The 288358-nt window shown below is 47.7% G+C and overlaps 2 protein-coding genes and 1 long non-coding RNA gene across 5 annotated transcripts in view; all 3 read left to right on the forward strand.

Annotated features, from left to right (window-relative positions):
- Positions 1 to 1094: 1094 nt before the first annotated feature.
- Positions 1095 to 125682, forward strand: TMEM132E (transmembrane protein 132E). 3 transcript variants are annotated; one of them, XM_083479192.1, is made up of 9 exons: positions 1095 to 1989; positions 91487 to 92387; positions 96261 to 96401; positions 110064 to 110256; positions 111146 to 111289; positions 115516 to 115721; positions 116332 to 116611; positions 119623 to 119814; positions 124018 to 125682. In XM_083479192.1, the coding sequence occupies exons 1-9, from the start codon at positions 1914 to 1916 to the stop codon at positions 125050 to 125052; spliced, it is 3168 nt and encodes a 1055-aa protein (XP_083335318.1). In that variant the 5' UTR covers positions 1095 to 1913; the 3' UTR covers positions 125053 to 125682. The 3 variants fall into 3 exon arrangements, with proteins under 3 accessions (XP_083335318.1, XP_083335317.1, XP_083335319.1); XM_083479191.1 differs by lacking the exon at positions 1095 to 1989 and adding an exon at positions 84355 to 85148; XM_083479193.1 differs by lacking the exon at positions 1095 to 1989 and adding an exon at positions 86885 to 87053.
- Positions 125683 to 130742: 5060 nt separating this feature from the next.
- On the forward strand, positions 130743 to 158707 carry LOC310695348. The gene is made up of 3 exons (XR_014520025.1): positions 130743 to 130836; positions 155990 to 156077; positions 158641 to 158707. It is a non-coding gene; the product is annotated as an uncharacterized lncRNA (long non-coding RNA).
- Positions 158708 to 286057: 127350 nt separating this feature from the next.
- LOC310695613 (uncharacterized protein) overlaps positions 286058 to 288358 on the forward strand; it is a 2607-nt gene continuing 306 nt past the window's right edge. Inside the window, exons 1-2 of the mRNA XM_083480283.1 lie at positions 286058 to 286170; positions 288016 to 288358. The exon at positions 288016 to 288358 is cut by the window's right edge and continues 306 nt beyond it. Of these exons, the coding sequence (XP_083336409.1) occupies positions 286165 to 286170; positions 288016 to 288358 (349 nt within the window). The 5' untranslated portion in view covers positions 286058 to 286164. The remainder of the gene's footprint in view (positions 286171 to 288015) is intronic.

The following is a 288358-nucleotide window of genomic DNA, read 5'->3' on the forward strand; positions in this document are numbered from 1 at the left end:
GAGCGCCGCAACCCCAGAGTCGTCTGTGACTGGACCTAATGGTCAAGGGTCCCTTTACCTTTACCCTCTCACACTGACTAGACACTGAGCTTTAGCTTGGTTGGTAGAGCGTGAGACTTACTCTCTGGGTCATGGGTTCGAGTCTCACGTTGAGCAAAAGATTCCTGCATTGCAGGGGGTTGGACTAGATGACCCTTAGGGTCCCTTCCAACTCTACAGTTCTATGATTCTATGGTTGCAGCTCTCCGGGGTTCCAGCTGCTTCCCCCTGGTCTCCCTCCTCCAACACTCTAGCCACTATGCCAGGGTTCAGCAAACTTTTTTCAGCAGGGGGCCGGTCCACTGTCCTTCAGACCTTGTGGGGGGCCGGACTATATTTTGAAAAAAATAAATGAATGACTTCCTATGCTCCACAAATAACCCAGAGATGCATTTTAAATAAAAGCACACATTCTACTCCTGTAAATACACCTGGTTCCGATTTAGAAGGCGATTGGGCCGGATCCGGCACCCGGGCCTTAGTTTGCCTACCCATGCACTACGCCATGCTGGTGCGGTCTACTCTGACTGGCAGAGGTTCGCCAGGGCACCTTACCCAGAGATGCTGCCAGGGGCTTTCTGCGCGCCAAGCAGGTGTTCCTTACCTCTGAGTTACCGCCCTTTTCCATTAAGACCCAGAGCATTAAGGCCTCCAGCCCCGAACACGGGCCGGCAGCTGCTCCCCCGGCTTTCCGAGACAGGGGTGTTTTCTGGATCCCTGCCTGGAGACGCCGGGGATTGCAAGCGGGTCCTTCTGCATTCAAAGCACGCGCGCTCTGCCACCGAGCGCAAACCCTCCCCCGGAGACCGTATACACAGCCTTATACCTCCCCCCCCCCCGCTCCGAAATGTGTACGCGAGTGTGCAAACGCATCCTGACCCTGGAATGGGGGGGGGGCGTGCACACGGCGGCAGAAACTCTGGGGAAAACACGTGATGGGAGGGAAAGCGGGGGCCCGGAGGAGGAGGAGGAGGAGGGGGTGGGCGGCTGGCGGGGGGCGGAGGGAGTTTCTCCGGCGCTCGCCGTTCCCGGCAGAGAGCTCAGATCGGCGCAGCCTCGCCGCGGAGGAGGACCCGGGAGGCGAGGCAGGAGCCAGCCGGAGCGGCGCTTCTCCCCGGGCTCGGCTCGGCGCTCGCCCGGGCCGGCTCCTGCCTCGGACGCCCCTTCGCAGGCCGGGCCTTCGGATCGCCTCCTCGGACGCCCCGGCGGAGAAGCAGGAGCGCTTTGGATTATAGCAGCGCCACCCCCCAAATCGCCCCCTAACACTTTTTGGTGTGGCGGGGCTCTCTTGTTTTCTGTCCTCTCTACTTTTTTCTCTGCCCCCCCATTTTTAATTGGGGGGATTTGATTTTTTCCTATTGGGGGCTTTGCCATTTTTATTTGGGGGGGCTCTAAGATTTTTTTTAAAAGGGGCTTTGCATCAAGACTTCCGCCGGCTGCCCTGTTCTCTCCCCACATCCATCCGTTTGTATTCCCCCCCCGCCCAGATTCCCCTCCTGCCATTATTACTGCCTAACACCCCCCAATCGCCTCCCCCCTGATTCTTTCGAACCAGTTTCGCCAGGGTTTGCACGTGGGATTCGCTCCCCCTCCCTCTCGCCCCAAGCTTCTTGATATATATTTTTTTGGTGAGGGTAGACAAAAAGGGGGGACCCTCCCCCCCTTGGGTGGAAATCTGGGGTGGCTCGAGGAAGGAGCAGGTGGGACCCCCCTCCTTGGCCCATCTCCCTCTGGACCCCCCACCTTTGTCTCCGGGGTGGCCCCGCCCCTTACCTCGCCCCCCCTTCCCCACGTCTCGGCTTGGGCTCGTCTTTCCGTTCGCACGTGCTTGGATTTCGCTTCTGCCCGCTCCACGCCTCGACCCGGATTCCGCCATGGCCGCCTCGGCGGGGAGGGCTCGCTCCGGACCCGCCGCCCTTTTCTGCTGCATCGGGGCTCTGATCAGCCATGGTGAGTTTCCCCCCTATGCCGGATGCGGAGGGAGGACGGGGCGGGTTTCGTCCCTTGGCTCCGGAGCATGCTTTTTGGAAACCAGAAACAATTTGGAAAGACAAGAGTGTCTCTGGGCCTGTGCAGAGAGCACCCCGGCCCAACTTGGATTGCATTTTGGGGGGCTAGGCGCTAGCAGACAAGCGAGCTTTTCTTTCGTGGTCCGGAAATGTAGGAGAAAGGTGTGTGTGTGGGTGTGTGTGTATATACCTCGGGGTGTGTGCAGAGTGCGTTTTGGAGCCAGCCCAACAAGCATCCGTGGAACACCCCCCCCCCCTTGAGCAGACCAAGTGTCGTGTTGGTTGTTGTCTGGGGAAACAGAGAAATATTTCGATTTCCCTTGGGCATCTGAGCATTTGCAGAGTGTATTTCGATTACCGCTGTCTGCAGAAATGTGAAGCTGATGAATGGACTTCTTGGGTCAGTGTAGCTGCTAGACTTGACGTGAGTCTCTCTGAGAGGAGTGGGGTGGCGTCCATGAACCCCAAATTCAGGCGTTTGTCTCCCTCTCTCCTCCCTCCCTTTCATTGACGCTGGAACTCCAGACTTGTTCTGAAGGAGTTCTGAAGGAGTGGGGCTCAGATCTGGGACACAACTTCAAAAAGGCGGCTCTGAAAACATGTGGAGTGGTTTGAGGCTAACAAGGAAAGGAGCACGGAGCATGTACAGAGTGCCTTCCTCTCTTTGCACCAAGGTTGAGAGCAAGCCGAGGCCTATATCAACCCCTTGATTTTAATGTTGGGTCTCAGCCTCGGTTCCATGAGCATAAGCAGAGGGCTTTCCCTCACTCCAACCATCCTGCTGTCGAAATTAACTCTTGACTGGCTGGCTTCTTAGCAGATGTGGAAAAACCCCAAAGGTTTTTCTGGTTTGTGCCCCTTTTGAAGCACTTTGGCCACCAAAAAGCAACACAGCTCTCCCCTTGCTGCTGGTCCCTGGAGCAGCTTATCTTTACAGGTAGACTACTTCTGGACCTGAAGGTTCTACATACCTTCTTTATCAACCCCCTCCCTTCCTTCTTTGCAGCAGGGGCTATTTCATTCTTGGGAGTGGGATGCTCCCTGTTCATAAGGAGAAAGAGGGGCTTGCCTCTTAGTCTTCCCTGACACAACTTTTGCTATCACGTCCTGTCTCAATGGAAGAGGTTTGTGAATATGTGCATTTATTTATTTTTTAAAAATAAGCTTAATATAATGGCAGGTTATTTGCCCCTCTGATTGGAAGAGGGAAGGGAAGAATGTCAGTGCTGGGGGGGGGAGGGGAGAGACCATGTAGACGTGGTTGAATCTGAGATCACACCCTCCCGCTCAAAGATTAATGGCTGTGAAACAAGCTTCCTCCGCTGGCTTCTCTGTGATAATTGCTGGAGTGTTTCTGAACCTCCTCCTGACTTTCTGCAGCGCCAAAAAGGACCCCTCTCCCCATTTAAACAGCCCCTTCATGGTGCGGCAGGGTCCTCAACGTGGTTCATTGGCAGGGAAGTTCCAAGCAGATAGGTCCAGGGGTTCAGCTATCTGGAATCCTTGCCCAGGATGTTTGTGTGTGGAGGCTCGCTGAGGACAAGGCACTCTGCACATGCCTAGAGGCCCTGTTGTGTTGTGGGGTTTTAAGCCCTTTCAGGGGAAGGAATCGGTACATGGCGGTGTGTCATTCGGAGTGTACACTTGCACTTGGCTTCTTGAGCTTAGACTGGCACCTTCTCTTACCCACTTCCTTTGTGTATCCCCTCTTTCCACCCCTAAAGTGCTCAAGTTGCCCCTGCCCTCACGCCAACCCTGTGAGGTACAGCAACCGTGCGCTCCTGGTAGGGATTTCAACCAGGATCTGCCCAGGCCTTCTCTGACACTCTTAAACACTACCCCACCCTGGGCTTGAAGGCGTTTACACTGAGACCCCAGCTTCATTTGTGTGGGTTTTTTTTTGGGGGGGGAGGGGACAACGACCACAGAGAGTTTGTGGGTGTCTCTTGCAACCTTGCACCTGAATCACCCCTTCCCTCTAGAACTGCAAAACTGCTAGTAGCCGCTAGGGATTTTGGCACCATCATTCTGCCCAGGGAGTGGATTCCCTGATCTGTCTGCAGTGGACCACGGACAATGCTATGTATTCAGCACCCCCCCCCTCACTTTTCCACTTTGCAAACTGGCCTTTTTGGGGTTCACTGTGCTAGGTGTGTGTGTGTCAGTCAGAGGCAGGTTGGATTGCATGAGAAACACTTCTTTCTCTGTGGTGCTTATAATACCAGGTGCAATTCAGGGCCTATGTATGGAGCAAAGGAAAACAGAAATATCACTGTGTGTTTAATATTGCTGTGTGTTTCTGGCAGATCTGGGGCAGGTGCATGGCACCCCATTTCCTCCCCCCCCATTGGTTTTTGTGTGTGCAAAGGGCTCTCTGGAAGGCACAACGTCGGGGTGGTGTTGGTGGTGTTCGTGGCGGGTGGTGCGTGTGGGACTTCTTGGAAGCAATGATTCCCCCCCCCAACACAAACACATGAAGACATTTCCTGTCGTGTAACAGTGGCTCCCTATACAAATCTTTGCACCTCTCCGTTGGGAAAGTCTGGTCTTGTACACAGCAATCGAAAAAGACGAGACTGCCTGCCTTCTTTTTTACTCATCCTTTTTGCAGGAGGAAAGGGGAGAGATCTGAGGTGGGGAGAGGGCTTTACTCGTGGGGGGGGGGACGCCGCCGTGCTGGTGAAGTTGTCAGTGGGGCTGAGCTTCCATCCCCCCTCCTCCCCGACCTGTGCATTTCAAGGGAATCTGGATTTATCACAGGTCTGGGGGGAAACCGCTCATCAGTCAAACACGTCGCTTTGCCAAAAGAGGCTGGCGATGGGTTACATCCAGGCAGAGGAATGACGGGACCTGATTTGGTCTCTCATCTGCCCATTTCTCTAACGTTGGAGAGGACCCGGTGTTTTGTCCCTGTGGACCCGAACTGAACCTGCGCCCCAGTCTTGGTGGGGGTGGCAACTTTCCCCTTTTTGCTCTGCTGCCTTCCAGTTTTCCTGCTGCTCCCGCATCACCCCTCCTGTGCACAGCCCTGTAGTGTGTCTGCTATGTTCATACAGCTAGCTATTCCAGCAGCTGCTTCTTCTCTTTGCACTGTGGAAGGGTGTGTGTTTGTGTGTGTGAGTGGGGGGGAAATCAGCTTGCTGCCCCCCTTTCCTTCCTCGCCCCCCCACACCCAGCCAAACCCCAGGAATGGGAACGGAGCCCCGAGCGACAGCAATCTATGGCATCGCATTATAAAAACGATTAATAATATATCACGGCGCAGCGTTCAAAAGCTCTGGGTCGGAGCGCGGGGCTTTACTGCCTGCGTCGCTTTCTACGCGCTTAAGTTTACAAGTAGGCTGGGAGCTCATTGGTGGGGGCCTCCTTCCCCCCTCCCTGGGCGAGCAGATGGCAGATGAGTCTGGGGATGATGGTGGGGACAGGAGCTGGCTGCAAATTGCAGCGGACTCTCCTTCTTGGCCGCGGTGATGTGTGTTCATTGGAGAGGGTTGCTATATTTAATGTTTCCGAGCTGTGATTGCTTGAGGTCGAAATCGGTGTGTATGTGTGCTTGGGGACCCACCCCACAAATAAATGCTCCCGCTCGTCTTCTCTCGCCTTGTGTATGCTTTCATATGAATCATCCCTATCTCCCACCCCCCACTCTGAATCTCAGCCCTTGAAAATTGAGAGCAATGAAAAGGAAGGCTGTTTTCTGAGCTGCAACTGGTCCTTGGTGGTGGTCACTGATAAACACGGAAGAGTGTGCTGGATCAGGCCAAGGGACAGCAGTTCTGGCAGCAGTGAACCACATGTCTCTTCTAGTGAAACCAGCAAGCAGGATTCAAGCACCAGAGCCCTCTTGCCTCCTGTGGTTTCCAGCAAGTGGTATTCAGAAGCACTGCTGCCTCCAGCTGTGGAGGTGCAGCGTAGCCTTTTGCTCTTCCATGAATTTGTCCGATCCTCTTTTAAAGCCATCCAGGTTGGTGGCTGTCACTGCCTCCTGTGGGAGGGAGTTCCATAGTTTAGCCATGTGCTGCATGAAGAAATGGTTAACTGACGGATGGAATCTGCCACCCCAAGAATGTGAGGATGGCCGAAAGAACAGACGGCTTTGGAAAAAGATGAGCTTGACAAATTCGTGGAGGACCAACCCAGCCACAGCAATTGGCCAGGATGTGACTCCTTATGCAGTGAAGGCTCAGTGGAACCCCCCTGTCCAGATGCAATATACCAGATATTTGTGGGGACAAACAAGGCTGCCAAGAAGAGTCCTTGGGCATGAAACCTGCTGGAATGCCAAAGAGGGTTTCAGTTTGGTCCACTGGAGTAGCTATATAAGGGTAGGGAACTTGCAGATGTGTTCCGGGCCCCGTGTGAACCAGCTGCCAGTAGCAGACTTTGGGCTTTAAAGTTTCAGTGGTGCCCTGTGTACTGCTAAAATTCAGCACCCCACCGCCTTTTACCTTCCATAATTCAGCGTTGTCGTGGTACCTCCTGCGATGCCCTCTCGGCTCGGCGCCCAGTGAACTGGTTGCACTCCTCTAAATCCGCCTCTGCAGCCGCACCCTCCTCATTCGCTTTCTGTTCCAGACTTTCAGTGGCTATGTGTTGCAGAAGAATCAGCAGCAGAATCCTAAGACCCAGGTGGGGAACCTGAAGCCAAGGGGCCAAATGCACCCCAGCCGCACACCCTCTTCCCAGCCACGCCTCTCACTGGCCCCAGTGTTTTTGCTTGGCTGGACTGTGTCCTTGAACTCTTGACAACACCTCTCGCTTGTCTGGCCGGGGGATCAAGAGGGGTGTGTAGAAACTCGCTTGGGTAACATGTGGATTTGTTGCTGCTCCCCTTTCCTCTCCCCGGCCGTGCTCACCGCTGGCATTTGGCCTTCCCATAAGGGGATGTAGCCCTTCTTGGACCCGCAGAAGATCCCCAGCCCTGCTGTAGAGCCTCGAACGTTGACCCTTTAATTACGGCACCAGATTTTGCAGACTCTTGTCCATTTCGTCAGATGAAAGGACCAGCATCTTCTGTCTGATGATGCAGATGGTCGTCCACATTAGCAATTATATTAGCTTTAGTGAAGCACAAATATTCTCTCTTTCTCTCTCTTTCTTGTCCCTTGATGGGAGGCCTCAGTTTAGGGACCAAAATAGCAATTTTGAGTATTATATTAATATCCAGTACAAATTTGTGGCTCGTGGCATGGCAACCATCTTGTAAATGACAGGGAACGGGATATATATAGAGTACAGCACCACTCTGTTCTCCTGCCTGGAGTGCTGTGTCCAGTTATGGGCACCTCAGTTTAAGAAGGATGTCGACAAGCTGGATGGGTGCAGAGGAGGGCGAGCGAGATGATGAAAGGGCTTGAGAACCAAGCCTTATGAGGAATGATTGATGGAGCTGGCTGTGTTTAGCCCAGATAAGAGAAGACAGAGAGGTGATGTGGTAGCCAACGACCTGAAGGGCTGTCCTGTGGAAGATGGAGCAAGCTTGTTTTCTGCTGTTCCCAATGACAAGAAAGGCGATTCAGACTAAGCATTGAGAAGCTCTTTCTGGCAGTAAGAGCTGTTTGACAGTGGCACAGATTACCTGGGAAGATGGACTCTCCTTTACTGGAGGTTTTTCAACAGAGGTTGGATGGACCACCTGCCAGGGATTCCTTAGCTGTGATTCCTGCATGGTGGTGGTGGCGGGGTTGGGCTAGATGACCCTTGTGCCCCCTTCCAACTTAATGATTCTGTGATTCTATATCTGTGAACGAAGGACCTAGAATTTAGTGGCAAGAGGCATGACCAGATTCTCTTGTGAACCAGTTCAAGCTGTTTTGGAGTAACTTTCATGGGGGGTGGGAAGCCTGTACTCCCCATCCTCTTTATTGCTGGAGGGCTTTCTTTTCCCATGGGGCATGGGGGGCTGGCGGGGTGGGGGCTTGAAGGAGAGGGAGAGGGAGAGAGAGGAGACTTGCCTCAGATTCCTGGAAACAATTTTTCCCTCTCTTATGCATCTCCAAAGAATTTGCCTTGGGGCTTAAGCTGAATCACTGCAACATCCTGTTTACACATTCCTTTAGGCTGGGTTGACAACCTGTGAACCTGCTCCCATTTGTCAGGATTCAGAAAGGGGCTGGTAGGGAGCGTGGGGTGAAGTCAGATAAAATGAAGCTATAATCCTGCCCCCCCCCCCAGTTCAAACTCTTGCAGATGTGGCCTTCCCTCGAGGCAAAAATAAAATAAAATGAGAAGCTGGTTTAACTGCAGAAGAACATAAGAAGAGCCTGCTGGATCAGGCCAGTGGCCCATACTGTCCAGCATCCTGTTCTCACCGGGGCCTCTTTCTGGACCCCCCCCCCCGCAAGCAGGATCCCAGCCCAAGAGCATTCTCCCCTCCTGTGGCTTCCAGCAACTAGTATTCAGAAGCATTGCTGCCTCCAACTGTGGAAGCCCAGCAGAGCCATCATGACTAGAAACCACCAATATCCCTCTCCTCCATGACTTGGTCTAATCCTCTTTTAGTGTGTCAACCTATGGCATGAATGATAAACATGAAGTCATCCATGGAAATGGGCATGCTGCGGGTCTAAGAGGGAACGTAATGTGATATTGGTTGATGTTTTGGTGCAGAAATGGGTTTCCATGGGGTTTAAGCAGATAAAGCAATTGACCTCCAGATCATAGCTGTCAGCGTTTCCCTTTTTTAAAGGGAAATTCCCTTATTCTGAATAGGATTCCCTGCAAGAAAAGGGAAAAGTTGACAGCTATGCTCCAGATGCCCAGACTCTCCCTGTACCCTTAACCTCTATGCTGACTTCCCTAGCCATTAAAGTTTCAACTGACACACTCTGTTTTATAGAACTCACCGCGGCTGCAATGGCTGCAAGGGTACAGAAATAAGCAAACAAACTATGGGAAGGTGTTGGTCCCTACAGCAGGGATGGGGAAACACCCGCAGCCCTCCAGATATTTTTGGCATCCAACTCCCATCATCCCTGGACCATTGGGTATGTCGGCTGGGGACTGATGGGAGTTGGAGTCCCACAATATTCGGAAGCGCACAGATCTTTCCCATGCAAGTGCTAGAGTGAAGTTGCTTCCAAAGTGAGCTAGGAGATTCCGTGTTGACGTTGTCCTTCACTCTTAAGAACCTCAGAACTTAAGAAGGGTCTTGCTGGATCAGGCCAATGGCCCATCTAGTCCAGCACCCTGTTCTCACAGTGGGAAACCTCCAAGCAGGATTTGTGCACAAGAGCTCTTGCCCCTCCTGTGGTTCCCAGCAACCTGCTTCTGAGATATTTTGGGTTTCTGACTGACAGCTTGATGGCCTGTGTGAAATTTGCCTCAGAGAGCTTTTTTGGGCTCCATCCTGTTAGCGGTGCACCTTTGCGAAAGGCGAAGGCTCAGGTCTTCAAATGCATTTGTAGCAGGTTCTTAAAATCAATTGATGGCCCTCCAGGAAAAATAAGAGTTGTAAGTGCAACCCCTGCCAGCTTCCTCGTGTTGCGTGTCATAAGCGATCAGATGCGCTTGATCTGAAGTCTGTTCCTCATCCTCCACAGAGTCGTCCGCATTTGGAAATGGCTTTCTTTCACTCCCCTAACCTGGCACCCTCTGGGTGTTGTTGGGCTGCGAGTTCGAGTCCTGCAGCATCGTCTGGAGGAAGGCCACGGACTCCTCCCTCCCTGCCTTAGTTGTTGTTGAGTAGAGCATGAGACTCTTAATCTCAGAGTCCTGGGTTCGAGCCCTACCTTGGGCAAAAGATTCCTGCATTGCAAGGGGTTGAGCTAGATGACCCTCGGGGTCCCTTCCGACTCTACAAGTCTATGATTCTATGATTCCCATCTGAGTTCCCTGTCTCCCCTCCCATCTATGGTGAAACTGATAAAGGTTGTTGTCGTTATATGTATTTATATCCTGCCATTGTCTCAATTTGGGATTCAAGGCTGCTTGCAGCATTATAAAATGCCAAGTAATAGAAACCCAAACTAGTTTAAAATGTTCTTGCATTCAGGGAGGAGAGGGTTGTTGATGGCTGCTAGCCAGAGTTAGAAACTCAGATATACAGAATAAGCTAATTTCCAAATGCTGCCTTAAACCTCCGTTACGGTCATTGCTACAGAATGTCTAGGTGCCATTTATCAAGATGATTATCGCTTTATATTTTAAAGGAAAAAATCACAAAGTGGTTGACGACACACTGAAACATTCAAGCCATCCAGAATAAAAGGAATTTAAGTTTCAAGGGAAATATTTCAGATCCTTCTCTAAGGGACATTTGGCTCCCCCCATATTTATTTACCTACTTAATTTATAGAGCTGCCACGTAGCAGAGGTACTCTAGGAAGCCAGTGTGGTGTAGTGGTGAGAGTATCAGACTAAGACCTGGGAGATCAGGGTTCAAATCCCCACTCAGCCATGAAGCTCACCTTGGAGTCACTCACAGCCTCTGAACCTCCCTCACAGGGTCATTGTCGGGATTAACTCAAGAGGGGGGTGAACCATGCACTCCTTGGAGAAAAAAGTGGGATATAGGTGCAATAAATAAGCTCTTCTGCTTACCTGGTTAAGAACGCTGACATGTTAATCTCTTTCAGTTTCACCGTAGGGCAGAGATGGGGGAAGGGGATGGAAATTATGGTGTGGGGTGTGTGTGTTTGAGGGGAGCAGGAGGAGGAAGATAATGCAGAGAGTTGAGGGGGTGCCGGAAGGAGTTTTCACACCCCCATAGTATTGCCAGCTGTGTCATGGGGGGGGGGGGAGTTGTATCTGAATTTAGCTGTGCTGGCTGGTATCTGGGCAGGTGAGGAAATATCCCATTTTGTGCCACCTGGAGAGGGAGCTTGCTGCTCTTTAAAGAAGCAAAATCAAAACCTATAAACAGTGACAATGGACGTTAACTGAATGGGTGAAGGTTCCTGAATGCTCATTAAAGCGTATTAAAATATACATGTGTCTTGGGCCCAAGGAAGGACATGAAATTCTGGTCATAAAATTCTGAACGGCTTTGCTCTTGCTTCCGCAGTCGGCTGCAGTGATGCCTCTGAATGCTGGTTGCTGGAAGCCGCAGGAGGAGAGAGAGCGCTCTTGGGCCCCGATCCTGCTTTTGGGCTCCCCAGGGGGGCATCTGATTGGTCTCTGTCAGAGCAGGGTGCTGGACTAGATGGGCCATTGGCCTGACCCAGCAGGCTCTTAAGTTCTTATGAATCATATGGAAAGTGGGACTCCCCCCCCCCTGTTCCTCATAATACTAAAACTTGAGGGGAAGCTGATGAAACGTGGGCCTTATGTTCAGAACTCACAGAAAGGGAGGGAGTACTGGGTACTCCCTCATACCATACAAGGGCAAACTTATGGAACTCACTGCCACAAGACACTAGTGGACACTAGTTAAGTTTGTGTCCTTCTGCACACGGTTTCGAATGGAGTGGTGGGATCCTGGAATGCACCGCTTCAGATGGCAGGGATTTGGGTGCATTTGTATTGCACAAACATATGAAACATAGAGGCCTTGTAGTTTGAAGACACACTGCAGGTCATCTAATGCAGCCCTCCTAGTCAATGCAAGATGCAGCTCCAGCAAATGGCCGTCAAGTCCTTGCTCCTGCGAGGAAATCCTGCAGCCTCTCAGGGCATCCCGTGTCACGGTCAAACAGTGTTTGCTGTTAGGACATTTCTCCCAACACTCTGCCGATATTCGCTTCTGTTCCCTGACCGGGAGCAAGCCTGCTGTTGCACATATGCTGCAGAATAGCCCTTCGGATAAGAGCCACATGAAAAACAAAGGAAGCTCAAAAACCAAAACACAGTTCCTTTCGCGGAGCTGCGCTCTGCCTGGTGGAGCCTCCACAGTCAAGGAGAGTGTAGCCGCGAGGAGCGGACAAGAAGGCAAAACGAGGACACCTTTCTGCCTCGATTTGCCGCTGCATCTCTATAGAGACATGGGCTGGGCATTGCTGGAGGCCAAAATGGTGGGTAAATCTAGCCTTGTAGTGGCTGGTTAAAAACACCAACCCTCCCTTCTCTGTCTTCTCCTCCTCTCTCCATCCCTCCCTCCCTACTGCGTAGGTGAGAATATGGCACTCGCTGGCTGCTGGGGAAATGGACTGACCTGCCATCTTTATCAAGCGGGAGCATCATAAAGCACAGGCGCCTTGCCAACTCCCGCTCTCCTCTGATGAGATCGCCAGGGCCATATATCACCTCCCCCTCCCCCTCCGAGAGAGCGTGACGCTAAAATATTCCAGATGCCCACTTTTATTTCCTGTCAGCCCTGCAGCTCTTTCTGCACCTGGGGGGCTGGGAAGGAGGGAGGAGAAGAGAGGAAGAGGAACAGATATAGAACATGGGGAGAGGTAATTGCAGAGATGTTATTTGTTGGAGCAATCGGTCAGGAAAAATTGTGTTGCTTCCCACCCCCTCTCCCCAGCCCGCTGCCTTTTGCTAGTTTCCACCACCCCCACCACCACCGCAGGCCGTATGCATGCTGGGAACCGGGCCTGATTTCAGCCTCAGAGAAAACCAGCATCTGTTTGAGAAGGCCAGTAGATGGGGGTGTGTATTAAATTTGGTGGCCAGATGATGGTCTCTGCATATTCTCTCCCTCTCCAGCCCATGCCTCTTCCTATGTTGTCACTAATGGTCATCCGCAGAGGATATTCTTCTGGGTTTTTTGGGGGGAGGGTCAGTCTGGATGGTGCCCTGAGCCCCCTCCAATCCTTGGGGCCCTGAGGGTTAGAATGTGATAGAGGATTCTGTCGCTGAAATCTTCAGGCAAGTTTCTTTGTAAGATGGCGGCTGGCCACTTCAGTGTCCTCCTCAGCATCCCAAAAGAATGAGTTCATCTGCAAGAGTTGCACCTAAGTGATGGTTCCCCTCAGGCTAAGGAGGGCATTTCCTTTCACCCTCCTCACCTAGCTGCTAGGTAGGAGACCAAGTGTCGGCATGGAGTGGGTGAACTGAGCTAGAAACAACCTGGAAGCTGGAGAGACATAAGACCTGCTTGCTCTGTGCTGGATCTAAAAATGTGACTAATGGAAAAGCTAGATCTGTTGGGGTGCTGATGTTGCGAGCCCCTCCATCTTATGCTGATCTTCTTCTTTTTCTTCTTTGGCAATCCCTCATAGCCGAGGAAGATGGTCTTCCATGAACACAGTTTTAACAGTGAGTCCATAAGTAACTGTGGAGGCCAATTCTGGATCCACATGTCCTTCCACAGTGGGGACATAGGTTTCTAGACAAGAGTTGATCACGGGGAGGGTTTGCCAAGCGTGCCTTCGTCTTAGCACATTTCTCCCTTTCATCCTGAGTTCAAGCATCTTCAGAGCCCATGACACCTTTGGTAAAGGCTGTTCTCCAACTGGAGCTCTTGCAGACCAGTGTTTCCCAGTCGTTGGTGTTTATACTACATTTTTTAAGATTTGCCTTGAAAGAGTCTTTAAACCTCTTTTGTTGACCACCAACATTACGCTTTCCATTTTAAAATTCGGAATAGAGTAGTTGCTTTGGAAGACGATAATCAGGCATCCGAGCAACAAGACCAGTCCAGCGAAGTTGATGTTGAAGAATCATTGCTTTGACACTGGTGAATATATATGTGTGTGTGTATATATATGTGTAAATAAAACCATATATCCTAAAGACACCACGGTCTCCACTGACCTTCATCCAAGGAAACCAGACCTGGGCAAATGCACAGAACCCCCAGAGTCTCTCCTTGCTTGGAAATTGGGGTGGCGTGTGATAATATTTAGGGGAAGGCTAGATGTGTTCCTGCTTGTTAGCACCACCAGCAACAATTTCAGACCTTGACTGCAGACGTCACTCTGCAGCCAGCCAGCCAAGGCTCACGAGTCAAGCCTTTTAATTTCAATTTCTACCATTTGCAGCCCACTCCTCATTAAAATCAACCAGAGACAGAACTACTGGCACTTCCTTAATTGCAGTTAACAATGGCGGGGGAGCATTAGAACATTGTGGACAGAATGTAGGAAGCAGAATGCAGGAAGATTCAGCAGCGATAGAAGAGAGTCCTTCTTCATGCAGTGCAGAGTTAAACTGTGGAACTCTCTCCCACTGGAGGCAGGGATGGCCACCAACTTGAACGGCTTTAAAAGAGGATTGGACAAATTAATGGAGGAGAGGGCTGTCAATGGTTCTGCTCTGCCTCCACAGCTGGAGGCAGCAGTGAGGTTGGAGGTTGCTAGAAAACACAGTAAAGGAGTGCCTTGTGCACGAATCCTGCTTATGAGTTTCCCACAGGCAACTGAACGGCCATTGTGATGCTCAACTAGATGGGCCACTGCCTGATCCAGCAGGCTTGTCTTACGATCATAGATCCAGGTAGGGTTGCTTATTTACACTTCTTGAAATACGCCATGGACCGAAAGCTTAGCTATCTTTCTGAGCATCGTGTGTGTGGAAGAAAAAAATGTTGTGCTCCAAATTGCTCCAGCGAGTGATAGCTGGGATAGCACAGTTGGTAGAGCACGAAACTCTTAATCTCAGGGTCCCGGGTTTGAGCCCCACCTTGCACAAAAGATTCTTGCATTGCGCTAGATGATCCTTGTGATCCCTTGCAACTTTACAATTCCATGATTCTATACCCCAAAATGCATCTTATTAGGTGAAACCGCATACAAGAATGTCTTCAGTTAGAAGGAATGCTTGCTAACAGCTGATGAATATCCGTGAAGCCTTTCTTTTTTTAATCAAAAACAGTGGCTAAATGATGTGGGAATGTGCCGAAGTGAGAGAGCAAAGGAGATGGGCCTATTTTTCTATTGCAGCAAAGAGTTTAGAAGCTGCATGTAGGATTCTTCCCCAGCTGATGCCTTAATCGAGATGGAGGAATATGCAGGCACAACCGCCGAGCTTTTACCAACCAACATATAAGCCAGACGTAGCCAATGTGGTACTCTCTCAAGGTGCTGTTGGACTACAACACCCATCAGCCGCTGTCAGCATGGCCAGTGTCCAGGGATGAAGGGAGTTGTAGTCCAGCAGTGCAGGGTTCTAGCTGTAGAGGCTGCTGGGGATTGAACCTGGGACCTTCTGCATTCAAAGCAGTTGCTCTGCCACTGAGCTACAGCCCTTGAGTAGCTCAATAGCTGTTCAGTGGGGGAGTTTGCCTCCTGGCATGGGAGAGTCTGCTGGAACCATCATGGGGAAGCTTTTCCACCTGCCTTGCCCTACTTGCTGCCTGGGTGGTGTTATTTATTTTGCCCGTCTTTGGATGCTTAGCATTTTGTTGCAGCGTTAGAAATCCCCCAGGGGCCAGGAGTGTTTTGCAACTGGCGTGGGTCCAATTGCAACTGTGGAGATCCCTGGATCCCAGGTTGACGAGATACATCTCCATCTGGTTGGCCCCTCCAGCTCTCTTAAGCAGGTCAGCAGAAGAGCTTATTCCTTGCATTTATATCCCACCTTTTCCTCCAAGGAGTGCGTGGTTCACCCCTCTCTTCAGTTAATCCCTACAATGACCCTGTGAGGGAGGTTAGGAGGCTGTGACTGACTCCAAGGTCACCCGGTGAGCTTCCTGACTGAGTGGGGATTTGAACCCTGAACTCCCGGATACTAGTCCGACACTCTAACCACTACACTACACTGGCTTCCTAGAGTACGTCTGCTGTGGGGAAGCTATATAAATTAAACAAGCAAATAAATTAATATGGGGGAAGAAAAATGTCACTTCGAGAAGGATCTGAAATATTTCCCTTGAAGCTTGAAATTGTTCTGTTCTGGATTGTTTTATGTTCTGATGTGCTGTAAACCACTTTGAGATTTTTTCCTTTAAAATATGAAGTTTTACAGAAATGAAATGAAAGATAATAATACTAATTTAAAAAAATTATGGGGGTGGGGAGGGGAAATGGTGCCTAGACGTTCTTGTTGTGGTGACCACACCTAGGTTTAAGGTGCCATTTGGCCATTACCTATGGCTACCAGATTTTTTTCAATGAATCCGGGGACACTTTTTTTTTTAAGCTGAGTAGCAACAGGGAGTCAGTAGTGGGGATGGTGAGGCAAAAGACCCTGGGCCCAAACACACATGCATATTGTATAAAGGTGCAAAGCCCTTCTTTCGCACCCTGTGAAACATAAATGTTTTTTAAAAACGGCAATGGCGTGCCACCCACCTGTGACTTCTGAGCCTCCCCCGATATCCTCCCCCCTCTCCCCTTTATTTTGACTGATTGGGGGAGGCTCGGGAGTCGCAGGCAGGCAGCCGTTGCCAGTTTTTGAAAAACTCCGTCCATTTATGTTTCACAGGGTGCGAAAGAAGGGCTTTGCACCTTGCCTGGCAGAGAAAGTTGCGCGCCTTGTGTCCCTCCTGGGCAACGGCCACCCACTTGCGACTCCTGAACCTCCCCTAATCTGTCAAAACAAAGGGGGAAGGGGGCAGGAGATCTGTACCGCCGGACATCCCTGGTTCCCATTTGGCAGTGGTGGCAGCAGGAAGCAGCTCCCGAAGCCAGCCAGAGCCAACTGCGCTACCAGGCTGGCTCCGGGCTGCTGAGGCTGCCGCTGCCACGTTTCCCGGGGACAGATTTGCAAATCCGGGGACTGTCCCCGGGAACTGGGGACACCTGGTAACCCAACCATTATCCTATATTTCAAGAGTTTCTAACACTGGTTTGTTGTTAGGCATCGTTTCAGTGTTTAGTAACATGAGAGGCTTGCTTGCCTTCCTGATATTACTGTGAATTCTTTTTGTGTACATGGTGCTCTGCTTTGCACCTGTTCCTGCATTATCTTGGCATGTTGTTACGCCTTATATTTTGTGTGTCGTGGGGAGCGGCTTTGAGGGTGCTTCTGGCGTGGAGAAGCGGTACCCGAATAAACTCCTGAGCAGAAGGATGGAAAAGGCTTCGGCACCTTTTGTGACCCCCACAGTGGCAGCTCTCCTTGAATTGGAAGGGGAAAGGAGGAATGCAGCTTCAGTTCCCGAAGCTTGGCACAGGGAAGGAAAGCCCCCCCCCCCGGAGCTGCTTGGCAGAGTAGCCACAGCTTCTCCATTCCAGCAGGGATTGCCACGCTGGGCAGTTATCCAGATGGCAAAGCACTGCAGCGATGCCCTTGGCTGCCTGGAAGGTTGAGCTGCCTGGCAGAATTGCAGCCTCCTCTGGGGGAGGGACGTTGGCGGCAGTGTTAGAAACTCAGGTATTTGAGCCAGGCGCCAAATGGTACTTTAAACCAAGGGTACAGTCGCCAAAATGGAACATCTGGTTGCCATTTGGGGGCAGGTATAGGTAAAGGGACCCCTGACCATTAGGTCCAGTCGTGGCCGACTCTGGGGTTGCGGCGCTCATCTCGCTTTTTTGGCCGAGGGAGCCAGCATACAGCTTCCGGGTCATGTGGCCAGCATGACTAAGCCGCTTCTGGTGAACCAGAGCAGCACACGGAAACGCCGTTTACCTTCCCGCCGGAGCGGTACCTACTTGCACTTTGACATGTTTTCAAACTGCTAGGTTGGCAGGAGCAGGGACCGAGCAATGGGAGCTCACCCCGTCGCGGGGATTCGAACCGCCGATCTTCTGATCGGCAAGTCCTAGGCTCTGTGGTTTAACCCACAGCGCCACCTGCATCCCATATTTGGGGGCAAGACGGCTCTAAAGTCTTATTTTTCACACGATGGACTGACTGCAATGGATTCTCCGTTCAACATCTGGCTATTTCAGATGACAGTCTTGAGCTAGGTTAAGAGCTTTGAGAACTTACAAGAAGAAAAGTTGCTTGATCCAGGGACAGTCGAGATATATAAAATGGTCAGTTCCTACCTCTTAATGGTGACGCCCACCATTCATAATGTAGGGATATTCTTCACAACTTTGAGCAGGGCAGTGGGGTGGGGTAACTGAAGTCAAGCGGCCATAATTAACTAGAACATTGTTCGCTGCTCCTGCACAGGCTGCAACGAAAAAGTGTCTTTGCTTCCTGGAATTCGTTCTGATGGTGCAGATAAAATATACCTGATGAAATTCTGCAGGACGTGGTCTTGGTGTACGAAAACAGTCTAGATCCAATGATACCTGCCCGCCCGCCGGCATGCATCACCAGATGGTGGAGATGTCAGGCGCCATCCTGCCCCCCGGGCATCTTCACTTGGTCGCAAAGGACTGATCATCAGTTGCAAAATGCACTTAAAGGTAAAGGGACCCCTGACCGTTAGGTCCAGTTGTGGACGACTCTGGGGTTGCCGCGCTCATCTCGCTTTATTGGCTGAGGGAGCTGGTGTGCAGCTTCCGGGTCATGTGGCCAGCATGACTAAGCTGCTTCTGGCGAACCAGAGCAGCGCACGGAAACACCGTTTACCTTCCCGCCGGAGTGGTACCTATTTATCTACAGTGGTACCTCGGGTTAAGTACTTAATTAGTTCCGGAGGTCCGATCTTAACCTGAAACTGTTCTTAAGCTGAAGTACCACTTTAGCTAATGAGGCCTCCTGCTGCCGCCGTGCCGCCGGAGCACGATTTCTGTTCTTATCCTGAAGCAAAGTTCTTAACCTGAAGCATTATTTCTGGGTTAGCGGAGTCTGTAACCTGAAACGTATGTAATGTGAAGCGTATGTAACCCGAGGTACCACTGTACTTGCACTTTGACATGCTTGATTGATTGATTTGATTTATTACGGCCATTGACATGCTTTTGAACTGCTAGGTTGGCAGGAGCAGGGACCGAGCAATGGGATTTGAACCGTCTACCTTCTGATTGACAAGCCCTAGGCTCTGTGCTTTAACCCACAACTCCATTTGTGTCCCACACAAAATGCACTTAGCGCCTGGCTAATTTTGAACACTGGTTGGCGGGCAAGGAGATGGCCTGTGCCGTTGCGCCTCCCCAGAGAACGGGACGCTGGACAAGATGAGCCATTGACCTGTCCCATCAGGGCTCCTCATATGTTTTGAAGGAGAGCTGAAATTGCGCAAGCTGTCCTTTCCTTCTGAGAGCGTGTGGCAGCTTGGATTCCTTCAGTCGCACATTCCCTCACACCTCCTTGAAGCTCTCCAAAAATGGAACTTTTGTGGGGGGTTTTGAGCTGCTATTTTTGTCCTTCTCTACAGTTTGTTGATATAGCAGGCTCCAGGGTGTGTGTGTGTGTGTGTGTAGTGCTTTTCGCAGACGGGTATTCACATTTATTTATTTATTGTTTCTGTTTAATTGAGGAACTCAGTAGTTTCTCCAACTTTCCTGTCTTTGGGGAATCCCTTCCAACCGGATTTGTCTACAGAGGGGACACTGAGCATCTGCTAGTCCTGAGGCAGAGGAATCTGGGATGTATTTTATGATATACATGTGCAGTACACATAGGGGCTCTCTTGGGGTACTATGATCTCCCCAAAATATCATAACATTGGAGCAGGACTGCCTGATAGCTGTCCCCCCTCCACCGCCCACCTTGTTGCACACCTGACTTTTCTCCAAGCAAAAGGTTGGTGGTTTGAGTCCACCCAGGGATAGCTGTGGGCAGGATTCCAGCATTACATTGGGGTTGGACTGGATGGCCCTCAGGGTCCCTTGCAACTCTATAATCCTATGATTTATATCCTGCCTTTTCCTCCAAGGAGCTGAATGGGTCTCCCCCTTCCTCATTTAATCTCCATGGCAACCCTTGAGCCTGGGAGACCCGGGTTCAAATCCCCACTCAGCCATGAATCTAGCTGGTGATCTTGGGACAGTCCCTGCCTCTCAGCCTAGCCCACCTCGCAGGGTTGTGTGGAGATGAAGTGAGGGAGGGGATAGCCATATATTGCCACCTTGCGCTCCTTGGAGGAAAAGGTGGGATACAAATACAATCAATAAACAAGAAAATAAGTAACACAGTGATGCTGCCCTGACAGAAGATATCAAATTCAATCCTAGAAATGGAGAAGAGCGTCATTCTGGGCACATTTCAGAGCAAATTAACATAGACTGCAGTCACACAGCTGTCTGTTTCTCTGACATTTCCCTTACTGTTAACTTCCACATTATTATATTATATTATATTATATTATATTATATTATATTATATTATATTATATTATATTATATTCCATTGCTAACAACCCAAAAGTGCAGTAGCAAGATATTGTATCATAAAGAAGGCTGATCGCCAAAGAATTGATGCTTTTGAATTATGGTGCTGGAGGAGACTCTTGAAAGTCCCATGGACTGCAAGAAGATCAAACCTATTCATTCTTAAGGAAATCAGCCCTGAGTGCTCACTGGAAGGACAGATCGTGAAGCTGAGGCTCCAATACTTTGGCCACCTCACGAGAAGAGAAGACTCCCTGGAAAAGACCCTGATGTTGGGAAAGATGGAGGGCACAAGGAGAAGGGGACGACAGAGGACGAGATGGTTGGACAATGCTCTCGAAGCTACCAGCATGAGTTTGACCAAACTGCGGGAGGCAGCGGAAGACAGGAGGGCCTGGCGTGCTCTGATCCATGGGGTCACGACTAGTCGGACACAGCTAAATGACTAAACAACAACAGCAACAACAACCAAGGTCCACATGTTCTTAGAACACAAATGACATGTGTGGATTTTTCCGAAGGTTTTCCATTGCTGGGCTGTTGAAATCCTAGCTGCCCCTGAAACCCAGGTCAAAGGTTCTTCAGCAGTATTTCCAGTCCACACATGCAGTAACACTGCAATCTCGGGGAGGCCTGAGCAGGCGATTGAATTATTTTAGATATTTATTTAAATTGGCGTTCCTGGAAAAGTTTAGCGCTTGTGTTGGCGTTAATTGCTTCCAGAAAAAGAAAATCTGTCTGCAGACCCATTAGCTTAGAAAATTGTGGGAGCAAAGTGATAAAATTTGGGGTGGTTTGCAAATCTTTCCTGCCATCTCCATGGAAGAAACATGGGGGGGGGGGTGAGGAGCAGAAGCAGGCATGTCCTGGCACAGAACGGGACAGGAGCACCAGCATTACAATAAGTGGGAAACTAATGGAAAATAAGGTGTGGGAAATATGTGTCTGGTACAGGAAGATTCCCAGCTGGTTCAGGTGGTTGGTTGAAACACAGCAATAATTGTTGTGTGCGTTTGAGGGAGAGGGGAGTGTGTTTGTGAGAGAGAGGGTGGGGTGTGTGCGTGAGTGAGAAAGAAAGAAAGAAAGAAAGAAAGAAAGAAAGAAAGAAAGAGCAGGGCATTTTTTTGGCAGAGCTCGCTGCCCCCTCTCAGGTGGGCGCCATTGCCATTCTAAGAGAACAAGAGAAAAGTTCATGATGAGTTCCAGCACCTCTTTTTTTTTTATAGAAACATGGCACTGGAGGGGAGTTTGTCTGTGTGTGAGAGAGAGAGAGAAAGAGAGAGAGAGAGGTCTGAATTTTAATGCAGGCTTAAATCCTTTCCTGAGCAGCTGCCTGATGTGAAGGTTCCTTTCTGCCTCCTAGCAACAAGTTGTTCTCTTTTGAAGGAGAAAAGGGACATCAAGCAAGCCGTTTGTTTTCCAGCAATTCTTTTTAAAAAGCTCTGTCAGGCCCCTTGATTTCCTCTGTGGGGAATGCGGGGTTTCTGTGTGTGTGTGTGTTTACATGTGACTTTCCCCCAAAGGATTGGTGGTGGTGGGGGGGAATCCCTCCTTTCCCCAACAGGGAGTCCCAATGCCCTCAGCCTGATGCCTCAGGAAGGGGGATCTCATCCAGGAATGGCAGGTTCCCCTGCTGGAATGTGATGCTCTTTTGTTTGGGACAGACAGTTATTGTTGGAGGTCCAAGAGGGACCCACTGAATCTCTTTTTTAAAAAAAGGTTAGGAGGATGTGTGAGGATGGGTTGCTAAGGACAGAACTGTAGAATTGGAAGGGACCCCACGGCTCTTCTCGTCCAATCCCTTGCAATGCCAGGAATCACAGCTAACAAATCTCTCACAGATGGCCGTACGACCTCTGTTTGAAAGCCTCCAAGGAAGGAGAGCTCACCACCTTCTGAGGGAGTCCGTTCCACTGTTGAACACCTCTTACCATCAGAAAGTTCTTCCTAATTTTTAGTCAGAACAGCTTCAGAAATTGGAAGTTGGCTATCATATCTCTCAGTAGTCTCTTCCCCAGATCAAACACACCCAACTCCTTCAACCGTTCCTCATCAGGCTTGGTTTCCAGACCCTTGACCATCTTGGTCGCCCTCCTCTGCCTGCATTCCAGCTTGTCAACATCCTTCTTAAATTGTGGTGCCCAGAAATGGACACAGAACACCAGTGCTGTTTTGACCAAGGCAGAATAGAGTGAGACTATTACTTCTCTTGACCTGGACACTATATTTTTAAAGTAAAGGGACCTCTTACCATTAGGTCCAGTCGTGGCCGACTCTGGGGTTGCGGCGCTCATTTCACTTTATTGGCCGAGGGAGCCGGCGTACAGCTTCCAGATCATGTGGCCAGCATGACTAAGCCGTTTCTGGCAAACCAGAGCAGTACACAGAAACGCCGTTTACCTTCCCGCCGGAGCAGTACCTATTTATCTACTTGCACTTTGACGTGCTTTCGAACTGCTAGGTTGGCAGGAGCAGGGACCGAGCAACGGGAGCTCGAACCACCGACCTTCTGATCGGCAAGTCCTAGGCTCTGTGGTTTAACCCACAGCGCCACCCGCGTCCCTACTATATTTTTAGAATGCCTAGAGTAGCATTAGCTTCCCATCCACCCAGTGACTGGATCCAGATGCAAGGTGTAGGACCAGGGAAGTTGGTGCAAGACAGAGGTTGTTGTTGTTTTTTGTTTGTTTGTTTTAGGGGGCTATGCAAACCAAGCTTGGGCCTTGAACCGCTTTGCCTTCAACTTGTCACAATAGCCCTGTTAGCATCTCCTCTCTTGAAAGGCCAGTTCTGCCTCCCAGGATTATAGTTCTGACACCTGAAATAGGATTAGATGAGCACACAGTCAGGGGGGCACCACCCCTCCCCGTGCGGCTGCGTCAGAAGATGAATGGTTGGGGGGGGATGCTTTGGCTCTTGGAATGTTTACATGGCATAACTCGATTTCGGCGTTGGTAATCGCATCACCAAAAAAAGCATGAAATTGGAAAGATGGGGGGGGGGGAGCTATTACAAAGCGCCTTCTTCTCCCCCTGCCTCGGTTGCCACGCGAGCGGATATGTGGCGGAAATATCAAATCCTTTAGCAGTGACGGGTGTCGGAGAAAATCATTTGCTTCTATGATCTGGGCTTGTAGTTGGAGCCGAGTCCGCTGCGATCTGTCAAGGGTGGAAATGCAGCTAGTTCTGGGGAGGAGCATAGCAGGGCGGGGGGAAGTCCATATGAAATACACACAAGGCGCGGTTTTAGAGTTGGAAGGTGACCCTAGAGATCATCCATCAGTTCTCCCCACTTGCTACTGAGCTGGGTTCAAGATTCTTGCATTGATTTACAAAGCCCTGAACAACTTAGGCCCAGGGATCGCCTGAACCCTTCTTTCCTTGCTTGATCCCTGAGATCTGCTGGCTGTTACTCGAGTTGGTGAGGCTCGTTTGACAGCAGCAAGGAATTGAGCCTTCAATGTCATGGGCCTGGTCCTGTGGAACATTCTCCCACTGGAGATTCAGCGGGCACTTTCTAGGCCAACCTTTGAATGCCTGCTGAAAACTTTCCTGTTCCTCCAGGCCCACTGCAGCCTTTGCCAGTGCTTCTATTATGGGATAACTTTAGCATCCTTGGGAATCAAAGGTTTTGTGTCTCCTTGGTAGGAAATGTATACAGCCGTACCTTGGTTTTCGAACAGCTTAGTTCCCGAACGTTTTGGCTCCCGAATGCCACAAACCCGGAAGTGACTGTTTTGGTTTGTGAACTATTTTTGGAAGCCCAACGTCCAACGGGGCTTCTGAGGCTTCCGATTGGCTACAGGAGCTTCCTGCAGCCAATCAGAAGCTTTGCTTTGGTTTCTGGACGTTTTGGAAGTCGAACAGAGTTCCGGAATGGATTCCATTTGACTTCCGAGTTATGACTGCACTTTTTTTGTGCATTTCAGCAGTTTTTATTAAGAACACATGGTTCCACAGTGGTTAATGGGAGTCACTCTGTCCCCTTGATCATTTCGCTTGCCCATTTCTGAACCTTTTCCCAGCTCTGCAATATCCTTTTTGAGACCAGGCCACCAAAGAGGCAGAAATGAGAGGGCCAGCCTTGTGGGCTGTGCTGAGCCGCCCCGAACTTGACTTTGTAAAGAAACTGAAACGCTGCGAGGTGTGTTTGCCGACGCTTTGAGTTAACTGTTCCCAAGGCAGTCCTCACGGCATTCCCCTCCTGGAGAGAGAGAGCCTCTTTCTGGCTTTCTCTTCTGCACTGCAAATGAGAGGATCTGAAGACGGTTTGCTGAGACGACGCTCCATTTCTCTGGAGGAGACGGCGTTTGGGCCTCACCTGCTTCTTTTTCAAGTCCCCAGTGCCAGCGCTGCCTCTTTGTCGGCGGGGCATTTGATCTGGGGCCTCGTTAGCGGAGCTTCCTGGGTCGACTTCCGCAAGGGTGTTACCACTTCCAGCAGGAGTCATGTCTCTCTCAGGAGATCTGAGGACAGGGAGGAGGAGAAGGGTGTTTTTGGCGCTGGATGTAGGATGGATGGGAAGCTGGCTCCAAGAAACTCTTTGCCGCTTTGGATGGAATATCCTTCTGGCATCCCCTCTCGTTAATGAGAGCTGGCCAATAAGAGCATAGGAAGCTGCCTTATATTGAGTCAGATCACTGGCCCATTGAACCCACTATCACCTACACTGATTGGCAGTGGTTTGCCAGGATTTCAGGCAGGAGTCTGTCTCAGTGTTAGAAACTCAGATATATAAGCTAATCGCCAAATGGCACCTTAAACTAGGTTATGGTCACCACCTCAGAATATCTAGGCGCCATTTTTTTTACAGTAAAATTTATAGTAGTAGTAGTTGTTATTATTATTATTATTATTATTATTATTTATTTCTTCTGTACTGCTTTGTATTTTAAAGAAAAATTATCAAAGTGGTTCGCAGCACATTAAATAAAACGATCCAGAATAAAACAAATTCAAGCTTCAAGGAAAATATTTCAGATCCTTCTCTAATTGACATTTTGCTTCCCCCCATATTTATTTGCCTACTTAATTTATAGAGCTGTTCCATAGCAGAAGTACCGGTACTCCTGGATTGCTTATTCTGGGTGTCCCTTAATGCCTTGTTTTGTGAGAGAGATGCGCTGCAGCAACAAAAAACAAACTAACTGGGAAGCAACCCCTGCAGTTGAGGAACCACAGTGAGAGAATCCCTGGCAGATGGGCACCCAACCTCTGCCCGGAAGCCTCCCACCAAGGAGAGTATACCCTGTCTCTTCCTCTGCGTTGCTTAGCTGGTGGGCTTCCTCTGTGACCAAAGCGTATTTCTCTGCCAGCTCAGGGGGTTGGCAAAGCGCATCTGGGGAGGTAATATTGCTGTTCTTGCTGCTGTGAAACTGCTATCGCCCCCCAGGCCCCGCTGTGCCAGCGCTGTTCTGGGTTGGCATTCCGGCAGTCAGCAATCCTGGGGAACCGCAGAGGATCCAGCCTGATTCATCCTTCTTCGTAGCTGAGAGTGCGCAGGGGTCTCCGAGGCCTGCTATAACTTCGGGCGAAGGGAGGCTCATCTCTCTAAGTCTCTATTGTTTGTTTTTCTGTTTTGAAAGGAAAGGGCATCAACCTGTTTGTCTCTTTCTGCCTCCTCATGGGGCTTTTCTATTCCCCGATTTCCCAGCTAGCACATCATCTCATTTACCATCCAATTCTGTTTAAAGAGAGCCCAGACTCTCTTTTGATTTCTATAAAAAAGTGCCTCTCTCTCTTGCACTCTCTCCCCTGCCCTTGGAATGATTTGTGTAAATTGCCCTGAGTAGCCGGGAAATAAAAGCCTTGCTGGTGAATGGTATTTATATTTATATATACGTATGTATTTTTGCAGGAGTTTATTTTTTAAATGCACCATCTCTTTTTTCTCCCCACCCACTTTGACGTTCTTAGTAATTTGTAATAAAAGAGGCTTTCCTGAGAATGGGCAGGGCCCTGAAGCGTGATATGTAATATGTGTGTGAATTTCAGCAAAACTGCCGTGGTGATTTTCTATTTATATTTTTATTAATATCCTGCCTTTCCTCCAGACTGGGACTCAAGGTGACTCACAAATTAAAACAACAGAGATAATATACAAAAGGCTGAAAAACATATTAAAGATAATTGCTATAAAGTAATTAAGCTCTAACAGAATTACAACAACAAAACCCCCCAAATCTGTTAAAATACAGATGGTGAGAGTAGCACAGCGCTACTTAAAAGCCCTTTCCATAAAAACAAAACAAAACAGTTCCCAAAAGGCTGTTGGAAGAAGCGGAAGGACAGCAAGGAGGGAGCCAGTCTGGCTACCCTAGGGAGGGAGTTGCAAAGCCTGGGAGCAGCCGCCGAGAAGGCCCTGCCCTGCGTCCCCGCCAAGCAGGCCTGTGAGGGGGGCAGGACTGAGGAGAAGCTCCTCCCCTGAGAGCCCAGACAGGTTTGTGTGGCAGAAGACAGTCTTTCAGATAGCCTGGTCCAAAGCTGTACAGTGGTACCTCGGGTTAAGTACTTAATTCGTTCCAGAGGTCTGTTCTTAAGCTGAAACTGTTCTTAACCTGAAGCACCACTTTAGCTAATGGGGCCTCCCGCTGCTGCCGTGCCGCCAGAGCACGATTTCTGTTTTCATCCTGAAGCAAATTTCTTAACCCGAGGTAATATTTCTGGGTTAGCGGAGTCTGTAACCTGAAGCGTCTGTAACCCGAGGTACTACAGTGGTACCTTGGGTTACAGACGCTTCAGGTTACAGACTCCGCTAACCCAGAAATAGTACTCCGGGTTAAGAACTTTGCTTCAGGATGAGAACAGAGGTTGCGTGATGGCGGCATGGCGGCAGCGGGAGGCTCCATTAGCTAAAGTGGTGCTTCAGGTTAAGAACAGTTTCAGCTTAAGAACGGACCTCTGGAACGAATTAAGTTCTTAACCCGAGGTACCACTATATAGGGCTTTGCAGGTCATAACCAGCACTTGGAATTGTTCCTGGAAAGAGACTTGTAGCTGGTGGAGCTGTTGTCGCAAGGGAGCGGAGGCTCCAGCTTCCAAGGGCGATTGTGGGGACCAATGTCGTGTGTGTGACATCATGTCATTGGGAGGAGCCAGAGGCGGAGTCACATGTTGTGGCTGTGCAGCTTCAATAGCTGTCGGCTCCTCCTGGCACCACCACTGGCAGGAGGCTGCTTTAACCCCCCCACCCCATAAATATTCAGGGGCCCCCAAAAGTCTCCGTCCCCAGGAACTGGTGTCTCTGCAAGTGAGTCATGTGCTTCCTATAACCAGCGGGTGTTGACCTATAAAGCCTTACACGGCTCAGGACTTCAGTACCTCAAGGACTGCCTTTCCCCAGGCGAACTGCCTCCCCTGGACCCTGCACTTGTCACCTGAAGCCCTTCTCTGTGTTTCCCCTCCTCGAGAGGTTCGGAGGGTGGCAACATGAGAGCAGGAATTTCCTGTGGTGACTCCTCTGCTGTGGAATGCTCTCCCCAGAGAGGCTTGCCTGGCACCATCGTTACAAGTCTTTAGGTGCCTGGCAAAAATATTCCTCTTTACCCTTTGGCCATTAAATAATCTATGACCTGTTAAAGCTGGGGGGGCAGGGGACTGTCATTATGATTATTTTATTATTATGCTGTCTTTTATTATGTATTATTGGGACGCGGTTGGCGCTGTAGGTTAAAGCACAGAGCCTAGGACTTGCCGATCAGAAGGTCGCTGGTTCGAATCCCCACGACGGGGTGAGCTCCTGTTGTTTGGTCCCTGCTCCTGCCAACCTAGCAGTTCGAAAGCACCTCAAAGGACAAGTAGATAAATAGATACCGCTCCAGCGGGAGGGTAAACGGCGTTTCCGTGCGCTGCTCTGGTTTGCCAGAAGCAGCTTAGTCATGCTGGGCACATGACCTGGAAGTTGTACGCCGGCTCCCTGGGCCAATAAAGCGAGATGAGCGCCGCAACCCCAGAGTCGGTCACGACTGGATCTAACGGTCAGGGGTCCTTTTACGTTTTTATTATGTATTATTAATGTCTATTAGCCACAGTGGTTATGCTCTGCTTCCACAGTTGGAGGCAGCAATGCTTATGAATACCAGTTGTTGGAAACCACAAGAGGGAAGATGCTCTTGTGCTCAGGTCTTGCTTGTGGGTTTCCCACAGGCATCTGGGTGGCCACTGTGAGAGCAGGATGCTGGCTCAACGAGGCCGTTGGCCTGATCCATTTGGCTCTTATGTTCTTAAGCTCACAGGTTCAATCCCCAGTCAGAGAGAGAACAACTTGCCTCCCCTTCCAACATAGGATGTGGTCTACAGGAAATTTGGAAAAGGGGAGTCTCTTTGCATGCAGAAGGTTCCAGGTTCAATCCCTGTAGCTTCTGCAGGTAGATCTGGGAATCTCCCCTTTCAGAAACCCCCAATAGTTGCTGCCGGTCAGCGTAGACAATATGGAGCTGGGTGAATCAAAGGTCCGATTCAGTATAAAGCAGATCCCTGCACTCCAGTTTCAAAAGTGCCATATTTTAAACACCAAATGAGATTTCTTTTCCCTCTTGGCTATTGCTCACCTGCTCAGAAGCTGTGAAGACGAGGTAATTGGTGAACCCGCTCCAGGAAGTCACCTCTTCCCTTTCCCTGCCAGAGTTCACCAGTGGGGGTGGGAAGTGTCACGGGACACAATACACCCCCCCAGCCCTCCCCCAGCTCTGAGTCATCTGGAATTCAGAGGCACCGGTTCTCCTCTATGCCAGGGTGGAAGGTAATTATTACATTTGTAACAATTATTCACTTAATTGAGTTCCAATTAAAGAGGAGTTTTTCTGCACGTCAAAGGGAGCTCTTTGCCTTGTTGTCCCTTTTATCTAATTTGTCACTGTAATTTGCTCTTTCTTGTTTAAAGGGCATCTCAGAGTGCCTTGGAAGCGTCCCAGGGCTGGTTCTTTTTATCCCTTCCCAGAGGCAGTCTGTCCTTGAAGCTGGGTGAGGTGTGCCAGGTCTATCCAATACCATTACAAAAATAGGAGCTGTCTTATGCTCAGTCAGGGCATTGGTCCATTATGCTCAGTATTGTCTGCACTGACTGGCAGAGGCTGCCTGGGATTTCTGGCAGGAGTCTCTCTCAGCCCTACCCAGAGAGGCCGGGGATTGAACCAGGGACCTTCTGCATGTAAGGCAGATGCCCTACCCACTGAGCTATGGGCCTTCCCATTAGGTTGCAACCACATTTGGAACACTATATACAGTTCTGGTTTCCTCCCCTCAAAATGGATATTGTCGAGTTGGAAAAGGTTTCAAAAAGGGAAAGCAAAATGATCAAGACGATGGAGCCACACCCTTATGAAGAAAGGTTTCAACGTCTGGGACTTGGGTCATTTAGAGAAAAGGAGAGTAAGAACCAACCGGATAGGAGTGAAATTATACATGGCATGGAGAAAGCAAATAGAGAATCCCCCCCCCCCACCTCTCTCTCAGAACACTAGAACCTAGTGAAGCTGAATGTGGGAAGATTCAGACCAGAGAAAAAGGAAGTCTTTCTTTACACAGTGCAGGGTTAAATTGTGGAACTCCTGCCCACAGGACGCAGTGATGGGCATCAATCTGGAAAGCTTTATAAGAGGGCTGTGCAAATCTATGTAAGAGAGAGATGCTGGTGACTACTGGCCATGATTGCTATGCCTTTCCTTCTTGGTTGGAGGCATTAATGCTTCTGAATGCTGGAAACTTCAGGAGGGGAGAGTGTTTTCGCACTCGCATCCTGTGTGAGGGGCATCATTTCCTGCATTGCAGGGGGTTGGACTGGGTCTCTTCCACCTCTACAATTCCACGATCTGCTTGGCCACTGTGAGATTAGGATGCTGATCCAAAAGGTTCTTCTTACGTTTTTTAAAGTTCTTTTGCCAAATGACATTTCCAACTGGATTTCCAGCTGTGGAAATCCCCAGGGCTCCCTCTATTCCCCCAAGGAGTTTCTGGAGCAGAGATTAAGACATTTCTGCAGCTTGCGGAACACGGCCTTTCTCCCCGGGTGCAGGATGCAGCCTTTCTTCCCTTTCCTTTTGCTAGGCCAGTTCAGAGCGGCCTGTTTCGCACGCAGAGGCGCCTGGCACTCCCTTGGGGGATTTCCTCTGATGTAAGGGCCTCGGCAGATCACAGCCGGAGGGTGGCTGTCAGCAGGAATCGGCCACTCTGGGGCAGGTGGAGCATTGGCCTGACTCGGCGCCAGTGTGCGGCCCACCCCTCTCCCCCTTAGACCCCTCTTGCCTCTTGAGTGCCCTGAGCTGACCCTGCAGCCTTGGGGGAGGTGAGCGGCTGCAGACTCCTCGGGGCCTTGAGAGCTGATCCCATCAGACCAGATCAGGCCGTTCGTATCGGCTGCTCGGTCGGCTGCGAGTGATGTGTCCCCTGAGGGTCCCCGGGCAGGAGCAGTGGCCTTATCACAGGGCAAGGAGGTCTCTGGTCTTGGCAGCCGAGAGAGACTTCTCTCGCTCAGACGTGCTTTCCTGCGACATGGCTGGTTCGGAAGGGATTGACCTCTTCGTAGAATTGTGGAGTTGGAAAGGACCCCCGAGGGCCATCCGTCCGGCCCTCAGCAATGCAGGAATCACAGCTGAAGACTCTCCGGCAGATGGCCACCCAACATTCAACTCCAATGAAGGGGAGCCCACCACCTTCCAAGGGAGTCCATCCCACTGTCAAACTGCTCTTACCATAATACAGTGGTACCTCAGGTTAAGTACTTAATTCGTTCTGGAGGTCCGTACTTGACCTGAAACTGTTCTTAACCTGAAACACCACTTTAGCTAATGGGGCCTCCTGCTGCCACCGTGCTGCCGGAGCACGATTTCTGTTCTCATCCTGAAGCAAAGTTCTTAACCTGAAGCACTATTTCTGGGTTAGCAGAGTCTGTAACCTGAAGCATATGTAACCTGAAGTGTATGTAACCTGAGGTACCATTGTAATAATAATAATGATAAATTTTATTTATACCCCGCCCTCCCCAGCCAAGACCAGGCCCAGCGTGGCTAACAACCAATATAAAAACAAATTGATTGAAATACAACTTAAAAAACAAGATTAAAATACAGCATTAAAACATTAAAACATTTAAATGTTAAAATGCAGCCTCATTTCAATGGAAACTCAAATCAAAAATGTTTTTTGGGGGATGAAGAGATCAAGTCTTCACCAAGGCTAACTATCCAGACTGGTCCTACATGGGCCAGAAAAAAAGCCAGGGAAATCCCAATATAGGAGTTCCATCACAGGAGGAGAAAGGGGAAAAAAGAAAGAGGGGAAGGGAATCAAATTGATTCCAAGCCAAAGGCCAGGTGGAACAACTCTGTCTTACAGGCCATGCGGAAAGAAATCAGATCCTTCAGGGACCTGATCTCATGAGACAGAGCGTTCCACCAGGCCGGAGCCAGAGTTGAAAAGGCCCTGGCTCTGGTTGAGGCTAATCCAACTTTCTTAGAGAGTTCTTCCTTGATGTTTAGTTGAAATCTCCTTTCTCATCATTTGAAGTTCCGGTCCTCCCCTCCAGAGCAGCAGAGTTGCATCTTCCATGTGACAGCCCTTCAGGTATTTGAAGATGGCTGTCATATCACTTCTTAGTCTTCTCTTCCCCAGGCTAAAGATACCCAACTCCCTAGACTGTTCCTCAGAAGGCAATGGTGTCCAGACCTTTTATCATCTCGGCCATCCTCCTCTGCATTGCCAAGGAAAAGACCAACCGTGGGCCAAAAGCAAGCAGCCTGTGTTTATTTATTTCCGAAAACGTTTACACCACTTGATTGGAAAAAACCCACACACCATTCGAAACAGTTTACAAACAATAAAATTTACCAATAGAAACCACTTTTCCAAACATTCAAAAGATAAAATCAGCAATCAAATAAAAAGTAGTTAGAACACACATCAACATTCTAAATAATAATAATAAAATTTTTATTTACCGTATATCCCGCCCTCCCTGCCTAAACTATAATGTTTTTAGTAGGTGCCTAAAAGAGTATGGCTGACATGCTTGCCTGGTGTCAATAGGCAGGGAGTTCCAGAGTTGCCACTCTAAAAGACCATTTTCTTTCAAATGCGGAACAGGTATGATGTAGCACCTGGAACAGTGCCAGTTCCTCAAGTGGTTGAGTGGGATATATGGGTAAGGTGACCTGGCAGACGTTCATTGGGCTCCCATTGGAAGAGAGGGGTGAGGGAGTTCAGGTTTGTAGCCCAAATGTAGCCCTCCAGGCCTCTCTATGTGGTCCCTGAGGCTCTACCTGAGCCACACCCCGTCCCCAGGCCACACCCCTCACCATCACTGCTTCATGCCCTCCTTGCTTGTTTTTGCCTGGCTGGGATTTGTCCTTGAACCCTCATCTTGTCTCTTTGATTTCCTGAATGATGGATAGAGAGATGCGTGTAGAAATCGGCCTACTCCTACAAAGGGAAAAGCTTCCACGTTTGCCTCTGGTTCTTCCAGTGTCCAGACCAGGGTGTCCCCAAACTTGGGTCTCTAGCTGCTGTTGGACTACAACTCCCATCATCCCTAGCTAGCAAGACTTGTGGTAAGGGATGTTGGGGATTGTAGTCTGGAAACAGCTGGAGAACCAAGTTTGGGAAACCCTGGGCTAGACCAATGCAGTGCCTTCCAGGTGTTGCTGGAATACAACTAATTTTGGTCTAGCAGCCTGCTTCTTCTGAAAAAAAGGTGACCTTTATAATGTGTTTCTGCTACATACATAAGGCTCTGAGTCTCCTTTGTGCTTTGTCTTAACAGTTTTTAATTACTGACTTGTTAAAAATGTAGGAAAGAAACATGTTTTTTTACACATCTGTAAGCTGCGCTTGGATTTTGATAGGAGAGGAAAAGTTGAATTAAGCTTGATTGAATCTTGGAAAGCTGTGTGTGTGTACTTTGTAGTGGTTCTGATTGAGAAAAAGTAATCTGAAACCTGTGGAAACAATAGCTGGATTTTGTGACTCTATGAAATGGTGTGCATTTGATGATATAGCGGTGGATTTTTTTTTGTATTTAGCTGAATTTGTTCTGCATTTACTTTTGTTATTCTAGTTTCTACGTTCTCTTCTGTCATTCTTTCTGTGTGGCTTGGCCCCCCATGGAGAGCAGCAAGTGATTTATGTAAGCCGTCCTGGGAACTTTTTTCCGCTGAAAAGCGGGGTGGAAACCTTTGAATGGATGAATGAAATAACAGAGGACCTTGACACCCTGCTGTCTAATCACAACAAATCCCATTCAGATCTTTGGCTTCTGAAATCTCAGCTGGGGATTGCCCTGTGATCCTAGCAAGCCCCTCCCATATCCTGAGCCATGCTAGCCATTGGCTAGATTTCAGCATGGTCACGGAATGTTCACAGACATCAAACGCTCGAATCCTGCTTGCTGGTTTCCCATTAGGGCATCTGGTTGACCCCTGTGAGAACAGAATGCTGGACCAGATAGGCTATTGGCCTGATCCAGCAAGCTCTTCTTATGTTCTTATATAGGGTCAGACCATTGGGGGTCTTTCTAGCTCATTATTGCCTTCCCTGACTAGCAGTAGCCTTCCTGGGGTTCAGGAAGGAGGTTTGGTTGTTTTAAATTTATGTTTTTATTATTACTTTTTTGTATTGGATCAGATTGTTATAAGGTGTATGGTCTTCATTGTATATTTTGTTGCCCCACCATAACTTTTAAGCCAATATAGAGGGACACGGGTGGTGCTGTGGGTTAAAGCACAGAGCCTAGGACTTGCCGATCAGAAGGTTGGCGGTTTGAATCCCCGCGACGGGGTGAGTTCCCGTTGCCCGGTCCCTGCTCCCGCCAACCTAGCAGTTCAAAAGCACATCAAAATGCAAGTAGATAAATAGGTACCACTCCGGTGAGCAGGTAAACGGCATTTCCGTGCGCTGCTGTGGTTCGCCAGAAGTGGCTTAGTCATGCTGGCCACTTAGTCATGCTGTACGCCGGCTCCCTCGGCCAATAAAGCGAGATGAGCGCCGCAACCCCAGTCGGTCATGACTGGAGCTAATGGTCAGGGGTCCCTTTACCTTCACTAGGAAGATAGAAAGCAGTATATGAATTAAAAGGAGGGGAAAGGGAAAACAAAATTCCCCAACCAGAGCTGCAGAGGATCGAACCTAGGACCCCCTGAGTGAAATGCAAGAGCTCTACCACTAAGCTATGGCTCTTCCTGTATTACTAACCCAGGAAACTGGTTTTTGTTGAGTCAGACCTTTAGCTCAGTATTGTCTACAATGACTGGCAGCAGATGTGCAGGGTTCTGACAGGGGACACTCCCAACCATACCATAGACACCAGGGATCGCAACCTGGACTGCTTGCAAGGTCTGACTCTGTGTAAGGCACCTTCCTAAGCTCATTTGCCCCTGCAGCACCAGCCACCACAAAAGGCTTGCCCACCCCTGGCAAAGTCCATCATTCATGCCACGTGACACCGGGCCCTGAAGACTCCTCGCCTCCTCCAATCTCCTTCCCGGTGTAACGAGGCTTTTCTGATGTTTGGGGTAGCGGCAGAGGCGTCTTTTGAACTCGCTCCAGGGGGAACGCTTGTCTTGGGGCCTTAGAAGGGAGCAGGAGATGACATGGGTTGAAAGGAATCCCCCAGACGCTCTTCTCGATAATCAGAGGTGTTTGTTCATGTCCGAACCACTCTCTTTCTTTCCTCCTCTCCTCGAGATCCTCTTAGCTGACGTCAATGCAGAGGCAGAACCTAGCACTGGCGAGGTAAGTAGGAGCAGCATTATACTGAGTCCGTAGATCTCAGTGTTTCCTACACTGGCTGGCAGGGTCTTAGGCAGGGGCCCTACCTGCAAACACAGTGGATTGGGGCCTTCTGTATGCCCAGCAGATGTTCTGCCGCTGAACTTAGGCCATGTGCTTAGGAACATAGGAAGGCAGAGTCCATCTAGATCAGTGCTGTCGACTCTGACCGGCAGTGCCCTCTAGGATTTCAGGCGTGGCTCTCTCCCAGTCCTGTCTGAAGACACCAGGGAGTGACATGGAGACCTCTGCATGCAAAGCAGAGCCTCTGCTACTGAGCGACACCCCTTTGCTCTGCTCAGTGAAGCCGCTGGTCCAGATAGCTCAGTATTGCCCACACTGACTGGCAGCATCTCTCCAGGATTTCAGGCATGGTCCTGACCTGTCTGGAGATGCCAGAGCAGGCTTTCTCAAACTTAGCCCTCCAAATGTTTTGGGCCTACAACTCCCATGATCCCTAGCTAGCAGGACCAGTGGTCAGGGATGTTGGGAATTGTAGTCTCAAAATATCTGGAGGGCTGAGTTTGAGGAAGCCTGTGCCAGAGAGTCAACCTGAGACCTTCAGCCTTCAAAGGAGGTGCTGTAGCGCAGCATATTCCTTTGCAGATGGAATATGTTTCCTGGCCTGGGGAAACTCACATAGGGAAAAAAATACCACATTTTTGCCTTGTTTCCCCTCTTGGGAATTCAGTCGTCAAAACCCACTTCCGTGTTGTCTATGTGTTCTGTATAGTGTGATTGTCGGGTATGAACAAATCTGTCCATTTCTCTCAGTTTCTCTATTTATTTATTTTTCTAATCCGAAGTTCAGTTTAGTACATTTCCACATCACTTCGTGATTAAAACAACAACAACGGATAAAAGATGCTTATGAAGTTTCGTTAGCATCTGAGGGCCTGGACCACTGCTGGGTCCAGGAGTCACAACAGTGTGTGGGGTGTAGTTTAATTTCTTCAGCCACCCAGAGAAAATATGTAGCAGCTGATCACATCTCAGCTCACAAGTGGACTCCTCTAGGAAGAGGGAGTTTGTCAGCGATGTCAGTCGGCAATGAACCTGCCCCTCCGGCCTGCGGGCCAGATGTGGCTCACAGCTGGATTTTGCCCTGTCCTCTGGGTCTCCTCCCTCTGCCAGTTTTCAGTGGGCAGCAGGTGAGAGAGGAAAGGCTCTGACACTGAGCAAAGGGTGTCACTGCAGCTCCCGTCCTCTGCAGGAAGATCTGCTGCAAGAATTTCCAAGCAGAGGGGAGAATATATTGGAAGAGAGGTAGACTCTAGCTCAGAGGTAGGCAAACTAAGGCCCGGGGGCCGGATCCGGCCCAATCGCCTTCTCAATCTGGCCCGTGGATGGTCCGGGAATCAGTGTGTTTTTACATGAGTAGAATGTGTCCTTTTATTTAAAATGCATCTCTGGGTTAATAATAATAATAATAATAATAATAATAATAATAATAATAATATAATTTTATTTATACCCCGCCCTCCCCAGCCAAGACCGGGCTCAGGGCCGCTAACAACCAATAATAAAAACAAGTTGATTACAATTTAAAAGATTAAGATACAACATTAAAGCAATTAGGGAGCAATCTCTTCATAGGAGGAGAAAGGAAAAAGAAAGAGGGGGAGGGGATCAAACTGATTCTGAGCCAAAGGCCAGGTGGAACAACTCTGTCTTACAGGCCCTGTGGAAAGAGATCAGATCCCGCAGGGCCCTGGTCTCAAGAGACAGAGTGTTCCACTAGGCTGGAGCCAGTGTTGAGAAGGCCCTGGCTCTGGTTGAGGCTAATCTAACTTCCTTAGGGCCTGGGACCTTTAGGGTGTTGCTATATATGGACCTTAAGGTCCTCTGTGGGGCATACCAGGAGAGGCGGTCCCGTAGGTACGAGGGTCCTAGGCCGTGAAGAGCTTTAAAAGTCAAAACCAGCACCTTAAATCTGACCCTGTACTCCACCGGGTATTTGTGGGGCACAGTAGTTTCTTTCATCCCCCCCCCCAAAAATAGTCTGGCCTACCACATGGTCTGAGGGACAATGGAATGGCCCACAGCTGAAAAAAGGTTGCTGACCCCTGCTCCTTACTCAAAGTGTAGTCCATGCATTTTGCAATTGCATGCCTGTGATTTTCAGAAAGGGTTTTTTTTTTAAGTTTCAAGTGGCTGCAATGTAGGTCTTGCAGTTCAGCTGCACATGACCTCATTTGCAATACCCAGCTGAGGTTTTACCTTTTGCACTGTGAGAGTATTGGAGAATCTCCTCCTTCTCCTTTATTGTGGTTGTTAATGTTATCATTATTATTGCAGTCTTTGTAAGTAAAGCCCCTGCCAGTTTCCACTGGGCTAAAACTGTGAGATTGCCTTACCCCATAAATGCCCACTCAAATGCTTCAATCTGTGGAACTAGCGCTGTTGCAGAGGCCACGTGATACGCATTCCACATCTGTAAGAAATCCATCTCATAGTGTGGCAGCACCTACACTTTGGAACTCCCTGCCACTTGACCAGGCAGGCACCTTCACTGTATTCTTTCCGGCACCTGATGAAAACGTTTTTGTTTAGAGAAGCCTACTCAAATATCTAGAATATTGATGTGTGTTTCAATCGGGTCTTAGCTTATGGTTGATTTCATTTTTTAAAAAATGTTTTCAGTAGCTGTTTTTATTGATAATTTTATTGTGTAATTCTTTTTGTAAACCACTTTGAGTTTTCTTCTTCTTTATGGTCAAGCAGTATATACAATTTTATGAAATAATAATAATAATAATAATAATAATAATAATAATAATAATAATTTATTTATACCCCACCCATCTGGCTGCCCCCCCCCCCAGCCATTCTGGGCGGCTTCCAACAAAACACCAAAATACAATAACCTATTAAACATTAAAAGCTTCCCTAAACAGGGCTGCCTTCAGATGTCTTCTAAAAGTTTGGTATTTTTCTCTTTGACATCTGGTGGGAGGGCGCTCCACAGGGCAGGTGTCACTACCGAGAAGGCCCTCTGCCTGGTTCCCTGTAACTTGGCTTCTCGCAGCGAGGGAACCGCCAGAAGCCCTCGGTGCTGGACCTCAGTGTCCGGGCAGAAATGAAAATATAAACTGCCTCCGGCCCACAAATTGTTCCCCACCCCTGCTCTAGAGAACTTTAAAGGTTGAAGCCAGCACCTTGAACTGAACTCCACAGCCAATTAGTTACCAAGAGGTGCAAATTAGCTTGAACTTGAACACAACTCCCCTTCCCTGATAGGAGATGCACAGGTGAATCAGTGTTGGAGTTCTGTTCAAGGGCAGCCCCATGCCCAGCATATTGCAGCAGCCAAGCCTAGAAGTTACAGAAGCATGGATCCGCCTCTCCTGTGCTTCCCATCCTGATGCAGATAATTCCTGCTTCCCATTCCCCTCTTTGTTAGTTTCAGAGCAGAAACTCCTTTTGCACAGCCTCATCCAAGAATCCCTGTTTCTTTCTGGAAGCAAGGGAGGGTGCTTGAAAGTTAATAAATTTGCATGGGGAAGGGGAGAGGGAAAGCCACGCACAGCAGCAAGCTTGTGAATTACTGTCTTCAAAGCAGAGCCTGTCATTGATATTCAAATTTGCTCCAGCTTGAATAGAAGGAGCAGACAAAGCGGAAAGGGAAAGTGGCTGGAAAGTGGCTGGAGAGCGAAACTCCCTTTTTGTGTTGCCTGACTCATCAGTGGGCAGATTGGCAGAAAACAAAGTTGGTGTTACGGTTCTGCCTTCTTCCTTGAGGGACCCAGTAGTCCAATCCTCAGGGAGTGGCTCTTGATCCATGGCATCCATGGTGGGAGAGGCAAAAATGTGAGCTCCATTTTAAAAAGTTTTTTATATTTTTCAAATTTATACATTTCATAAGTTTTGCAATCAATTTAACATTTCCAGCTTTTGACTTCCTTCCCCTTATTTCTGCGGTTCCTAAAATTATTTTTTAAAATCTCTTCTACATATCCAAATTAACCTAATTTGCTCATTTATTCATCTCCTTTAACTATATACTCTTACAAGACGGAAGGCTGTTACATTAATCCTGCTAATGTTTTTATCTGTTTACAATTTATCTATAAATATTCAACAAACCATTTCCATTCTTTTATAAGAAGTTTGCTATCTTGATAAGTTTTTGTATCCATTCTTCTTTTTCTGGGACTTATGCTTCTTTCCGCCTTTGGGGCAAGTAACATGTACAAGTAGTGTACATAAATAAAATTCTGGTTAGGTAAATTGTGAGCTCCAGTTTTCAGTGGGGTTGATGAGGGTGCAGTCACTCTGGCAACACTGAGGCTTTATTTGCTTATTTAATACATTTATGGCCCACCAATACACAGTGATAAATAACGAAACACAATATTTTAAAAATATTAGGAACATTTGTAATAACAATTAAAAATCAGTGAGAATATTTAATGTGCTTCTTTCACCTTTCTTCACACACACACAGCTGAACTTTATATTATTATTATCCCACCGTTTTCGCCAGTGAGCTCAAAGTGAAAGCTAAACTGGCTGGCATCAATGACTCTCTGGGCAATGACTCATCCTGGAGACACCGGGCATCAAACCTGGGGCTTCCTGCATGCAAGGCGGATGCTCTCCCCACTGAGCTGATGAGGGGAGACGGCAGCCCGGAGGGTCAGAGATCCAAAGAGGATCTGGACTGCAAGCCAAGCAAAACGGAGAGAGATCAGTTGCACCTTTTGCAAAGGCCGCTTGGATGAGGCCCAGCCTCAGAAGGCGCCACCAGCGAAATGGGAGAGGTCTGGGCAATGCTTCCTTTTTCTTCAGATTTTAAAACTGGCAAGTTTCCACCCATGGTGCATTTAGGGAGTTTGAGTCTGGACTTCAGAGCGGGTGGAGATGCGGCTCTTGAGATGGCAATGCATATGACTTCACTTACTTCAAATTATGGGGAGCTAGCTCTGCTGGATTTGACCCCTGCCACTGCTCATTCTGCTGAGTGGGGGACCTGGACGTCTGCCCTGAACTCCTACTGAGGTGACATCATTGATTGGGCTATGAATATGGTGCTCCCTGTAAACCTTTCCTCCAAGGAAGTCCACGTGGCACACACAGTTCTCCCCCTACAACAACCCTGTGAGGTAGGTTAGGCTGAGAGGCAATGACTGGCCCAAGGCCACCCAGTGAGCTCTATAGCTGAGGGGGGATTCGAACTGTGGTCTCCCAGGCCCTAGTCTAACACTCTAACCATTTGCTGAATTACAGCTTATTACTAAACTGAAAACTATGGAGAGACCTGGTCTGAATAGAGATACAGTGGTACCTTGGGTTACAGATGCTTCAGGTTACAGGTTCAGGGTTATGTTCTCTTCAGGATGAGAACATAAATCGCACGGTGGCAGCATGGCGGCAGTGAGAGGCCCATTAGCTAAAGTGGTACCTCAGGTTAAGAACAGTTTCAGGTTAAGAACGGACCTTCAGAACGAATTAAATTCTTAACCCGAGTTACCACTGTATTCGATTCTTGTCTCATTACATATGCTAAAGCTAATTTTGGTCATCTGCATACTATCCCTTGCTTTTTCCTAAAGGACTTAATTGCAGTTGTTACAGTCGTCAACAGGTTTACCACACCTATCAGCCAATCACCCATTCCCATCACCCTTCTGAGTAATACCCCTCCCCACCCTCCCACTATATATTAGGGTCTGGTGGCTTCTGTTTCAGTGAATCTGAAGAAGTGTGCATGCACACGAAAGCTCATACCCAGAACAAACTTAGTTGGTCTCTTAAGGTGCTGCAGGACAGTTTTTTAATTTGTTTACTCTAGCCACTGCACCACATAGGTGCCATGGAGGGCATTGAAGTATAAGATTTGTCCATTGAACAGCCAGAGTTACCAGCTCTCTGACTTCTGGATGATGATGATTTTATTTTGCAAGTTTCCCCCATATACTTCCAGGCCTAGATTTACTGCCATGAAGACTATTATTTTTTTATTATTACTTGTTCAATTTATATACCGCCCTTTATTGAAAGATCCCAGGGCGGTGTACCACATAAAGAATACATTTTGCAGAGCACCAGTAATTAAAACATCATAAAAGCATAGTAACAGACAGCATAATAATAAAATAATCAGGAACATTGCTCGTTTAAAAACAAAAACAGGCCCTCAGAGAGCTAAATTCTCCGATACTGTCAATTTCTCTCTGTTTTTCATTTTGCCAGCTTTAAACTCATAGAATCATATAATTATAGAGGCTCCAAGAGTCATTTAGTCCAATCCCCTACAATGCAGTTTGCTCCATATCTATATCTTTTTTTAAAGGTCCCTATGAAAATTGGTTTTAATTTTCATGTCCATTTCTCCCAATATATACACATTCTCGCACATTCTTTCCCCTAATGTGTATATTCCCCCAAGCAATTTCCCCTGATATGATACATTTTTTGGACATTATTGGCAGAAACATACATTTTTGAGTGCATCTTTTGACACATGTGCTATTTGGAGAACCAACCACACTGCAAAATTCAGAGATATATGAATTTTGAAGTACAGCTGCTTTTTCACTTCACTTATCATTTTGGAAAGGGTGAAATTGATGGGTTTGCATTCCAATGTGTTGTGGACAAACCTTTCTCCCCACCTGACCAGAACCCTTAATTCTGAGTCTGCTGGTGCGGTTCCTGCAACTTAATCATGGCAGACATCCAGCCTCCCAATTAGTCCTGAAGACCATTAAAGCAAAGACTTGTGAGGAACTATGAGATAGTCACATTGACTATTTTGCACCAAAACAAGGAGAATGCAAAAGCTGCCAAATGAGATAAGAATTATTGGCTGGTTGTTCATCTGCCTCTTAACTGATTAATCAATAATAATAATGATAATAATAATTTTATTATTTATACTCTGGCCTTCTGGGCGGCTTACAGCATATCTAAAAATATAATAAAAACATCAAGCTTTAAAAACCTCCTGATACAGGGCTGCCTTCAGATGTCTCCTAAAGGTAGTGTAATTCTTTTATCTCCTTGACATCTGAAGGGAGGGTGTTCCACAGGGAAGGCACCACTATCAAGAAGGCCCTCTGCCAAGTTCCTGGAATATGTGCTCATATTCTCCAAATCTGGAGAAATCGTGGACATCTAATGTTGGAAGATTCAGGTAAGATGATAAAAAGGGTTCTCACCACACAGTTCTTTGTTAAACTGTGGAACTCATTGCCACAGGAGGCAGCGATGGCTGACTTGGATGGCTTTGAAAGAGGATTGGACAAATTCATGGAGGAGAGGGCTATCCATGGTTACTAGTCATGGTGGCTATGCCCTGCCTTGACGGTCAGAGGCAACAATGCTTCTGAATACCAGTTGCTGGAGACCAGAGGAGGGGAGAGGGCTCTTGTGTTTGGATCCTGCTTGCTGGTTTCCCATAAAGGGCATCTGGTTGGCCAAGGTGAGAACAGCATGCTGGACTAGATGGGCCATTGACTTGATCCAGCAGGCCCTTGTTATGCTTTTACGCCTTCAAGAAACTAGAAGGAAGTGTCATAGGGAACCAATGATGGAGTGAAAGGGGACTGTGGGTGAACTATACTTACTGTACAGTGATACCTCAGGTTACAGACGCTTCAGGATACAGACGCTTCAGGTTACAGACTCTGCTAACCCAGAAATAGTACCTTGGGTTAAGAACTTTATCTCAGGATGAGAACAGAAATCATGCAGCGGCAGCGGGAGGCCCCATTAGCTAAAGTGGTACCTCAGGTTAAGAAGAGTTTCAGGTTAAGAACGGACCTCCAGAACGAATTAAGTTCTCAACCCGAGGTACCACTGTATTGCTGGATAATATGCCTGTTGAGCTGCCCTGTGATGTTTGGGTGAAGAGCAGGGAATGTGGCCTCTGGTCTGAAAAAGCTCCCCCTTGCTTGCCATGTGTCAGTTATTCCACTTTATTCTGACTTGGTCAGACTCCACCTCGAGTCCTGTGTCCCGTTCTGAGCATCACAGTCCAAGAAGGATAATGACAAGCTGGAATGAGTGCAGAGGAGGGGGACCAAGGTGACTGAGGGTCTGGAAATGAAGCCTTAGGAAGAACGGCCAAGGGATTTGGGTATGTTTAGCCTTGAAAAGTGGAGACTGAGAGCAAATCTATAAATACCTGAAAGGTTGTCACATGGAAGATGGAGCAATTTTGATCCCTGCTGCTCCAGAAGGGAAGACCCAAACCAATGGGCTCCAATGACAAGAAAGGAGATTCTTGTGGGCTGTGACAGTTCTTCCTCAGAAGGTGGAGGTCCTTCCTTCAATGGAGATTTTTAAACAAGCTGGCTGGCCATTGCAGGGATTCTTGGGCTGCAATTCCTACATTGGTGGGTGTTGCAATAGATGACCTTTGGGGGTCCCTTCCAAGGCTACGATTCCATGATTCTATGGGCTAGACGTCGTTTTGTTTGATCCGGTGTGCCGAATTCTCGTGTTATCTTTCTCCGTCGAGGCAGCGCGGTAATTGTGTCCAGCGAACGGATTGCTTCTTTCATCTATGAGCAGGGACAGATTGCGTTTTCCCTGTCACTTGGCAACCATCTCTCATCCCCCCCCTTATTTTGAAAAGGGCCTCCCCAGCCCGGCGAATATCCGGAAGGCCTTCCCTCCTGCCCCTGCTAAATGCGGAGAGATGGATTCAGCTGCCCTCCGCGTGGCACCTTGGCTGCCCTGTTCCACTTAGGTACCTCAGTGAGCAGGCTGCCTTCCAGATGTTGCCACTCCACTCTGGACTCAGCCAGGCGAACGCCGGAGTTGATCCCGCCGACTGGCGAAGGATCTCTGGGGGTTTAGGGCCGGGATGGATGAATGAGGCCGATGTGAGCAGCAGCTGAGTCACCAAAGGACTCCTGCCTGGAGTTAATCAACTGTTTGAGCTCCATTGAAGCGCTTTGCAGAGAGAGAGAGAGAGAGAGAGAGAGAGAGAGAGAGAGAGGGGAAAACCCAACAGACATGTTGCCAGGAGGATTAGAGCTGGCTGAGGCATCGGCAGGGGCTGGATGTGTCTGTGTGTGCTAAAAGGAATGTAATATTTGTAAAATGAAGCTGAATGTCGGACGATTTGGGGCAGATGAAAGGGAACCTTTCATGCACTACCTTGTTAAACTGTGGAACTTGCTCCCGCGGGAGGCAGCGTTGGCGCCTATTCTGTGGGGCTGAGGACACCTCAGCCCCTTTCCGAAATATATTGAGACAGGGCTGAGCCCCCAGCAGTCTTAAGGGGCTGGGTCTCATTGGTCCTCCTGGTGGCTGCAGTGGGCCTCGTGTCCTCCTCCCGCCGTGTGTCATCACACATGCATGTCGTGCGCATGACGTCACGCACTCGCGATGCCCCCCCCCCAAAGTTGGGCAGAACCTGGTGCCTATGGGAAGCAGTGATGAACACCAACCTGGATGACTTTAAAAGACGATTAGACACATTCCAGGAGAAGAAGGCTATCAAAGCCCACTAGCCGTGATGGTTATGTTCCGCCTTCATGGTTGGAAGCTTCAGAATTGTTGGAAACCACCGGAAGGGAGAGGGCTGTTGTGGTCGGGTCCTGGTTTCCCAGAGGCATCTGGTTGGCCACTGTGAGAAAAGGATGCTGGACTGGATCGGCCATTGGCCTGGTCCAGCAGGCTGCTCTTAGATCCGTATGCCTACCCACCAACCACATAACGTTGCAAGGAGTTCTGCCTTCCGAATCCCACCACCTGGGGGTCTTCCGAATGCTTACTTCGCCTCTGAAGAGAGACTGTGCCGTATCTTCACGCCTGCTTTGTGCGAAGTCCATTCTCCTCATGTACAGTGCATTAGCGAGCCACGCTGACATGCTAACTGCTGGCAGTTTTCTCCAAGCTTGACGGAGAGGTGTGATGTCAGCTGTCCCCTGCAGCGGGGGCTGCTACCGCTGAACTGCGCCAAGCAGCCTCGAGGGCAGATGCCGGGTCACACTGGCTAAAATAAGCTAGCGAGCGAGAAAGAGGAAGGCGGCGAAGTTGCCAAGGGTGTTCCCGCGGCTCTTTCTGCACCACCCCCAACGCAAGACGCGAGAGGGAAAGGAGAGTCCATCTAAACATTAGGAAGAACTCTGACAGTGAAAACGGTTCGACAGTGGGACAGATTACAGTGGTACCTCGGGTTACAGACGCTTCAGGTTACAGACACTTCAGGTTACAGACTCCGCTAACCCAGAAATAGTACCTCGGGTTAAGAACATTGCTTCAGGATGAGAACAGAAATTGTGCTCCGTTGGCGCAGCGGCAGCAGGAGGCCCCATTAGCTAAAGTGGTACCTCAGGTTAAGAACAGTTTCAGGTTAAGAACGGACCTCCAGAATGAATTAAGTTCTTAACCCGAGGTATCACTGTACACGGAAGGTGGTGGCTTCTGCTTCTTTGGAATTTTTAAACAGATGTTGGACAGCCATCTGTCAGGGATTCTTTACCTGTGATTGCTGTGGGTTGGGCTAGATGACCCCTGGGTACCCTCCAACTTCACAGTTCTACATCTATGATTGTTTTAGAAGGCAGCCTGAGAGGGACCTCTTCTTGCTGGCATGGCTTGCACGGTCGGGACTGGAATGAGTTATCATAGAACCGTAGAACTGTAGAGTTTTAGGGTGCCCCCCGGTCATTTACAACCCCTTGTAAATGCAGGAATCACAGCTGAAGAATCCCTGACAGATGGCTGTCCAGCCTCTGCTTTGAAACCTCCAGTGAAGGAGAGTTCACCACTTTCTGAGGGAGTCTCACTGTCAGACAGCTCTTCCTAAGTTTCAGTCAGAGCCTCTACCCTTGTCATTTGAAACCATTGGTTTGGGCCCTGCCTTCTAGAGCAGCAGAAAACAAACTGTCTCCTACTTCCATGTGAAAAGCTCTGCAGCTCTTTGAAGATGGCGATTGAGTCACCTCCCAGCCCTCTCTTCTCCAGGCTAAACATCCACAACTGTCTCAGCGATTGGGTGATTGGAAGACATCAGAAAGCATCAGTGCCAGATCAGGCCCCTCTAGTCCAGCATCCAGTTTCTCATGGTGGCCAAACGGATGCCTCTTCTGGTAGCCCCTCATGTGGGGCAAGAAGGGAACAGCACCAACTGGTATTTGGTGATACAGTGGTACCTCAGGTTACATACGCTTCAGGTTACAGACTTCGCTAACCCAGAAATAGTGCTTCAGGTTAAGAACTTTGCTTCAGGATAAGAACAGAAATCGGGCTCCCGTGGCGTGGCAGCAGCAGGAGGCCCCATTAGCTGAAGTAGTGCTTCAGGTTAAGTACGGACCTCCGGAACGAATCAAGTACTTAACCGGAGGTACCACTGTATGCTGCCCCTGAACATGAAGGTTCCCCTGAGATACCATGCCTGATAAAACCTGTTTGCTGGATCAGAGCAAAGGCCCTGTTCCTCTGCTGTGATCAGTCAGAGGCCACTGAGAAGCCCTCAAGCAGAACATGAAAGCTGCTCACTTTACCCAAGCATCTCTGATAACTGTATGTTAGGCAGGTGAGAATTCTACCACTGAATCACCAATGGACCATTTAGTCCAGGCACCCCCAAACTCGGCCCTCCAGATGTTTTGGGACTACAACTCCCATCATCCCTAGCTAACAGGACCAGTGGTCAGGGATGATGGGAACTGTAGTTCCAAAATATCTGGAGGGCTGAGTTTGGGGATGCCTGATTTAGGCCAACCCCCTGCAATGCAGGAATATGTAGCTGTCCCATATCTGAATTGAACCTGCAACCTTGGTGTTATCAGCACCACGCTCTAACCAACTGAGCTATCTATTGGCTTGTGGGCAGCTCTCCATGCTAGTGGTGGAAGATCAGGCTTGAGAGTTCCCCACAGGCAACTGGCTGGCCTTTGTGAGAAGAGGATGCTGGCCTAGATGGGCCATTGACCTGACGCAGCAAGCTCTTCTTTCGTTCCTATGGAGGGACCCAGGGCAGCAAGACAGGCAGAGATGGTCGCTTCAGCACCATGGAGAGCTCCTGGTAAGCAATGTTTTCTGACCAGAGCTGGATGGGGAGCTCTTTCGAGCCTCTGTCTTCAGCCTGCCTTTCCCAGGCTGCTGGAGAACTGGAGTCTATTTGAGGCCCAACCCTCTGGCCTGGAGGTGAGCATGTCTCCTGCACTCCATGGCCTCCTATCTCTCATGGGCCTTGCACGTAGAAGGTCACAGGTTCAGTCTCCAGATAGGGCCGAGAGAGTGCTGTGATCCCATTGACTGGCACCTGATCTGAGGATTTTGTTTTTAATACTGGTGATGATGACTATTCTAGCCTTTATATAATAATAATTTATTATTTATTCACCACCCATCTGGCTGGATTTCCCCAGCCACTCTGGGCGGCTTCCAACAAAACATTAAAATACAATAATTCATCAGATATTAAAAGCTTCCCTAAACAGGGCTGCCTTCAGATGTCTTCTAAAAATTGGATAGTTGTTAATTTCTTTGACATCTGATGGGAGGGCATTCCACAGGGCGGGTGCCACTACCGAGAAGGCCCTCTGCCTGGTTCCTTTGAAATGTGGTCAGGGCAGTTAATGGTGGTAGATCAGCGTTTAGAGCACCAGCCTTTCAATCAGAAGGTCGCAGGTGCAATCCCCAATGGCATCTCCAGGTAGGGCTTGGATTGTCCCCTGTCTCAAACCCAGTTTTAGAAATTAGTCGAGCACTAGGCATGTCTTGTGACTGGCTCGGGTCCAATTTTGACCACGTGAAGATCTCTGGATGCCAGGTTGGTGTCTGGGAAGGCAAAATGTCATACAGAGAAGGATCTGAAATATTTTCATTGAAGCTTGATTTTTTTTCTCTGGATTGTTTAATAATAATAATAATAATAATAATAATAATTATTATTATTATTATTATTATTATTATTATTATTATTATTATTATTATTTATACTCTGCCCAGCTGGCTGGGCTTCCCCAACAACTTGTGGCGTCTCCCAACAGGATATTAAAACCACAATAAAGCATCAAACATTAAAAACTTGCCTAAACAGGGCTGCCTTCAGATGTCTTCTAAAAGTCAGATAGTTGTTTATTTCCTTGATATCTGATGGGAGGGCGTTCCACACAGCATGTGCCACTACTGAGATGGCCTTCTGCCTGGTTCCCTGTAACCTCACTTTTCGCAGTGAGGGAACCGCCAGAAGGCCCTCGGAATTGGACCTCAGTGTCTGGGCTGAATGATGGGGGTGTTGTAAACTAATTTGAGATTTGTTCTTTTAGATTATATATCCGAGTTTCTAACACTGCTCAGACCCCAGAGTGCTGCTGTCGTTCAGTGTAGACAATACTGGGCTGACTCATAAGGCAGCTTCCTTTGTTCCTATGTGCACTCCTCATTGCTGTATTGCAGGGCCGTATGGGTGGCATTCAGTTCCTAAAGTCCAGGGTCAAATGTGCCGGAGCGTCCTGGCTCTCTTTCCTTGGGACCCCCATGCTGTGGGATCTGGCTTTGTGGGATCCTGCCTCAGATCCAATGGCCCCCTCTTCACCAGCCTTAGAGTCTACAATTGGGTCTGGATCTTTGACCCCGTAGCCTTTGGCTTGACCTACTGATCACCACTGGACTCTGGGGTCATGAGCCTGAGGTCAGCAGGGTGCGATGAGACCAGAAACCTGATCTTCCTCATGGATCTGGGCCTCGACTTTCCTGCTGCCCTCAGGCGATCAGTGATGAAGCTGTCTCTGGGATCCAAGAACCCGGCAAAGGAAACACTGCTATTCCCGCCCGTGAAAAATGCAAAGTTATTCCTTGATTATGAACCACAAAAAGACGGGGGAAAGGAAGCAAATTATTTCTGTATGAAAGATGTGGGCAGCCTATGAGACATGAGACGTATTTTATTTTTTGACAAGATGGAAAGCCTGCGATTGGTGTGTGGTTGGGGGGGGGGGATGAGAAAGGACGTCTTCCTCCTTTTGCCACAAGAGATTGTTAACATTTCGATGTAGCGATTCTTTGATTTCATAGAACATTGCTTCACTCAAGGGGTAGACAAGGGTGCACTTAATATCTGTTAGCGAGGCAACACCATCCCTCAATTCCACTTCAGCTGCTTCCTCCACCCGAGGAATTAAATCATTTACCGGCAGCCGAAGTGAGATGGAATCTCTCTCTCTCTGGCAACTGCAGGGCCAGCCCACAGCCTGGTGTAAAAGTGGTGTGTGTGCGTGTGTGTGTAAATCTTTGGGGGCGTTGGCCAAAGGGCAACACAACCTTTTGTAAAAAAAATATAAAAAATTGTTTTGTAATGCATCTAAAACAGAGGGAACAGTTGCAAATTAAAAGATGAAAAACAATGCCGTAAAATAGGCATGTAGCCTGAGTACAGTTGCACATGGATCAAAATAGCCAAGTAAAAGGCTATCAAAGTTATCAGATCATCAAGCCTAGTTCCAGATTTCCCAGGCTGGTGACAAGGACTGCCTTGAGAATGATGATTTCGCTGTATATGTCACCAAGGAATGCCAAATCATATAAAATGTGTCTGGAGGTTTCCGGTCCTTGTCAAAATCTCAAATGATGTGCAATTTTCTCCATCATAGCTATATTCCAGAGTGAGTGGAACCAAGCACCCAGTGTAAGATTTTGGGCTGCTTTCTACTTGAGCTGCAATTACTATTTGAGCTGCCAGTATTGTATATATCATAAAAAAAAAATAATTCAGTAATGTTAAGTCCGGACAACGAACAATAGTTTAGTGATATTTATCATGATTCATCCCCATAAGGCTCAGGGCTTATAGCAGGTAGGTGGAACCTAAGAGAAAAAGTCAGGGGTCTTGAGACCCTGCTGCTCACATACATCTTTCTTCACCCAGGGTAGCAAGAGACGTTATCACACTTCAAGAATATTTCCAGACAGTCAAAAGTACACATGGAAGATGCGGAATAGGGGTGTTCAGAGGGCGTGTGGCCTGAGGATGGACTGACTACTGAGGACCAAATTAAGAGGCTTGGAGGGCCAAAGTTTTGCCTGCAGGCCTGAGATCCCACACCCCAGGTTTATTGGGTCATCTGCTGGAACAGTGAGTTGCACGCAGCCTTAGTCTTACTCAGAACAGACCTGTTGACATTAATGAACCTTACATAAGCCCATTCTACCACTTTGGTCTGTGGAACTGGCACTGCTGCAGGTGCCACAAAATACCCATTCTACGTCTGCAAGAAAGCAGTCTTTTGGTGTGGCAGCACAAAGTGACACTTTGGAACTCCCTGCCTCTTGATATCAGCCAGCCACCTTCCCTGTCCTCTTTTCAGCACCTGCTAAAAACATGTTAGTTTAGGCAGGTCTACCCAGACATGTGGAATACCGATGTACGTTCTAATCTCTTTCTAGCTCATTGCTGATTTGAAGAAGCTGTCTTGACTGTTTTTGCAGATAAACTTATTATTTTATTCTCTTTGTAAACTGCTTTGAAGCTGTTGTTGTTTTTCTTTTTCTTTTTTACAATCAAATGGAGTACAGATTTGATGAACTAAATAAATAAATACTTGGGTTCATTAACATCAGTTGGTTTACGCCCTGTAAAACGTAGCTGGAGACAACCTTGGGTGAGTCAAGGAGCAAGATTCTTGAGTTAAAGGGGTTCAAGAGGGTACAGGAATCTCACCTTTGACAATTTCCCCCTTACCTTTTCTTTCTAGGAGAGCTAGAGAATTGCCACCCCCTAAAAAATGAAAGTCAGGGCCCATGAGGCCTGTGGGTGCTGGTCTGGGGGCCTCTGCCTGAGACCCTCCAGTGATTCCTGAAGGACAGTGGCCTTCCCTCTTCTTCCTCCCTCAGGCAACAGCTGGCCCAGCTTGGGAAAGTTGTCTGTAAAGCAATTACTGGAGCTGACACGATGATGAAAATCCCCAATAAATTCATCAGGAAGGGGCCGCTGGGAGAGAGAGCCGCGTTGTGTGCGTCGGGAGGGAGTTACTTTATTATCCATCACCTGCAAACAGCTGGCTCCCGACTGATTTAGAGCCCCAGCGCCTGGGACTCTCTTATTGCCTGCTGGAGCTCAGGATTTGCGGGGCTGGGGGGTGGCTGGACTTGCCTGGGGGAAGAGAGGGAGACGAGAGCACCCCTGCTGGTTCAGGCCAGAGGGCCATCTGGTCCAGCATCCTCTACTCTCAGTGGCCCAAACACACACCTTCAGAAATAATACTATTAACAACAGTAATAAATAATGAGAGAAGCATCGTCTCATCCTGCAGCTTACAGCAAATAGCATTCAGAAGCTTTGCTGCCTCTATACATGGAGGCGGAGCATAGCCACCCTGGCTAGTAGCCTTTGACGGCCTTCCTCCTCCTCCATCAATTTATCAAATCCTCTTTTAAAGCTATCCAAGTTGACGACCATCAGTGCCTCCTGTGGCAGGGAGTTCCACAGTTTAAATACATAGTGTGTGATTGGAAGTAGTTTGTTTTCTGTGCCCTGAATCTTTCAACGTTAGCTTTACGTCCTTGTAGGGCAAATACAGGAAAGAGAGTAATGCTGGGGTAGCTCAGTCAGTAAAGCATAGACTCCTTAATCTCAGGGTTGTGGGTTCAAGCCCCATGTCGGGTAAAAGATTCCTGCATTGCCGGGGGTTGGACTTGATGACCCTCAGGGTCCCTTCTAGCTACGATTCTAAGTGAGGTTCATCAAACAGTGAATGATGTGAAGCCAAGAGGCAGGTGGAAGGTCTCTGCGACAGTGGTTGGCATTCATCTGTCTCGAGAGATCATGGAGCGTGCCTCTTTTCCAGTGTGCAAGGCTGGGCAGTGTATATGGAGGTCCTGTGCTTCCCAGATCTCCCTTTGGGCCTCACGGATGTGGTCCAAAGGAAAGCAGAGCAATACATCCGGCACCATCCTGGCTGTGGGAGTTGCCAGAAGGAGGCGTACAAGACCCCACCCAACCGTCTTAGGGTCTCCGCTCTGGATTTGTGTATGGTTGACCCCATGGCCTTTTCCTTTCCCGCTCCAGCAGCAGAACGAACAACATGGATTGGTGATGGATGAACCAAAGGGGTCCTTCTTCCCACATGGTACAATTAGCATGAATCAAGCGCAGGTTGGCATTTGACGAGGCATCACACTCTCGCTACAGGCAGCTCTCTGGATTTAATGTGGCAGGAGCCAGGCATCAAAGAGGAAGCCTGGAGGAATTGATTGGCGCTGTCACACATGCCAGTTTCTCTGGGAAGCGGAGCCCTTCCAACCACAGTCCTGCTAGGTTGTTGTAATTATCATCTGAGGGTGGGGAGCAGAGAAAGGGGAATCCCTGTGTAATAAACGAAAATCTGCCCTTATTCCCTTATGGGGGACACAAGAGCCCTTTTAGAGTCCTTTGTAGGTTCTCCATAGGTTGGAGATAAGAACAGAGGCCAACCAGAGAATATTGAGAAGCAAAGCAGCTTGTAAGCCTGATCTTTATTGAAATGTTACAACAGGGTGCCCCCTTCACACGCAGGGGAAGGAGGAGGACCCCAAGCCAAGGTGTGTCCGCCCTTATATAGACATTTGAAATTGCCCGCCCTGGAGCTCAAGACCCCCCCCCCCCGATACATCATACCTACATCACAGAAAGGGCGGTCTGCAGCAGAAATCTGAGTGGGTTGTTTACCTCATAATCTGAGTGGGTTGTTTACCTCCTGTCTGGCAAGTTACCGTATTTTTCGCCCTATAGGACGCACTTTTCCCCCTCCAAAAATGAAGGGGAAATCTGGGTGCGTCCTATGGGGCGAATGCAGGCTTTCGCTGAAGCTTGGAGAGCGAGAGGGGTCGGTGCACACCGACCCCTCTCGCTCTCCAGGCTTCAGGAAGACATCCGCAGCCTAGACAGCCCTGCGGGAGTTCCCGCAGGGCTGTCTAGGCTGTGGATAGCAGCCTGCTTCCCGGAGCACTGGGCGCGCTGAAAGCAGAGACCCTGCTGCTCACATACATCTTTCTTCACCCAGGGTAGCAAGAGACGTTATCACACTTCAAGAATATTTCCAGACAGTCAAAAGTACACATGGAAGATGCGGAATAGGGGTGTTCAGAGGGCGTGTGGTCTGAGGATGGACTGACTACTGAGGACCAAATTAAGAGGCTTGGAGGGCCAAAGTTTTGCCTGCAGGCCTGAGATCCCACACCCCAGGTTTATTGGGTCATCTGCTGGAACAGTGAGTTGCACGCAGCCTTAGTCTTACTCAGAACAGACCTGTTGACATTAATGAACCTTACATAAGCCCATTCTACCACTTTGGTCTGTGGAACTGGCACTGCTGCAGGTGCCACAAAATACCCATTCTACGTCTGCAAGAAAGCAGTCTCTTGGTGTGGCAGCACAAAGTGACACTTTGGAACTCCCTGCCTCTTGATATCAGCCAGCCACCTTCCCTGTCCTCTTTTCAGCACCTGCTAAAAACATGTTAGTTTAGGCAGGTCTACCCAGACATGTGGAATACCGATGTACGTTCTAATCTCTTTCTAGCTCATTGCTGATTTGAAGAAGCTGTCTTGACTGTTTTTGCAGATAAACTTATTATTTTATTCTCTTTGTAAACTGCTTTGAAGCTGTTGTTGTTTTTCTTTTTCTTTTTTACAATCAAATGGAGTACAGATTTGATGAACTAAATAAATAAATACTTGGGTTCATTAACATCAGTTGGTTTACGCCCTGTAAAACGTAGCTGGAGACAACCTTGGGTGAGTCAAGGAGCAAGATTCTTGAGTTAAAGGGGTTCAAGAGGGTACAGGAATCTCACCTTTGACAATTTCCCCCTTACCTTTTCTTTCTAGGAGAGCTAGAGAATTGCCACCCCCTAAAAAATGAAAGTCAGGGCCCATGAGGCCTGTGGGTGCTGGTCTGGGGGCCTCTGCCTGAGACCCTCCAGTGATTCCTGAAGGACAGTGGCCTTCCCTCTTCTTCCTCCCTCAGGCAACAGCTGGCCCAGCTTGGGAAAGTTGTCTGTAAAGCAATTACTGGAGCTGACACGATGATGAAAATCCCCAATAAATTCATCAGGAAGGGGCCGCTGGGAGAGAGAGCCGCGTTGTGTGCGTCGGGAGGGAGTTACTTTATTATCCATCACCTGCAAACAGCTGGCTCCCGACTGATTTAGAGCCCCAGCGCCTGGGACTCTCTTATTGCCTGCTGGAGCTCAGGATTTGCGGGGCTGGGGGGTGGCTGGACTTGCCTGGGGGAAGAGAGGGAGACGAGAGCACCCCTGCTGGTTCAGGCCAGAGGGCCATCTGGTCCAGCATCCTCTACTCTCAGTGGCCCAAACACACACCTTCAGAAATAATACTATTAACAACAGTAATAAATAATGAGAGAAGCATCGTCTCATCCTGCAGCTTACAGCAAATAGCATTCAGAAGCTTTGCTGCCTCTATACATGGAGGCGGAGCATAGCCACCCTGGCTAGTAGCCTTTGACGGCCTTCCTCCTCCTCCATCAATTTATCAAATCCTCTTTTAAAGCTATCCAAGTTGACGACCATCAGTGCCTCCTGTGGCAGGGAGTTCCACAGTTTAAATACATAGTGTGTGATTGGAAGTAGTTTGTTTTCTGTGCCCTGAATCTTTCAACGTTAGCTTTACGTCCTTGTAGGGCAAATACAGGAAAGAGAGTAATGCTGGGGTAGCTCAGTCAGTAAAGCATAGACTCCTTAATCTCAGGGTTGTGGGTTCAAGCCCCATGTCGGGTAAAAGATTCCTGCATTGCCGGGGGTTGGACTTGATGACCCTCAGGGTCCCTTCTAGCTACGATTCTAAGTGAGGTTCATCAAACAGTGAATGATGTGAAGCCAAGAGGCAGGTGGAAGGTCTCTGCGACAGTGGTTGGCATTCATCTGTCTCGAGAGATCATGGAGCGTGCCTCTTTTCCAGTGTGCAAGGCTGGGCAGTGTATATGGAGGTCCTGTGCTTCCCAGATCTCCCTTTGGGCCTCACGGATGTGGTCCAAAGGAAAGCAGAGCAATACATCCGGCACCATCCTGGCTGTGGGAGTTGCCAGAAGGAGGCGTACAAGACCCCACCCAACCGTCTTAGGGTCTCCGCTCTGGATTTGTGTATGGTTGACCCCATGGCCTTTTCCTTTCCCGCTCCAGCAGCAGAACGAACAACATGGATTGGTGATGGATGAACCAAAGGGGTCCTTCTTCCCACATGGTACAATTAGCATGAATCAAGCGCAGGTTGGCATTTGACGAGGCATCACACTCTCGCTACAGGCAGCTCTCTGGATTTAATGTGGCAGGAGCCAGGCATCAAAGAGGAAGCCTGGAGGAATTGATTGGCGCTGTCACACATGCCAGTTTCTCTGGGAAGCGGAGCCCTTCCAACCACAGTCCTGCTAGGTTGTTGTAATTATCATCTGAGGGTGGGGAGCAGAGAAAGGGGAATCCCTGTGTAATAAACGAAAATCTGCCCTTATTCCCTTATGGGGGACACAAGAGCCCTTTTAGAGTCCTTTGTAGGTTCTCCATAGGTTGGAGATAAGAACAGAGGCCAACCAGAGAATATTGAGAAGCAAAGCAGCTTGTAAGCCTGATCTTTATTGAAATGTTACAACAGGGTGCCCCCTTCACACGCAGGGGAAGGAGGAGGACCCCAAGCCAAGGTGTGTCCGCCCTTATATAGACATTTGAAATTGCCCGCCCTGGAGCTCAAGACCCCCCCCCCCCCGATACATCATACCTACATCACAGAAAGGGCGGTCTGCAGCAGAAATCTGAGTGGGTTGTTTACCTCATAATCTGAGTGGGTTGTTTACCTCCTGTCTGGCAAGTTACCGTATTTTTCGCCCTATAGGACGCACTTTTCCCCCTCCAAAAATGAAGGGGAAATCTGGGTGCGTCCTATGGGGCGAATGCAGGCTTTCGCTGAAGCTTGGAGAGCGAGAGGGGTCGGTGCACACCGACCCCTCTCGCTCTCCAGGCTTCAGGAAGACATCCGCAGCCTAGACAGCCCTGCGGGAGTTCCCGCAGGGCTGTCTAGGCTGTGGATAGCAGCCTGCTTCCCGGAGCACTGGGCGCGCTGAAAGCAGAGCGCCCGGCGCTTCGGGAAAACATCTGCAGCCTAGGCAGCCCTGCGGGAGGTCCCGCAGGGATGTCTAGGCTGCGGATAGCAGCCTGCTTCCCGGAGCGCCCGGCGCTTCGGGAACACATCCGCAGCCTAGGCAGCCCTGCGGGAGGTCCCGCAGGGCTCCCTACGCTGCGGATAGCAGCCTGCTGCCCGGCGGGCAGGGCACCCTGAAGCAGAGCGCCCCTCGCGCCGGGCAGACATCTGCAGCGTGGGGAGCCCTGCAGGAGTTCCCCGCAGGGCTCCCCACGCTGCGGATAGCAGCCTGCCGCCCAGCGGGCGGGGTGCCCTGAAGCAGAGCGCCCCTCGCGCCCGGCAGACATTGGCCAGCCCCACAAGCTCGGGGGACAGCAGGGAGGCGCAGCGCCGCCATCCTGCTGTTCCTTGACCTGGCTCGGTTTCCCCGACCTGCTTTTTTTTTGGGGGGGGGGGAAATAAAGGAAATTTTTTTCTTCTTGGAAGTTGCTCTTGGAAGTTGCACATGTACTTTGTAGAATTGGTGGAGCGGGGGGCACCCAAAGGTCATCCAGTCCAACCCCACAAGATCCACTGGTGACTTTGAAAGGGAACAGACAAATTTGTTGAGCAGGAGGAGGCAAACAATGGCTACAAGCCATGAGGCTGTGTGCCACCTCCAATATTAGAGGTGGTCAGCCTTTGAATACAAGTTATTGTTGAGAGAGAGCGAGAGAGAGAGCTCTTTTGCCCTCCAGTCTTGCTTGCGTGTTTCCTTTTGGGGCACCTTTTTGGTGATTCTGATAACAGGTCCCTGGACTAGATGGGCCATAGAGCTAATCCAGCAGGACTCTAACATGGCTGGGATTTTTCCCACCATACATTTGTAAAAGAAAAGAAAAAAGTCTCTCTGAGAAGCATGTCCCTTTGGCATTTTCTTTTTCAAATTCACAAAACAAAGTGCCACTGAATTATTATTATTATTATTTTGCGCAGCTGAAAACTGACAGGCTTGTCAGAGTTTTGGGGAGGCTGGGTAGTGGCCTTTACAGTTGTCTTGCTGAGGTTGTCCACAATGCCCTTGTCAGCAAAGAAGGCTGATTCTCTCTCTCTCTCCCCCCCCCCCCCCGGCCGTTCCAATTTTCTGGTGGTAGGAGGAGTGATAGGCAGGAAATTGTGGCGTTTGAGATGAGATGTTAGAAGGCTGTTCTAATAGGGATGGGACCTGTCCCCCGGTATTTTTCAGGTAAAGGAAAAATAACAGCCTGTTTTGAGATGGCAGGGTTTTATATTTTGGGGAGGGGTGGGGAACCTTGGGAGAGGGAAGCCGAAATCGACAGGTGAGCGGCTTCGATGTTGACAAGCTGATAAAAGCATCACTTGAAGGTTGTCTGTGAGCGACCGGCATAGCAGTGCAGAGAAAACAATACTTATCACAGCAAAGTGTCTTGGCAAGACCCGGGACAGATCCATCAAGCACATTTACTTTGGAGGAAAGAAGAAATTGAAGCCATCCATCAGCTAGGGTTGCCTTGCCACTGCCAGTTCCATTTCTCCTTCACAGCCCTGGGAATTTATAGGCAGCAAAGTTTTTATCTCAGAAATCTCCCCAGACACTTAATGCTCTTAAGCCAAGGGGAGTGTGGAGAAAAAAAACGAGGCCTATCTCCCATCTGATAGCCTGCAGACTTTAGACCCACAAAGGGTTGGAATCAAAGGGTCAATTCAGACCCTTTGAGGACCTTCCAATAGGCCTCTTGAAGCCAACCTTATAAAAAAAATTTTTTTGGGGGGGGCAGAATCATCTTTAGCTTGGACATGCCAAATGTTATTTATGCATTCCAGATGTTGCAAGGCAGATGCTCTTCCACTGAGCTACAGCCCTTTCCCATATCCACCGTAGTCATTGGAGGTGCAGTGTTCGAAATTATCAGACTCATTTTGCGACCAAGTGAAGTCGCCTGGGCACTGGGATAGCACCTGCCATCTCCGTCATGTGAGAATAATTGGATCTGGACTCCTTTCACACACTAATGTCCCATCCTGTTGAATTACATCAATTATATGTTCTCTGCACAATTGGAATGAATTTCTGGAACCAAATTGCATTCTCTGTGCAGCCTGAGCAGGAGCAGGAATAGGCCAATATATACTTTATGTTGACTGTCCCTGGATTGGGTGGCTTTTCTAAGTTCTCATAGCTCTTAACCATGGGTAGGCAAGCTAAGGCCCAGGGGCCGGATCTGGCCCAATCGACTTCTAAATCTGGCCTTCATATGGTCCAGGAATCAGCGTGTTTTTACACAAGTAGAATGTGATCTTTTATTTAACGTGCATCTCTGGGTTATTTGTGGGGCCCTCCTGGTGTTTTTACATGAGTAGAATGTGTCCTTTTATTTAAAATGCATCTCTGGGTTATTTGTGGGGCATAGGAATTCGTTCATTGGTTTTTTCCAAAATATAGTCCAGCCCCCCGCAAGGTCTGAGGGACAGTGGACTGGCCCCCTGCTCAAAAAGTTTGCTGACCCCTGCTTAACTGAGCTCAAGATTGTCATCTGAACTAGCCAGATGTTTAACTGAGAATCAACCACAGTCAGTCCTTATCATTTGAAAAACAAGACCCCCAAATGGCAACTAGACATTATGTTCTGGTGACTGTAAGCTTGGTTTAAAGAACCATTTGGCGCTTAGCTTATATATCTGAATTTTTAACATTCCCAATGGAAACTGGTGTCTAACAGCCTCTGGGAGACACCAGCCTGGGGAAGGCTGGTCTGCAACCTGAGAACCTCCGGGGTGGCCTTCTCCAGTATGAGCACTCCCCCAGTAGTACATCCAGCTTTCTTGAGAAAACAGAGCTTGTTCTGTGGTGACCTTTGGAACTCATGCCCACTGGAGGTTTCAGTAGGCACAATCTCTTCTCTCTTTTTCCGGGGGGGGGGGGGATAATGAACAGAAGCCTAACCATTCCCTACCCTGTGCATTCATAAATTCAGTTTATGCCCATGGCCTGTATAGTCCAGCATCCTGTCTTCACAGCAGCCAACCAGATGCCTGTGGGAAATCTGCAAGAAGGAGCTGAGCACAAGAGCCCTCTCCCCTCCTGTGGCTTACAGCCATTGGTTTTCAGAAGCATTACTGCCTCCAACCATGGAGGCAGGACATAGCTATTTTGCCTGGTGGTCATTGATAGCCTTATACTCCATGAATTTATCTAATCATCTTTTAAAGCTGGTGGCCATCGCTGCCTCCTGTGGCAGGGAGTTCCACAGCTCTGCACTGCCTGAAGAAATCCTTTCTTTTACCTGTCTTAAATCTTCTGTCGCTCGGCTTCATTGGATGTGAAGGAGTTCTAGCATTATGAGAGAGAAGGAGGAAAGCTTTTCTCTTCCTACTTTCTCAATGCCAGGCATGCCTTTATAAACTTCTACCATATCACCACTTACTTGGCTTTTCTCTCAACTAAAAATCCCAGACGCTGCAACCCTTCCTTGTAGGAGAGGCCCTCCACCCTCTCCATCATATTGGTTTCCCTTTTCTGAACCTTCTCCAAGTGTATTATATCTTTTTGGAGGAGAGGCACCCAGAACCATAGATTTGTAGAACAGCATTATGAATATCGGCAGTTTTATTTTCAATTACTTTCCTAACAATCCCTAGCATGTGTTTTGCCTTTTCCACACTGGGTCAACATCTTTTTTCTGAGCTATCCACTAAGACTCCTGGGGTCTTGTACCCGGTCCATCTCTGCCAGTTCAGGCTCTGGGAGCACATATGTGAAAGGAAGACCTTTTTTGGCCACATTACACTTGTTTACATTTGCCATTTTGCCGCCCATTCGCGCACTTCAGAGAGGTCCCTCCCTTTACAAAACAGATGCTGTGCCAGTGAACGTTTGCCCTTTTCCTCACAGTCTGCTCAGCATCACCCCAGTCATTTGAAAAGCTTATGCTGCCTTAGTCTGCTTTTATGTCTTTTTTTATTTGAAAAAAAAAGCTTTTGCTTCCTCTCGGACATGAAGAATGCGGTTTGATTATATTGGAATCTTGTATAATTTTTTGTTTCGTTTTCATGTTCATTGTGTGTGCACTGCCCTGGAATCTATTGGAGGAAAGGCAATTTAGGCATATTGTGATGAACACAATTGAGTAGATGAGCTTTGCTGTGGATTTCAGGTAGGAGCACATCTGAGCCAAAAGTTCTTGGCCTTCGCCAGACCTGCTCTGCAAACTGCTTGCAAACTGCCTTTGCCTGGCTCGGATTTGTCATTGAACTCTGATGGACCACAAGGGTCATCCAGTCCAGCCCCCTGCACTGCAGGAATCTTTTGCCCAATGTGGGGCTCGAACCCACAACCATGAGATTAAGAGTCTCATGCTCTACTGACTGAGCCATCCATGCCTCTTGATTGTCTGGATGGAAGATAGAGAAGGGTATTCGAGAGCATTTAAGGGTGTGCAGTGCAGATGTTAAGGTTACTCTACCCACTTTTATTCATTCGTTTATTATTTCATAACATTTATACACTGCTTTATACACGCGCTTGGCGCTGTGGTCTAAACCACTGAGCTTCTTGGGCTTGCCAATCGGAAGGTTGGCGGTTCGAATCCCTGCAACGGGGTGAGCTCCCGTTGCTCGGTCCCAGCTCCTGCCAACCTAGCAGTTCGAAAGCACATCAAAGTGCAAGTAGATAAATAGGTACCGCTGCGGCGGGAAGGTAAATGGCGTTTCCGTGCGCTGCTCTGGTTTCGCCAGAAGCGGCTTAGTCATGCTGGCCACATGACCCGGAAAAACTGTCTGCGGACAAACGCCGGCTCCCTCGGCCTGTAAAACGAGATGAGCGCCGCAACCCCAGAGTCGTCTGCGACTGGACTTAACTGTCAGGGGTCCTTTACCTTTACCTTTTTATTATCTTAAAAAGGTGGTTTCCAAAAAATACAAATCAATCATAAAAATGATCAACCCAAAAATTTAAGACAGTTGAAAAGTTAAAAAAGCAGTAAGCTAAAAGTAGATTGGACAGTGCATCCAATTTCTAAATATCTGAGTAGGCTTGGTTTAAACAAGGAACGGGTATAATGTGGTTCTTGTAACAGTGCTGAAGGTCTTGGATGGGCTAAGACTATCTCGCGGGTAAAATGTTTGTATGACATCTTTCCCGATGTACACTTTTTGCAAAGCAGTGTTCTCTGAAATAACGCGTTTTGGTTTGCCACTTTCACTGATATATGCATTTCCATGCACACTGTTCCCTGCAATATCCAATTTTGTACACATTACTTGGCTGGAGAATTGCATTGCAAAATTCAGAGGAGGGTGGCTTTCAAAGGATGCCCACATTCCGTTTGGGAAAGTGGAGATTAAGTTGGTTTGTCTTATCGCAAACCGAATCTCCTCCGTGCCCAGCTGCAGCCCAGCATGGCAGTGAGATTTATCATAGAACTGAAGAGTTGGAAGGGACCCCAGTGTTCATTCAGACCAACCCCGTGCAGCGCAACTAAAGAATCCCTGACACTCCCGCTTAAAGGTAAAGGGACCCCTGACCATTAGGTCCAGTCGTGGCCAACTCTGGGGTTGTGGCGCTCATCTCGCTTTATTGGCCGAGGGAGCTGGCGTACAGCTTCCGGGTCATGTGGCCAGCATGACTAAGCCACTTCTGGCGAACCAGAGCAGCGCACAGAAATGCCGTTTACCTTCCTGCCAGAGCGGTACCTATTTATCTACTTGCACTTGGACGTGCTTTCGAACTGCTAGGTGGGCAGGAGCAGGGACCGAGCAACGGAAGCTCACCCCATCGCGGGGATTCGAACCGCTGACCTTCTGATCTGGTTTAATCCACAGTGCCACCCGTGTCCTTGTCTGCTTAACCGCTGCTTAAAAACCTCAGAGGAAGGAGAGTCTACCACCTTGTGAAGGAATCCAATTCACTGTCTAACAACTCTTACTGGCGGTCAGAAACTCTGGCTCTTAACCAGCTCATCTCTGTTCATGACTTGGGCGTCTTCCTCTGCTGCTGACCCCCCCAGGAAAGGACCTGAGAGACCCTTCTTTTTCCTTACTGGAGCCATACGCAGATAAAGTCACGCAGGCTGTAAACCTGTGTGCCGTAAAGCCGGGTGTTGGTTCGGAACGCCGGGAAGACCCTGATTTAAGCCTCTTAATAAAACTCCAGGAAATTGTCCTTGGTTACTTCTGCGCCGCTAGAACGGTGCCAGGGTATAAAAAGGCAAATAAAACTTTTTAAAGGCACATAACTTATTCCCTCCCTGCGGTGGTGGCTCAGCACAGCTAAGGTGCATCATGGAACATATTCTCGCTGTATTTCACTTCGCTCTTTCTTTCTAGCGCAGTGGCTTCCCTCAGAGAGGGGAGATTGTTCCAGCGTGAGGGCCGCAATCCATCACAGGCCGCAATTCCTGTGATGGGGGGCACGGTGCCCTTGGGCCAGTCACTGCCTCTCAGCCTAACCTACCTTGCAGGGTTGTCATGAGGATAAAATGGAGCGGGAGGAGAACTCTGTATGCCACTTTCAGCTCCTTGCGCTATAAATGTAAAAATCAACCAATCAGCCAATGCCTTGGCTGCCTGAGACTGATAATGCCCTGGCACTGGCCCTGGCCTAAGGCAACCACATCCCCCAAGAATACAATCAAACCCTTTCTGCTGCAGCGTACAACATTGATACCAGCTCTCCCTGTGTGGAAGGATTTAGGAGGCATCTTTGACTATGACAAACCCCTTGCATGCAGAAAGCTAAGCTCATTCGGAAATTGTGTTTGGCCTAGACTTCTAGGGAAAGGCTATTGAAGGCTACTGGCCCCTGGTTACTGGGAATCACAAGTGGGGAGAGTTCTGTTCCCTAGGGTGGCCTTGTGCCCTCGTGCCCAGAGTGGTTTACCAGCCAATCCCTCTTCCCTGGGGACTCTAGGATTTCCCAGGCTCTGGGGCTGATGTTTCCCACCCAGTGGGAGAGCCTGGAGGGGTGAGGATTAATGATTTGGGCTGCGTCAACAAGGGGATTATTGCTCCAATCTGATTCACGGGGATTGCCAGGGAATGATCCTGTGGATTTCCCCCCACCCGCCAGGCAATAGTCTGGGAGCTGCATTAGGGGAGCAGATGTTCTTTCCAGCTGTGGACTAAGATATATGGGGCAGGCGTCCCTCTCCATTCCTCGAGTGCAGAAAGGAGGTGAATGCCGTCCGGGAGACTCAAAGTTAACATGGGGATGCATTTGGCTGACACAGATTCCTCCCCGAACCCACCCAGTTGGAATTTCCTTGTGAAATGGTTGCTACTGTTTGTAATATAGAATGGTAGAATTCGGGAGGGTGCCCTGAGGGTCATCCAATCCAACCCCCTAGCAGGCAGGAATCTCTGCTAAAGCATTCAGGACAGGTGACCCTCCAACCTCTGCTTAAACTTGAAGCCCTTGGTTCGAGTCCTGACTCTCCGGAGCAGGAGAAAACAAGCTTGCTCCATCTTCCATGTGCCAGCCCTTGAGATATTTGAGAGTGGCCATCCTGTCTCCTCTCAGTCTCAGCTTTGTATTGCTTTCAAATGTTTCGATGCTGATTTACATCGCACTGACCTTTTGTGGGAGGGTGGTATATAAATACTTCTGTGAATAACTGAATGAACGAATGAGTAAAATGTGCAGACATTAGGCTTCCTATCCCTTCTCAGCCCCTCTGACCCCCTTGGCCGGCCTTCTCCATTTATTGCCCTGGTCCTCATCAGACCATCAACAGACCATCCTCAGACCATGCGAGAGAGCTGTGCGCTCCACAGATTCACAACACAACTACAGTGGTGCCTCGCAAGACGAAATTAATTCGTTCCGCAAGTCTCTTCGTCTTGCGAGTTTTTCGTCTTGCGATGCACGGTTTCCCATAGGAATGCATTGAAAATCAATTAATGCGTTCCTAGGGAAACCGCCTTCAGACCAGGTCCGGGGACAGTCTGTCCCCGGACCTCTTCTGAAGGCTGGGGGGGGGGGGACAAGGGCTTTTCTTCCCACCCCCAGCATTTTAAAAAACCCTGGGACAGCGGAGGACTTCTCCGCTGTCCGGGTGATCTTAAAATGCTGGCGGGCGGCATTTTAAAATCGCCCCGGGACAGCGGAGGACTTCTCTGCTGTCCGGGGCGATTTAAAAGCCCCTGGGAAGGCAGGCAGGGGGGACAAAGACTTTCGCCCCCCGCCCACCTTCAGAAGGTGTTCCCGCCCCACCGCCCGGCTTCGGAGCAGTGTTCCGAAGCCCGGCGGCGGCGGGAGGAGGCGTTCCCGCCCCACCGCCCGGCTTCGGAGGAGGTCCGAGGACAGTGGGGAAGACACACTGCGCTTCCCCGCTGTCCCGGATATTTCCCTATGGGCTGTCGTCTTGCGAAGCAAGCCCATAGGGAAATTTGTCTTGCGAAGCGTCTCCAAAATGGAAAACCCTTTCGTCTAGCGGGTTTTCCGTCTTGCGAGGCGTTCGTCTTGCGAGGTACCACTGTATGTAAGAAGAGAGTGCTGGATCAGACCAATGGCCCATCAAGCCCAGCATTCTGCTATTGACATAAGAAGAGCCCGCTTAATATTGTCCCGGATACCTGTAGGAGACTCCAAGCCAAACACTGGTATTCCTAAGGATTGCTGCCTGTGAAGGTAGAGCATAGCCATTCTGGCTAGTAGCCATAGATAACCCTCTTTTCCATGAATTTGTCCAGTCTTTTAAAGCCATCCAAGATGGTAGCCGTTACTGCCTCCTGTGGCGGGGAGTTCCATAGTTTAGCTCCGCTCTTTCCTCCATCCGCATCTTCCGCCAATCGGCTTCAAGGGATGCCCACGGGTTCTGGTGCTGTGACACAATCCATGCGTGAGGGTATGAACTTCCATCATGCCCTCTCTTATTCACTTTTTCTTTAAACCAGGAAGCCTGAAATACCTCATCCTTTCTCAATTGGGGAGTCACTCTCTCCCCTGGATAATTTTGGTTGCCATTTTCTTGAACCTTTTCCTACTCTACAGTATCCCTTTTGAGGACCACATCTTGCTTAACCAGAGCCAGCCTACGTCTTCCCTGCCCCACAAGCCCCTGTTTTCTCCCCTTAAACACTCCCTCCCAGTAGGAACTTGATTAAGGCCATGAGGACCCGGGGATTTAAGCCCCCACCCCCATTATAAGACCACCATAATCAAGAGCTAAAGTTTTATCCCTCACCCAGATGTTTGCCTCGATTCTCTATCCCCACTGAATTTGAGGAGGGGGACGTTATCCCCCCTGAGAGGGATCAGAAGGATGCCATCTTGTCTCATCTGTTTGTCTAGTGTCTGCTGGGAGTGTGTGTCTGTCTGATTTTTCCTCTCCTTAGAATTTCTCCTGTTTTCCCCCAGACCATCTAAGAAAGGATAGTCTGCAGGGTGGAAAGGCGGGGGGCGGGGGTGTCTGAGTCCCAGACCTACTCTGTTTTGGACCACAAAGTCCCCTCATTCCGCCCTCTTTGCCTGTTCCAGATTGCCACTGTTTCGGGGTGCAATTCAAGCACCTACCAGCAAGTTCAGGTATTGCAAAGACCTCAGGGAGGTCTTGTGTAAAAAAAATAATACCCCAAATATTTCTTGCAATAAGGAAAAGTCATAGGTAAATGCACTTGTAGGTTGGGGTAGACCCTTGTCTCAATGCAACATCATCTCACTTCTCTGCAACATCGTTTTGCTTCCCTGCAAACAAATCAGAATGAATGAATCTGCTAGATACTTTGGTTTCTCCATCCATTTGTTTGTTCTCTACACGTTCAGACGCCTCTTGAGATATTACCAAACTTGGCAAGAGGGTTCCCCAGGGCTCTTCATTGATGCTTGGATTCCAGGTGCCATTTTGAATCAAGATGGCTGCCCAAAATACAACTTCGATGTGACTTCACCTGTTTTTCAGCATAAGTTCAGCTGCGTCTCATGGTTGCCAAACTTGGCATGGGGTTCCTCGTGTGAAGGTGGTGGTCTTTGCTGATGTTTGAATGCCAGGCACAATTTTGAATCAAAATGGCAGACCAAAAATGTGACTTTTACATGACTTTACCCAATTTTTGGCTGTGCCAATTTGGACACTTTTGAAGGTATCAACTGCCCCCATTTGGCAGAACATCACACAATTCGGTGTGATGGGCTCAACCTGCAGCAATTTGGATGGTTCTGAAGATTTTGCCACCCTCTTTGGCATGGCAGTTCTAATTACCTGCGGCAATTTGGATGTCTCTCAAGATAACTTCCCAGTCTTGCATGTTCTTGACTGCAATTACTCCTCTTTCCTCTGCAGATTAACATTTGCCATTCTTTCAAATGATTCTCAAGGTGTTAGCTACGGCCTCTTTGGGGTGTTCTTTTTGGCTGGCAGTAGGGCCAAGGAGGGAGATCCCTTTTTATCCTCAGCTTCTGTACTTGCCCAGAAAGCATAGGGTGGGGGCATAGACGAGAAATCCAGGATAGACTTGATTAGATTAGTCCACAGAGAGCCAGTGTGGCGTAATGGTTAGGTTGTCAGACTTGGAGCTGGGTTCAAATCCTCACTTAGCTATCAAGCCACAGCCTACTGTACAAGGTTGTTGTAGGGATTAAAGGAGGAGTGGGGAGAGCCATTCTCATTCCACCTTGAAGGAAAAGGTGGGATGGACAAGAAAGAAAGAAAGAAAGAAAGAAAGAAAGAAAGAAAGAAAGAAAGAAAGAAAAACAACCTTTAAAACTCCACATATGCACAAAGGTGATTTGGGCCGCTGCAAAAACAAAACGAAAATATGAGTTAGGGTCAAATATGCTGTCACAAAACCTTATAAAATACCCCTCATTGCCTTAGCGGGCCACAGCAACCCCAAGATATGTGTTAGTTTGGCAAGCGCAGGCATGGCCAATGTCGCGACCTCCAGATGTTGCTGGACTCCCCCATCCGCCCCAGCCAGCATGCCCAGTGGTCAGGGTTGATGGGCTTTGTAGTTCAGTGATCTCTGGAGGGTGCTCTTAAACCAGCTCAGATACCCTGTGCGGTATTGTCAAATGCTGGGGTGGGTGGGGTGGGTGTTATGATAGGAAATATCTGCTGGGGGAGGCAGGGGGTACTTTCAAGGCATTAGCGCCTGTAATCGGATCATCCGATGCCGATCATATGGGGGTAAGCGAGCTAAGCGGATTTCCCGCGGGGTGTAATGGAGAGGGCTGGCTGGCTGGCTGGGGGACTGGCTGGCAGGGGCAGCAGAGAAGGGGTCAGCTCTCTGAGGTGCTGGTGCAAATTCAGTCTGTTGGAACGCTGATGTCTTTTTATCCCCTCTTCCCAAGAGTGTTGGATTGAGGAAGAGGGATGGTTGCAGCACCCAAGACTGAACATCTGGAATGGACTGCTAGTCTGGAGGCTACCTGGAGATGTTGTCAAGGACCAGACCAGGTGCTTTGCCCCTGAGCTATGGCCCTTATCTTATATGGGGCTCCCCAGCCCTCTACAGTAAAAAAAAACCCCAACCCAAAACAAATTTTCCACTTCGTTTGCAAGTGGCAAAGTTTGAGGTTTGCCTGGGTGGTGGTGGGTGGGAATCATTTCTGCAATCATAGAACTGAAGGGTTGGAAGGGATGCCAGGGGCCATCTAGTCCAACCCTCCTGCGGGGCAGGAGTCGCAGCTGATTGCCAGGGGTGCCACTGGGCTGGGCTCTCTAGCCAATCAGGCTTGGCTATGGGGTGATGATGCTGACAGCAAACGAAGTCGGTTCAGATTGAGGGCAGCGTTTCTGAACGGACGGGCGCTTTCCAAGCACCACCAAAAGATTGCCAAAAATGACTGTTGGGGGAAAAAGCAAGTGCTTTGGGGTGAATGTGGGATTGGGAGCTTTTTGGGACACCTCAGCCCCATCTATCTATCTATCTATCTATCTATCTATCTATCTATCTATCTATCTATCTACTGTATCTACTGTATCATCTATCTATCATCTATCTATCTATCTATCTATCATCTATCTATCTATCTATCTATCATCTATCTATCATCTATCTATCTATCATCTATCTATCTATCTATCTATCTATCTATCTATCTATCTATCTATCTATCTTACTTCATTTATATCCCACCTTTTTCCTCTAAGGAGCTCCACATTCCTCATGGTTTCCCCTCCCCTCATTTAATCCCCACAACAACCCTGTGAGGTAGGTTAGGCTGAGAAGTGGTGACTGCCTCAAGGTCACAACCAGTGAGCATCATGGCTGAGTGGGGATTTGAACCCTGGTCCCTTCTAGTTTCTGGTCTTTTTTATTTAAAATTTTATTGAGCTTATTATAATACTGTAAGTTAAGCTAAAGAAGAAAGAAGGAAAAAGAAAGAATAGAAAAGGGGTCAGGGAGATAGAATACATAAACTAAAAAGCAGAGGAAAGCAGCAATAACAAAATAACTATAAAATATATGTGTAGATGGATAAACTTACTGTTTCCTTCAAGTATGTCAATCCATGTGTCACCATCCTTTTCATAGAATCATAGAATCATAGAGTTGGAATAGACCACAAGGGCCATCGAGTCCAACCCCCTGCCAAGCAGGAAACACCATCAGAGCACTCCTGACATATGGTTGTCAAGCCTCTGCTTAAAGACCTCCAAAGTAGGAGACTCCACCACACTCCTTGGCAGCAAATTCCACTGTCGAACAGCTCTTACTGTCAGGAAGTTCTTCCTAATGTTTAGGTGGAATCTTCTTTCTTGTAGTTTGGATCCATTGCTCCGTGTCCGCTTCTCTGGAGCAGCAGAAAACAACCTTTCTCCCTCCTCTATGTGACATCCTTTTATATATTTGAACATGGCTATCATATCACCCCTTAACCTCCTCTTCTCCAGGCTAAACATGCCCAGCTCCCTTAGCCGTTCCTCATAAGGCATCGTTTCCAGGCCTTTGACCATTTTGGTTGCCCTCCTCTGGACACGTTCCAGTTTGTCAGTGTCCTTCTTGAATTGTGGTGCCCAGAACTGGACACAGTACTCCAGGTGAGGTCTGACCAGAGCAGAATACAGTGGCACTATTACTTCCCTTGATCTAGATGCTATACTCCTATTGATGCAGCCCAGAATTGCATTGGCTTTTTTAGCTGCCGCGTCACACTGTTGGCTCGTGTCAAGTTTGTGGTCAACCAAGACTCCTAGATCCTTTTCACATGTACTGCGCTCAAGCCAGGTGTCACCTTTTGACAAATACATTCCAAATATCATTAAATTTGTCCATGCATAATCTTCATCTGAAGGGGATCTGTTCATGGGTTGCAAGACTTGTCATCTGTCCATTGATCAATTGGGAGGGGGTATTTTTTGTTCTTCTGATGTATCAATTATCAATCTTTTTGCAGCAATACCAGTATCGGGTATATGGTTTAAACATGGGTAGGCAAACTAAGGCCCGGGGGCTTGATCTGGCCCAATCGCCTTCTAAATCCGGCCTGCAGACGGTCTGAGAATCAGCATGTTTTTACATGAGTAGAATGTGTCCTTTTATTTAAAATGCATCTCTGGGTTATTTGTGGGGCATAGGAATTCGTTCATTCTCCCCCCCCCCCAAAAAAAAAAAATAGTCCGGCCCCCCACAAGGTCTGAGGGACAGTGGACTGGCCCCCTGCTGAAAAAGTTTGCTGACCCCTGATTTAAGATGTTATCTTTTGAAATTTTCAGCTCTTTCCCCATCCCGGGTCCCGGTCCGATACTCTAACCATAGAGTGCCTCTCCCTAGCAAATGAGGGTGCCTCCTCTCATGGGGTTGGGGATAGCAATTCCACAGCCAGATGTGAATGGCAGGCAGGAAAGAGGCCAGGCCAACGAGGCTCCGTTGCTTGGAGCTGGCAGGCTTGCTGTGCCTGGGAGTGCCTTGCTGTCATTAGCATTCAGGCCGGGTCTGCTGTGTCCGCCACTCAGACAGCCAAGTGGCTTTAAAGAGCTGTTTGGAAGGCAGCTGGTACATTGCGTACATTCTGGGGCAGGCTGGCATTGTGGGACGTGGGCAGGCTGGAACAGGGAGGGGGCGAGGAGAGAGGAGGGTGGCTCAGTTCACAGCGGAGCAGCAAAAGGCTGCCCGACATGGAGGCTGTGTGCTGGGAAGGAACCAAGCCTATGGCTTGAGCCCCAAAGGAGTCAGGCCAGATAGGTTTGTCAAAAGGAGGGCAGTCATGCCTAACTGACTCGTGGCTCCGTGATAGAACATCCATCTTGCAAGCAGAAGGTCCTGGGTTCAATCCCCAGGTAGGGTTGGGAGAGACTAGCTTGCCTGAATCCCAGAGAGCGGCTGCCAGCCAGTGTAGACAGTACTGAGCCCGATGGACCAAAGGTCTGGCTCAGTATAAGGCAGCTTCCTGTGTAAGATACAACTTGGGAAGGCGATGCTCTGCTCCCTTTCAACCAAGAAGCTTTATTACAGCTTCCCACAAGCTGGTGCCCTCCATCCATTCTATACAACTCCCACTGTCTCTGACCATTGGTCCTGCTGGCTGATGGGGCTGATGGAAACTGGAGTCTGAAATAGCTGCTTTCTAGGACGCGGGTGGCGCTGTGGGGTAAACCACAGAGCCTAGGACTTGCCAATCAGAAGGTCGGCGGTTCGAATCCCTGCAACAGGGTGAGCTCCCATTGCTCGGTTCCTGCTCCTGCCAACCTAGCAGTTTGAAAGCACGTCAAAGTGCAAGTAGATAAATAGGTACTGCTCTGGCGGGAAGGTAAATGGCATTTCCATGCACTGCTCTGGTTCGCCAGAAGCAACTTAGTGATGCTGGCCACATGACCCGGAAGCTGTACGCCGGCTCCCTCGGCCAATAAAGCGAGATGAGCACCGCAACCCCAGAGTCGGCCATGACTGGACCTAATGGTCAGGGGCCCCTTTACCCTTTACCTTTACCTGCTCAGTTTGAGTTTATCACCCTTTGGGTAGATCATTTTTTAAAGTAAAAAGGCTAAGTGGCAAGCTGAAATGTTCACTGCTTAATCTTTCCCCCTTTGAGCAAGCCTTTCTCCAGCTTGGTGCATTCAAAATGCTTTGGGCAACAATTCCCATCCAGCCAGCATGGCTGATGGTCCAGTGCAGTGGTTTTCAACAAGTGTGTCGTAGCACCTTGGGGTGCCTTGAATAATGGTCAGGGTTGCCACGGGCAACACTGGCCTCTGCCCCTCTTTCCTTCCCTCCCACCTCAGGCGCCCTCTCACGTTTTTGCCTCCCAAAGACTTGCACAGCTGTTTGTTGCAGCAGCCCTGGCTACCAGCTCCGCAGGCGAATGGCGCCTCTAGGGCTGGCCAAGGGGTGTTTCCCAGTCCCCTGTGGGGCAGTGGGAGGTGGCACTTCTCTTTGGGGCAGGGGGCATCTCAGAGACCAGGGGTGGCAGCAGCAGCAGCAGCAGTTGCCCAGAGGACTCCCAAGGAGTGGGGAGAGGAGAGGAGGCTGAGGGAGCACTCCCCAAGGGAGGGTGTTTGGAAAAGGGTGAAAGGCTGCCAGCTCTGCAGGCAAGGGGCGACATAACTGGGCTCCTGTCATAGAAAGAACGTAGTTGGTCAAGGGAGCCATGGACTCAAAAAGGTTGAAAATCTCTGGTCTAGTGACTCTTGAGAGTCCCATGGACTGCAAGAAGATCAAACCTATCCATTCTGAAGGAAATCAGCCCTGAGTGCTCACTGGGAGGACAGATCGTGAAGCTGAGGCTCCAATACTTGGGCCACCTCATGAGAAGAGAAGACTCCCTGGAAAAGACCCTGATGTTGGGAAAGATGGAGGGCACCAGGAGAAGGGGATGACAGAGGACGAGATGGTTGGATAGTGTTCTCGAGGCTACCAGCATGAGTTTGACCAAGCTGTGGGAGGCAGTGGAGGACAGAAGTGCCTGGCGTGCTCTGGTCCATGGGGTCACGAATAGTCGGAGTCGACTAAACAACAACAACAACAAGTGAGTCCCTTAAGAAAATCAGAGGAGCACTGCAGCTGGATCAGGCCATGGAGGGGGTGGGCATCTAGGGCAGCATCCTGCTCTCGCCTTGTCCAACCAGATGCCTGTAGGAAACCTGCATGTTCAAGAGCAACACTCTCCCCATTGGAATTCCCAGCCTTTGGCATTCAGGAGCATTCTGACCTCTGACACATTGGCTGGTAGCTGTTGGGTAGTGTTATCCTTTGTGAATGCATCGAACCCTCTGTTGAAGCCACCCAAGTTGGTGGCCATCACGGCTTCTTGTGGTTACGAAGTCCACAATTTTGCATTGCATCACACGAAGGAGGTCTTCATTTTGCCTGCCTTGGATCTTCCCAAGCCCACATCCGCGGCATGTTTTGCACTCCTGTCTCGGCAATTTCTACGCTGGCTCGGTCGCATCCGCAGAATGGAAGAGGGAAGGTTCCCCAAGGAGGTGCTCTATGGGCAGCTGGCTTCAGGCTCTAGGCCCGTTGGCAGACCAACTCGGCATTACAAAGACGTCTGCAAATGGGACATGAAGGCTGAAAATGTCAACTCTGCTGTGTGGGAATCCCTTGCAGACGGCCGCAGTGCCTAGACCCAGGCAGTCAGGTTGTGCGTCCATAGCAGTGACCAGAGGAGGAATGACCGCTGGGTGGTGTGCAGAGAGGAGAAACGGTGTGGTGCATCTGCAGCAGCACAACCGGATGCCTTCATCTTCCCCAGCTGCAACAAAACATGTCTCTCCTGTATTGGTCTCTGCAGCCACAGCAGGCGCTGCAACCGTCCAACAATTTGACTGCACCTGCAGATCTTCCAGCATTCACCTTCCTTGGATGTCCACGAGTTGTAGTGTTAGGAGAGAGGGAGAAAAAGTCCCTGCCTGCTTTCTGTACGCTGTGCATCATCTTTTGCAACTGTTGTGTTCCCCTGTTGTTCAGCATTTTTCTTTAAAAAGCCCCAAGATTGGAGGCAGCAATGCTTTTGAGCGCCAGTTGCTGGAAACTACAGTGGTGAGGCGGGTGGCGCTGTGGGTTAAACCACTGAGCCTAGGACTTGCTGTTCAGAAGGTTGGCAGTTTGAATCCCCGCGACGTGGTGAGCTCCCGTTGTTCGGTCCCTGCTCCTGCCAACCTAGATAAATAGGTACCGCTCCGGCGGGAAGGTAAACGGCGTTTCCGTGCGCTGCTCTGGTTCTCCAGAAGTGGCTTAGTCCTGCTGGCCACATGACCCGGAAGCTGTACGCCGGCTCCCTCGGCCAATAAAGCGAGATGAGCGCCACAACCCCGGAGTTGGCCACGACTGGACCTAATGGTCAGGGGTCCCTTTACCTTTACTACAGTGGTGAGGCAGGGAGAGTCTTCTGGTGCTCAGGTCCTGCTTTTGCGCTTCCCAAAGTGGACACCTGATTGGCCACTGAGGGGGGGGGGGAGATGATGGATTAGATGGTCTATTGACCTGATCCTGCAGGCTCTTCATAGGTTCTTCCATTCGTGATTTCTCTCTCCTAAACTCAAAAGCCTGCTCCGTTTCTGGTGGAAATCGCATCGTGCAACCAAACAGGGCTAAACAAGATTCCTGCCGCACATCCCATTACATGCCGACATTCAGCCTCTGTCTGCGCACCATCTACTGCTCTGTGTGGGAAGATTAGATAGCTTTCCCCGCAGGATTAGCATTGTGTCCCCTTTGTGCTCTCCCTCCACCTTTCCCCCCCTCCCCCTGGCCAGCTGCCCTCTTTTGGGCGAGAGATTACGGGGCGCTTTAAATGCATTTTCTTCTTAAGAGGAAATCAAGCCCGTTTGGTGCCGTGATCCAGATTTTGCTCAACTAATCTTGGCCAGATCCGTAATCTAGGCCCCCCCTGCTGTGTTGGTTGCCAGGGAATCTGGGACCATCTGATGTGCAGGATGAGATCAGGAACAGCAGCCGAAGGGGGAGAGAAAGGCATCCCATTTGGGTGAGACCCTGAATCCTTGGATCTTGTGTTTTTTTTCTAGGCTATTAATCACATAGATTTGGATTAAGCCACTGCTTTCAAAACAAGGGGCGAAACACATTTCCCAAAAAGATGTTCATTGAATTTGCGAGTGGAATAAAGAGAGTTTAACTTTGTGTTAGGATTCCCCAACGCTTATTAGTCTTCCAAACCTATTTTTGTGGGCTGGATCCAGCCCTGAATGCTGGGCTGTAATGAAGAGGGTGTCAGTGAGCAGAATGATAGCATCAAAGAATTGTAGAGTTGGAATGTACCCAAGGGTCATCTAGTCCAACCCCCTGAAATGCAGGAATCTCAGCTAAAGGGTTCTTTTTTTGTGAAAAAAATCTATTTTAAAAAGAACCACAGCTAAAGAATTCATCACAGGGAACCATCCACCCTTTGTTTAAAAACCTCCACTGAAGAGAGTCCACCACCTTCTGATGGAGTCCATTGCACTGTCGAACAGCTCTTTCTGTCAAAAAGTTCTTCCTGACATTTCTGGTCATTTGAATGCATTGGTTCAAGCCCTCCTCTCTGGAGCAGCAGAAAAGAAGGTTGCTCCATCCTCCATCAGATATTTGAAGATGGCATCTTCTCTTCTCCAGGCTAAACATACTCAACTCCCTCAACCTTTCCTCCTAAGGCTTGGTTTCCAGGCCCTTGATCATCTTGGTAGCTCTCCTTTGCACACCTTTCCAGCTGTTCAATATCTTTCTCAAACTGAGGTGCCCAGAAATGGTCACAGAACTCCAGGTGGGGGCCTAACTAAGGCACAATGGAGCTGTACAGTGGTACCTCAGGTTAAGTACTTAATTCGTTCCAGAGGTCCATTCTTAACCTGAAACTGTTCTTAACCTGAAGCACCACTTTAGTTAATGAGGCCTCCTGCTGCTGCCATGCCGCCGGAGCATGATTTCTGTTCTCATCCTGAAGCAAAGTTCTTAACTTGAAGCACTATTTCTGGGTTAGCGGACTCTGTAACCTGAAGCGTATGTAACCTGAAGCGTTTGTAACCCGAGGTACCACTGTACTTCCCTTGATCTGGACACCATAGATGCCTGCTGCTGCATCAAGAGCATATTTCTTCAACAGCATCCTCAACTGGGATCCCCCCCATTTTTTATTTTTATTTAAAAATTGGCAGTTAAAAAACTCCACAATTAAAAAACCATGCCTTTCTTTAAATATTGTGGAACCAAATTGAATTGTTAGCCAGTTTTTCGGGCATGGGTACAGGACCTAACCCTCCAGTATTCCCTGGGAGGCAATCATTTTTTGAGGGTGGGGGGACATGCCTGGTAGCTGGACCAATGCTCTGATTCAACATAAGAAGAAGAGAAGAAAAAGAGTTTGGATTTGATATCCCGCCTTTCACTCCCTTTAAGGAGTCTCAAAGCGGCTAACAATCTCCTTTCCCTTCCTCCCCCACAACAAACACTCTGTGAGGTGAGTGGGGCTGAGAGACTTCAAAGAAGTGTGACTGGCCCAAGGTCACCCAGCAGCTGCATGTGGAGGAGTGGAGACGCGAACCCGGTTCCCCAGATTACGTGACTACCGCTCTTAACCACTACACCACACTGGCTCTCTTCTTGTGTCTTAAGGGCCGTAGCTTGAGTGATAGAGAATCTGATTTCCATGCAAGGAACTCTCAGGTTCAACCCCAATATCCTCAAGGAGTATTTGGGGGAAGAAACCCTGGAGAGCTGCTGCCGGTCAGTGTTGGACAGATCTATGGTGCAGGAGCCCAGCAGAATTGTAGAGTTGGAAGGGATCGGCAAGGGTCATCAAGTCCAACCCCCTGCAGTGTAGGAATCGCAGCTCAAGGACCCCTGACAGATGGACCATCCAACCTCTGCTTAAAAACCTCCAAGAGAGGAGAGTCCTCCATCTTTTGAGGTTCCTTAAACCTTGGCGTCGAATTACCTAATCTCTCTTCTGCAGCACCCCATGGTTCTCAACCTATGGGTCCCCAGATGTTGGTGGACTACAACTCCCATCATCCCTGAGCTCTGGCCTTGCTAGCTAGGGGTGATGGGAGTTGTAGTTCAACAACATCTGGGGACCCACAGGTTGAGAAAGGCTGGCTAAGAGGTAGACGAGGTAGTGGTGGTGGCTGGGTGGGGGAAGAGATTGACAGTGACAGTTGGCAAGAAATTAAGGACCCTCCCATCCACGAGTTCCCATCAGTCACGACCGCATCCCACCGGAAGGAAGAAATGCAGAGGCCTCCAATTAAGGCCCCTGATTTATGCCGTCTCCCAGGGCGGCCATTTTCCTCACACTCCCTTAAATGCTGACTTCACAGTGGTGCCAATGAGCCATGTTTATTCACAAGCCGCGTAATGGACTGGATCGTAAATAGACTGCAGGCCTGCCCGGCCTCCCTCTGCTCCTGGGAAGGTGGCCCTGTGTGAGGGGTGGGGGCCGAAGTCTGCAGTTGCCATCTTGTTTTTTCCCCCCAGGGGAGGCTACTGTGCAATTCAAAGCTAGCGTTGCCAACTGACTGGGGATACAAATGGTCTTGTGCCTTTAATGGCAACATCTGGTTCATAGGAGCTTGGAGGAAAGGCCATGGGTCTGTGGCTGAGTGGCTGATTTGCATGGAGAAGGTCCCAGGTTCAACCCCCAGTGGCATCTCCAGGTAGAGCTGCTGCCAGTCAGTGTAGACAATACTAAGCTATGTGGATCGATAGTCTGAGGCCTTTGCATGAGGCAGCTTCTTACCTTTCTATTTAAAGCATCCTGACATTTAGAATCCTGAGGACTAGAGTCTTAACTTTTATTTTTTTAGCGAAAGGAGGTAGAGCGTACATCAGTGGTAGAGCACCTGATCTAGGGTTCCCTTTGAAGAATTGCCCAGGAATCCTCTTTGAGCAGGAGGAGGGGGAGAGGCAGAGGCACTTAAGCAGAGAGGCCACGTTTTTCCATAACGGTTATGCATTTAGCCATTTTAATTGGATTTGAGTAGAAATTTAACGAGATAACGTTATCTGCGCCTCTCCATCTATCGTTCCCCACCGTTTGCTTTCAAGTCAGGGCAGGCTCCAACTTCAAATTAATGGCTAAATGAATATGCAAATGAATGAGTCTCTCTTTCTCCCCCCTTCTGCCTTCTACAGCTTCTTCTCTATCTGCTTGGTTGCTTGTAGACATATTGGCCATGGGGGTGGGGAGGGGAGCTGAATCACCCAATCAGAGCCCAGGATGGTCTCTCCTCTCCTCCTTTTGAAGGTGACCTGTGAGATTGCCTTACCCCCATATACCCCACTGCCTCAATCTGCAGAACTGGCCCTGTTACAGGTGCCACATTGTAAGTGTGGCAGCACCCACTCTGTGGAACTCCCTGCCTCTTGACCTCAGGCAGGCGCCATCACGGTACTCTTTTTGGTGCCTGTTAAAAACATTTTTGTTTAGGCAAGAATACCCAGATGCTTAAAAGTTGGTGCGAGTTTTAATTCTGTTTTTAGTCCATTGTTACTATAACTTTTTGAAAGTTTCAATTTGCTATTAATTCTTCTTATTGATAATGCTTTTTAACTTTTTTCAAAAACAGCTTTGAGGTTTTTTTTGTTTTTTTTTTTTAAGGATTCAAGCAGTATGCAAATCTTATGAAATAGATAAACAAATGAATGATGATGAAACGACTTGCTTCTGAATACCAGGTTTGTCTTGCCTGCAATGTTGGGCTGCATTTTGAATTGAGTATTATTTGCCCTAGAAGCTCATCTTTGAATCAAGTGATCTTTCGTCTCAGCCTGGTTCCTTCCATGGATCCACAAATGTTGCACCAAATGTTGGCCTCAGGTTCCGGGAACCATGGGAAATAAAAGCCAGCGGATTGTCATAAGAACTGTGATTTTAAAAATGGGTGCTTGAGCCTGTTTTTCTCCTCCTCCCTCCCCATTGCCTTCTCCTTGTGTGATGTGCCTTTTAGAATTGAAACAGGGGTGGGGGGTGGGCATGGAATGCAGGGTCTCTCTCACTACTGAGCTGTGCAAGGTGCCCTGAGCACCTTTTCAGTTAGAGTGTGGCAAAATATTTTAAAACAAAGAAGTATAGTTCCCAAGGTGCCCATGTCCTTCTGAGGATTTGGGTACAGAGGGAAAACTACATTTCCCAGTGTCCTGGAAGCAAGTCCCATTATGTTGAATGCAAAGGATTTCAACAGACATTCCCCTAAGAAACAAAATCAAAGGCTGATCTTGAGAGTCTGTCTCCAAGAGCTTTTGAAGGGTCTTAAAAGAACATTGGCGAGAGCAGATTAGCAGCATTTCTCAAGTGTGTGAAGGACTTTGTGGGTTGTACATCTCTATAATTGCCAACTATTTTCACCTAAATTGCAATATGAGCATCGTTGGAAGTGGGTCACCTGCGGGGATTTATTTGTTTACTTATCTGAGGGGTGGTGGGTGGGAGGGAAAGAAATGGTATGCAATTAATGAATTTTCAAAAGGAAATCACACTTAGAAGATGGCATTCCTGCTTTCGGCACCAGGACTCTGAAGCATTTGAAGCAATAATGCAGGGTCCATCTTCCTCTGAGGATGTGCAGAGCGCCTTTCCATTCACTAGCAACCATATGACTGTGCATTCTAGAGTTCTGCGCATGTGTGGCCTTTGATACTCCATGTGACGGTCACCACCCTAAGAATCTTGGCTTTCTTTCTCGTGAATTAAGTTTCCAGTCCTCTTGGCTGGGCGGACAGTTTTTGCAAATGCATCATAAGCCGTGCCTGACGGAAATCTCGAAAGGCAGCAGCGCAGGCAAATAAACCTCCCAGTTACCCAGCTCGGCTTCTTCCAAAGAATGAGTTCGAGTAGGAATAAATGGATGCAGAGCATGTACGCTCGAAATGTATTACGTTGCAATTTTGCTATCCAATTACGGAGAGTGCGTCTGTTGCTTACAGTTTTGCCCAGAGTGGCTTTGGATAGGAATTAGGGGTGGGTTTGACACAGAAAGGAAATGAATTATCTATAACGGCGGTGGACATTTTTCCGAGTGGCCGATTCACCTGCAGGGTCTGAAGTAAGTGGCTGGTGTGTGTGTGTGTGTGTGTGTATTCACATGCTTAGCAGCAGTTTTCCAGCTGGAATTGACTTTGGAGGTGGGGTGAAGGAAAACCGTATCGACCCCTGAGGAGTTCCACTTTACACCAGCGACAAAAATCCAGCTGAGTCCAGTATACTTCTTAAGATAATTCCTAGGCTCCCAGGCCAGTGTATGATCAGTAATAAAATTATAATGAAATGATGTAAGAAGAGACCAATAAGGTTTTTCCTTCACCATTTCAGCTTTCTACCTCTGGACCAGTCTTAAAAACTCATATACAGTGGAACCTCGGTTTTCGGACATAAGTCTGTTTGACTTCTGAAACGTTCGGAAACCGAAAATTAAAGAGCTGTTGGCAGAGTGAATGGTGAAAATGGCAGAAGCCATTCGACTTCCGAGGTGCATTTGAAAGTGGAAGCATTCACTTCCAGGTTTTTGGTGTTCGGCTTCTGAAACATTTGGCAGCCAAGATGTTCAAAAAGCGAAGTTCCACTGTATAATCTAATCACCAAATGGTGCCTTAAACCTGGGTTACGGTTGCCACAATACGATGTCTAGGCTCCATTTTTGTTTGTTTTTATAAAACGTCAGATAAAGCAATCCAGAATAAAACACCTTCAAGCTTCAATGGCAATATCTCAGATCCTTCTGTAAGTGACATTTTGCTTTACCCAGTCGCTACCCTGGCATCTGGAGATCTCCAGGTGGTCGCAATTGGACCTGCGCTGGTCGCTAAACGTGTCTGGTGCCTGGCTAATTTTGAACACTGCTCCGTCCAGCGAACACACCATAAGGAAACCAGGAGAGCCTGCTGGTTCAGACTACTGGCCCATTTAGTCCAGTCAATAGCCCTCCGTGATTTTGTCCAGTCCTCATTTAAAGCCATCCAAGTCAATGACCATTGGTGACCTCCAAGCTGCTTTCAACCCTGGGTATGTGGCAGAGCTGCTTTCTTCCATCTCAGACCTTCTTGTGGATAGTGCCTGAGGGTTGCTGACACGTTAAGGGTGTGTGTGTGTGTCTCTTCACTTAGGGGGCGGGATGAGGCCGCGTGGCAGCCTCCCTGTGATGGATGGGCCCTGGCATGCGCCGGAGTGGAGCATCTGATTATCACACCGCTTTGCCCATGTCGCAAAGGTTTCCCACACGCTGCCATTAGCCCTGCTCATAATGGGCTTATCGCTCAACCTTAAACACTCAGCCGGAGTGGCTCCATCCATCCATATAAATGCAAGCAGGGAGGGGGGAACCCTCGGCCAGTTATTGCTCCCCCCCCCCCAAATTGGCTCTTTGGCTCTGCTTGGCTGGAGATGAGCCGGTACAGAGGGGAGAGAGACAGCTACCGGCTTCGACTTCTGTTCTGCTTTCCAGCAGCTGCAAGATCAGCAGGGCGCCTCTCCCTCTCCTTTTCTTGGTTTCCCACGACCCTGCGGAGGAGGCCCCGCGCCTTTACTTACAAACCACCGAGGGGATTCCATTGATTCAGCTAATCGAACGGAAAGCTTAGCAGGGACGCGGAGGCGACGTTCTCTCTCTCTCTGTTGCGGGGAGGAGATCAGAGATAGCTGAGGGCTCTTTAATCTCACGGGCGCCGGAGGAAAACGTCCCCGAGTCTGGGCGTAATGGAGATGAATAATTCATAGACCCGGCGCAATCCGGTGGCCTCGGTGAATGGGCCGTCGCAGCTCGGCTGCAGAGCATCGTGTTGCCCGCAGAAGTTCCAAGTTCAGTCCCTGGCATCTAAGGACGCGAGGATAGTCTGCTGGATCAGGCTGATGGCCCATCGAGTCCAGCATCCTGTTCTCACAGTGGCCAGCCAGATGCCTCTTCTGGGAAACCAGCAAGCAGGATCTTAGCATAAGAACAGCCCTCTCCCCTCCTGTGGTTTCCAGCAACTGGTATCCATAAGCATACAACCTTTGACTGTGAAGGCACAGCAGAACTCTCATGGCTAGTAGCCGATGATAGTTTCTCCTCCTCCATAAATTTGCTAATCCCCTTTTAAAGTCGTTCAAGCTGGTGCCTCACTGCCTCCTGTGGCAGGGAGTTCCACAGTTTAACTATGCATGAAGAACTGTCTCGATTCTCTCAGCTTTATTGGATGTCCATGAGTTCTAGCATTAAGGAGAAAAACTTCCCTCCGTCCACCTTCTCCATGCCCTGTGTGCATCTTTCTGAGAGAGAGTCACCCCTCCCTACTGAGACTCTGGACAGCGGCAGACCAGGGATAGCCAGTTTGATGACTTCCATATAGAGCTAGTGTGGCATAATGGTTGGACTGGGACCTGGTAGGCCAGGGTTTGAATCCCCACTTGGCCAGGAAGCTCACTGATTGTGACCTTGGGCCAGCCCCTGCCTCTCAGCCTAACCTACCTCACAGGGTTGTTGTGGGAACTGAATGAGGAGGGGGAGAACTATGTATGCCACCTTGAGTTTCTCAGAGAAAAAAGTGGGATATAAATACAATAAATAGATTTTTTTGGGGGGGGGACTCCAACTCCCATCATCCACTGCAATGGCTGGGCATGATGGGAGTTGTAGTCCACCGCATTTGGAGAGCACCACAGTGGCCGCCTCCTTGGGAGCAGTCATCACTAGGTCAGATGGACAAATGGCCTTGACTCACTGCTGGCCAGTTCATCTATTTAAATCTGAGCAAAAGTTTCCTGTTGCCATTGTTGCTTTCCCATCTCTTCTCTGGAGCTGTATATCACGGCTATAAATTTCAAGTGTATTCAGATGGTTTATTGAGAATTCCCGGCTGCTTGCTGCGATATAAACAGGTAGCGTCGAGGGCTGCTTTCTTCTGAAGCTTTTAATTGAATTACTAGCAGGCTCTCGGGAATAATGAAAACACGCTATCATGCTACTGGGTATTCCATGGGATTGATGGAAGGCTGGCGCCGATTTCTGCCTCTGCCTTGGGGGTAGAGGCGCCCCTTCCAGCCCAAGGGACTCGCTCCCTTTGGGGGCAATACTTTTGGGGTCAGAGGCAAAAACAGGCGGAACAATGAACATGAATTTCACCTTTGATACCATGGTCTGGTTTCTCTGTACACCCCTCCATTCTCTTTCCACCATTCAGGGAAGTGGCAGAGTTGAAGGAGACCTTCTAGCTGGGCAAAAACACTCAAGGAAAACATGATATGTGGCTTAGGGAGAGAGGTGTGACCTAGAGAAATCCCAAGGGCCAGAAAGATAGCTCCGAAAGGCTGCATTCGGCCCCAGTGTGTGTGTGGTGAGATTTGATCCCCGAACCACAAGAGGACCGACACACACAATCACACATGTTAATGCAAGGCAAGGTTAGGCCTATTATGGACAAGGGGTATCCCATTCCTGACTCCAACCATAGATCCCTGCCGCGGAGGAGCCTGCAGTCTTAAAATTCAGCCCTGACAGAAAGTGATTGGGGCTGAGACAGCGTCTTTTGAACCAGGGGCCACACTTCGAGTTTTAGGAAGAGTGCTGTGAGTGCCAGTCGCAAGATGGCTGCCCTGGGTAGGCATGGCATCTGACAAAATTGCTGGCCATGGTTGGGCCTGGTACAGTATAAAATGACTGCCACAAGTGGGCATGGCATCACATTAAATGGCTGCCACAGGGAGTTTAATATATGGCAAAATTCTGGAGACAACTGCCCTTGACAGCAGTTTTTGGAATTCCCCAGACACCCAGGTGTGTTTTGTGACTGGTGTGGGTCTAATTGTGACCCTGTGGAGATCTCTGGATGCCAGGTTGACCTCTGCACCTGTCTGGCTCCTCCAGCTTTCTTATGCAGGCAAACAACAAAGAGCTTATTTGTTGTATTTATATCCCATAGTAGCAGTTAATGGTGGTAGTGATCAGTGGTTAGAACAGAAGATCCCAGGTAGGGCTTGGACTTCCCTTGCCTGAAACCTTGGAGAGCTGCTGCCAGTCAGTGTGGACAGTACTGAGCTAGACAAACCAATAAGGCACCTTGCTATGTTCCTATGAGAGGATGGGCTGCTTCTATTGATTATGCGTTAAACCCCTTTAAAAGTATTTCCGTCATTCTTTCATCATGCTTTATGGCGTTCCACTATAGTAGTCAAAAAGAAGGAAAGCTTCGAGTATTTGAAAAACAGGTATAAACAGGCCAGTTTGAAGAGTGGGTGTAAATAATTATCACATCTCACTATAGTGCTATATATATCTTCCAAAATAATAATATTGAAGTGCATAAATAATCTAAATATTGGAATGCCATTAACAGCTTCTTGCGTAAACACCATCAAGTCCATTGCCTGAATTATGCATGTTTGATAAGAATTCAAAAGCATGTATAGAAAGCATGCATAAATATAGAACACCCTCTACATAAAAGCAAAAAATAAGAAATGAAACACAAAGGACTTGATATGATGCTGTGTGTTTTTGTTTTGCTTGTGTTATGGGGTGCTTACAGACAGAACATTTATTATTACCATTAAAACAATATATATACCACTTAACTACAAGGGCCTCTGAGCAGTTTACAAAGATACAACACACAGGAAAAATAAGAATCTGTTATATCTGTATAATCAAAGTGAAAATAAAATACCCTCTTGAGTGAAACAGTCTTCAGTAGGTGGTGGAAGTTCAACAGGGAGGGGGCCTGCCTCACCTCAACTGCAAGGGAGTTCTGCAAAATTTGGGCCACAGTACTCAACGCAGCATGGCTTCTGGCGGAACTGAGGCAGGGGTCTGAGTTATGGGGAACCAGTAACAGGGACTCCCCTTAAGAGCTCAGTGATCAGGCAGGGATATACTGTAAGAGAACAGTTGGTCCTGGGGTTTTGCATACATACATACATACATTTGTTGTTTAGTCATTTAGTCGTGTCCGACTCTTCGTGACCCCATGGACCAGAGCACGCCAGGCCCTCCTGTCTTCCACTGCCTCCCGCAGTTTGGTCAAACTCATGTTTGTAGCTTCGAGAACACTGCCCAACCATCTCGTCCTCTGTCGTTCCCTTCTCCTTGTGCCCTCCATCTTTCCCAACATCAGGGTCTTTTCCAGGAAGTTTTCTCTTCTCATGAGGTGGCCAAAGTACTGGAGCCTCAGCTTCAGGATCTGTCCTTCCAGTGAGCACTCAGGGCTGATTTCCTTAAGAATGGAAAGGTTTGATCTTCTTGCAGTCCATGGGACTCTCAAGAGTCTCCTCCAGCACCATAATTCAAAAGCATCAATTCTTTGGCGAACAGCCTTCTTTATGGTCCAGCTCTCACTTCCATACATCACTACTGGGAAAACCATAGCTTTAACTATACGGACCTTTGTCAGCAAGGTGATGTCTCTGCTTTTGCTGTCTAGGTTTGTCATACATACATACATACATACATACATACATACATACATATATATTATGTTTTTGTATGTGCTGGAAGCCACCCAGAGTGGCTGAGGAAACCCAGCCAGATGGGCGGGGTATAAATGTTGTTGTTGTTTCATTTGTATGCTGCAGTTCCACAGTTGAAAACATGCTCAAGGTGGCTTATGAAATTAAAAATAATTACATCATAAAAAACACATAAATGCAACATAACGTAAGTACAGGCAACTCCCCACTTACGCAAATCCACTCTATAATTTGATTAGTGTATCTATGTGAATTTAATGCGCCTTCGAATCTAATGCACACCTCAATTTTTCAAAACCTTAAAAACCAAAAAAGTATTTGCTGGCGAATGTAAATGTGCCATCAAATCTAACGTGCACCCTAATTTGGCCAAAAGGAGGTGTGAATTAGTAAATACGGTACTTCCAAGAAATTCTCTTCTTCTGATTGTTGGCTACATGAACAGTGCACCCCTAGTCCACCCCAGAGCTTACTATGTGTCCACCAAGCTCCCGTTTTCATTACGACCTCTTGCCACACACACAGAAAGAGAGAGAGAGACCCTGGGCCTCTCCCACACATACTGGGCAGGGCGCCAGCCATCTCTAGCCTGCTTCATAGCTCTGTTGCTCTGCACGATGCAAAATAACTCCTGGCTTCAGTATGCTGCTTAGAGTGTGGTGGCAATGGGGAGGCCTTTTGCGGTCGCTCCGACAAGAGCCAAGAATATCTGGACATTAGCTACGACTCTCCGCTGAGATATTAGGCTGAGACAAATTGATAGGAGCTGCAGCCAGGCTCTGAAGGCAGAGCGGAGCTGGCACGGGTGAGATAAAACCGCACAGAGGAGAAGGGAAAGATTGGGGTGGGGGAGAAGAAGGGAGGTTTGGGGTGGGGGGTTGTGAGAACATGCTGGATTGATGCACACAGCCGAAGGAGATGGTAGAGTCCTGGAGAGGCAGAATGGACTGTACCACATCTTTGTTTATTGCCTTTGCATCCCACCTTTCCCTCCAAGGAGCTCGAGGTGACACACACCAGTCTCTTCCTCCCCATTTTATCCTCACAACAACCCTGTGAGGTAGGTTAGTCTGAGATGCTGTGACTGACCTGCATGGTTTTGAAACAGAGCTTGGATGGCCACCTGCCAGGGATTCTGGAGCGGCGGTCCCTGCATTGCAGGGGCTTGAACTGGATAACCCACGGGGGGGGGGGGGCTTTTAATTCCGCGATTCTAACCCAAATGGAGAGATGCAGCCATCCTGTCTCTGTGAAATTCGTAGGATCTTTTCTGTAAGGATCCATGGGAGAATTCGGTTCTGTTTCCTCTACCCAAGCCCGTAGCAGGCTTCCTTTAGGGGAGCAATCGCTGGGCTTTGAAAGCTACTGTTCTGTAGCTGGCTGGCAGGCAACTCTCTGCGGATTTAACTCTTGCACCTGCCTCCCCCCACCCCCACCCCCTCAGCAAAGCTGTCTACCTATTAACACCAGGCTAAGCTGGGAATCTCTGTGCCTTAATTTCCAGATGCTAATTGCGAGACAGATTGCAAGCAGTTTTGCAGGGCGCTTTGGATCATGTGGGGGCAATGCACAGATTGCTTGTGGAGGGGAGGGCGGCAGCAGCGAGATCACTCCATTTCTGCTTTATTTCATGTTATTTAAGGGGGTGTCTCTGGAGGATATGACCTGCAGCCTGTGGTTGGACATTGCTGCAAGGAGCTGGTGAAGTCCTGGTTTCTCACATGTTGATCGACAGAGTCCCAGCAAGCTTGTCTCCTGGATAGTCAGTGAGACATTTTGCCCCCTCTCTCTGCCATCGTTCCAGAACCCAATAGGGGTGCGCATCATAGAGTTGGAAGGGACCATAAGATCACCTGGTCCAACCCCTCAATGCAGGAATTTTTTGACCAGCGTGGGGCTCGAACCCACCACCCTGGGATTAAGAGCCTCATGCTCTATTGACTGAGTTATCGATCTGACCTTTCCAAAGGGTTGCTTCACTTTCTTTTGCCTCTGTCCCTGGCCACTACTAGCACGTGGCCCCCAGAAGGCTCTCCAAAAGCAAATGTGGCCCTCAAGCTGGAAAAGACACCCCCGCTGGGCTTTAAACCTCTGTATCTCAGCCTTTTCCCACCTGAACGTTTAAAATTTGGCCACCCGACAGCTTTTCCCACCCAGACTCTCTGTGCAGAGTTTCACAAAAGTGGGGTGCACAGTCGTAGTTTTATGTGGAGTAAAATGGGTCTTGTGTTACCTTCTGCTTAAAAAAAAAAAGTAGGGAACTCTGAATCCCACAGATAACAGCTGACAATGGACAACTAAGAAAACCTACAAAGAGATACCAGAAATCCTGGAAAAGATACGGTAGCAGGATATACTGCCCTGAGATCTGCGGATGAAGGGCATTATATTATTACTACTAATAATAATTCACCACTTTAGTGGCGGCCTTCAGACACTGTTGAACTAAAGGTCCCCTCATCCCTGACAATTGGCCATGGTCTAGGACTGACGGCAGTTGTCGTCCGACAACCTCTGGACAGAACTAGGTTGGTGAAGACGGTGATAGGCACTAAGAGCTGCCTGAACATTCTCGTATGTAGAGGGAAAAGATTGTTGAAAATCTGCATTGCAGCAGTGGCTGCCAGTGCTTTGGGGCCTGTGGGCGCCACTTCCTCCAAAATGGCTGCCATGTGAGTGGAGCGTAATGCAAAATGGCTGCCTGAGGTGGGGCGTAACACAAAATGGCTGCTGCTTCTAAAAGAGCATAAAAAGAGAGTGGCTCGCCAAGTACTGTGGGAATGCCCCAGTTTATTGGGAAAAGACACCTGCACCAGCCACTGCTGTGCTTCCTCACAGGGAGAAGCAGCTCTTTGCCTTTGTCCTCTGTTCAGAAAGTGGCTGGGTGTCCCATCCTCATCTCCAATGAAATGTAGGTGGGTGAGGCAGCCTGGTGCAGTGGTTAGAGTGTCGGACTAGGAGCTGGGAGACCAGTGTTTCAAACCTCACTTGGCCGAAGAAGCTCATTGGGTGACCTTGGGCCAGCTTAGCCTATCTCACCAAGTTGTTGTGGGAATTAAATGAGAAGAGGGGTTAGTATACTGAGAAGGAAGAGTAAATAGACCCTCATGCACCCTGGATTTTTGAAGAGATATTTATTGAGATTTTCGCAGGCACCATACAAGGTACTGATGTGCACTCTCCTGCCTGTGGGCGCTGTGTTGGCGACTGCTGATTTGAAAAGTTCACAGAGGGAGATCAAGACCAGCATTGCATTAAAAATTATTCTTTTCTTTTGCTTTCCCCCAAAGAATGTAATTCACCTGTGTCCATCAACCATGGTTTGGGTGACACCCTAATTGTTGTGGCATCTATTGCAAGCCGATAGGTGGGATATCTCGCCTGATCTCTGATTTCTGTATGATGTTGGCTTGCGTGGCGTAACAGGAGAATGAAAAGAAAAGAAAATGATTCATTCATTTGTTTGCTTGTTTTGTTTTCGGGATTTATACCCCGTCCAATAAAATCCCCAGGATGGCTTACAAAATTTCAGGGCACAATAAAACAAATTGAAAACATACAAAAGAAGCAATAAAAAAGCAATAGCAGTAGCATAAAAAATACCCCCATACAATCCCAGCCAAGATAAAACAGAGCAAATTGAATTAAAAGGCCTGAGAAAATTAAGCACGTCTTTGCTTGGTGCCAAAACTGCAGAAGAGAGCCAGCAGGGGGCACCATTTTTTTATTGGGGAGGGGCTGTCCATGCACAAATTTGGAATTTCGGGAGATTGACACAGGTTGCTTCTCCTGCCCTGCCTTCCCCCAGGTCACACTCCTCAGAGCAAGAGAGAGAGAGAGAGAGAGAAAGCAAAGATACACCCCAACAATAGTTTGCTTTTCCCATGGGGTCCACGTAAAAATGGGATCCTCCAGAATTAAAATGGGTCCTCTTGAATTTGCACCATCATCAGATTAAAAGATGAGGATAATGATTCTGCTCTTCAACGGAAAGGTTTTCCGGGGCAATGCACAAACCATTTGTTCTTTGTATTTTACTAGCGGGGTGTGCTCAGAACTGCCCAGGAGTTTTTTGAAACCAGTAGACAATACAGTTTTTAAATAGATAGTGTATCTTGTGAGCTTAGTGATCTCTCTTTGAGGGGGAAACTGCAGGTGCCAGGAGTTTTGTGGGGAAGTACTGTGCATTAAATTATGTGTGTTGAACATGCTTTAAGTGTATTGTGCAACTCTGCCCAAAGTGTGTCCATGACTATTAGCTTTGCTAGCGAAGTAGAACCTCCATGTTCAGAAGCAGCCTATCTGAATAGCCGAGGGGGAAGGGAGCCATCTTCTGAGCTGGCAGTGACTGAGCAGCAGGGCTGGATAGAGGAGGGCTTCATACTGTACACATACAACATCTGAATCATAACAATAAAACTCGTGGGCATCCAATGAAGCTGAATGTTGGAAGATTCAGGACAGACAAAAGAAAAAGTCTTTCTCCACTCAGTGCAGAGTTAGCCTACAGAACTCCCTCCCACAGGAGGCAGTGATGGCCACCCTCTTGGGTGGCTTTAAAAGAGGCTTGAAAAAATTCATGGAGTTTGAGAGGGCTGCTTATGGAAGCTGTGCCGTGCCTCCACAGTTGCTGGAAACCACAGGAGGGGAAAGCGCTCCTGCGTTCGAATCCTGCTTGTGGGCTCCCCATAAGGGGAATCTGGTCGGCCACCATGAGAACAGGATGCTGGGCTGCATGGGCCATTGGCTGGACTCAGCAGACTCTTCTTATCTTCTTTTGTGAAATTTATTAACCAAAGAAGGATGTAGATTACCACCTGTGCATTATTTGGGGCACATTTCCCCCCTTGTTCTTGCAGAGGACGATCGGAAAGGACTCTTGTCCCAAACATGATTCCAGCCGTTAACATTAACGGGGTTGTTGCCCATGTCTCTCCCAATGCCTTTTCTTTTCAATTGTATTTTATTAAGTCTCGACATTTTTGTCGACTTCCCACCCTGTTTCCCATGGAGTTGTTTCTTCACTCTATCGTCTGCCTATTAAAGCACAACCGCAATATTATAATCTAATTACTTCTGTTGCTCATAGCTCAAATCCTGCTCGCGAGGTCATTGTACTATAATATTTCTTCAAGTGGTCCGAAAAAGGCACGCGTTTTTCCAAAAAACATTCATTGATACATCCTCTTAATTTTGCTGTTAATTTTTCCAGTTCTGCATTGGGGGGGGTGTATCTCTCTCCCGATGGTTCTTTAATGTTGGGGTCCCTTGCCGCTGGGCTTGCGGTTCTCCGTTCCTGCCCAAGTACCATAGCGACTGTTATTTGTTATGTCCTGAATTGCAGCTCATGGTATTTCAGTGTGACGGGTCAGGTCTTTCTTTGGACTGGCAGCATTCTGCCATTTGACCAGCACATCGGGACCTCTGCATTGCACCTCTGAGCAGCAGCAGCCGGGAGTGGGTGGGTCCCAGCTGCCCTCTGATCTCCCGAGCTGCGAGACGGAGTCAGAGTTATTAATAAGCAATCACCTTCATTAACCCACTTAATTGCATGCAGATTGTGTCCTTCAATCAGCAGCTCTTGGCAGAGCAGAGATGCCTCCACAAAGTATTTATGGTTCACAGCCAAAATGTCTGTCAGGGAGATGGGGATGGAAAGGGGGGGGTGTTGCTTGTGTCAGAAAAGGGGGCAAGGAGAGGGTGGTGTCAGTGTGTCTTAACCCCAGGCAGAAGCATTTGGAAGGGACGCAATCCGTAGAAACGAGTCATAATATTTTGGTACCCGGTTCCAAAGGGTGCGAACCAGAGCTGGCAACAATACAAAAAGGGATGATAAAAGAAATGGCTATGCACTCTTGTTTCGTTGTTCTTTTTTCGTTGTCTTTAACTGCTTTCTTAGCATGGAGGACACCTGTCTGGTCAGCTGGGTTGACACTTTGTGGAACTCCCCGCAACCACGAAATCCCTTTCCTGATCAGTAAGAGTGCATCTCAGTTCCCATGCCAGTTTCGCATGCATTTCATATTAAGCCCTGGTTGCAAAAAAGTATGCACCTCTGCACTTGCTTTCCCCTAAAACAGAGAGGCAGTGTAGTATAGTGGTTAGCGTTCCATGTTAGGAAGTGGGACACATGGGATCAAATCCCTACTTGGGCATAAGGCTCCTTGGGTGACCAGGGACCAGTCACTGTCTCTCGGCCTAAGCTACCTCACAGGGTTGTTGAGGGGATAGAATGGGGACAGGGAGAAAACTGTGTGAACCACCTCGAGCTCCTTGGAGGAAATGTTGAATATAAAGAAAGGACTTTTGCAAAACTCTTGGCTTCCTTCGAAAGTAAGGAACTGCCAAGGGGAATCCCTGCATTCTGCCTGAGAGGATTTCACAGAGATGTCCTCTCCCCTGTTTCAAATGTTCTTTCTGTTAACTGGTAGAGAATGCAGGAGTATTTTTTTTCATGTGTGTTGGACTTGTAAGAAAGTGAAGGTATTTGGGGAAATGATAGCTTTTCTCTCAGGGGTTTTAGGGACAGAAGTTCAAAAGAAAAAAGAAAAAAGAGAGAAGATAATTAAGCTGTTTATGTATGTAGTGACAGCAGCTAGAATTCTCTATGCACAAAAATGGAAGGAAGAAGAAGTAGATCCTATCAAAGAAGAATGGATAAGTAAGGTGATGGACGATGTGGAATTGGCAGTTAGCAGCCAAAATAAGAGAAAGTCATGACAATTGTTTTGTGGAAGAATGGAAGCTTTTTCGGAATACTTAAAGAAATACTATAGTATGATGAACTCAGGATTTGAACAATGAACAACAGAAGGAATTAGAGATTATTGTATTGTTGTTGCATAGCTGTCAACTTTTCCCTTTTCTTGCGAGGAATCCTATTTGGAATAAGGGAATTTCCCTTAAAAAAAGGGAAACGTTGACAGCTATGTGTTGTGGTATAAGAAATAGAAGGGAGGAGAAATAAGAAACACAATGGAAAAAGGGGTGAGAAGTCAGCAAAACAGATGAAAAAAATTACTATGTATTGGAACGTATGAACATTTAATAAAGTATAACGGGGGGTGGGGGAGAGAACGCAGGAGTAATTTTTGAAAGCCATGAATTATTGTGGCCCCATCTTCTTATTGATACGTAATTATATTGCTTTATCATTTTTGCAAACCGCTTTGAGGTTTTTCGTTTTTGCAACCAAGTGGGATATAGCTTTCATGAAGTGGACAACTTTATTTCCGGGAAAGCTGATGTTACTGCTGTGGCACCCCCTAATGTCTGGGAGGTGCACTGCAGGGTGACCGGCCTGACCTCCTTTGACTCCCTCTTTCTCTCTCTCCTTTTCTGCAGCTCACGCCAAGGTCCTCCCCACCAGCTCGGAGCCCCCAGAGACCTCCCAGCCTCCCTCGGCTCCTGCCACTCTCCCGGTGAGCTACCGCCTGTCCAACACCCGACTGGCCTTCTTCCTGCGGGAGACCCGGCCTCCAGGCTGGAACGCCAGCCTGACGCGCTCGGAGCCCTTTGTCGTCTTCCAGACCAAGGAGTTGCCCGTCCTGAACGTCTCCCTGGGGCCTTTTGGCGCCAGCCTGGCCTTGCCCAAAGAACTCCTCCAGCCTTCCAGCACCCTGGAGATCCCCGAGCGGCTGACGGTCAACTGGAAAGTGCGCGCCTTCATCGTCCGAACGCGGGTGCCGGCCACCCAGCCCACGGCGCAGGTTCTTTTCTACGTCGCTGGCAGGGACTGGGACGACTTCGGCGCCACCGAGCGGCTGCCCTGCGTGAGGCTGCACGCTTTCCGCGAGGCCCGCGAGCTGCGCACCTCCTGCCGCCTGCGGGGGGTCCTGGCCTCCTGCCTGGCCCAGGCTGAGCTGCCCCAGGCCTGGTTCGGACCCTCGGCCGTGCCCCTGGGGCGGAGGAAAGCGCCGGAGGGGATGGACCTTTCCGGGGACACCCAGCAGGTGGAGCTCTACTACACCCTCCACGCGCCTGACGGGGCGGGGGACTGCGGGGGAGAGGGGGCCGGGCGGAGGGGGGGCGGAGGGGCACGGGCCGAGGGTCCCACGCAGCACCCGCTGCTCCGCATTGGCAGCCTGAGGCTGGTGCAGCCGCCCCCCACCCCAGTCTTCCAGGAGCAGCGGCTAGACGACAACGTCTTCATTCAGCTGCCAGAGAAACCTCTCAAGCCCGGAGAGGTTCTGAGCATCGTCCTCTACCTGATGCACAACTCGACGGTCGAGCACTTCACCCTCAGGTAAGCAGCGCCTCAGGCAGAGGGTCGGACGGGATGGTTGCTGCAACGTCCAAATCACATGTGTCGCTCTCTAGGTGGGAGTGTTGCTTGGTTAGGACTCACTGGCAATTATACATGAGGAAAGGAGAGGGAAACGTCTTTACCCGCAGGAATCTGGCTTCCAAGGAGGTCTCTGAAAGCAAGGTTCTAGTCCTCATGGTTCTGAATAAAGGACTGAATCAGGAATCATAGAATCGTAGAGTTGGAAGGCACCCCAAGGGTCATCTAGTCTAGTCCCCTGCAATGCAGGAATCTCAACCAAAGCATCCATGACAGGTGGCCATCCAACTTCTGCTTTAAAACCTCCAAAGAAGGAGAGTCCACAACCTCCAGAGGGAAACCGTTCCACTGTCAAACAGCTTTGACTGTCAGAAAGTTCTTCCTGGTGTTTAGACCGAATCTCCTTTCTTGTCATTGGAAGCCATTGGTTCGAGTCCTGTCCTCCAGAGCAGGAGAAAACAAGCTTGCTCCAACTTCCATGTGGCAGCCCTTTAGATACTAGAAGATGGCTATCATATCTCCTCTCAGTCTTCTCTTTTCCAGGCTAAACATGCCCAGTTCCTTCAAGTACTCCTCATAAGGCTTAGTTTCCAGACCCTAGATCAACTTGGTTGCCCTCCTCTGCACACATTCCAGCTTGTCAATATCCATCTTAAATTGTGGTACCCAGAACTGGACACAGTATTCCAGGTGTGGTCTGACCAAGGCAGAATAGAGTGGTCCTATTACTTCCCTTGATCAGGATAGTATACTTCTGCTGATGCAGCCTAGAGTAGCATTAGCAAGCCTCTTCATGCCAAGTCTATTGGTCCATCCAGCACAGCTTCGTCTACACTGATTGCCAGTGGCTTTCCTAGACATCACACATGAGTCTCTCTCAGCGCTGCCTTTGGAGAACCTAGGGGATTGAACCTGCAACCTTTTGCTTGCAAGTCAGATGTTCTGCCCCTGAGCTGCTGTCCTTCTCCCAGGAGTAAAGCAAGACTGCAGTCCTCATGGGTCGGGGGGGGGGGGAAGACTGATTTAAATAGGAACATATCTATACTGAATCTGGCCATTGGTCCACCTATCTCAATATTGTCAGCACTGAATGGCAGCAGGTTGCCAGGGTTTTAGGAGCAAGTCTCTGCCAGAGCCTTGCCTGGAGATGACCTACCCTGGAGCTCTGGTCTGTCTCCACGTAAGGCAGCTTTCTAACGTAGTTGCCTGGAGACTTGATTTTTTCCTTATCACCCTTGAGCTGTGAGTTTAAAATCCACCTCCGTGTCTTGTTTATATCTGGAGACCCAGCAACGATCCTTCTGGATTCTCCTTTCAATGAGACCTTCTCAATATTCATGGATTTACGCTGGGTGGTGTTAGAAAGCAGCCACGTTCTACACACCCTGGAAATCTGTGTTCGGCGCCAGGAACAGCTGATTTCGGCGCCTTATGTCAATTAGGCAAAGTGGGGGACATTTGCATAATTTATTTCATTTTGCATCATCTCCTCGGATCAACTGTTCACATCACTTCTGGGTTTTTTTCTCGTCGGCTCAGGGAGCTATCCAAGCTGGCAAACATTCATAGAATTGTAGAGTTGGAAAGGACACCTAGAGTCATCTAGACTAACCCCCCTGCAATGCAAGAATCAGAGATAAAGAATCCCTTACAGATGTTTTGAAAACCTCCCACAAATCACAGAATTGTAGAACTATGGAGCTGGAAGGTTCTTGACTTTTTGTGAAATGGCATCATTCACTCAGCGCATGACCTGCGCTAAAAAGCAACCCTGCATTGCAAATAGATGCAAATAGGTTGTATTATTTATTCATCATTGTTCCCATTGCAGAGTTGGATGTTTTCCCTGGGATCCAAAATCGAGCAGCAAGGTTTTCCAGCTCCCAGGGATCCAGAGCCCCTGTTGGGCCCTTTGCCTTTCTTTCCATCTATTCAGACCATCTGTTATTTATTTATTCCCCCCACCCACCCTGAAGATGAAAGTTCGACTTGCCTCATGAATCAAATACAAGACAACATGAGCTTCTAGAATTGGCAGAAAGCTAGCATTGCAGCAGCATTTGGAACATGGAAGGGAAACCCTTGTTAGGTCAAGTGCAACAATCCCTTGTGAGCAACTCCTTGAGAACCACATGCTGCTGGTAGGCTGGGCCTGAGGCCAAAAGCGGGTGGCAAAATATATCATAGAATCGTAGACTTGGAAGGGACCCCCTCAAGGGTCATTTAGTCCAACCCCCTGCTGAATCTCAGCTAAAGCATCCATGACAGATGGCCATCCAAGCTCTGCTTGAAAACCTCCCAAAGGAGACTGTTCATTTTCACATTTGCTGTACAGTAGGCTACATTCCAGCCAGTGGTTGCTGGTGCTCTTTGGGACTGGTGGGGAGAAGGCAGGTAGCCCAAACAGTACAGTGATACCTCGGGTTAAGAACTTAATTCGTTCCGGAGGTCCGTTCTTAACCTGAAACTGTTCTTAACCTGAGGTACCACTTTAGCTAATGGGGCCTCCTGCTGCTGCTGCACCGCCGCCACACAATTTCTTTTCTCATCCTGAAGTAAAGTTCTTAACCTGAGGTACTATTTCTGGGTTAGCGGAGTCTGTAACCTGAAGCGTCTGTAACCTGAAGCGCCTGTAACCCGAGGTACCACTGTAATGGGAGCTGGAGCCGTTAGAAAGCAGAGTCAACTCATTCTCACTTTGCCCCTATCCTTCCCACCCTGCTAAGTTCTGCAAGGGAAAAAGATGAGAGACAGGTGAAATGAAATCCATGTGAAGCAGCATAAACTATGGAACTCACTGCCACTGGATGCAGCGTTGGTCTCCCAACTCAAATGACTTCAAAAGAGGATTGGACACAATATGGCTAACCTGCCTGCTCTGACCCCGATATGAAACAAACATGCCGCACTGCAATCAACTGAATGCAGCCAACCAAGCTGTGGGCCCCCTGATCTCTCGCAATGTCAGTAGCGATAAATAAATATATATATAAGCAATGGACCTGCCCAAGTGATGCTGACACAAACCCCTGCACTAACACTATGCAACAGGGCCGAAAGAACAACACTCTTCCTCCCTTTCTTTCCGCCCAGCTGCAAGATGTCTACGACAAAAGTGTCTCTCACTTTGAAAAATGTGAAATGTGAAAAATATGATAAAGACTGTGAATTGAAAGTGGAGATGATAGACACCCTTTTCCCTGTTTGTTTGTTTATTTGTTTGTTTGGTTTGTAACACAAAAACTTTGATAAAAACTATTTAAAAAAGAAGAATTGGACAGATTCATGGAAGATAAGGCAATCCACGGCTGCTATTCCTGGTCACCATTCTCTGCCCCCATGGTTGGAGGCAGTAATGCTTCTGAATACCAGTTGCTTGCTTTCTGCTGCTCCAGAGGGTAGGACTCAAACGATGATTCAAATGGCAAGAAAGGAGATTAAAGATTAGGAAGAACTTTCTGAGGGTGAGAGCTGTTTGACCGTGGAATGGCTATTTCAGAAAGTAGTGGGCTCTCCTTCATTGGATATATTTTTTAAAAGAGAGGTTTAGTGGCCATCTGTCAGGGAGTCTTTAGCTGTGATTGCCGCACTGCCAAGGGGGTTGGGATAGAGGACCTCTGGGGATCCCTTCCGTCTTCACCATTCTGATTCTAACCCACCGTTATGGCTGCCCCCATCTGGTAAAGCCCAAGCTTGCCATTTCAGTTCATTCAAACAAATTTGGGAAGGTTTAAGCGACTTGCCCGAGGGCGCATGAGGAGGAGGGTTGGGAGCCGAACTTGAGGGTCCTTCAGAAACGGGTGTTGCTCTCCTCTGTCTCTTCCTGCTTGGCAGAGTGAAGGCCAAGAAAGGGGTGAATCTCCTCACGACCAGACCCAGGCACCCCAAGTGGCTTGTGAATTCGGAGTTCCAGACTGGCAGCAAACACTCCACCTCAACCGTCGACGTGGCCTGGATCGGCGGCGCTCAACCCAGGTAGGATGAGCTTCTGAGATTTTTGGCCAGTATTGTCCATGCGCTTTTACATTTTTTAATGCAGCGGTTACTAGACACAATGGCTGTGTTTCACGTGATGTCCTCGTGAGGCCACCGTGTGCTTGTCAGATAGACTGTCCCACTTACTGGCACCAAGCTTGGTTAACATTGGATACCAGCTGAAGACTTTCCTTTTCAGCAGATTTTTTGGGGGGGAGGTGCAGATTGATGACTGGACTGCAGGAAACTGTCTTATTGCACAGTACTATTGTGTGTGTGTGTGTGTGTTTGTTTGTTTTGCGGTCATAAATGAATTTTATTTTTCAGTTTTACATTTTTTTTACAAACATACAAATCCAATGATTTTCCAGTAAACATATATATTTTGACTCCCCACCCCCCACCCCTTTTGCAGTTTCTTATATTTTTAATTCTTAACACTGCATTTCCCACCTTATTCCAATTATTAATTACTCCCTAATTTTTCTATAACATTACATTTAGCTGCTTGTTTTAGGTCAGTGCTGCTAATGAACTTATTATACAAAACTTTTCAGATATTCCACGAATTTCCCCTGTCCTTTAATAAAGTTTCTTTCTTCTTGGTTTCTTATTGTTCCAGTAAGTTTTGCCATTTTGGCATAGTCCATTAATTTAATCTGCCACTCCTTCTTGTTTGGGACAGGGTCTTCTTTCCATCTCTGAGCATGAATTATTCTGGCTGCAGTTGTAGCATACATAAACAGGTTTTTTTTTTTTGGTCTTTAGGTAGCACAGGTTCAATCCAAGCAAGGCGAAGAGCTTAAAAGACCTTTTTGCTCAGTGTCCATTTGGGGTTTCCCAGTGCAAAAAGAACTTTTAAGCTCTCTGCCTTGTTTCTACGAGCATTGGGGAAGCTTTCTCTCCTCTTTACCTTCTAGATGTGGGGCAGTTCTAAAGATTTGGGTGTACCTGACTTTCATGTATGCACAGAACTCATGTATCTGAACCCCCATGTAAGGTGCAGTCGTACTGTATAGTTGATTGCCCTGTATTCTTACTGAATTGATTTAAACCTTTTCTTTTCCTGTTCCTAAGTGGTTTGTGCTTGTGTCCTTATTGTATTTAGCAAGATTTATATTCTGCTTAATTAAAAAGAAAAAGAAAAAACCTCTAAGCAGTTTACATAAAAGCATTCATTCAAAACTGCAGCAAAAGCACTTTCAAAACAGCAGACATAATGCAATCAAGTGACTATAGATAAAATCAGTGGTTTTAAAAACATGTATACTGAATGAAATGTTGAGAAGGGAAGTGGAGATTGATAAATTGGCAGGATTTATTTGGGACAGTTGAGGGAGTTGGGTATATTTAGCCTGGAAAAGAGGAGACTGAGAGGAGATAGGAGAGCCGTCTTCTAGTATCTAAAGGAGATTCTTGTCTAAACATCAGGAAGAACTTTCTGGCAGTCAGAGCTGTTTGACAGTGGAACAGTCTCCCTCTGGAGGTTGTGGACTCTCCTTCCTTGGAGGTTTTTAAGCAGAGGTTGGATGGGCGACTGTCATGGATGCTTTGGTTGAGATTCCTGCATTGCTGGGGGTTGGACTAGATGACCCTCAGGGTCCCTTCCAGCTCTATGCTTCTATGATTCTCTGAGCTACAGTTTCACAATGTTTTAAATAAACTTGTCGTATCCAGCAGTAATTAAAAAGTGGCTTAAGATACAGGCATAATGGTTTAGTGTGGATGAACTCCTGTGAACTGGTCTGTATGCTAGTGATTAATGTTAATGAGATTTTCTTAGAATGGATTCATTCTGTCTTTGTTCTTTTAATCTCTGATTGTTTACAGCTGCGCCTCTTTGGAATCTTGCAGACTGGTGGTAGTTGTTTTTAAAATTACATTTCTGCGGAGGCTTGCCTGAACCTGGAAAGATGTTAGCTAGCATTTATTCACAGAACTTGTATCTTGCCCTTTATCTCAGGCGGGGGGCGGGGAGCCAGTTTCCACTCCCCAAGAAATGCTTTCAGCCCCATCATTGTCAACCGCTCCATGGGTTGGCATCCGTCAGTCTCGGGAGACAGTGGAGGAATGCGCCTTAGGGGGTGAAGTCAAACCGCTGGGCGGTTGCAGCGCCTGCTGTGTTTGTAGAGACCGACATGGGAGAGACATGTTTTGTTGCAGCTGGGGCAGACCAAAGTGTCTGCTTGTGCTGCTGCAGGTGCACCACGGCGTTCCTTCTCTCTGCGCTCCTCCTCTGGTCACTGCTGTAAATGCACGACCTGACTGCCTGTCTCAACACACTGCGGTCGTCTGCAAGGGATTCCCACATGGCGTGGATTGATGTTGCCAGCCTTCATGCCATGTTTGCAGGCATCTTTGTAACGCCGACTTGGTCTGCCAGCAGTCCTGGTGCCTGAAGCCCGTTCCCCCATAGAGCACGTCCTCCGACCTGGTGGAATGCTCTGTCCCATGGGACTAGGGCCCTTCAGGATTTAACCTCCTTCCATCGGGCCTGTAAAACAGACCTATTCTGCCTGGCCTTTAATTTGAATTCACCCTGATCTTTTATTTCCCTTCTCTTCCCTTCCCCTCCCCATTTTTATGAAGATCACCCGCTCTGAGACCCCACAGCAAATTCTCCCCTGGCCTCCTCACTGGCCCAAGTAGAACCAATTCAGCCAGAGCCCTGGGGATTATCTGATTGATTTTTTATTTTTGTATTTTATTGTTATTCATGTTTTTATACCGTATTTTATGCTGCTTTTATAATTAAGTGTTTTAAAGTGTTTTAAATTTGTTGTTAGCCGCCCTGAGCCCAGTTTTTAAACCGGGAAGGGCGGGGTATAAATCAAAATTTATTATTAGTATTTCTTATTCTTTGGGGATCCTGTCCTCTTCCAATCTGTGGACATGGCCGAGCCAGCCTAGAATGGAGGTCATGGGCAACTTTGGATTTACCACAAGCCCCCGGTCGTTTCACATACTATTGACCTGTACACCACTACTTTATTCTTCCGCTGCCACCAATTTTGTGGGGAAAAACCCAGGATTCCCTGGTGAAGTATTGAGTCTCAGTCAGGTAGAGTTAACAATGAAGATTAAAGTTTATTTTAAACATGAACAAGTTTTAAAATATATTTGAAACACTGTCACTCTGTTCCCTCTCAGTCTTGTCCCTGTCTCTAGCTCACTCTGACTCCTCTATCTCTCTCCCCCCCCCAAAAAAAAGAACCAACCGAACTGTCAAAACCTCTGGGCTGAGCCTCAAAATCAGGTAGGCTCCGCCCTGGGCTTTCTTATTGGTCCACCTATTCACCCTTTCTCTCCCCCAGTACAAATTTATCCCCAACGAATGGGCAAACGCCACAACCGCCTTACACATGTAGAAAGTACAGTGGTACCTCAGGTTACATACACTTCAGGTTACATATGCTTCAGGTTACAGACTCTACTAACCCAGAAATAGTGCTTCAGGTTAAGAACTTTGCTTCAGGATGAGAACAGAAATCGTGCTCTGGCGGCGCGGCAGCAGTGGGAGGCCCCATTAGCTAAAGTGTTGCTTCAGCTTAAGAACAGTTTCAGGTTAAGAACGGACCTCCGGAATGAATTAAGTACTTAACCCGAGGTAAGACTGTACCAGGTCCTTTCCCCAGGATCTTCGGTGAGAGCTAGGAGGCACCCCTGCCTGAAACATTTGGAGAGCCATTCTCAGTCACTGTTGAGTATTCTGAGCTAGATGAACCAGTCTTCTGACTCAGTAGAAGGCATCTTCCTGTTCTCATCAAGTGCATTCATAGCTCAGTGGGAGATCACCTGCTTTTTCTTGCAGGAAGTCCTGGGTTCAATCGCTGTATCTGCAGGTAGAGCTGGGGGGGAATAATAATAATAATAATAATATATTATTTGTACCCCGCCCATCTAGCTGGGTTTCTCCAGCCACTCTGGGCAGCTTCCAACAAAGATTAAAAATACATTAAAATGTCACACATTAAAACCTTCCCTGAATAGGGCTACCTTCAGATGTCTTCTAAATGTCAGGTAGTTGTTTATCTCTTTGACATCTGATTGGAGGGCGTTCCACAGGGCGGGTGCCACTACCAAGAAGGCCCTCTGCCTGGTTCCCTGTAGCTTTGCTTCTCGCAATGAGGGAACCGCCAGAAGGCCCTCAGCGCTGGACCTCAGCGTCCGGGCAGAATGACGGGGGTGGAGACGCTCCTTCAGGTATCCTGGGAAAGAGCCCTGTTTGAAATCAGACTTAGTTAGTGGAGACAATATTGAGCTAGAGGTACCAGTTGCAGAAGGCAGCTTCTTCTCATAGAACTGTAGAGTTGGAAGGGACCAGAAGAGTCATCTAGCCCACCTCCATGGAAATGCAGGAATCTTTCCACCCAACGTGGAGCTTAAACCCACAAGCCAGAGATTAAGGGCCTCATGCTCTATCAACTGAGCTATCCCAGAGCATTTTACTCCAAAGTAATTCTTTATTCAGAACCATAAGGTCTATAATCCTAAAAAGAAAAGGAGGCTCATAGCTCAGTGGCAGAGCAAGATCTCTGTTCAGTCTCCAGATAGGACAGGGAACGTTCCTCATACAAAACCCTGGAGAACTGCTGCTGCCAGTCAGTGCAGGCGATGCTGGGCTAAATGGACCAAGGGTCTTGGACGGCTTCTCCTGTTAGGAGAGAAGGGTTGTCGGTCAGTGGTAGGATTTTGCTTTGCAAAGGTCCCAAAGTCCAGTCTCCAGGTCGGACAGGGAATATCCCTTGCCTAAAAGCCTGGAGAGATGCTGCCAGTCAGTGTTGGCAATCCTGAGCTAGAGGTAGCAAAGGTCTGCCTTGGTGTAAGGCAATTTCCTATGGGGGCCAGGAGTAACTTTTTGGGAAGAGGCCTAGGAAGAGGTAAGGAAGTTAGGAGCAGAGGGGGGCTGGAGCAAGATTGATGGACAAATGAGGAAGACCCGTCTAGTTCAGCATCCTGTTCTCAAAGGGGCTGAACAGTGGCAGAAAGCCGAATTCAAGCACAAGAGCCTTTTCCCCTCCTGTGGTTTCCGGCAACTGATATCCACCGACCTGAATGGTAACTGGCGACCTGAACTCACCCTTTGTAAGGTCTTTTTGGCTGCAGGGCTCTCGTTGATTATTCATCCGGCACCTAAAACCACTCACTACTGTACAAAGTAGGTGAGGCAGACAAAGGACTCTGCCTGCAGGCTTACAATCCAAGAGGAAACATGAAAGAAAGCTGGAGACGAGAATGTACAGAAATCAAAAGACTTTCCCGAACAGGGAGGAAAGGTGTTTACCTGCTCGGCAAACCAATCATTTCGGGAGTTAGAAGACCTCGCCTGGGTGGGTGGGGTTCTTGGTTTATAAAGGCAGGGCATAGAAAGCCCTTCTTCACGCGATTCTGCAGAATTAAACCGTGGAACTCGCTCCCACATGATTATGGTGAGAGCCGCTCATTTGGATAAGGCAAATTCATGGAGGATAAGGAGGGTACCAACAGCTTCTAGCCACAATGGTTGTGTTCTGCCTCCACTGCCAGATGCAATGTGGCAGATTAAGGACAAATGGAAGTATTTCTTCACACAGCACATAGTTAAACCATGGAACTCCCTCCCACAAAATAGCCACCAACAAGAACACACTTCCCTCCTGTGGTTTCCAGCAACTGGAATTCAGAAGCATTGCTGCCTCTGACCAGGGAGGCAAATAATAGCCATCAAGGATGGTAACCATCGATATCCCTTTCCTCCACGAATTTGCCTAATCCTCTTTAAAGACATCCAAGTTGGTGGCTTGCTTATTTGTTTACTTATTTGTTTATTTACTAAGCATCAGGCTGGCATGTACACGGTTTTTGTGCGTCAATTCTATCGGCAAAATTAATTTGAACGTAAACTCTCAAGTTGCTTAACTCTTGCCCGAAACTCAAGGAAGAAGGGGAAAGTAAGAAAAACATCCCAAAAGGGGAAAAGAGGAAAAAAGAAAGATTAATTAATCTGTTCAAACTCCCCCTTCCCTGTTCCTATTATTTGGTTGGTAGAAAAGGTGAAATCACATCAGAATTAAGGTTGGGATTTACCAGCCAGGCAAAACAGATGATTAAATGGTTTGGTAGATTTGGTCTCTTGATGTTTGTGCCCTTCTGTGAAGTTGTTTGAATGCTATTTGATTGGAAATCATTTATAAGATAGCTGCAACAGCGCTTTGGAATTGTGATTAGAATAATAATATTAATAATAATAATGATAATAATAATGTCCTTCATAATGCCTGAGTGTTGGCACTGCTGCCTGGGCCTGATAGCAGCCCAGCTTCAGTTCTTGCCTCCGACATGTGGCCTCCGACAAGCCTATTTCACTCAGCCTTAGCTCCTTACACTGTCTGCAAAATGGGGGAAATAATCATAATACCCACCTCCCTCAGATGATGGTTGTGGGGATTGCAAGAAGGCACTGTATCTAAAGCTCTAGAGGGCTGCATGAGATTCATCCCATTATTCTGTTTGATTATTTATTGATACGTAACTGAATGTTCTATGGATGGCCTCTCTGTTTTCACTGATGTATTTCTTTGTGTTTTGGGTTCCAAATGTTGTGTACACATTTTCCTTTCCCCTTTTAAAATTATCTTACTGTGTTTTATGTAAACCGCTTAGCAGTTTTGCATATTAAGTGTATAAATATTATTGATGAAGATAATGATGATATTAATACAGCGCTTTTTGCTATTATTTTGGGCTTCTCCTACTTCTCTTATTTATTTGTTACATTTCGATCCTGCATTTCTGTCCCGGTATAACTCAAGGAAGCAGGAGTCTGAATAGTTCCCAAGTGGTCTCCCATGCACAAACTGAGCAGACTCAGTTAGGGATGGATGAAATTTCAGCTTCTCATTTTTCCAGAGTTCAGTATGCTTTTTTCCTTTTTTAAGTCCTCATGAAAACTCTCCAGCATTTTAGTGCAAAGTTCTCCTGATACACTCATCCTTGCATGCAATTTCGCCTCATATGCATTTTGCAAAGCAGCTTTGCACATTTATTTTCACTAACATGGGCATTTGCATGCACACTTGATTTCAGAATGGTCTCATTCACATTCCTTGATTGGAGTATAGTGCTGCAAAATTAGGAGAGGCGTGTAATAATAATAATAATAATAATTTATTGTTTATACCCCACCCATCTGGCTGGGCCTCCCCAGCCACTCTGGGTGGCTCCCAACAGAATTAAAAGCACAATAACCATCAAACATTAAAAACTTCCCTAAACATGGCTGCCTTCAGATGTTTTCTAAATGTCAGATAGTTGTTTATTTCCTTGACATCTGATGGGAGGGCGTTCCACAGGTTGGGCGCCACTACCAAGAAGGCCCTCTGCCTGGTTCCCTGTAGCTTTGCTTCTCTCAGGGAGGGAACTGCCAGAAGGCCCTTGGAGCTGGACCTCAGTGTCCAAGCTGAACAATGGAGGTGGAGGCGCTCCTTCAGGTATACTGGATCGAGGCCTTTTAGGTCTTTAAAAGTCATCACCAACAGTTTGAGTTGTGCTTGGAAACATACTGGGAAGGGTACATCTGAAGGGCGTTTCTGTGTTTCAGTTTGCATATTGTTACAGAAACTGCAGATGAGGCTGGTTTGCCTGTACATGGGAACTGAATCCAGTTTCTCCCCTACCTGAGTCACTCTTGAGCTGCTTTCCTTCAGCAAAGTGGCTGCATCATACATCTTTGGACCATGCCCTGCACCCACATTTGCAGTCAGATGGGTTCTTCCTCATTCTTCATCTCACCCTTTGCACAGCCACCCCTTTATCTTTGTCTGATTGCTGCATTCAACTTCTGCTCAGCTTTCTGAAGCCCCTCACAAATCCACCCTTCCTCCTTTCATCCTGTTCCACCTTGATTTTGGCTCCCTTCCTCGAGATCTTCCGACGACGCCACAGCCTGGCAGAGCCTCTGATCGGCCAGATGTTCTGGCTGCGACTGATAACTCTTGTCCCCCATCCTGAGCTGATTGCTCACCCCCAGCAGGGAATATGGTTATCTCCACCAGACAGACTTCTTTTTCATCCGGAAGCCCAGAGATCTCTCTTCCTTGAGGCTTGTGGCTTCGGAGGTGGCACTGAAACACGTCCCTGCCAGAGTCTCCAGATTTGGGAATGCACCTGAGTTCAGGGAAATGATTAAGGAGGTGGGGGTGAAGCAAGGGGAAGATAAAGATCTTTCTACCCAACTCCCTCCCATCCCCATCCTCGAGTAGGACTCTTTATGCCTGCAACACCCGCGTAACAGATGCTCAAGGGGAGAGAGTTTTCCTTCATTTGCATTCCTGCTCACCATGCAGTTATTAAATGCACAGCAATCTTTCCAGGAGAACAAGTTGGCATGCCAACCTTACAGGCCACACGCTTGGCCCACTGGCTCTTTTTTCCAGCATCCATGTACAGAGTGCTGGACACGGAGTCATTGTGTGATGAGCTCCCTCCTGGCCTTGATGCCTTTACCTGTAAAATGGGTGTAATAGAAATATTTATTTATGTTTAAAATATTGGTGTGCTGTAATGTAAAAAAAATCAATCAAAGCGGGTTGCAACAAACATAAAACCATAAAAAGTTAAAAAATGATTTCAATTAATAATTGTGGAAGGATGTATTCTTAATTGTTTTCAAAGTCCTGGCAGAATAGAAGAGTTTTCAGCAGGTGTTTAAAAGTTGACACAGAAAGTACTCTTCCTCTTCTTCTTCTTCTTCTTCTTCTTCTTCTTCTTCTTCTTCTTCTTCTTCTATCACTCGTAGCCAAGTAAGATTGTCTTCCGTAAGTGACTGTGGAGGCCAATTCTGGATCCATATGTCCTTCCACAGTGGGACATAGGTTTCCGGACGGGAGTTGATCACAGTGAGGGTTTGCCAAGCGTGCCTTCCTCTTAGCACGTTTCTCCCTTTCGTCCTGAGTTCAAGCATCTTCAAAGCTCATGACACCTTTGGTAAAAGCTGTTCTCCAATTGGAGCACTCGCAGGCTGGTGTTTCCCAGGTGTTTTGCCTTGAGAGAGTCTTTAAACCTCTTGTTGACCACCACCATTACGCTTTCCATTTTAAAGTTTGGAATAGAGTAGATGATATTCAGGCATCTGAACAACATGACCAGTCCAACAAAGTTGATGTCTAAGAATCCTTGCTTCGACACTGTTGATCTTTGCTTCTTCCTGTACACTGGCATTAGTTCGCCTGTCTTCCCAGGTGATACAGGAGGTACTAAAGGATCCATGACAGATGGCCATCTAGCGTCTGCTTAAATATCTCCAATGAAGGAAAGTCCACCACCTCCCGAGGAAGCCTATTCCACTGTTGAACATTGTTGACTGTCAGAAAGCTCTTCATAGAAGATGGTGGACTCTTCTTCATTGGAGGTACTTAAGCAGAGGTTGGATGTTCCTCTGCCAAGCATTCTCTAGCTGCGATTCCTGCATTGCAGGGGTTTGGACTAGAGGACTCTTGGATTCCCTTCTAACTCTACATTTCTACGATTCTACCCTGGCAGTGTGGGCCAGGATACAGTGAGTCAGATCTGTGTAGCTCCTCTGACCTCCCGGTTCCTCTCCTCTCCTCAAGGTAAAGCCCACCTATGCCGGGGGGCAAGGAGGTCCCTGCCGTGCGGTGAGGAGGGGCTTCGAATTGAACACCCACAAGACCCAGCTCTGCCATTAAGGGAAGGTTGAAAAATGCACGGAGAGTGGAGCATTACAAAAATAATACAGCCATCTCGGAAACCAAAGGCAGGGATCAAAGGCCGGGCTCGGCTGCCCCGCGGAGGCTTCCTGCAGAGCTCCTGATAAGCCTTTGTAGTGGGCTTGTTTTAAACCGAGCTCCTCGAGGAAGGGAACGGCTCAGATGCTTGGCTGAGATTTCTTAGACTCCAAGATAAATTGGGAAGAAAGCGGAGGAGCAGGCGGGGGAGGCTGGTCGGGAGGTTCCAGCAGCGAGCAAGGCGAACATCAAAAGCGCCCAGCCCAGAATCGGAAGCTGGCGGGCATCAAACAGCAGGCTGGCTCTCAGGTTTGGGGACAGTGGTGTCACACGGGGGTCTGTTGGTCTGTGGGAGTGCTGCTTTCATGGGATGATCTTGAACTGCAGAGATGGTCGCACCTGAATCTCATTCATCCGATTTAGTGGCTTACGCAAAAGCAGAACCAAAGCAGTCGTTCTGGTCAACATTGCTGGCCCCCACCCAGGTGCGCCAATCTAGGTGGTGGAGTTGTTTTCAGCCCCCTCAATATTTGTTTGAAGGAGGCCCAGCCCCCTCCCCAACAGTATTGAGGGGGGCTGGGGCAGCCTAGCAGAAGGCTGCCCTGCACAGCATTGGGAGACGTGTGATGTCACACATGTGACATCACATGCTCACGATGTACACCAGCCCCCCCTAATCTTGGGAGCAACCCAGCACCTCTGCCCCCCGCCCTTCATAAAAGCATAAGAACAGCCTTGCTGGATCAGACCTGTGGCCCACCTAGTCCGCCATCTTGTTCTCACTGTGTCTTCAGGGAGGGTTGCGGGTTCTGATCCCGGGCACTTTTCTAAACTTATGTTCCCATTCCAGTGGCTTGTAGAAAATGGTGGCAATAGGGTTTTGTTGGTGGGCCGTTTCAGGGGAGCTTTGCCAACTACCCCATCTTAGGTTTCCTGGGGATGACTTCCAAATAACTCTCTGCTCCTGCAACATGCCGTGCCCAGGTAGGTCTGCAGTTTTGCAGAGAGGCCAATCTACCACGCTGCTCAATTTATATATTTTTAGCTGTAACAAGATGAAGGGGCTGGACAAAGCACCAGAGGGGGACTGGCGGACTGGCTCCTTCCCGGGCTGCAGATTAAACTCAGCCTTGGAAGATTGGAGGCGGGTGATGAATTCAAAGTGATTACAGTCACCTTTTAAGAAGAAAAAAACACACGCCCCTGGATCAAATACTGCAGCTGGGGAGTGAAACGCGTCTCAGTCCTCACCGCTCTCGGGGATTTGGACATCAAAGGCTTTCATTTGCCTTGGCATTTTGACTCCTTGACGTCCGCAGCCTCTGCAGAGTCCGTGGGCGAGAGTTTTCCAGGGGTAGAGGGTGCAGAAGGGTTGGGAGGGAGCTTTGGGGCTCTGGCGTGACGAGAGCGGCTGGGCTGTAGGGGGTGCTGTGGAGTCACGGGTTCTAGTCCATTTGCTCATCATGGTGCTGGTGGAGGAGACACCCATATTATTACTTGATTTTGGTTTAAAAATACAGTGGAGGCTCGGCTTGCAAACGTGATTTGTGCGGGATGCACGTTCGCAACCCGCAGCATTTGCAACCCGCGTCTGCGCACGCACATGTTGCGATTTGACGCTTCTGCGCATGCATGACCGCCGAAACCTGGAAGTAACCTGTTCCGGTACTTCCGGGTTTCGGCAGTCCGTAACCCAAAAAAATGCAACCTGAAGCGGCTGTAACCCGAGGTATGACTGTAAAAGTAATACAAATAAATGGCACTTTGATATGTATAAGAAGGCGGTGCCCAAAACAGAAACACAATCCGCAGTGAGACAATTCATATTCTAGATTCCTTACTCTTTATGGACCGGCATCAAGGATAAGAGTTTTTTAAATGGGATAGCAGGTGAACAGTGTTACTTTTGATTCCGCTAATCAGAGGCATACTGCTTCCAGTAACGGAGGCGAGACATAGGAACCATGGCTAGTAGCCACAGATATATTCCTTATTATCCTCGAGGAATTTGCCCAACCCTCTTCTAAAGCCATCCAAGTCGGTGGCCATTGCTGCCTCTTGTGGGAGGGAGTTCCAAATGTTAACTGTGCGAATAAGTCCTTTTCATCTCCCTGGAATCTGCAAAAATTCAGCTTTACGGGGTGCCTATGAGTTCTGGAGAGAAGGAGGGGGATATTTCTCTATCCATTCTCTCAGTTCCAAGATGCAGGGATTTATTTTTTAGCTGGAACGCAGTCTCAGCATCTCTCAGGTGGGTGCTGCTGCCATTAGAATAAAACAAGGGAGGTGTTTGTGTTGAGTTCTGGCACCTCTTTTTCTAGAAAAATAGCGCTGCCAAGACACTTGAATTCTGATGACCAGACATGCCATTCCCCAATAGCCTCCTAGTAAATAACTCTCCCTTCTCTCTCTCTCTCTCTCTCTCTCTCTCTCTCTCTCTCTCTCTCTCTCTCCATCCATCCTTAAAATCTATCTTCTAAAGAGCCCCTATTTCTCATTAAGCTTGTGCCTTAAACCTCTTAATGCTCATCTCCACCCACACAGAAGTCTCTAAGTGAGGCCTCGTTCCCATTGAAGAGGCAACACTTCAGACGGCAGGTGGGGCCTCACACACTAAGATGCTCCTGCATGCAATAAATGTGGTACCCAGACTGCTTTTTTGTCCATTCGTGGGAGGTGGAAATTCAAAAGCCTGTGAAGATGGCTGAGAAAATTTCAGTGAACTCTTTTGGAGAGAGAAGGGAGGGTTCAGCTTGCGTTACATAAAAGAGGCGCAGAGAGTCTGTCTTGTCTGTCTCTCTCTCTGACTCCCCCCTCCCTTTCAGATCTTCAGCACCTCATTTAAGTAAGGGAAGCCAAACTCAAGGTAATTTGTAATAAGTCAATCTATTAGTGTGGCAGCTCCTGCACTTCGGAACTCCCTGCCTATTGACATAGGGCAGACGTTTGTGGTTAGGCAAGGCTACGCTGACACGTAGAACTCGGAGGTGCCCTTTAATTTGCTGTTTAGCTTATCATTGATTTTATTTTCGTGTGAATGTTTTAAATAGCTTTCAAACTGGTGTTTACCAATAATTCTTATTCTTTTTGTAAATCGCTTGGAGACTTCTTTCTTATGATCCCGTAGTATATAAAATTTGCGAAATAAATAAATGTTTTACACCCATCAATTTAATGCAGTTTTTTTGTTTGTTTCTTTGGTAAAATGCTTAGAGGTTTTATTATGATCAAGCAGTATATAAATGTTGTCAAACAAAGAAGTAAAACTCTTTAAGGACTTAGATGCAAGGGATAAAAACGGCCACCTTGGAATCTTCCAATCTGTGTAAAGAAACCACCTCAATTTCCACCTCCATTTATTTACTTATTTTATTACTATTTTTATCCTACCCTTCCTCCAAGGAGCTCATGGTGGCCTACATAGTTCTCCTTCGTCCTCACAAGAACCCTGCAAAGTATCAAAGAATCATAGAGTTGGAAGGGAACCTGAGGATTATCTATACCAACCCCCTGCAACGCAGCTGTCTCCTAAAGGGAGCGAACCTGCAACCTGGTGCTATCAGCACTGTGCTTTAACCTACTGAGCTATAATTAGTATGTTAGGCTGAGATGGAGTGCTTGGTTCAAGGCCACCCAGTGAGCTTCTTGACTGGGCGGGGATTCGAACCCGGGTCTCCCAGGTCCCAACACTCTGTAACCACCACACTGATGACATCCACCTTCTTACATAGAGGTTTCCTAACATGCTCAGAGGTGTTATTACAGTCAAGTGGTATTTAAGCGTCGTCAAATAAGTAAGTTAAATATTTCCGGAGATCTGGATGTGGAAATGACCAGCTTGGAGTCTTCCAATCTGTGTAAAGAAACCATTTCTGTGTTCTTCCACTGCTGGCATCCACCTTTCTCTCTCTCTTCCTCTCTCTCCCTCTCTCTGCAGGGCTGAGGATTCCCCTTATGAGGTCATGCAGCTGGACTTTGAAATGGAGAACTTCACCAGCCAATCGGTGACCCGCCGCATCATGTGGCATATAGACTACCGAGGCCGAAACCCTCCGCCCGACTTAGAGAAGGCTGTGACAGAGCTGGCGGTCATTCAGAGGGACATTCGTGCCATCCTGCCACTGGCCATGGTGAGGGTCCCAGTAGTCAGGCTGGAAGTTGGTTTGTATCTGTGCTACCAGTGCTATTTTTCTAGAAAAAGAGTTCTGGAACTCACCATGAATGCCTCCCATGTTCTCTAAGAACAGCAATGGTGCCCACCTGAGAGGTGCCGGAACTGAGTCCAGTGAGTTCTGGCTGAGAAAATGCCTTGTGCGCTACCCCTTCTGTTTCCTGACCTGCCCATATCCCAAAACTGGCCCACTGGACCCATTGCATGATCTCATTCCCCTGACTCAAGTAAAGAAGCCTGTGTTTCCCACGCTTCTGGGGCCTGGAGTGTAGTTCTATCACAGACGCAGGTGGCGCTGTGGTCTAAACCACTGAGCCTCTGGGGCTTGCTGATCAGAAGGTCAGTGGTTCAAATCCCCGCAAAGGAGTGAGTTCCTGTTGCTCTGTCCCAGCTCCTGCCAACTTAGCAGTTTGAAAGCAGACCAGTGCAAATAGATAAATAGATATCACTGTGGCGGAAAGGTAAACAGCATTTCCGTGCACTCTGGTTTCCATCACAGTGTTCCGTTGCACCAGAAGCAGTTTAGTCATGCTGGCCGCATGACCCGGAAAGCTGTCTGTTGACAAACGCCGGCTCCCTTGGCCTGAAAGCGAGATGAGCGCCGCAACCCCATAGTTGCCCTTGACTGGACAAAAAGTCCAGGGGTCTTTTACCTTTTTACCTTTTTCTATCCCCTCACCAAAACTGGAGCCAGCAGCACAAGGGACTTTTGCAGGCCAGTTGGCCAGTCCAGGTGTCAAAACTGGCCCACAGGAGGCAGAGGGTGAGGAAGGTCAGAAAGGCCCCGCCCTCCCTGCAGTTTAGGATCCGGGCACTCTAACTACCACAGCCTCCTTTGTCCCCTCAAGGACACGGAGATCATCAATACGGCCATCCTAACAGGTCGGACGGTGGCCATCCCAGTCAAGGTCATTGCCATTGAGATGACGGGCGTCATCGTGGACATCTCAACTGACGCAGAATGCAAGTCCACCAATGAGGACATCATCAAGGTGGGTGGGGGAAAAAATCAAGGTGGGTGATGGGGAACCAGGCTGTGTGGGTATATAAGAGGCACAACTGCATTTGTAAGATCAGTCCCAACATGGCTAACCAGAGGTATCTGCATTTTTGTATTATTTTAATTACTTTTTAACAGTGTGTGTGTGTGTGTGTGTGTGTGTGTGTGTGTGTATTTATCTGTTTTACAGTTTAAAATATTCATTTAAACAATCTTAAAATATCAATGACTTCCCTTCTTCCCTTTTCATGGTTTATTTTGCATAACACAAATCCCTGCATATTTTATATAAACTAAACCATTCAGTATTCCATTATGACATCCATCAATACTTATTTACACAGGTGAATTTATCTTAATGCTCCCAACGTTTTCAAGTGTACACACTTTCCCCCTGTATATTCAACATTTTTCAATCTTCTTTAAACATATGTTCTTCTTGTTCTCTTATTCTATAAGTTAGGTCCGCTTCTGGCTAGCTTTTGGTATTTTATCTGTGTTGTTTTGATTTCTGTAAGCCACTTTGAGCCCCAGTCTGGGAAAATGACAGTAATTATTATTAGTATTATTAGTATTATTTTGTTCTAACCCCAAAGTCCCAATTCCTTGTATGAAAGGTGCTCTGACCTTTCTGCAGCTTCTCTACCCCATGATACACCCTCCCACCACTTTCACATAATCCCTGCTCCAGAGGCGGCAGCAGCCAGCCCACTCCCTGCCAAATTCCTCACAGTGCATATGGAACTCCCTCCCACTGGAGGCAATGATGGCCACCAACTTGGATGGCTTTAAAAGAGGATTGGAGGAGAAGGTTCTCAATGGCTACTAGCTATGAGGGCTGTTTTCTGTTTCTATTCAGAGGCAGTGATGCTTCTGAATACCAGTTGCTGGAAGCTACAGAAGGGTGGAGGGCTCTTGCGCTCGAATCCTGCTTGTGTGTTTCCCAGAGGCATCTGGCTGGCCAACATGAGAACAGGATGCTGGACTAGACAGAGCCACTGGCCTGATCCGGCAGGCTCTTCTTCTATTCTTACACCCCTCGCCCACTGCCTGGACTGAAAACAATCAAGTTTGATTTACCATTGCCAGGTTTTAATGGTTCCCTTTCAGCCTGAGCAAGCACGCTAGCAATCCTGCATTTCTGGACAGGCTCCGAGACACTCTGATGGGGCTAATGTGCTCCTTCCCCGCTCGTAAATCTCTCCGGTTGCCGGCCCTCGAATCCGGGGACGGGACCGAGCCTGCGAGCCGGGTTGAATAATTGATCAAGTCACTGCCCCTTTGCCTCCTCTTCTGACTTACCTTCCTCTATTCCTTCTCTGCCCCCCCCCCCAACCTACTGAGTTATGTTGACATTGCTCCGAACGAGGTATGCTTGGCAGGAACTCTTGCGTACCTGGAGAGACTGGAGGGAGGGCGATTGCTCTGTCAGGACTATAAACCTGCACCATCCATCAGGCAACCCGCTATCTGTTACTGTAAATAATTCAGCATTAAGGAGAGCCGTGGCGTCGTCGGTGGCTCCACTCCCCGGGTGTGTATTGCAAAGAGGGGGCATAAACAACAGGAGTAGCTCTATCGATCTCCGGGCTTGAGGAGCGCGGAGGAACAAGCCTCCGGTTATCTGTGCAGCGAGAGGCTGACGGATGCTGCGGCCCCGTCTGGCTCAGAGCGACGCGGATCCCTTGCGCTCAGGAGAACACGAGAACTCGTGGGCATCCAGTGAACAGGAGCTAGCCAACCATGAATCATGTAGTACAAGTCACAGTTAACTCCTTATTAGCGGAAATATGATCAGCAGCAGGAATGCCAGGCCTAATAAGCACAGCAACTTGTCTCTGGTAGATGTTGCCCGCATGAAGCAGTTGCCGAGACTGAAGTAATCCCCAAGCAATCAGAGACTGTGTCTACACATTGCCAGTCTCTGCCCTCTTCATGCCTCTGGGAGATCAGAGAGGAGGGGAGCTGGTTGCAGCAGGAAGGGGAGACATCCGTGCCTCTTCACCAGCCAGATCTCTCTGCCTCTTGGCCTCCCTCCTCTCTTGCTTCAGCTTCTGCCTCTGATTCTGGACTTCTCTCTGCCACGGACTCTCCCAGCTCACTAAGCCCCGTTGCTCCTTCAGCTTCTGACACCTCCTCCCCACAGTCTTCTCCCTCTGACCGCTCATCGTCATCCTACCAACATTCCCTGAGCTCCGAGACTTCTTCCCCTGGGGGTTTCCCAGCTGGTTCCTCCCACCATTCCTCTGCGTCCAACCAGTCCATGACACAGAGCCACGGAGCTCCCACAGAGTGGTGTTAGGCTGCCTTATCTTGAGACGTAACTATTTGATCCACCTAGGGATGGCTCAAATGTGGACCAGCAGCAGCCCAGCCCAGCCCAGCCGGCTTCCTCCCTGATCCTGCGATCTGGCAATATTGTTGTTGTTTAGTGATTTGGTCGTGTCCGACTCTTCGTGACCCCATGGACCAGAGCACGCCAGGCACTCCTGTCTTCCACAGCCTCCCGCAGTTTGGTCAAACTCATGCTGGTAGCATCGAGAACACTGTCCAGCCATCTCGTCCTCTGTCGTCCCCTTCTCTTTGTGCCCTCCATCTTTCCCAACAACAGGGTCTTTTCCAGGGAGTCTTCTCTTCTCATCAGGTGGCCAAAGTATTGGAGCCTCAGCTTCACGACCTGTCCTTCCAGTGAGCACTCAGGGCTGATTTCCTGAAGAATGGATAGATTTGATCTTCTTGCAGTCCATGGGACTCTCAAGAGTCTCCTCCAGCACCATAATTCAAAAGCATCAATTCTTTGGCGATCAGCCTTCTTTATGGTCCAGCTCTCACTTCCATACATCACTACTGGGAAAACCATAGCTTTAACTATATGGACCTTTGTTGGCAAAGTGATGTCCCTGCTTTTTAAGATGCTGATCTGGCAATGCCAGGGATCAAACCTGGAACCTGAGAGCCTGCTGGATCAGGCCAGTGGCCCAGCTAGTCCAGCATCCTGTACTCACAGTGGCCAACCTGATGCCTCTGCTGGGAAGCCTACAAGCAGGATTCGAGCACAAGAGCCCTCTTCCCTCTTGCGCCTTCCAGCAACTGGTTTTCAGAAGCATTTCTGCCTCCAACTACAGTCATCACAGCAGACAGTAATCAATTGCCTTCCCCTCCATGTACTTGTTCAATCCTCTTTTAAAGCCATCCAAATTGCTGGCCATAGCTTGCCTCCTGTGGGAGGGAGTTCCGCAGTTGAACTATGCGCTGCACGAAGAAAACGGATAAACTATGCCGAGATGGCGAAACTCACAGGAAGAATTAGAAACCAGGAAGAGACTGGCTTTAATAAAGAATGGAGAAAGTTTATAATTTATTTTTAAAGATTACTGTAAACAATTACACACATTGGTAGGATGGATGGAAATCTATGGAGTGATAAAGGATTTATAAAAGTAGAGCTATGGAAGAGATGCAGAGGGGGAAATCATTACGTGAAGAGCCACGGTGGGAGGGGAGGGAAGTCAAAGGGGATTATACGTTTATGTTGTTGTTGTTTTCTGTTTGTAAAAATGCAAAAATTAGATTTAAAAAGAAGACGAAGGGTTTTCTTTTCTCTCTCCCGAACCTGATTTTCTTCCCCATCCAGGGATGGATGTTACCCAAAGTGTAGCTAGCGTATAGCACGAGGCATTGGGGAGTTTTTCTCCAGCAGCATTTCAAGACAGATGCTATTATTTGTCGTCCCTGGAAGGGCTGGGAGCGAGCCTGCTCCGGACTGTGTGGCTGGGTGTGTTTATTAGTGCAGAGGAGGCGAGCGCTGTGGCGTCGTCTTTATTTTGATGAACGACACAATATCCAGAGATGCATTTCAGGGCTCATTTTTATTCCGATGCCGAGCTGAGATTGCCTTTGCAGACATGCTGAGCTGGTGTCTCTTGGATGTTGAAGGCAAGCTTAAGTAGCCCCGGGGGAATAAGAAGAAATAGACCCCAGCTAATGTCTAACACACACACACACACACACACCACGTATCCCTGATGCCAGAACAACCAGACAGCTTCATAGATGAGAGGAAAGGTTTTCCCAAACAGTGGTCCACAAACCACCAGTAGTTTGTGAGAGGCAGTTCGTGACCTCTAGCATGGGAATTCAGCTTTGTCATGGCCAAAGCATCCTGGGTCTCACCTCTTCCTCTTCCTTGGTACCCTAACCCACCAGTTTTGTCTGCAGGTTTCCAGCAGCTGCGACTATGTCTTTGTGAGTGGCAAAGAATCGAGGGGCTCCATGAATGCTGGGGTGTCCTTCAGCTACGAGCACCTCACCGCCCTCCTGGAGATGACCGTCTGGGTCCCCAAACTCCCGCTGCACATCGAGCTCTCTGACTCTCGGCTCAGCCAGGTGAAAGGGTGGCGAGTTCCAATCTTACCCGATAGGAGGTAAGCCAAGAGTTGGGGAAGGAGTGGGGTGGTTGGAAATCCGCTCGGGGATTATGTTTGAGAGCCTCTAGGCATGCACAGCGAAGACTAGTGGCCATTCTTGATCCCATTGCCCAGAAGCTTCAGCTCATGCCAGAATTCTCCCCTAGGTGCTCACCTCCTTAGAACACGCAGGGACATGCAACTCTCTTATTTGAGAAACTTATCTGCTACAAAAAGCACCATCCTTTTTCAGACATTGGTATTAACTAATTTTAATAGCATGTTTTGTTGTAGCCTACCATAGGCCCTCATGGTGAAGAGATAATAATAATAATAATAATAATAATAATAATAATAATAATAATAATAATAATGTAATGAAAATAATAAAAATGGGGTGGAAATATCCACCCATTTAGAGTGAGGGAAGGCAGCACAGCCATCGCTCTGATTTGACTTTGCGATGTCACGTCACATGAAATCCGATTGGCTACGTGATGTCATTACGCCAGATGCACAATCCCTGATTGGCTGGATTGGTTGGTTAGTGGAAACTCTCCTTTTTAGGAAAAGGGGGGGGGAGCACCAGAGCAGCTGCCAGCTGACCCAATTGCCTTGGCTCCCACAGGTCTGTCCGGGAGAGCGAGGATGACGAAGAGGAGGAAGAGCGGCGGCAGAGCCGGGGCTGCACCCTCCAGTACCAGCATGCCACCCTGCAGGTCTTCACCCAGTTCCACACCACCTCCTCGGAGGGCACGGACCAGGTGGTCACCATGCTGGGCCCAGAGTGGATGGTTGAGGTCACGGACCTGGTCAGCGACTTCATGAAGGTCGACGACCCTCGGGTGGCTCACATGGTGGACACCAACACCCTCGCTGGCCGGGAGCCTGGCACCACCCTCTTCAAGGTAAGAGCGTAACAGGTACCCAGCAAGGAAAGGACCCTATCTCTCTTCTAGATCACATGCTTTTCATGCAGAAGGTTCCAGGTTCAATCCCTAGTGGCATCTCCAGGTAAGGCATTAGAGAGACTCCTTGCCTGAAACCCCGGAGAGCTGCTGCCAGTCAGTGTAGACTGTACAGAGCTAGATGGACCCGTGGTTCCTATTTAGATAAGCCCTTGATTGGGGGCCACGAGGACTGGAATCTGAGGTTAGTGGCGGAGCCTCTGCTTTGCAGGCAGAATGTCTTAAGGTTCCATTCCTAGAATCTCCTGGAAAGCCAATTCCATTCCATGTAGACAATACCGAGATGGATGAGCCAATCGTCAGTATAATGAATCTTCCTATGTTCCTCTTAAAATTAGCCCTTTATTTGAAATAATGAGGACTAGAATCTTGGCTTGCTTTTAAGTAAAAATTCAGTGATGGAGAAAAGGTCCCAGGCTTAATCCCCAATGGCAGCTACAGGTAAGGTTGGGGGAAAGACCTGGAGAGCTTCCACCAGTTAGTTAGATAGATAGACACAATTGCCTTGTTCTATATAAAGCAACATCCTATATTAAGGAGCAGGGGTTATCTGCCTCCATTAGGGGAGGCAAAGGAGGTGCAGCCGTAAACATCAGTTTCCCCAACAATCTAAGCACCTTTGGATTTGCAGCTCCCCTCCCCTCCCCTGGCACTAGGTACTCCTCATATCGGAGGCCCCTTTCTCACACATTCATAGAATTGTAGAGTTGAAATGGACCTCCAAAAGTCATCCAGCCTCATGTAAAGGAGAGTCAACCACCTTCCACGGGAATCCATTCCATAGCCGAATGGCTCTGGCCGTCCATAAGTTCCTCCTAAAGTTTCATCAGAATCCCCTTTCTTGCCATTGAAAGTCATCATTTCGGGTCCTCCGCTCTGAAGCAGCAGAAAGCAAGCTCCCTCTGTCTTCTATGTGACAGCTCTTCAGATTTTTGAAGGTGGCTGTTATCTCACCTCTCAGTCTCCTCCAGGCTAAGTATACCCAACTCCCACAACAGAGGCCCTCTCTTCATTCTCGCTTCACGCATCCCAGGGCTAAGAAAACAGATCTGTTTTCCTTGGTGGGAAGGGGGAAGGGGGGCTCATCTGCATTTTCCTGCCTCTACATTCCCCTTCCTCCTTGGCTGCACACCCCTACACCCCTTCTTCCTTCCCTTCTCTCTCCCTCTCTCGCATTTTCTCCCTGAACCAGCTCCTCTTGAGCCTGTGCCAAGCATCTCTTAACTACAATTAGTTCCAAGCCTGGGCACTGTATTGCCTTCCTAAGCAGAAATTCCCAGGCTCCCAGATGCTGCCTTCAAAGATTCGAGCAGTTCAAGGTCGGAGTGTCTTCCCCCGGTGAAATGTACTTCGGAGAATTGTGTGTGTGTGTGTTTGCAGGGCGAGTGCATGAAGGGAAGGCCATGGAGTGGTGCTGTTCTCCGGCTTGGCTCAATAGCATCGCAGGCCTGGGCTGGAAAGAGAGATGCAATGCTTAGCTAGAGACCTCAGCAGGCAATTTCTCCATCAAAAATCACAGAATTGGAAGGGTCCACGAGGATTGTCTTTCGCCCAGCGTGGGACTTGAACCCACAACCCTAAGATTAAGAGTCTCGTGCTCTCCCAATTGAACTATCCTCTGGCTTTTTAAAAGGATCTCCCAGCTTGGGGTGTGGGTTGACACTTTTCCATTCCATGGCATTCATCCCTTTAATAGGTATCGTCGTTTTTTTACACACAGCACACAGGGTTCATCCAGACTTCCTTTTTGAGCTTAGTTTCTAGGTGCCGGGCAAGGGCAGCCGCACAGAGAGCGCACTACAGCAATCCACAAGGGTGATGCACAGTGTTAGAAACTCAGATATATAAGCTAGGTGCCAAATGGCTCATTAAACGAGGGTTACAATCACCAAAGCAGAAGGCCTGGTTGCCATTTGGGGACAAGGCAACTTTTGGGCTCCTGAAATTCGTTCTGATTGTGTAGACAAAATATACCTGATAGAATTCTGCAGGATGTGTTGCTAGTGTGCTCAGGGAAGTTTTTAATGTTTGATGTTTTATTGTGTTTTTAATATTTGTTGGAATCCGCCCAGAGTGGTGGTAATAATAATAATAATAATAATAATAAATTTTTATTTATATCCTGCCCTCCCCAGCCGAAGCCGGGCTCATGGCAGCTAACAACAATAAAATAATACAACATTCTAAAATCATTTCATTATAAAATTAATTCAAATCAAATTGATGGCAACCATTGGGCTAGAGTTCTGTGAAGATTGCCAAAGGAGGGAGTCAGGGTGTGCCCTGACCTAAGGCTTGGTGGAACAGCTCTGACTTGCAGGCCCTGCGGAAAGATGTCAAGTCCCGCAGGGCCCTAGTCTCTTGTGACAGAGTGTTCCACCAGATCAGAGCCACAGCCGAAAAAGCCCTGGCTCTGATTGAGGCCAGCCTAACCTCTCTGTGGCCTGGGACCTCCAAGATGTTTTTGTTTGAAGATCATAAGTTCCTCTGTGGGACATACCAGGAGAGGCGGTCCCGTAGGTACGAGGGTCCTAGGCTGTATAGGGCTTTAAAGGTTAAAACCAGCACCTTAAACCTGACCCTGTACTCCACCGGGAGCCAGTGCAGCTGGTATAGCACCGGGTGAATGTGATCTCGCAGCGAGGACCCCGTAAGGAGTCTCGCCATGGCATTCTGCACCCGCTGGAGTTTCTGGGTCTGTCTCAAGGGCTCAAGGAGCCCATAAGTTGTTGTTGTTGTTGGATCCCCAGGCTTGCACCTCCAGGTGGTGGAGACGTCGGGCACCATCCTGGCACCTGGGCATCTTCACTTGGCCGCATGTTGGCCAATAGCCAAGTGCAAAATGCACCTGGTGAATTTCCAGCCTTGGTGGCGATGAGGAATGTGACTGGGCGTTCCTCCTAATCCCAACCAGGGGAGATGTTCCTTACGGCCCACTTCTCTTCCCGTAGGTGGTCTCTCCGCTCATGGAGGCGGTCCTTGGGGAGACCCTGGTGACGGTGGCGGACGAGAAGGTCAGCATCACCGAACTGAAGGCCCAGGTCATCTCAAACCTCTCCCTCTCCCTCCACCCCAGCCCTGGGAACAGCCACACCATCGTGGCCAAGACGACAGCCCAGCAGACTCTGAACTTCTCCAAGCAGGTACTTCTTCTGGGGCAGCCCTCATGGATTGGGGGCGGGGGAGGGGGTAGATTTAATTAATTAATTGTCTCATTCTTTCATTTAGAACCCACTTTTTCTCCAAGGAACTCTAGGGGCTGCCCACACTTTTCCCCCTCCCCATTTTATCCTCACAACAACCCTGTGAGGTTGGTTCTGAGGAGCAGTAGTGACAGGCCCCAGGTCACCCGGTGGGTGGTCCTAGCCCAACACTCTAACCCAGGGGTCAGCAAACTTTTTCAGCAGGGGGCTGGTCCACTGCCCCTCAGACCATGTGGTGGGCCGGTCTATTTTTTGAAAAAAATAATAATGAACGAATTCCTATGCCCCACAAATAACCCAGAGATGCATTTTAAATAAAAGAACACATTCTACTCATGTAAAAACACGCTGATTCCTGGACCATCCGCGGGCCAGAATTAGAAGGCGATTGGGCCGCATCCGGTCCCATCCTTAGTTTGTCTACCCGTGCTCTAACCACTACACCACACTGCCTCTTGCTTGCCTTCTCTCACTGTAATCATTTCCTTAAGTTTACATGTTGTAGCTGCTGCCCAATATTTTTGCTAACCGTTCCAGCGCTATGGGTCTCTATTCCCCGCCCCCCAAATTTGTCACAAAATGAGTGTCTGATCAGCTGCTATCAAATTCCATATTAAGTTTTTATGTTTTTCTCAAGGGTCTAAATCCCTTCTGAGACAATTATCAGAACATCCAATGGCAACTCGTATGATATCTGTGGCGATACCATCTCTACTGTCTTGCCCCAAAAGATTATAGATAGATAGATGATAGATAGATAGATTAGTTTTTATTCACTGTATTCATTTTCATCTTCAAACTGTTTAGCATGCCTGCACAGAGCTATATCTCTGTTTACATTAGAGCATATGGCACGCAACAATTATATAAAATTAAAAATAACCCAACAATAAACACTCATAATCGTTTTCTGAATATATTAGCAAAGTTGCGTCGGAAGTGCACATACCCAAATTATTGCAATTATTACAGATATGAAAATGAGCTATAGCAATGTGTAGATTGGTGAACATACATAACCCAAAAGATTTCAGTCATTGAACCGATCTACCGAATGTGTCCAAAACTTCCCATTGCAGAGAGGATAAATTTTACTCGAGCTTTGTGGAGTCATAGACCATTGAGAGAGCAGCTTGTAATGTTTTTCTGTAACGTTAACACAAAGAGGTCCTGCCGGATGAGGAATTAGAACCCCTATTATTTCCTTTTAAAGCTTGTACACAGATGCGATTTCAAAGTATTAAGGCAAAAAAGAATAGAACAACTGCTCAAGTTTCCCTTCTTATAAATTATTACCTCAGGACTTGACATTTTACCTCCAAACTCACACCATCTTATTCATCCGTTATATTTTATTCTACATAACTTATCCATTGTCTGCACTGAAAGCATCGCGGAACTAGGTCCATTTGAGGCCTTCCCACCATCGTTTTGAAATTGCCATTATTTACAGTTCCTTGATATGTATTTACATTGTGATTTACCCAGTTAGCCGCTTAGCTTCCTGCTACCTTATTTATTTATTTTATATATTAAAAATGTTTATAGACTGCTATTTCATTTTTCAAAAATTCAAAGTGGTTTGCAACAAAAATACATAAAAACATGTTTTTAAAAGGTTTTAAACAGATGTCAATTAAGCACCGAGGAAAGGTGTGTGCTCAGTTGCCTGCATAGGCCTGACAGAACAGAAAAGCTTTCACCAGAAGGTTTCTTTGTTTAAAAGAAAAGAAAAGATGTGAGCAAGGATATATTTAGGTGTTGACATTGTATTTAAGCTATTCCAAACATCTCAGGCTGCATCTGTACAAGGATTTTGTATCTGAATAAAAATCCATTGTCACAGGATCCTAGAACCGTAGAGTTTGAAGGGACACCCAGGGGTCATTCGGTCCAACCCCCTGCAATGCAGGAATCTCAGCTGAAGCATCCATGACAGATGGTCTACCCAGCCTCTGCTTCAAAACCTCCATTGAAGAAGAGTCCTTTCCCCTCTCTGTAGTAACCATGGAATAACTGCGAGCTCTTCTTTCACTTACACCACGGAATTACCTTTGAGACATTCAGCCATTGGGCTATTACTTTTAGATGTGTAGCTTTATATTAATCTACTATATCGAGACATTTTATTCCTCCTTTGTTGTAGCTTGTCTCCGAGGTTGCCATGGGAACGCTAGCTCTTTTTCTTTTTTGCCACACAAAGTTTGTAAGTAGTTTTTGCTGGTTCAGTCATACCCTTTTGTCACTCTTGGCCATTACGTTTTCAAATAGATATAAGTAGCCTAGGAATTTCTAATGCTGCAACGTTACATAACCATGTGAGTCCTGCCTGAGTCCATTTTAAAAACTCTTTTCAACCTTCATAACTTCCATTTAATTTAAAATATATGGTTGAAGACAACCCGATTCCTAGATACGTTATCAGCATAACTGCCCAATTAATTGCTCTCCCTTTCATCAAATTTGCTTTAATTGATTGCAACACATTTATTTCAGGTTTGGATGAGCTCATTTTTGTAGCCAAACGACGTCACCAAACCTCCCTGTTATTTCAATGAATTTCTGGTGCAGATTTCAAGGGATGAGTTAAGGAAAGCATTACATCATCAATGTACAAACAGATTTTGGAACTCGTAGACTGAACCTTCATCCCCGTTGTATCTTCTGTTGATCTTATTAGGACTGCTAACAATTCAATACATATTAGAAAAAGGAAAGGGCAACAACTGCAGAGGGCAACAATTTGTGTCTGGCTCTTCTGTTTACATAAACTGTCCAGCAAAGGGCACCTAAAATGATTCAGGGGATGGAATAATAGAATTATAAAATTGTAGAGTTGGGAGGGACCCCTAAGGATCATCTAGTCTAACCCCTTGCAATGCAGGACTCTCAACTAAATCATCCATGAAAGATGGTCATCCAATCTCCATGGAAGGAGAGTCCACAACTCAAGGGAGCCCATTCCACTGTCAGACAGCTCTTACTGTCAGGAGGTTCTTCCTGATGGAGCAGCTCCCTTATGAGGAAAGATTGCCACATTTGGGGTTTACTAGTTTAGAGAAAAGGCAAGGAAGAGGGAGCATGACAGAACTTTATACAGGTAGGCATGGCACGGAGAAAGAAGATAGTGAGAAGTTTTCCTCTCTCACTAGAATTTGTGGACATCCAACAGAGCTGAATGTTGGCAGATTTGGGACAGATAAGTGAAAGATAAACATGGAACTCACTCCCACAGGAGGCGGTGAAGGCCGCCAGCCCTGATGGGCTTAAAAAAGGATTGGACAAATTCATGGAGGGCTATTGATGGCTGCCAGCCATGACAGCTGTGCTCTGCCTCCACAGTTGGAGGCAGCAATGCTTCTTTTTTATTATACATTTTTATTAATTTTTAACATATTAATTAACATTCATACAACAGAACTTCTCATCTTATACAATATTTTTTGGGGTCTTCCGTCAACACCTCTGATGATTTTCTGTATTTATCACTTATTATGCATTTCTTAATTTCATATTACCTTTAAATATCTTTAATAATTACCCTCATTTTCTTTTTTTTGCAATATTTCTAATAACGCACCTTACAAAACTTCTTGCAAACCTACTAGCGTAATCTGTTCATCACAATTACTTTTCAAATTGTCCGTAAATTTACTCCAGTCTTCTGAGCATCTCTGGTCCCGCAGGTTTCGAATCCTTCCTGTTAGTTTATCTAATTCTGCATAGTCCATCAGCTTCATCCTCCAGGAGGCAGCAATGCTTCTGAATGCCACAGGAGGGGAGAGGGCTCTTGTGACCCGGTTTTCCTTGCAGGGTTCCTGCAGACATCAGGTTGGCGACTGTGAGAACAGGATGCTGGATTGGGTAGGCCATTGCCCTGATCCAGTAGGCTCTTCTTATGTAAGAGAATGGGATCTGGGCCAGCGAAAGGGCGTGGCCTCAGAAGGGGGCGTGGCTTCCAAAGAGGGCGTGTGGCCTGACCAAGAGACATTGCCTGGGGAAAGTTTGAAGGGCCAGACAGAGAAACCCATGGGGGCCACATTCAGTCCACAGTTTCGAGGTTTCCTGCTCCTGATGTGAAAAGGGACGGGGGGGGGTTCCACACAGTTTGTTCCCCACCTTTCATTTCTCCTTCTTCCGCAGGAGGCCTTGCTCAGCCTCTGGGTGTCGTACAGCGACGGCACGACCGCCCCGCTCTCCTTGTATGACCCCAAGGACTACACGCTGGTGGTGACCAGCCAGGACCGGGCGGTGGTGTCAGTGATGCCTGAGAGAGCCTTTCCGCTGGTGATGGCCGAAGGCGAGGGGGCTGGCGAACTGGTCAGGGCCGAGCTCATGATCTGCGAGAGCTGTCAGAAGACCAAGAGGAAGAGTGTGCTGGCCACCGCCCTGGCTAGCGTCCGAGTGCATTTCAGCTCCGAGGAGGAGCCCACCTATGACTACGAGCCTGTCCAAACGCCCAGCAGGCCCGGGCGGGAGAAGGGGAGCCCTGGCACCACGCCCCGGGTGGAAGGCGACTGGCACTTGCCGCCCAGCCCGGAGAGCCGCCCGCCCAGCGCCGCCCTCCCGACCGAGGACTTCCCCACCATCCCCACAGGTTATGTGCAGGTGACGCGGGGCCTGACGGACCTCGAGATCGGCATGTACGCCCTGCTGGGTGTCTTCTGCCTCGCCATCCTCGTCTTCCTCATCAACTGCATCGTCTTCGTCCTCAAGTACCGTCACAAGCGGATCCCGCCGGAAGGCCAGACCAACATGGACCACTCTCACCACTGGGTTTTCCTGGGTAACGGGCAGCCCTTGCGGGCCCAGAACGACCTCTCGCCGCAGCCGGAGAGCTTGGGCAACCCTCTGGAGAACGTCCAGACCTGCTGCCACGCCGACCACCACAGCAGCGGCTCCTCACAGACCAGCGTGCAGAGCCAAGTGCATGGGCGGGGGGACGGCTCCTCGGGGGGCTCCACCAGGGACCAGAGCGAAGACCCGCTCAACTCGCCCACCTCCAAGCGGAAGCGGGTCAAGTTCACCACCTTCGCCACCATGCCCTCCGAGGAGCTGGCGTACAACTCCATCCCCATCGCTGACGAGGAGGACTTGGAGTGGGTCTGCCAGGACATGGGTCTCCAGGGACCCGAGGAACTGCACAACTACATCCACAGGATCAAGGAGATTGCATAGCAGGCTTGGGCCCCACGCTTACCGGAGGCGGAGGGGGCTCCCTTTGGAGAATCGGAATGGATCAGCCGCATCTCCCTCCGGCGTTCGCTGGGCTCCCCTGCGGCCCTCCTCTAAGTGGACCAGCCCGCCGCTGGCCCTGCTATGTTCAGAGAGAGAAGGGGGGCAACCCCCTCGGAGGGGGATGGATCCTTTTGCTCAGAGGGGGAGCCGGATGTGCGGAAAGCCGCTTCTGCCGCAACTGTGGAAGTGCCAGGCGACGCGCTGGGATTGGGTGGGGGAGACTGGGCCAGCTGCGGCCAGCTGGTGCTTCTGCCCATAGCCAAGTATTTAAAGGGGTGTGGGGTGGGTGACGCCGCCAAGCAGGCCGAGAGGAGTGGAGAGCTCAGGAGCCACCATATGGAATTGCCCCACAGAGGGGATAAGTCCTTGCACCTGATTTCGGTTTGGCCGGGGGAGAGGGGGAAGCTTGCTCCTGGCCTCCCCAAAACAACCACTGCTGCCTTTGCTGCCGCCCGTCTCTGAAAGGCAATCCTCCCCTTGGCTTTTCTTCTTCATTTTTTTTTTTTGCACAATAAATGTTGACTGTTTTTTTTATATATATAAAAAATAAAATAAAAAAGATAATATTCAGGGATTCTGTCTGATCGGGTGGGACCTGTGTGGAGCGGTGCTGCCTGCCCAAGCCATAATCTGATTCCTGCAGTGCCCTGCCCATGCACCTGGTCCCGATTCTTCCCAGACTGGATTTGTTTACCTGATACGCAATCTGGTTTTCCCAGTGAGGGTGTGTGTGTGTTGTGGAACAAAGTTGGAACCAGGAGCCTTGCAGGCATGTACATCCTTGCACCATATATCAGTGGAATAAGTCCCTGGAAGAGACTGTCTGGTTCCCTTTCTGGGACAGCCTCCCAGTATTTACTTGCTTGGTGGGCTGACTGGGTGGGCCTTGCAGCCCAACCAGCAGTCATAATGGTGGTTGCAGCGTTCCTTCCCTTCTGCTCAGCAGTGCTTCTAGTCCCTAGTGAGGCAATGCAACCCACCTTCCAGAGAGGGGGGTGGTGGACATGCTCTCTCTTTCCTGTAAACTCTCTTCCATTCCTCTTTGCCAGCTGAGCTTCTGGGAAGGGAGCTCCTCTGTGTGACCCAAGGAAGGAGGTCTTGCACAAGGGGGAGGCAGGTTAGGAGGCAAGGCTTAAACAGGGCATTGGGATAGCCGTGGCTGTGCTGTTTGGGGCAAGGTCATCTCTTTGCACGCAGAAAGTCCCATGTTTCAACTCCAACAGCATCTTCAGGTCAAGCTGGGAATCTCCCCTGCCTGATACCCTGGGAAGCAGCTGCCAGTTAGCGTAGACAGTACTGAGCTACATGGACCAGTGTTATAGGGCAGCTTCCTATGGCCCAGTGGGTCAATGTGTGGGAGGAGGGCTGGATTTCACATTTTGGTTAAAAAACACAAGCTCCTCTTGGATGCCGGATTCTCATTTCCCCCTTCATGGGTCTCTCTTTATTTCTCCTTGGGTTGATCTTCTTTTCCTTGGTTTGGGGTGGGGTTGGGGAGGCAGGGGTGTTGGTCCCCGCAGGTGAAAACATTCATTTGGACGAGACTCCAAAAAAGGATTTGGAACTCAAGTGTTGCTGACAGGGGTGGCGTCTTTCAATGATATCTGAGAGTCTGTGGCAGCGCACATCACAAGGCTGATTGACCCTCCAAGACTCAGAGGGGGTTTAGGCACTAGGGGGATCAAATATACTCAGAGTCGCAAAGTGATTTCATGCTCTTTATTCAGCTCATAGTTGTGAGGAGGAATGAATGAATGTCCCCTCAAAGTATCTGCTTTATATACATTATTTACACAATGGGCTGCACATGATTGGTTAATTCTGGAATTCTACTGTAAGCCAATCAGGTTGTGGATTCACTTATATCTGGAGCATGATTGGGTGGTTCCTGCCAACCAATCATGCTGCTGCATTGTTCTTGGACCAATCAGACTGCTGCATTCTGAATCCTATTGTTCTAGGACCAATCAGACTGCTGCAATTTGGATCCTATTGTTCTAGGACCAATCAGACTACTGCAGTTTGGATCCTATTCAACTCAGTACATAACAGGGGATATATTGTTCGGAGTGGGCCTTGGATAACTGCCCTTCCATGTCAGTCATTCCAAAAGGTCCCCTTTCCTTTGGATCAGAACCAGTCTACCCATGCAGGAAAATCACATGGTATGGTTCCTAGGTGGACCCAGGTTGCAAGGGGTGGGGGTGGAATCTCAGAATGAAAAAAACACATGACCCCCCCCCTCCCCATTGGGACTTCGTTGCTGTCACATGTTTGAAAGAAAAACTGGGAAATGAAGCCTAATGGTGGACTACAGCCAATGGTGGCAGCCCATGGAGTAGAACTCTATGATGTCACCTGTCCTGGACTGTACCACTGAAGGGGGAGGGAAGGGGAGTCTCATGACCTTGGATATCCCCCCCCACAGCCCCGACCCATCCTCTCAATTAAAGCAATGTAAAATAAATATATTAAAATTCAGCTAGTAAAAAGAGCACAGCATAATTAAAAGCCCTCCCTTTTTAAAAAAGAGCTCCCAAAGGCCGTTTGGAAGGACAGCAAGGAGCATAGAAGCCAAATTCTAGAGGCCAAGGTCCCTTCGGGCCCCCAATAAAATATTTGAGGGGGCTGCCCCCCCAAGTTGATAAGGATTGCCATTCAAATAGTGTAGGTGTCCCCCGTCATGTGATTGATTATGTTGGAAGGGGCTTACCTGCCCGCCCCCCCCCCAATATTCAAGTTGGAACCCCTGGCAAGGAGGGAGCCAGTCTGGCTTCTCTAGGGAGGGAGTTGCAAAGTCTGAGAGCAGCCACCGAGAAGGCCCTGCCCCACACCAAGCATGCCTGTGAGGGGGATGGGACTGAGAGAATGGCCTCCCTTGAAGATCCCAGAGCCCAGGCAGGTTTGTAGGGGAGAATATGGTCTTTCAGCTAGCCTGGGCCTAAGCCATATAGGGCCTTCTAGGTTATAACCAGCTACATTTCAGCCACTCAGAGAAGTGTTCGCACAAACATTTCTCTACCCTTCATCCAGGAGAGGTAAAATCAGCCTGAGTTCAAGGAAGGTTTCCAGCCAAGCAAAAGCATTCGGAGAGGGAGCAGGAAGTGGTCTGAAAGAGTCCTGGCAGCCAGTCTAGAGGGCCACATTTGTCCACTGGGCGTGAAGTTGCCCACCCTTGTACTGTAGCTATTTATTTATATAAATATTTATAAACCAGCTGCTCATATAACATTTCCAAAGTGGTGTATAGTGGTGTATAGCAATATATGCCAATACAATCAAATGTAAGACACTGATTTAAAAAACAAAACAAAACAGCAACAACGATTGGCTCTTCTTAAGAAAATGTAAATCACTGAATTGTCCTGTTAGCACAAAAAAGCTCCTGTTTATTTTCTTGATTTAGTCCATTTACACAATCCACCCTTCCTCCACGTAGCTCAAGGTTCTCCTCCCCATTTTATCCTTGCAACAGCCCTGTGAGGTGGGTTGGGCATAGAGGCAGGGACTGGCCCAAGGTCACCCAGTGAACGTCATTCAAACCATTGTTTCCCAGTCTGATGCTCTAACTGCTGGCTCTCTTAAGATGAAACTCCGGCCTAAGTTTTCACGTGATGAAATATCAAACTACTGCTTGGGTTTTTGCATTTATTTCCCACCCTTTTCTCCCAGGAGCTCAAGGAGCTGTGCATTGTTCTTCCACTCCATCAATTACCGCATTTTTCCCTCTATAAGACTCACTTTTCCCCTCCTGATAAGTAAGGGGAAATGTGTGTGTGTCTTATGGAGCGAATGCAGGCTGCGCAGCTATCCCAGAAGCCAGAACAGCAAGAGGGATTGCTGCTTTCACTGCGCAGCAATCCCTCATGCTATTCTGGCTTCTGAGATTCAGAATATATTTTTTCTTGTTTTCCTCCTCCAAAAATTAGGTGCGTCTTGTGGTCTGGTGCGTCTTATAGAGCGAAAAATATGGTAATCCCCACAACAACCCTGTGAGGTAGGTTAGGCCGAGAGGCAGCAACCGGCCCAGAGTCACCCAGTGAGCTTCATGGCTGAGTGGGGATTCGAACCCCGGTGTCTCGGAGGCCTTGGTCCAGCACTCTACCCGCTAGACCGAATTGGCTTTCTAGAGATGCCTGCAGGTTAGCAGCAGGGATGCCAGCCGTTAACTCTGCTCCACAGCGTGGGACCAACGGCGCAGAATGCCTGACTTCCAGCTGAAGTCGGCCAGGCAGTTTTGAAGCGCAGGGGGGGGGGGGACCAGCAGCCTTCTCTGGATGGTCTCGGTGATTGTATTAAACAGTTTGAGCTCTGTAAATCCCACTGTGTGGAATGAGATAATGGAGCTCGCCTATCACATTTCTTCCTGTTCACTGAATGTGGTCTAAGGCTGTAGTTTCCCTCCAGAAAGTGTGAGGAACAGCAAAGTGTTCTGAAATCCCCTTTGTTGGTCTGCTGCCGCTGCTGCTGCCGCTGCATATTCAGCCAACAGTTGAATTGCAGCAGTTCTCCAGGGCAAGAAAGACAGGTATCGCATTGCCCAAAGTCCAATTTCTTGAGAGCCAGATGCGAGAGTGTCAGACTAGCAGCTGGAAGTAGACCAAGGTTTGAATCCCCCCTAGTTGACCTTGGGGGACAGTCACTGCCTCTAAGCCTTGCATACCTCACAAGGTCGTTGTGGGGATTACTTTGAGGAGGGGTAGAACATGTACCCCACAGTGAGCTGCTTGGAGAAAAAGGTGGGATAAATACGGGGTTTTCGGTTGTATAGAGAACAAACAGAAATTTTAAAGTCTACATAAAACACCTCCCCCGGGTGCCAAATTGAATATAAATCTGGGGGGATAGGTAAGCCCTGCTCCACATAATCACATGACATGGATGCAAACACAGCATTTGAATGGTAATGCCCATCCACTTTGGGGGGGTGGCCCCCTCCCCATGACAAAACAGGAGAGCAGATGCATTAGCAGCATATATAAGGAAAGAATACATCAATGAGAATCAAAAGCAGGTGTAAATTCAAGAATAGGAACTGGACCCTGGCAGAAGATCAGGAGAACATCAGGCATGCCTCAATTGTCCTGGCAGTTTTTGACAGATGTTCTTATCTGTGTGATTCAGAGGTACAGAAGATAAAATTCAACCGTAGCACACCAGAAAACACTGGCTGTTCTTTTCCCTGCAGGAAATGTAGGTTGTGGGTAATTTTCTTCTAAAATTGCAAGGTTGCAAATGGTTTTTTATGCCATGCTTGCGAAGATAGATAAATGAATGAAAATGAATAGATAATTTGGATTCCCTACATAAATGTTGGTGCATCCTGGAAGCTGGGCAGTCCCCAGAACTGCAAACTTTGGATGCATGGACATCCAATTAAGCCGAGTGTTGGAAGATTCAGGGCAGATAAAAGAACGCCCTCATTCATGCAGCACGTAGTGAAACTATGGAACTCTCTTCCACAGGAGCCAGAGATGGCCACCAACTTGGATGGTTTTCAAAGAGGATTGGACAAATTCATGGAGGAGAGAGCTATCAATGATTACTAATCACGATGGTTATGCTTTGCTTCCACTGGTGCCATCTATAGGGGGATGGTGGGGCCATGCCCAATATTTCCAAGGTGGCCATGGGCCTCCTAAAAATCCACTGCAATCCTCAAAAGGACGCATCAGCAGAAAGCATGTTTGCATTGGTGCCTCCTCCACCAGGGATGCAGCAAAGGTAAGGCAGCTCGCAGTGGGGAGGTGGTGGGCCAAGTCAGCCTGGCTGGATTTTGGGCAGTGGCGCACATGTGACATCACGCACATGCATCAGGCCCCCACAATGTTGGGAGCAACTGGGCGCGCCTGTCTGCCTTCATAGTTGGAAGCAGCGATGCTTTAGAGTATCAATTGCTGGAAACCTTTGGTCCTGCTTGCAGGTTTCCCAGATGGGGCATCTGGTTTTCCTCTGTGAGAACAGAATGCTGGACTAGATGGGCCATTGATTCTGATCCAGCAGGCTCTTCTTTTGCAAGGATAGAGAAATAAATAGATTGGATTTCCCACAGGCGTGCAAGCCAAGCGGTGCACCCTGGAATTTGGGCAGTTCCCAAATCTGGAAGCCATCTGGAGACTTGGCTGCTTGCAAAAGGAATGCACCCCCCCAAAAAAAAAATTCTCTTGGACGGGTTTAATGCGGAAAAGTGACCAGATCCCGTGAGGTTTCCCCCAATCTCACAGCTTCTGCTTCCTGTAACTTCTGGAAACGACTGGCGTTTCCACAGCACCGCCTGGAGATTTCCCCCGGGTGTCTGATTTCTAATGTGTGGAATATATCTTTATTTTAGAACTCGGTTTTGAAATAGGCCTCATGTTTCGAGACGGCTGTGAGCATCACTTAAAAGTCTCCCCCGGTTTCCCTCCCGGTGCACGATTGCTGTAATTACATTCGTCTTCCCAAGGCATGGGGGCTGGGGGGGACAATGTGGCTCAGATCGACACCAGAATGGCTTCAGATTCCATGCCTGCTGCGAAAACATGCCACCTTCGCTGCCGGATAATTGAAAGAGCCGCTGGTCTGACAAAAGTATAGTGTCCAGATCAAGGGAAGTAATAGTACCACTCTACTCTGCCTTAGTCAGGCCACACTTGGAATACAGTGTCCAATTCTGGGCACCACAATTTAAGAAGGATGTTGACAAGCTGGAAAGTGTGCAGAGGAGGGCGACCAAGATGATCAAGGGTCTGGAAACGAAGCCTTATGAGGAATGGTTGAAGGAGTTTGATATGTTTAGCCTGGAAAAGAGGAGACTGGGAGGAGATATGATAGCCATCTTCAAATATCTTAAGGGCTGTCACATGGAGCATGCTTATTTTCTCCTGCTCTGAAGGGTAGGACTCGAACCAATGGCTTCAAGTTGCAAGAAAGGAGATTCCAACTAAACATTCAGAAAAGCTTTCTGACACCAAGAGCTGTTCAGAAGTGGAACAGACTCCCATGAGAGGAGGCTGACTCTCCTTCCTTGGAGGTTTTTAAACAGAAGTTGGATGGCCGTCTGTCATGGATGCTTTAGCTGAGATTCCTGCATTGCAGGGGGCTGGACTAGATGACCTGGGGGTCCCTTCCAACTCCACTTCCAACAATTCTATGATTCTATGTCCCATGCTGACAATATCGGCAGCATCACCAAGCACCCTTTCCACAGAGCAGCTGGCTGCTCCTGAATGTGGGGAGGGCAAACCTTGGGACAATATTTTCTCTGGAACTGTCAATTCTTTTTTTGGAGAGCTAAAAGCAAACCACAAACAGACACTCTGTTAAATTCCTCCCATGGGTGTACCCAGGATTTATGTTGGGGAGGGCAGGTAGCCAGGATTTATGTTAAGGGTGCAGGACACCCCCTCTGGCTCTGTCTAGCAGGTCATCTTCTGGCTCTGTCTAGCAGATTTGGAATGAAGTGTCTCAACAACAGTTGTTTTGGATTACTTCCTTTTGACTCCCAAGTGCTCAGAAAAATACACCATAATCTGCCTACAGTTTCTACTTTTAGTTAAGTATTTTTATTTATTTACCTGATAGGGGGCAGCTGCGCCCCCCCCATCTACGCCCATTATTCCTTCAATATTGTAATTCAGATGATCAGTCTGGTGAAAGGATTTAGGGATGTGGCTGCAATCCTAAACTCCCTTGCCTGGGGGTAAGACCCCCTGAACACAATGAAGCTTCCTTCTGAGTAAACATGTACAACCTGGGTGAGGTGAAACCTCAGTGGCCTATGAAGTTCTCCCCAGACCACGCCCCTTCCCAGGCCATGCCCCCTCACTCTCCTTCAGTCCCCAGCCCACCCCCTACCTGGATGGTGGAGGGAGAGGCTTGACATGTGTCCTACTAAAGGAAGGGGGAATTATTCATTGCTCCACCCCTCTTGACTCTGGCCCCACCCACCACTGACATGTGACTCTTACACAAGGGAAGGGAATAGACGTTTCTTAATAAAGTTTCCTGCTGCTCCAGAGGGTAGGACTCAAACCAATGGAGCTGAGTGACAAGGAGATTATGATTCTATTTTAAGAAGAACTTTCTGACTACAAGAGCTGTTTGGCAGTGGAAAGGATTGTTTCAGAAGGTGGTAGATTCTCTCTTTTTTAAAAAGATATTTATTAAAAGTTTTTAAGATATAACAAGAAAAAAGAAAAATAAACATACAAAATAAAAAACAGTTAAAAACACACATTAATTTTCAATAACATAACTTCCATACATTTATTTCCTCGGACCTCCTCATACCTCCCTTCTTTGTATTCCAGTTTGATTTGTTAGTTCAGCAAATCCTTACCATTAAACTTTTACCCATTTGTGAAACCTCTTTTTTTCATATCTCTTAAAGCATTACAGCTGGAAACCGCTTAGTTTCTATCCAACATCCTTCTAACATTCATTAATTTTACAATGTTTCTGTAAGTATTTGAATTTCTTCCAGTCTTCTTTCACCGACTCTTCTCCCTGGTCTCGGATTCTGCCAGTCATTTCTGCCAATTCCATGTCAGAAGGTGGTAGATTCTCTTGTTGGAAGTTTTTAAACAGAGGTTGGATTTTGGGACACTCCCACCACATGTGGAAGTATGTGCCTGTGGAGGTGCAAAAACAAATCTCACTACAGCCAACCAAAGACAGCCAACCGCACCCTAGGCCACCCCCAACCTCTCACACCACCAAGGAAACACAACGGGTGAATAGTAAGAGAACCCATATGAGTAACACTGATACAAAACACACGTACACTAAGTACACCTTGGTTTTATTTTGATGTGTTATATAATTGATGTTAGCCACTCTGAGCCCGGTTTTGGCTGGGGAGGGCGGGGTATAAATAAAATTTTTTATTATTATTATTATTATTATTATTATTATTATTATTATTATAAAGAATAGAAACATAACCACCCCACCCCCACTCACCATTCCCCCTCTCTCCCCCTCTTCCTAACCTAACATTGTATGTAACACTAACGTCTCACAACAAATGAAACTGAATTGTAGAAAACACAACTTGAAAAAAGAAACAACGCATGTGTTTTTGTACACTAAGAAATCTTTAATAAAAATACATTTAAAAAAAAAAACAGAAACAGAGGTTGGGAATTTGGATAGCCATTAGTTAGCGATTTATTTATTTTTTAGCTGTGATTCTTGCATTGGAGTGGGTGGGATTGGATGACCCTTATGGGTCAACTCTGCAATTCTATGATTCTCAGCTGGAAAAGGCCTCTTTGCACGGTCGCATATTTCTCTCTTCACAAGCACAGAAAGGGGCAAATTTGGTTTGTCATAGCAACAACAAAAATCTGTGTTTAGCCTCTCTGTGCTTTGAACAATTTTCAGCTGAGGGTCAGATCTCCCAGAATTCATTTGCATTGGAGTCAGTTCCAGATCTATTTATTTATTTTAAAAACGTGGTCCCTTTCGGTTTGAAGACATAGCAACCCCAACCTACAACATGCTCCTGACTTAATGCAGGTATGGGATGGGATGTCTGTGAGTTCTAGTGCTTGAATTTTTCTCTACCCGTTGTCTCCATGCCATGCATGATTTTATAAGCTTCTATCATGTCTCCTCTACCTTGCCTTTTCTCTAAACTAAATTGCAGGGGTAGGACTAGATGTTGCTTGGGGTCCCTTCCAACTCTATGATTCTAAAAAAACTCCCAGACTCTGCAGTCTTTTCATATAAGGCAACCTCCTCCAACTCTATGATATTCAAATGCAGGGCCAACTGAGCTGTTAGGCAGGGTGAGGCTGCCTCTTCAGGTGGTGAAAGTCCCTGATGTGGCAACCCTTAGAAGTCCTGCTGCCTTTACCTGTGGCAGAGAAGCTGGGCTGACAGCACCAATTTGGGTTGAGATCTCACCTGAAAATGGTGCCCTTGTTGGCGCCGCTTCACTGGGTTTTGTTGGGGGCCGCGGAGGCAGCAGCAGGGTAGGACGGGACTTCCCGTTTTGCCTCGAGCGGCAAAACACGATGTGCCATGCCAAATGACAGGGCCGGCCCTGCTTCGAACATAATAACAGAAAAGGACACCATTGTGATGTGCTGTTTGCGCCTCTGCAAGTTCCCCGGTTGGCAGCCGCCTGCTGCTGAGAGATTCCCCCAGTCTCCCAGGGACGCTGCCTAGGAGATGGGACAGTCTCCAGCAACAGCTGGGACAGCAAGTTCCAAACGAGAGGGGCTTAAGGGTTGTCAATCTGTTCAGCGGATCAAAAGATTAGAAAGTTGGTGGCGCTTTGGCGCCCAACAAGAGCTTTCCTGGGGTGAAAATCCGAGGCACTGAATGACTTCTAAAAACAGTGTGGGAAGGCAGCAAAGAGACCCAGCAAGCTGAGAGAGAGAGAGAGAGAGAGAGAGAGAGAGAGAGAGAGAACCCAGAAGAAAGAAACCATGTTCTCCCACTTCTGGAAAAACACCAGTTGCTGCTTTGAAACTTGCATGCTTATTATGAAAGGATGCTTGCCAGTAGCCGAGTCATTTCGGAGGGGGGGGACACGGGTGGAACTGTGGGTTAAACCACAGAGCGTAGGACTTGCCAATCAGAAGGTCAGGGGTTCGAATCCCCATGATGGTGTGAGCTCCTGTTGCTCTGTCCCAGCTCCTGCCAACCTAGCAGTTCAAAAGCACATCAAAGTGCAAGTAGATAAATAGGTACCGCTCCGGAGGGAAGGTAAACGGTGTTTCCATCATCACAACAGCCCTGTGAGGTAGGTCATGCTGAGGGGCAGTGACCGGCCCAAGGTCACCTTGCAAGCTTCATGTCTGAGTGGGGGTTTGAACCCAGGTCCTATCCTTACACTCTTAACAACTACACTGTAAATCAGGGAGCCTTCTTGGCGGCTGCTTCCAGACACTAGAACTCCCTCTCTTGAGGAACCAGACTGGCTCCCTCCTTATCCTTCAGCCAGCAGGTAGAACTGACTGGTTTTTAAGGAAAGGGCTTTTAATAGTGCCGTGCTGTTTTTATCATTTGTATATGGACAGATTTGTCTGTTGTTTTGATTTATTGCTTTAATTATATTTGAGTTTAATTACCTTTGAATCTTTCATACTGCATGTTTTTAAGTTTTCATATTTTACTTGTGTTTTAATTTTAAAAAGACTCTGCCATGGACTGGCAGGATACAGAGGAGTGGTGTGAGGCATCAGCTGGGGAACCCTCAAGGGAACCCCCAGGGGAAGAAGGCTCAGAGCCAGAGGACTGGTGGCGAGATGGCAATGAGTAGTCAGAGGGAGAAGAAGGAGCAGAATGGGAGGAAGAGGTGTCAGAAGGTGAAGAGGCAACAGGATTAAGTGAGCAAGAAGAGACTGTGACAGAGAGCAGTTCAGACCTCGAGGCAGGAGAGGAGAGAGGCCAGAAGAGGGATGAGGCAGGTTGCAGAAGAATCCAGGGAGTCTCCCCCTTCTGCTGTGACCAGCTCCCCTCCCCACTGGTCTCCTAGAAGTTGCAGAGAAAGGAAAAGAGCAGAGCAGAGATTGGTTGTACACAGACATGGCCTATGACTGCTTGGGAAAACCCTGGAGAGGAGGGGACTTAGGCAGCCATGGGAAGGTGATGACTTTCAGTCCCTGCAACTGCCTCATTGGGGCAAGGCCGACTGGTAAGAGTTGCTGTGATTACTGTTTTGGTTTGTTTAAATAAAGAGTTAACTTCACCGACACCAGGCAGAGGGCCTTCTCTGTAGTGGCGCCCACCCTGTGAAACGCCTTCCCACCAGATGTCAAGGAAATAAACAACTATCTGACTTTTAGAAGACATCTAAAAGCAGCCCTGTTTAGGGAAGTTTTTAATGTTTGATGGTTTGTCGCTTTTTATTATTAATATTAATATTCTGTTGGGAGCTGCCCAGAGTGGTTGGGGAAATCCAGCCAGGTGGGCGGGGTATTATTATTATTATTATTAATAATAATAATAATAATAATAATTGCTGCTGACCTTCACTTGACTCTGGCTCCTGACAGCCGCCTTGAGTCCCCATCTAGAAAAAAGGCGGGATATAAACAAATATGCTGCTGCTGCTGCTGCTGCTGCTGCTGCTAATAATAATAATAATAATAATAATAATAATAATAATAATAATAATAAGTCATCTGTAACTACATGTCACATCATATTCAGGATTACAGATGAAAACAGCCTCCTTGTATTGCATTACTGCCTCTCTCCCTTGCCAATAGTACCTGGTTCCATTTAGAGCCAATCCTTAGCAAAGGTCCAGATCCAAGACAGCACTCGAAAAAGGCGATTCAGGCTGTGATGTCACAAAGAACCCTGCAGGTAGGCTTTTCTAGGGGTTGGTGGGCAGGGACTGGCTGCTGGGAGACCAGCTGACCAGGTGCCAGGGAAGCATGGTACTGCAGCCTAGATGGCCCCCTGGCAGCAGGGGCTCCGTCTGCAGGTGGGGAAAAGGACAGTGGCAGCGAAGGAAATGAGTTTGAGTGCTGGGAGCCCCAGGTTGAAACTGCCATGGTTTCATGGCCAAGTGGGGATTTGAACTCTGTTCTCTCCTAGGTCCCTGTCCAACATTCTAACCAGCGCTTTTAGTCATGCTGGCCACATGACCCATAAGCTGTACGCCGGCTCCCTCGGCCAATAAAGCGAGATGAGCACCGCAACCCCAGAGTCGGCCATGACTGGACCTAATGGTCAGGGGTCCCTTTACCTTTACCTTTACTCACCATGGTTACACTTATAACATGGGGGGCGGAAGGTGCCAATATTGCTTACCTGTGAGTACCCCCAGAGAAAAAGCAGAGACTCTAACCACTGCTCTACACTGCCTCACTGATGCCACGGGCAATTCTGGTGGGCACACTGGTGCTCGCGGGCGCCAGGTTGGCGACTTCACTAGTCCTTAGGGAAGAGGACCTATTATTGCAGTTTTTTGCGCACACCAAAGGGACCATCCAGCAGAGTCCTTCCCCAAGCAGCAGCAGGAAGGCAGATTTCCACGCATCTCCACCCGCAGGTAACTGCTGCCTCTCTCCACAGAGGGATCTCTGAGTATTTGATTTGGATACAACTGACAGATAAGGCCGAACAGGCGGCAGGATGTTAGACTCGGCCTCCCCGGAGGATTGCAGACAAAATAAGCTCGCTAACTTGGAGGTGCTCCCCTCGCGTCTCTTCCCCCCAAGCCCCCTCGAGCAGCGTGTTAGATCTCCGTCTCTCCATCTCCATCTAACAGGGCAAGTGAGACAGACAAATTTATTTGGCCAGCAAATATTGTTTTCTCTCTTTATTAGATGGAGGCTTTGAATGTTTTATGAGCTCCGGTATTATAAGATCGTGGCGGGGGAGGAGAAAGCATCACCTCCAAAAAAGGAAAAAGAAAAAAATTGCAAGCCTAGTGGACTCCTAAGCAGGGGCGCCGACTTATAAAAAATATTGGGGGGGCCCATACCGGGGTCCTGCCCCGGGAAGTTTTCTAAGTTCCAATGTCAGCGGCGCCCGGCAGAGCAGCCCTCTCGGCCACGGCAGCCTGGCTCTCCCAGCCCCCGGGGGCCGCCCTCCTCCCTCGTGCACCCGCAGCGTTCCCGCCCGGGGAGGCGGCGCCCCCAAGGACTCAGGTTCGGTTGTACCTGAGAAGCCGAGCACCTTGGCTCCCAAACAAATCGGCTTCTGAACAATCGAAACCCGGAAGTGAGTGTTCTGGTTTTCAAATGATTTTTGGAGGGCGAACATCCGGTGCGGCTTCCGATTGGCTGCAGGGGGCTCCTCTGGCAGAAGCCGCACTCTGGTTTTCAAATGGTTCCAGGAGTCCAATGGACTCCCGGAACGCATTCTGTTCGAGAACCAAGGTACAGTGGACGCTCGGGTTGCGAACGTGATCCATGTGGGAGGCACGTTCGCAACCCGCAGTGTTCGCAACTCACATTGCTGCGTCTGCGCACACACAGGTTGTGATTTAGCGCTTCTGCTCATGCACAAGTGCCGAAACCTGGAAGTAACCCATTCCGGTACTTCTGGGTTTCAGTGCATCCATAACCTGAAAATGCTCAAGCTGAAGCATCTGTAACCCGAGGTATGACTGTATGTACCAGTCCTAAGGAACTGGCCAAGTAAGGCAATCAGCATCTGCAGGTCCCTTGACAGACAGGAGAGAAGCCACACTCTTGGATTTCTGTTGGTAGATGCCTCTTCCTGAGATGCTTGTATTATGCTAATCATAGAATCATAGAGACAGAAGGGACCCCAAGGTCATCTAGTCCAGCCCCCTGCAATGCAGGAATCTTAGCTCAAGCATCCCTGACAGATGGCCACCTAGCCTCTCCCAGGGAGCAGAGACCGTCTGAACAGCTCTTATTGTCAGAAAGCTCTTCCTGATGTTGAGCCGGAAAAGTCTTTCAAAGCTGCTGCACACCTTTGTTTGGGGTCCTCCCCTCCTTGCAAATGTCAGTGGGAAGGAGGGCTCTGTTTCAACAGAAAAATAAAGATTCCCCCTTTCTTCCAGCTTCCACTCATTCGTCTCCAACTGATAATGGACTTGGGAGGCTTTGAGCCCCTTGGGGAGCTGAGCTGTAAAGGACAACCTCCATGCATCAGAAGGAGCCCAGGAGCCCCATCGGGGCTTACCCTGTGCAGGCTGGTTCCCCCCCACACACAAACACACACACTGGGTTGCAATTTTGTGGGTCAGCTTTGGCTGGGAGAGGCAGCCCCCGTTAAGTCTCTGCCAGCCCAATAGCACAGCCCCCCCCCCCGCCAAGTCCATGGCAGGAGACAGGCAGCAGCACCCAGACCCCAGAGGCTGCCCTTGGGACTGGCGTTCCCACACTGCCGCCTCCGCAACAAAGGCCAGCGGCCAAGTCCCCCCCCCCCCCAGCCGCTTCCTTGGTCCCACAGGAAAGCCAGGCAGGGGCTGCACATCCTGCCCTCCGCCTCTTCCTGCTGCCCCCAACAGACAACCAGGCCTGCAAGCTTCCTCTTCTGACATCGCCCAGGCCCCCACGCAGCCCCCCACCAGCAAAACACCCAGGAGTTTGAAGGGACCCGAGTGCCACGCAGCCAAGGGGTCTAACTCTGCAGGGAAAAGCTTCCTGTCTTTCCTCTGCCCCCTCCCCACCGGAAAGGGATGGTGGCTGCAGGCTCTGCCCTCCCCCTTAACATCTGCAAAATGATTAAGGCTGATACATTGTGTTACAGGATTTTATCTAGGTAACTTCCCTGAGCTGTCAAGTTGAAAGGGTACATTCAGGCATAATATTTGCAACATTTAACAACTTTAAAGATGTCCCCCCCCCCTGTAATTTCCATAACAGTTGGAAGGACAAAAATATAACCTCCTATGACAACTCCTGCAACCCATGAGCTTTCAGACAAAGATCATGCATGGACAAATGTAAAGATCTTTGGAAAGTATTGATCGAAACCACAGTAACAAACAAATCAATGTATCTTCAAGGGAAAGAATAAGTAGATCCATTTGCATATATAGCTCTGTAGGCTTAATGAGATTCCCACAAAACATTAGGAAGGCCTTTCTGGTGGTGAGAGCAGTCAGACAGGGGAAGGGGCTTTTAGGGAGAGGTCGGGGGGGGGGGCATCTGCCAGGGATGCTTTAGCTGTGAGTCCTGAATTGCTGGGGGTTGGACTGGATGACCTTTGGGTCCCTTCCACCTCTATGATTCCATGACCTTTAAGGGAAGTCACCTCCATCTTCGTCTCAGAGCAGATGCCCACAAGCCCTGGGCGGGAAGAGCCCGAGAGAGAGAGAGAGAGAGAGAGCCCGAGAGAGAGAGAGAGAGAGAGAGAGAGAGAGAGAGAGAGAGAGAGAGACACCGAGAGAGAGAGAGAGCCCGAGAGAGAGAGAGAGAGCCCGAGAGAGAGAGAGAGAGAGAGAGAGAGAGAGAGAGAGCCCGAGAGAGAGAGAGAGAGAGAAAGAGAGAGAGAGCGAGAGAGAGAGAGAGCCCGAGAGAGAGAGAGAGAGCCCGAGAGAGAGAGAGAGAGAGAGAGAGACACCGAGAGAGAGACACCGAGAGAGAGAGCGAGAGAGAGAGAGAGAGAGAGAGAGAGACACCGAGAGAGAGAGAGAGCCCGAGAGAGAGAGAGAGAGAGCCCGAGAGAGAGAGAGAGCGAGAAAGAGAGAGAGAGCGAGAGAGAGAGAGAGCCCGAGAGAGAGAGAGAGAGAGCCCGAGAGAGAGAGAGAGAGAGAGAGAGACACCGAGAGAGAGACACCGAGAGAGAGACCGAGAGAGAGAGAGAGAGAGAGAGAGACACCGAGAGAGAGAGAGAGCCCGAGAGAGAGAGAGAGAGAGAGAGAGAGCCCGAGAGAGAGAGAGAGCGAGAAAGAGAGAGAGAGCGAGAGAGAGAGAGAGCCCGAGAGAGAGAGAGAGAGAGCCCGAGAGAGAGAGAGAGAGAGAGAGACACCGAGAGAGAGACACCGAGAGAGAGAGAGAGAGAGAGAGAGACCGAGAGAGAGAGAGAGCCCGAGAGAGAGAGAGAGAGCGCAGCCAAGCCCCCTTCACCGCCTGCCCCCCCCCCGCCAGCCCCCTCTCCCCTCCTCCCTAGGCGGCAGCTCCGCCATGACCACAAACGGCGGCGGCAGCAGCAGCAGCCGCGCGCGGCCCGGGCTCCCCTCGCCGGCCGCGGGAGCCAAGGCGCGCGATAATTTGCTTAAATTATGTCAGCGGCGCCCGGCAGAGCAGCCCTCTCGGCCACGGCAGCCCGGCTCTCCCAGCCCCCGGGGGCCGCCCTCCTCCCTCGCGCAACCGCAGCGTTCCCGCCCGGGGAGGCGGCGCCCCCAGGAGAGGCGGCAGCAGCAGCCGCGCGCGGCCCGGGCTCCCCTCGCCGGCCGCGGGAGCCAAGGCGCGCGACGAGGGAGCCAAGGCGCGCGATAATTTTTTAAATTATTGGGGGGGCTGAGCCCCCCCAATAAAATTTTTGAGGGGGCTCGGGCCCCCTCAGGCCCCATGGGGTCGGCGCCTATGCTCCTAAGATGGGGAGGGCCGGGGAAGAGCGCCCAGACGGCCCTCGTGGATGGCGGCAGGTACTTTGCGCTGCTTGCGGAGACTGCATTAAAATGCAAATTTCTCTCTGCCTGCTGGGAGCAGATAGTAAAACGCTAAAGAGGCAGGAGGCTTCTCTTTCGCAAGAGAGGCAGGCAGGCCCGCGACGGAGCATGGGGCACTTTTTAATTATTTTCCTCGGCGCCTTTTTAAATGAGATTGGAAGTGTTTTCTCTTGCTGCAGAGGCTGAAAATAAACAAAGCCAGAGGGTTTTTTTGCGGGTGTGTGTGTGTGTGGGGGGGGGGGAGAAACAGGGCTTTCAGGGGGTTTCTCGAAGGCCAATTGGGATTGAGAGACAGTGCGGAGTAGTGGTTAGAGCAGCCATGGCCAAACTTGGCCCGCCAGCTGTTTTGAAACTACAACTCCCATCATCCCTAGCTAACAGGACCAGTGGTCAGGGATGATGGGAATTGTAGTCCCAAGTTTGGGATACACTGCTTCACTTTGCAAAGGTTGCTTCTTCCTTGGCTTTGGGAACTGTAGTCCTGAAACAGCTGGAGGGCCAAGTTTGGCCAGGCCTGGGTTAGAGTGGCAGACTAGCACCTGAGAGAGACAGACCACGGTTCAAACCCCTCATTCTGCCATGAAGCTTTCCCTGGCTGTGGCCTTTGGTCAGTCACTGCCTCTCAGCCTCTCCTACCTCGCAGGAGTGTTGTGGACGCAGAGAACCATGCACACTACTGTGAGCTCCTTGGAGGAAAAGGCAGGATATAAATTCAATAAATAATTCGGAACCAGGTGGGGAGAGAAACTTAGGCTTCGGTCCTGCTTGTCCAAAGCAGCATCTGGTTGGCCACTGTGAGAACGAGACGCTGGATTAGATGGGTCAGTGGCCTGATCCAGCTATGGAGCTCAATTTAGAACCTTATGAGAGAACCAGGTATGCCACTATGAGCTCTTTGGGAGGAAAGGCAGTGGTGGTGTAGTGGTTAGAGCATGGGTAGGCAAACTAAGGCCCGGGGGCCGGATCCAGCCCAATCACCTTCTAAATCCGGCCTGCGGACAGTCCAGGAATCAGCATGTTTTTATATGAGTAGAATGTGTCCTTTTATTTAAAATGCATCTCTGGGTTATTTGTGGGGCATAGGAATTCGTTCTCCCCCCCCAAAAAAATATAGTCCAGCCCCCACAAGGTCTGAGGGACAGTGGACCGGCCCCCTGCTGAAAAAGTTTGCTGACCCCTGTTAGAGTGTCCGACTAGGACCCCGGAGAAACCAGGGTTCAAATCCCGCAATACACCAGGAAACCTACAGGGGAGCCCAATATGGCATACATGGTTCTCCCCCTCCTCAATTAATACCCACAACAGCCCTGTGAGGTAGGTTAGGCTCTCCCCGTATAAACCAACCCAGACTCTGCATTCATAATCTGAGGCCCTTTGTTGTGTCTGCAGGGTGGCAACACGAGAATGGGGTCTTCTCTGTAGTAGTTCACTGTCTCTGAAATGCTCTACGCAGTAAGGTTCACCTGGTGCTTTCATTATGCATCTTCAGGTGCCAGGTGAAACCGTTCCTCTTCAACCAGGCCTTCGACTGATGAACATTCAACAGCCTTTTAAATGTGTCTGCAGGAAATTGGGGGAGGGTATGGTTTTGCTGTTTTGTTTTAAGTATTTACTTGTGATTTTATCTTGTATTTTATTCTGTGAACTGCCCTGAGATCTTATGATGAACGACAATCCCCACCACCATCATTATTATGATTACTATTTAACATCTTTATTGAAAGTTCAAAAAGTACATAATTATATGTGCACTAAACATGATGAGACGTAAATAAAACACAGAGAAAGAAAAAGAGAAACAGCGCCTGTGTAGAAGGAAAAATAAAGGGGGGAGGGAGGGGGGAAACCCCCAAACTGTATACTTTACAAGGTTGTTATTGTACTTCACCAGATCTTAACCTCTTACAGTATTTGTAAGCATGGATTTGAAATATCATTGAATCTGTCCATGGCAATTCTGCGTTTATATGCAAGTTGTTCATATGTTGCGAGTTTGTATGTCTTCAATCCACTCCTAGAAGGGAGCTGCATTTTTATTTTATTTTATTTTTCCAATTCATCAGTATCAGTCTTTTTGCTGTGGTAAGGGCAGGGAGACTCCACTCGTGTTGTCCTTTTGTAAGGTTTCGTGTACGGGGACGCGGGTGGCGCTGTGGGTTAAACCACAGAACCTAGGACTTACGGTACTGATCAGAAGATCGGCTGTTCGAATCCCCGCTACGGGGTGAGCTCCCATTGCTCGGTCCTTGCTCCTGCCAACCTAGCAGTTCGAAAGCACGTCAAAAGTGCAAATAGATAAATAGGTACTGCTCTGGCGGGAAGGTAAACGGTGTTTCCGTGTGCTGCTCTGGTTTGCCAGAAGCAGCTTAGTCATGCTGGCCACATGACCCGGAAGCTGTACACCGGCTCCCTTGGCCAATAAAGCAAGATGAGCGCCGCAACCCCAGAGTCAGTCACGACTGGACCTAATGGGTCAGGGGTCCCTTTATATTTACCTAATGTTTCATGTGCTGGGTATATAATTCAAGAGCATATTTGCTCTGTATTATTATTATTATTATTATTATTATTATTATTATTATTATTATTAAGGTTGAGAGGCAGTGACTGACTGAAGGCCACATCCGGCGAAACCTTCATGGCAGAGTGGGAGATTCGAACCCTGGTCTCTCCCACGTCCTAGTCTGTCACTCTGACCACTAGACCGCACTGCCGGACTGAACACAGTTGTGGGCGGGGAGGAGGAGGCTGGACTTTTCTATCCCGCTCCCTTGCGCGCACACAAACCCCCCACCAACTGCTGCAGGAGACTGCCGCTGCTGCTCTTGCCAGGCGCAAGGCAGGCGTGAGAGACAGGTCTGCAGGAAATGGCAGGATGGAGAAAAGGAGCAAAGATTCTCCGGGCAGCCAGCGTGCTATTATTTCCCCCGCAAATCGCATCCGATGACGTCCCCCCGCGGAGTCCCCCTCCATTCAATCGCGAGCCATTGATTAAGTGCTTTGCGTAAATCTCTGCGCCAGTGTGACATCCCGGTCTACAGGGCCGGTTTTCGACAGCCATGCTGGTTTAAAACGCAGGGCCTCCCCCCCTCGAGAAGCCGGGACAAAGGCAGGCCCTGATGGAAGACAGTTAATCGGATGCGATGGAGGAGCTGGTGGCCGCGGAGAGAGAAGGAGGGAGGAAAAGACAAGGTCCTTCCCCAGTTCTTCCAAGCTGCGCTCAGCAGAGCGAAGAGCAAACGGCACATCAAAGGCAGCGCGGAAATGAGCCTGTGTAATCCGAGGGGAAAAAATAGCCACCAGCGCTTCAAGAAATGAGCCGCCCCATCTCATCTCGAGCAAATCCTGGCACCCCCCTGCTCACACACACCTTAAAAAAAAGGAGAGAAAGGCCTCATGTCAGCAGATTCCACTCTCGGCTTCGCCTTAGGCGATCCTGGTCGCCTCGGCGTCCCGTCAGCTTTCCGCCTCGCTAATACTTGCACATTTCTTCAACTCAGCAGGGCCCTGACGAGCTGGAGGAGAGGAGATTTATCCAGCCAAATTGGTCTGAGTAATAGGGAGTGCGGCTTTTAGCTGGGATCAATAGTGGGGGGGGGGGTGCGGTTTAATGTAGAGAAAGGGGAGCTGAGAGAAGCATTGGGTTGGTTTTCCACTGAAAACCTGGACCCAATTTGCACACCCCAAAACAAGAGGCGTACCAAGCGTCCTTCGGGATTTGTTTATTTTATTATCGATCTCATGAAATGTTTACACTTACTGATTATTAAAAACCAAACAAACCCTCAAAGAAAACAATACAATAAAATTATCTGCAAAAAACAACTCTTTAAAACATTCAAAAAATAAAATTGTGCACATTTAAAATCACTGGCAGCATTAAGATAAATTCAACAGTGTAAATAAGTTTTGATGGATGTAACAATGGAATACTGGTTTGGATTTATGTAAATTATGCAGGAATGTATGGTATGCAAAATTAAACATGGAAAGAGAAGAAGGGAAGTCACTGATTTAAGGTTGTTTAAATGAATATTTTGAAATGTAAATTAGGAATTTAATTTAAAATTTATATATTATATATATGAGAACCGCTTCTGCCACAATAAAACAGATTTCAACTTGAAACAACTTTCTGAACATCAGGGTAGGCTTGTTTTTGTTTACATCAGGGTAAACAAAAATGCTCTTAGCAGCTGCCAAAATCTGTACAGTGAAGGCACCTGCCTAATGTCAATAGGCAGGGAGTTCTAAAGTGCCACACTATTTCTTACAAAAGTGGAATGCGTGTTGTTGCATGCTCCTCCAATGTCTGAGCAGTGTGAGATTCCAGGTTCTCCGGGTACTTACCCAGGGTTTGGTTTCCTCAGGCACAGTGGAGACTGTGGTGTCTTTATGATGTTTATTTACACATATATACAACCTGAGCCTAAGATGGAGGGGCTCACAGCATTAACACCCCAAGAGGGTCTTGCTTCTCCCATAGCCAGAGTCTTGGATTCCAGCAGAAATCAGGCATGGCTCTGACTCTCCGCCTTCCCAGTCTGCTGCTTTGCTTCCAGCTTCCACACACACCACTCTGGCTTTTGTCTTTCTAACTACCAGGGAGTTGAGGGAGAGGGGCTACCCATTTGTCCTCTGGCACAGAGCCACTTCCTTTGCTTCCTTAATGGCCCATAGTTAGAGAGCCAGTACCAAGAACTTTGGCCACTCCCTGTTGTATCCAGGAATTGGAATGCACCATGGGAAAACAGTCCTCCTAGGCCTCTGGCTAATTAAATAAGCTATGACCTTTTAAACAGTGTGTGTCAGAGGGGTGTCGTTATTTCGTTTGCTGTTATGTTATGCATTTTTGTGTTTTGATGTTGCAAATTTCAAAGGATAAAGAGAGGTCAGCGTAGAGGTTAAAGATGAGTCTGAGAATCTGGAGGTCCCTTACTCTGTCTGTTTAAACCTCTTTCTGCAAGCTGAGCTGCCCCCAAACTTCCAACAAAGGCAGTATAAAAAAATGCATGCAATAGTGAAAATAACTTGCAGAAATGCACTGTTAGGGAAAATTCGTGGGAAAATGTGCATATCTGCATAGAAAAATGTGCGACTGGACACAAAATCTACAGCAAAATGCTGACTGGTTTCCATGAGGCCTTTAAATAATAAACATCGCAAACTGATGCAGAAATACGGCAAAGTGTATTTAAGGCTGGACAGATTAGGACCTGAGGGAAACGGAAATTGGCTGTCTTGTCTACTGCTATCCTTAAGCTATTACAATCTAAGCATAGGCACCTTGTTCCTGCCTTTGCTTCGTGAGACAGCTTGTAATGAGGTCCAGACAGACAGCAGAGATGGTGCCTGGCCTGGTGGAAGGATTCCTGCAGAGAGGAATGCAACTTCTAGGAGTTTGAATAGGCTTTAAAAGATTCTAAGCCCACCTCCTGCTCTCACAGCAGCCAACCAGAGGCCTCTTGAGGAGGACATTCTCTCCACCGAAGATTCATGGCAACTGACATTCATAGGCATACCATTTCTGACAGTGGCGGTGTTTCAGAGGCCTGCTGAATTTTATTTTTTATTTCTGCAATTCTAGCTGGACATAAAATTCAGCCACCTGTGTATAGAGAATCAACCCTAAAACTCATATATAGTGGTACCTCGGGCTACAGACACTTCAGGTTACAGACGCTTCAGGTTACAGACTCCGCTAACCCAGAAGTAGTACCTTGGGTTAAGAACTTTACCTCAGGATGAGAACAGAAATCACGCGGCAGTGGGAGGCTCCATTAGCTTAAGTGTTATCTCAGGTTAAGAACAGTTTCAGGTTAAGAACGGACCTCCAGAACGAATTAAGTTCTTAACCTGAGGTACCACTGTATAAGTGGTACCTGACCCCTTGGAAGCTGGCCCTGATCCAATCTGGTGCCTCACCACATTGCTAGTGGGGCTGCCCCACACCTGGTAAACATCTCCACATGTGGTGGGAATATACAAAAAAACAGCCTTGCTAGAATTCAGTATTCTGAGAAATTAATAAAGTAACAAAACAACAATTGGAAGACAAGCCAGAATTAGTTGAATTAAATATATTTCAAGACAATAATCTGGATTCACATAATAAAGAATTAGGATGTGATTTATTAAGTTAAAAAGTCCCAGACTGTACAACTTTCCCTTATAGGGTAGTCACGGATGAAGGCAGTCCTGTATAGGGAAGTTTTTAATGTTTAATGCTTTATTAAGTTTTTGTGTATCCTGGAAGCTCTCCAGAATGGCTGGGGAAACCTAGTCAGAAGGGCGGGCTACTATGATTGTTGTTGTTGTTGTTGTTGTTGTTGTTGTTGTTGTTGTTGTTACTACTACTACTTACTACTACTACTACTGCTACTACTACTACTACTACTCCATCTCCTTGATTATTTCAGCTGCCGTTTTCTGGACCTTTTTGAACTCTACAATTTCCCTTTTGAATGAAGGTGACCAGGACTTTGGAGGTGCCTTAAACATAAGGGATGGCTCTGCTGTAGCTGAGCACCTTGCCTGGCACCAGCCTGGCACCAGGGGCGATTGGTGGGCCACTCTGGCCCAGCCTCTGTCTCCACTGCAGTGAGCTCCTTGGCACCATTTCCAAGGCAGGTTGCTATTCCTCATGCCTAAACGGAGTCTTTTCATACCCTTCTGTTTGGCGAGAGCCTCCTGCTGCGCGGAGCTATTTCCAGACGCTAATTAGCAATCCATCGATTGGTTGCAGGGGCTGTTTAATGTCTGCGCTTCAGACATACAGACTCAGCGGGTGTCGTTTCAGAGTGGGAGAATGAGGACCACAGTCTCCACTTCTCCAGCATATGTTGAGCGCACTGGGCCCCCCGCTGACAGCGCTTTCGCACGCCACCCCAGTCTCCGGAGTGCTAGGGAGACGCCAGGGGTTCCAGGCACAAACTCAGAGTTTTATTTCGGTGGAATGAAGGCCAGCAGAGACTGTGGTGCCATTAGGATCTGTGGCTTTATTTATACATGCATCCTTTGCAGCTTTGTTTATGTAATTTATACACTGCCCTGTTATGTACTGAGTTGAATAGGATTCAAAATGCAGCAGTCTGATTGGTCCTAGAACAATAGGATTCAGAATGCAGCAGTCTGATTGGTCCTAGAACAATAGGATTCAGAATGCAGCAGTCTGATTGGTCCTAGAACAATAGGATTCAGAATGCAGCAGTCTGATTGGTCCTAGAACAATAGGATCCAGAATGCAGCAGTCTGATTGGTCCTAGAACAATAGGACCAGAATGCAGCAGTCTGATTGGTCCTAGAACAATAGGATTCAGAATGCAGCAGTCTGATTGGTCCTAGAACAATAGGACCCAGAATGCAGCAGTCTGATTGGTCCTAGAACAATAGGATTCAGAATGCAGCAGTCTGATTGGTCCTAGAACAATAGGACCCAGAATGCAGCAGTCTGATTGGTCCTAGAACAATAGGATTCAGAATGCAGCAGTCTGATTGGTCCACAGAAGCCACCCAATCCAGCTCCAGGTGGAAGTGAATCCGCAACCTGATTGGCCTACAGGAGAATCCCAGAATTAGCCAGCCACGTGGGGCCCATTGTGTAAATAATGTATATAAAGCAGACATTCTGGGAGAACTTCCATTCCTCCTCGCCACTATGAGCTGAATAAAGAGCATGAAATCCACTCTCGACTACGAGTATATTTCACTGGCGACGAAGGTAGGATCCCTCATGCCCCTCATCAAAAGATGGAAGGCAAGTATTCCAATATTGCCAAATGGTTGATTTTTGTCACTTTTGAATTCACTGGCACCTTCTGTATTTTGTATATTTGTATTTCCAATGCTCTGGATTTTGATGTTTTGAATGTTTAATGTAAGCCGCTGTGGACACAGCTTATTGCGACAAAGTGGCCGACAAGGATTTGCAATCCATCAATATCGAGACATAATATCAGTACACAAAACTCTACACAAGGTAAGAACCAAAACAGTTATATGCATAAAATTATAATAAGAAAAAATATATGCAACACATAATAAAATACATAATAAAAAAACAGATTGTTACAACAACGACATAAAAAGAAATTCAGTTACAGGGGAAAAACAAAAGCAGTGCACAGATACAAATCTTTCTGTCCAATGGTAGTTTTTAATCCACGGAAAATGACAGGCCCGCCCAGATCTCACCTGGGAGGTTGCATTTCCTCTCCCAATCCCTGATGCCTTAAGAGCTTATTCCGCCTGCCTCTCCCATATCACATATATACAATCGAGCATAAGATGGAGGGGCTCACAGCACTGACGCCTCCAACAGATCTGGCTTCTCGGTTTGTCTTAGAAGCTCATTGAACAACAAGAAGTAACCAAGCCTTTGGTGTTATTGACCCAGACCTGTGGAACTCTCTGACACTAGAGATTCAGCAGGGACCTTCCTCCTCAACTTTTAAATGCCTGCAGAAAACCTTTCTATTCCACCAGGCTTATGCATAGGGCTGCCATATGTTCGGGATTTCCTGGACATGTCCTCTTTTTGGGGGCCAGCGTGCCCATACGAGCTGATTTCTGCATTTTACATGAAGTGTCTGAGTTTGGGGTTTTAAAAAATAAATAAACTGGGTGTGGGGTGGGGCCTGTGCTAGGGCGATGCTTGGCCTTGTATTGTTTCCAGCACCTGCCAGGCCTTACATGGCCTTCCTGGGGCCGTTCAGCCTCTCATCATCTGCAGACGAAGCATCTCCTGAGCCAAAGACAGTCAGGGCAAGAGAGGGGAGGGGGGAGGGGGCAAGCAGGCAGATGAGGAAGGGGTCAGTGGCAGGGAGAGGGTGAGCGACAGATGCAGGATGGTGAGGTGTTTCCCAGAATGTTTCCGGGTTTTTGCTCTTTGGAATATGGCCACCCTACTTATGCAGGTCTCAGGCTTCCCTCCCACGGTGGCAGCAAAGAAGCAGAGAAAAACAAAGAAGGGTTCTTACTAATTAGTTCATTCAATAATCACAGCGAGAGACAAAGGAATGCAGTCTCTATATAATGGCGTTGCTCCAAGTAAAGTCCCACCCCCCTATGTTGTCCCTATTCTACGTCACCCCTGCGCCGGCTAATCTGAACTTTCTGCTTCTGAGCTCTCTGTTCTACTCCCCACAATGCCTGCCAGGTCCTGGGAGAGGGGGGTGGGGTCAGGAATTCTTTCCAAAGACACTGAGTCTGCACCCTTGTGCTGCTTCTTCTTCCTCCTCCTCCTGCTCCTCTTCCAATATTTCCCAGCTTCTGCCCTCTGCAGCCTCTGAACTATGCCCTTCTGCAAACCATGGTTCTAAATCTATCCTGTTCTCCTGTTCTCGGAAAGGTTCAGGAGAAGGGGGGGGGGGGCTGTCCCCACCATTCCTCCTCAGTCCAGCCCCTGAGAACAGGCAATTTAGGATACACCCTTCCACAGTAGTCAGCTGCTTTCTGATTTTAACTTTTTAAAATATGGTTTTTATGGTATGCTTTTTTGAATGTACAATTGTTGCAGACTGTTCTGATAGCCTTTTCATGAATAGCGGTGTAGAAATGTATATTTATATACAGTGGTACCTCTGGTTGCAAATGGGATCCGTTCCAGAGGCCCGTTCGCAACATGAAAAGAGCGCAACCCGCAGTAGCGGGTCTACGCACCTGCGGGTTGCGACTTGCTGCTTCTGCGCATGCGCACGATGTCATTTTGTGCTTCTGCACATGCGCAAACGGCGAAACCCAGAAGTAACCCTTTCTGGCACTTCCAGGTCACCACGGGACGTAACCTGAAAGAACGTAACATGAAGCAGACATAATATGAGGTATGTCTGTACATGGTGCTGATAATGCCACAGTTGCAGGTTCGATCCTCGTATATTCCCCTCCCGTATTGCAGGGGGTTGGACTAGATGACCCTCAGGGTACCTTCCAACTCTACAATTCTATGATATATTTTTTTAAAATCCCCATTGGGTTCTCCCTCCTGCCCCCTGACCTCCTAGAAACAACAATAACAAGCTTAGAGGACTCAAGATGACTGCCATAAATCCAATTAGAGCGGGGTTAAGCACTCTGTAGTCGGAACAGGCCAGTTTGAGCTGCTGAACAAGCAGCTGCTGGATTGCCCATTGATTCGAGGTAAATAATATTAGCTCTTATGGATCTCCTCTCTTTTCTGTTCCGAAGGAGACATCCATCTAATATGGCAGGCCTCAATGCAAAAGGCCGACCCACCTGGCCTCTGTCATGTTGAAGCCATTACACGGGAGCAAGAGTAATTGTCCCTCACACTGAAGTCGTCCCCCCCCCCCCGCAAGTCTTGAAAAGGACCCAGAGTTACTTAGCAAATGAAGAATATTACAGCCGCAGTGACTGTCGCAGATGAAAAGGCAACGTTGTGGGTCGAGGTGCAATCCAATCATCGGTTTATGGACCCAGCATCCTCCGGGGAGCATCAGGCATGCGTTGGATCTCCTGGTCCTAGCCTGGGGTGGAGCTCAGAGATGGGCAAAAGGATCTGGGTGGCTCAGGACTGACAGCAAACGGAAAGGGGTCATGATGCTGGAGGAAGAAGGGTGGAAGGGTCAGCTCCAGGGAGGGGCTGCTGGGGGCAAACTGCCTCCCTACTTCAGAGCACCCCCCCCCCCATTTATCAGCCGCAAGTATTGATTCAGCCATACTGGAGAGCTTAGATAGATTTACTGTAACGTAGCAGTTAAATGACAAAAAGTGCCTAATTCCGATCTTGCTGTACTGCTGTTTCAGAAACTCAGTTTCCATCCTTTCCTTCTACTGATATAACATCATAAAATTGTTGAGCTGGAAGGGACCTCAAGGGTCACCTCGTTCTATAATGCAGGAATCACGGCTGAAGAAGCCCTGACAGATGACCACCCGATCTCAGTTTAAAAAACAAAGGAGACTCCACCACCTTCAGAGGCTGTCCGTCCTGCTTTTGAACGGCTCTTACTGTCCGAAAGTTCTTCCTAAGGTTCAGTCAGAATTCTTTCTCATCATTTGCGCACATTGGTTCAGGTCCTGCCCCTCAGAGAAGCAGCAAACAATCTGGCTACATCTTCCATGTGACAACAGCCCTTCAGATATTTGAAGATGGGTATCTCAGTCTTCCCTTCTCCGGGCTAAATGCACCCAGTTCCCTCAACCATTCCTCATAATCATCTTGATCATCTTGGTTGCCTTTCTCTACACTTCCTCCAATTTGTCAATATCCTTTTTCAACTGTGGTGCCCAGAACTGGCCTCGATCCAGTGTATCTGAAGGAGTGTCTCCACCCCCATTGTTCTGCCCAGACACTGAGGTCCAGTGCCGAGGGCCTTCTGGCAGTTCCTTCACTGCGAGAAGCTAAGTTACAGGGAACCAGGCAGAGGGCCTTCCCGGTAATGGCACCCGCCCTGTGGAACGCCCTCCCACCAGATGTCAAAGAGAACAACAACTACCAGACTTTTAGAAGACATCTGAAGGCAGCCATATGAAGCTTTTAATGTTTGATGCATTACTGTATTTTAATATTTTGTTGGAAGCCACCCAGAGTGGCTAGGGAAGCCCAGCCAGATGGGCGGGGTATAAATAATAAATTATTATTATTAATTATTATAGGAATCACCAAGACAGAATAGAGGGGCACTATGACTTCCCTTGATCTGGGCAATATACTTCTGTGGATGTTGCCTAGAATAGCATTAGCTTTTTTTGCTGCTGCATCACCCTGTTGGCTCATGTTCAGCTTGGGGTCTGCTAGGATCCCTAGATCCGTTCCCAATGTACTGCTGTCAACTAGAGAACAGGAGGCTCACATAGGAATGCAGGAGCCATGGCTTGGTGGAACGGCTGAGGAACCCTTTTCCAGTAGAAATTTGTGACAATCGTTTTAGGAACAACAACAAACATCTTTGCAGCTCCTTCCCTCCCTGAGGGCATCGCAGGTGATGGCACAGCTGTCTGGTAAACAAACCTGCTTTCTATTAATCCACTCGCTCAGCTGTCTATTGCTACCTCTTCCACAAACAACGCCACCATTGATTTAGTGTCCCTTGGCTGGATCGATTTTTCCTTGTCAATCAAGCGCATGACCACGCAGATCCATCTCTTCCATGCTTGCATGTTTCCTCCTTATCCTGCGATTGGCTCCAGGAAGGAATTGGCTAGAGGGGCAGGAAAGCAGGGATGGAGAAAAATAGCAATTTGGGTGTCGCTCATTTTCTCTTTTCTACAGTCCGATTCTCCACATGCCCACATCAGCTTGCAATTTGTTTCTGTTCGTTTTGAAGAAATTGGTCCTCGTGAAAACCCACCCATGTTTTAGTTCGGATTTCTTCTCTTGAGGCAAGGAAGAAGGGCTACCTTTATGCTATTCATATAATCAGTTATCAGTAATCAATATATTCATATATGCTCACACATAATCGGGGCTTACAGTATTGTATAATCCATTTTGAATCAAAGGGAAGCTGTGCCTTAGCTAACTGCAAACTGCTTGAAACAGCAAAATTAGGAGCCGACCTTTCCCCTACAAACATCCGTGTACCCTGGACAAGGGGAAGACGTGAATCAGAGATTCTGGTACAAATTCCCCTCAGATACAGGCTAAATTAATCCACAGAACAGGAAGAGCTAAACCACAAAATCTCCAAAACTCCCTGTCCTGTCATAACTAGGGGAGAGGTTAGACAGAGCGTCACTGCAAGCAACGGAAAGCAGAACTAGAACTCTGTGCTTGACCAGTTCTTGACCAGTAGCTGGAAGCATGGCAAGAAGCTTGCTAATTGGCTAATTTTCGCTGGCGATATCGTGACTGCCTCATGGTTGTCTCATGATCTATGATTTGCTGTGATCTGCTCAGATATAAAGACCTCTGGATTTCTCTCAATCGGGGTCCCAGTTCCTTTTGGAAGAGATTCCAAACTGGGTCCTTATTGCCTGGCAATAAACTTCACCTTCTAATTCTCCATTGCTGCGTCTGCCTGATCCTTATTAACGCCAAGAGAGTACCTGCTTACGTTCACGTGCACCACTCTCACACACTTTTTTTCTCTTCTAGGTCATGTTGTCCAAGATACACATTTTTGCACAGCAAGTTCCCAATTGCAAAGCATTTCTGCAAACCTGATTTCACAGTTTGCAACAGCAGATGCATTTTCGCACTTGGCTGGAGAACTGCAATGCAGAATTCAGTGCGAATTTTAGAGAGTGGTGTTGTTTCAGTTTGCAGCTCGTTTCAGAAATCACGATTCGGCGTGAATGGAATCAAATTTCTCCCCAGAGAGGTTGGATACAATAAAGTTGTTGTTGCTGCTGTTGTTGCTGTTGCTGTTGCTGTTGCTGTTGTTGTTGTTGTTGTTGTTGTTGTTGTTGTTGTTGTTGTTGTTGTTGTTGTTGTTGTTGTTTTAAAGCCCTGCTAGATCAGGCACAAAGCAGACCACCAACTCTATCATCCTCTTCTCAGTGTGGCCAACTAGATGCCTCTGCAAGCAAGACCTGAGTGCAACAGGGCTCTCTCCTCCTTCGCGATCCCCAGAAACCGGTTTTCAGAGGCCGACTGGCTCTGACAGTGGAGACAAAACCAGGCCATCAAAGGCCAGTAGCCTTTTCACAACTTGCCACATGCATTGTGGAGCCTGAGTCCACAGAGCAGGGATCTGGGGGTAGCTTGGCCAGTTGTGCCAAATTGGTCACGTATGAATTGGAGCGAAGAAGAAGCGGTTGATGACTAGCAGCCGGCCTCCCTGTCCTGAAGACGGGCTTTAATAGCTTTCCTTTGTATTTCTCTACAAACATCCCCTTTCCTGACCTGCTCTCCTTTGCTCGCGATGCTTCCAGATAAATGCAGCATCTGTTAAAAAATAAGCCTGAAAAACTCATGCCGGCTCAGCCCTGCTCAGAGGGGAAGTGCTCTGCGTCTAATTGGGTAAGTAGACTTCACTGTAATGTCAAGCTGATGGCGAATTTTGCCTGAGGACGAGTGGAGGGAGAGGCAAGGAGAGGTTCTGGAGTGCCGTTGTAGATCTTAACAGCCTTGGATTTTAACTAGCTGCTCGCAAGCCGGAGGATGCTTCCCGGTTTTGTCTTCTGATGATGCTCTTAAAAGCCAGCATCCTTGGGAGGCTTGGGAAGGGGGGGGGGGATACAGTGGATGAACACACAGAATCATAGAACCGTAGTGTTGGAAGGGATCCCAAAGGTCATCTGGCCCAACCCCCCAATGCAGGATTCACTGCTAATTCTAGAACCTCCTTTTTGGAGTGCAGAGTAGATTCCTGAAAACTCCTCTTTAAAATGCAACAGAAGTCTTTGCTTACTAACTCCCACCCAGAATTAGGGTTTTTTCCAGAGCACAGCCTGACTGGGTGAATCCACTAGAGGTGGGGGAGAAATCTGATATAGTTTGCATGTATTTATTTATTTATTAATAATAATAATCGCATGCCCTTTGCCCTAATAAGGTCCCAGGGTGGATTACAACATTAAAAGACAATATTGAAAACAGTTTAGAACAACTTACGATCACAAAAATTAGGTGGTTCCTAAAATGTGCTAATGCAACTTCTTGTCTTGTCAACTGATGGAGGTGGCAGGGCATGGCATGAATTTCTGGCACAACCCTAATATATAAAAATAGTAATAGCAACAATTAGTTAATTCATAAATTACCCACTTTTCACCCAAAGGTCTCAGGACTGGTGACAACATTAAATTGCAATATTAAAAACAGTTTAAAACAACTTCCAACCGCAAAGAAATCAAGTGGATGCTTAAAATACACACCTCAAGGGTCAAAAGCCAGGGTTAAAGAGGCTGTGTGTTCACCACCCTCTGGCAGAAGCATAAGGAAGCCAGATACACTGCTGTGTTTAGGGGTTGCCTCAGAAAAGGCCCTCTCCCTCCTGGGCCGCCACCTTCCAAGCCTCTGAGGGTGGAGGAACTGCCAAGAGGAACTACTGATCTCAGCACCTGAGAGGGTCTGTCGGGAAGAAGGCAACCTCTTGTGTATTTGGGGGCTGAGTCTTTAAAGATGAATCTTCAAAATTTGCTCTGTCCAAAATGGCATGAGAACCAAAACACAGTCGTCGGAGTCTGAACTCACTCTGGATGCAGACAGAGTCCTTGGCCTTCATTGGAGGAACCTGGCTCCTTGCTCCTCATTCCCAGAACCTGCCCCAGGACCTGGTGTAAGACCAGGGCCTCCCATTCCTCCTCTGAAGAGGAATCCCTTGACTGAGGCATGACAAGATACCCCCCCCCTCTCTGTGTGTGTGTGTGTGTGTGTGTGTCTGTTTGTGTTTCTTCTAAGCATCCTGGGTCTTCCTCTGTTGGAGGGCAGAGCTGTATCTGTTACATAGCCTGCTCTGGCCTGATGTTCTCAGGTGGACCAGCGATCCCTTTCCCTTCAGAAATGTTGAAGCCACAGTCAATTGCGGGCACAGCCAGCTTCTGTATCTGGAATGAGAAAGGGAGCACCATCCTTTCCTTTGCCCGAGGCAGCAAAATGTCTTGGGCTGGCCCTGCCGAGAGGCATGTCGTTTGCAATTAATAAAGGTCAAATAGCAAATCAGAAGCAAAGGCCCTTTGGGAAGGGCTGTAGCTCAGGGATAGAGCACCTGCTTTTCACACAGCAGGTCTCATGTTCCGTTCCCACTGGCATCTCCAGGTGGGAGAGCCAGTGTGGTGTAGTGGTTAAGAGCAGTGGACTCGTAATCTGGGGAACCGGGTTCGATTCCCTGCTCCTCCACATGCAGCTGCTGGGTGACCTTGGACCAGTCACACTTCTCTGAAGTCTCTCAGCCCCACTCACCTCACAGCGTGTTTGTTGTGGGGGAGGAAGGGAAAGGAGATTGTTAGCCGCTTTGAGACTCCTTAAGGGGACTGAAAGGCGGGATATCAATTCTTCTTTTTCTTCCAGGTAGGGCTGGCTCAATTTAAGGCCAGCCCTATTTCAGCCCTTGAGTTGGGCGCATGAGGACTGGAATCTTAGTTTGGCAGCAGAGCCTCTGCTTTGCATGCAGAAGCCTGGAGCGGGGTGCTATGGCCTCGGGTGCACAATTTTTGAGCAGGCACTAACCAGCTGCCCCCACACAGGCACCTCCAGCATGGCCTGGCCTGGTGCTCCTCTCTCTACCCACCAAGGGCCACCTTGGCCAGCAGGGCTCCTGCTTGCATGGGTGGGCAGGCGGCTCAGCATGACCCTGCTTTGCTCTGGTGGGGGTGGGTCACTCTGGAGGCAAGGACTGGGCTGCCAATCCCCCCACCTGGTGTGTGTGTGTGTGTGTGTGTGCGCGCGTGCCCCGGGCTCCAGCAACCGACGCTACGCCACTGGCCTAGAAAGCCTCTGCCAGTCAACATTGATGGATCAATGGTCTGACTCAGTCTGCAGCAGCTTCTTACTGTTTTCCCCAAAAATGAAAGCAAATACAGTATTGTGCATCACTTGCCTATTGAATTAAAAACAAATACACCTCTCCTTTATATTCCAGTAACTATAGCAAAGATTTCCAGGTGGGATCAAGCCATTCTGTTTATTGCAAACTTTTCCTTCGGTTGATCTCTGGAACATGCAGTTATAGCATCTGACTCAGCCAGCATTTGATAAGAATATTGTATTTAAATTTAATATGCCTCTCTCTCTCTCTCTCTCTCTCTCTCTCTCTCTCTCTCTCTCTCCCTCCCTGCATGCTTGTGAGAGCATTGTACCATGTTTATCACAGTGAAATAAACCACATTTATTAAGGTAACATCTTTTATTAAAATGCTTATTAAGTTCAGTGTGCTTGATTTCTTCCAGCCGTCGGCCATAACAAAGCATAAAAGAGATGCCCACCTTTAAGAATATATCAGGCAATCCAATTTGAAATTCTCAGGTTGCTAAAAGACTCCCACACACATTTATTATTTTATTTTATGTTACTACTGTAAGTGTATATGAATAAGCCTGGGCAAGAGGTGAAAAAAAATGGGGGGAAATGTATCCCATAATGGACAAGATCTGTGGAGTGGAGTTACAGCTCAGGGTAGATCAGAAAAGGACAACCAAAATATAGCATGCCTGGATAGCTCAGTTGGATAGAGCATGGTGCTGATAATACCAAGGTTGCAGGTTCAATCCCCATATGGGACAGCTGCATATTCCTGCCTTGCAGAGGGTGGGACAAGATGGTCTTCAGTTCTCTTCCAGCTCTTTGATTCCATGAAATGATCACAGGGAAAGAGCAGTTCCTCTTTGAAGAGAGCGTGCAGCATTTGGAGCTTTTTAGCTTATAGAGGAAAGGTGACTAAGGAGCGACATGATAGAAGTTTATAAAATTATGCATGGCATGCATGTGGAAAATGGAAATTTTAACTCCCCTCTCTCCTAGCGCTAGAACTCTGGGACATCTCATGGAGCTGAATGTTGGAAGATTCAGGGCAGATGAAAGGAAGGGCCTTTTTCATGCAGCACGTTATTAACCTATGGAACTCCCTCCCACAAGAGGCAGTGATGGCGGCCAAACTGAATGGCACCTGCTTTCCATTCAGAGGTCCCCAGGCTTCTAATTCCCAGTGGTATCTCCAAGCAGGGCTCGAAATCCTGGAGAGCTGTTGCCGGCCAGTGTGGACGACACGGAGCAAGACAGAGCAGTGGCTTTGTAAGGCAGCTTCCAAGGTGGATCAGGCCCCGTCCAGAGATGTTCCACGCCAGCGGGCTCGTTGGTTAATTTGCATCGAAACCGTTTCGTCAGGCTTGTCCCGTCTCGTTAGCGTCCGGTCTCCGGAGATGGAAGGAGATGAGGTGGAGAGGAAATGGAGACTGACGCAGCAGGCAAGGACCAATTAGAGAGGCAGCCACACTCTCCCCTCGTCGTGGGTGAAAGGAGCCCTGAGCCGGCAGAGCAGTCGGGCGATCTCGTTGAGGGTCTTCGTTTTGAGGGCTGCACTTTCAGTGGACTTGGGAGACACAATCAGTCTTCTTTCCCAGCATCTGGTCCCAGATTGCATCAAAAGGGAACAGCTGCGGGGAGAAAGGCTTGATGAGGGACGCGACACGAGGGAAATTGTTACTCTGGCCTTGGGTCAGTGGTGGACCTTGGCACCTCACATTTCAGTGGCGCCCTGTGCGGTGCCAAATTCCGACGCACGCCCCCCACCTCATGCCTTCTGTTGGACTTTATGGTTGTGGCACTTGCTGCAGCATCCCTGAAGCTCTGCAACCAGTAGGACCACACTGGCCACGCTCCCCCCTTTGCTTGGGTTTCTGCAAGATCGTTTCTGCTTTGATGCATTCCATTTCTTGCATTTAGATTATGGTTACCAGATATTTTTCAATGAATCCGGGGACACTTTTTTTTTTTTGAAGCTGAGTAGCAACAGGGAGTTAGTAGTGGGGATGGTGAAGCAAAAGACCCTGGGCCCAAGCACACATGCACATTGTATAAAGGTGCAAAGCCCTTCTTTCACACCCTGTGAAACATAATGGCTTGCTGCCTATGACTCCTGAGCCTCCCCTGATCTCCTGCCCCCTTCCCCCTTTGCTTTGACTGATCAGGGGAGGCTTGGGAGTCGTGGGTGGGCGGCCGTTGCCCAGTTTTAAAAAAAACTCTGCTCATTTATGTTTCACAGGGCGCGAAAGAAGGGCTTTGCACCTTGCCTGGCAGAGAAACCACACGCTTTGAGCCCCTCCTGGGCAATGGCTGCCCGCCTGCGACTCCTGAGCCCCCCCCAATCTGTCAAAACAAAGGGGGAAGGGGGCAGGAGATCTGTACCACCGGATGTCCCTGGTTCCCCCTCAGCAGTGGTGGCGGCAGTGAGCAGTGAGCAGCTCCTGAAGCCAGCCAGAGCCAACTGCGCTACCAGGCTGGCTCCAGGCTGCTGAGGCTGTCGCTGCCACATTTCCCGGGGACAGATTTGGTAACCATAATTTAGATCCCATCTCTCTCTCTCTCTCTCTCTCTCTCTCTCTCTCTCTCTCTCTCATAATCAATTTTCAATAAACATTTTCAAAATAAAATACAACAAAGCCCAGCTAATCTAGAGAAGAAGAAAGAAAACAAAGCAAGAAGAAGAAAACGAAGAAGGAGGAGGAGGAGGAGGAGGAAGATAATAAAGGGCTGTCTATCACAGTTATATTGCAACCCTTCTTCTACACACAGAGGAGCCCAAGACCACCCAGAGAGCTGCTGCTTCTTTCTTTTTTTTTACAAATTTATTTATTTGGTTTTTCAAATTAAAATTTTACAGAGGTATATCAAACATAAATCATAAAAGCAAGATTCCAAGGAATCTCCTGGACTTCCGCCCTCCCCTTTGCGGGATCAAGCGGGATCCTATTATTGTGGGATCCTATTATTAATCAATTCCTCCCACGTCTTTTATGATATTCCAAATCCTTTACCTCTTCCGTTATGTCCAGAATTCAACCTTAAACTACACGTGATATTGCAATCCTACTAAGGATTTTAACTATTTACAATGGTCTTTAAGATAAGTTATCAATTTCCCCCATTCCTTATTAAAATTTTGGTCTTCCTGATTTCTGACTCTACTGGTCATTTTAGGCATTTCAGCAGTGAGCATCATGGCTGAGTGAGGGAGATTTGAACCCTGGTCTCTCCCAGGTCATAGTCCAACACTCTAACCACTACACCACACTGTTTCTGTCATGACCTCCTGTGGCCGTCACAGAGGACCACCAGAAGAGCCTGCTGGATCAGGCCAAAGGAGGACCATCTACTCCAGCTTCCTGTTCTCACAGTGGCCAACCAGATGCCTGTGGGAAACCCGCAACAGGACCCGAGTGCAAAAACAGCCCTCTCCCCTCCTGTGTTTTTCCATTCAGAAGCATGGCTGCCTCCGATTGTGGGTTCAGAGCAGAGCCATCATGACTGGTAGCCACTGATAGCCTTGATAGTTCCTTAGTCAAGGAACAAAGCTGGACTGTGTGTCACCAGGTGTGGGGCGGATCAGTGGGGCTTCTTGGAAAAAGCCTTGTGAGCCAAATGGGGAGGCCTAGTGAGTGGGTCACATTTGGCCTTTGGGATAGAGGTTCCTCACGCAGCTGGAGAGATTGCTGTGGTCAAGTAGGGAATGTGGTCAAGAGTTGGTGCCAAATGACCCTCCCTCTCCCCCAATGCAAAACTCTGTGGAGCCCAGCTTTCCTTGTTGCAGACTTGAAACTTGTTGTTTTCCTCTGGTGTGGAGATCGCTTGGCCCCAGATCTCTCTCTGGGGTGGTCATTTCCTCAGCCCAGACAGAGTCGTCTCTCATTCCTCCAAACCTGGCTCCAAGGAGACTGGGAGGTTTGGACTGAAAAGTCTGTCTGAGACTTTGCTGCCTAATAATGGCCTTGCTCTTAGGACCCAGGGATATATGGCAGAGGAAGGAGGGCTTGGCCGCCCATCGGACATCTTCACTTAATGGCATTAGCATTTCCATGGTCACAGCCTGGCAGTGAGTCTGATTGAAGATGAGCTAATCAGCAATCATAATCTCTCAGTGTAATGAACAAATTAAAAGGGAAGGAAGGAAGTTCGTATTTCTGGCTCGGGAGGTTGCCTCAGCCTGTTGGCCTGTAGAATCGATAAGACAGGGGTGCATTGATTTGCAGCGGGAATGGGGGCAAGAAGACACAAGTTGCCAGCCAACCAGAACAGAATACTGCCCTGGCTGACTTTGGGGGGCTCTGGGCCAATTGCCAGGCTCTCTCTCTCTCTCTCTCTCTCTCTCTCTCTGTGTGTGTGTGTTAAAAAGCCACAAATGTGGGTTTGTGGCTAGTATTTTGATGCTTAAAGCTAGAAGGTTGGGAGTGACAGACAGCAGGCACACATTTAATGCACACATTGAGACATTGGCAGCCATGTTCCACTGCACTGGTGCTTGGCTCCTGCTTACAGGTTTCCCACAGGCATCTGAGACAAGAATGCTGGACTAGATGGGCCATTGGCTTGATCCAGCAAATTATTTTTAAGAACATAAGAAGAGCCTGCTGGATCAGACCAATGGCCCATCTAGTCCAGCATCCTGTTCTCACAGTGACCAGCCAGATGCCTGAAGGAAACCTACAAGCAGGATTCGAGCACAAGCAGTGGCGTAGCGTGGGTTGTCAGCACCCGGGGCAAGGCAAGTAATTTGCGCTCCCTAACCCGTGGATTTTCGCACTCGATTTTCGCACTGCAAGTGCGAGCGCCCCCCCCCCAGATGTTGCGCCCGGTGCGGCCGGCCCCCCTGCCCCCCCACGCTATGCCACTGAGCACGAGAGCCCTCTCCCCTCCTGTGGACTCTAAATAAGGCAGCTTCCTGGGTGTTTATGCCAAAGCAGGGAGCAACAGATCACCTTTGTGCATGCAGCCAGTTCTTCCTGAACTTTAGTCCTGTTTTTCTTTAAAGGTAAAGGTAAAGGGACCCCTGACCGTTAATTCCAGTCACAGATGACTCTGGGGTTGCGGCGCTCATCTCGCTTTACTGGTTGAGGGAGCCGGCGTACAGCTTCCGGGTCATGTGGCCAGCATGACTAAGCCACTTCTGGCGAACCAGAGCAGCGCACGGAAACGCCGTTTACCTTCCCGCCGGAGCAGTACCTATTTATCTACTTGCACTTGATGTGCTTTCGAACTGCTAGGTTGGCAGGAGCTGGGACCGAGCAATGGGAGCTCACCTCGTTGTGGGGATTCAAACCACTGACCTTTTGATCAGCAAGCCCAAGAGGCTCGGTGGTTTAGACCACAGCACTACCCACATCTTTAGCCCTCATGTTTTAGGTTTCTTTAGCCCTGTTTATTTATTACTGACTTGCCATATTTTTATGCTACTTTTAAGGCAGACCTCCCAAAGCATTTTGCAGAAGATTATTACAAGCATCACTTAAAAAAAGAAAAGAAAAGACAAGTGTTTGTTTAGCAAAACCTATTCCTGTTTCTTCTCCCTTCCGCTCAGGGCAATATGGTGGCAGTTGAGTGGGGGGGGGGGGGAGGGGAGAAGAGTCCACTTTGGGGGCTGGGTGGTGATAGTTCCTCAAGCTTCTTCATTCTCCTTGCTGTCATCTTGCCTGGAACTTCTCAGCAACCCCATTTAAATCCATTGATTTACCTCCGAGTCTCTGATAAGCAATTTAGAGAGATTTAGGCTGTTATCCCATGCTGGATCACAGCAGGACAGGAGTGGAGAGCCAAACTGATGAATCTAAAACCCTTTGGTGGGAAAATGACTGACCTTAGTCACATTAGCTTCTGCTATTTGGAGGTTGGGACACATTGTCCTTTCTGTTCCCACACCCTCTTCAAATGTGTTTTTTTTATTTTGAACCCCTGAAAAAACCCTGCAAAGACTTTCAGCAGATGAAATATTATTCCTATTGCGCCTGATGCTGTTATTGATTACCCTTATACTTTGCTTCTCTGTCTGCAGTGGACGGAGAGTTAAAGCAAGGGTGAAAAACCTTATTAAAAATTAAGCAAGGGGATAATGAAAAGGGAGTGGTAGTTTTAACCACAGCCACTCCCTAAAACCATTTTGCACAGAACCGCATTCATCAAAATTCAGACACTGCAATGAAATAAAATCCACTTTCCCTCCTCGTTTTCTCTCTATGCTAGGAAAAAGACTTTGCTTGTTCAGTTTCTGGAGGGCAGGTTTCTGTTCATTGCCGGGGAAGAGCAAAGTAGCTCTTTATTTCTAACAGGGAAAGTTCAGCTGAGACGTCCCTACAACGGATTTGGTGAGTGAGGGAGAAAGAAGACTAGAAGTAATTTCAATCAGGAATCATTATGCCCTGCTTTGTTATGAACATTCGCAACATTGACATTTTGCTGATCAGCCTCCATTTGACTTCCCATTCCTTGGCAATAAAACGGCATGGCTCACTTGGCCTGGTGGGCATCTGTAGCAGTTTCTCAGGCACCTGCACAGAGAGCACAACCTTGCTATAGAATCACAGAATCGTTGAGTTGCAAGGGATCCCAGTTGTCATCTAGCCCAGCAATGGAGGGAGCACAACTAAAGAATCAGTTGGATCTGGTCCTGGTTCCAGTTCCTAAGAATATAACATAACAGAAGCCTACTAGATCAGGCCAGTGGCCCATCTGGTCCAGCATCCTCGTTTCACAGTAGCCAGGAAGATGCCTGTGTGGAACCTGCAAGCTGGATTCGAGCACAAGAGCCCTCTCCCCTCCTGTCGTTTCCATTGCTGCCTCCAACAATGGATCCAGTTACAGATAGGTAGCCGTGTTGGTCTGCCATAGTCAAAATAAAAAAAATCCTTCCAGTAGCACCTTAAAGACCAACTAAGTTAGTTCTTGGTATGAGCTTTCGTGTGCATGCACACTTCTTCAGATACACTGGTTGATGGACTTCCATTTCATGCAGCTCAATGTGGTGCCTTCCATAGTTCCAGTTACAGATAGGTAGCCGTGTGGGTCTGCCATAGTCAAAATAAAAAAATTCCTTCCAGTAGCACCTTAAAGACCAACTAAGTTTCATTGCAGTGTATCTGAAGAAGTGTGCATGCACACGAAAGCTCATACCAAGAACTAACTTAGTTGGTCCAACAATGGAGGCAGAGCATAGCCATCATGGTTAGTAGCCAACGATAGCCGTCTCCTCTATGAATTTCCTCATTCTTCTTTTAAAGCCACCTACGTTGGTGGCCATCATTGCCTCCTGTGGGAGTGAGTTCCATAGTTCAACTACGTGCTGCATAAAGAAGTACTTCCTTTTATCTGCCCCAAGTCTGCCAACATTCAGCTTCACTGGATGTCCACAAATTTTATTGTTGTGCGACAGGAGCTCTCCGTGGTTGTTGCTGTTGTTTAGTCATTTAGTCGTGTCCGACTCTTCGTGACCCCCTGGACCAGAGCACGCCAGGCACTTCTGTCTACCACTGCCTCCCGCAGTTTGGTCAAACTCATGCTGGTAGCTTCGAGAACACTGTCCAACCATCTCGTCCTCTGTCGTCCCCTTCTCCTTGTGCCCTCCATCTTTCCCAACATCAGGGTCTTTTCCAGGGAGTCAAAGTATTGGAGGTAGCCAAAGTATCGGAGCCTCAGCTTCAGGATCTGTCCTTCCAGTGAGCACTCAGGGCTGATTTTCTTAAGAATGGTTTGATCTTCTTGCAGTCCATGGGACTCTCAAGAATCTCCTCCAGCACCATAATTCAAAAGCATCAATTCTTCGGCGATCAGCCTTCTTTATGGTCCAGCTCTCACTTCCATACATCACTACTGGGAAAATCATAGCTTGAACTATACGGACCTTTGTTGGCAAAGTGATGTCTCTGCTTTTTAAGATGCTGTCTAGGTTTGTCATTGCTCTCTCCGTGGTACTGCAGCTCAAAACCTACAGTGCAAGGGAGGTTATGAGCTGCAGGACCACGGACAGCTCCAAGATAGTAATTTGTTGAGAGAGAGGTTAAAGGAAACTTGGCCTCTGTAAGCCTCTGCCTAGAGCAGTGTTTCCCAACCACTGTTCTGCGGCACACTAGTGTGCCGCGAGATGTTGCCTGGTGTGCCGCGGGAAAAATTAAAAAATTCAAAAGATTTTTTTTAAAGTCAAATTTTCGATTGGGGCGCCGTCACTAGATGACCCCTGGGGTTCCCTCCCTCCCACTCTGCGCCTCCCTCCTCCTCCTCCGGGGAGGCCCTTCCTGGCTCTCGGCCAAGGCTTGGCGGCTGCCACTCACTCACTCGCTTGCCCACCCGTCCCTCCATCCCTGCACCCGGCCTCTCCCCCTCCGTCCCCGGCGCGGGGGCTGCCGGGATCCGTAGTCCCCTCGCCCTTGGGCTCTGCGCCCGCGCGGGGTGCGCGAACTACGTTTCCCAGCGTGGCCTGGCGGGCCGGGCGTTTTGTTTAAAGCGCTCTTCTCCAGGCCATGGAATGAGCGCAGCAGCAGCGGCCGGGCGGGCAGGGGCTCTTCCGCGCAGACCCCGCGCAGCCTGCCTGCGCCCCCGCGGAGATCGGGCGGCAGGATGGAGCCCGGGGATCCCCGCGGAGGCGGAGCGGCGGAGACGGAGGCTGCCCCCCAGGTAGGGCTGCGTCGGAGGGTTTTTATTTTTGCAATGCTGCATCCGCGCTGGAGGGGACACATCGGACCGCGGGGAGACCCCTTGGCGGGCGTGCAAGGCAATGCATGCGTGCAGGCGTTGCATGGAGTGCAGTGCAATGCAATGGCAACGCGGCGCCCTGCATGCATGCATGCAACTTCCACCGGCGCTCCGGACTTGGCAGGTGAGGGGGGTCCCCAGTGGGCGGCAGAGAGAGCCGGGAGGGCGAAGGGGAGCCGGGGGGGAGCAGCGCTGCTCCCCGAGCCAAGCCCGGGGGGAAACTTCGGCGTCGTTGCGCCGGATGTTGGAAGCGGAGGCTGGCGGGGGCCCCTCACCTGCAAAACCTGGTCGCCTCTCATATATTTCGTGCATTGCATTCATCGCCCGCTTTCTCCTCCAAGGAGCTCCCGGGGGCGCGCGTGGTTCTCCCCGTGTTATCCTCGCAACAACAGCCCTGCGAGGTGGGTCAGGCGAGTGGCCCAAGGGAGCACCCAGGGATTGTCCTGGCCAGGTGGGGTGATTTGAACCCTGCTCTCTGCCCGGTCTTCGTCCTCATTTAGGCCCCACATGTGCATGACTGAGGTTTTCCCCCCTCGTCTTGGCTATGGTGTGAGTCTGTGCTGTTAATTAATGGGGTTCTGCCTTCGGAGAAGATGAGCCAGCCCTCAAGGAGGTGATTATGTAATTTGCTAGCAATTCATGTCCCTCCCGGCGTGACGCTGCGCGCTGACGTCACGGGGCTGTAATGGTGGTGTGCCTCGAGATTTTTTTCATGAAACAAGTGTGCCTTTGTCCAAAAAAGGTTGGGAAACACTGGCCTAGAGGATACATCCCTAGGCTCTACTTCCTTGAGGGGAGTTGTCCAACCTGGGCCAGTTGTCCAACCTGAATTCAGACCCCTTTCCTATGTTCTGTGGTTTCCTGCCTGCTGTGCCCAGTGCACTGTTGAAGGCGTTAGCCTCCTCAGAATAAGGGCCTTTGAGAGTCCTTGCTCAGAGTCTACTTACAGACCTGGTGCTATGATTCTATGAATGTTGGAATGAAGAAATTGAGGGGAAGTTCATCAAATTTGCAGATGACACCAACGTGGGAGGGGTAGCTAATTCCACAGAAGGCAGAATCGGGATTCAGTATGACTTTAACAGACTGGAGAACTGGGCCAAAACAAAATGAATTTCAATAGGGCCAAATGTAAGATTTAACACTTACTGCACAAATATAAGATGGGGGACACCTGGCTTGCCAGTAGTACATGTGAAAAAGGATCTAAGGGACCACAGGCTTAACACAAATCAACAGTGTGATGCTGTACTGCTCTATTCTGCATTGGTCAGGCCTGTTCTGGGCACCACAATTTAAGAATGATATCGACAAGCTGGAAGGCTGGTAGAGGAGGGCAACCAAGATGTTAATGGAAACCAAGCCTGATGAGGAACGTTTGAGGGAGTTGGGTATGTTTAGCCTGGAAAAGAAGAGACTGAGATATGATAGCCATTTTCAAATATCTAAAGGGCTGTTACGTGGAAGTTGGAACTAAATTGTTTTCTCCTGCTGTGGAGGGTAGGACCTGAGCCAACATCTTCAATTTACAAGAAAGGCGATTCCGACTAAACATCAGGAATAACTGTCAGGGTGTTGTCGGCTGCTGCTGGCTGATTCTCAGGCAGGCAGTGAGATAGAGAAACAGCAAGCTTTTTCAGTTCTGTTCACAGTAGTGCCTCAGGTTACAGATGCTTCAGGTTACAGACTCCGCTAACCCAGAAATAGTACCTTGGGATAAGAACTTTGCTTCAGGATGAGAACAGAAATTGCATGGTGGCGGCGCGGTGGCAGTGGGAGGCCCCATTAGCTAAAGCGGTACCTCAGGTTAAGAACAGTTTCAGGCTAAGAACGGACCTCCAGAACGAATTAAGTACTTAACCCAAGGTACCACTGTATTAAAGTCAAGATGCACCGTAATGCCTAACGTTGCCCCGAGAGAAGCTCCACCCCCTTCTCTGTTACTTCCCTATTTATCTGATTCCTCCTCCTGCCTCCGATAGTGGCTGGTACGTGACAGTTGCCTCTGAGCTCTCTGTTCTGCTATACGCAGCAGACACCTGGTTTTGGCAGGAGGGTACGGGTTCTGGGATACCCTCCAGGGAAAGCATCTCATTCAACTGCTCCACCATTCTTCCTCATCTGCCCAGTTCCTGACAATATGGTAACTTCCTGAGCGTAAGAGCCATTCGACAGTGGAATGGACTCCCTAAGAAGGTGGTGGACTCTCCTTCATTGGAGGCTTTTAAGCAGAGGTTGGGTGGCCACCTGTCATAGATGCTTTAGTTGAGATTCCTGCATCGCAGGGGGTTGGACTAGATGACTCTTAGGGTCCCTTTCAACTCGACAACTCTCTGATTCTATGTAATAGGGGGAAAACTGCAGATTTTTGCTGTGCTTGGCCTTCTGCTGATAAAGGGCAAAACCACCAGGATTTGTTTCTCTCGGTCCCTGCTGAGGGGTCCGTATTTATAGCCAATTGACTTTGCACACGGCCTGCCATCAGGTAATGCCACTTACCAGGGCACTCTTGAGCAGTCAGCAGGGGGCGCACCTTCTTACCCTACCTGGAAACAAGAGCCAGTGTGGTGTAGTGGTTAAGAGCGGTAGACTCGTAATCTGGTGAACTGGGTTCGCGTCTCCGCTCCTCCACATGCAGCTGCTGGGTGACCTTGGGCCAGTCACACTTCTGTGAAGTCTCTCAGCCCCACTCACCTCACAGAGTGTTTGTTGTGGGGGAGGAAGGGAAAGGAGAATGTTAGCCGCTTTGAGACTCCCTAGGGTAGTGATAAAGCAGGATATCAAATCCAAACTCTTCTTCCTTTTCTTCATGGGATGAAGATGGTCCCAGGCCCCATCTCCTCCTCTCTCTTTGAGCAACAAGTTTGCGAAAGCTTTGAAGCTATTTATAATCTGAAGAGACAGCAGGGACTTGATAGAACAATGGCTGGATTCAATATGAGGCAGCAATGCCCAGCCATGGCCAGCAGGAACAGCCAACAGCTGTATTCCCAGGGGACACTTTGTTCTCTGGACTCTCCTTTCAGTATGGAAATTACCAGCCAGTGACTACGGCCTGCCTGCAATTTTCCACTAAGTGGCTGGAAGAGCTGAGTTTGCATCAAAAGGAATCTGAAAGACTATATCCCACCGGGGGCAGAAGGTAATGGCGGTTGAGTTGCAATTAGATAGTGCTGGAGAAAGGAGAGCTACTTTCTCTCTCACTTCAAAACGGCACAGAGTTAAATCTGCCGTTATCTTGCTGCAAACTCTGCTTAGCACAAGGATATTCCCTGGATGGCAAAGAAGAACATCCGCCTGTAGACCTGGCCGTTGAACCTCCAAAAGCCGCAAATTGGGACACCCAGAAGTATGCCATAAAGGCAAGAAACTTCATGATGCTAGAACCTATGGACATCCCATGAAACTGAACGTCATAGAATTGTAGCATTGGAAGGGACTCTGAGGATCATCTAGTCCAACCCCCTGCAACGCAGGAATGTACAGCTGTCCCGTACGGGGATCAAACTTGCAACCTTGGTGTTATCAGCACAACAGTCTAACCAACTGAGCTATCCAGGATGGAATGCTGGAAGATTGTCTTACCCCATATATGCCCACTCCACCCCTTTGATCTGCAGAACTCACACTGTTATGGGTACCACATCACACCCATTCTGTATTTATAAGAAATTGATCTTTTAGTGTGGCAGTACCTGCACTTTGGAACTCCCTGTCTATTGACACCAGGCAGCTGCCTTTGCTGTACTTTTTCGGCACTTGTGAAAAACATTACTGTTTAGACCAGGCAGGTATTTAGAATACCGATGTATTCTTAGTTCACTGCTGCTCTTAAATTTTTGAACTCTTTTAAATTGTTTTTATTTTACAGTTGTACCTTGGTTCTTGAACAGAATGTGTTCTGGGAGTCCATTCGACTCCTGGAACTGTTCGAAATCCAAGGCACAGCTTCCGATTGGCTGCAGGAGTGTCCTGCAGCCAATCGGAAGCCGTGGAAGCTGCGCCGGATGTTCGACTTCTGAAAATCATTCGAAAACTGGAACACTCACTTCCAGGTTTCAATCAATCGGGAGCTGATTTGTTGGGGAGCCAAGGTGTTTGATATCCAAGGTTCGACTGTACTAGTAATCCTGTTGTTATATTCTTTTTAAAAATCGCTTTGAAGTTTTCTACAATAAATGCTATGAAATAATAATGATAAAAATGTAATTTTGGGAGATTCAGGACAGAGAAAATAAAGTCCTTCACGCAAGGATAAACTGTAAAACTCCCTCTCGTGGGAGACAGTAACGGCCTCTAACTTGGATGGCTTGCCTGCATCCCCGTCTGCCCACGCTGCCTGACCTGTGAAACCCTCACGGGGAGAGACACCTCATTAAATCCTCTCCAAAGTTTAAAGTGAAGTGTGAGAATCCGCGTAGGATGCATAGTTCACACCACAGGGGAGTTTTATTTTTAATTTTATTATTACATTCCTATCCCACTTTTCTCCCCCAAGGAGCTCCAGGTGGTGTGTGTGGCCCTTGCCCTCCAAATTTCATCTTTGCAACAACCCTGTGAGGTACGTTAAGCAGAAGAGGCGGGGACTGACTCCCAAGACCACCTGGTGAGCTTCAAGGCCAAGTAAGGCATTTGAACCCAGGCCTCCCAGGCCCTGGCTGGGCCCTCTAACCACTGTTCCACACTACAGATGGTGATGGGAGACAATTGGTTAAATGAAGGAAAAGTACATAACCCACCATCCAAGACAAAAATAATAGACGTATAGCAAATCCCTGCAACCCACCTATGGGATTTTCCAGCAAAATTTACTCTCCCTTTTGACATTATACCTCTTCTTCCGTTCATTGACTGGGAGCAGGCGGGAAACGCAGGAGAATTCTTTTCTAGGCTGCAGAATTGTGCTGCAGAGGTGAGCAAGGCAGCAGACCCCAGAAATTCTCTTTTCTGTGTCGCTGCACAATCTCAGGTGCAGGAGACCCCCTGTTAACGTCTCTCCACCTGACCGCCACTTGAGTGACAAGCATAGCAGTACAAGGCAGGGGATGCTCCATTGCTCCCAGGCTGTGGCAGCTTGTCTTGGCTCACTGCCCCCTTGCAACGCTGATTGCGGTAAATCCCAGCTGAATTGACGACCTTTGAGCTTCTTGACGGAGCTTTCCCTTCTGAAGGTTTCTGCTGAGTCATCCCAGGGCTGCGGTCCTTCCAGAGTCCATCTGCTCCAGACCCGCCTAAGTGCATCTGAATACCTTCCCTGCTTCTGATTGTTGTTTTTTCACACACACACACACACACACACACACACTTTTCTGTTTTACAATTTAAAATACTCATTTTACATCCTTAAGATACCAATGACTTCCCTTTTTCTCTTTCCATGGTTCAATTTACATATTATAAATCCCTGCATATTTTACAAAAACTATACCATTCAGTATTCCATTATTGCATCCACCAAAGCTTATTTACACTGTTGAATTTATCTTAATGCTGCCAAGCGTTTTCAGCTGTGCAGTTATTTCCCATATATTCAATAAACGTTTGCCAATCTTCTTTAAAAGTATGTTCTTCTTGTTCTCTTATTCTACGTATATGTTATATGGTATATGTTAAGTCTGCGAGTTGTGCATATTCTGTCAACATAAGTTGCCATTCTTCTTTGGTTGGGACATCGCTCTTTTTTATTATGATGCATAACTTTCATTAGATTTTCTGTTTTACAATTTAAAATACTCATTTTGCACCCTTAAGATATCAATGTGTGTTGTGTTTTTTATGGCCTCATGTCTCGCCTTAAGGGGGAGGCTACCAATGGCTACCAGCAATAACAGCTGTGCTCTGCCTCCGTGGTCAGAGGAAGAAATGCCCCTGAATGCTATTTGCTGGAAGTCACAGGAGGGGACAAGACTATTGGGCCTGAGTCCTCCTTCAAGGTTTGCCACAAGCATCTGGCTGGCCACTGAGAGAACAGGATGCTGTACTTGGTGGGTTCTTGGTCTGATCCCATGCCCTCCAACATTTCTCTGACGAAAACAGGGACATCCTATTCAACAACAACAACAACATTTATACTCCACCTGTCTGACTGGGTTGCCCCAGCCACTCTGGGCGACTTCCAACAGATATAAGAACATAATAAAACATTAAACATTAAAAAAAAACACTTCCCTATACAAGGCTGTTTTCAGATGTCTTCTAAAGGTTGTATAGTTACTCATCTCCTTCGCTCAGGGGGTCTCATAACTCCATATCCTCCAACATTTCCCTGATGAAAATAGGGACATTCTAAGGAAAAGTGGGACTTTCTGGGATCAAATTTTAAACTGGGAGGGCTTCTGTAAATCCAGGACTATCCCTGGAAAATAGGGACACTTGAAAGATCTATGACCCAGCAAGGTAAAGGCAGGGGTGCAGCTAGCTGCTCCGGCACCCAGAGCGGCGGGGGTGGGGTGATCCACCCACAGGGGAGGGGCAAGCTGCCCACAGATTCCATCTGGTGGACACAAGCCCCATGCTGCCGTTTTGGGCAGCACAGGGCCCTGAGGCACCGCATCACTCCCAGGAGAGAGGTGTGGCTCGGGCGCACTGCAGGCTAGGCCCTGCGGTAAGTGCTGCCCCCTGCGGTGGCCATTTTGTCACCCCCTCAGGGATGACACCCGGGGCAACTGCACCCCCTGCACCCTCCTTCCTACGTCCCTGGGTAAAGGTAAATGGTAACGGACCCCTGGACAATTAAGTCCAGTCAAAGCAGACTATGGAGTTGTGGCTCTCATCTCGCTTTCAGGCCGAGGGAGCTGGCATTTGTCCACATGTGGCCAGCATGACTAAACCACTTCTGGTGCAACTGAACCAGAGTGCACAGGAACTCTGTTTACCTCCCCACCACAGCTGTACCTATTTATCTACTTGCACTGGCATGCTTTTGAACTGCTACGTTGGCAGGAGCTGGGACAGAGCAACAGGAGCTCATCCCGTCTTGGGGATTTGAACTGCCAACCTTCTGATCGGCAAGCTCAAGAGGCTCAGTGGTTTAGACTACAGCGCCACCCGTGTCCTGATTCAGCCAGGATCCTCTGCACGGTGGGACTTCCTTCTTGCTTCACGGATTACAGTGATACCTCAGGTTAAGAACTTAATTTGTTCCGGAGGTCCGTTCTTAACCTGGAACTGATCTTAACCTGAGGTACCGCTTTAGCTAATGGGGCCTCCTGCTGCCGCTGTGCGATTTCTGTTCTCATCCTGAAGCAAAGTTCTTAACCTGAGGTACTATTTCTGGGTTAGCGGAGTCTGTAACCTGAAGCGTCTGTAACCTGAAGCGTCTGTAACTCGAGGTACCACTGTACTGGATTCAGCTTTGCCGCTGGAGACTGGTTCTTGAACTCTCCATGAAAAGGAGGCTGTGCCCAAGTCCCATCCCTCAAAACAGACTGTCTCCTCCTCGTATGATGCTCCTTTTATCCTCCCGCATACCTGACAGCCCATCACTGTGCAAGAGAGCTTTCCTTGGCAGTAGCTCTGAAATCATTAGGCCCTTAATTGAATTAGGTAGTCTTGCCTCTTGCATCTAAGTGACTCTGAATCTCAGGGAGCAGGGAGCCAAATCCCGCCCACAGCCCCCCCCCGCAGACTAAAAGAAATGAGTGTCGATGTGCAAGCCATGATCAATGTCGGGGTTTGTCCTATGTGCCACTGGAACGCAATCCCTAATGCAGTTCTGGCAGCGGGCCGACATATGATTTTCTGTGGAGCCACCTGAACCTTGAGTGAGGAAAAAGGGAACATTTCCTGTCCCCAGATGCAAATGGAGAGAGTGTTACACAGCTTTTAGAGTCATAACACTGTAGAGTTGAAAGGGGACCCGAGGGTCATCTAGCCCAACCCTGTGCAGTGAATGTGCTCAGTTTCATCAGGGATGGAGGGATCCATTTTGCCCAAGCCTACCCAGATTTGTATGGGACGTGGGTGGGTTAAAGCACAGAGCCTAGGACTTGCCGAACAGAAGGTCGGCAGTTCGAATCCCCACGGCAGAGTGAGCTCCTGTTACTCGGTCCCTGCTCCTGCCAACCTAGCAGTTCGAAAACACGTCAAAGTGCAAGTAGATAAATAGGTACCGCTCTGGCGGGAAGGTAAACGGCTTTTCCGTGTGCTGCTCTGGTTCGCCAGAAGCGGCTTGGTCATGCTGGCCACATGACCTGGAAGCTGTACGCTGGCTCCCTCGGCCAATAAAGCGAGATGAGCGCCGCAACCCCAGAGTCGGCCACGACTGGACCTAATGGTCAGGGGTCCCTTTACCTTACCCAGATTTGTATAGTTGTCATGCATTTTAACATTCAGCTTCATTACTAAATGCATAATTTTTAGCAGGTGATTTTATTTATATTTTGAGATTTGTAGGTCAACTTGTTTTTAACTTCTGGTTTCCTTCGATAATTTGGGTGTATATGGAGCCATTGAAAAAGAGCCAACGTGTGCTCTTTGTCAACATTCTGATGCTCACAGCTTCTCTTTCAGCAGCGAGATTGCCCATGAACCTCACATGGCTTCACACCGGATCCAGCAATTGTTGAAGACCTGTGTGGCTCTGTCTCTCTTCCCAAGCCCCCGAAGTCTCCTATTTCCCTTTCTCTACTTCCCAGAATTTCTTCTCCTGCTTAATTCTTTCTTTCTCATGCCAAGCTCTGCATTATTCTCTCCACGTATTCCCCCCTTCAATAGAATCATAAATAAGACATGAGAGGAGCTAAAACAGAAAAAAGTGCCCAATCTTTTATTCTGGTTTATTGCAAATTCAAGACGGAGCCGTCTGTGCTCGTGGCCCCTGGGAGTCCCTGGCTTGCACCCCATGCCCAGAACGAGCTTGTTACTATCCTGTTTGTTTTGTAAGTTGGGAAGCAGTTTTCATTCGTTACCGTGAAAACTGACTCCCTGTCTTTCTGCCCAACAAAGAGAACTCAACGTTGGCTTGAAGACAGATTCCCCATTGTTTGGTGGAACAGCGGCATCGTTTGCTTTTCAGTGAAACAGGTGTACCTCTGAAATGTATGGCCTTAAACAAACCAACAGCCATCCTATCTCACAGGGCTGTTGTTTGACAGAGAACCTGGTGATTCGACAATATTGAAATCGTATACACACAGGGGTGTGCAATGAATGCGCTCAGTTTCGGGACCCTCTCTGCTTATCTGAAACCTCTTCTTTCCAATCTCCACGTAATCTCAAGGCCATATGTGGCAGGATTGTGTGCATGTCAACAAGTTTGGGGACTGTGTCCAGGCCAAAGAACACAGGTTGCGTTAATTTTCCATGTTTGTAGGAAGTAACTCCAATTAACAGAACAAGATACTGATAACTCATTTGCCATCAGCTACCCGTTAAGTTGCAGCTCAAGACTGGAAGGACCTTCTATGTTCTCTGTCATGAACTGGTTTTAAAAAGCCTTATGTATAGTTGCATCAGAGAAATGGACCCACCAACTCTGGGTTCTCGGAGGGGAAGTGGGGCCTATGGGGCTTTGTGGCTGCCTGGTGGTCCTTTGCAGCTTATCTAACAACACAGTCACCATACAGTGGTGAACCACATTCTGATCTGAGGATTAGCTCATTTCACTTTTATATTATTTATACCCCACCTTTCCCCCTGCCAAGGGGCTCAAGCTGGTGTAGTTGGTCCTCACCTCCTCACCTAATTCACACAACAGCCCTGTGAAGTAGGTAGGGCGAGAGGCAGGGACTGGCCCCCACGGTCACTCAGTGAGCTTCATCGCCAAGTGGGAATTCGAACCCTGGTCTCCCAGGTCCTAGTCTGACACGCCACCCATTACACCGCGCTGGCTCTCCTTTGAAATGCTGTTACAGCATGCTGGAAATGCTAACTTGACATGACTTAAGAGTTTGGGGAGAGCTGAGAGGCAATCTCTCCGCTCTAAGACAAATTGCTTTAAGCAGAAAAAGACCACCAGAGAGATTAAAGTTTCAGAGAGAGGGGGAAGGAGAATCTACCCCCTGTTAGCTTCCAAATGTTTCTAATCAGTATTTCCATTATGTTTTTTTCTTTTTCTTTTAGGGCTCTAAGTATTTCTTCTTAGACGGAAGATTCTGCCTCAGTCGGAGGTTTAATAAATGATATTCAGAGGCCGAAGACATCGTGAAAGTATCTGTCCCTTGGCAGTGATGGGGAGGAGGCGGAGATCTAAGTGGAAGTGTCAGTTAAAAGGCCTTCCGTGAGCCCCGCTAGTATTCAGCTGCTCTGTTCTTCTACGACGGCAACGTAGATCTGCACTTAAGGAAGCATCACAGTGTTTCCTGAGACGCCTTGGGGAGCAGGGAAAGAGAACGAGGTTGCTACTGTGCCACAATTCTGGCTTGGCCCCAGCCTGTCTCTTTTACAACTGGCACTCAGCCTCCATGCCTCAGAGGCGGACAGTCCATACGGCCTCCGCCAAGTCTCAGTGCACAAGCTGAGGAATGAAAGCAAAAAGGTAAAGGCAAAGGACCCCTGTATGGTTAAGTCCAGTCAAAGGTGATTACGGGGTGCAGCGCTCATCTTGTTTTTCAGGCTGAGGGAGTTGGCATTTATCTGCAGCCAACATTCCGGGTCATGTGGCCGGCATGACTAAACTGCTTCTGGCACAACGTGACAAGTGCCAGAGTGCACGGAAACACCGTTTACCTTCCCGCCGCAGTGGTACCTATTTATCTACTCACGCTGGTGTGTTTTTGAACTGCTAGGTTGGTGTCTTGCCAAAGGCAAGGTGGTCCTTTTAAAATGAGGTTCAGAAGCAATACAAAATACACAAGTGAGTGAGAAGATTAAAGATTTTATCCTAAAATAGCAAGCAATGTATACATACCAAGCAAGCACTTCAATCTGCCACTTGGAAGCCCTCAAGAAGCAGCAAAGCGACTCCCCCAGGTAGCCTCAGTTTGCACGGCCCTGTGGCCGATTAGTCCATGCACAAGCTTCAAAGAAACTCTGCCCAAACCATCCGATTTTATAGCTAGCCTGTGTGGCTTGCAGATCATCCATTAGCCACCCCCTCCCAATTCCTCACTTTCTCAAAACAATGTCCAGCATTCAAGAAGGTCCCCGGCATTATTCTCCACAACCGATTAAGAAAACTGTGGGGGGGGGGGCTTCACCTCCTCCCAACAGTCTCAGGAAATTAAAAGCTATTTTCAAACCATCAAAAAACTTAACAAGAGTGGGGGGGGGGGGAGGAACAGAGGCAGGAAGGGCTCTCTGTCAGACCACTTAACTCCTTGATACATTTTGTCTTCCCGATGCATTTTCTATACAGTTGGCAGGAGCTGGGACAGAGCAGAGGGAGCTCGCCACAGTCATGAGGATTCGAACTGCCGACCTCCCAATCGGCAAGCCCAAGAGGCTCAGTGGTTTAGACCACAGCACCTCCCCCACTCCAGTGTCATGGTTGATTGATTGATGGATTGAGTTTACTTATAGGCTGCTTTCCCACAATGAGCTGTACCCAAAGCGCCTTACAGCTCACATTCAAAACATCCTAACACACAGCATTGGAAATACCAAACCCACAACGTAGAGAACATTCAAAATTCAAAAATGACAAAAAAATAATAATTCAGGAAACAAGGAATAAATTCAGTATTACAGAAAAACAACAACACAAAAAACCATTCTACGCTTAAGTCTAGTCAGCTTCATAGAAAGTCTTGTCAGGATCCCTGATGGTGGGAGGAACAAACAGTGCTGTAAGGGCAGCCCAGTTTTTGAAGCATCTCTCCCCTCACCTGGGAGGAGTGACCCCAGGCTCTTTCTGACCAATGAGAGGCCTGAGTCAGTTGCTCAGGTACCTCATGCCTCTCAGGTAGGCATCTTAAGTAATCTTTTTTTGCATTTGAAGAGGTGGCAGGAGTCACGTGACAGACTGGCTTGGAGAACTGGTGGGGTGGATCGGGGCCTTTCTTCACAATGCCCATGTCCCAGCCTATGTGCGGTTTCTGTGGCTCACTGGCCACCTGTCCATTAGAGCCCACCTGGATCAAGAGCCCTTAAAGATGGAACGGTACTGTTACAATGCAAGCACTGACCTCATCCCTGGCAAGACATTGCAGAGGACTCAGGCTGGCCTACAGGAGAGCAACATGCCATCCAACATTTCTCCATTGAAAATAGGGATGTATTATTATTATTATTATTCCCCACCCATCTGGAAAAAACCTTCCCTATACAGGGTTGCCTTCAGATGTCTTCTAAAGGTTGTATACTTATTTCCTGGGCTTCCTGGGGTCACATAACTCCAACATTTCTCCAATGAAAACAGGGAGACCTAAGAAGAAGCAGGACATTCCAGGATCAAATCAAATCAGAAACCAGGATGGCTTCAGTAAATCCAGGACTGTCCCTGGAAAATAGGGGCACTTGGAGGGTCTGGAGCAATGTGGTAAAGAAGCAGTTGTTGTTGTTTAGTCATTTAGTCGTGTCCGACTCTTCATGACCCCATGGACCAGAGCACGCCAGGCACTCCTGTCTTCCACTGCCTCCCACAGTTTGGTCAAACTGGTAGCTTCAAGAACACTGTCCAACCATCTCGTCCTCTGTCATCCCCTTCTCCTTGTGCCCTCCATCTTTCCCAACATCAGGGTCTTTTCCAGGGAGTCTTCTCTTCTCATGAGGTGGCCAAAGTATTGGAGCCTCAGCTGCAGGATCTGTCCTTCTTTTATTCCCCTTCATGGTTCACTGCCTTGTCGTGGCAAAGGGGCTTGAATAACTCAGAGAAGCTATGAACTATGCTGAGCAGGGCACCCAAGATGGACAGGTCATAGTGGAGAGTTTTGACCAAACGTGATCCACCTGGAGCAGGAACCGGCAAGCCACTCCAGTATCCCTGCCAAGAAAACTCCAGGGACAAAGACAAAAGGCATATAAAAGAAGCAGTACCTGTGGTTGAGGAAGCAGCAGTCATCAGAGGAGAAGGGAGAGCTTCAAAGAGTTAAGCAGCATAGAGGAAATTAGCTTAAGAGGAAATAGTGAAGTTTTGATGGAGGTCTCCTGGGAGCACAGCGCTACTCGGCAGAATGTAGGCCATTTGTTAGACAATGCTGATGAAATGCTCGACGCTTCTAAATGGACTGAGATGGCGGGAGCTGACAAAGGAGGACAGCAGCGAAATGGGTCAGACAATTACGAAGCGATCGCAGAAATTGCGCTGGGTAAAGCCAGGTGGGCAGATTCTAGAGAACGCAGAGCTTCCCACGGAACAATCTCAAAGGCCCCAAAGGAATTGCCGAGGAACGCAGGCAGCTTTTTGGAAGATCCGGGGCAGACGAAAGGAAGCACTCCTTCCTGCAGCGCAGAGTTAAACTCTGGAACTCTCTCCCACAGGAGGCAGTGACGGCCACCAACTTGGACGGCTTTAAAAGAGGATTGGACAAATTCACGGAGGAGGATATGGCTATTGTTGGAGACTAGCCATGATGGCTCTGCTCTGCTTCTAAGGCTGGAGGCAGCAATGCTTCTGAATACCAGTTGCTGGAAAGTACAGGAGAGGAGTCGGCTCTTGTGCTCAAATCCTGCTTGGACATACCCTTATTTGTATGCTGCTTTCCCACAATTCAAACCATGTGCAAGCCGCTAACAACACGAATAAAATACATAACTACAACGTAACAAAAGTAGTCACGAACAACAAATAAAACAGCAGAACCCAATTGTTCAATTTCCACATTAATAAGAATAATATTCTTTCATATAAAGTATAAATTTGCTCCAGTCCTTTTGAAACAGTTTGCTGCGCTGATTTCGGATCTTCCCCATCAACTTTGCCAATTCCACGTATTCAATCATCTTAGTCTGCCATTCCTCCAATGTTGGAACTTCCTGCTGTTATGTGGCATACATAAACAAATTTACATCTTTTTTGGTAAGTGAATATCTAAGAAAGCCAGAGAGGGGGATGGAAGGAGGTCGATGCTCAGTCTGAGCAATGCCTTGGGTTATGGAATTATGTAATGGAATGTGATTATGATAAAATGTAAACTTAATAAAAATAATTAAAAACAAACAAACAAACAAATAAATTAAAGGTACAAAAATTAATATCTGTAACAGCAACAACCCCCTCTAAACAATACCCCAACCCAAGTGTCTGTTCAGCAGGCTCAGCTTTTGGAGCTGGAGTCAGACAGGCACTACTCTCCCAGGAATGAGATTATCACCCCTCTCTTGTCATCCATTCCGAGTCGCCCAACCAACCACTGCCACAGCATCCTTTCTTCTGGCAGATCAGGAGGAGCAGATGACAGCAACGGTTGCAAGGTTTTTAGCTGGGGCGATCAGAATAAGGTCCACTATTTCACTGCTGATTCAGGACCCTAAAGTGTGTTTTATATAATCGACTTTTTATTTCTGTTCTTTGTATATTGCATTGCTGTTTTGTTCCTATAGCTGATGCAAATATAGATTCATTCATTCATTCATTCTCTCCCAGGCCAGGTGGGAAAGGCTTGCGAGGCATGGAGCAGGACTCACAGCAAGATGGACCTTCCATTGGAGCATCTGGTTGGCCACTGTGAGATCAGGATGCTGGACCAGACAGGTCATCTGCCTGATGCAGCAGGCTCTTCTTATGTTCTTCTTTTTGGTATATGACAGATGTAACAGGGGAACAATATATTTGGGGGGTTGGGGTGAAAGGAAGGTCAGAACGATAACTGGGAAGGCTCCTGAATTTCTTTGCACACATACAAACACTTCTCCCTGGATTTTATTTACAATGTTTCTGCACCACCCCTTAAGCAAAGTCCTCTGCGTCACAGTTCCCAATTACCTGCCATCATTATTATTCAACAAACTTATAGACTGAAGCGGAGTACAAGATCCAACAGGAAAACGCAAGTTCTGAAAACCAATAAAATAATTTCAACTGTCTTTACAAATCCTAAAAAACCCCAACCAAATAAAGTGATTTCTGCAGTTAAGCAATTGGTATTCTGTCAATGGCTGGGTTACACCTCAGGGAAGGTTTCTACTGTACGCAAAATGCAAATTCTGGTGTAATGGTTCAATCACCTGACTAGGACCTTGGAGACCAGGGTTCAAGTCCCCACTCAGCCAGGAAGCTCACCTGGTGACCGGGGACCATCCACTTGCAATTAATAAACGAATGTTAACAACAGCAACAGCATTTTTTATGAGGGTGCAAGAGTGGCTTTGTTGAATTTGAGTTAACCATAAACTAAGTCTCCTGTGAGAAGTGAGAAAACTATTTATTGCCTTGCAACCTGCTGCCTAAGTCTCTTTCCCACCCACATATTGAATGAGTCCCAAGCCTGAGGAACTCATTCTTACCTTGGTGTGTGTGAAATTCTACCAAACTGTGTTTTAAGCATAATATTAATTGGCTAGAGGGAATGAGAGCTGGCATACAATTTGGTCTCAGTTTGATTTCAAAGGGAAGGACTGCCTTTGACCATATTTTCCCCTGTCCAAGGTGCTGAAGGATCTTTCCTAGGCTGCATTGCAACAAAGCAGGGAAAAGGCACAAACAATCCCATGGGATCCCAATGAATCACCTTTGCCACTGATCCAGAAGAGCCTGAAAGAAGCCAGGATGCATCCCCTCCCACAACACACTGGATTAGGAATGATTTAATCTTAAATCAAACCATGTGCTCTCCAACCCCCTTCTTTGTTGCACGATTCTGAATGATGTGTTGACAAATTGCTTTTTAATTGGTCTTGCTGCAATAAAGAAACTCCAGGAATCCCTTCTGTCTCTGTTTTGTGTGTGTGTGTTTTAAACAAGGGAGTCGCATTTGCCACTGCATGGAAATTTGAGATGGGAGAAAAAGGAGACAGGGGAAGTGAAGGCAGGCTGGGATACGGAGCCCTCAGTTGCCATTCAAGGAGACTCAGAGCACTGAAAACCATTGCTAACCTATTTGCTTGCCAAAACATGTGGGGAGATTCTGCCATATTAAGCAGTTGGTTCCTTACCTTTCTCGCCCTGATCTCGCCACAGTGATCCATGCAATGGTCTCCTCCAGGCTTGATTATTGTAACGCGCTCTATGCGGTGCTGCCCTTGAAGCTGACCCAGAAACTCCAGCGGGTGCAGAATGCTGTGGCAAGGCTCCTTATGGGGTCCTTGCCACAGGATCACATTCATCCAGTGCTTTACCAACTGCACTGGCTCCCGGTGGAGTACAGGGTCAGGTTTAAGGTGCTGGTTTTGACCTTTAAAGCCCTATGCGGCCTAGGACCCACGTACCTACAGGACTGCCTCTCCTGGTATGCCCAGCAGAGGACCTTAAGGTCCACAAATGACAACATTTTGGAGGTCCCAAGTTGCAAGGTGGTTAGATTGGTCTCAACTAGGGCCAGGGCCTTTTCAGTACTGGCCCAGACTTGGTGGAATGCTCTGTCACAAGAGACTAGGGTCCTGTGGAACTTGACATCTTTCCGCAGGGCCTGCAAGGCAGAGCTGTTCTGCCTGGCCTTTGGTTTGGACTCAGTCTTACACTTATGTTTCCCTCCCCTTATGGTTTTGATCTATGGGCTATTATTAAAATGAGGCTGCATTTTAAATTGTATTTTAACCTGTATTTTAAATTGGCCCCCCTTATGTTTTTATTGTAATTTTACTGGTGTTAGCCACCCTGCGCTCGCTCTGGCAGGGGAGGGTGGGATATAAATAAAAATTTATTATTACAGTGGTGCCCCGCAAGACAAACGCCTCGCGAGACGAAAAACTCGCAAAACGAAAGGTTTTTTCGTTTTTGAGTTGCCTCGCAAGACGAATTTCCCTATGGGCCTGCTTCGCAAAACGAAGCTTGCCCCGCAAGCTCCGGGGACAGTGGGTCTTCCCCGCTGTCCCCGGACCTCTTTTGAAGCAAGGGGCGACGGGGAGAAGCTATCTTCTCCCCGCAGCCCCTTGCTTCAAAAGAGGGGACAGAGCGGCGCTTCCCCTCTGTCCCCGGACGGTCTCCATAGGAACGCATTGATTGATTTTCAATGCATTCCTATGGGAAACTGTGCTTCCAAGACGAAAAACTCGCAAGAAGAAAAAACTTGCGGAACGAATTAATTTCGTCTTGCGAGGCACCACTGTAGTATTATTATTATTATTATTATTATTATTATTATTATTCACTATTGCAGGCAGATTGTACTGGTGGATGCTGGGATGTAACAAAAGAGTAAAAGGTGCAAGGCTTGGAGAGGAAAGGCAATAATAGGAGCCAATTCCTAGGGGCTGTGGGGTCTTTGGCCCCCAATAAAATATTTGAGGGGGGTGCCCCCAAGTTGTTGGGCATTGCCATTCAAATGATGTTCATGACCGTGTCATGTGCTTGAATATGCAAGGCAGGGATTACTCCCCCCACCATATTTTATTCCTGTTGGCACCCCTGAAAGCAGTCAATAGATTGATTAAATTTATATCCCTGCTTTCCTCCCAAAGAAGCCCAGGGTGGCAATGAACTGTGGTGTCTGTTCCCATTCTTGACCAATACCAGTCCAGGCTAGCTGCTAACTATTTTAAGGTCTGAGCACTGTGGTAAGGAAAATATCAATATCTGGTCAGGGCCTTGAGCCTGATTCAGATTGGAGAAAAGAGCAGAAGAAATGGCTTCCATCTCCAGAGATCTGAAGGGCTTGGAAGATGGAGCAAGCTTGTTTTCATGGCAGGACCTGAACTAGTGTGTAATGGGAATTAGGGGTTGCTTGTGCGTAAGTTGCCGCCACTCTCGGCGAGGTTGCCTGGAAAAACCTTTCCCTGGCTGGACAGTCCTGATTCTGCATCTGTCTCAGTCACTGGCAGAATCCGTCAGTGGGCGTTTCCTGAACTTCTTCCAACATAAAAGTTCCTTGACGGATAGTCTCCGCCTAGCCTCCCTGTGCGGAAGTCTTCTGCGCAGGGTGGGTGTGGGCAGTGGAGGACCAATGCTCTCCCCGCTGGTCTCTGGCGAAGAGTCCTGGAGCAATCCCTCCGAAGCCCACCTCTGCCCGCCTTTCTCCCTGGTGTAACACTGATTTCCTTCTTCCCCGGTCACTGAGTCCCCTCCTTTCCTGCTGGGACCTTCTCCGGCATCGCTCGGGAGCCCTTCCTCCACTCCTGACTGCGATGGCAGTTCCCTGACATAGTGGATTCAAATAACAAGGAAGGAGATTCTGACTAAATGTTTGGGAGAACCTTCTGATGGTAAGAGTCATTTGACAGTGGAACTGGAGGTTTTTAAGCAGAGTTTGGATGGCCACCTGCCAGGGCTCCATTAGCTGCGATTCTTGCCATTCAGGAGGTTGGACTAAATGACCCTTGAAGATACCTTCCAACTCTATAATTCTGTGGAAAGTCCTGGTGGATCCGTCCAATCTAATCCAGCAATTTGCACCATCTAGCTCAATACAGTCTGCACTGACTGGCAGCAGCTCTGAGCTAGACAGACCAATGGTCCTACTCAGTCCAAGACAGCTTCCAGATGTAAGATGGGTGTTCCTTCATTTCCCTTCCTTTGCAAATAGCAGCCGAGGAGAGGGGAAAGCAAGAATGCAGACTGCATCTACTATTGATTACTTGGAGACTTGGGACTGATGGGCTGTGTGGGTTTGAGGCTTGTGTGTGCAATAGCAATCTAGTGTGAACTGCCTTGAACATCCTTCAGCCCAAACATAGGACAGAAGCTGTCTAAATAAATATAAACACATGAAGAAATATTATTTATATATATCTCACACATAGAAACCTCAGCAGTGTTTTGCTATGACAGCATGTTTTATGCTGTCATGCTTATGCAGGAGATTTTCCTTCTGTTTTGTTTCTTTATAGTCTGACCATTTCTATACCCCTTGGTTGCAATCACCTCTAAGCGGTGTGCAAGTAACCAAAGGCAAGTCTGATAAAATCAGAATTCAGTGGAAATTCCTGCTCGTCCACTCATGGCAGTTAATCCCCATTTAGCCTAAATCAGGTACTTAACTAGAAGGTAAAAGCTGGACACTATCCTTCACAGATCACCAGTGGATGAAAGGAAGGCACAAAACTAATTGGTCACCTCAAAGGTAAGGTAAGCACACAAAATAAACCCCCACATTCAACCCATCTCAGAGACTTTCATCAAATTTCACTCCCTTCTGCTTCCACAACCTGCAAATGCAGCTTCTGTTCTTTTTAATTGATGCGTGCGGATGGATGTGAGATAAAAATTTACATGTCAAGAAAGGGGATTCCAACCAAACATCAGGAAGAACTTTCTGAGGACAAGAGCCATTCAACAGTGGAATAGTCTCCCTTGGAAGGTGGTGGACTCTCCTCCATTGCAGGTTTTTAGACATGGAACAGATGGCCACCTGCCCATGATTCTTTAGCTGTGATTCCTGCAGTGCAGAGGGTTGTACTAGATGACCGACTGAGGATCCTTCTGTGGGATAAGCAGCCTCATATAACCAAAATGCTTAAGTCAAATCAATGCAATAAGGAGTTAAGACCATAGAGTTGTCTTGCCATGCTTAGCTAGTATGTCCACTTCCCCTCACCTTGGGAGGAACTAGATAATCAAGCCTTGTTCAGCCCTCAGTCTGTGAGGAGGTCTGAGCTGGTTGCTCCAGTTCAGACCGCATGTCTCTCACAGGCCACTCTTGAGTTCCTATACCAATAGGAATTTTCACCAAGTTTTACTGTCTGGGCAATATTTCTGAATGTTGTATGGAAAAGCACATGACTCTAAACTTTGTGGAGAGTTTGTAAGTAAACAAACTTGAACTTACCCAATGTGTGGTCTTTTTCTTTTTTTGGGGGAAGTGGCAAATTTATGAAAGAAACCTTTTAAGGGGACATTTGAAACTCATATAAGGGGCATATTTTAAAGGTCTAAGAGCCTATATTTCCACTGCATGTTTTGTGATTTTAAAACTCTGCTGGGGTTGTCTCACCAAGGATTACATGTCCCAAACCTGGATTTTGGCATCCAAGAATTCTCCTTTTGTACCTATATATTTTCTGGCAACCGGTACCTTCCAGCCCTACAATTCTATGACATGGTGTGTGTGTGTGTGTGTGTGTGTGTGTGTGTGTCCTGCTCCATTTGCTCATCCTCTGAGGAGACCTCAGGTTTGTGGTCAGGCCAGGGTTGGACCCTGACACATTTCCCCTTTGCTCTCAAAATTCCCAAGCTACCTGCAAATTCTTCTGCCTTTATCTTACACTTACACACACACACACACACACACACACACACTGTACAGTTATGTGCTGAAAGTAAGAATGAAAAATGGATTGCTCTTGAAAATCTTAAATGTTCACATAAAGGAAAAGTTTCCAACGGAAAGCAAATTAGGATTAGAAAAAAAATGCATTAAAGGTAATTGAGAGAGGGTGAGAGAGAAGGACCTGCCAACTTGCATTCCATCAGCATTCATCATATGGCAGGCAGAAGGAAGAGTCTTCCCAGAATGCTTCGCTTCCCCAGCCCCTGATTGGCTGCAGCCCAAACTTGCTGGCCAATCGTTCCCCTACCAGATGGGCTTTGGCAATGGAGAACCCCGGGAGACCATTTCCGGCAGCTGTTGGGCTGATGGCCCCCAATTAATGGGCAGGAAACGGGAAGGGCAGCCGCGGCAGCCTCCTGAAGGTGAGCTGTTCCTTAATGGAATTGGTTTAAGGCTTCCTTGTTTATGGGCAATTGCATCGCGCAAGTGGCAATAACTTGGGAGTGAGTTATGACCCGCTGTCGGGCAAAGGGATGAGAATACCGGCTGATGTTTAGGAGTCATTGGAGGGCCCTGCATCCAGCCAGACAATTAGGGCCAACCATCAATATCCCATTTAACAGGTGCTGGAAGGCACCAGGGGCTGTTAATCTCCCATCGTAAATACCCACGAAAGCCAGAGGCAAAGCCCTGATCTTCTTTATCAGTACCCCTTCTCAGAAGAGATGCAACGGTAGCCACAGAATGCTAAGGAGCAGCTTTAACCTTCTGAAGCAGGTGGGGCGTCAGACTTCATGCCAGGGCTGATGAATGATTCGGGGCGGCATTCAGCTCAGACTCAGAAAGTGTCTTCTATACAGTCATAGCTTGATTCTTGAATGACTTGGCTCCCAAACAAATCGGCTCCTGAACGCCACAGACTCAGAAGTAAGTGTTCCGGTTTGCAAACATTTTTTGGAAGCCGAACGTCCAACACAGCTTCTGACTGAGTGCAGGAAGCTTCTGCAGCCAACCGGAAGCTGCGCCTTGGTTTTTGAATGGTTCCGGGAGTCGAACGGACTCCTGGTATGGATTAAGTTCGACAACCAAGGTACCACTGTATGTCTTAACGTGACAGAGAGACAGCGTGGTGTAGTAATTAGTGTGTTAGGTTAGGACTTGGGGAGACCCACGTAGACATGAGAAGAGGATATTAACCTAGATGGGCCAGTGGCCTGATCCAGCATTCTCTTATGTTCAGTGCAATTGGGCCAGGATTGGTGCTATCTATGTGCTGAGACCAGTGGCATGCGGTCAGTGGACTAGGGGGACTCGGCTAGTCCCCGAAATCTTCCCCTGGTGCCTCCTTCTCAAAGCCTGGGAAGCTTCTGCCTGGCTTAGGGAAGAGGGTGATGTGCTTACACACAAGTCCTCAGGGTGTCGAGACATCACACATGCAATGTTGGCTCCCCCATTGCCCTCACAAGCTGGTGCCTCTGGCCCTAACTGTCCCCCTCAAAAAAAAATTTGTTGCACGACACTGCTCAGACCATCTTGTTCTGGGGAGCCACTGAATTCTGTGCCAGCTGAAGTCCCTGAACCATCTTCAAAGGCAATCCCCTTTCTTCACGCTGTGCATTGTTAAATTATGGAATTTCTTCCCACAGGAGGCAGCGATGGTTGCTGATTTTGATGGCTGTAAACAAGGATTGGACAAGTTCATGAAGTCTCTTAATGGCTACTAGCCGCGATGGCCTTGCTTTGCCTTGACGGTCAGAGGCATCAATGGTTCTGAATACCAGTTGCTGGAAACTACAGAAGGGGAGAGGGCTCTTGAACTCACGTCCTGCATGTGGGCTTTGTCAGGAGTTCAGCCTACACTCGAGTAGGACCCTGGCAGAGACACATGCCTGACTGGCATGTTCCCTCCCTCCCGGTCTTTTGTTCGGGAGCTTCAAAAGCTTTCTTCTGCCCGAACATCACAGTGACACTGGCACACTTAGGAATCCGCAGAGTTTGCGCAGTTCATGCGTAACAGACCTCAGCAACTCAGCATTTTGGCTAATCTACTTTATTAACATATAAACACACACGGAGCACTGCAACATGGCTCCCTCTCTCTCTAGCATCAGACAGCAAAGAGAAAAAGAACAAAGGACAATAGTCCCATTTCACGGAACACAGTAACACAAACATCCTGTCTCCGTCACTTCCCACTCTGCGGAGTCAAAACACACACCGTCATGTGACAGACAAAAGTCCCATGACTGCAATCATGGAGCAGGAATTCTAACAGGCTTCCCAGCAGAGGCCACTGTGAGAACAGGATGTGGGACGAGATGAGCCATCGGCCTGACCCAGCAGGCTCTTTTTTAGGTTCTTAGGCCTAAATGCAGCCCGTGTTTGTCCACAAAAGCTGGTATTTAGTGGGAGAACACCTTTTGATACTCTACAACTAATTTCATCATGCTAAGGGGACTTGGGGGTCACCGTTTCATCATCAGAGGTTCCCTATTAGATCTTTGCAACAAAGAAAAAATCGCCAGGTTAATCCGCTTATTTCTCAGACAAATGAGAGAGGGACAGATGCAGGGATTCTGGGGGAACTTAGCATCTGCAGGGCATTACCTTGGCTGAGACCTTTTAATCTGACAGCACAGGGAAATTGGACAAACAGGTACAGGGCGAAGACAAGCTGTTTGTCTGCCTGTGTATTTATTATTCATTAAATTTCTATACAGCCCTTCATCCGAGGGTCACAGGGCAGTTAATGATATAAAACACAGAAATACACACCATAGTGACAAACAGGGCCGTCTTAAGCATATCCGGCGCTGTGGTGCAAAGATCCTTCCAGCACCCCCCCCCCCGTTTCCCAGAGTTGTCAACCTTTTTTTTAGGGAGCTAGGGAGCTGACACCACGTTTACACATTATCTCTAACAAGCCCTCAGAACAAAATAAAATGAAAAGGCAGAAGAAAATCTAATGAAGTCCTCCATTCCAAAGCAAGACTCATTCAAGACTCAGCGGTTCTTCTAATTCATCCTCATGATTCAAATCACCACATGTCAAAAAGTTAAAGCGATCACCAGTTGTTTGTTATTTAAATAAATTGATAAAGACACGGAGAATGAAGTTCCCGGCCAATTTGTGTTTAAGTACACAAGCTGATGTTTACAAATACTGTGGGTGGGGTGGGTGGGTGTAAAGCAGTTAGTAAATCCTGAACCTAAAAAGGACCCCAAAACTTGGGTCACAAAGGCTGCAGTCCTAATTGCACTTACCTGAGAGTAAGCCCTCCTGAATCTAATAGGACCTTAAAACCCGCCCCCTTTAAAGGACTTTTTGTTGGTGTTTGTTTGTTTTTAACCACTAACTGCACGGAGAGCACGCTATCGAGTCCAGCCTTATCTCCGAACTGAGTCCTAATGGTAGTGCGCCCCCTCCCCAGCTTTCCCCTCCCACCGCCCCAAATCTGAATGAATCCCTCCTCCACCTTTTTCCTCTACGGAAGGGGTGGGGGGGGCGATGTTCTCGGCTAACCCTAATGGGTAAGATGGCCCTGGTAACAAACGCAAACAATACCTGTACACACAGTTTAAAATGCCATAGCTTGTTTAATTAGCCAAAGGCCTGGGAGAAGAGGAATGTTTTTGCCTGGCACCTAAACACACGTAATGAAGGCACAAGGCAAGCCTCCCTGGGGAGAGCAAAGCAGGGAGCCACCACAGAAAAGGCCTGTTCTCGTTTCGCTGCCCTCCAGACTTCTCATGGCGGAAGCACACAAAGATGACGATCGCAGGGTCCGGGTCAGTTCATAGGGGGAAGAGGTGGTCCTTGAGGTATTGTGGCCCTGAGCGTGATAATAATAATAATAATAATAATAATAATAATAATAATAATAATAATAATAATAATAATAATTTATTATTTATACCCCACCCATCTGGCTGGGTTTCCCCAGCCACTCTGGGCGGCTTCCAACAAAGTATTAAAATACAGTGGTCTGTTAAATATTAAAAGCTTCCCTAAAGAGGGATGTCTTCTAAAAGTCTGGCAGTTGTTCTTCTCTTTGACATCTGGTGGGAGGGCATTCCATAGGGCAGGTGCCACTACCAAAAAGGCCCTCTGCCTGGTTCCCTGTAACTTGGCTTCTTGCAGGGAGGCCCTTGGCGCTGGACCTCAGTGTCTGGGCAGAACACTTTATAGGTCAAAACCAGTACTTTGAATTGGGCCAACTAATTGGCAGCCAGTGCACTCAGGCCAGGAGTGGCATGAGGTGCTCAAACCACCTAGCCCCAGTGAGTATCATGGCAGCTGAATTCTGCACCAGCTGAAGTTTCTGAACTGTCTTCAGAGGCAGCCCTATGGATAACTCATTGCAGTATTTTAACTTAGAAGGCAGGATCTGAGTGCAACAGCAGCAACTGGCACCCAGAGGCATATTACTTCCAAATGTGGAGGTAGAGCCTAGCCATCATGGCTCATAGCCATTGATAGCCTTGTTTTTCATTAATTTGTGCAACTCTCCTTTAGAGTCATTCAGGTCCCTGGCCATCCCTGCCTCCTGGGGAAGCGAGTTCCATAGTTTTAACAGTGCATTGCACGAAGTTCCCGAATCTTCCGACATTTGGCTTTATTGAATGTCTATGAGTTCTAGTGTTAGTAGCTATTGCTAGCCTTATCCTCCATGAAATGAGAAGCTCCTCTCTCATTTTCTCCATCACTGGTTCCATTTGCCCCATATCCCTGTTAAGTCTTCAGAACTCTCCAGCCTACTTGTATGCAGAGAAATTGGGGCTGGGCTGGGGACATTCAACATATGTCTCCAGGCGTGGAGGAAGGAAAATACTCCTAATGTTTACTGGAGTCCAAATCCCTACATTCTCAATGAGGGTCAGTGTGGTGTAGTGGTTAGAGTGCTGTACTGGGATCTGGCAGACCAGGGTTCAAATCCCCACTCGGCCATGAATTCACTGGGTGACCTTGGGCCAGTCGGTCTAGCCTACTTCACAGGGTTGTTGTGGGGACTGAATGAGGAGGAGGAGGAGAACCATGTGCTATGCCACATCAGAGCTGCTTTGAGAAAAAGCTGGGATATAAATGAGATAGACAGAGCTGACCTAGTGTTATGCTAGAGTCGTGTGAGTGAGAAAAAGCCGTCACGAAATCAGCAGTGAATATTCGGGGGAATTCTGCAAAGTGGCCTTTCCCCCCAGGGGCGTGTGAGAAAAGGAAACATCTCATAAATGTTGTTTTTTGGGGGGTGGGGGTGGGGGAAGATGCCTATTGGAGAAATATTGGCTCAGCTGTGCTCTGAAGGCAATGAATAGACTTGTGGAGCCGAGGAGTGTAACAGATTTATTATGGTTGATGCTTTTGTGGACCCGAGCCCATTTCATGAAGTGGGATCTAATCCACGAATGCGTTTTGCCACAATAAATCTGTCAGTCTTTAAGGTGTCATATGTGTGTATTATGCCCTCACATACGGAGGGTGCTTGAACAGACTTGCTGGAGGTTGCTCCGAAGCGCAAGAGCAAAAAGAACTATAAATGTATGTGCTCCAAATTAATGTTTCTACTCAAATTTGAAAAGGTTTGGAGCCAAACAGGAGGAATGATAAACACCCACCTAAAACATGGCTGCAATTCAGATCTCTAAATCCATCATACAACATTTGAAAACAATGGGAAGGGGAACCTGGTGAGACTGAAGCCAGGTTCACACAACACATTTCATAGAAACAGAGTTGGAAGAGACCATGAGGATCATCTAGTCCAACCCCTGCAACGCACTACTCTGAGATTAAGAATCTCACTCTTTACTAAGCTGTCTCAACTGTTAAACCACTATGATTCCACTCTCAACAACCATGGCTTCCCCCAAAAGAATCCTGGGAGCTGTAGTTTGTTATGGGTGCTGGGAGTTATAACAAGAGAGACCCTGATTCCCCTCCCAGATCTACAATTCCCAGAGTGGTTTCACCCTCAATCCCTCTTCCATCTTCCAAGCTTGGGAGTTTGGTGGCAAACCACAAAATGCATTTCCCCCTGTTAGTCTCAACACTGCCCTCTGCTGGCCGAAGGCATGCCTTCTTCACCCACCCCTTGACCATGCAGAAAATAGCGATGCAGTCGGGAGTTAAAAACGTGCTTGGTCTCTCAGCTGAGCAAAGTATTTCTAATGGATCCATCAGCTACCTTTAACTGACTAATTGGTTAATTAGTTGTTTGCACTGGAACCAACAGGTACACAACTGAATCTTCAATTTTGGCGTTTTCTTTCTTTTCTTTTTTTAGATACCAGGGAAGCAGTCTGGGAGAACTGAGCATTGATTGAGAGAGAAGGAATCATCCACGTTTCACAACAAAAAAATCAAAGGAGCCACAAAGATAAACAAGCATGTACTTTAAATCTCCATGCTGCTGATGAAAATTGGCCGTTATTGATTGGAATTGGTCCCTACCGTTATTCAGCGGGAACCTTGGCTGATTTGTCTTTTGATTAATTCCTGGTCAGCAACTTGATGCGGGCTGTTTTGAGATGCAGAGTGGAAGGCGGTGAATCAAGGCCTTGTTTGCCATCCAAATCAGCTCCTGAATCCCATTAAAGCACAGATCCATCATTTCCCATGTTTTTCCCGTTTGCTTCCTGGTTTACAACAGGTCCAAGGCTTGGCGAGTTTCCCAGTTCCGCACTGGGTCGCATTCCCTCTGGAGGAGCAGGTACACTGTTTTGGGGGGTGCTCCAGGGCTGGATTTAAGTTTGATGAGGCCCTAAGCTGTTGAAAGTAATGGGGCCCTTTATATGTCCAACTGTCCTTTGACAACAACAAATTGTCGCTTTTTTGTGTGTTGAATATATGCCATATGGTATTTTATGGACCTAATAGGTATCTAAAGCCATTTGCGCATGTTGCCATGCAATCAGTCCATGCAGAATGTAGGCATCCTATATATAGAAATGAGCAAACCAGTGATATTTTAGGGAGCAGGCTAGCAGGCGGGGCCCATTACTTATATCAGAGGAGCCTGGACAACACAAAACACTGTTGCTGTATGTAAGTTTTATTTTATTTGTTTTTTATTTTATATTTTGGAAATGTGCATCCAGTTTTTCCCCCTTTAATTTTTTTGGGGGCCCCCAAGCGAGTGGGGCCCTAAGCTATAGCTTGTTTAGCTTATACATAAACCTGACACTGGGGTGCTTCTAGATCCATCTTTGTCACCAGCTAACCTCTTTGTGGCGAAGAAAAGCCCTTCCTAACTTAGGTTTCTGTGCCAACTACACCCTCTCCTTGACAGGGACAGCTCAGCCGCCATGATTCATGGATTGGCAACCTCAGTAGCTGGACTACTGTAATGCTCTCTTTGGGGGAAGTCCCTTGAAACTGGTTCAAAAGCTGCGGCCTGGTTGCTGGGTGGAGCCCCTGTCTGTGCCCATCTTTCACCTGTGCTGTGGGTGCCAATCAGTGACATAGGCACATCAGTCACAGCAATTTGGGACAGAATTTTCTGAAAGTCACAGAACTGTCAAGTTGGGAGGAGCCCCAAAGGCCATCTATCCCAACCCCGTGCAAATGCAGGAACCACAGCCAAAGGATCCCTGACAGATGGCCACCCAACCTCTGCTTGAAAATGAAGGAGAGTTCACTACCACCCTGAAATCTCAATGTCAAGTTTATTCCCACATATATTTTTAAAAAATAGTCCTACTTCACTCCTTGATCTCAACAAGAAGCGAGGTTTTTACTTGGTCCCGCTAAGTAATGCAAGATTTTATACCTTATTTTACGCATGATCACGCATATATATGAATACTGCATGCCTTTACACTCCAGGTTTCCTAAAGAAACCAGCGCATAAATGCATATAACTGTATCCAAAATCCTTATGCATGGATGTGTTTAAAACCAATCTGCAGAAATATAGCACTGCACAGCGAATGACTCTTTTACGCATGCTATGCATATAATCCATATCTGGAAGAGCCATAGCTCAGCAGTAGAGCAGCACCTACTTTGCACAAAGAAGGGCCAGGATTCAACCCCCAATAGCATCTCCAGGTAAGACTGGGAATGTTCTTTGCCTGGAACTCTGGACAGCAGCTGCTAGTCAGTGTAGACATCACTGGGTTAGATGGATCAATAGACCGGACTCTATATACGGCAGTTTTCAATATTCTTACATACCTCTTGGGTGCTACGGTTGGTGGTGGGTGCTCTCTTGGCTGTTCATCCACCAAGAAGCTTGGTGTTAGGGTGGCCCAGGAGAGGACCTTCTCTATGGAGGCTCCTATGTTGTGGGGCTCCCTCCACAAAGAGGCACACCTGCCACTTTCATTATACAGCTTCTGATGAGCATTGCAGCCAACACTGGGACCTTAAGGTGAGAGGGTGGTAAATGATGATGATGATAAACATCAGGAATTTTTTCTGATGGTCATAGAATTATAGAACTGTAGAGATGGAAGATATCCTGTGGTGGGTCATTGAAATATACTTAGTGATTTCATGCTCTTGATTGCAGCTTGTAAAACAGTGATTGAATTGCCCCCCAAACCTCAGGCTTTTATATACATTATTTACACAATGAGTCCTGTCTGATTGGCTGATTCTGCTTCCCTCCTGGAGCCTGATTGGTCTTTTCCTGCAGGCCAATCAGTTGTTGCATTCTAGGATCCTACCAGCCTAATAGGCTGATTAACTTACCTCCTGGAGCCTGATTGGTCTTTTCCTGCAAGCCAATCAGTTGTTGCATTCTAGGATCCTACTTGCCTATTGGATCCAAGCTTAGTACTGTACATAACATTCATCTTAGTCCCACCCCCTGCAATGCAGGAAACTGACGCTGTCCCATATGGGCATCGAACCTGCAACCTTGGTATTATCGGCACCATGCTCTAACCTGTGGAGCTATCTAGCTGGTCAGAGCTGGTTGACAGTGGGACGGACTTTGTCAGAAGATTGTGGACTCTCCCTTGCTGGAGGGTTTTAAGCAGAGGTTGGATGTCAGGAATTCTTTAGCTGTGATTCCTCCATCATTGCGGAGGCTCCTTTGGAACTCTTGCAACTCTACAATTCTATGATATAATAATCACCACAATATTATAATTGTGTGCATAATTTTGCATATAATTGGTTGGCTTTTTTTTTTTAAAGATAAGGACTGTGCACAAACAGCTTGGACATAGATTGGTGCTTGATGCAAGAGGGGCTCTGATGCAGGTGCACTTCAGTCGCATCAGAACCATCAAACCCTGAATAGAAACCCATTTAAAACAGTCCGCCCTCCTCTCCCTACTTCCTCTCACTGAGAATAAAACCACCATCCCCTCCAGATCAACATAATGTGAGAGTTCGCCCTCTGCTCTGGCGCTGCTGCGTCTAAGTCCTCCGTCGCTTTAGAGGCAGGGAGCGAAACGCCCCTCTCTTGAAAGCATAAATAGCTCGTTACTGGCAATCGCCATGGCAACTCTCGCATCCCATGCCCTCCCTTCCTGGTCTGCCTTTTCGGCACCTGGAATAGCCGCTCAGTCATTTTGCCAGCTTTTATTTTTATGCTATGGATTTCAGAGGCTGAATGAGCAGGTGTATGTGTGTGTGTGTGTGTGAGAGAGAGAGAGAGAGAATACGAGCTCAGCAAATTGTGAGAAAAGGTGCTAGTCCATAAGGCCAAATGGGCTTTGCCGCACCACAACAGTCCGCCCTCAGCCAGCCCCCTATCTGCCTTACATCCAGCCAGCGGGTGACTCTACACTCACTGCTGCCCTAGGATAACTCCACAGGGAGCAAGATTTGCTTGGCTCTGCCTGCATGATGAGATCAGGCCCTACCTGTCATTAGCAATGGCGCCACCTACTGCTGGGCTCCCTGCCTTCCACCCTACCAGCTTCAGTGGGCACTGGCCACAGCTGACTGTGTGCAGGAGGAGCATGGCTGGAATTGCCAGCTCCCGGAGAGCGGTGGGTGGGGAAAGCCAAGGAAATCCAAGGAGAGAGGGTGGGAGAAGACATTTGGAAAGAAGCACCGCCATATGGTGAGTCAATTCCCGGAGGCAGAGCACACATTAGCCATTAATCTCTATAAATAATTTTCGCCACAAAGCCTCTTAAGTGGGGGCTAGTCAAAGCTTATGTTTAAAAAATTGCTTTTGTTGTTTTTTAAAAAGAGAGAAAGAAAGGAAAGGGAAACCAGACACATACCCACAATATGGGGCAGCGCTTGGGACTTTTAAGGTTAGGGGGAAAGTGAGAAAGAAACGACATGACAGAAGTTTATAAAATGATACACGGCGTAGAGAGAGAGGGGAGAGGAAATGTTTTCTGCTCCCTCTCTCATAAGACTAGAACTCACGGACATCTGATGAAGCTGAATGCAGGAAGGTTCATGCAGTGCTTTCCCCAAAGAAAAATAGGTGCCGGAAGTTGTTACTGTAAATTGCTGGGCAGTCCTGAACAGATGCCGGTTTAACAACACTGCATTCACTGCCTGTGGAGGTGGTAAAAACCACAGCAAGCAGCCTCCCTAGCTGGTTTGGGGGTTACCCCTGGTTTTGGTGCAGGTCAAATAAATGTGCCCCCGTCTGCTCATTCTCTTAGATTCAGGCGGATAGCTAGGGCAGCTCGGAAGGGCCCTTGTACAAACCTGTGTGTGTGTGTGTGTGTGCGCGCGCAATGGTTAGAGGCCTGGCTCGAAAGCAAACCTGCCTTCACTACACAGGAGATGGATGGAAGAAAAGGAAATCCAAACTGGCCCGCCCTGTAGCTTGACAAATAGTGGCTAGGAGCTTCTAGGAGCTAGGTGGAGTCATAGATCTTTAAAAAAGTGTAGATTCGCACATGCTGGTCAGTTTTTGTTTTGCCTTGAAATATTCATTTTGGGCTTCTCAGAAGTATGTAAAGGCAAGAAATGGGCGGGGGTAGCACTGACCCACAATGGCGCCCACCTGAGAGGTGCCGGAACTGTGTTCTGGTGCGTTCTGGCTGAAAAAACACATACGCTGGGTTCAGGACTCATAGAAGGAAACACTTGGTTAAACTGTGGAACTCCCTCCCACAGGATGCAGTGAGGGCCACCAACTTGGATGGCTTGAAAAGAGGATTAGAGAGGTTTGTGGAAGGCTATTAAAGGCTGCTGGACCATAAAGAAGGCTGTGAGCTGGACCATAAAGAAGGCTGATCGCCAAAGAATTGGTGCTTTTGAATTATGGTGCTGGAGGAGACTCTTGAGAGTCCCATGGACTGCAAGAAGATCAAACCTCTCCATTCTTAAGGAAATCAGCCCTGAGTGCTCACTGGAAGGACAGATCGTGAAGCTGAGGCTCCAATACTTTGGCCACCTCATGAGAAGAGAAGACTCCCTGGAAAAGACCCTGATGTTGGGAAAGATGGAGGGCACAAGGAGAAGGGGACGACAGAGGATGAGATGGTTGGACAGTGTTCTCGAAGCTACAAACATGAGTCTGACCCAACTGCGGGAGGCAGTGGAAGACAGGAGTGCCTGGCTTGCTCTGGTCCATGGGGTCACAAAGAGTCTGGCACGACTAAACGACTAAACAACAATAACATCAATGGCTGCAGGCATAGCTAGGATGGAGGCTATGATCTCTGCCTCCACAGTCAGAGGTAGTGAGGCTTCTGAATACCAGTTGCTGGAAACCACAGAAGGGGAGTGTAAACTCTTGTTTTTGGGTTTCCCAGAAAAAGCATGTGGTCAGCCCCTGTGAGAACAGGATGCTGGACTAGATGGGCCATTGGCCTGATCCAGCAGCCTTTGCTTATATTATGGCCTTATTAATACTGAGCAAATAGCAAGGCAATTTTCCTTTCCCCCTCAGAAGCCGGGTCCTAGTTCAACTCCAAAGTGCACCGCTGTGATCCCGGTGTAATAAACCATCTCCAAACAGCCCACCTAACTGCGGTCCGTAAATGAGAATTCCACCAAGGCAACAGCGTAGCAAATGATCTAGCCGGCAGGTTATAAAAACATGATATTAAGGAGGTCTGACAGCAATTATCTCACTGGGAAAGGAAAAGTGTTTCTGTGCCAGTAATATTATGTAGGACACAAAGTAACACATAAGATGGCGAAGAAGGTAACGAGGAGCTACGACAGGTACGAGGCAAACATCTAATTAGAAGCACGCCTTATTTTGTTTAATCATTTGCAAAGAGAGGCCGTCACGAGGAGAAGGCTTGGGATAAAGAGTTTGCACCCAGGTAGGAAAAGCTAACCAGGTTGGCATCAGAATGGGCACACACTTCTCACCCACAAACTTTGCCCTGCAGAGAGAGTCTGCAAGCTCCACGTAGAATTTTTTTGGCTTTATGCTGAGGGTACACTATGCGCAGGGCAATTTTGCCTGAGAGTGGTTCCTGTCAGGCTCTCGTGAGCTCTCGGGGACAGAATGATCTGGTGGGGTGACTGAGGAGGAGCTGGGGCTTTTTACAAGGGTTTGGGGCTATTTTCCCTCAAAAATGATCTTGCACAGTGCCCCCCAAAAGCGCTTTTTGGGGGAGGGACCACAGTGCGAAATCAAGCGAGATCATGACAGCCAAAATGTCCACTGTGCTCTCATGATAAAAAACAAAACAAAACACCAGGAAGATGGCATCTGGGAAAATGGCGTTCCAGATTTTGGCTTCAAAGTGTTGGAGGGTATGTTGATGTTTTAATGATGTTCTATGGATCCTTTGATGATTTTATCCTTATATGTCATACTCTGCCTTGCTGCATTCACCCCCACCCCCGCAGTTACAGATTATAAATTTGCAGGTAGATAATAATAATAATAATAATAATAATAATAATAATAATAATAATATATTTTTTGTACTCTGCCCATCTGCCTAGGTTGTGGAGAGAGGGGGTGGTGGCTAAATAAGTATGTATGTATGTACGTAATTTAATTTAATTTAATTTAATTTAATTTAATTTAATTTAATTTAATTTACTGAGACCACCCTATACCCGGAGGTCTCAGTAAGAAAATGCATATTTTGCCTGTGCCCTGTATGCCGTTGTTAGAGGGCAAAACCACTGGCACTTGTTTCTCTTGGTCCCTGCTGCGGGATCCCCATTTAGACCCAACTGACTATGCACACAGTCCGATATCAGGTAATAGGACTCATCAGGGCTCCCTTGAGCAATCAGCTGGGCTGGGGCTTCCCCAGGCTGCTGTGCCTGAAATTATCCTCCTTCCCTCCCTCCTCCAGCACCTGACCTTTTGGGGGATTTTACTGCCTTTTTCCTAGGCTTGAGAATTGTAATGCGGCCCAGTGACATTCAGCGGCTAACGACCAGCTTCTTAAATGATTTCACTCAGCCACCCACCGGAGCAGGTTCACAAAACTTAATAATTGCCGGCAAGTTACATAAATGCCTCCTGGCAGGATGTTCACAAGGAAAGGAGAGCAATCAGCCTCTGATTGCTAAGGATAAGTCTGGGCGACTAAAAACGGCACATTCCCTTTGCTGTTGCTTCTGCTGTAAGTGCTTCTGGGCTGAGACTCATTCTGGGCACACTCAGCATGGGGCGACATTGCCCAGCAGCGCATGGCCCAGGGAGGGGTGAGGAGGGCAGAGGGCCACCTTCTCGTCAGGGCTCTTGTGAGATTCTGTGAGAGGAGGTCTTGCAAGAGGAGGAGGGGGCAGAGGGCTAGGCATCATCTTGCCCCATGTGCTTGGTGTTATGTATTCAGTGGTCTGTGTTTGCCTGAGCTTGAGTCTGGACTAAGGATTCTGAGCCTCTGTGTTCTGATTCAATACATGATATCCAGTCACAGAACATTTCAGGATTTTGGCCTCTGCCATTGGCCCTTAAACTCTGAGGCATGATTCGCAGCTTGGAAGTTTAGACAGCCAATCATGTTGGGAGTGGGAGTGGCCTAGGCCTTCAGAAATGTATCTAAGCAGTTGCTTTGTCCCTGTTGTCCAGTTCTGTTAGTTCAATGCTGTTATCACTGTGTGTTGCCTCATGGGAACCCACCAACACTTCACTTCCCACCCACCATTCGGTTAGAGCCTTTGGTTGGGCAAAATATGGGGCAAATTGGGGGTGGGAGAGGGAGAATTGGGGGGCTAAAAAGTACTTTGCTCGGTGCAGAAATGACATCCAAGCAATCCATTACAATGGCAGGTGGGGTCTACAGTGATTTTATTTGATGAAGAAAACAACAAAAGCACCATGATTTACAACCGTAAGAAAAATACTGCATATTGCATGTTTAGCTGGGCTTTGAAATGCTAATTGGTTTGACACAAACCCACTTCTGCCCAAGCAAAAACCTTCTTTCCTCCCCTTCTCCACCAGGGTCATTCAACGCCTCCGCTCTCACACTCCAGGTCCAACCCATCTCCACCCCCTCTGCCGGAGCAAATCTCTCTCTCCTGCACCGGATCAGGCCCCTGAAACTCGCCCTCTCACTCCCCAACACCCCCATCATTTGCTCATGCAAAACTCCACCATAGCAGGCCCGTGCACTGCAACACCCACTCCTCTCTCCACGACCCCGCCTCTGCCTCAAACACCTTCAAACACCTTCTCCTGGGCTCACTCCACCCTCTGCCTGCGCCCTGCAATAACTCTCACTCATAAACTCCCGCTCAGGCTCTCACCCTCCACCTCCCACCCTCTGCCTGCTCAGTTTCAAGGAAGAAAAGGAGGAGGAGCTGCTAAAATTCAGGTGGGAAGAGTGTCCCGTTTGAAGTCCAAACAGGACAGGGGATGCTTTTTCTAAAAAAAAAAAAGGGGGGGGGAATCACGTTTTTCTAGGGACAGGTGGCAACTCTACATTAAGCTAAGAATAGAAGAACACAAGATGAGTTGCTGGACCAGGCCTGCATCCTGTTCACAAAAGCCAAATTTCAGGATTTTTTGTTTTTTTTGAGTTTCAAAACTTTACTGCAGAATAATCTTAAATATTAGTTACAGTAAGATAAAATTTACAAAATAATAAAGTAACAAGTTGCTCTCAGGTACCAGCCAATATGGTTCAGTCCTTTATACAGTTTAGTAAACTTTCCTCTCTCTGGTCCCAGAGAGAGATCCTAGGTTTTTTCTTTTTTCTTTTTAATAAGATATTTATTAAGATTTTCAAAGTATTACAAAATAAAAATAGAAAAAGGAAAAATACAAAATAAAAATAATTAAAAACAACTCAATCTTTCCATTACTTGTTTTTCATTAGCTTGTTTCCCGGACCTCCTCACGCCTCCCTTTTTTGTATTCCAATTTAGTTTGTTGGTTCAGCAAATCCTTCCCCTCTTTGTTTAAGAATAGAAGAACACAAGATGAGTTGCTGGACCAGGCCTGTATCCTGTTCACAAAAGCCAAATTTCAGGATTTGGTGGGGGAAGAGAGTTTTCTACACATTCAGATTTGTGAGGAACTTAGCAGATTGGAGAACTCAGCCCAAACTCACGGAATGAATTTCAATAGGAGCAAATGTAAGGTCTCTGCACTTAGCAAGAATAAGCACATGCACAAGTGTAGGGGAGGCACCTGGCTTGCTAGTAGTACATGTGAAAAGGGTTCTAGGGGTCTCAGCAGAGCACAAGCTCGGCATCAGTCAACACTGTGATGCAGCAGCAAAAAGCGCCGCCTCCCAGCCTAACCGGCCTCACAGGGTTGTTGTGAGAATAAAACGAGGAAGAGAAGTATGGACCAGCTCCCAGGAGGAAAGGAGGTGGGAGATATAAATGGATTCAATCAATTGATTTGTGGGAGGAGATGTCTAGATGACTGGAAGTGATAGTGCTGCCAGACTCCAGCTCGTTCCCCAAGCGGCGCATCCTCAATCCTCCCGCCCGGCCGCCAACGTCAAATGCTTCCACCCTAAGCCCAATCACGGCCGCTTAGCGGCGAATTACGACTTAAAGCTCTTTCGGGGAGATTTAGGGTGATTTAGTTCTTTTTTTAAACTGTGGAAGAGCAGTGTAAGATTCTCAGCTGGTGGATGCAGCAACTGCCCAGCTGAGAGAGGGACCTGCTCTGCCAAGGTTAACCCTTGCAAGTTAGTTCAGGAAGAGGAGCTAAGGCTTCCTGGGAGGTGCATGGCCATTGGAGGCCGTCTGGAAATCGCAGCTGACCCAAGATGCATCAGACCAGTGGCAAGCTGGGACTGGCCACAGGGAAGGCGTTAAAAGAATTTCACTTCTTCACACAGCTCTTAGCTAAACTATGGACTCCATTTCTCAGGAGGCAGTGATGGCCACCAACCTAGATTGCTTTAAAAGAGGATGGGACAAATTCATTTGAGGGAAGAGGAGGAACTGGCCTCAGCTCCCAAGAAAGTCTGTAGGGAATGACACTGAAATGTACTCAGAGTCCTGTAGTGATTTCATGCACTTTATTGCAGCTTGTAAAACAGTGATTGAATTGCTCCCCAAACCTCAGGCTTTTATATACATTATTTACACAATGAGTCTCGTCTGATTGGCTGATTCTGCTTCCCTCCTGGAGCCTGATTGGTCTTCTCCTGCAGGCCAATCAGTTGTTGCATTCTACGATCCTACCAGCCTAATAGGCTGATTAACTTCCTCCTGGAGCCTGATTGGTCTTTTCCTGCAAGCCGGTCAGTTGTTGAACTCTCGGATCCTACTTGCCTATTGATCCAAGGATCCAAGCTTAGTGCATAACAGACATGCATGGCCTTTCAGGTACTGAAGGCCTGAGTCATTTAAAGATTTAAATGCTAATGTGAGCACCTTGAATTGAACAGGCAACCAGCGCAGGTGTTTTAAAACAGGGGTGTTGTGAGATCTGAAAGAATTCCAGCCAGTAACCGGGCTGCGGTGTTTTGGATGTTTCCAACCCATCTTAAAGGACAGCCTTACATAGAGCGTGTTATGGTTGTCCAATGTAGAAGTTACTAGAGCATTGAGTACAGTAGCCAAGCCACCTCTGTCCAAAAGGGGCTGTAGCTGGAGACCAGAAAAAGGCACTGCTAGTCACTGGGGGTGTTGAATCCAGGAGAACCACCAAACTGCAGAGGGCTTCCCTCCTCCCTTGCCACTAAAAGGAACCCCAGCCAGTAATATGGCTGCTACGTTTGGGGTCAATTGAAGTTTCCAAGTCGTCTTCGAGGGAAGCCCCACACAGAGGGCATTGTGACAATCCAATCTGGGAGTTAGCAGAACGTGGACTTCTGGTGGCAAACTCTCCAAAGCCCCTCTCCATCCCATAAGGTAAAGGTAAAGGGACCCCTGACCATTAGGTCCCGTCGTGACTGACTCTGGGGTTGCGGCGCTCATCTCGCTTTACTGGCCGAGGGAGCCGGCGTACAGCTTCCGGGTCATAGAATCATAGAATCATAGAATCATAGAGTTGGAAGAGACCACAAGGGCCATCGAGTCCAACCCCCTGCCAAGCAGGAAACACCATCAGAGCACTCCTGACATATGGTTGTCAAGCCTCTGCTTAAAGACCTCCAAAGAAGGAGACTCCACCACACTCCTTGGCAGCAAATTCCACTGTCAAACAGCTCTTACTGTCAGGAAGTTCTTCCTAATGTTTAGGTGGAATCTTCTTTCTTGTAGTTTGGATCCATTGCTCCGTGTCCGCTTCTCTGGAGCAGCAGAAAACAACCTTTCTCCCTCCTCTATGTGACATCCTTTTATATATTTGAACATGGCTAACATGTGTCATGTGGCCAGCATGACTAAGCCGCTTCTGGCCAGCCAGAGCAGCGCATGGAAACGCCGTTTACCTTCCCGCCAGAGCGGCACCTATTTATCTACTTGCACTTTGACGTGCTTTCGAACTGCTAGGTTGGCAGGAGCAGGGACTGAGCAACGGGAGCTCACCCCGTCGCGGGGATTCAAACCGGCGACCTTCTGATCGGCAAGTCTTAGGCTCCGTGGTTTAACCCATAGCACCACCTGCGTCCCCTTCTCCATCCCATACTAATGCAGAAAAGCCTGCTGCAGGTGCATCTCCGCTGCGGTTGGGAGGGGGAACCCAAACCCATCTTTCCTGCAACCTGCAGGGGCTAATTAATGGGTTTTTCTGACCTGGTGATTAGCAATTTCCCCTTAATTGCTGGAGGACGCTCCAGCTTGTTCTTCGTCCGCCCTCCTCCTCCTCCTCAAGACGGGGGCCCCGGGGGAAGTGAGCATCCAGCCAGGAGAGCTCCTGCTTCCTGCCTCTTGTTTTTCCGTCTCTCCTCCTTGTTTCCATGTCCTCCCCATTATGTACCGTATGTTAGACTCATTACTGGGCTAAATATAAACTCATAAATAAGAATAGCAGCTGCGAGGAAGGCGTGCGGGGCAGGCCGGAATAATTGCGCTGGCTGGATCGGTGCCAAGGCATGGTGGCATGCGCTGACACAGGATCTTAATTACCACAACTGGCCTGGTCAGGAGTGGGAAGCTGCCTCTGGGTGACGGCGCTTCCAGAAAACGGGCACTGGCTGCGATTTGGCATCCAGCTCAAGGCATGAGGTCTTCCTGGGCCTCAAAGCAAACAGCACCACCTACTGGCGGCCTTGGGCTCTGCTGCGCACACCCCTGTCTTCAGAGCAGAGATGGGAGGCGACATTTTTGGACCGGGGGCCACATTCTCACATGGGCAACCTCCCAAGGGACATATGACAGTGCCATGCCCTCCAACATTTTCCTGATGAAAATAGGGATGTTATATTTCATAATCATAATCAGGGCCTTTTTTCTCCCGGTACTCATCATTACAGTAAGTTACAGTAAATGTCACACTTTTTAACCAAAAAAAGATTGGTGCCAGTTCTCTGTATCCTTGAGTACCCCCTAAAAAAGCAATAATAATAATAATAATAATAATAATAATTTGTGCCCCACCCATCTGAATGTGTTGCCCCAACCACTCTGGGTGGCTCCCAACATACCGTATTGGCCCAAATATAAGCCACACCTGAATATAAGCTGCACCTTTAAAATTCGGGGGGGGGGGGAGAAAAAAAGAAGACAATATTTGAATATAAGCTGCTCCCTTAAAATTCCGCAGGCACTCACACCCGTTCCATTTTACCGTATGTCTGTTTCAGCAGCGATATCGCAAAAGCCGATTTTTGTAAGGTTGCGAATTTAAGCCGCACTTTAACTTTTCACACTCGGAAATTAGAAAAAAGTGAGGCTTATATTCAGGACAATACGGTATATAAAAACCTAATAAAGCATTAAACTTTTTTAAAAAGTTCCTTATACAGGGCTGCCTTCAGATGTCGTCTGAAGGCTGTACTTATCTCCTTGGCTTGGTGTGTGTGTTGCATAACTCCATACCCTCTAGCATTTCTCCGATGAAAACAGGGATGTCCTAAGTGGGACATTCTGGGATCAAATCAGAAACCGGTATGGCTTCTGTAAATCTGGGACTGTCCATGGAAGATAGGGACACTTGGAGGGTCTGCAGTGATGGACAGGGCAAAAGTGGGCGGAGCAAGGAATGCCCATTGTAACCATTGCTCAGTACACTAGTTTCTATACCTGTTCCCTGCATTCTGTCCTCCATGCAGGCAAGCAGGAAGGACGAGCAGAATTCAGGGACACATCCCAGCCTGGAAGAACATTTTTGAGGAGGATGTGAAGCATAAGAACATAAGAAGAGCTTGCTGGATCAGGCCAAAGGCCCATCTAGTCTAGCATCCTATCCTCACAGTGGCCAACTGGATAGTCAGGATCTGAGTGCAAGAGCCCTCTTCCCTTCTGTGGCTTCCAGGGACTGGTGTTCAGAAGCATTGCTGCCTCCAGCCGTGATGGAAGGAATTGGGAGCCTTGGGTGATTGAATTATCTGAGCCACTTCTTTTGGCAGGATGGCGCCGATTACTGGCTTAGAAGAAGAAGAGAAGAAGAAGAGTTTGGATTTGATATCCCGCTTTATCACTACCCGAAGGAGTCTCAAAGTGGCAAACATTCTCCTTTCCCTTCCTCCCCCACAACAAACACTCTGTGAGGTGAGTGGGGCTGAGAGGCTTCAGAGAAGTGTGACTGGCCCAAGGTCACCCAGCAGCTGCATGTGGAGGAGCGGGGAATCGAACCCGGTTCACCAGATTATGAGTCCACTGCTCTTAACCACTACACCACACTGGCTCTTAGCACAGGTTGGCAGGGACATTCTGTGGACTTGGTGCCATGGCCCAGAAAGAGGTTCATAGAATCATAGAACTGTAGAGTTTGAAGGGGCCCTGAGTTTGAAGGGGTCAACTAGCATCCTGTTTTCACAGTGGCCAACTAGCTGCCCTTAATGAAAACAGGCAAGGAAGACCCAAGCCCAAGAGACCTCTCCCCTCCTGAGGTTTCCAGCAAGTGCAATTCAGAAGTATTCCTGCCTCTGAATGCCAAGCAGAGTTGTTGTGGCAAGTAGCTATTGCTAGCCCTCTCCTCCATGAATTTGTCTTTTCCTCTTTTAAAGTCATCCAATTTGGTGGCCACTGTGCCCTGTGTGAAGAAGAAGTCCATTGTGTTCTCTGTCCTGAATCGCCCAATATTCTGCTTCACTGCACGCCCAAGAGTTCTAGTGTTATGAGAAAGAAAACGTCCACTGTCCGCTTTGTCCATGCCTTGCACAATTTTCTTCCGGACTCTGAATGCTGAAACTGAGCTACCCTCCCTCCCAAAATCATTTTGGTAGCTAACACCCAAACTGGCAAGGTGTGGAGAAAAAGGATGAAAGCTTAACTTGAGATATGACCCCCCTGCCCTGTACCATCACAATTTCCCTTCACTGACACTCTTTACAATGCCTAAAACTGCTAGAGGGCGAACTCCTCTCATTCTCTGTTTCTAATGGTGTCATTAGTAATTAATGATGTTTTAGTGGATACATTTTATTTTTAATTAAAAGAAGGCGCATGCAATAAAATCACCCTTTTTTATCTCACAGAGAGACCACCCTTTCTTCCAAGCCCTGTCAAGCAGACTGGCCAAGATGCTGCCCCCTAGTGAAAAGGAAATGTGTGGGGCAGCCATATTTCCATCTGTCAAAAGAGAGGGGCTGAAAGCAAGTGTTCAGAAGCATTTGAGACTTGGGCAAATATATCCCTGTTTCACCATCCAAGATCCCCAATGCAACATTTCAACTGCGAAAGCTGAATTTAACCATGAACCTGAATTTGGACCAAAAGATCCTAAATTGGTCTCAGCTTCCTGACCATCCAGAACTTAAAAAACACACACGACAAACTAGCAAGACTTGCTATGGCTGTGTGAAGCACATACACACTGGACTCAAGGTTTATGGGTTAGGATGATGAAGTTTGTACACAGGGGCACCATTAAGTGAGGAAGGCTCTGGCCGAAATACTGCAAGGAGGACTTGACACATTTTGGAAGTAAGCAAAATGATATGGGGAAGGGGTCGGTAATGGAACAGCTGCCTTGCATGCAGAATGTCCCAGGTTCATTCTCCAGCAGCATCTCCAGCTAAGGCTGGGAACGTTCTCTGCCTGAAACCCTGGCAAGTTGCTGAGTCAGTGTGGACACTACTGAACTCAATAGACCAGTAAGTCTGACTCAGCACAACATAGCACCTTATACTACAAATGCTTAAATTAGGGGAAGGCCCATTACTCAGTGGACAGACCACCTGCTTGGCATGCAGAAGGTCCCAGATTCAGTCATGCGGGCAGAGCACAGCCACTGTGGCTAGGAGCCATCAATGGCCTCCTCTTCCATGACTTTATCCAAGTTGGGTGCCATCCCTGTCTCCTGTGGGAGTGAGTTCCATAGTTTAACTATGCTTCTGGACCTTGTGTTGAGCCTGCCCTGTGCTATTAGCCTGAATAAATATCTCCTCCTTGCTTTCAAGTAAAAGTCACTGCCTTTGTGTATTGGGACAGGAGCCAGACATCAGTGCTGTATGCAAACCCTCTTTTGGCCCAGACATTGAATTATATCAGGTGTAGAATAGGCAGCTGTGTCTTGGCCAAGACAGCCTTATGGGCCAAATGAAGAGGACTGATTAGGGCTGTGGACTGTAGGTTGCTGACCTTCAGTCTAAAAATAACCCATCTTAACTACTTCCCAGACACCTGCTTCTGAAACCAGAAAGTTGAGTGATACTACATTGCCCTTGCATGGAAGCCAGCTTTGATGGCTGAGTTTGCCACACTCACAGGGTTCCTTACCTGTCGTCAGACAGTCTTGTGTAGTGGTTAGAGTATCAAACTATGGCCTGGGAGAGAGCAGGGTTTGAATGACCATTTAGCCATAAATGAAGCTCACTGGGTGACCTGGTGGTCAGTCATAGAATCATAGAATTTTAGAGCTGGAAGGGATCCTGAGGATATTGTCCAACCCCCTGAAATGCAGGAATATGCAGCATGGGAATCAAACCTGCAATCTTGGTGTTATCAGTACCAGCCTACTGCCTCTCAGCCTAACCTACCTCACAGGGTTGTTGTGGGGATTAAATAAGGAGATCAGAGAACCACCCACACCGCCTTGAGCTTCTTGGAGAAAAAGGTGGGATAATAAACAAATGATTAATACCTGGCTGGGATTAATCTCATGCAAGGAGGATCAGACGGCAGCCTCAGCAAAAAAGAAAGAAAGCTTGATGATGCTAAATTATTGAGAGTAGCTTCGTAAAAGCAGCAGCCCCAGCAAAATAAAAGAAAACAAACCGGAAAACTTGCCGATGTGTGGAACCTTTCGGAGGGTTATGAAACAAGGGGGATGGGGAAAACCCTCGCTGTAATGTCTGGAATAGCTAAATGCGCTCCAATGGGTTCGGAATTAGCAGTTAGATCCCAGGAAAAGCTGCTGACTGCTGGGGGACACCTGACGGTGACTGCAGCTTGGTCAGCTGTGTTGAAATGAAACATCAGGAAGGTATTAAGTCAGCAGTTGGCACTTTGAATTGTGCTCGAAAACTAATTGGTAGTCAGCAGAGTCAGGCAAGGATGGGCGTTGTGCGGTCAGACCGTCTTGCCCTGGGAGAAATAATAATAATAATAATAATAATAATAATAATAATAATAATAATAATAATAATTTATTATTTATACCCCGCCCATCTGGCTGGGCCTCCCCAGCCACTCTGGGCGGCTTCCATAAAAACCAAAAATACAGTAAATATCACACGTTAAAAACTTCCCTGAACAGGGCTGCCTTAAGATGTCTTCTGAATGTCAGGTAGTTGTTTATTGCTTTGACATCTGCTGGAAGGGCGTTCCACAGGGCAGGCACCACTACCGAGAAGGCCCTCTGCCTGGTTCCCTGTAGCTTTGCTTCTCGCAATGAGAAACCTGTCTGCTGAATTCTGCACCGGCTGCAGTTTCTGGATCGCCCTTCGAGGGAAGCCCCACATCTAATGCATCACAGTAATCTAAGCTAGAGGTTATCAGAGCACAGGCAAGAGAAGTTAGGCTGTCCCTGTCCAGATAGGGGTGCAGCTGGGCACCAAGCCAAGCTGGTGGAAGGCACTCTGTGCCACCGAGGGTCACATAAGCCAGTGATGGATCTAGGAGTACCCCCAAGTTATCTACTTGCTCCTTTAGAGGGGCTGTGGCATCACCTACGCTTTGCAACGCCTTGCCTATTGATAACAAGCAGGTGCCTTCACTGTACTCTTTTTGGCAAGTACTAAAAACATTTTTGTTTATACAAGTCTCCCCAGGTGTTTAGAAAGTTGATGTGAGTTTTAATCTGCTTTTAGTCTATTGTTATTTTAACTTTTCGAAGGTCTTAAATTATTGTTGTTCATTTTCCTTGGTGATAATTGTTTCCTCTCTTTTGTAAACCCCTTTGAGGTTTTTATGCTTTTGTTCTTACAATCAGGCAGCGCATAATTTCTATGAAATAAAAATAGAACAAAAAAAGTTAAGAGCAGATCACCTTCCACCAATCTGCTCTAGGGAACCACCTGTCAGCGGTGCCTCATTCTTGTCTGGATTGAGCTTTAGTTTATTGGCTCTCATACAGTTTCTCCCTGGGAGCTCTCTGTGGTGCTGAAACAATGACTACCTGCTCAGTGGATTTCTCCAAGAGACCCAAACTTTGAAGCACACTATGCCTCGGGAGGGGAGGGGTAGAGCTCTCCCCTTTCCTCTCACTGCAGGCTGCAGCTGATCTCAACAGCATCAGCTGGAAGGCCTTGAAGGTGAGGTGCAAGTACTGTTAAGTCCACTATTAGTGAGGCCATTGTCACATACACAAATGCCATGTGACCACAAAACTGGTAAGAACCAGTCAAAGGTGAAATGAATGGCTGATCGTTAAAGTGGAAAACAACTCCATATTAGGTACAAAGAGGGTTCCAACATATACAGCAAAAAAAATGGTTGAAGATAATGCAGAAATGGCATTTAACCCCAGTTAAACTTTCATCTATGCATAAATATACTTGACCTCTGTGCTGGCAAGGGTGTGGGAACAGAGGCAGCTATAGGCACTTGTGGTGGACATGCCTAAAGGTGGCAAATTTGGGAGAACAAGCATTTAACGAGATAAGAAAGGTCAGTCATTGGCATGCCACAAAGTCTGCAGAGCTTGCAATAATGAATCTGTTTTTTTTTAATAAAATTTTTTATTGGTTTTTCACAATTTATATGAACACAAACAATACACGATACAAACAAACAAACAAACACATAAATAAACATGTATAATTTCAAATCCTTTTTTCTCAAACCTTACTTCACCGACTTCCCCGTACCTCCCCTTTCTGCATCCCAATTTCCAAATTTGTTTCAGCAAATCCTCCCCCTTGAATTTATCTAATTTTCCCTTGTTCTTTTCTTTTACTAATCTTTTACAGCTGTAGTCCCCTTTTTTCTATAACCTCAACATTTTAGCACTCATTAATTTTACAATACTTCTTAAGATAAATTTTGAATTTCTTCCAATCTTCTTCCGCCGTCTCTTTCCCCTGGTCTCGGATTCTGCCAGTCATTTCAGCTAGTCCCATATAATAATGGATCTGCAATAATGAATCTGTATTTAAATCCGTATTGGTGGATAAACCATTAATTGGATTTCTCTTAGTGGCCGTATGGATGGCTATAGCCACAAGGACTTAAAAAGTATGAATGTGAATGTTTGGTTCAAGACAGGGTGACTTATTTCCCTTATGAAAAGACCAACTCTCAAATTGAGACTGGCAAGAGGAACAAATCACCTTTGCAAGAGAATGGTGGAGTTTTACTGCATTTGCAAATTCTCTAAAAACAACAGCCCTAAAGACCTGTCCCAAAGGTTTATACCAACTTGTGTATCACTTAAAAAGAAGTGCTTTGCAGATGAACAAGCTCTACTGAGCTGCCCCAGAGACAGCGTCAAAGCTAGGTCGAACCATATCGAAGAGGCGATCTACAACACAGCTACGTCTTCCTTTGGCAAAAGAGAGCAACAGATCCCTGACTGGTCTGAGGCTGGCATAAAGGGCATGGAGCTTGTTATCACTGCAAAGAGTGAGGCTCATTGCAAGCATGTGCCCTGCAAAAAGATGCTTGCTACACCGAGAAGAGCTAGATGTCCATTCCTCCCTTGATGAGCTGAAGAACGCCATCAACACTCAGGCCTGTGGTGAATGCCTCTGGTGGCACAGCATAGCCACTATGGCTAGTAGCCCTTGGTAGCCCTCTCCTCCATGAATCGGCCTCATCTTCTTTTAAAGCCAGTTGAGTTGGTGGCCATCAGTGCCTCATGTGGAAGTGAGTTCCACAGACTGACTATGAGTTGAACTATGAACTATGAGACTCTATTGGGTCTTTATGAGTTCTGGTGGTAAGAGAGAGGGAGAAAAACTTTCCTCCATCCACCACCTCCATGCCACACATAATTTTATAAAATTGGGACTGATTAAACAACCTATGACCTTTTAAATGTGTCTTTTGTTGTTGCTGTTATGTGATGTATTTTGTGTTTTTATACTATAAACCACCTTGTGTCTTTCAGATGATGGGTGATTAGTAGTAGTAATAAAGGTAAAGGAAAAGGGACCCCTGACCATTAGGTCCAGTCGTGGCCGACTCTGGGGTTGTGGTGCTTATCTCGCTTTATTGGCCGAGGGAGCTTCCAGGTCATGTGGCCAGCACAACTAAACCGCTTATGGTGAACCAAAGCAGCGCACGGAAATGCCATTTACCTTCCCGCCAGAGTGGTAGCTATTTATCTACTTACACTTTGACATGCTTTCGAACTGCTAGGTGGGCAGGAGCTGGGACTGAAGAATGGGAGCTCACCCCGTCGTGGGGATTCAAACCCCCGACCTTCTGATTGGCAAGTCCTAGGACAGTGCCACCTGAGTCCTAGTAGTAGTAATAATTAATAATCATAATAATATCTCCTCTTACCTTTTCTCTAAACTAAAAATCCTCAAATGCTGCAACCCAACTTCACAGGGCCGTTACTCCTTGATAATTTTGCTTGCCTTTTTCTGAACCTTTTCCAACTCGACAATATCATTTTTGAGGCGAGGCAGCATCTTTTTTGAGGTTAGCATTATGAATACCCCCACCCCTTATTTGAGAGTTTTTCTGGCCTCTCTCCATCGTCAGCAAAATCCTGTCAATGCAAGCACCCGACTTGTCACAAAAACACATCTGTGCTGTGCATCCGCCCACCTTGCAGTCTTGCTCCTATTCTGGGGGTGGCGGAACAGCGACAACACCCCAGCAGGTTGCCCTTGCCCCACGAGGAACACACCCACACATTTCCTTATGTCGCAGTCGGCAAACAAGCTCCCGTCCAGTTTAAAAAAGAGGAATTCCTGGGGTGGGGAGGACGCTCTCGGATATGCACACCACCCAGGGCCGCAGTGTATCAAATGGGTGTGATTAAGCGAGGAATGATTTTCATGACCGATTAAATATCTAAATGGGGATAAATGCATTTGTGCATATTCGCCCTCCGTTTCCATGGCCTTCTCCTTTCTTTCTCCCCCTGCTGTGTCACCCGCAGCTGCTGGAATCTGGATTGCAAGCAACTTGCAGCAGGGGAGCTGTGATTTTGCTCTGTGTAAAGGGGCCCCACAGTCGATTGAGCTACAAAAGTAAATGGGGAACCGTGGCAGACTTTCAAGTGGATTGCTTTCAGAGAGTTAGCAGTGATTGACTGATAATTTCTTCATCACAAGCGAATGCTCAGGAGGGAAAGGGGTTGTCGGGGCTTTGCTAGGAGCTGTGGGGCTGAGCTCCTGTCAGGGTTGCCGAATCAGGCCAGACAAAACCACAGGGAAAGGAGGTTCCAAAAAAAGCTTAGGAAGAATTTTCTGGGGGGTAAACACTGTTTATTGGCTCTCACACAGTTTCTCCCTGGGAGCTCTCCATGGTGCTGAAACAATGACTACCTGCTCAGTGGATTCCTCCAAGAGACCACTATTTGGCAGTGGAACACCTCAGAAGGTGGCAGACTCTCCTTCACTGGAGGTTTTAAAGCAGGGGTTGGGTGGCCATCTGCCAGGACTTATTTAGCTGTGATTCCTACACTGCAGGGGGTGAGACTAGATGATCCTTGGGGATCCCTTCCAACTCTACAATTCTGCGATTCTATGAAAAGGGGAAACTGGGAGTGCTGTTCCCATTCTGGGCACCACATGTCCATCTCAGTTCCTGCATTGCTTCAGAAAATTGATAAATTTGAACTGAATCAACTTCCTTTCCCATCCCTCACCCAAGCAAGGCTTGTTCTTCAGAACTGATTTCTTTCGCAGTGGGATTCCCTTTCCCCTTCTTGCACTGCTCCCAGGTCCCCTGCCTTATTCCCCAATTTTATTTCCTGATGCTCTCTGGGAAGCCTGTATTAGCCGGAGTTGGGAGGAGGCAATCAAGCTATTTTGAAGACGAGAACTAATTTAATGCATGGATGGTTTTAGCTCAAAAGAAGAAATAAGGACAATCAGGAATCCTAAGGGAAGAGAATAATGGGGTAATTTGCACAGGCAGACGAGGGAGGGAGAAAGGAACCAGGACGTATTTTGCATAATCTTTATCAATCTTTTTGTGGTCCTCTTTCATCGCTGGTAGGATTTATGTGCTTTTCCAGGCAGACAACCAGTGAAATACAGCCAGATATACTGATACGACTTGAGGAGGGTCCACCTGGGCCAAAGGTGAGCCAGGCTGAGTCCAGGTATTGGACGGTCAGAAGAAAAAGGAAAGAAGGGAAGACAAAAAGAAAACATTGGGAACAGACATACAGTGGTATCTTGCAGTAGCACCTTAAAGACCAACTAAGTTAGTTCTTGGTATGAGCTTTCGTGTGCATGCACACTTCTTCAGATACACTGTATCTGAAGAAGTGTGCATGCACACGAAAGCTCATACCAAGAACTAACTTAGTTGGTCTTTAAGGTGCTACTGGAAGGAACTTTTTTATTTTGACTATGGCAGACCAACATGGCTACCTATCTGTAAGTGGTACCTTGGTTTAAGAACAGCTTGGTTTAAGAACAGCTTGGTTTATGAACAACTTGGATTAAGAACACTGCAAACCTAGAAGTAGGTGTTTTGGTTTGTGAACTTTGTCTTGGAATAAGAACATGTTCCACTTCCTGTTGAGTGTGTTTCATTTGTAAATTGAGTCCCCCGCTGTAATGGGAAAGCGCGCCTTGGTTTAAGAATGTTTTGGTTTAAGAATGGACTTCCAGAGCGGACTAAGTTCATAAACCAAGGTACCACTGTAGAATAATAGAATTGTAGACTTAGAATGAGTTCCAAGGATCACAGGTAATCAAGAGAGATGATGAAGGAGGGTGCTAACCTAGCTTAGTAGTGGATCATCTGGGTTTGCATTCAGAAGGTTTGAGGTTCAGTCCCAGGCACCTACAGGTAGGGAGTTGGGAAAGACTCTCTGCCTGGGACCCTGACAAGCCACTGCCACTCCATGTGGACAACAGTGAGCGAGATGTCCCTAATGATCCAACTCTGCAATATGGCAGCTTCCTATGTTAGGGGAAAGTTGGTAGCTCAGTGGCAGAGCATTGTTTTGCATGCTGGCGGACCCTGGTTCAAGCCTCAATAGCATTTCCAGCAGTATTGTTTTTAACACTCGATTGGGAGCTGCCCAGAGTGGCCATTATTATTATTATTATTATTATTATTATTATTATTATTATTATTATTATTGTATTCTGCCAGCCAGTGTGGGTGACACTGAGCCAGGTTTTGCTAAGATGCATTTTTGTGCAAACTTCTCTAAGAATATATAGGCTTTTCTAGAGCTTTTGTGTGCATTTTGAAGGATAGCTGTGTTTACATTTTGGAAGTGCAAATGGAGATTAGGATTATTATAATTAACTGGACTTACATTCGTCACTCCCCCCCCCCCTTAAAGTGACTTACAATATAATGCAAAAGATAAATCCAGTACACTATCCATTTCTGGTCACCATGGTTTAAGAAGGATATTGACAAGCTGGAAGGCGTGCAGACAAAGGAAACCAAGCGTTAGCTAGGTGTTAACAAACTTTTTCAGCAGGGGGCCAGTCCACTGTCCCTCAGACCTTGTGGGGGGGCAGTCTATATTTTTTTGTGGGGGGGGGAATGAATTCCTATGCCCCACAAATAACCCAGAGATGCATTTTAAATAAAAGCACACACTCTACTCATGTAAAAACACCAGGCAGGCTACACAAATAACCCAGAGATGCATTTTAAATAGAAGCACACATTCTACTCTTGTAAAAACACGCTGATTCCTGGAACGTCCAAGGGCCACATTTAGAAGGTGATTGGGTTGGATCTGGCCCCCAGGCCTTAGTTTGCCTACCCAGGCCTTAGGAGGAATGGCTGAAGAAGCTGCCCATGTTTATCCTGAGGAGAAGACTGAGAGGTGATGTGAGAGCCATCTTCAAAGACCTGAAGGGCTGTCACATGGAATATGGAGCAAGATTGTTTTCTGCTGGCTCCCGAGGGGAGAACCTGAACCAATGGATTAAAGTTACAAGCAAAGAGATTCTGCCTAAATGTTAGAAAGAACTTTCTGATGGTAAGAGCTGTTTGACCATGGGATGGACTCCCTGAGAAGGTGGTGGACTCTCCTTCCTTGAAAACAGAGGTTGGGTGGCCATCTGCCAGGGATTCCTTAGCTGTGATTCCTGCACTGCAGGGGGTTGGATAGATGATGATGATGATGATGATGATGATGATGAAGAAGAAGAATAGGAGAAGTTTGGATTTGATATCCTGCTTTATCACTATCCAAAGGAGTCTCAAAGCGGCTAACATTCTCCTTTTCCTTCCACCCCCACAACAAACACTCTGTGAGGTGAGTGGGGCTGAGAGACTTCAGAGAAGTGTGACTAGCCCAAGGTCACCCAGCAGCTGCATGTGGAGGAACAGGGACGCGAACCTGGTTCCCCAGATTATGAGTCCACCGCTCTTAACCACTACACCACACTAGCTCTCTCAATGACCCTTGGGATCCCTGCCACCCTATGATTCCATGAAACTCAAACATTAAAATGTGGCATGAGGGGATTTCTTCCCCATCTCTAACGCAACTTCTTCATTTACTCGGTCTGAGCAAGGTAAGGGAGCTCCACATCTCTTGCCAAGCAAATGAGCCGTACCCCCTACCCAGATCCAAGGGATGGTTTACGGTATTTTCCCCTTCCAGATTCCCATTTTCACACGTGTGAATAAGAGGCCAGTGCTTTGCTGAACGAGGACAAAGATGTTTACCATGCGCTGCTAGCGCTCAGCGACAAAAGTCAGCGAGGGTCGATCTGTATAATGCAAGAGAGTGCGTCTGTATGTACAGTGTGCTCACTTATTGATGTTTTGAGTGTCTTCCCATTTCAGAGGGGAAAGCATCCAAGATGATTATGAGTTTCTCCCAGCCTGCTCCCTGCAAAGACCTCTGTAAATAAACATTAATAATGCACTGATCTCTCTCCGCCAGCCCCGGCTTGGCCACTGCTTTCGGGGATGATGCACAGAGCTTTGAAAGAAGGCTGTTGCTATAAGCTGTAAACATGAACAAAAGCGCAGGCTACATCATCAAATTCTGATTCCGGCTTGAATCCAGCAAAAGCCATTATATTCGTAAGAACCTAAGAAGGACCTGCTGCATCAAGCCAAAGGCCCATCTAGTCTAGCATCCTCTCCTCACAGTGGCCAACTGGATAGTCAGGATCTGAGTGCAAGAGCCCTCTTCCCTTCTGTGGCTTCCAGGGACTGGTGTTCAGAAGCATTGCCGCCTCCAGCCGTGATGGAAGGAATTGGGAGCCTTGGGTGATTGAATTATCTGAGCCACTTCTTTTGGCAGGATGGTGCTGATTACTGGCTTAGCACAGGTTGACAGGGACATTCTGGGGACTTGGTGCCATTGCCCAGAGAGAGGTTCATAGACTCTAGTCCAACCCCCTGCAATGCAAGAATCTTTTGCCTAATGTGGGACTCGAACCCACAACCCTGAGATTGAGAATCCCAACATTCAGAATCTCAATCTCTACTTGACTGAGCTGGTTCAAGTTGCTAACTTTTGCTTCTGGTTCAGGGAAGAGTCAGAGGGAGCAGCCGTCAGACCCAAGCAAAAGAGTCCTTTAATGAGCCAGGATTGCACGAGAGACCCAGAAGCGATGGCCGAAATCCTGGCTGGTTTCAAATGAGCAGGGCAGTCACCACCAGCTCCTTCAAAGCGCTTCTTGATACCTGATAGGAATGAAAGGCACAAACAAGAGAAAGTTATGTCTCCTGCTGCTTTCCAGGAGAAATTTGTAAATTTCAATGCACACACAGACATGCCAAATTAAAAACAACGACGATGCAGTTTTAACATCATTGTTTTCCTCACTTTCCAATCACTATTAGTCCAGCAGAATTATAAAGAGCATCTGACTACCTAAATAAACTTATAAAATCCATGCCTTGGAATAAACGGTAGGGACCATATGGCCAAGCACTTCTTCTTAAGAACATAAGACGAGCCTCCTGGATCAGGCCACAGGCTCCTCTAGTCCAGCACCCTGTTCTCCCAGTGGCCAACCAGATGCCTGTGGTGAACCCTCAAACAGATTCCAAGCACAAGCGCCCTCTCCCTTCCTGTGGTTTCCAGCAACTGGTATTCAGAAGCATCGCTGCTTCTGACTGTGGAGGCAGAGCAGAGCCAACAGGAGCAGGACCATAAATAGTCCTCTTCTCCTCCACGAATTTCTCCAATCCTCTTTTTAAAGCCATCCAAGTTGGTGGCCCTCACTGCTTCCTGTGGGAGGAAGTTCCATAGTTTAACTATGTGCTGGATGAAGAAGGGCTTCCTTTCACCTGTCCTGAATCTCCCAACATTCAGCTTCATTGGATGTCCACAACTTCTAGTGTTATGAGAGAGGGAGAAAAACTTTCCTCTATCCACTTTCTCTATGCCAGAGGTCGGCAACCTAAGGCCCATGGGCCGGAAGCAGCCCATGAGGGTCGTTTAACCGGCCCATGAACCACCCCCGAACCGAGCCACCCACTTGGCGAGTCCCCGTGTGCTGCGCTAAACTGGCACAGCGCAGTATGGGGACTTTCTTCCGTGGCTCTGGAAATCACTTCTGCACATGCCCAGACACTGGAAATCATGCCTGCTCAGAATCGATTTCCGGTGCTGCACTGCACCGGCCTGGCCCACGGAGGATCTCCACGGGGGTGATCTGGCCCATGCCCGGTAAGCCTGTTAGAATTCCTGCTCCATGATTGCAGTCATGGGATTTTTGTCTATCACATGACGGTGTATGTTTTGGTTCCATAGAGTGGGAAGTGACGGAGACAGGATGTTTGTGTGACTATTGTCCTTTGTTATTTTTCTCTTTGCTGTCTGATGCTAGAAAGGGAGCCATGTTGCAGTGCTCTCTGTGTGTTTATATGTAAATAAAGTAGATTAGCTAAAATGCTGAGTTGCTGGGGTTCTGTTACGCAAGCTGCGAAGACTCTGTAGATCCCTAAGTGTGCCAATGTCTGTTGGCATCAGTTGCTGTGATGCTCGGGTTGAAGAAAGCTTTTGAAGCTCCTGAACAATTGACAAGGAGGGAGGGAACATACCAGTCGGGCATGTGTCTCTGCCAGGGTCCTACTCGAGTGTAGGACGAGCTCCTGACAAAGCCTTGCTGACCCCTGCTCTATGCCATGCATCGTTTTATAAACTTCTATCCTGTCACCTCTTTGCTCGCCTTTTCTCTAAAGCCCCGAACACTGCAACCATTCTTTGTAGGGGAGTTGCTCCACTCGCTTGCTTATTTTGGTTGCCCTTTTCTGAACCTTTCCAAATTCTAGAATATCCCTTTTGAAGTGAGATAACCAAATGCGTACTCCAAATGTGGCTGCACCCAAGATTGTACATGTTCAAGGCGCATATTCCTGCCACACAAAAGTTCGCTTTTAATTGCAAGCTGAATCCACTTCCCCTCTCCTCCTTACCAATGACCTCCAGCCCTTCCTCGCCCCCCAAGCCCGTCTCATCCTAGCCATGCTGCTATAGCAGGATTTTCACGGTCTGGGTGTAGCAGGACTTCAAGGATAAGCCAGGGGCCCCTTTCCACAACATCAAACTCCTCATTCTCGCTGCAAATCTTCCCCCCAGCCAAATGTGAAATGGATGCGGAGCCCCTTTAATGCTTCCTTCCCCCTTTTTTTTCCAAAAGAGGAATTAATTTTGCCTTTGCCTAAGTACTTGTCACTGCAAATTAATGTCTGTGATAGTGAAAATGACGAAGAAGCTGGGTCATTAGGCAAATTTTAATTAGAGGCTCAGATGTCCTTTGCTAATAAGATGCTACGTATATTTCATTTTTTGCTCTTGCGTCCATGGGCTTCTCTATCTCTCCCCCCATCCTCCCGCCCACCGTTTTGCCTAGACGGTGCCCACATATGCAAAGAATAGGGATGGAGAGGGGATCTGTTTTTAATGGATTTCTGCATGGGATTTGGGAGTTCTGAGCGATCTTTGACGGCAACAGACTGCCGTTTGCCTCAGGCAGCCGATAATGCTGAAACCGCTCATGCACTGCTGGAAGATGGAACAGTAGCTCCAGTTGCATGATAGCTTCTCTTGCATGGACTCTCAAAATCACAGGTTCGTAGAGCTGGAAGGGACCATGAGGGTCATCTAGTCCAACCCCCTGCAAGGCAGGAATATTTTGCCCAAGGTGGGGCTCCAACCAACAGCCATGAGATCAAGAATCTCATGCTCTAGCAACTAAGCTATCCCTCTGTGTAACTATTCTAGCAAACGACGGAGGAATGTGGGATTTCCGCCAACCCCTCTGACACCGATAGCCACTCACTTCCAAGCTAGCTATCAACAGCAGAGGATACGATATCCAGGCTGTTTGCCCGCCACCATGGAGAAGACTTAAGATATAAATAGAATATTTGCTATAAACAGAATATATTTATTGCATTGTTCTTTATTATTTGCCCAACCTTCACTCTAAGTTGCAGGTTGCAACATTAAAGCCCAACATGAAAAGTAAAAATCAATCACAGAAACAAGGTGAGTCTTAAAAACAGACACCTCCAATGTCTAAAGACAGGATAAAGAGCTGCATCCTTCAGCTGTATATTGTGGGTTTGGGGAAGGGTTAGTCACTAAATCAGCAGAGTATACCTGAAGGAGCGTCTCCACCCCCATCGTTCAGCCAGGACACTGAGGTCCAGCTTCGAGGGCCTTCTGGTGGATCCCTCACTGTGAGAAGTGAGGTTACAGGGAACCAGGCAGAGGGCCTTCTCGGTAGTGGCGCCCGCCCTGTGGGACGCCCTCCCATCAGATGTCAAGGAAATAAACATCTATATGACATTTAGAAGACATTTAGAAGACACCTGTTTAGGGAAGTTTTTAATGACTGATGCTTTAATGTATTTTAAATCTTTTGTTGGAAGCCACCCAGAGTGGCTGGGGAAACCCAGCCAGATGGGTGGGGCATAAATCATCATCATCATCATCATCATCATAGAATTGTAGAGTTGGAAGGGACCCCAAGGGTCATCTAGTACAATCCTGTGTAATAAATGAATTGCGGCCAAAGAATCCCTGACAGACAGCCATCAAACCTCTGTTTAAAAACTTCAAGTGCAGCAGAGTCCACCACCTTCCAAGGGAGTCTCTTCCTCTGTCAACCAGCTCTCACCATCCAAAAGCTCTTCCTAATGTTGAGTCGGAATCTCCTATCTTGTCATTTGACTCTGTTGGTTTGGGTCCTGCACTCTGGAGAAGGAGGAAAAACAAGCTTGCGCCATCTTCCATATGAAGATGGAAGAGAGAGGGAAACAGGTGTAGATAACATACAATATGAGGGACATGGGTGGTGCTGTGGTCTAAACCACTGAGCCTCTTGGGCTTGCCAATCAGAAGGTTGGCGGTTTGAATCCCTGTGACAGGGTGAGCTCCCGTTGCTCGGTCCCTGCTCCTGCCAACCTAGCAGTTCGAAAGCACGCCAAAAATGCAAGTAGATAAATAGGTATCCCTCTGGCGGGAAGGTAAACGGCATTTCCATGCGCTGCTCTGGTTTCGCCAGAAGTGGCTTAGTCATGCTGGCCACATGACCCAGAAAAACTATCTGCCGACAAATGCCAGCTCCCTCAGCCTGTAAAGCGTGATGAGCGCCGCAACCCCAGAGTCGTTTGCGACTGGACTTAACCGTCAGGAGTCCTTTACCTTTTTAACATACAATATGATGCATTTGAACATAATCCATGCATTTTGGAAAGATTGCGGATCCCTTTGAGGTCTTCCATTAACACATCGGATATAAATTTGCTCGATAAATAAACAAAATACATTCCCACCAACACCACAAGCTAGGCTGGGTGGGGTTGGGATACATACACACATCCGAAAGCATTTTTTGGGAAGCTGGCAAAAATGACTGAGACATTTCTGTCCGCCTCAAATGTGGCTGCAAGTGAAGACTGGCCTCTGTCGAAATGCGCTTGTGTCCATGCGAGTGTGTTTTGTGTGCAGATCTTCTTCCCTCGCTCTCCTACTCATTTGTTTCAGACTGTCTGTGGTGCATTCAATTACGCCTATTAGGATGTGTTTTCCTACAAAGCATTGCCCACAGCACCCGTTAAGAGAGTTTATTTGAAAAAAGAAAGAAAGAAAAGAAATAAGAGAAAATTACCAGCGAGGCTTTTCACAGCTGAAGAAATAGCTCTCCTGACCTCTGGCTAATTTAAGTGTAGGGCCAGCAAGCTGAAAAAGAAAAGGGGGAAAAAAGGAATTAGTCATGAAAATTAGAACATTCTACCCAAGGCATAATATACAAAAAAAAGTATGGATTCTTTGAGAGAGAGATCTTCTGGAGAGGAGGTGGTGGTGGTATGTGCAATTCTTATGAGTTACAACTGGAAGAAGGAGACTATTGTGGGAAGATAGTTTGGTTATGACCTATAAAGCCCTATATGGCTTAGCCGTAGACTATCTGAAGAACCATATTCTCCTATATGAACCTGCCCAGGCTCTGGGATTCTCCGGGGAGGCTCCTTTCTCAGTCCTTCTGCCTTCATAGGCCAGTCTGGTAGGGTTTGGGAGAGGGCCTTCTCGGTGGCTGCTCCCAGGCTTTGGAACTCCCTCCCTAGAGAAGCCAGACTGGCTCCCTCCTTGCTGCCCTTTTGTCAACAGGTGAAGACTGTTTCATTCTGACAGGCCTTTGGCAGCTGACTGGATTTTTTTTTTAAAAAAAAGGGCTTTTAATCGTTTTTATTATCTTTGTTTTAATAGATTTAAAACATTTTATTTATTTAATTAATTCCATTAGTGTTGTATTTCTCGGCAAAAAAAAGCAAAAACAGCAGACATTTTTTCGTTTTCCGCCCAGACACTGATAGTCAGCTGGATTCTGGGATATCGCAGACATATGCCAACCCTACTTTTATATGTATAAAATCTGGACACCATATGTCTAGTGTCTAGTGATGCCGTCTAGAATAGCATTAGCCTCTTTTGCTGCTGCATCACACTGTTTCACACATGAAACTTGTGAAACACGTACTGCTGGCAAGCCAGGTGTCCCCCATCTTATATTTGTGTAGCTGGTTTTCCTGCCTAAGTGCATGAAGCTCACTGGGTGACCTTGGGCCAGTCACTGTCTCTGAACCTAACCTACCTCACAGGGTTGTTATGGGGATTTGATGAAGAGGAGAACTATGTATGCCACTTTCAGCTTTTGGGAGAAAAAGGTGGGGTATAAATGCAATGGGGGAAAATGATGATGATGGTGGTGGTGGTGATGGAGCCCTTTGACAGCAACCGATGCTTTTGCCTGTCTCTCCATCTCTCCTGCTCTTCTGCTACAGCAGGAGATTCCCCACTTTTCCCCAAGTTCAGGGTTGTAAAGACTGCAGAGAGAATAATTGGGTGCACTCTTCCCACCTTGGATCAAATCTATGCTTCCATGTGCCATAAGAAAGTTGCAGAGATAGCGCAGGATAGTAAGCACCCCGGAAATGATCTCTTTCAGCTTCTGCCTTCTGGAAGAAGGTACAGGGTTATAAAGACTAGGACTAGCCGCCTGAGAATAAAGAGTATTGTATTGTATTGAATTGCATTGTATTGCATTGCATTGCATTGCATTGCATTGCATTGCATTGCATTGCATTGCATTGCATTGCATTGCATTGAGAGCCAATGTGGTGTAGAGGTTAAGAGCAGTAGACTTGTAATCTGGTGAACCGGGTTCGCGTCTCCGCTGCTCCACATGCAGCTGCTGGGTGACCTTGGGCTAGTCACACTTCTCTGAAGTCTCTCAGCGTGTTTGTTGTGGGAGAGGAAGGGAAAGGAGAATGTTAGCTGCTTTGAGACTCCTTCGGGTAGTGATAAAACAGGATATCAAATCAAACTCTTCTTCTTCTTCTTGTATTGTATTGTCATATTGTATCGTATTGTAAGTGCGCCCCAGTGACATTCATAATGGCCGAGCTGACTCTGAACTGAGCAAACAGGAGTTTTACCCAGTACCGATTCAGACTGACGGGTCTGTAGGTGCAAGAATCATACAGAGCTGGGTGCCTTTCCCTGAGCACCTGCAAAGTGCCTTTCTTACAGGGAAACAGAACTGCAGCACGCAGAAGGAAGGAAAGTGCTTTGCAATTTTGCACAATCTGTGCGTGCCGCTGTCTCCCTGCCTACATTTCTCCCAACACCTCTCTTTTTAAAAAGCAGGCCTTTTTAGCGAACGTCGTCCCCCTCCCAGGAGAAAATTAAATTGAACTCCAAATTTACAGAACCTCCGTGCTGTTCAAACGGTAATGAATTAAGCTCTCTCTGACAGTTATATTGCGGGAGGAATAAGTACTTTTTAGCGGGGCAGGGGGAGAAAGAAATCATACTTCATATTGGGAAGTGTCTCCAATTTACATCCATTTAATCCTTCCATTTACTAATTTCCTTATGCCGCTCAGGTACTAAACCTCGGTTCTCTTTGCCAGCCGCATGACAGAGCTTTGACTCGCTTGGAGCCTCTCGGAGGTGCAAGGAAATAGTGTGTATGTGCAGGTGAGCGAAGGAACCATCCTTGAGGGGTCAGAGCATTCTGGATGATGCTGAGCAGCTGAAGAGAAGCAAACTGTATATTGCAAGCTCATTGGGTCGGAGACATCCTTCTTGCAATTGCTCCATAGAGCAGCCTGATACATGGACTTTCTGCCCCTTAAAAGTGATGTACAAACATGTTTAAAGACAACTGGATAGCTCAGTTGGTTAGAGCATGGTACTGATAATACCAAGGTTGCAGGTTTGATCCCCATATGGGAAAGCTGCAGATTCCTGCATTGCAGAGGATTGGACAAGATGGTCTTCAGGGTCCCTTCTAACACCACAATTCTATGATTCTAATCAAGGATGGATCCAAGCTGACTTGTGTTTAGAGCAGGGGTCAGCAAACTTTTTCAGCAGGGGGCTGGTCCGCTGTCCCTCAGCCCTTGTGGGGGGCTGGACTATATTTTGAAAAAAATAAATAAATGAATGAATTCCTATGCCCCACAAACAACCCAGAGATGCATTTTAAATAAAAGCACACATTCTACTCATGTAAAAGCACCAGACAGGCCCACAAATAACCCAGAGGTGCATTTTAAATAAAAAGACACATTCTACTCATGTAAAAACATGCTGATTCCCAGCCGGATTTAGAAGGCGATTGGGCCGGATCCGGCCCCCGGGCCTTAGTTTGCCTACCCATTAGAGCATGCCCCTGAGTTAAAGCAAAATTATCCCTGCTGAAGCTGCAGAAAATGAGCTGGCTTCATTTCCCGTATGTGATGACCCTTTGGGTATTTGAAGATGGCTATCTTATCACCTCTCAGTCTTCTCTTCTCCGGGCTAAACATACCCATTTGCCTCAACTGTTCCTCATCAGGCTTGGTTTCCAGACCCTTCATCACCTTGGTCGCCCTCCTCTGCACAAGCTCCATGCATTCTTTTCTCATTTTTTAAAAAAGCAAATATGAAACCATTGCAAAAGACCTACAATATATTATTGATATATATAAACATGAAATATAATTTCATAATGTGCATTCATACAAAGGCAGTTATGGTTTTAGAAGAGTGTCGTGGACAATTCTTAGCTTTGCTTGGTTGGTATTATACTTTAAGCAGGGTATGAGATTTTACAAGCGACAAGGCTGTTCATTGTCCTAGAATGTTACATTCTGATAATTAACAGATTCTGATTTTTCCAATCCATATGTCTGGTGCATATCGGTCAACATTTCTTTTATAATACATAATTTCCCCCACCAGTGCTCATCTACCATACATTTTTTACACCTTTGCAGAATGTTAGCTGGTTTATCTGATTTCCATTTTCTTGCCATGACGAGTCTGTTACACATTCTTCTGAACCCTTGAAAATGGCCCTGGTCTGGATCCAATAAAATAACATGCTTTGTTTATTTTTGAACAGTCTGGGAGGAGATTGCTTGATATCTGGAATGCTATGACAAGGGTTAAAGACCGCATGGACAGAGAACTTGGGGAGATGAAAACTTCATTCATTCATTCATTCATTGTATTTATATTCCAGCTTTTCCTCCAAGGAGCTCCAACATAGTGTACATAGTTCTTCTCCCCATCCTTGTTTTATCCTCACAACAACCCTGTGAGGTAGGCTACACTGAAAGGCAATGCTAGGCCCAAAGTCACCCATTGAGCTTTATGGCTAGGTATAGATTTGAACCCTGGTCTTTCCCAGGTCCTGGTCCAGCACTCTAACTACTATGCCACACTGCCTCTCAATTTTGGCAGTGGGTAAGGAAGGGGGCTGGAGGGATAGGCTGGAGTGGGGTGGGGTGAGAAGGCGTGGGTTTAGGAGATTGTTCCTTCCGATCGCATTCTTCAGAGAATTCAGTTAAGCGTGAATTTACTTTTCCACTTTCCAAAAATAAACCCCTCTTGTCTGTGGATAACCCTGTGAAATTGTCACCCAAACCCATACTTAAAGGGTTTGAATACCTATTCTGAAACCTGCATCGCCTACATGATTGCTGTTCTCACAGCGAGATGGTGACAATTCTTTGTTTTAAAAGGGAAAAGCCAACACAGGCCCCACAGATAGAGACAACGGAATTGGCAGAGAAGCAAACAGTGGAACTAGACTCCAGAAAGAATGCAAATCCATTAAAAGGCTTGGCAACTGAGAAGTTTTCGATCCCGCAATGAAATGACAATATTCTTAGAATTTTATTCCTCACGGGTGGTAGCCAACCAAGTCCTGCTTGGTGTAGACCCATTGAAATTAATGGATCCCAGTTAATCTCAGTTAGCCATATCCATTAATTTCAGTGGGTGCACTTTGAGTAGGACTTAACTGACTACAGACAAATATGAGCTGAATAAAGCAAATCTCTCCTAGACCAAAGTGCAGTTGTCCTATGGAGTGCACTCTGCCGGGATTTGCAAGAGAGTTCTTGGCTCAAAAGATGTGCCAAAATGCATCACAAAATGATTTTTTTTTTTTAATGAAATAGGTTTAGATAATGTATTTTAAAATATATGTTTTGTGTCAAAATGCATTAAAAAATGGGTTATGGTGCATAGATAAATGCTGTTTTTTGTGTGCTGTCAGGGAACTGACATCAGAGCAGAGTGGAGAGGCTAGGCTCCCAGATTCTGCAGGAGAGGGAACGAGTAAGGGAAGAGTGAGGGCGTCCTCTGGGGAAAGAAGTCCAGGTGACACCAGGAAGAAGGGAGAGGCAGAGAGCACTTCGGAGGGGAGGCTCCGAGACTCTTCCAGTGAAGTCAGTGAGGAGAGTGGAGGACCACCGCTTGGCATGCCCACTCTGCGCAGAAGGCTTCCGCGCAGAGAGGCGAGGCGAAGGTTGTCCGTTAAGGAACTCTTATGCTGGAGGAAATTTAGGAGACACCCACTGACGGATTCTGCCAGCGATTGAGCAGCAGCGCAGAAAGGCTGCTCAGCCGGGAAAAGACGCAACCACCCCAAGCAGTTGGGAACGGCTGGAGGTTTACACACAAGCAACCCCAATTCCCATGATATGTGCATATTCTAAATCAAGGGTCAGCAACCTTTTCCAGGTGTGGGCCAGTCCACCATCCCTCAGACCATGTGGTGGGCCGGACTAAAAAATAATAATAATGGACGAATTCCTATGCCCCACAAATAACCCAGAGGTGCATTTTAAATAAAAGGACACATTCTACTCATTTAAAAACTCGCTGAATCCCGGACCGTCCATGGGCCGGAATCGAGAAGGCAGTTGGGCCACATCTGGTCCTTGGGCCTTAGGTTGCCTAAAATCAAGGTAAAGGAACCCCTGACCATTAGGTCCAGTCGTGGCCAACTCTGGGGTTGCGGCGCTCATCTTGCTTTATTGGCCAAGGGAACCAGCGTACAGCTTTCGGGTTATGTGGCCAGCATGACTAAGCCGCTTCTGGCAAACCAGAGTAGCGCATGGAAACGCCGTTTACCTTCCTGCTGGAGCGGTACCTATTTATCTACTTGAACCTTGACGTGATTTCGAACTGCTAGGTTGGCAGGAGCAGGGACCGAGCAACAGGAACTCACCCTGTCGCGGGGATTCGAACCGCCGACCTTCTGATCGGCAATTCCTAGGCTCTATGGTTTAACCCACAGCACCACCCTTGTTCTAAATCCTACCGCGTGCCTACCCCTGTTCTAAATCCTCAGAAAAATGCAGGAAGTGGATTATGAATGCATGTATGCAGAACAGACTGGCGAAGGTATGCATGTGGAACAGATGCATGAATGCATAAATGCAGAACAGGTACTAGCCTGATCTGTCCCCCTCTCATTAGAGATGCTTAATTCAAACAGGTGTAGCTGGAGCCTTTGCCTCTGCAGAACATTAATGGAACTTCCTGACATCATTATCTTGAGTGCCCACTGCCCGTTCCTCACTCAGCAGCTCAAATATTGAGTTCCAGCCAAGCCAGGAAGGGACGCCGGTGCATTTCCTTGATGAATGGATGCGTTCCAGAAAATGCCGAAGGATGCATAAGGAAATGGCTAGCCTCTCTAAGAGTTGGTAGAGATGCCGTCTTCTCCATTGCCTAGCTCAGCCTTGGTAAAGCTGCTGCCCTCTAGTGCCTATTGGACCGCAACTCCCATCAGCCCCAGACTGCCCTCCAACATTTCTTGGGTGGCAGTGAGAGGCTTACCATGACAAGCACAGTTTCTTTAACTTGGCTGCCATTTTCCCCAGCCACTCTGGGCAGCTCCCAACAGAATATTAAAAACATGATAAAACATTGAACATTAAAAACTTCCCTAAACAGGGCTGCCTTCAGATGTCTTCTAAAAGTCAGATAGTCATTTGTTTCCTTGACATCTGATGGGAGGGCGTTCCACAGGGCGGGTGCCACTACCGAGAAGGCCCTCTGCCTGGTTCCCTGTAACTTCACTTCTTGCAGTAAGGGAACCGCCCGAAGGACCTTGGAGCTGAATGATGGGGGTGAAGATGCTCCTTCAGGTATACTGGGTCGAGGCCATTGAGGGCTTTAAAGGTCAGCACCAACACTTTGAATTGTGCTCGGAAATGTACTGGGAGACAATGCAGGTCTTTCAGGTCTGGTGTTATATGGTCTCGGCGGCCGCTCCCAGTCACCAGTCTAGCTGTTCCCCTTGATTCACATAGATGGGCAGGGGACAGGGGTAGATGGCTGGATCCCATGGGCAACTTGAGCCACAGCTCAAGCTTCTCGCCCATGCTGGCAATGGAAGAGACTCAAATGCAGAAGTAGAGGAGGGAGGAGGGAGAAGGAGAGGTCCGGTTGGGGTGATGGAGGGGGGCAAGCTGCGGCGGACCTATGCTACACCGGCGGATGGTGGCTGAGGAGGAGCACCAAAGAGAGGGAAGGAAGGAGGGGGTGACGGAAGGAGAGGAAGTCACTCCTTCCTCCTTCTCTCTATTGTCGCTCTTCCTGGGCCGGGCTCATTAGCTTCACCGACAGCAATGCTGGCCAACATCGAATACGGGGGGGGGGGGGAAATGCATCCTGTTTGAAGTCCAAACGGGACAGAGGAAGCTTTTGTCCCAAAACAGGGTGGTCCTGTTTTTCTAGGGACATGTGGCTACTAGTGGCTACTAGTCCTGATGGCTATGTTATGTCTCCATGGTCGGAGGCAGTAAGGCTTCTGAATACCAGTGGATGGAGAGTGCAGGAGGCAAGTGGGCTCCTGCACTCAGGTCTTGCTTGCTGGTTTCCCACAAGCATCTGGTTGGCCCCTGTGAGTACAGGATGCTGGACAGAGTTCCTGCAGGCACTTATGCCAGCATAGAACCCTTCTGCCAGCATAGAACCACCGCTGGAGACCACCCAGATATTGAGCTGTACCACCGCAACCTCAAGGCCAATGATCAAGGCCTCTGGTCAGCCTCCGCCAGCATCCCTCCAGGGCTGTCGCTGAGATGTGCTGAACCTTCTCCCCCTCTCCCCCGATGGTCCTCATGCCAGCAAGCAGGCAGCCAAGCCCGCTCTGCAAACAGGAGTCTGCCCGCCAGAATGCCTCTCTCCATCCCCAAGGCCTGCAAATGGAAAATCAATGCTGTCTCCCATTGTCTCAGCAGCTGCCATTGATTTATGGCCTGGTTAAAAGGCCTTGATCGCCCACAATTATCAGGATTTTGCCTCCCCATTTCCTCACAGCCGTCCCCCACCCAACCCCTCCATGTCTCTGTCGGCTGCTGATCTCTGGGCAGGCTCCAGCTGGGGGCTCACAATTACTGCATCCGGGAGGGCCAGGTTAGAGGCAGACCCGACGGATCTTTCTGGTGGTGCCTTTGTTTCTGCTGAATGCAGCTGTATTGAGCCACTCCGTGCAAGGGGGTGACCTCCAAAAGTCTCCTGCGCCTCTGCTCCCAGTAAAGGGCAGGCTCATGGATTTGAGAAAGGGGTTATGGGGAGACAAAGGGGCAGGTGCGGATGCATACCGTTCAACATGTTGCCGGGGAAAAGCAGGACACACATATTCTGGGGCCGTGCTCCCGGGCGAGTCACATAATGCACATGAGATTGCAGCACCCGAAACAGAATAACCCAATTTAAACCCAGTTGAGGAGCATAGCGGGTGTAGCCCCACAATAGCAGGCAGCCCCCCCAAACCTGGTCTGATGATTAAACATGGGGTGAACTTGCCAGGACTCCAGGTTTGACCTAAAGCCTCTACGCTTGATGACCCCCTCTAGATGGCAGGTGGACGGCTTGGGGGAGAAATTCCAGGGCTTCCAAGCGCTAACTAAGGGTCTGTTTCCATGGAATTACAGCCTCTGACCATGGAAGCAGAGCACAGCCGTCATGGCTAAGTAGTCATTGATAGTCTTATCCTTCACGAATTTCTCCATTCCTCTTTTAAACCATCCAAGTCGGTGGCCATCACTGCCTCCTGTCAGAGGGAGTTCCATAGTTTAACTATGCGCTGCATGAAAAAAACTTTTCTCTGTCCTGAATCTTCCAACATTCCACTTCATTGGAGGTCCGTGATGTCTAGTTTAATGAGAGAGGGAGAAAGCCTTTTCTCCAACCACTTCCTCTATTCCACACCCCCTTAAAAAAAAAATAAAAATCTATCATGCCACCTCTTAGGGCTTGTCCATGCTGGGAAAACCCACTTTCTACCTCTGAATCGGAGCAAACATCAGTTGGGTTTTCTGTGGAAAACCGCTCAGACCCAGGCCTAGAAAGCATGAAACAAGCGGAAAACAAAAACAACAACAATTTTGTTATTTATACCCTATCCATCTAGCTGGGTTTCCCTAGCCACTCTGGCCAGCTCCCAACAGAATATTAAAAACACGATAAAACATCAGACACTAAAAACTCTAAACAGGGCTGCCTTCAGATGTCTTCTAAAAGTCAGATAGTTGTTTATTTCCTGGACATCTGATGGGAGGGTGTTCCACAGGGCGGGCACCACTACCAAGAAGGCCCTCTGCCTAGTTCCCTGTAACTTGGCTTCTCGCAGTGAGGGAACTGCCAGAAGGCCCTTGGCGCTGGACCTCAGTGTCCGGGCTGAACGATGGGGGTGGAGATGCTCCTTCAGGTATACTGGGCCGAGGCCATTTAGGGCTTTAAAGGTCAGCACCAACACTTTGAATTGTGCTCGGAAACTGGAAGCCAATGTAGGTCTTTCCGGACTGGTGTTATATGGTCTTGGTGGCCACTCCCAGTCACCAGTCTAACTGCCACATTCTGGATTAGTTGTAGTTTCCGAGTCAGCTTCAAAAGTAGCCCCAAGTAGAGCGCACTGCAGTAGTCCAAGCGGGAGATAACTAGCACATGCACCACTCTGGCAAGACAGTCTGTGGGCAGGTAGGATCTCAGCCTGCGTACCAGATGGAGCTGGTAGACAGCCGCCTTGGACACAGAATTGACCTGCGCCTCCATGACTGCTTGGACTCACACCTTCTAGTCATGGGACAAGAGAAGTGGGGACAGACCCTTCTTTGCCTTTTCTCTAAACTAAAAAGACCCAAATGCTGCAACATTTCCTCATAGGGGCATTACTTGACCATTGCAGTTGCCCTTTTTTGAACCTTTTCCAACTGTAAATATTCTTTTTGAGGTGGGGCCACCAGAACTGTTTGCAGTATTCCAAGTGCAGTTGCACCATGGATTTTTATTATATTGGTAGTTTTAATTTCAATTCCTTTCCTAATGACCCCAACATGGAATTTACCTTTTCTCCAGCTTCTGCAGCCAGGGGTAACAACTTTGTTGAGCTATCCACCATGACCCCAAGGTCAAATTGCTGGTCCATCACTGCCAGTTCAGGCCTGATGAGCATCTAGGTGATTGCAGTTGTGGTCCATCTGCATGACCCCAGGAGTCCTCCATCACTGATCCAACCATAAGCCTACAGACCTCCCAGCTCTCAAGGCCAGCTACCCACAAGCTACTGTTCATTCAACCTGGTCGAAATACCATGACCTTAGATTCCTTTCATCAGCACGTGGCTCTTTTCTCACCTACATATTTATTTTTGAAATATGTGTGGGCAGTTTCGGCTGTGAAATGCATTAGAGGAACAGCTCCTTGGCCTCTTATCTCACATGTGGTAATGAGCAGAAGTTAGGCCGTCGAATGCTAATTGGATTTCTTTTTGCAGAGCAATAATAGTTCTGGTTTCATGAAGATCCTGAATCTGGAAACAGAAGTGCCCCCGCCACCCACCCCCATGGTTATCAGCTTATGACAGAAAGCCCATTATTTGCTCAATGGTTGTCCAAAACACCTGATAACTGGGCCGTCTGGATCCATGGCTATTAGGGATTTGCGCTAGGCTGGAGGCTCTGATCTAGCAGACAATTCGTCAGATTGTTCCATAAGCAACCTCTTTTGTTACACAAGCTGAAATGTTCAAGTAGGCAGCAAACACATTAGATAACAAAACCCAGCCTCTGAATGTGGTGGGAGAAGAAGAAGAAGAAGAGTTTGGATTTGATATCCCGCCTTTCACTCCCCTTCAGGAGTCTCAAAGCGGCTAACATTCTCCTTTCCCTTCCTCCCCCACAACAAACACTCTGTGAGGTGAGTGGGGCTGAGAGACGTCAAAGAAGTGTGACTGGCCCAAGGTCACCCAGCAGCTGCATGTGGAGGAGTGGAGACACGAACCCGGTTTCCCAGATTACGTGACTACCGCTCTTAACCACTACACCACACTGGCGTAGGTGGTGGCGGAGGTGGTAAGGATTCAGAAAGTTGAATATCACAAAAAGGGGCTGCTGAACTGATTCGGAAGCACAAAAGAGAGATACAGGTATGACATGAGATGCTTTAAAAAGTCTAGGTTCAAGTATATTTGTTTCAGCCCTAGTAATGTTGCATAATGCGCTGGAGGAGTCATGGGCAGAAAGCAAGAAGATCCTGCTGGATCAGGCCAATGGCCCATCTAGTGCAGTACCTTCTTCTCACTGCAGCCAACCAGATGCCTATGGTAAACCAGCAATCAGGACCTGAGCCCAAGAGCCCTCTCTCCTCCTGCAGTTTCCAGAAACTGATATTCAGAAGCATTGCTGCAGAATGTAACTGTCATGGCCAATGAGTGGCCTTTGATAGTCCTTTCCTCCAAGAATTTGTCCAGTCCTCTTATAAAGCCATCTCGGTTGATGGCCATCCTTGCCAAGTCTCGCAGGAGTGAGTTGGGTTGTAGCCCATGCCAGCCCTGCTCAGAAAAGACCCATTGAAATGAATGAACATAACTAAAGTCTGTGCCTTCATTTCAAGGTGTCTAAGCCACCTGCCCCTAAAATGGTGGGAAATATTCTAGGCTACGTGAACAGAATAACAGTGTCCAGATGAAAGGAATTAATGGTACCACTCTATTCTGCCTTGGACAAACCATACCTGGAATACGGTTCTGGGTACCACAGATTAAGAAGGATATTGACAGCTGGAACATGGACAGTGGATGGTGACCAAGGTGATTAAGCATCTGGAAACCATGCCTTACAAGGAAAGGTTGAGGGAGCTGGGTATGTTTAGCCTGGAAAAGAGGAGACTGAGGTGAGATATGATTGCCACCTTCAAATATCTGGATGGCTGTCGTGTGGAAGATGAGCAAGCTTGCTTTCTGCAGCTCCAAAGGATAGGACTTGAAACCAATGGATTGAAATGACAGGATCGAGATTCCGATAAACTTTAGGAAGAACTTTATAATGTCTCTTTAAGAAGTCCCATGTTTTCTGGGGGATGGCAATCACCCACTGCATCTAAAAATTATTGATGGAAAAAACAGAAGAAATCCATTTCCCACTAGGAGAAATCTGATTTTTGGTTTTGTTAAAAAAACTGTTATTCTTTCTTCTTCTAACTCTCAACCATTCCTCCCCCCTCAAATTCTTAATCCATCCATCTCTTTCACATTATTAAATCCTATTGACTCTACTACTCCCTTTCCAAGTTCACATATAAGACAAAATAAGACTCAATGGACTTCCAGAGAAAAATGTTGATTGCAGGAGTGGGCCGGTTCATTTTTCATCATGGTTTTTGCACGATCAAAAACTCAATCAATTAAAATGCACATTTTTTGTTGTTGAATATAAACCAGGTCAGGAGGAGATAATGAGGCATCATTTTCTTTTAATGCCAGATATTTCAACTCCGTTCTGAAAGGTGAGTAAAAGACACTCAGTAGGAGGGGGAAGGCACAAGTCTATCTTGAATTGTGGATATGTGGAAAAGGGAATGATGCTTCCATTTTCTTCCCTCCAAACATATACTTGGCATTAGAGAAGGACAAAAATGGTAAATTTCAGCTTCTCTCTATTTCTCACCCCCTCCAGTCTCATACCAATCCTTTCCCCCTCTTTTGCTTCCCTTGCGAAAAACAAACTCTATATGAAAATCCGTACACAATTCTGTGCAGTGAGCTTCTCCTGTCTTAGAGGTGCCTTTTAGAAATAGTGAGAATCACTATTCAAGACAGAATTGCCAAGCATTTGGACACTTGAAACACACTTTTGTACAAGACACAAGGGTCTTTTACTTAGACTCTGTGTTGGACTCTGAATTGTTTTTCTGTATTTTTCTTATTGCTAAATGGCTTTGGGATGCTTTATGAGATGCGATTCAGAAATGAAATGAAGAGATGCGGCAGCTCATTGGTTGAACAGATGCCCCCTGGCTGGGTTCGATCTATCAAAAGAAGATCTCCAGCAACATTAAACCTTGCCAGGCCAAACCAGGGCTCGTGGTCACCACTGTGCACCTGCAAAAGATAAACAACCCCTCCAAAAACCGTAATGCGCAGGAGACACTTTGCTCTCAATGGCTACCAGCCACAATCACTATGCTCTGCTTCCACAGTTGGAAGCAGTAATGATCCTGAATGCCAGTTGCTGGAAACCACAGGAGGGGAGAGGGCTCTTGTGCTCAGATTCTGCTTGGAAGTTTCCCACAGGCTTGGCCACCGTGATAACAGAATGCTGGACTAAATGGGCCATTGGCCTGATCCAGCAGACGCTTCTTACGATCTTAGGTTCTTAGCTCTCTGGAACCCGGTCCCCCTTAGCTATGTTGTTCTATGGCATCACCCCTCAATTGCCCTTGACCACCTTCTTTCTTTCTCTAAGAAGTTCAGCCCTGATCTGAGTTTCTGGGATTCCCACCTCTAGTGTAGTGGTTTAACAGTCAATCCCTCTTCACAGGGAGCTTTGGGAATTGTAGATCTGGGATGGGAACAAGGGTTCTCCTAACAGCTTTCAGCATCCTTAATGAACCCCAGAATTCTTTGGGAGAAGCCTTGGTGGTTTAGAGTGGTACCCTAGTGCTTGGAGTGTATGATGTTTCCCTCCCCTTAAGGTTTTGATCTATGGGCTACTTTTAAAATGAGGCTGCATTTTAAATTGCATTTTAACCTGTATTTTAAATTTGTGTCTTTTTCCCTATTATGTTTTTACTGTAATTTTATTGGTGTTAGCCGCCCTGAGCCTGGCTCTGGCCGAGGAGGGTGGGGTATAAATAAAATTTATTATTATTATTATTATTATTATTATTATTATTTGATTGTGGCCTAACTTTTGGGATTGGGGGGTGGGGTGATGCAGACAGGAAGAAAGAGATGGTTGTAGAGTTTGTAGAGATGCTATCTCTGCCAAAGGGATCTGAGGAGAGGCACTTTCACTCAGCCTTATGTGCAAACATCCCCCCAAGGAGGAACTCTGAAAGACAGCTCAAGGTGCAAGCAGATGGGTGTGTGGGTTAATGACCCTTTTTGGGAGCAATTGTTCTGCAAGGATCCTGCACTGCCTTGGAGAGACAGAGGCACTTGAAAAAGCAACTTGAGTCTGGCTTAAGCTGGTTATCTGCCCCGATTTGCATAATGATTATGCAAATGGTACTTTGCATAATGCCACTATGATCTACAGTCACATTAGTTTTTTTATTGTGGAGAGAGAGAGAGAGAGAGAGAGAGAGAGATGGGAGCAGCTGCCCATTCTCTCGCTAGCAATTTTGCCTCCCTCTCTGTGGCCCAGAGGCTGCTGGGAAAATTGCAACCATTTGTCTTTCAGGAGGAGAAACTCCTGGAGATTCCAGGTGGTGAATTGGGGGCGGAGGAAAGGGTGCCACATTTGGGGCTTTTTAGATTAGAGAAAAGGCGAGTTAAGAGGTGACATGATAGAATTTTATAAAAATTATGCGTGGCATGGAGAAAGCAGATAGAGACAAGTTTTTCCTCTCTCGTGAGACTAGAATTCATGAGCATAGAATGAAGCTGGATGTTGGAAAATTAGGGACGGGCCGAAGAAAGCGAGCCTTTATGCAGTGATAGTTAAAATTATGGAACTTGCATCCTCAGGAGGCAGTGATGGCAACCAGCTTGGATGGCCTGGCCTCCCCCCCACCCCCAACTCTGGAAAAATTCATGGAGGATAAGGCTCTTAATGGCTGTTAGTCCTCACTGCCATGCTCTGTTTCCTTGGCCAGAGTTATTAATGCTTCTGAATGCCAGTTGCTGGAAACCACAAGAGGGGAGAATGCTCTTGGGCTTGGGGGTTTCGCCTTGGTTCATCTGGTTGGCACCTGTGAGAACAGGATGCCAGCCCAATCCATTGGCCTGATCCAGCACGTCTCTCTTCTATCTGTATTTGAGAAGTCCAGTTCTCAGGCAGGGATATATGGGATATAAGGGATAAAGCAACCCTACAGGTAAGCTGTTCCCAAGGCACCAAGGTTTCTAAGAGGAAAAACCTCAGCTGAAGTGACCCTCTTTTTGCTTCTGTCCCTGCCCACCCTCTGTGTGACTGCTGAGCAGGATCTTCTCAGCGGCTGCAAAGGAAATGTTTGCCATTGAGAGAGAGAACTTTTGGGAGCCTTCATGCACTGCATCAAAGCTATGTAGGGGGTGATTTATGGAACTGCTTAATTTATGTTAGAATTTGAAGCACAGCCCTTTCCAGATTAGTTAGGCAGCATATTAAATGCCTGTTATGGATGTATAATTGCAATAGCCGATGGGTAATAAATAAAAGAAAAAAACAGGGGGAGAAGGAACAAATGTCCTAGTACTAATAGCTTCTTTGCATCAAGAATGTGACCAGGGGGACAGGGTGGTGTGTAACCTGTGTGTATGAGCAGAGAGGCTCTGGGTGGCTTCCTGTTTCTTCTTTCACACAGAGTAGACCTAGACTCATAGAACCATAGAAGTGTAAACTCAGAAGGGACCCCAAGGGTGACCTAGTCCAACTCGCTGCAACGCAGGAAGCACGGATGAAGAATCCAAGACAGATGGGGCCATCCAACCCCTGCTGGAAAACCTCCAGTGAAGGAGACTCCACCACATTCTGAGGTAGGCAGTTCCACTGTCAGCGAGCTCTTAACTTTCAGAAAGTTCTTCCTATGCTTTAGTCATAATCTTCTTTCTTGCCATTGGAATCCTCTGGTTTGGATCGTTCCTTCCGGAGGAAGCTTGCTGGACCCCAGCACTCCCAGAGCCTACATGTCAAATGTGTGGGATGTGAAACACATAGCAGTCAAGTACAGCATTCCTAGAGTGGACATGAGGAGAGATGTTTGGTCCAGCCAGTAGAGAACTTCCTGTTTCCTCCTGGGCTGGGACAAATTTCCTCTACATGTGACCAGAGATGGGCGTGACCTTACCTGTTCAGGTGACAAAAGGACCAGGAACAAAGCCCCCCCCACCCGACTCCATTCCTCGAAGAAGCGACAGCTCTTCAGCTAGAGGTGCCCTGTTGGCTATCAGCCAGCAAGGGACAAAGGAACTATCTCCTTATGGGATAGATTCCATGTGTATATACTTTTGTAACCTAAGTCTGCCTTCAGGGATCCACCTGTGAAATGAATGAATGTGAGTAAACTACTTCTATACTTTTTACACAAGATTGAGTCATGTCTATTCTTTTAATAAAGGGGAGAAAAGGGGAGAAATCTCTTATTGAGAAGCTCAAACAAGCTAACAACAAGCTAACCACTGTGCATTTAAAAGGGGAATGTTAAAACTCTGCTAAGTTATAGAACTTGCTAGTGCAAGTTAGGAAGGATATTATTAAACAATATATCCTCTCTTGCCTCCCTGAACATTCCCACAAAATGGGCCTTGTGAGGTGGAGAGCTTAAAGCCACTTTTCACACTAGGTACCCCAAGTGGACCTGGTGCAAAAAGAGACTGTAAACTCTCCACCTTGCTTGGATTTAACACACACAATTTCAAGTAGCTGGCCTTCAACCATGTACAGTTGAAATCATGAATGTTAGATGCACATAAGATGTTTTGGGAATTATAGGGAAAGAACTACGGTACCTAAATTGTATAGAAATTTATTCATGTATGCGACTACAGCGGCAAGAATGTTACTTGCCCCCAAATGGAAAGAAACAGAAGTCCCAGCAAAGGAAGAATGGATACAAAAACTTATGGAATATGCAGAAATGGCAAAACCTACCGGAAGAATAAGAAATCAAGATAACAAACTTTTTATAAAAGAATGGAAATGGTTTATTGACTATTTACATATAAATTGTAAACAGATAAGAACACCGGCAGGATTATTGTAACAACCTGCAGTTTCACATAAGAGTATATATTTAAAGATGAATAAATGAGCAAATTAGGTCGATTTGGATCTGCAGAAGAGATTAAAAATAAATTTAAGGAATAGCAGAAGGAGGGGAAAGGAAGTCAAGTTTTGAAATGTCAAAATGATTGTAAAATCAATGAAATGTATAAAATAAGTGAAATGTATAAACTTGAAAAGTATTTTTTTTTTAAAAAATGCACATAAGATGTGATTGTGCTGTATGTGCAAATGAAACCTTTTATTCTAAAGACACCATTGTCTCTGTTGACGTTCATCCCAAAGGAACCAAACACCGGATAAGAGCAGAAATCCCTGGAGTCTCTTGCTGCTTGGAGACTGGGGTGGCAGTAAAAATGTGTGTGTGTGTGTGTGTGTGTGTGTGTGTGTGTGTGTGTGTGGAGAGAGAGAGAGAGAGAGAGAGAGAGAGAGAGAGAGCGCCCCATCAGAACAAGATGGCATTGACTTTAGCCCATTAAGCATTACATTAAACCCATTAAAATTTGCAGCCCTTGTTATATCGAGAAGGACATACACACGGGCTGAGTGGACAGAGAGGAAAGCGAAGCGAAGCCAGGCTCCTCCTGTGTCAGAAGCTTCTGATTGGAAAATGTGAGCCGCTTTCTCCTCAATCACTCTGCAAATTGATGCTGTTAAATTGGCGTAACCCCTGTGTGCAGAAAACTCCTCCATTAGCTCCTGCTTGTCAGAAATCTGCCTGGAAGGGGGAGATATATTCTCTCCTCCCCAAAGCTGACTGACAACAGGCAACAGGCTAACGTGATAACCGGAGCTTGACATTCTCTCCCTGGCAGAAGGCGGCCAAGCTGAGGATGCCGTCATCCATGGACGCCTGGGCACGGCTTCCTCCCTCCATCATTGTCGATTACCTCGGAACTTATCGAGAGAAAAAAGTTTTGATCCCGTAATAATTGTGCTTCCACCAACCACCCAGGGCTCTCCAAGATGCGCAGGCAGCAAAGACTGCATTGCAGGGCACTCACCGATTTCCAAAAGCTTGCACCTTCATCCATTGCAACATTCCCATGTTTAGGGGAGCTTTTAATGTTTGGTGCATTACTGTATTTTAATATTTTGTTGAAAGCCACCCAGAGTGGCTGGGGAGGCTCAGCCAGATGGGCCGGGTATAAATAATAAATTATTATTATTATTATTATTATTATTATTATTATTATTATTATCCCATGAATCTAATGCAGTTCTAACATAAGGACATAAGAAGAGCTTGCTGGATCAGGCCAGCGGCCCACTGAGTCCAGCATCCTTTTTCTCACAGCCAGATGCCCCAATAGGAAACCCAAAAGCAAGATCAGAGCCCATGAGCCCTCTCTCCTCTTGCGGTTTCCTGCAACTGGTATTCAGAGGCATTGCTGCCTCTGACTGTGAAGTCAAAGCGCAGCCATTGTGGCTGGTAGACACTGATAGCCAACTACTCCATGATTTTCTCCAACCTGCCTTGAAAGTCATTCAGGTTGGTGGCCCTCACTGCCTCTTGTGGGAGGGAGTTCCGTAGTTTAACTAATATGCATGCATTTCACAGAAGAGAGTTTTCATGGATTTTAATGCATTGGTTTGCTTATTCTTACATGTATACCCCACCTTTGGGAATCTCAAGGTGGCCTATGCAGAGCTCACCTCTCTTGTTATTAACATCACAATGACCTTGTTGGGTAGGGCAGGCAGAGAAAGGGCAAATGGCCTGGAGTTGCCTGGACCCATCCCAGTTCCATCCCACCCTGTTTCCTGGCAAATTTTTAAGGGGAAACCACTAGAAAGGTTCAGAAAAGGGCAACCTGGTTCTAGTCTCCTAGAGTCCAGCAAACTTAACAATTGCACTACTGCCTGGGTGTAGTTTTAGGGACATTTTATTTATTTATTTGTATAAAATTTAAATGGGGATTTGGAAGTTCCTGCTCATTGCAAAACATCTGGAGGATTTAGAGGAAAGTGTAAAAGGCGGGCAAGACCATCAGTATTGGCAAACCTTTTTAGTTTTAAGCCTAATAAGCTTTAGCAAGAAACTGAAATAGATCCTGACAGATGGCAGGAGATAAAATTTTCTTGGACAGGGAATGTGTTGATCATAAAAACAAATGTGCTTCCACAGGTCATTTTTTCTATTTCTAATTGTTTCTCTGCAGGTGAACCCTTCAATATTAGCCAAATGACAAAAAATAAAATAAAATAAATAAAATCAGCTTTGGACTGTTTAATTGGCTGGTTAAAAAAGGAAGTGTCACAGCCAGGGCATTATGTCAGCCAGTGAGATCAGGGGCACAACACTTCACATATTTTAAATGACCTGGAAAGGCTGCAACATAACTGCGTGTTTCACTGCAGATAAAGGAACTTGGGGTTTATCCACAGTTACCGTATTTTTTGCTCTATAAGACTCACTTTTCCCCCTCCTAAAAAGTAAGGGGAAATGTGTGTGCGTCTTATGGAGCAAATGCAGGCTACGCAGCTATCCCAGAAGCCAGAACAGCAAGAGGGATTGCTGTTTTCACTGCGCAGCGATCCCTCTTGCTGTTCTGGCTTCTGAAATTCAGAATATTTTTTTTCTTGTTTTCCTCCTCCAAAAGCTAGGTGCGTCTTGTGGTCTGGTGCATCTTAGAGAATGAAAAATACGGTACCTTTCCTTTGTGCTTTCCAGGCACCGTCCGTGCTTAAAAGCTCCATGCCAGATTGGCTCTTTTCTTTGCTCTGGAGCTTTCTCCGCAAAAAACCCTCATTCTTCACCACTGAATCGGAGCAAACAGCAGTCCATGGAAAACCCAAATTGCTGTTTGTTGTGCTTGAGCTTTAAAGAGTGGACTTTTGTGGGGAATGATCTGGGGTGGAAAAGAAACAATGCTCAGACACAGATCCTGTGCCTGGAAAGCATGAGGCAAAAGCTAAGGGGTGGATAAGTCCTAAGCTAGTCCACACATTTAAAGCACCATGACAAACTCTAGACGTGTCCCTATTTTCCAGAGACAGCCTCAGATTTACAGAAGCTGTCCAAGTTTCTGATTTGATCTCGGAATGTCCTGCTTTTCCTTAGGACGTTCCTATTTTCATCAGAGGAATGTTGGCGGGCGTCCCTATTTTCATTCAATAAGAATAAGAATAAGAATAAGAATAAGAATAAGAATAAGAATAAGAATAAGAATAAGAATAAGAATAAGAATAAGAATAAGAATAAGAATAATTTTATTATTTATACCTCCTTGGCTAAGGGGTCACATAACTCCATACCCTCCAACTTTTCTCCAATGAAAATAAGGACGTCCTAAGGCAGAGGGATGCGGGTGGCACTGTAGGTTAAACCACAGAGCCTAGGACTTGCCAATCTGAAGGTCGGCGGTTCGAATCCCTGTGACGGGGTGAACTCCCATTGCTCGGTCCCTGCTCCTGCCAACCTAGCAGTTCGCAAGCATGTCAAAGTGCAAGTAGATAAATAGGTACCGCTCCGGCGGGAAGGTAAACGGCGTTTCGGTGCACTGCCCTGGTTCGCCAGAAGCGGCTTAGTCATGCTGGCCACATGACCCAGAAGTTGTACGCCGGCTCCCTCGGCCAATAAAGCGAGATGAGCACCGCAACCCCAGAGTCGGCCACGACTGGACCTAATGGTCAGGGGTCACTTTACCTTTAAGGCAGAATAGGACATTTCAGGATCAAATCAGAAACCGGGACTCCCCCTGGAAAATGGGGACACTTGGAGGATCTGCATTCCTGGTCAACAGTCTGCAATTCTTTGAGCCAGTTGGCATTTCTGAACACTTTTCAAAGGCAGCTTCATGTAGAGAGCATTGCAGGAGTAGATGGGCCTTTGGCTTGATCCAGCAAGGCATTTTTTTTTTTTAAAAAAAAAAAACCTCCTCATGTTAATTAAGCTGTGCTGTTAGGCATGGAATGAATTTCCATCACCCTGTTCCTTTATTTCCCTCTGGGTTTGCTCTGTCCTGAGATCCACTGCTCTTGAATTCAGAGTCAAGGAGAGAACTCCTAAAACCGATTTTGTAATTAGGGCACGCGCTGTTTGCCAGAGCAGGCTTCCTGTTCCTTCAGCTCATTTGAGTCTTTGTACAATCTCATGCATATGATTCCCTGCAGATAGCTTTCCTTATCACGCCCTCCCCCTCCGCCACTTTTTGCATCATGTATCAATGTACACAAGCATCTATTGTTAACAGAAAGTAGGGGAGGGGTATAGGAAGGAACTGATAGCCGTGTCAACCTGAGCATATGTTGCTCCGCTAGAACATTTGGCGATGGGAAGAAAAGAACAATGGGGAAATCTGAACGCATCAGTACTCTTCAGAAACGAGAGTGGGTAACTAAGGGCACCAATACCTCTGGAGAAATCTGTGCCACATTTACGCCATACATAGAAAGCATGCCCTCCAATGTTCCTCAGATGAAAATAGGGACATTTCTCTTTTTTATATATAATTTTTATTAATTTTTATGTTTTACATTTTAGAATATTCGTTTAAACAACCTTAAAATATCAATGATTTCCCTTCTTTTCTTTCCATGGTTTGTTTTCCATAACATAAATCCCTGCATATTTTATATAAACTAAGCCATTCAGCATTCCATTGCTGCATCCATCAAAACTTATTTACATGGTGAATTCATCTTAATGCTGCCAGTGTTTTCAAGTACAGTGGTACCTCGGGTTACATACACTTCAGGTTACATATAGTTCAGGTTACAGACTCTGCTAACCTAGAAATAGTACCTTGGGTTAAGAACTTTGCTTCAGGATAAGAACAGAACTTGTGCTCCGGTGGTGCGGTGGCAGCAGGAGGCCCCATTAGCTAAAGTGGTGCTTCAGGTTAAGAACAGTTTCAGGTTAAGAACGGACCTCCAGAACGAATTAAGTTCTTAACTTCTTTAGGGAAGTTTTTAATGTCTAAAGCTGTATTGTTTTTAATATTCAGTTGGAAGCCGCCCAGAGTGGCTGGAGAAACCCAGCCAGATGGGCGGGGTATAAATAATAAATAAATTATTATTATTATTATTAGTAGTAGTAGTAGTAGTAGTATTAGTATTAGTATACATACACAGTTCCACCCCCCCATATATTCAATAAACATTCTTCCAATCTTCTTTAAACATACGTTCTTCTTGTTCTCTTATTCTATTTGTTAAGTCTGCAAACTGTGCATATTCCATCAGTTTAAGTTGCTATTCTTCTTTGGTTGGGACCTCGCTTGTTTCCCCTTTTTGAGCTAACAAAACATGGGCCACAGTGGTGGCATACCTTTTTTGACACCTGGGAATTTCCATCTGAATTATCCCCAACAAAAAGTACTCTTTTAAATACTTTTAAATATTTCCCCCCCAATTCATTATAAATTATTTCCCTTTTACAAGTCCACCACATATGATAGAATGTCCCCCCAGTCTCATTGCATCTCTAAAACAGGGACATTTCTCACTCCTCCCCAAACTGACCCTTCTCGACTGCCCAATTTGTCCCTGTCTCTGACACAGAACATTTCCTTTCAGAAGAAGGGCAAGTGCTACTACACACACCCTCCACTACCCCGAGAAAACCCTTTAATCCTGATTTTATTTTACAGTGGTACCTCTGGTTACGAACTTAATTCGTTCGGGAGGTCCATTTTGAAACCATTCTTAACCTGAGGTACCACTTTAGCTAATGGGGTCTCCTGCTGCTGCCAAGCTGCCACTCCCAGGGTTGATGTGAGGACTGAATGAAGAGAGGGAGAACCATGTAAGTCGCCTTGAGCTCCTGGGAGGAAAGGAGGGATATAAATAAAATTAATAATAAAAAATAAGAACAACAATGCAGGGTAACCAAAGCAGTTTCTGCCTCAAACGCAGGCGTAAACCCCAGTTTACAATCCATGCTGAAAAATAATTTTGGTGGGTGAAATGAGACGTTTTTGTAACTCAGCCAAGCATTGCCTGCATACAAACTTTGGCAAAAGCACTAGCGACGATCTTCCAGAATTCTCCATCTCACATTTGATCACAGACCTCCATTCTCCAGGTCCCTTTCTCCTGGCTCCATCACTTCCTCTGCCACTAAAAATACCGCTCACTTCAAAAGCTTTTGCAAACAGACCCACAAAGAGCTCCCCGGACTTCAAAAGCAATTTCTCTCCCTTTGTGCTCTGCATTGCTAAGCCGCTGGGACAGCTTCTGAGAAAAGGACTTTGAAGGCTAGTTCCACCATTGGGAGAAAGATAAATGCACGGGAGAAGGTTCATACTTGCTTGGAGGTTTGTGGGGATGTCTTTTAGGAGAGCCTGTTTTCCTTCGTTCCTCCCCACTCCCTCATCCCCCCCCCCAGCATTTTTGAGTGGCTTAGTGTCTCCATTCTGGGGGAGTTAGCTGAAGCCAGCAGAGAGGAATGGCAGATGGCTATCGAGGGCTTGGGCTCAGTCACTGGAAAATTGAGGTTCTCAGGAACATGTTTTATTCATTGGGTCGTCATCTCTATAGCTCAGCTTGAAACACCAGGAGCTTCTCAGGGCTGGGTGGCCCACAGCCTGGGAATAGGCTTTGTTTGCTGCGTAAGAGGCATCCCTGCAGGAGAGTAAGAGAGTCAGCCTTCAAAGTACTGGATAGCTCAGTTTGGTTAGAGCATGGTGCTCTTAATGCCCGAGTTGCAGGTCCAGTGCCCATATGAGGCAATTGCATATTCCAAGCTAGCAGGACAATTCCAAGCTAGCAGGGATGATGGGAACTGTAGTCCAAAAACAGCTGGAGACCCAAGTTTGTTTCAACGATCGAGTTCAATCGCATGCAATGCAGGAAGTGCAACTGAAGAATCCCTGGCAGATCCAACTTCTGTCGAGAAATCTCCAGTGACTGAGAGTCCACCATCTTCCAAGGAAGTCCATTGAACGGCTGTGACCCTGAGATAGCTTTATTCCTACTCTTGAGCTGAAATCTCATTTCTTGTAATTTGAATCCCTTGGTTCAGATCTCCCATCTGGAGCAGCAGAAAACAAACTTGTTCCATCCTCCATGTGGCAGCTCTTCAAATCTTTGAAGATAGTTCTCATATCACCTCTCAGTCTTTTCTTCTCCAGGCTAAACATACCCAGCTCTCTCAACCCTTCCCAATAAGACTTACAGTTGGAAATAATTGATCACTTTGACTTTTTACGTCCAGCAACTGAGTTGTGGCTGTTTCCAGTATTCTCTTGGTATCTGCCATTTTAGCCCATCTGTAGCCCTCAGCATCAGGATCTGACATATGAAGACTTTTCAGCAACAATCTGAATCTGGCGTGCATCCGTCAGCTTTTGACAATGTTTGACAGCCGACAGGCAGTGATGGTTGACATCTGACAGCAGACAGACAACAGCAATCAGGGTTAGGCGTTAGACTTCCTGTGGAATTTGGGGTGTCTGTTGGTTAATATTGTCCATACATGTCAGCAATGAAAAGAGGTGACAGATGAATCTTGCACTTTATGGATCCCCCCACTCAACTCCAAAGCTATCATGGGTCAGGTGTCACAAATAATTTAATAAGAGGGGCCAGATTAAAATTTCAAGAGATAAAGTGGATAGAGAAATGTTTTCCTCCCTCTCTCATAACATTAGAACTCATGGACATCCCATAATGCAAATGTGGGAAGATTCACGACAGATAAAAGAAAGTCCTTCTTCACACAGAGCAGAGTTAAACTATGGAACTCCCTCCCACAGGAGGCAGTGATGGCTACCAACCTAGATGGCTTTGAAAGGATGAGTCAAATTCATGGAGGAGTAGACTATACAGTGCAATGCTTCTGAATACCAGTTGCTGGAAGCCACATGAGGGGAGAATGCTCTTATGCTCAAATCCTGCTTGTGGGTTTCCCAAAGGCATCTGGCTGGCCACTGTGAGGACAGGACGCTGGATGAGATGGGCCATTGGCCTGATCCTGCAGGCTCTTCTTATGTTCTTACAGAATCATATAAGTATAGAGCTGGAAGGGACTCTGGGGATCATCTAGGCCAGGGGTCAGCAAACTTACTGCGCCTTGGGCTGGTGTCTCCAGTGCCAATCGTGCGGAGGGCCGGAGGGCGGGGGAGCGTGTGCCCATACCTGTATGCACAAGCTATTTCCGATGCATTTCTGGGTTGGAGGAGCACTGGAAATAGCTTGTGCACGGGCCTCCTCCGACCCGGATGTGCACTGGAAATAACACTTGCGCATGCACAAATAATGCTTGTGTATGCACACTTCCGGTGCTCCTCCGACCCGGAAGTGGGCAGCAGCACAGCGCCGGTAAGAGCGGGCGGCGGCAGCGGGTGGCAGGGTGTGCCGCAGGCAGGATAAACAAGTCCCTTGGGCCTTATCTGACTTGTGGGCTTTAATTTGGGGGGCCCTGATCTAGGCTAACCCCCTGTAATATAGGAATATGCAGCAGTCCCATATGGGGATCAAACCTGCAGCTTTGGAATTATCAGCACCACACTCTAACCAACTGAGCTATCCTTACATACGAGATGTCTCAGCTGCTGCCTCCTCTCAGCAGCTCAACCCCAGAGGAGTGGAGATGGCATCAGGTCACCATTGAGTGAGACATTCCCAATGAGGGGCGACAGGCTTGCCACTGCCATCATGTCAATGTTTCTAGGCCACACAAAACACACAGGAACCCTGCTCTTTTGCCACCACCAGTAGCACAGAGATCAACTGTCCTGGCCTGGGCTGGGAATTATTTCAGGAGGCCAAGAGAGTGGTGCTTGAGAGCATCAGGAAGGAGAATTTTTTTTTTTTGCATTTTTTATTTCATTTTAAATCCGCACAGAAGACTATGCATGGAGCAAATGAATGCATTTGTTAGGTAACTATGCTGAGTAGCTCTGGGTCATCTGAAAAGACCTGCTCACCTTTTATATGGTGCTGTCAATAGCCCCGACTGTGTTGGAAATCACATCCTGTCACCTGCCCTATTTTTGGAGCGAGCTGACTGCCTGCTAGAGCATGTGAGTGACAAAATTATCACCTTTTGGGGGGGAGCAAATGGCTCCCATTAATTATCCACATAGCGGAAACCTTTCTACTGTGTGGCCATTTCTAAGTGCTCTCCGATGAGATTAAGTGCAGGTAATTAATCTTAGGAGCTTAGATAACGGGAGTGCTCGGGTGGCAGAAAGGGGCCATTTGTTAGGGTTAGGGAGCCAGAACTGAGGTGAGGAGTCAGCAGGAATTAACTGCCAGCTACATAGAAGTGTAGAGACCCAGAAGATTCCAGGTTCAATCCCCAGCGTCTCCAGGTGCGCCTTGGAGAGACTCCTACCCAAAATATTGGAGAGCCACTGCCAATCAGTACACGCAATATTGAGCCAGATAGACCAATAGTTTGACTCAGCTTCATCTGCTCATGTGTGTTTGTAAATAGATTGTTTAAAATAAATGCTCTTGCGTTTTAAGGGCTGTAGCTCAGTGGTTAGAGCATCTGCTTTGCATGCTGAAGGGCCCAAGTTCAATTCATTGTGGCACCTCTAGGGCTAGGAGAATACCTTGTCTGAAATTGAATTGACATTGAAATACTTTATTATAACTTGTATACAGTGAGATTACATGAGCACCCACCACTCAGCTCTCTTAGTCTTAAATCCCCTTGTTTACTGACGCACACCCACCAAACCCAAAAGTCAGTTGCCCTGTTGTTATCTTTTCATTCAGCAGCCTAACAGCCCACGGATAGAAGCAGTTCTTTACCCTGTTGGTGCGACTAATCATGCTTCTATATCTTCTGACTGAGGGCAGGAGATCAAGAAAGTGCTGGCCACTTGTTAAAAGGGAATAGAAAAAGAAAGGCTCAAAAAATGACAATACAAACCTAAGGAATGCGTAATTTAAATAATGACTATGAATGATTTACGGAAAAGCTGAAGGAAGTCCAGAAAAGAAATACTTTGTGAAAAATTGGATGTGAAATTATTGTGTGTTTTTGTTTTTGTTGTAAATTAATAAAAATTATTAAAAAAGAAAGAAAAAAGAAAGTGCTGGCCAGAGTGTGAATCATCCCTGAAAATTTTCCTCACTCTCCTGAGGCAATGTTCTTGCACTATTTCACAGGACAGCCCATAATATCTTGTGCTGTATTCACCACCCTCTGTAGGCACTTCCTATCAGTTGATGTCAAACCAGCATACCACACCGTGATGCAGTATGAAAGGACACTTTCTATTGTGGACCGGTAGAAGGAGATCATCAAATGCTGATTGACATCGGTCTTCCGCAATACTCTGAGGAGATGGAGTCTCTGTTGGGCTTTCTTAACCACCTGGGTTGTATTTATTTTCCAAGTAAGGTCTTCACTGAGATAAACTCCTAGGAATTTCTTCCAGTCACTCCTGCTCCCAAGGCTAGGACCTGTACCAATGGCTTCAAGTTATAAGAAAGGAGATTTCGACTAAACATCAGAAGAATTTTCTGACAGTGGAACAGACTCCCATGAGAGGTAGTGAACTCTCCTTCCTTGGAGGTTTTTAAGCAGAGGTTGGATGGCCGTCTTTCATGGATGCTTTAGTTGAGATTCCTGCATTGCAGGGAGTTGGACTAGATGATCCTCAGGGATCCCTTCCAACTCTACAATTTTATATTCTATGAGACTGAGCAGGATGGGTCAATGGGACAATTCAGTGTAAGACAACTTTTTTTTTATGAATGTAGAGTCAAATTGACATAGGTAAGCATTCTGGGTGAAAAAGTGGGGCTGGACAGGTGCATCCTGATAGAAGTCCGGAATGCATACAATGGGTACCACATTTTGAGAAGGACATCGGCTCATGGGGCACACCTGGAAGAAGGCAAGCAAGTTGACAAGCTGTGCTCCACCAGTTGTCTCCATTCCACCAGGTTTACATGGTGGCAACTACATCAGTGCTGCCCTCTAAGACTACGAACAGTTGGTGATGGTGATGGTGATGGTGATGCTGCTGCTGCTGCTGCTGATAATAATAATAATAATAATAATAATAATAATTTATTTATATCCCACCCATCTGGCTGGGCTTCCCTAGCCACTCAGGGCGGCTTCCAACAAAATATTAAATTGCAGTAATGCATCAAACATTAAAAGCTTCCCTAAACAGGGCTGTTTTCAGATGTCTTCTAAAAGTCTGGTAGTTGTTGTTCTCTTTGACATCTGATGGGAGGGTGTTCCACAGGGTGGGTGCCACTACCGAGAAGGCCCTCTGCCTGGTTCCCTGTAATTTGGCTTCTCACAGTGATGGAACTGCCAGAAAGCACTCAGCACTGGACCTCAGTGTCCGGGCAGAATGATGGGGGTGGAGATGCTCCTTCAGGTATACTGGACCGAGGCCATTTAGGGCTTTAAAGGTCAGCACCAACACTTTGAATTGTGCTTGGAAACATACTGGGAGCCAATGTAGGTCTTTCAGGACTGGTGTTATATGGTCTCGGTGGCTGCCCCCAGTCACCAGTCTAGCTGCCGCATTCTGGATTAGTTGTAGTTTCAGGGTCACCTTCAAAGGTAGCCCCACGTAGAGTGCATTGCAGTAGTCCAAGCGAGAGATAACCAGAGCATGCACCACTCTGGCAAGGCAGTCCGTGCGTAGATAGGGTCTCAGCCTGCATACCAGATGGAGCTGGTAAACAGCTGCCCTGGACACAGGGTGATAGCCATAGGCCACCAGTAGGACACCTGCTTTGCATGCAGAAGGTACCAGGCTCAATCCCCACATCTCTGGGCATGGCTGGGAAAGACTCCATGTCTAAAACCTTAGAGAGCTGCTGCCAGTCAGTGTAGACAACGCTGAACTAGACGGACCAATGATCTTGCTCAGGATAAGGCTGTGTTCTCTGTGTTACTATGTAGGATTGTTTCCAATGTTATTTATGGAACTGAATGCTGAGATGTCCCCTCTGTCAGATGGTCACCTCGGGCTAAGCTTTGAGGAGATGGGAAGCGTCTGTTTCCCTCCATCCTCTCCACCGGCGAAGTGTTCTTCCGACTCATCCGCTATTAATAGACCTTTTTCCATTTTTGATTCCTGCAACGTAACTAAGTGAATGCGCTGCTGACATGTTGAAGAGGGGAGTCTTTTATTACCAGCTACTTATATCATTAAGGCAATACCCTCCCTTGCAATCACACAGCGATGGATTCATATTTTAAGAAGCTTGAACGTTCCTTCCCTGTCATTTACTCCTGCCTCTGTTTGGCGGAGACGGCAGGCCCGGATTCGGAAGAGCAATCACACCCTCTTTGCCTCTTTCTGCTCTGACGTTGATTTATGTTCAGCTGGCGATGGCTGCACCCAATTACCTTTGCTTTGCTTTCCTTAATGCCAGAGACACGATACCAAAATAATACAAACCTCTTTATTCTTAATGAAATATTAGCCTTTGGCACGATGGGAGATTATTCATTGCTTTGCTTGTTGTTCAGTACTTCTTTCCATGGGAAATGGGAGGCTGCTGATTGCCGCCCAAGCTAGGGATGGAGGGATGGATCCATCTATTTTCAGTGTGTGCTGGGCTCTGTACCTTTTAAAGCATTTCTCCCATCCCTGCAAATAATCCCCAGAAATGTAGTTTGTTAAGGGTGCTGGGAGTTGTAGTTCTGATGGGGGACAAACCACGATTCCCAGGATTATTTGGGGAAGATGCTTTACCTTAGAATTCCTGCTCCATGATTGCAGTCATGGGATTGTTGTCTTTCACATGACGGTATATGTTTTGACTCCACAGAGTGGGAAGGGACGGAGACAGGATGTTTGTATTACTGTGTTTCGTGAAGTGGGACTATTGTCCTTTGTTCATTCTTTTTGCTGTCTGATGCTAGACAGAAAGGGAGCCATGTTGCAGTGCTCCAAGTGTATTTATATGTAAATAAAGTAGATTAGCCAAAATGCTGAGTTGCTGAGGTCTGTTACGCAAGCTGCGAGGACTCTGCAGATCCTTAAGCGTGCCAATGTCTGTTGGCATCGGTTGCTGTGATGTTCGGGCAGAAGAAATGATCGACCAGGAGGGAGAGAACATGCCAGTCGGGCATGTGTCTCTGCCAGGGTCCTACTCGAGTGTAGGACAAGCTCCTAACACTTTGCAGGTAGGGTGTATAGGAAGCTCTGCCACTGAACTACAATCTCTCCCTGGAGTCAATTTAGCTTAGTATTTACACTGATTAGCAGAGACTCTCTAGAGCTTCAGACAAGAGAATCTTTCCCAGCCCTGCTTGGAGATACTGGGGAGTGAACCTGCAACCTTCTGCATTCAAAGCAGATGCCCTACCCCTGAGCTACACCCCTTCATTACACTCAGTCAAGCCACTGGCTCACCTTGCTCAGTATTGTCTACACTGACTGACTAGGTAGGAAGTCTTCCCCACCCTGCCTGGAGATACCAGGGACTGAACCTGGGACCTTCTGCATGCAAACCAGATGCTCAAACCACTGAGCTATGGCTACAACCAACTGCCCCTGGTCTTAGGTGGAATCTAGACATATATAAAAAAAGTTGTGGAAATGCTTTTTAAAAAACGTTTTGAAAAACATGTTGGATTTGCCATAGCTCACCATCACCATCTAGTGTATAATGCGCTTTGCAACACACTTAAAACATTTTATTTGCAGCTGTATAGCTGAGTCCAGAGGATAACATTGATATAGTTGCCACAAGAGAAACCTGGTGGAATGGAGAGAACTAGTGGGATGCATGTGTTTATTCCCCCCCCTTCATCTTGTGGTGGGACCCCACTGCGGAAATAGAAATGGGTTTTTGACAACTTGTGATCCCAGACACCTCCAAATAGAATACAAACATGGGTGGACATCACCTGCCCATGCTGTGATTCCTTTCTCTCTGCAATGCTTCCAAGCACCAGGAAGCCCGGCTTCTCAAATGCGGAGAATGCCCACCCCATGTCTGTTCCCAAGTGACCCCAAGCCCCCACAAACATCAGGAACTGAAGCTGGATGTTGGAAGGTTCAGGACAGATAAAAGGAAGTTCTTGATGCACTGCTGAGTTAAACTATGGAACTCCCTCCCACAGGGTGCTGCAATGACCACCAAAGTGGGGGGCTTTCAAAAAGAATTGGACAAATTCATTGGACAACTTCTGTCGCAGTTCGAGGCAGCAATGCTTCTGAATACCAGTTGCGTACCCTCCAACATTTCTCCAATGAAAACAGGGACATCCTGTTCAATGATAACATCATCATCATCATTTATACCCTGGCCATCTGACTGGGCTGCCCCAGTCACTCTAGGCTTCCAAGATAAAAAAATAACAAAACATTAGACATTTAAAAAACTTCCCTATAGAGGGCTGCCTTCAGAAGTCTTCTAAAGGTTGTACAGTTGTACCTTGGAAGTCAAACAGAATCCGTTCCGGAAGTCCGTTCGACTTCCAAAGAGTTTGGAAACCAAAGTGCGGCTTCTGATTGGCTGCAGGAAGCTCCTGCAGCCAATCGGAAGCTGTGGAAGCCCCATCGGACGTTTGGGTTCCAAAGAACGTTCGCAAATCAGAATACTCACTTCCGGGTATGTGGCGTTTGGAGCCAAAACGCCCGAGTACCAAGGCGTTCGGGATCCAAGGTACGACTGTATAGTTACCTATCTCCTTAGCTCAGGAGTCGCATAACTCCATACCCTCCAACATTTCCCCGATGAAAATAGGGACGTCCTAAGGAAAAACGGGACATTCCGGGATCAAATCAGAAACTGGGAAGGCTTCTGTCCCTGGAGGGTTTGCAGTTGCTGGAAACTTCTGGAAGGCAGCTCTTGGGTTTGGGGCCTGCTAGAGGGTCTCCCTTTAGAGCAGTGATTCTCAACCTGTGGGTCCCCAGATGTTGTTGGACTACAACTCCCATCATCCCTGAGCTCTGGCCTTGCTAGCTAGGGGTGATGGGAGTTGTAGTTCAACAACATCTGGGGACCCACAGGTTGAGAAAGGCAGCTTTAGGGCATCTGGTCAGCCACTGTGAGAACAGGATACTGGGCCAGGTGGGCCATTAGCCTGACCCATCAAGATTTCCTTATGTTCTTATGTTGGGATTCAGGAGGGGTAGCATGTCAAATGCAAGACCACATACCTCAGCAGTTTCCACTTTAGAAATTAAGCCTATTTCCTCGGGATGTCTCTCTGGGGGAAAACATTATGTCGAAGCCAGCTCCACTAAGCTTGAGATGTAGTGAGGAACATATGGCAAATCTACTCCTCGAATGCTCAGTCCTCTTCAGCAATTAATTAATTAATGTGCTCTGCTCGTTCATGGCTCTCCTTCCCTCATTAAGCCCCGCTCCCAGTCTCCCTGCAGGATTGTCATCTTTCCAAGATACACCTGGCCTCTGTCCCATCCTGGTGACCTCATCATCCACAAAACATAATCACATGGCCACAGGAGCCCTAGATAGAAGGCTCAACAGCCAATCAGAGCTCAGGATGCCCACTGGGCCAGCCTCCTCCATCCCTCTGTCCCTCCTCCCCGGAGTTACTTTGATGGTTCCATTTGGCTGATGAACAGGAGTGCTTCCCTATTAGAAGTTTGATGGATGGTCCCAATTATAGATCCCCTCCCCCTCCCCCTCCCCCAGCCTGGATTTAATGTAATGTTTTATTAATGGCAACAATTGGAAGAAAGCAAACAGCTCATTCCGAGCACGCCGGCCCAGTTTTGGAGGTTTCTCCGTTTAAGATTCACACCGAGTGCTCAATGTCAAGGAATTAAGGGTGGAAACGCAACCCAAGAACAATTCATTGAACAGGGAAATAGCCCATTAGGAGCCTCTTGACAAAATTAACAGAAGCATGACAAAGTTCCCCCACCCCTCCCAGCCTGGAAGGGGAAGGCTTCCAAGTGAATGCTAAGTCTTCGTCTCCCAACCTATGGGATATTGCAAAATTTATTGTGTTTCAAGTCATTTGGAGAATTCAGCTACCTTCCAGGACCTGTGTTAGGCTCGCATTCACATGCTACATTTCTGTTTAGCTTTAATATATATATATATTATTACGTTATTTCAAATATATAACAACAACATAAAGGTAAAGCGACCCCTGACTGTTAGGTCCAGTCGCGGACGACTCTGGGGTTGCGGCACTCATCTCGCTTTATTGGCCGAGGGAGCCAGCATACAGCTTCCGGGTCATGTGGCCAGCATGACTAAGCCACTTCTGGCAAACCAGAGCAGCTCACAGAAATGCCGTTTACTTTCCCGCTGGAGTGGTACCTATTTATCTACTTGCACTTTGACGTGCTTTCAAACTGCTAGGTTGGCAGGAGTAGGGACCGAGCAATGGGAGCTCACCCCATCGTGGGGATTTGAACCGCCCACCTTCTGATCGGCAAGTCCTAGGCTCTGTGGTTTAACCCACAGTGCCACCCACGTCCCTTAACAACAACATACATATACATAATAAAATAAGCCACCCTATCTGGTGTTTAAGCAATCAATATCCACCATTCATTTCAAGCACTATGCTATCCTTTTAAAGGGGAAAAAAGAAGAAAAAGGTAAAGGACCCCTGGACGGTTAAGTCCTGTTAAAGGTGACTATGAGGTTGTGGCGCTCATCTCACTTTTAGGCCGAGGAAGCCGGCTTTTGTCCACATGACCTTTCCAGGTCATTTGGCCAGCATGACTAAACCACTTCTGGCACAACGGAACACCGTGCCGGAAACCAGAGCGTACGGAAACACCGTTTACCTTCCTGCCACAGCGGTACCTAATGATCTACTTGCACTGGCGTGCTTTCGAACTGCTAGGTTGGCAGGAGCTGGGGCAGAGCAACGGGAGCTCACTCGGTCGTGGGGATCTGAACCACTGACCTTCCAATTGGCTAGCCCAAGAAGCTCAGTGGTTTAGACCACAGTGCCACCCACGTCCCTTTTAAACAGTCATGGCTCCCTCCACCCCCAAGAATTCTGGGAGCTGTTTTTAGTTAAGGGTGCTGAGAGTTGTTCTTGAAATTGCAGAGCAGCAAAAACACAACATTTAAGATTTAAGTGCATCGTAGTTGGCCCCTCCCCCAAAGAAAACACACACAAAAGAAAAGAACCTACCTCCCCACTCTTTTTAACTCAGCTCTCCATTACAATATGTAATGCTCTGAGTTTGGGGATGGGTTTGATAAACTGTGGTTTAATAAATCATTAAACTGCTGCTTGGAGGGAACGTACATCTGGAATGTGGTGCCCTGAAGCTATTATCGAAGTGCCAAAGCTCAGATGGGCTCATTACAGCATTGTGGGCCAATGAAGTCTTGTTAAGTGCAGCTGCCCTTCCTTTAAGCTTCGCAAATGGCGAGAGAGGGGGCCATGGAAATGAAGGGGGTGATGGTCCCAGCAGGAAATTCTCTACTTCCTAGCATCTGGAATGTTGCACTGGGGTCAGGGAAGCTTCCAGATTTCTCCTTTTCAAAATTTCCTTGCTTCCCAGCTATTTGCAACAGATTGGGTCCAATTTCAAAGGTAAGGTTCTTAGGCAGGAAAGACCGGCTGCACAACTAGAAGATGGGAGTCACCTGGTTTACCAGTAGTACATTGAAAATGATCTAAGGGTCTTAGTAGACCACAGGCTTAGCTTGAGTCAACAGTGTGATGAAGCAGCAAAAAAAGAAGAAGCTAATGCTATTCTAGGCTACATCAACAGAACTACAGTGTCCCGATCAAGGGAAGTCATAGTCCCACTCTATTCTGCCTTGGCCAGACCACACCTGGAGTACTGTGATCAGTCCTAGGTGCTACAATTAAAGAATGACATTGATAAGCTGGAACAAGATGATCAAGGGTCTGGACACCATGTCTAAGGAGGAATGGATGGGGGAGTTGGGAGTTGAGAGTTGAGAGAAGATACGATTATTGTTGTTGTTTAGTAGTTATATCGTGTCCGACTCTTCGTGACCCCATGGACCAGAGCACGCCAGGCACTCCTGTCTTCCACTGCCTCCCGCAGTTTGGTCAAACTCATGCTGGTAGCTTCGAGAACACTGTCCAGCCATCTCGTCCTCTGTCGTCCCCTTCTCCTTGTGCCCTCCATCTTTCCCAACATCAGGGTCTTTTCCAGGGAGTCTTCTCTTCTCATGAGGTGGCCAAAGTATCAGAGCCTCAGCTTCAGGATCTGTCCTTCCAGTGAGCACTCAGGGCTGATTTCCTTCAGAATGGATACGTTTGATCTTCCTGCAGTCCATGGGACTCTCAAGAGTCTCCTCCAGCACCATAGTTCAAAAGCATCGATTCTTCAGCGTTCAGCCTTCTTTATGGTCCAGCTCTCACTTCCATACATCACTACTGGGAAAACCATAGCTTTAACTATACGGACTTTGCCTTGGCCAGACCACACCTGGAGTACTGTGATCACTTCTAGGTGCTACAATTAAAGAATGACATTGTCAAGCTGGAATATGTGCAGAGGAGGGTGACCAAGATGATCAAGGGTCTGGAAACCAAGTCTTAGGAGGAATGGATGGGGGAGTTGGGAGTTGAGAGAAGATATGATATCCATCTTCAAATATCTAAAGGGCTATCTCAGGGAAGATGGAGCAACCTTATTTTCTCCTGCTCCACAGGAAAGGACTCAAACCAATGGATTCAAGTTACAAGAAAGGTTATTCTGACTAAACATCATAAAGACCTTTCTGACAGAAAGAGCTGTTCGACAGTGGAATGGACTTCCTCAGAAGACTGGGGACTCTCCTTGGAAGTTTATAAGCAGAGGCTGGATGGCCATCTGTCAAAGATGTTTTTCTTGTCATTTGAAATCATTGGTTCAGGTCCTGCCCACCAGAGCACCAGAAAACGAGCTTGCTCCATCTTCCATGTGACAGCCCATAAGGAATTTGAGGCTATCATATACATAATATTATTTGTATGCCGCTTTTCCATAGTTCAAACCAGGTTCAAAGCGCTTACAGTACAGAAAAAAAATACATAATTATGTCATAAACAGTAAATAAAACATCAAAAAATACACAACCGAATGGCTCAATTTCCACATAAATCATAGGATCTAAAATGAAGATAAAAAAATTTAATATCAATAACAGCAACAACTCCCTTCCATCAAATCCCCCTAAACAATATCCCAGCCCAGGGTTGGATTTAGGTTTGATGAGGCCCTATGCTACTGAAGGTAATGGGGCCCTTTATATGTTCAGCTTCCCTTTGTCAACAACAAATTGTCATGGTTTTTTGTGTTGAATATATGCTATATGTTAATTTATGGACCTAATAGGTATCTAACCAGTGATATTTTAGGGAGCAGGCTAGCATGCAGGGCCCATTACTTATATTATAGGGGCCTACGCAACACAAAACACTGTTGCTGTATGTAGGCTTTATTTTATTTGTTTTTTTTATCTTATACAGTATTTTGGAAATGCACATTCAGGTTTTTTTCCCTTTAAATTTTTTGGGGGCCCCCAAGAGAGTGGGACCCTAAACCAGTCATGTCCAAACTTGACCCTCCAGCTGTTTTGGGACTACAATTCCCATCATCCCTGACCACTGGTCCTGTTAGCTAGGGATGATGGGATGATTTGTAGTCCCCAAACAGCTGGAGGGCTAAGTTTGGCCATGCCTGCTATGCTATAGCTTGTTTAGCTTATACGTAAATCTGGCACTACCCCAGCCAAGAGACTGTTGGCTGCCTGTTGGGGGTGATGGGAGAGGGGCTCCGGTCCAGTACAACGAAATTAAATCTTCCCAGTGTTCTGTTCTCCCCCCTCCCTCCCTGCCCCTCCACCTCACCCCCACCACATAACCTTCCTATGAACCAGGTAGGCGTGCTTTTGACAATGCATGCCGAAAAGATGTAATGCAAAGCAATACCTGCCCTGCAAAATAATTGAAAACAAATTGAAATTGATTTCAGTTGATCTGCTCATTTGCCACCCCTCTCCCCAAATTCATTTCCCCCCTTTTATAGTCATTTACAGTATGAAAAATGAATAAAACAAATGGGGCTCATTTGCTCTTTTCCCCATTTGTCTTTTAAATGGACACATATCCCTATTTGAGACTAGGAAGGTTGATCCAAGCATCAGTTTCTTCCCCTGCAGCCTCTAGCCAATCTAAAATGAAGGAAATATTGCAACAAAAAACAAAGCAAAAAACCTTTTGCTAGCAGTTCCTAAACTTTTTGGGCTGCCACCCCCTTGGTTCCATAAACCCAACCCCATTGCCCCCTGCACTATAAAAGGCATTATTTAAAATAGTGGTTTGCACAACCCACTAATGAATATTGTTGTTGTTTAGTCATTTAGTCGTGTCCGACTTTTCGTGACTCCATGGACCAGAGCACGCCAGGCACTCCTGTCTTCCACTGTCTCCCGCAGTTTGGTCAAACTCATGCTGGTAGCTTCGAGAACACTGTCCAACCATTTTGTCCTCTGTTGTCCCCTTCTCCTTGTGCCCTCCATCTTGCCCAACTTCAGGGTCTTTTCCGGGGAGTCTTCTCTTCTCATGAGGTGGCCAAAGTATTGGAGCCTCAGCTTCAGGATCTGTCCTTCTGGTGAGCACTCAGGGCTGATTTCCTTAAGAATGGTTTGGTTTGATCTTCTTGCAGTCCATGGGACTCTCAAGAGTCTCCTCCAGCACCATAATTCAAAAGCATCAATTCTTCGGCGATCAGCCTTCTTTATGGTCTAGCTCTCACTTCCATACATCACTACTGGGAAAATGCTTATCTTGATCCAATGATACCGGCTTTTCAAAGTCTGATGGTCATTTACACATCAAATGTCCCCCAGCCACCCCCATGCCTCTTAGCCCCTGCCTAGGTAATCCAACCCACCCTCCTGGGGGCGCTATGACCCACTATGGCAGGGGTCTGCAACCTTTAAGACAAAAAGAGCCACTTGGACCCGTTTCTGAAGGGGGAAAAAACTGGGAGCCGCAAAACCATTGCAACATTTAAAACAAATATATCTCTGGAGCCGCGATCTGACAGCGGGCGGGAAGGTGATGTCGGGACAGTGCGTGACTAACGCACGCACCGCCCCCATGCGACATCACAGCCAGTACAGCGCCCGCCACAGTGGCGAGTGTTGGGGCACACAATGCGCCTCCTCCCCTCGCTAGTATCCGCCCCGGAGCCGCGGCAAAGGTGTAAAAGAGCCACATGCGGCTCCGGAGCCGCGGGTTGCAGACCCCTGCACTATGGGAACAATTGCTTTCCACTTTCTGTGCTTCCTCTCCAGTTGAGTATCCCAACTTAATGGGGAAACTCAAAGCAACACTCAGAATACTCCAGTGTTTTGATAGCTTCAGATGACTCTTCTGCATCTGAATGACTCAACACACAATTCTCCATGGGCAGACCCCCCCCTGCAAACTGGACTAGCCTGCCCAAAGATCTTTTGAACTGTCCCTCTTATTATAAGGTATGTATGTCTTAACCCTGCTCACTGGAAGGACAGATCCTGAAGCTGAGGCTCCAATACATTGGCCACCTCATGAGAAGAGAAGACTCCCTGGAAAAGACCCTGATGTTGGGAAAGATGGAGGGCACGAGGAGAAGGGGACGGCAAAGGACGAGATGGCTGGACAGTGTTCTCGAAGCTACCAGCATGAGTTTGACCAAACTGTGGGAGGCAGTGGAAGACAGGAGTGCCTGGTGTGCTCTGGTCCATGGGGTCACGAAGAGTCGGACGTGACTAAACAACAGCAACAACACAGCAATAATAAGCCAGAGGTGTAGGAAGGGGGGGCAGAGGGCGTGTGCTGCCCCGGGTGCTCTGGTCCATGGGGTCACAAAGAGTTGGACACGACTAAACGACTAAACAACAACAACAAATGTCTTCAGCCACATGTGTATCCAGAAGTCACTCATCTTCCTACACTCCCTGCCAAGAGGTTTGGGGTCTTTTGCTAGATTTGTAAATTGTGTTTGTTATGGGCATGGCCTGTGCAGAGGGTGTGGGGTGTAAAGCCAGGTATACTTGCCTCAGGCCTTGGAGGGCTAAGCTGGCTGGAGGTCACTACCAGGGGCCTGCTGGACTTACCCTGTCATGCCAGGGACTTAATGGGCATCTGACTGGCCGCTGTGAGAGGAAGATGCTGGACTAAATGGGCTATTGGCCCAATCCAGCAGGCTCTTTGGTTCCTACATTCTTTAGACCTTGTTTCAGTGGGTCTTCTTAGAGTATGTCTAATGTTGGACATCACTCTGTATAAACTGGAAGTCAAAACTGAAATAATCAAATCTCCAAAGCTTATATCTTTCTTATTATCACTACTGACTTTGATGGTGGGACTGAATATACATTTCTGAAGAGTGCATTAATAGAACTGATCTCTGTTAGAATGAGAAGGAAGCCCGAGAAGGGACTAAATCAGAAGAAAAATTAGCAGAAGATGGGGAGATGAAAGGATTCTTTTTTTTCCTCAGAGAAAGCCGAATGTTAGGCTTGCCTACAGCGGAAGTGAAATTGAGTTTCACTCTCCGTTGAGATATCGGATTTCAGAATCCTAACTCAGTTTGGATTTCAAAGCAGCAAAAATTTGAGGAAAAATTCTCGGGGGCCTCTTAACTTAAATCTAAATACAATTTATTAATTTTTTTCACAGGGGAGAGAATGCCCAAATCAAATAGTACGAGTCATAGAGTACAGTTAGACACGGGAGTTGAGGATTCACAACCATATCTTCTTCTTCTTCTTCTTCTTCTTCTTCTTCTTCTTCTTCTTCTTCTTCTTCTTCTTCTTCTTCTTCTTCTTCCTCTTCCATTTAAAAAAAAAAGGAGTCTGGGTGATCTGAACCACAATGGGGTGTTGAGGAAAATGGGAACAGCTGCTGAGGGAAGGAAAATGCCAAACGGTGGGGCAGAAGGAGGCTGTATAGTTAGCTAAGTTTAGCTGGAGAAAAGAAGACTGAAAGTTGATAGTTATTTCCAAGTATCTGAAGGACTGTCACATGGAAGATGAGGTAAGCTTGTGTTCTGCTGTTCCAAGAGACCCAAACCAATGGCTATACAGTGGTGCCTCAGGTTAAGTACTTAATTCGTTCCGGAGATCTGTTCTTAACCTGAAACTGTTCTTAACCTGAAGCACCACTTTAGCTAATGGGGCCTCCTGCTGCTGCTGCGCCGCCACCGGAGCACAATTTCTGTTCTCATCCTGAAGCAAAGTTCTTAACCTGAAGCACTATTTCTGGGTTAGCGGAGTCTGTGACCTGAAGCGTATGTAACCTGAAGCATATGTAACTCAAGGTACCACTGTAAATGACAAGTAACGAGTGCCTGACTAAACATTAGAAAGAACTTTCTGATGGTGAGAACTGTTTGACAGTGGAATGGACGACCTCGGAAGGTGGTGGATTCTCCTTCATGGGAAAGCTTGGATGGATGGCCATCTGTCAGGGTTGGTGCTGACCTTTAAAGCCCTAAATGACCTCAGCCAAGTATACCTGAAGGAGCTTCTCCACCCCCATCGTTCAGCCCAGACACTGAGGTCCAGCTCCAAGGGCCTTCTGGCAGTTCCCTCACTGTGAGAAGTGAGGTTACAGAGAACCAGGCAGAAGGCCTTCTCGGCAGTGGCACCACGGAAATAAACAACTACCTGACTTTTAGAAAACATCTGAAGGCAGCCCTGTTTTTAATGTTTGATGTTTCATCATGTTTTTAATATTCTGTTGGGAGCGACCCAGAGTGGCTGGGGAGGCCCAGCCAGATGGGCGGGGGTTAAGTAAACAATAATAATAACAATAATAATACCAAGGCTTGTTTTGTTGTGATCCTGCATTGCAGGGGGGTTGGACTTCTTGAACCAATTCTACAATTATATGAGGCAGCAGTGGGAGGGAGAGAGTGAAGGGGGCGCCATTTTATGGCTCACCTCAGGCAGCAAATTGACTTAGGCTGGCCCAGTTGCCTAGAGCACCCCGGATAATGGGAGCCCGTCTTGGGTGACAGGGATAAGTCATCGCCGAAAAGCAATTTTGGGCAGTGTCTGTGTGATAAACCAAATGTGTAGACTAACCCTTCAGGAGCAGAACCCGTTGCCACCTTAACTTCCGTATCGATTCTGCTGAGGCCAGCAGATTCGCACAGCTCATAAACTGCATGATTACATTTATAGCCGTGTTCCTATTAAGTGAGAGGTGCGGTGGAGATTAATCTCGTGTGTCCCTTCCAGCAAGGAGGTGGGGAAACCAATGTCAGAGGCAGGATCCTAAATCTCCCGGAGCTAATAAAGTCCCCGACTTTCACAAGAGGGAGAGGGTGCAGGGGAAACAGAATGGGTCCGTAAGAAAACAAAATTCATTTTGCCACAATGGCTGGGTCAGTGGCGTAGCGTGGGTTGTCAGCACCCGGGGCAAGGCAAGTAATTTGCGCCCCCTAACCCGTGGATTTGCGCCCCCTAACCCGTGGATTTGCGCCCCCTAACCCTAACCCCCAGATGTTGCGCCCGGTGCGGCCGGCCCCCCCTGCACCCCCCACGCTACGCCACTGGGCTGGGTTCCTGCTCCAGCTAAGACAATTCCCAGCAAATGGTGAGCAGAAGTGGCATGACAGTTAGGGATGTTGTGAAGGTCCTGATCTTCTCTCCAAGTGAAAAAAAAAAGTTCTTTTATGTTGGGGGGGGGGTGTGGAAAAATATTGGGGGTTTTCTAAATGAAGAATGTCATAGGTCTAGCAAGTGGGCAGATTCCTGCCTTATCATTTTGCCTGAGGGAAGAGTATGGAAACGAGAGAGCCTATGTGGTGTAGTGGTTAGAGCATCGGACTAGGACCTGGGAGAGATGAGGGTTCAGATCCCCTCGCTTGGGTATGAAGCTCACTGGGTGACCTTGTGCCAGTCGCAGCAGCTTTCAGCCTAGGTAAAGGTAAAGGGACCCCTGACCATTAGGTCCAGCCGTGGCCGACTCTGGGGTTGCAGCGCTCATCTCGCTTTATTGGCCGAGGGAGCCGGCGTCTAGCTTCCAGGTCATGTGGCCAGCATGACTGAGCCGCTTCTGGCGAACCAGAGCAGCGCACGGAAACGCCGTTTACCTTCCCGCCAGAGCGGTACCTGTTTATCTACTTGCACTTCATGCTTTCGAACTGCTAGCTTGGCAGGAGCAGGGACCGAGCAACGGGAGCTCACCCCGTTGCGGGGATTTGAACTGCTGACCTTCTGATCGGCAAGCCCTAGGCTCTGTGATTTAACCCACAGCGCTACCCGCGTCCCTAGCCTACCTCAAAGGGTTGTTGTGGGGATTAAGCAAGGAGTGAGTACCATTTACACCAGCTTGAGCTCCTTGGAGAAAAAGGTGGGCTATCAATGCAGATATTCGAACTCTACATGGTGACTAGCCATGATGACTGTGCTCTGGCCTCTATAGTCAGAGGCAGCAATGCTGCTGAATACCATTTGCTAGAAGCCACAGGAGAAGGAAGGTGTTTTTTTTGCTTAGTCCTGCTTTCTGGTTTCCCATGGTCATCTGGTTGGCCACTGTGAGAACAGAATGCTGGATTGGAGGGGGCCCCTTTGGCCTGGTCCAACAGGCTCTTCTTACACTTTCATGGAAACTTGCCCATAAGGGAATGAGGTTCCTGGGGGGTGGAGAGAAGTCCTTTCAACTCTTGTCTAGGCTCACAGAAGAAAGGAGACCTTGAAAATGATCCTGCCCAGGAAACATTCCAACGCTCTCCATCTTCCTTCTGCCTGCCTGTTAATAAACCTCAGAGTAGTCATGGCAACTAGAAAAAGCCAAGGAGGGGGACTTTGCCAAGGTAGAAGAATGAAGGAGGCAGCCAGACGTGGGTGACCCCCAATCCTGCCTTCTAAGCCTGTCAATCAATACAATATTAATTTGAGACCAAAAGGATTAGGCAGTTGTGAGTCTGGGATCAGGGAACAGCCTCGGCTGACAAGTGTAGGAATGAGTTCAAGGTTCGTGCAAAAATGGTTTAGATCTATCTCCTGGCTGTCTAGAGAAGCCTCCCTCCCCATCTGAGGATTATGAAGTGCTTCGTTCCATCACACATCAGGCATGCCCCCATCTCCAGCCATTTCCCTGCCTGCCATCTTTCCAGTTAGAACTGTAGAGTTGGAAGACACCCACAGGTCATCCAGTCCAGCCCCCTGCGAGGCAGAAGTCACAGCTAAAGAATCCCTGACAGATGGCCATCCATCGGCAACCACACACTCCCCCGTCTGAGACCACTTCAGATGTTTGCAGAGAGGAGAAGAGAGCTGAAATGTCCTCAAAGACATTTTTGAAGATAATTCTGAGGAACACCTGAGGCTGCAGATCCCTCCCCTGGTGGCAGTAATTAAGCAGATCAAATGAAAGGAGTGTTCTTACCAGATAAGTTATTTAATAATCACAGCGAGAGACAAAGGAAGGCATAGCACGCTAAAAAATTGCCTTGCTCCCAGCAAAGGTTCACCCCCCTCTGTCCCCATTAATCTAAAGGTAAAGGGACCCCTGACCATTAGGTCCAGTCGCGGCCAACTCTGGGGTTGCAGTGCTCATCTCACTTTACTGGCCAAGGGAGCCGGCGTACAGCTTCCGAGTCATGTGGCCAGCATGACTAAGCCACTTCTGGCGAACCAGAGCAGCACATGGAAACGCCGTTTACCTTCCCGCCAGAGCGGTGCCTATTTATCTACTTGCACTTTGACATGCTTTCGAACTGCTAGGTTGGCAGGAGCTGGGACTGAGCAACGTGAGCTCACCCCATCACGGGGATTCAAACCGCCGACCTTCTGATCAGCAAGTCCTAGGCTCTGTGGTTTAACCCACAGCGCCACCCGTGTCCCTGTCCCCATTAATCTACATTACTCCTAATCTGAGTTTGTTGCCTTTGCGCTTTCTATTACATCACTTTCCAAGCCCAACTAGTCTTAGGGGAAGGGGGGGCATCAGGAATGCTGCCCAAGGACACTGAATCAGCCAGCTTTCTCTCTCTCTCTCATGGTGTTTCCTTTTCTAGCTGCTCCTTACCCAGTATTTCCCAGCTTTCTCCCTCTGGACTATGCCCTTCTGCAAACCACTGTTCTAAATCATTACTGTCCTCCTGCCCTTGGGAAGGTTCATAAAAAGGGGGGGGGCTCCCACCATTCCTCCTCAGTCCATCCCCTGACACCCATCAAGCTTGATATTGTCAACACTGACTGGCAGCAGCTCTCCAGACATTTCAGGCAGTGTGGGGAGGGGCAGTGTTTGACTCACTGGCATTCCACTCTGGAACTCATTTCCACGAGAAAGTAAAGATGACCATCAACTTGCATGGCTTTAAAAGAAGGTGAGGCATATTCATAGATACTGAGATGCTTACCACTTTGTTCAGCTTCACCTTCACTCATATATATATATATAGCCACATACCATCAAGCCAAGTGCAGAAACATTCATTACCACTGTGTTCCTCGCAAGGGCTGGTTGCTGCAGCTAAGTCCTGAAGGGCTCATTAATCAAAAGGCAATTAATTCTCCATCACGGGGCAAAAAAAAGCACAAATACCCATCATTCTATAAGGCTCCATTTTTTTTCCACAGGTGAGAAAAATTCTCTGATTCATGCAGAAAAAAATGCATGATTAAACACTTCATTAGCATCCCACAAAGGGGAAGCTGTGGCCTGGGTTGCGTAATTCCGTTGCCACAGAGATGTGCAGAGCAAGGTGGCCAGCATCTTGGGGCAAACTGTGGAGGAAGAGAAGTCTGAACGTAGAAAGAAGCGATGCCCAGCACCTCTGCTGGGGAAGGGCTGCAGCTTAGTGATAGAGCACCTGCCTTGCATGAAGAAGGTCCAGAACCCAACGGCATCTCCAGGGAAGGTTGAGAGAGACCCAACATGAGGCCTGGAGTCTTGCTTTATTTTGACAGGAACGGCCATAGCTCAATGGTAGAGCATCTACTTTGCACTCCAGAAGCCATGGGTTCAATCCCTGCTGGCATCTCCAGGTAGAGCCAGTGTGGTGTAGTGGTTAAGAGCGGTGGCCTTGTAATCTGGTGAACCGGGTTCACATCTCCGCTCCTCCGCATGCAGCTGCTGGGTGACCTTGGGCTAGTCACACTTCTCTGAAGTCTCTCAGCCTCACTCTCCTCACAGAGTGTTTGTTGTGGGGGAGGAAGGGAAAGGAGAATGTTAGCCACTTTGAGACTCCCTAGGGTAGTGATAAGGTGGGATATCAAATCCAAACTCCTCCTCCTCCTCCTCCTCTTCTTCTTCTTCTTCTTCTTCTTCTTCTTCTTCTTCTTCTTCTTCTTCTTCTTCAGCTGCCTGAAACCCCGGAGAGCATCTGACAGTCAGTGTAGACGCCACTGAACTAGACAGACCAATGACCTGACTTAGTAGAAGGCAGCTTATGTCTAATTCACACACTGTAGAGGTATTTTGGGATGGGGGTGGGGTCCATAAGGCAGGGAGCAAGCTTTGGGCATAGATCCCACCCCCCTCCCACCCCAGGGGCCATCTCCAGTGAAATAATATCTCATCAGACCTAGGAAAAAGCACTGGGAGCTGCTTTCCAGCTTCCCAGCTTCCTGCGTTCCAAGCATTTAATTCATAAAGTAGCAGAGGAAACTGCATTCTCACTTCTGACTGCTAAGACCTTTGAGGCTGGAAGCTAAGCCGGGATGAGCTTGATCTCCTGCCGTCTTTCCCCAACAGCATCAGCAGGAATCAAGCCAAGTCAAATATCCTCTAAAGTACAGGTGGGTAACTGCAGGCAAAGGAGGCAATATGTGGTTGGCATCCTTTTACATGGCCCTCAATATCTCCTGAAGCTGCTCCATCGGTTCCCGTTCAGAACAGAGACCAGGCAGTTTGAAAACCTCTCCATTTGTGGGGGGGGAGGCGAGTTTTGGAAGCAGCAGTAAAAGAGGCAGAAGGAGATTTGAATGCTACTCTTCTCAAAGCGGGCTTCAGATGTCCCCAAGTCGTCTACAGATCTCACCCCATGTGAAATCCCAGGGACCTGATGGTACTGCCTCTCAGAGTTTTGTTCTGCTTCCTTTTTCCTGCAGAGAATTCAAACGTGCCCAGATATTTGCTAGAGCTAGACTAATTAAGGTGGCCTTGCAACCCCGATGCATTAAAACGAGGAGTGTTTCTGCTTCTGATTTGTTTTGGGGTTTTTATTTCCCCTTCCCAAATGAGCTCAACTTCAGATGCACAGATGTGGGTGGCCTGGAGGGCCCCTCTCTCCAAATCCGTGGCGACTCTGCCCTCGCAGCCACCCAGCCGAAGGTTGGCACGTCTAATAATGCATTAGTCACTGTCGAGTTTCCCAGGGGGCAATGTGCCTGAAGAACTTTGCAGACGGAGCCCTGCCAATGGCGTTGGGGCTTTCAGATGCTGCAGCTGTTGAGCCAGATGCTCTGCCCTGTGGCTGACGCACTGTATAATGTTGCCCATGTACTGCAAAGATTTCACACCGGAAAGCCGATTCCCCAGTCTATTTACACTTATTGATCGCGGAACTGTCCATAGCGGTGCTCGCTGACCTGGAACACGGATAGAGAGGCTGTCAGGCAGCCTCAGGGATGCAGGAAGGGGGCGGGGGCGGGTGATGGATAGGGGGTGAAAGCAAGAGACAGAGGGGGCTTCCTCCATCCTTTTTTCACACTCAGAGCAGCCCAAGAGGTGTCAATTGGCGAGGAAGTCATCAGAGTGAAATCGCTGAGCGCAAGGAGGCAGCTGACGAGGCGAAAAAAGCCCTTGATATAAGTTGGCGAGCAGGTCAGAAGGAGACGTGGGTGGCAGCTGATTCCACTTTTGATTGGAGCAGGGTGAGGCGGGGACCTGCTGCTCTCCAGATATTGGACTCCAGGTGCTGGCGTCTCTGACCATCACTGTGCGCAGCTCTGGTCACCTGACCTCAAAGGATATTGTAGAGCTGGAAAAAGGTTCAGACAAGGGCAAGCAGAACGATCAAGGGGGTGATGGCACAACTCCCCTATGAAAGGGGGCAGTGTCTGGGGCTTTGAAGTTTAGGGGGGAAAGCCAAGGAAGAGGCAACCTTTGCAAGGCGAAGCAGTGTATCCCAAACTTGGGACTACAGTTCCCATCATCCCTGACCACTGGTCTTGCTAGCTAGGGATGATGGGAGTTGTAGTCCAAAAAAAACCAAAAAACAAAACAGCTGCAGACCCAAGATTGGGAAACACTGGAGGGAAAAGGCTTTCCTCTTTCTCTCATAGCACTACTAAAGCATCATGGACATCCAAGGAAGCTTAACGTGGGAAGAAACAGGACAGGGAATGACAAATACAATTCAGTGTAAGCATGTGTAAGGCAATGCATGTTGTCACACAAAAATTCCTTCTTTCATGTAGAGGCACACCTCAGAGATAATGTGGGTTCAGTTCCAAACAATGAAGTGTATATCTCAATAAAGCAAGGCACACACAGTCAGAGGCAGAAAATGCTTCCGAAAACCAGTTGTGTTCTTAAATCTGATAGCATGAGCTTTCTGAACCCTGCAGCCTCTTCTTATGAAACTACAGCAAGGAACCTCTCAGTTCCAAAACCTTGTTGGCTCGTGCTGGTAGGATGAAAACTGTGTGTGTGGCTTTTAGCTCTTTTTGAAAACTGTTAACCTTTTCCCTTTAATTTCTTATTTGCATTTCCTTGGCCTCAGGACTGGCACACCTCTTTTCCCATTCCAGGGCACATGGCTAGTGAAAGAGGGGCTTTGGTGGGTCCAAAGTCTCCCCTTCTCTGCCTGTGAGGTGCTCTGGAATACCCCTGTTTTCCTCTCTCTTCTCAATCATCTGGAAAACTGCTGTTCATGGTTGATTTATCGCCTTGGAATCCTCATAGTTCAACCTTCCAATGATCAAACAAATAAATGCTATCCCAAATGCTCAGCCCACTCCATTCATCATGGGATATTAAGTGAAAATAATTGTGGATTATTAAAGCAATTACCAGATAATCGTTGCCACTCACAAAACTCCATTAATCTTTATTTGGGCCTCTTGGAGTTCACATCCTTCAAGGCCAGTTCGGCTAATTTGGCTTCTTAGAGAGATACAAGTTGCTCTGTTGCTCACACAGGGGGATGTGTTTTGGAATGCAGGGTGCCACCAGAGACAAAAATCTGGGTGGGGTGGCAATTGCAAGGGACCTGGCTCACTCACTCCACTGCTGCAGCAGCTAAACCCAGTATCCCTCCAACCTGACCATGGGCCAGTTACTGTCTCTCAACCTGACCTACCTCACAGCGGGAATCGCAAACACTGCCTTGAGCTGCTTGAAAGGCAGGTGGAATCGAAACCCAATAACAAATGAACAAATTTGATTGGATGAGGTCTTCTACCTTTGAGTTCTGCCTGGGGAAAAAGAACTGCAGTGTCTTCCTTCCTTCCTTCCTTCCTTCCTTCCTTCCTTCCTTCCTTCCTTCCTTCCTTTCACAGTGTTTTGATCCATGTTGCAAGCTAACAAGTAGAAGAATACAGCAGATTCTCCCTGTCCGGGGTCAGTTTTGTAAGTTCAAGGCTGGAGTACTGCAATGCACTCTATGTGGGGCTTCCCTTGCACTTCATCCAGAGGCTGCAGTTAGTGCAGAATGCAACAGCACAATTGCTGACAGGCCTTTCCAGCATGTAACACCTGTGCTCAGAGATCTGCACTGGTTTCTGGCTTTCTACCAGGTGAAGTTCAAGGTGTTACTATCAATATATAAAGCCCTTAACAGCTTGGGACAAGTTTACCTGACAGATTGCTATACTCCATATATGCCCACTTCCATCTGTGGAACTGGCACTGTCTCAGGTGCCACACTTGTAAGAAACTGATATTTTAGTATTGACATCAGGCAGGTACCTTCACTGTTGGTTTCTGAATGTCTGATGTAGATTTTCAATTTCATTGTTCTGTATGGGACAATGACAATAAAGATTATTGTATCGTATTGTACTTATTTTTTGGCACCTGCTAAAACATTTTTGTTTAGCCAGGCCTACCTGGAATGTTGTTGCGCATTTTTATTTGTTTTCAATTTATCTCTGGTTTTAATTCTTTAATGTTTAAAATTGTGCTGGTTAATTATTTCATCAATATTTTTATTATTTTCTTCTTTTTGTAAACAGCATTTTTTTAAAAAACAATCAAGCGGTGTATAGATTTAATGAAATAAATAGTAAGCAAGTGTCCCTCAGACTAGATGTGAAGAGCAGTAAAATGCAGTGCAGAACAATCATCTCTGCACCATTAACGGGATGGAATTGGTGCCTGGGGACCATCCACTCACCTCCAGATTCAGGGTCTTAAACGTCTGGTCTTTTGTTTCATCTGGTGGCAGCTACGAGCGGAGACTATGATGAGCCCCAAAACAGAAAGTCCAGCACACACTGTGAAACTCGCTCCCACAGGAGGCAGAAATGGCCACCAGCTTAGATGGCTCTTCAAGAAGATTGGAAAAATCCATGGCTGGCAAGGCTATTGATGGTTACTAGCCGTGGAGGCAGTAATGTTTCTGAATACTAGTTGCTGGAAGCCACAGAAGAGGCAAGGGCTCTTGTGCTTGGCTCCCTCTTGTGTGTTTCCCACGGGCAACTGTTTGCAGACTGTGAGAACAGGATACTGGACTAGATGGGCCATTGGATTGATCCAGCAGACTTATCTCCTCGTGTTTTTACATTGATAGCATGAGCTTTCTGAAGCCTACTTGAAAGGAGGGAGCAAGTTGATGTGTCCTGTAGAATTAAGGCCTTGTTGAGCCTCCAGGAGGGGCAGCTATAAAACTCTATGATTCTGTGCTTTCCTGCCTAGTTGTTGCTCAAGACAACATGGTCTTGTGCTGGCCAGCTCCCCAGCTGCTTCAGCAACATCTCATGCTGGCTAGCTCCTTTTCCTGGCGGACAGCTCCCCAGTCTCTGTAATATCATGGGGAATCCAAACCACAAAGCAGCAGTGAAGGGGACAGACCTTGATGTAAAGACTAGATGGGAAAATCTAGGGAACCTCCTTCCCCACCACATCCCCCCTAAGAACCTTCCCTCCTCCCTTTTCTTTTCTATGGAAACAATGGAGATTTTAGGGAACGCTGCCAAAAGTGCCATATGCAATATTTTTAAAGACAGCATGGCATGCATCTTAAAACAATGCTTTACTTTTTAAAAAAATAGTAGTATTGAGATTTTTTTTTTTATGAAAGGCAATTAGGGAATGCATCCAAGCTGCCTTTAAAAGAGGGTTGGACAAATTCATGGAGGAGGTTTTTAAGCAGAGGTTGGGTGGCCATCTGTCATGGATGCTTTAGCTGACATTTCTGCATCGCAGGGGCTTGGACCAGATGTCCCTTGGGATCCCAACCCTACAGTTTTATGATTCTATGATAAGACTATGGGTGGCTACCAGCAATTATGGCTGTGCTCTGCCTCCACAGTTGAAGTCATTAATGCTTCTGAATACAAGTTGCTGGAAACCACAGGAGGGGAGAGGGCTCTTGTGGCCAGGTCTTGCTTGTGGGTTTCCCATTGGGACATCTGGTTGGCCCCTGTGAGAACAGGAGGCTGGACTAAATGAACCACTGTCCTGATCCAGCAAAGCTCTTCTTATGTTCTTAGGACAGTTACATCATCTTAAAGGGATCCAGAGAGGGGGGAGTTCTGGAATCTTATCTTGTATATGGTATTTGTTAAATTCTGTCAAAATAAACATTTCACGTTACTGGAGTGAAGAGATCTCCATCTTGCATGCAGAACTGCTCTTGGGAGAACTTAGCAGCAATATCAAAACTTGCTAATTGTGTCCACCTCTGTGAAGGCAGAGAAGACAACTTGCAATGTTTTAACCCTTTGTGAATACTGTATGTGTTTGGAATGACAAATAATATGACAGGAGTGTTGACAGATTTGCGGTCCTCTCTCCAAACTGATACCTTGTAAATATTAGCATGCAAATGTTATTGCACTTGGGTATCTGATTGTATTATGTTAGCTGTTGAAGTACGCATTTTCATAAAACGTGGCACAGAAATGAAAGTTTCAAAGAGCTGATGCATCCCCAATGAAAACCCATTCCTTCCTATCTGTGCCGTTTGGGACCCACACCATCTGCCCCCCCCGAGAAATGAATATTGTAAACACCTCGGGGCAGAGATCTGTCTTAATATTGCTGTAGTCTGAATACTGCTGCCTGCTTTGTCGCATTCTATTGCTGATACTGATTTCCATTTTTGCTTTATGCTGAGTTTATTGTTATTTATAAGGGAAGGAGTGAAGGAAACAAGATAAATACTACAGCAACAACACTGGAAAGCTGTGGCTCAATGGTAGAGCAGCTGCTTTTTCTGCAGAACATTCCAGGTTTGATCCCCAGCACTTCCACACAGGGCTGGGGAAAACACACTGGTGAGATGCTGCTGGTCACACTTGGCTTAAGGCAGTTTCCTTTCTAGCTTTGCTCCTGACATGCAGCTTTCAGCCAGCCTTAAGAACACAAGAAGAGCCTACTGGATCAGGCCAATGGCCCCATCTAGGCCAGCATCCTGTTCTCACAGTGGCCAACCAGGTGCCCCAGTGGGAAACCCACAAGAGGGACCCAAGCACAAAAACCCTCTCCCCTCCTGTGGTTTCCATCAGCTGGCATTTAGAAGCATTAATGACTCCAGCTGAGGAGGCAGAGCATAGCTATCGTGACTAGTAGCCATTGATGGCCCTCTCCTTCTTGAATTTGCCAAATCCTCTTCTAAAGCTGTACAAGTTGGTGGCCAACACTGCATCCTTGTGATGGCCTGGGACTCAGGCTCGGACTCGGAACCAGAGGAGACTCAGTCTGCACCGGATCCTTTGCGTCAGGCATCATCTGAACCAAGTCTGGGGCCTGACAATGAAGAGTCCCAGTCTGCACAGGTTCCCCTGCAACAAACATCAGCTGGGCTGAGTCAGGGGCCTGAGCCTGCTCTGGCTTCAGATGCGGGGATTACCTCGTTGCCTTCAGCTGGGCCATCACTTACAGCTGCTCCACTACCAGTTGGGTCAGGGGAGGCTGAGGCGGCCTCTGGGTCTAGTAACCCACCAATGTCTCCTGAGCTGCAGATACTAAGGTCTGAGAGAAGGAGAGACCTAAGTACTTGCAGGAGGAGTGCTCGTCTTCAGGCGAAACAGGGAGGTGAGTCTCTGGGGGATCAGGACCGGCCATTACCCCGACAAAGATAAAAGTCTGTCGGACCCCACCCCAGGTTGCGGGAGCAACATTGCTGTATGCCAGCTCCTGTCTGAGATCCTGTACCTGTCCTTGCCTGGTTTCCTGTCTCGTGTCCTGCCTTGACCCTGTCGGACTGACTCCTAGAGGAACCTTCGGATTCTGGACTGGTCCTGGACTGCATTTCATGGGTTACCCCCGGGCCCAGCACACTCCTGTAGGAGGAAGTTCCATAGTTTAACAATGCACTGCATGAATACTGTATTTTTCACTCTATAAGACGCACCAGACCACAAGACACACCTAGTTTTTGGAGGAGGAAAACAAGAAAAAAAAATTCTGAATCCCAGTGAAAGCAGCAATCCCTCTTGCTGTTCTGGCTTCTGGGACAGCTGAGCAGCCTGCATTCGCTCCATAGGATGCACACACATTTCCCCTTACTTTTTAGGAGGGAAAAAGTGAGTCTTATAGAGCAAAAAATACGGTAAGTCCTTTTATATATTTGACCTGAATCTTCCAACATTCAGCTTCTCTGGATGCCCATGAGTTCTAATATTATGAGAAAGGGAGAAAAAATTTCCTCTATCCACTTTCTCCGTGCCATGCAAAAATTTACAAACTTCTACCATGTCACCTCTTAGTGGACAGTGGAGGCAGAAAATAGCCATTATGGCTGTTAGCCATTGATAGCCTCCTCCATGAAATGAGAAGTTTCAGAAGAGGCATTCTCCTGTATCCCATGCACAAGAGGAAAAGCCTCTTCCAAGACAGTGCTTTGCAGACAATGGTTCTTCAACGTTTTTTACACCCAGTATTCAATGGCAGGTTACAGCATTAATAATAAATCTACCCTCAAGTGCCAACATTTATCACTGCCCTTAAAGCTAATCATCTCCCCCCACTAACCAACTCCCCCCCCCCGCCCAGTCTCTGTCAAGGTCCTTCTCCATGACCTCCATCTGTAATTCAATTCCATCCTCTTATATCCTGCTGGGTTGTTTTGGTGGATGCTGTTTGCTTTGCTCGGCACTGGTGGGCAGAATTGAATTCCGCCTGCCGTTACCCCTGTGAATTACACGCTTCTCGATACATCACCCTCAGAGGCCTGCTGTGTTTTTGGAGGTTGTAAACCACAGCAAGCAATTAATAAAAGAGAGATCTGCACGTTGCCGTACCCCCTTCTTCTCATATTTCAAGGAAGCCTCTGGATCTGTCCCAGGCTGAGTTATGGTGGGGCAGGTAGCCATTTATCAAAGACAAGGAAGAGGCCTGGATTAAAGGAGATAAGAATGATAAAAAGGGCCTGGTTGCCCGGTCAGACCAAAGGCCCATCTGATCCAGGATCTTGTTCTTACAATGGCTGATCTGCGGGACACGCACAGCCAGGATTCGAGCACAACAGCCCTCTCCCCTCTTGTGGTTTCTAGCAACTGGTATTCCGAAGCATTGCCACCTCCAACTGTGGAGGCAGACCATAGCCTCCATGATGGTTAGTAGCCACTGATAGCCCTTTCCTCCTCCATGAATTTGTCCCGTCCTCTTCTAAAGCCATTCAAGTCGGTGGCCATCACTGCCTCCTGAATCTTTGATCTGCTCTGACTCTTCCAACGTTCAGCTTCATTGGATGTCCGCTAGTTCTAGTGTTTTGAGAGAGGGGGAAAAACTTCTCTCTATCCACTTTTTCTATGCCAGACATCATTTTACAAATATATATTTCATTTTATAAACTTCTATCTACTTTCCATTTAAAGCCATCTAGGTTGGTGGCCATCACAACATCTCAAGGGAGAATTCCATATCTTTTTGTATTAATTTTTTTATTGTAGCATTGGAAAGTCCCCAGGAGTCATCTAGTCCAACCCCCTGCCATGCAGGAATGACAGCTCAAGAATCACTGGCAGATGGCCACCCAACCTCTGCTTAAAAACCTCCAAGGAAGGAGAGTCCACCACCTTCCAGTGCTCTCTGTTCCACTGTTGAATGGCTGCCACTGCCAGTAAGTTGTTCTCAATGTTCAATCAGAATCTCATTTCTTGTTATTTGAATCCATTGGTTCAGGTCCTACCATGGAGCAGCAGAAAACAAGTTCGTTCCATCTTCCATATATTTGAAGATTGCTGTCATATCACCTCTCAGTCTTCTCTTCTCCAGGCTAAACATACCCAACTCTCTCATCTCAGCTCTAGCCTCCTGAACCATTGGTGGTGGTGGTAACAATATCTTATAGTTCAGCTTTCACTGACCTGGTGCTACAAGTCCCATCAGCCTCAGCTAGCATAGCCAATGGACATGGCCAATAATGGGAGCTGTAGTTCAAAATGCGTAGAGGACACCAGTTTGATATAGTCTTCGGTAGTCTATTAATTGCCCTTGAGGCCTATCAAGGTACCATGGACAGTGTCATATGACGCTCCACTCTGGTCTACACTCTGCGATTTAGCTAAGCGAATGTAATTACTTTACAACAAAGATGGCAAACTCAATAAGGCTAAGTGTAGGTTACACAGACAGCTCCTTGCTAGCACTTAAGGCATATGACTCAGACCTCCTGGTGGTAACAATCTTCTATGTTTGATGAGCTACAAGGTTCAGGCTTTCTTCCCAACACATCCCACAGAAGTCGTCTCATCTTTTATTTCTCAGCTCACTTGCAGTCCAGGAGGGCTCATAACAGATACCCGTTTGAAGCCTCTCTGTTGGGGGGCATTGCTCTCGAGCGAACACAACTGTCTGCCTGACTCGTTTACAGAAGGGGGGTTGACTTTTTTGTTTGGAGGTTCTAGCAGGGGAGCGCAGCTATCGTATACCCTTGACCGAAGAACGGTACACTCCTTCTATCTGGGATGGTCGTCCTCTTCCACCGAGCGCGCAGCTTCGGGAGGGACGCACATGGAGCGGTGAGGGAGGAAGGGGACACCCGCCTAGCCAGCCAGATCAGCCGAATCAACCCTGGCGATCAATGGGGTGACAGATGTCGCAGCCAGATCGCCCTCACATCCTGACAACTGTCTGCCTGACTCGTTTACAGAAGGGGGGTTGACTTTTTTGTGTGGCTGCTTGTGGACAGGTGTGCGTGGGGAAGATTTGATGTGATTTGGAGCTGTCTGTGGTGTTGCAAAGACTATGCAGGTCACCCCCTTGAGAGACTCCATTTGTCTTTCTTAATTCCACACCCTTCCCTCCATTCAGCGATGTAATGGTGCAATACTCAGATCTTCCTCTCTCAAAGAAGGAGACTAGGGTTCTTAGAGGACAGAGAGGCTTGGATCATCAACCACCACATATTTCTAACCTGGACTCCTTTGAGAGGAAGGATACAATACAATTTCATAATGATATATGGACACAACCCACAGGCATGTTATTTGCCACTGTGAGAATGGAATGCTGGACCAGTTGAGACATTGACCTAATCCAGCAGGCACTTCTTATTTTCTTATCTCTGACTGTGCTGAATGTGGTTGATGGGAGTTTAAAAGCATTTGGACGGCCACTGGGGTATTTTTTTTCCTAACTCAAGTAAGCAAGCAAGCAAGCAAGCAAGCAAACAAACAAACAAACTTGCTTATTGTTATCTTTGTGGGTAAAAATATTTCCTCCAGGAAAACAATGAAATTGCCTTTTACTGAGTCATATCATTAATCTGTCCAGTTTGTATTATATCCCATTGACTGACCCAGTGTCCTCTGAGTTTTCCAGCAGGGGACATTCCCAACCCCACTTGCAGACGGCCTTCAGGATTGAACCTGGGACCTTCTGCAGGGAAAACAGATGCTCTGCCACTGAACTTCAGCCCCTTCTCCTAACAAGTCCCTCTCCATCCCTGGTACGTTGTCTTGGAATGCATTCCAGCTCCATTTAAGAGAAGCAAACCACTTCTAACTAGATGACATAGTATCGGTAATATTATCCTCCTAATCTGATTTCCTATACAAGCAGCTGGGCTAATGTACCACCACCTTTAGGCTCTCATAATGGGCCTTCCCTGTAGACCGAGATGATGAGCACTTAGAAACAGCATCTAGTTTAATTAGAGTAAAACCTGATGCTCTCTCCTCCCCACTCCCTTTTGGCCAACTGGAGCAGAAACTCTTTTTGATATTCACTAGCTAGCCCTTGTCTAATAGGCTAAGCCCTTCTCTTTGTGTGTGTGTGTGTGTGTGTGTGTGTGTGTGTGTGTACTCCCCAAAAGCCATCTCAGCCTCCCCTCATTCCAAATGACTGATAAGGGTGGATGCTGACAGCTGGCTTGGCAGATTGATGGCGAGGCAATGTCGCCCTCCACCTTGAGGTCACAGGTTTGAATCCACTGACCATGAAGTGAAATCACTACTCCACAACAGCTGCCTTATGGCCCATCCCGGGTCTCAAGCCAGTTCCTCGTGGACAGGTGTCCGTCGCTCAGATGAATGCTTTTGTATTTTGCACTGATGTCCCTCACTGGCAGTCTCTGTAGAGAAGTGTGGGGCTGAATGTCAATCAAGCAGCCCTCCTTCTCTCTCTCTCCCCCTCCCAACAGGAGTTGACCATATAAGTCAGGGGAGCTGCTTGGCATGGTGGACATGGCCAAACATGGGCAGGGCTAGCTAGGAAGTGTGGGCACTGGTGCATTTGGCTCTCAGCTTTTGTACGTTACATTGCATGCCAGCAGCACATTATTATTTTTTATCTATTCAGTGTTTACCTTGCTTTACAACTCAATATATCTCAAAGCAGTTGACATTCACTGCAAGCACGATAAAGCTATGTCAAATGATTCGCATAACGAAAAACATTTCAAAATATCCATATTCATAAACATAATATAAAACAAAATAGGAGAGCACCGCTAGGCAGTAAGGACATAATGGCATAAGAAAAGCCTGCTGTCTTGGGCCAATGATCCATCTAGTCCTGATCCTGTCCTCACAGTGAGAACAGTGTTAGGAGACCCCCGTTCTCCTCCCGGAGCTACAATTCCCAGAGTTCTCTGTGAAGAGGGATTGGTTGCTAAGCCACTCTGGGAATTGTAGCACTGGCAGTGGAATGGGCGGGGGGGGGTCTCCTAATAACTCTCAGCACCCTTAACAAGGTAAAGGTACAAGGATTCCTTGGGGTAAAGCATGGCTGCTTCAAGTGGTATCCTAGCAGTTTAACTGTATGGTGTGAATGTGGGACATACATACCCTCCAAGTGTCCTGATTTTCCAGGGACAGCCCCAAAATTATGAAAGCCACACCGGCTTCTGATTTGATCATGGAATGCCCCTGTTAACCCCACCAGTGCTTCTTCCACTGTCCCAAGTGGCAGCAGCAGCAGCAGCAAAGGAGCACCTTGTTGCGTCTCCATGGCCACCACTCCCAGCCTCTACCCTCCAGCAGTTCATAGAGGCTACTGAAGAGTGGGCAAGGAGGAGAAGAGTCTGCCACTGCTGAAGCCCACCTGTGCTGGCTCTGAGGGGCATGCAGAGAGCAGGGGCTTTTTCAGGATGGTGGAGGGTGTGCGAGCTGTGTCCTGTTGGTGTAGCGGTGGGGGCACTCATCCTTATTCTGATGGGGAATGGGGGTTGAGAAGGGTCAGTCGGTGTGTGTGTGTGTGTGTGTGTGAGAGAGAGAGAGAGAGAGAGAGAGAGAGAGAGAGAGAATGTCCCTATTTTCATCTGAGGAATGTTGGCGGGTATAGACGTATATACTTCATTCAGAGCAAACTGAAGGCCCTAGAGTCTCTCACCACTCAGAGATTGGGGGTCGCACAACCAGTGCCAGATTTACCTATAAGCTAAACAAGCTATAGCTTAGGGCCCCATTCTCTTGGGGGCCCCCAAAAAATTTAAAGGAAATAAACAACTGGATGTACATTTCCAAAATATAAGATAATAAAATAAAATAAAACCTACATACAGCAACAGTCTTTTGTGTTGTGTAGGCTCCTATGATGTAAATCATGGGCCCCACCTGCTAGCTTTCTCCCTAAAATATCACTGGTTTGCTCATTTCTATATATAGGGTGCCTACATTCTGCATGTGCAAATGGCTTTAGATAGCTATTAGGCCCATAAATTGCCATATAGCATATATCCAACACAAAAAACAGTGGCAATTTGTTGTTGACAAAGGACAGCTGGACATCTAAAGGGCCCCATTACCGTCAGTAGCTTAGGGCCTCGTCAAACCTAAATGCGGCCCTGAGCACAGCAGTATTATTATTATTATTTTTGGCTTGGAAACAAACTCACATGGGCTGCTGTAGTCAATCAGATGGCCCAGCTGTGTGGGCATATGAGTCGGTGTGTGTGTGTGAAGGCCAAAGAAGGATGGAGACACCACCAGGAAGCTGCAGGAGGAGGGTGGGTGGGAGGAATGGAACAAAATGGCATTGAGCAGCATTTTAAAAACACGCGCGGCACAAATATTCAACAGGGGGAGCATATTTTCCATCTGCATCTAATGCACTAATACCGAGATGAATGTCAAAGTTAGCTGGTATTTGCTGCAGCCCCATCGAGGACACGGATCTCGTTCTCGCTTCCCCTCTGTTGCCTTTCAAGATGAAAGGCTGCAGCGCATCCCCTGCTAACCAGACCTCAGATAAGCCACAGGCTCCTCTGTTGAGGTTGTGATTTTTCTGGCTGTTGCTTCCTGCCTTTTACTTTGCTTAATGAACTCAAGGCTCCAGACTCAGCCTAGGACATTAATATAACATAAAGGCGCAGGGAACACACGGCGTCCTTGTGCTGGGACGCAGGAGAGGGCAGGAAAGGAGGGGAGCAGGGCTGAGGCGCTTGCCAAGAAGCTATGAGGCCATCGGGACTCAAAACCCAGAGCAAGTGGAGCCAGCCAACCCTTCTTTGTTTAACCCCACCTCACCTCTTATTTCCTTTTGCCACCCTCTCAGTCAGGGGTGATCAAGGGCTGCATAGTGCCCTTGGCCTGATTGCATCTGGGCAGGAAAGAAGGGGGGAAAGGGGTGTCAGAAAGGGAAAGAGAAGAGAGATAGGGGAGACAGAGAGAGAACCTGTAGGGGGAGAGAGAGGGGGGGGCAGGCAGAGAGGACAGGTGAGCCTCCACAGGAAGACATTTCCAGAGGCAGGAGCTCTGAAAAGGCCTATTCTCACATTGCTTCATTGCCCCCCTAGCCCCCCACCCAGTGGCAAGCCATGCAAGGTAGCTGGAGAATTGAACTATTCTCAAGTACCACTTGTTTTTCACTAAAGCTAGAATAAATTGCTTGCGGTCCACTATACCGGATGGCCAGTACTCCTTGCCATTGGCTCCTTGTCATTGGCTCACGTGCTTCTTCTCTGTAATTTCTATAAAGGCAACCGAATCAGATTGGCAGCTACTCTCAAAATTTCCAGGTGGGACTTCTGAATGCTATCAGGCCTACCTTTTGGCAGATTCAAACAGATTATTAACAGAAATTGTGGCCAGATTTCTCCCTCTGGCTGCAAGAATACAAAAGGTATTCTCTCCCGATTAAACCTATCCTGTCCCGCCACTGCTACCATTTTTAATCTAGTTACGTTACTTATTTTCATTTCTATCTTACTTCTAGCATCCATGTGTTAAGGTATCATGTTGCACAGCTTAGTTTAGCCCTCTCCTCCATGAATTTGATTATCTTAGGGTTGCCATATTTCAAACTGAAAATCCGGACAGAAAAGGTTTTGAAAATTGCCAAAAACGACACTGCCGACATGGACATTTTAGCAATTTTCACCTGGACACCGCTTATGACTGCAGTATTCTGTATTTGTTGGGGAAATTCTGGATATATGGCAACCCTAAATTATTTTTTCAAGACATCTAGGTTGGTGGCCCTCACTGCCTCTTGTGGGAGTGAGTTCCATATTTTCATTGCTGCATGAAGAACTCCTTTCTTTTTCTTCTGTCCCGAATCTTCAGACATTCAGCTTTGTTCGACGTCCACAAATTCCAGTGTGATAAGACAGGGAGAAAAGTTTCTCCATGCCACACATCATTTCCTAAATTTCCATTGTGCTGCCTCTTATTCTCCTTTTCTCTAAACCAAAGTCTGCAACCCAAACTCTGCACCCGTTCACCACAGGGGAGCTATTCCCTCCCTTTGATCCTTTAGTTGCCATTTTCTGAACCTTTCCAAACTCTGCAATATCCTTTTTGATGTGAGGCGACGGAAACAGTACACAGTATTCCAAGTGTGGCTGTGTCGTGGCCCTGTCCGAATCCCACTGCTGAGCAAGCAGAGGCAGAGAGAAGAAGACACACACAAAGTCAGACGGTCCAGAGCTCAGGGAATCCAGATGATCACGGCGCCAAGGGTCCATTGCAAAGGTCAGGGAGTCTAGATGATCACAGAGCCAAGGATCCAGATGAGGAGCAGGAAGCAACAAGGTAGGGCTAGGAACCACAGGCAGTGGCGTAGTGTGGGGGGTGCAGGGGGGGCCCGGCCGCACCGGGCGCAACATCTGGGAGTTAGGGTTAGGGGGCGCAAATCCACGGGTTAGGGGGTGCAAATTACTTGCCTTGCCTCGGGTGCTGACAACCCACGCTACGCCACTGACCACAGGCATTGTTTCCAGGATCTGACTGCCGCTGAGAGCTCTGTTTAAGAAGACTGAAGCCAGCTGGTTATCACCTGTGCCAGCTAGTTCTCATCAGTGCCTTCTCCTCTGTTTCCTTGAAGGCTGATCAGCTGCAGGTGGAGTCGTTTCCCCTTCTCCCTCTTCAGGCTTCTGTTCCATAGGTGAAGCTGACTTCTGGTCCATGACAGGCTGCACCCTAGGCATGACATTATGATTCCAGCAGTTTCTTCTTTGGTTCCTTTCCTGATGATCATTCTGCATTGAACAGTCCTTGGAGAAATCTGGAAGTATGTTCTCACTTCATGCGCTGAGGCCTGGCCTCATTGTTCCCCCACGTGAACTGTGAGGGTTACCCTAAATTCACTCAGCACACCCCTTGGTTTGACCATTGCAGAGGAAAACCCATCATGAACCGGTAAACAGCTTTAGAAAATGTGTCCACTGAGACGACCCTCTGGCTTCCGCAGAATACACGGGAATGAGAAAGGAGGGCGTTCTGCGAGACAGAAACCTGGATTGTAGAATACAAAACTTTGAATAAAGAGCTCTATTTGTAGCCATCCTTGGAGGCTGCAGCCACAAAGAACTGGATGCATGTAGCAATGTGTCTTGCCTGAATGATAGGCAGACAGCGAGGAACAAAGTGCTGGCGGGCAGCCCTGGTTGCAAGAAATGTGTAGCTATCTGCAAAGCCTCAGCTCCCTGCTGCACGATCCTGTGCCAAAACCATTCCAAACACAGCAGAGCCTCATTCAGGGGATTCATAGGATCACAGAATAACAGAGTTACAAAGTTGGAAGGGACCTCAAGGGTCCTCTAGTCCAACCCCCTGCCAGGCAGGAATTGCAGCTAAAGAATCCCTGGCCAGATGACCACCCAACCTTTGCTTAAGATCCACTAGTGGAGGAGAATCTACCACCTTTTGAGGTAGCCCATTGCACTGTTGAACGGCTGTTACCACCAAAAAGTTCTTCCTATGCTTTTGTTGGACTCTCCAACAGAAAACAAGCTTCCTCCATCTTCCATCTGACAACCCATCAGTATTGTATTTATTTGCCGCATTTATATGCCAACTTTTTCTCAAAGGAGCTCAAAGGGGCATACATAGTTACCCCCTTGTTTAAACTCCACAACAGCCCTGTGAGGTGGGTTAGGCTGAGAGGTAGCGTCTGGTCCCCAAGGTCACCCAGTGAGCTTCATGGCTGAGTGGGGATTCAAACCATGGTCTTCCAGGTCCTAGTCCAACACTCTAACCCTATAAAATGGAGGAATTATTGGAAATTATTGCAAAAGATGGGGGAAGCAATTTGCATTTGTCAGAGACCTCTGCACATGCTCCAGACATAAAATAGTCTCCCAAGGAACATAGGAAGCTGAACACCCCCCCCATTCAGTTCAAGAGTTCTTAATATTGTAGCTTAATAAATTGATCCTCATGGAAGGGGGCAACAGCTTCCTTTGTTCCTTGAGGGACAATTTTTTACCCACAAATGTAATGAAAGCCTGTGACAGGCCAGCTCCATCAGGCATCCTCTCCCTCACCTGTCATTGGAGGCAGCCAGAGAAGAGGAGCAGAGGGGGAAGAGCTTGCTGGATCAGGCCAATGGCCCATCTAGTCCAGCGTCCTGTTCTCACAGTGGACAACCAGATGCCCCAAAACCCACAAGCAGGACCTGAGCCCAAGAGCCCTCTCCCCGCTTGCCATTTCCAGCAACTGGTATTCAGAAGCATCGCTGCCTCCCAGCTGTGGAGGCAGAGCAGAGTCATCATGGTTTGTAGTGGAGCTACTGATAGTCTTCTCCTCCATGAATTTGTTGGATCTTCTTAAGCCATCTTGGTTGGTGGCCTTCACCGCCTTCTGTAGGAATAAGTTCCATAGCTTATGTGCTGCAGGAAGAAGTACGAGTTTGTTTTAGGGTGGGGGAACATCCCCAGTTGCCTCCTGAGATGCATTTAGTCTCCCATCATCCCCACCCAGAATGACAAATGGTGATCAATGCTGAGAGCTACCACTGGAGAGAGACAAGGTAGGGAGCCTTCATGTTCTAAGCCACGCCTACAAAAGCATTGGCATGACCCGCCTCCTATTTCTGCTTCCTCTCCTTCCCATTTTCTTGCTCTCGGTTTGGGCCTCTGTGATTGGTAGGCCACCCCCAGCCAGGGCGACTTCACAATAGTGAAGTCTCGGGTAACTCCTGCCAAAGAAACCCCAGCCCAGTGAGAACTGCACAGCCACCTTGAAAGGGGGATATCCTGTGCAGGACTGAATAGAAAGCAGTCTGAGATGTTGGTAAGGTCCCAAGGCAGATCCACTTAGCTGCTTCCAGTTCAAGGATTCCAAACCTAATTTCCTTTGGTCTCTAGCCATCACCCTCAGTCACCCCCCAAGAAGCTCCAACTATTCTTATTCTTATTATCAATGGTTCTCCTTCTCCTCATTTTATCCTCACAACAACCCTGTGAGGTAGGTTAGGTAGTGTGTGATTGGTCCAAAGTCATCCAATGAGCTTCATGGCCAAGTGGGGATTTGAACCCTCGTCTCCCAGGTCCTAGCCTGGCGCTCTTAACCACTATGCCACACTGGCCAGGAGTAGTCAACACGGTGCCTTCCAGCTATTTTTGGACTCCAATCAGCCCCAGCCGGCATGGCCTATGCTCAGGGATGATGGAAAGTCACAGTTTAACTACATCTGGAGGACAGCCAGGTTGCTGGAAGGTGTTTTGGCTTCATATGGAAAACAGTCCACAGCTGGAGGCAGTGATGCTTCTGAATACCAGTTGCTGGAAACCACAGGAGGGGAGAGGGTCTTGGGCTTGAATCCTGCTTGCTGGTTTCCCAGGCATCTGGTTGGCCCCTGTGAGAACAGGATGCTGGACGAGATATTTTATGAGGGAAATCTATCAGTGCTTAAAATTTCATAAAACCTCTTTCATGTTTATGCACACCCTTCTTATCCCCTGGCCTAAACCAAAAACTATGGGTGAGTGGGGGGAAAGGGAGAGTGAAAATGACTCCCCTAAATTTTCTTCATGTTATTTGTGAGTGGGCAAGCAGCAGGTATATTTTGCCAAATATTCTTCAGGGCCATATTGAACTTCTCTTAACAGTTTGTGGTGGGGGGGGGGTGGAAAAGGGAAATGCTTAAAAGGGGAGAAATTTTTGGATTGGACCTACTAAAAAATCCCCACACACTTCGCAAGGAAGCTTCTGCAGGCTCTTGAATAATTGTGGCTGCCCTTTTCAATATCTTTCCCAGCTCTTTGACATCCAACTTGAGAGACTGGGTGACCAGAACAGGACACTGTGTCCCCAGCATGGCTGTGCCTTAGATTTATATAATGACGCTGATGCTTGCAATTTTATTTTCAATCATTTTCCTAATAATTCCTAGCATAGAACATTCAATTTCTTATGTCTGTAGCATACTGAGTATGCATACTTGAAGGTATCTTTCTTGGGTAGTTACAGACAATTTCATAGAATAAAACAAAAAACAAAAAACGGTAGAGTTGGAAGGGGGTTCCCCAATAGTCATCTAGTCCAACCCCCTGCAATGCAAGAATCACAGCTAAAGTATCCGTAACAGGTGGCCATCCAACCTCTGCTTAAATACCTCCAGTGAAGGAGAGCCCACCTGCTTCCCAGGTAGTCCGCTCTGCTGCCAAACATCTCTTACCATCTGCATGCAAGGCTGATGCCTTGAGCTGTGGTCCTTCCCCTATGTCAAGACATCGCTGGGAAGAGAATAAGGCTGAGGACAACAGAATGAAAAAGCAGTAAGGGGAGAGGATATTTAATTTTGCTCCCTGCATACAATGCAAGTAGTTTAGCTGTAATAAGGTCACCCCCTCAATCCTAAAGAACATAAAAAATGAAAAATGAACCCTGCTGGATCAGACCAATGGCCCATCTAGTCCAGCATCAGAAGAACATAAGGAGAGTGTGCTGGATTAGGCCAATGACCCATCTAGTCCAACATCCTATCCTCACAGGGGCCAACTAGATGCAAGCAGGATATGAGCACCAAACCACTCTCCCCGCTTGTGATGCCCAGAAACTAGTATTCAGAGGCATGCTGTCTCCAACAGTGAAGGCAGAGTCATGGTCTCCCTAAATTGTGTGGTCTCTTTGCAGGGGAAAACAGCTGCCATGCCAATGCCTGCCCCCCAGAGACAGCGGCAGGATGTCTTCTACTGCCCATCTGGGTACCAGTCTGAGTACACACTCTTTCACACCAGCCGAGTCATCAAGTACGTCTTTTTGGATGGGAGTCAGAACATTGTCCCAGCTGCTGCTGCAGCTGCAGCTGCAGCACACACTTCACCAGCCTTGGAGTCTCAAGTGGGCTACCTGGAGTCAACTAAGGGCTACTATTACCCATTCATCATTCCTGACCACAGCCTAGCCAGTTCTTACTGGTCCCCTGACCTGGAGAGACTCCCCATCTTTGTCACTCTCTCCAAGAGCCAGGAGAAGC

Source organism: Podarcis liolepis (assembly GCF_965112155.1).
Source record: "Podarcis liolepis genome assembly, chromosome: 16".
Taxonomy (NCBI): Eukaryota; Metazoa; Chordata; class Lepidosauria; order Squamata; family Lacertidae; genus Podarcis; species Podarcis liolepis.

Bases quoted from the DNA above. Each gene is read 5' to 3' on its own strand.
- TMEM132E (XM_083479191.1), top strand. From the start codon at position 85,061: ATGGTAGAGTCCTGGAGAGGCAGAATGGACTGTACCACATCTTTGTTT. The intron at 115,722-116,331 runs GTAAGCCAAGAG...TGGCTCCCACAG, and splicing joins CCAATCTTACCCGATAGGAG to GTCTGTCCGGGAGAGCGAGG. The intron at 119,815-124,017 runs GTACTTCTTCTG...CTTCTTCCGCAG, and splicing joins CTCTGAACTTCTCCAAGCAG to GAGGCCTTGCTCAGCCTCTG.